Source organism: Notamacropus eugenii, chromosome 2 (genome assembly GCF_028372415.1).
Source record: "Notamacropus eugenii isolate mMacEug1 chromosome 2, mMacEug1.pri_v2, whole genome shotgun sequence".
In the NCBI taxonomy this organism is placed as follows: Eukaryota; Metazoa; Chordata; class Mammalia; order Diprotodontia; family Macropodidae; genus Notamacropus; species Notamacropus eugenii.
The window spans coordinates 486,564,081-486,852,438 of NC_092873.1; the positions used below are offsets into that span (position 1 = coordinate 486,564,081).

The following is a 288,358-nucleotide window of genomic DNA, read 5'->3' on the forward strand; positions in this document are numbered from 1 at the left end:
CAGAGACAGAGACAAAGACAGAGACTGAGAGAGACAGAGACAAAGAGACAGAGATCAGTTTGAAGGTCATTACAATATTCAAATAATCAGATTTTTTGTTTGTAACATGTGAAGTTTTCTCATTAGCACTTTTGTTTTATTTTATTATCATTCAATTTTCTTCATTCTCAGTGTCTTTCTGTGATGATTGCTACTTTCAGGACCAGGATGAAAATTTGCCTTGTTTGTGAAGTGTTTCTTGGCTATTTCCATCCTATTCTGGTCCTTGTCTTGTGGACATGGTTAGAACAACAGCTTTTGCTTCATGTTCACTTGGGAAATGTCTGGATAATGACCACCGTGAAATATAATGAGACTGAATCCCATGACCTTGCTGCAGTGAGGCGTAGGACAAACACATGTTGATTGATAAGTCCCTCCTTTGCTTTGCTTCAGCCTTGTCAATATTGTTTCTAGTATGAATGCACTGGATATTTTCCTAGTGCTTGACAATTTGTGCAACATGTCACACTTAGGGGAAGATCACAACTGTAGAGTGAGAAGGGGTTTCAGAGGCGATCTAGTCAAACCCCTTTGTTTTACATAGAAGGACAATGGGATCCAGGAAAGATAAGTAACTTAGAGGCTCATATATAGCTCTAGAACTGGAAAGCCCACCCCTCCCCAACTTAGTACAGTTCTCAGCACACAAGGTGAGCCCCACAGCAAATTATTTAATGAACGTTGTATAAATATCCAAAAATGATGGAGAATTGTATACGAAGGGAAACTGAGTAACTCTATAACAGAGTTCCATAGTCTCACAGAAACTAGTTTTCCCAGGTAGGAATTTTTATAAAAATTGGAATTGAGTTCAAAGAATTCATGTGGCTTAAGGTTTTCATATCCCATTAGTTTGTGAGTTCTTTGAAAGGAGGGGCTATTTTTAAAATTTCCTTTTTACTTCCAGTGCTTAGCAAAGTGTGTGTTACATAGTAGATGTTGAATAAGTGCCAGTTGACTGACTAGTAGTCATGATTTTTCCAACAATCCAATCCATCAAGAATGTACTGAGCATCTGCTGTTATCATTGCTCTATGTTAAGGGCTAAAAATATAAAGAAAACATGCTGTCCCTTCTATCATACCTCTCTCTTATCCTCTTCCCCTCTATTTTCTTGTAGGGCAAGATGGATTTCTATACCCCATTGCCTGTATGTGTTATTTCCCAGTTGCATGTGAAAACATTTTTTAACATGTGTTTCTAAAGCTTTGGTTCCATCTTATCTCCCTTCCTCCTTTCCCACTCACCTCCATTGAGAAGGTAAGCAATTAGATATAGGTTATATATGTGTAAAACACTTCCATAGCAGTCATGTTGTGAAAGACTAACTACTTTTCCTCCATTCCATCCTGTCTTTCATTTATTCTATTCTCTCTTTTGACCTAGTCCCTCCTCAAAAGTGTTTATTCTAATTACCCCCTCTTTCCATTTGCCCTTCCGTCTATCATCCACCTCACCACTTATCCCCTTCTTCTAGAATCCTTACCTTCTTTCAGAACCCAAATCAAAGGCTGCCTCCTCTAGGAGGTCTTTCTCAATTTCCCCTCTGGTAATTTCTCACCTCTCTGCCCATTACTAATATTAACTTCATGTGCATTTTATATTTACGTCTTTCTGTATGTGTTATTTCCCTGTTTCATTCTATAAATTGCAGACTTCTTGAGGGAAGGACTTTTTTTCATCTCAATTTTTGTATTCCTGGGACCTTGAACAGTGTCTGGCAAGTAGTCATCCTGTTTCTGCTTGCTAGGTACCCTTTGCACATGTAAATGCATATGCATGAATGTGTACAACAGGGCACACTTACTACTCCCCTACTAGACTATGAACCCCTTTTTGGGTGAGGGCTGTGTCATATTTGTATAAGTGACACTTGTCATATAGTTCATTCATTACTCTTTTACATATATATGTCTCTTTTATAGAGATAAATAGGCACATGCACGTACATAGCTAATTCTCATCATGATTGAAAGTAAAAGTACACAACAAGGTAAATGGAAAGAACATCTGGTTAGTTTTGGTTAACTATCTTTTTGCTCCCCACATTTTATTTTATTATTTTATAAAGCATTGTTTTTATACAATGGGAAGGTGAATGACGTAAATGTTGCTTAAAAAAAAGAAAAGAAAAGAAAGTGAGTTAAAAGGACTGGAAAGATATTTCCTGGAGTTTTCTTAAGTGGAGGATCTTAATGACAGACATGGTCACCATTGATCTAACACTAAGGGTAGGAAATAGAGACGAAGGATTCTAGAGGTCTGGAAGAGTGGCAACCCCTTAATCCCAGATAAAATCCATATATCGTGAGCAGCATTGCTACCTGATTGTGAGTAAGGCTGCTCATTTTCCACTAAGCTGGCACCTGAAAGGACAGAAATCTTTGATCTCCCAAGGTTTGCTAATCTTGATTCTGCAGATTCAGGACTGAAGTTAAGCACACTTAATGAAATCACATTTCTTTGATTTTCATACGTCTACCAATGGCACAACATCTGGATTTTATATTCAATATCAAGAAACATGTCTTTATCCACCAGTTCCTGATCTTACAGTTAGCAATAGCTGGAACATTGATATCTCCATGCAGCCTCCATTTCATATGGCTTCTTTCTCCTGAGATAAGTCCTTTGAATATAAAAGCATATCAAGATTTAATTTTCACACTTGGAAAGATGACTCCCATCTTCTTCTCTTCCCATTCATTCTTTGCCTTCTACCCTTTGTGTAGCCTGACTGCTACTTGACAAGAGGTCTTTTTCTCTATCAAAATGCCAGTAGGCAGTAGAAAACTGAATTAGAGCTTGTCAACGTGTAGCCTCAGGAAACGGTGGCATGTACTAGCTGACATTGGACCTTACTCTATGCATTTGATCTCATCTGAGGCACAACATCTAGCATTGTAGAAGACAGACAACTACCAACAGAAAGAAATTAACATTTTTGGCAGAAGATTGAAAAATGACAACCTCTGATCTTACTTGGAATTGTACTTATCTATTTCAAATACCCTTGCAAAGGGTTTCTTAAAGCTAAGGGATTCATGGGTAGGTTTCAGGTAGTCTATGAACATGGGGGGAAGGGGAAAGTTCTTATTTATACTAACTTTTAATTGAAATTTAGCCATTTCTTCAATTTAAATATATATATGTATGTATATATATATATATATATATATATATATATATATATATATATATATATATAATTTTGATATCAGGTCCATAGACTACACTGCCAAAAAGGGTGCAAGACATGAAAATGATTAAGGGTCCATGCTAAAGGTCATCCTTTCAGTCCACAAATGTCATTTGCTCATGCAAACATGAGAAACTTTATTTAAGCCCAAATAATTCTCTGTTGGTGGGGAAGGGAGAGAATCCTGTAGAACACCTGGACATAGATTCATAGGAGATAGAACATCAAACTTGAGATCAGGAAGATCTGAATTTGAAATCTGCCCTGGATATTTTCTAGTTGTGTGAACCTTGTCGACCTCTGTCAGCCTCAGTTTCCTCATCTGTTATAAGAAGATAATAATAATATTTACCTCTCATAGAGTTGTTTTGAGGATCAAATGATATAGTATGTAGAAAGTTCTTTGTAAAACTTCAAAACTCTATGTAATTGCCATTACCATAACACTGTTATTATACTGATTTTCTATCAATAATAATCATTTTGCAAACCTTCAAGTATTATATAAGTGCTATTATAATATAATGATTGTTATATCAACACCACCTTAATAATTAAAATTTTAGATAAAAGTACATTAATATATTAGTACATAATTGAATATAAATTAATAATTCATGCTATTTTAAGAATGATTATTAATCTAACTATGTAATAATTTCCTTTTATGCTTCTAAAATGGAGAATAAAATTCTAACATTACATTGACATTATTAATAATAATTTATTATGATTATTTCTTTTTAATCATCTACTTTTAGAAAGTGTCAGTGGTGGCTCCTCTTAATTATCTAGGTACTGGTGATCCAAGGCACATGTTCTTAACAGGAGTCTTCTCAGTCTACCAAACGCACTGAGTTCACACTGCCACATGTCTTCCTTCAGTGCTAATTTCACTGTAAGCTACTTGTAAATTGTCCAGGAATGTTTCACATAAAGGCTGCCACAGGGCTATATAATCAAATTGTATTATCTTAACTGACTGCTTACCATGGGACTACCTCTCAGTCAGTTAAGGAAATGTCTTGAAAATGTCAAGTACTAAAAGAAAACTTCTTGTCACAAACACATTCTATTAAAAAGTAACATGTGCCAGCTCCACTTAGACAGAGGGAGCAATGAGACTTCTTTTCATTTTTTTTTCTTCTCCAGATCATTTTAGACAAGTCTCTGAAACAACATGACTAGAGCTAAGTTTTCCTCTGACAGGCCCAATCAAAAATGGTTTGAAGTGAATAACAAATAGGGAGCAAATAATGAAAGCTAGTATCTTTATCTAAATGTTCATTGCACTGTTTTTTGGTTAAATGATGGGGTGACTGAAAAAGTGATAGGGAAACTGAACAGGAGATGGCTACTCTTCAAAATTTCTTAACTTAAACTCAGAATGGGTCATCCTTTTCAGTGCTTGCCCTTTGAGAAAGATAATGAATTAGACATGTGTTGTAGTTACCTGTTAGATATTTCTTAATATGTGCATAGAGCTCCCATCTGGTTTTTCAGTTGCTCTGTGTTATTATAGGTGAGATTCCAGAACTGACTGTTTTCATAAATAGGAAATCTCTTGAGCAAACTCAAATGGCTGTTTTCATAATCTTAGTCCTATGTTTTTCAGTTAGTTAGATTTTACTTGCAGGTGTTCATCAGATAGAATCATGGACTTTAGAGCTCAGAAGACTATGAGTATTACCCAATAAAACCCCCTCAATTTACAGACGACTAAAGAAAATGTATGTCTTATCCCAGGTCACTGCAAGTAAATAACTCAGTTAATATCTGAACCCAGATGTAAACCTGAAAGCACTATTTGAAAGCAAGTTATTATCACCCTTGGATTCTAAACCCAGTGCTATTTCTACTACCAAATATTACCTTTGATGTTCTTTTACTGAATACTATATCTCTCTATAATCTTATGAAAAAGGATTAAAAATTTAAAAAAAGATAAGTATAAGAAAGTGGTATTAGAATATACTCTGCCCTGATATTTAGTTTGTATACCACATTTTTGGGTGGAAATTGACAAATGTGACTGTCTAGCAGAGCACTTAACAAATATGAAGGACCTTTAAGTCATACTGTATTAGTGGGAGCACTTGAATGCTACCCTTGGTTCAAGGCACCTTGTGAATTTATGACAGCATTACTGCAAATTCATAGCTAGTGTGCCCCCATAAGTGTACTTTTTCACAAGTCAAAAGGATAAGAATTTTTTTTTCAATAAAAAAGATATTTAATTAATTAGGTCAGATTTGAACCAGCTCCAGACCTGGTGCTCTAATCACCTAGTTGCTGCCTATTTAATTAATATACCAAAATTAATAATGAATAATATCTCTCACATGTATAAGAGGGTCTACTCTCCCACAGATTATCATAGCACTGGTGATGGAACAACATTAGGGAATAAAAATGACAGAGCATGCATTTTAGAAATATATGTAGCCAGGTCATATACACACACACACACATATACACACACATTAAACATACTATAGACACTATGGATATTCCCATATCTTCTAGTTCTATACTTGGGCAAACAACTTTCTAATGAAAGAGGGCTTTAAGTTGCATTGTTCTTTTCTAGGTAGCCACTGTTGGTGATTTCTAATGCTCTTTGTTGTGGGTAATCCTACTGAGACGCTCCGATGATTTCTGCCCCCATCATTTGTTCTTCATTTAGATATAAAATCTTAGTTGGATTACAACTATTAGACTTTCAGTCCTGAAAAGTCTATAGGCTTAAGTATGCATTTCAGATTCAGACTCTAGCTAACCCCACTCATCCAGCTTTCTAAGAAAAGCCACTAGGCAATTTGAGTCTATTTTTTAGATGAACTCTTCCTTTTACTCTCTGCTTATTGGAATTGTGGTCATTTAATTTCTATAATTTTTTTTATCATATTCTTAGTCCTGGCAAATTATTTTCCAGAGTTCCATCTGGCAAATATGAAAAAGCCTATGTGGAGAGATTATTCCTCCACCTTCTATTCCCCATCTGCCTCATTCTTCAAGGTTTCCTTGCAAATCTTAGGGGTTGGATGAGGTGGGGAATATATATGTGTATATATATATATATATATATATATATATATATATATATATATATATATATATATATATATAATTTTAAATATATTATAGTGGCTGGCAACCATTGTCCCACTTCCCACTAGCAAGGATCATACATATAGAGTTGGAAGGGTTCTCAGAGGTCATCTAATTAAACCCTCTCATCTTATAGATGAGGAAACTGAAGCCCAGGGAGGCAAATCAATTGATCAAGGTCACGTGGGGAAAATATATCAATGGTAGCATTTGAACCCAGTTTTTTCTTTTGACTCTGCAGTTAACAGTTTTTCTGTTGTACCATGCTGCTTTGCAAAGAATGTAATGGATTTTTGTTGTCTATTCTAGATAGCATTAAAGGGTGGTATTTCTACCTGAGGACTGAGAGAAGGAATATTTATTTTGGAAAAGAGTAGCTTAGGGTGGGGTGAGGGAAAAATGCTAGTTTTAGATTTATGAAAGGCTGTCCTATGGAAGAGAGATTAGACTTTTCCTACTTGCTGTCTTTGGGAAAAAAAACTAGGAGAGTATGGAAATTGTGAAAATACTGACCCATAGTAGGTGATTAATGAATTATCAATGTATTGAATTGAATTGGACCATTTAAGTTATGTGTAAGAAAAAAAATAACAACTTCTTCACGATGGGACCTCTACGAAAAATGAAATTGGAAGCCTCAAAAAGGTAATGAATTCCCCCTCACTTGAGATGTTTCAGGAAAAGTTTTGTACTGATGTACTCCATATGCTATAGAGGACACTTAGGTTGAAGTATATATTAGACTAAGTAGATTTAGAAATTATGTGATTGAGCTAGTTTGATACAATGAACTACATGAAGTTGCCAGAGTGATTTGTTCATTCTTCCCACGTTATTAATTCTTTGACATGCAAAAATATATTATTTTCAAGGTTACTTTTCTTCTTTGTTACCAGGCATGGATTGATTCATGGGAAAGTAGACATGGGGATGGGAGGGAAACATTATGAAGCGAATGTGAAGTTTTAAAAAGGGCATTAATTTGGTTTAAAAAGCCACAAAATTTTGCATTGAAAAATTCAATGTACATAAACCTAACTCACCAAAACACAAGTATGATAATACAAAACAGAGCCATTTTATTGCAACTAAATAATTTGTAAACCAATCTCCTTAAATATTTGGCTCTTTTAATTTTACTCTTTATTTGGAAAATCTGAGATTATCACAGATGTTTATTTCCCTAATAATCTGGGTTTTCAGGCCAAGAGGTTTATTACCTGTTGACCAACTGGCTGATAATTCAGTCAAATTTAGCAAAAATATTTGCCACTTTCCTTCCAGTTATCTAGGAGAATATACAAAGGAGGCGAATGACTTCCAGGGCTTGCAAATTTTATATCAGATATCTATGTTATTTGAATTGCCCTTGTGCATGAAACATGATTGTGGAATCATATATATATATATATATATATATATATATATATATATATATATATATATATATATATATATATATATATATATAGAAATGAATGGGATTGTAGCAAGGGGTGGAGGAGGGGATAGAGTGTCATGCCTGAAGTCAGAAAGACTTATTTTCTTGAGTTCAAATGCAGCCTCAGACTCTTACTAGCTGTGTGACTCTGGGCAAGTCACTTAATCTTGTTTGCCTCAATTTCCTCATCTGTAAAATGGGCTACAGAAGGAAATGGCAAGCTACTCTAATACTTTTCTAATACATTTGCAAAGAAAATCCCAAATAAGGTCAAAGACTTTAACAATTTAGAAATGATTGAAAGATATCATGGAGTCCAATGTCATACAGCTAGGAAGTGTCTGAGGTAGAATGTAAACTCAGCTTTTCTTGAGTCCAAATTCAATACCCCATCTGTCATACGGTACTGCCTTGTTCAAGTTCAATATAACGCTTTTGAGATTACTCAGATTTCCTCAAAATTAAGTCTGTCCATTTAAAAAGCTTATAACATTCACAAAATCCCAGATCCACAGAATTTAGATTTAGAATTTAGCAGCCAAAAATCCAATCCATATACCAAAGCAATCCCCATATAATGCAATTCAAATGCAATCATGTAGATTCTACTTGAATTCCTCCAAAGAAGGAAAATGAACCATCTATGTTCAAAGAGCAACCAACATGATTATTTTGGACCATGAATCCATGTCAGATCTATCTGTGTACATCCCTCAGTTTTGAAAAAGACCATGACATCAGAGAAATGGTGACATGACTTACACTTGACTTTGTTTTGCATGAAGGAGGGCTGTGCAAGGTCACCAGCCTCCTGAGCCATTTGGATTCAGTTACCAGATATTCGTCAGGATGCTTGGAGAAAACCCAGGATGCAATGGGAGACCTTGGCTTATTCAGGTACTCACTTAGAGTGAGGTAAGACCATTCAGTAAATAGGCCTCTTCAAGAAATAATCAGAGAATGACCCTTTTGATGAGCAAAAGAAAAAAAAAAACAAGTAAATCAAACTAGGAGGGAAAGGGCAACAGTTACTATTGGTAATCACTGAACCCAAGAGGGTCTGAAAAAGAGCCATTAAGTGGAGTTTGGGCAAGGGTCTAATGGTGTGCAATCTATGGACTTCAGAATGCCATGTCAGATAGCCATAGCTTGAAGGAGTGGGGGGAATGTTTAGCCTGATCAAGAACAAATTTGGTATAAGACTTGACACAAGACAGCATTTTTCCAGTACTAGAAGGGCTTGCTCATAGAGACCATCCATACAAAGCAGCATAAGAAGTACTATTGAAAGTTATGATGAAAAAATAAAACAAACAAAAAATGACCTAAAAAAGAAAGCTGTAATAAGGCAAATTGAGTCTGGATTTCAGGAAAAGTTTTCTAAGAAATAGGCACAATATAAAGTGGAATGGGCTGCTTCAAGAGATCATAACCTTTTGCACTCCATTTCTCCGGCTTTTACTGTACAAGGTCAAAAAGAAGAAATCTAATCCTATCATAAAATGGCAGTCCTTAAAATTTTTGAAGATTTGATTTGTCTCCCTTGAACCTCCTCTTCTTTAGGCTAAATATTTCTAGTTATTTCATTGGATCCTCATGTGCTATAGACTCATCGCCCTTCTCCTAGAGAGGGTTAATCCTCTCCAGGCATTTTCCAGCTTATCATTACCCTTCTTAAACTCACAGTTTTAGAGCTGGAAGAGACCTTAGAGTCAGTCTAGTGCAATCCCCTCATTTTATAGATAAGGAAACCAAGGCTGAGAAAAGCTAAATTATTTGTCCAGAGTCACCCAGGTTGTGTCTAAGGCAGGCTTTTAATTCAAGTCTTCCTGATTCCAAATCTGGCTTCTATCACTGTGACAGCTAGAGGCTGCCTTCCCAAACAGTGGGATCTAGAACGAGCACATTATACCAAATGTGTTCTGACTAGGGACAAAGAACAGAAAGACAGATTTCATGAGATAAACTAATTCAGGGCACATACTATCACCTGCTACTTTCCAGCAATATGATGTTTTGTCTTATTTCATATGCATCAGGTTTCTTGGATCCATTGATCCTGTATCTCCTGGATATTTTCTTAGGGGAAAGGGGAAGGTTTGACAACAGAAAAACTATTGAATGTGTAAAATAACAGTCTTTCTCTTGCTGAACTAAGGCTCTGAGCTCTACTTGTCTCAGCTGGAAGTTTCTCTTTGTGACTCTTAGATATTGCAATTATAAAAGACGAATGCTTAGGATGATAAAATAAAAAATACACACACACTTGCACACATGCACACATTGAGGGCAATATGAATAAAAGCATCTTCTTCCCATTTCTTCTCATATATCTTGAGAAAAGATGAGAAAGAACAATGAAAAACACTACTTCATCTTCAACATTCTCACAAAGAGTAATAGAAGACAAATTTTTAATGACTTCTCTATACAGTGCTTTCCAGACTAACTAGATGATCCTCTTGAGCTAATCCTTTTTCAGGTGCTGCTGAAGGAGGCTCTCCCTCATTTTGTACTGTAAGTGATTCTAATCTATCCATGTGCCATAGGCTTCAGAGTTCTTTTCTCCATTCTTTATTTTCATTTCTTTTGTCTCCCCACTTTTTTTTATTAATTTACTTATTTTTAGTTTTCGACATTCACTTCCATAAGAGTTTGAGTTCTAAATTTTCACCCCCTCTTTCTCCTCCCCTGTCCCCAAGATGGTGTGCAATCTGATAAAGGCTCTACATATACATTTATATTAAACATGTTTTCACATTAGTCATGTTGTTAAGAAGAATTAGAACCAATGGGATGAACCGAGAGAGAATGAAACAGACAAAAAAAAAGAGAGAGAGCAAATACTATGCTTTGATCTTCATTCAGACTATATAGATGTCCATTATCACCACTGTTATTCAATATTGTACTAGAAATGTACTATAACAATTGGAGAAGAAAAATAAATTGGAGGACTAAAAGTAGGCAATTAGGAAACAAAGCTATCTCTCTTTGCAGATGGTATGGCAATATGTGTAGAGAACCCTAGAGAATCAACTAAAAATCTAGTTGAAATAGTTAACAACTTTAGCAAAGTTGCAGGATATAAGATAAATCCATATAAATTATCAGCATTTCTATATATTTCTATATACTACCATCAAAACTCAGTAAGAAGATATAGATAGAGAAATTCCATTTAAAATAGCTGCAGACAATGTTAGATACTTGGGAGTCTATCTGCCAAAACAAACCCAGGGACTACATGAACATAATTGCAGCACGCTTTTCCCACAAATAAAGACAGATCTAAACAACTGGAGAGACATTAATTTTTCATGGGTAAGCTGAGGCAACATAGTAAACATGACAAGGCTACCCAAGTTAATTTACTTAATGAGATACCAATAAAACCACCCAAGAAATAATTTTATAGAGCTAGGAAAAATATTAGCAAAACTCATTTGGAAGGAGAAAAGGTCAAGAATATCAAGGGAATCAATAAAAAAAATATGAAGGAAGGAGGCATAGTAATACCAGATTACAGACTACATTATAAAGTATCAATCATCAGAATTGGCTAAGGAATAGAGTGAGGAATCCATGCAATAGATTATGTACACCATACACAGTAGTAAATAAGCATAGTGATCTAGTGTTTTATAAACCGAAAGATCTAAGTTTTGAAGATAAAACTTCACCATTTGACAAACTGGAAAGAAATATGGACAAAAACTAGACATAGTCAACATTACACACTGTATAAAGTAAAACTGGATAAAAATATATAGGCATATTTGGTGATATTACAAATAAATTAGGGGAGCATGGAAAATTATCTGTTGGATCTATGGAATAAAGACTATGACCAAACAGGGGATAGAGATCATGGGAAGTTGAATGGATAATTTTGATTACATGAAACTAAAAAGTTTTTGTATATCACCGATGTAATGAAAAATTAGAAGGAAAACAGGAAACCGGAGGGAAATTTTAAAGCAAGTTTCTCAGAAATGAAGCTATCAATGATTACATGAAAAAAGTGCCCTAAATCACTACTAATGTAAGAAATGCAAATTAAAACAACCCTGAAATGCCACCTTATAGTTATCAAATTAACTAATACGATAGGAAAGGAAATGACAAATGTTGGAAGGGATATAGAAAAATTGGCACCCTAATACGCTGTGGGTGGAGTTGTGATTTAGTCCAACTATTTAGGAGAACAATTTGGAACTACTCCCAGAGGACTATAAAATACTCAGCAAAACCATGGTCTTTGTCCCAGAGGTCAAAGAAAAAGGAAAAAAAAGAAGTATTTGCAGAAAATATTTATAGCAGCTTTTTTGTATGTCATGGCAAAGAATGGGAGTTTGAAGGAATGCCCATCGATTGAAGAATGACTGAAGAAGTTGGGCTGTATGATTCTGATGGAATACTGTTGTGCTATTAAAAAAAAAGATGAGCAGGATGCTTTCTGAAAAACCTGGAAAGACTTACATGAACTGATGTGAAATGAAGCAAGCAGAACCAGGAGAATATTGTACATAGTAACAGAAATATTATAAGGATGATCAACTGTGAAAATCTTAGCTATTTTGATCAAGACAATGATCCAAGACAATTTCAAAGCACCTAGATGAAAGATGCCATTCACCTCTGGAGAGGAAACTGAAGAATTCTGAATACAATGTGAAGCATACTTTATTTTTATTTTCCTTTTGTGTTTTTGATTTGTTTTCTTTTGCAATATGAATAGTATGGAAATATGTTTTTCATGAATGCACGTGCATATTCAATATCAAATTGTTTGCCTTCTCTAAGAATGTTAAATTTTTTTTACATGAAATTGGAAAATATTTAATAAGATAAAATATATTAAACCTGGGAAAATAAGTCCTTAAACCTTGAAGGGCTCAAGGGTCAGAGCGGAGTGAAGCTCTTGGATAAGTCCAGCAGAGGTGGGAATATGGAATAGCCCATTAAAGTGAATCTCCTGCACCTAATGAGGGTAGGAAATGTGCAATAAATCAGAGTTGGTTGGGATGGGGAAAGGAAATGTCCATGACTCCTTTCAGTGCAAGTGACTCTGGTCTGTGTTTTAGTCCAAAGAGAAGGAAAGTTGACTCCCAACTTGGGAATCTGGTGGAAGTGTTTATCTGTCTCTAGGTAATGTGTGGTGGGGTGGTGGGGGAGAAGAACTTGTTTGTGTGTGTGTGTGTGTGTGTGTGTGTGTGTGTGTGTGTGTGTGTGTGCGCATGCGTGCAATTCAACAGTTGATAAACATTTATTGAGTGCCCACTATGTTCTAGGCACCAGGGAGATAGAGTTAAAATGAAATTATCTTTGTCATCAAGAAGATTACATTCTATTGGAGGACATAACAAACCCATATGCAAGTATGCAAAATGTATACAAAATAATTTCAAGGCATATTGATTACCAAGAGAGTGGGAAAGTTCCCACATAGAGGATAATACTTGAGCTGAGTCTTAAAAGCAATGAGGGATTTTAAGTCGTGCAACAGTTGTATTCCTGGAATGAAAGAGAGCCTTTGTCAAGACACAGAATCCCAAAATGAAGAGTCAGATGCAAGGAACACCACATGCAGTGTATGCAGAGGAGTGATACAGTATACCATTAGACTGAAAGGTGAGTTGAAGCCAGATTGTGAAGGTTTTTAGTGGCAAATATCAGAACTAGTATTTGTCCCTCAAAGGAGCCACTGAGGTCAGGGGAGAGAGGGAAGGGGCATGCTTTGTAAGAAGTTGCAGGTTATGAAGGTGCAGGTTATGAAGGACTCTGCATGCCAAACACAGGATTTTTGTATTTGATTCTGGAGATGATAAGGAGTCACTCAAGTTTATTGAGTGAGGTAGTGACATGGTCAGACATGAACTTTAGAAGGACCATTTTGACAACTGAGTGGAGAGTAGACTGCAGTGGAGAGAGACTTCTGGCAGACAGACTAACCAACAGGCTATTGCACCAATGAGGGTCTGTACCAGGGTGGTGGCAGTATCAGAGGAGAGAAGGGAGACATATTTGAGAGATTTTCTGAAGTTAATATCAACTGGCCTTGTTAACATATTGAATATGAAAGTCAGAAATCAAGGATAACACCTAGGTTGTGGGCCAGGGGGACTGGGAGAATTTTAATATCCTAAAAAAATAGAAAATTTAGGGACAGGGGAAGTGTATTTTGGCAAGGGGGATGACAAAAAAACCAACAAAATTGGTTTCTGTCCCAAGCTTGGGATATGTTGAATTTAAGATGTCTATAAGTCATCTAGTTCAAAATGACCAATAGACAATTGAACATGTTAAGACTGGAAGGAAGCAGAGAAGTTAGGACTGGATAAGTAGACTTGAGAATAATCAGTACAGAGATAATTACTGAATCCCTGGGAGTTGATGAGATTACCAAATGAATTAGTGTAGAGGAAGAAAGGAAGAGAGCCCAGAACAGAGCTCTGGGTGACATTACTGTTTACTGGAGGAGACCTGGATAATGATTCAGGAAAGAAAATTAAGAAGGAAAGTTCACACAGGTAGGAGGAGAACCAGGAGAGAGTAGTGTCGGGAGAACCTAGAAATGAGAGAACATCAAGGATAATGGGGTGATGATCAGTTTCAAAAGTTGCAGAGAGGTCAAGAAGAATGAGGATTGAGAAAAGATCATTAGATCTGGCACTTGAGAGATTTGTGAGCACATTTGGAGGGGGTAATTTCAGTTGAATGATGAAGTCAAAAGCTGAACTATATGGAGTTAAGGAGAGAGTGAGGAAAGGAAGTAGAGGCCATGACTGTAGACAATTTTCCCAAGGAATTTAGCCACAAAAGAGAGGAAAAGTACAGAATGATGGCAAGGATGGATGAATGAAGTGAAGGTTTTTTGAGGATGGGAGAGACATGGACATGTTTCTAGGCAGTAAGAGAAGCAGTCACTAGATAGGGAGAGATCGAAGATAAATGAAAAGCGGTTCTGTGGTTTGGGTTTTTATTTTGTTTTTTATATTTTGATAGCTGTATTTCAATATAAATAGCTCCTTTTGCAATTCTTTTTATTTCATTTTGTTCACTTAAAAGATCATTATGAAAAGGGGTCCACACACTTTACCAGACTGCCCCAGGGACTTATGACGCAGAAAAAGGTAAAGAACTCCTTCTACAGAACATAAGGTCAAAGAAACTGAAGAGGAGACTCACTTTCCCTCATACCAGTGCAGAAGGAATGTCATTCTCCCCTGGGCTTGGTCCAAGTCCTGTAGAGAACTTTTCTCTCATTAGATTAGTTATGCAAGCCAAGGACCTAGGGGTATAAAAATTAGGCTGACAGCGTTTCTTTAACTCAAATAAACCATCGTTTTCACTAGTAACTAAGTTTACAACGCTGAACTTTTTACTACAAAATGTTTTCAAGTAGGTGTTATCATACTGAGTGTTGACTATTTTTAGCTTTCCTGTAGATCTTTGTTCCCTAGTCTCACTGGAGTGTGTTTTGCAGGCACAGTGACTTGTAAGCAAGTCTGACTGAACTTCTGATCTCACTTCCTGTACTTCTACCACATAGGCCTAATGTAGCTTCAGTCCTCATCACTTCAATGTGAAATTGTCAGACAGGAAAGTAGACCAGAGATATCACAGGAGCCAAGGGTTCCAGTGATGACTTAAAGTCTTTTGATTCACTGTGGAGGTTAACTCTATCTTTCATGTGCAGACAGCTCACCCATGGATAGGTTAGTGAAGACAGAACATAGCCTCTCAGTGATTTTTGCCACAAGGTCTGTAAAAGTCTCAGAACAAAGGCAGTTGTAATAAGACACTTAACCAAAACGTTCCAAAGCGAAATGTATTAAAATTTAATTTTCTGACTTTCATTGTATTTGCCCTGTTAGCTTTCTGCATTATTTCATTTTCCCTCTGCTATAAAATTCATTAATTTTAATCCAGGATTAACACAATAAGAGGGAGAGAATTGGTTTTCTGTAGCATCTTTCCTACTCAAAGGGTCCCAAAGTGGTTTATAAATAATGAATGAGCCACTGTTAGAGTAGTGACTCATGGGCAAACAGACTAGCCATAGAACAAACTAGGCATGACACTCATAAAAAGACAAACAGTGAAATTAGGCCTCCTTGATGTCTGTCATTTTGCCTTAGTTTAGAAGAAACTTTCAAGTAAGTTTTTATGTAGGTGTGAGTAAGACAGGTGACTTTAGACAGACAAAAGGGAAAAGCTATTAGCAGATTCATTAATTGGCGTCCTATTTGTAGATTCATTGTCCAGAATAATCATTTATTAGCTCAAATAAAACCCTGTGCCTTTCCTCTCAGGAGAGTTGTCTTCCTGTGAAAATATTGAATGAGGGTGGGGCTCTAGTAGGCAGTTTATAATCCCCAAGGACTTGTGAAATTCAAACATGTTATCTTTTACTGACAAGCAATAATGGTCAGTCAAGGAAGGAGGTCTGACTTTTAAACAAACAAAAGTTTTAGTTGACAACAGAGGCTGAGAAATGATTTTTGTTAAAGAATCCATGAAGTCTTATTCTTTCCTCTTAAATATATGTATATATATTTAAGCTTTTCTATATTGTCTTTCATATTGTGTTTATTTGCATGCTTTTCTTAGCTCATCTACTCTATTGCAAGCTCATTGAAGGCAGGCCATGTTTTATTCATCCATCTTTGGGTTTCCTTCAGCATCTCAAACCAGTTATGTTAATATAGCTGATCATCAACAAATGTTTGTGGAATGAAATGATCACTGAACAAAATGTTTGTTGAACGTTTACAGGCATTAGTTTAAATGACACTTTAGCTATAAAATAAATACACACACATCTTTGGAAAGTGGAAACAGTTTAAGGATTTAGTTGAAAAAGAAGTCAGTTATTTTAGCCTTTAAGGGTTCATGCCAGAAATGCCTTCTCTCCCTCTTTACATCTATTTCTTGCGGACCAATTCATACTCCAGCACTTGGTCTGCTTGCCCAAGGTCACATACATAGTTATTTTAGTAAGTTATAGAGACAAGATTGGAACTTAATTCCTCTAACTACAAAACTGGTTCTCTTTCTGTTGCATTGTCCTATCTGGTGAGAACTCTCTCCTTCTTTCTCTCTTTTTGATGACTTTTAAAAATAAGATGAAGACCCTTGTAGGAAGGCAGAGGTATGCATGAGATGACTTTGGAAGGTCTTCCCTTGGATTTGATACCATGGCATTAGGGAAAGGAATATTAATACTCTATGTGTTTCAAAAAAGGGAAGAGAAGACAGAACCAACCAACCAAAGAAATAAATAAAAAGCTGAAGAGGTTTTTAACATTTCTCAAAATAAATATATGTATGTATATATATATATATATATACACATACATACATACATGAATACATATACAAATACATCTTAATTCCATCAAACTGAACCCATCACTTAAAGGGCTTTGTTAGATAAGAAACCTTTCTTACCACCATAAACCCCAGATCATATTTCATCAAGTCATTTTTGATAGATTATCCCCACAACTATCCTGTCTAGTTAATCTTCAATATCTCCCTATTTCTTGGTTCCTTGCCAGCTGCCTAAAATGCCTTACAAATAGTTCAGGGTCTCCCTTACCATCATCCTTTACAACAAACAAACAAAACAAACTTAATTGACTTTATTAGGCCCTGAAGATATTCTCCTATCATACTACTCCCTTTAACATCCAAAGCTATCCCCACTGGGTGACAACGTTTTTCTATTTTCATTCATTTCTTAACTACTTGCAATATGTCTTTTGATTTTAGCATTGCCCTGTGCCTGTTCTCTTAAAAGTTACCATTGATCTCTTAGTTGATGAGTCTAATGACTTCTCAGTATTCATGTTTCTTGACCTCTCTGCAGCGTTGGACCATGCTGACCACTATCTCCACTTAAATGATCCCTTCCCTCTGAGTTTTCATGACACTACTTTCTCTTGGTTCTTCCACCTATGTCAGTAATACTGCTCTGGTTCATTCCTATCCTGACTCCTAATTGTGGGTGTACTCCAAGGTTTTCTCATAGACCTTTTTTCCTTGTCTTCCTACACTCTCTCTGGGTGACCCAATCAATTCCCATGAGCCCAGTCTATATATGCAACCAATTCTATCTTCTGAATTAAATTCCCAGATCATTTGTACCTACTGGGCATATCAAAATGAATGTTCTGTAGACATCTCAAATTCTACATGTACAAAACAGAACTCTATCTCTTATTCCCAGACCTTACTCTCTTTTGAGCTTCCCTATTTTTGTTAATGTCATCACCATCTTCCAAGTTTTTCAGACTTTCAAAATCATGCTTAATTTCTTACTCTCCTTTTCTACATATATCCAGTGAATTGATGTCTTACTGATCTGCCTTCTCAATATCTCTTCTATTAATTCTGCCTCCTCACCTTTTTCCATATCAACAATTACCTTAGTTCAAGTCCTCTCAAGTGAACTATTCCAAGAACTTCCAGACTGATCTCCTTGATTTAGGTCTCTTCCATTTCCTTATCCATTCTCCATAGAGCTAGCAATGCCATTCATCTATTCGGCAAGCATCATACATCATACCTTTTAACTAATAAGAACTGCCCCAATGTGGTGCTGCACTTAGTACTATCTTAAGCAGACAAGTGATATTTCTAAAATACAGGTCTGATCCTGCCACTACCTTCCTTAAAAGGCACAAAAGGCTGGCTCCCTATTGCTTCTAGGGAAAATAAACAAGCAAACACAATCTCCCCTGTGTGACATTTAAAGTCCTTCAATCTAGTTCTGCAGTCATTTCTCCTCTCCAGGAACTCTACATTTTCTCCAGACCAGTTTACTCTCTATCATACATGTCATTCTATCCCATCTCTGCATATTTCCACAGATTTCTGTCTTGTTCTTAGAATGCATTCCATGTCCACTTCTGCCTTTTAGAATATCTAGCTTTCTTTAAGGCTCAGCTAAGCTCCCACCTCTTTCAAGAGGTCTTTCCTGTATTCTCAGTTACTAGTGCTCAGTCAGAGCACTAGTGTATGTGCATCTATGTATGTGTATACATACATGCATGTATTTCTGTGTGTATATGTATATTTATGTGTGTATGTGTATGTGTGTAGACACACATATGCACACACATATATTATTTTTTTCACAGAGGCTTATCTATTGGATGAGAACCCCACTCTTAACAGAAAGAAAGTCAGGCCATGACTGGTACAGCTTGTGCTTTGGCGAGATCTCAAGATCCACCCTAGTCCCTGGGGAGAACAGAGGGAAAAGCAAGGGGGCAGGGATCTTTCCCTCAGAAGAGCCTGCCAGAGTCCTTTTGTAGGGCTGGGGCATGCATGCCCCCCCCTACATTTATACATATATGAATATGTAAAATTGTATTATAATCACTTTCCTCTGTAACACATTGGATTTTATTTTATGTACTTAGACATATTATTCTAAAAAGGCTTTAACAGCTTTCAATCATTATACTCCTTCTCGTTGCCCTTACCTCCCCATGCTTATTATATCACAGGTGGTAAATTGACCAGGTGCAGAGAGAGCATTAGAAGGAGAGGGGAAGGATTTCTTTGAAACAAGTCTCTGGATAATTAGGTGTCTGGGCATAATTCTGTTTTGCCAGGTGACAGGCCTACATCATTATGCTTGTTCTCAAAGCTGCCTTTGGAAGTGACACCGGGCATTATATCCATTCACTCTACGTTAAAAATGCAGGCAGAGTATCACCTTGGCAAGGTCCCCTCTGCCCTTCTTTATTTGGTTTCCCAGGCAGCCAAGAGGGACTTACTCTTCAAGACTCTGAGAACCTCATTAGCTATAAGCTTTGCTCTCCATTCTGTGTGCAGAATGACAATCACCCTTGACATCCTGCCTCACAAGAAGAGGTCACATTAATGACTCCTGTGCCCTACACAAGGACTCTTGGCAGGCTCTTCTGAGGACAAGATCCCTGTCTCCTTGATTTTCCCTCTGTCTTCCCCAGGACCTGGGGTTTGTCTTGGGACCTAGCCAAAGTATAAGCCATACCAGTCATGGCCTGACTCCCCGTTCTCTTAAGAGTGGGGTTCTCATCCAGTAGACAAGCTTGCAGCTGCTTATACACACAGTGCTACCTGTAGGAACAAATTTGATTACCCTGTAGGGTGCTTTGAGTGAAATGACTTGAAAATGAGGCCCAGGTCCCTGCTGGTCATCAGGAAAAATAGTTGTAACCAGCTGTAACAGTTCAGTGGAAGAGACATTTTAAATAACTTTTAAGATCCGTTTTAAAAATAAGGCAGTCAGGACCCACCCATACAACATGTCAGAGATGACCTATGCTCCCATCTCATGGAGCTCTTTCTAGGGAAACTAGAAATATTCTTTTCCCTTTGTGTGTTTCAGTGTTGGGGTATGGCGTATGTGTAGATATTCTTCTCCAGTTGGAAGGCAGGTTTGGCCCTACATACGGGGGGAATGGTAATATTGTTTTAAGGTTATTGATTTTAAAGATTGCAAGGGAGACATTCTGGGTCATTATGTGCCCGAGACCTAAAAGTGAGAAACCTGTCATTGGGAAACCTGATTTGATAATATCTGAAAAAGGTTCTCGAGATTGATGAGGAAATGCGTAGCTAACTGGGAAAACAGCACGTAGGTACACCAGCCACCCCAGCCAGGGATGTAGTGTGAAATGGTACCATTAAAGTGCAGTAATGTATGTGCGCAGATCCAACATTATTAGCCTTAATGGTTCACAGATCCGTGCCCAGGTGTAAAATCAAAATTCCTTAACAAATCTATTGAGTAATTCCAGATGGGCGTGTTGTTTGTCTCTTACAATTCATAAAACTCTTCCAGCTTTTCCACAGACTTTGGATCTTGCACAGCCTGGATTTATAGGATTGTAGAGGTTTTCTCTCTTTTCTTCTTTTTGGAAAGGACTGGGTTCTTTTATCTATGTTTCCATAAATTTTAACAAGTGACAGGAGAGATGGTTTGTTGGGATTTTAATTAAATAAAACTTTGTGGGCACTCATTTTTTTCTGTAAAACTGGGGTGTGAATTAATTTGCATTCAGAAAAATATAGCTTCTGATTTCTTAGAATAAAGGAAGAATGGGCTTTTAAAATATTCAAAGTTGTTATGGATTTTAAAAAGCAATAAATTGGGGAAAATGAGCATGAAATCAATTTTCTTTCATATATAGTGTTTTAAAATTAAAGAACATCATTAAACTCCAAATTTGTGGGGAAAAAAATAAATGTGATTAAAACAGATTCTTTTGTCTATGCTTTGAATATTGTCCCAGGGAGATTTGGCTGATCTTTTGCAGATATAAAATACAGACAGCCAAAAACCTCCAGGGGGCTGGAAATATTCTTGTAAACTACAAAATAGATGTGAGGCTCATAGGAATGGGGCATTCTTGATATCTTAAAACTACAGCATGAAATACATATACATATGCACACACATATATATATATTTTCTTTGAACACGTGTGTGTGTGTGTGTTTCTATCATATTATTTTAGGTTTAAGGAGCTAGAACCTACATCTTCTTGGGACAATACGGATGTGAGATCTAACAAATCAACCCTCAGGCTTTTCATGAATCCCTGAAACACAGAAGATGTTTTACAAAGCCCTGAGAGCCTCTAAAATCTTTGAAATCTCTCCTCAAAGCTAGAATAAAGCAAGCAAAGTAATAACAAACCATATTAATGGCATGATTTTGGGAACTCTCCATGCATTTTGTTGGAACCTCACTTAAGTCCTTATCACATACTATTAACTTGTACTCTACACATTTATGTACTCATCTTACTAGGTGGTGAGCTCCTTGAGGAAACGGAGAGTATGTGATATCTATCTTGAAAGGGACCTCAGAAATTATTTAATGTAGTCCATATGTGAAGAAGGATCCTCTCTATGACAAACTCCATCCTTAACCAGTGACCATTAAGTCTTATTTGAAGACCTCAAGGAGTAGGAATCCATTCCATAGCAGGGAAAATCGCTAATGGTTGGGAAGTTCTTTTGGATATCAAAACCAAGTTTTCTTCATTGCTCCTAATTCTGCTCTCTGGGACCATGTAGAACAGACAATTCTTTCACAACGTAGCCTTTCCAATATTTAAAATCACCTAGCAAGTAAGCTCTTGAATCTTTCTTTCTCTAGGTTAAACATTCCCAGTTCCTTTAATGAATCCTTTTATGATAGCATCTGTACTCATGTGCTGGACTCCCATGTTTCCTTCTACAATGCTATACTCTTTCTATAGGGATATATTTTCTGTTATTTTTAGTGGTGGAAAGGATTTATGCAAATAGAAGAAAGATTACTGAGGTTTTTTTCTTTTTCATTATTTTAAGAAATGTTTATAGATATATTTTATATCATGCAGAATCCCTTACGTGAACCTTCCCCTCTCAGAGTTATCACATAGAACATTTTTTTCAAAAATAAAAAGTGAAAAAAGAAAAAGCAAAACTGATCAATATATAGAAATATGATATATGTAATGGTATATGACATGTCCTACTTCTCTGTACCTCCTGCTCCTGAAAAAAAAATGTATATATACATATGTGTATATATGTATGCATGAATGTGTTTTTTCATATGTCTTCATTAAGACTGTGTTTGTCTTGTAATTTCACAATATTAATCTTCAATTGTGTTATCTGGTTGTGCTTTCCATTTCCATTGATGTAATCATTGTGCATATTGTTTTTCCTGGCTCAATTTCACTTTGCAATATTTTATATGTCTTTCCATACTCCTCTGTATTTATCATTTGTCATTTATAATGGTAAAATCATTAAATTATCACAATTTGTTTAGACATTCACCCCGATGATGAGCATCTACTTTATTTTCAATTCTTTGTTGCCTAAAAAATGCTGCTAAGAAATTTGGGTATGTATGAAGCCTTTTATTTTCTCAGCATCCTATTTGGGCCATATGCCTAGCAGTTGGAATCTCTAGATCACTAGGTATGGCCATTTTAGCAACTTTATTTGCATAATTCCAAATTGCTTTCCAGAAAAGCTGTAGTAATTCACAGCTCAGGCAAAAAGTCATTAGCATTTCCCCATGAAACATTGACTCTTCTCATCTTTTGTCATGTTTGCCCATTTGTTGGGTCTTATGTGAAACCTTAAGACTGTTTTGATTTGCCTTTTTCTCATTAATTGTGATTTGGACCATTCTTTTAGTTATTCTTGTTTATTTACTCATTTCAGTCATTTCAACTCTGCATGACCCTATTTAGGGTTTTCTTGGCAAAGATACTGACTGGAATGGTTTGCTGTTTTCTTCTCCAGCTCATTTTGCAGGTGAGGAACAGATAGGGTTAAGTGAGCTGTCCAGGGTCATAGAGCTTAGTAAGCATCTATTGAACTCAGATTTGAACTCAGGAAGATGAGTCTTCCTGAATGCAGACCCAACACTCTATCTATTACACCACCTAGCTTTTTCTTCTGATGATTAATAATTTGTAATCATTGTTTTGATAATTATTGATATCCTTTGGCCACTTATCTATTATTAGAGATGATTTTTAGTGATATACTTCTGTCATTTGTCTATACGTCTTGGATACCAAGCACTTAGCTGGAATACTTGAGACAAAAGTATTTTCCCCCAGTCAATTATTTTCCTTTTTTTCTTAGATTCATTCACTTTATTTGTGCAAAAGTTTTTCAATTTTATCTAATAAAATCTATTTTATTGTTTTTAATCATTTTTCTCCCTTGTTTGAAGAAAAATTCATCTCCTTCTCATAACCCTAATTCCGAGGTTATTTCTAATTACTCACTCTAATCTACCATTGCTACACATTCAAATACCCTGTTCTCTAAGATGGCCAGATTATTTATTTTGGAAAACCCCCTTGTGACCTAGCACACAGTTATCTCTCACATAATAGATAATAAATGTTTGTTGAACTGAAGTGGATTGAATTGGACAAGGTATGAATAGTAGACACTGGGAAGGCAGAACATGCTCAGTTTTCTTCTTTTTCCTGACAAAGAAAAGGTTTATTCCAAGGAAATTCAAACTCAAAGGAGCCAATTGAATTGTATTAATGTAAAAAGGACCTTACAGAGTCTGCCTAATCAAAAAGTTTTCATAAAAAGTCTATAGAGCTAGGTTCTCTATTTACTTATTTTCAATTCCTTATTTCTATTTCTTTGGGAAGGGAGAAGGAGAATGAGGATTGGCCTGCCTTTGATGCTACTATTATAGGAATCTCTGGGTCAGGAAACTCGTTCTACAATGCAACGTAGTGTCTTAAACAGCTGTCTAGATTCCTCATTTTAAGTGTCATAGATAGAAGATGAAAATAAAAGCATGAAGCAGAACATGAATGTAAGATGGAAAAAAAATGTATAGTTTTACATGTAATAATCATAATTACATTCATATAGTCTTTTCAATTTTGTAAAGAGCATCATAAAATATTATGCCATTTTATTCTCACAATCCCCCTGGAAGATCAGTGCTATTATTATTCTAATTTTACAGATGAGGAAACCGAGGCAGGCAGAGTTAAGTGATTTGCCCAAGGTTGCATTACTAAAAAGTATCTGAAGCAAAGGTTGAAGTCAAGTCTCCCCTACTCTAGGTCCAGAGCCTTAACTACTACGCCACCTGCAGGCTTCTAGAAGAATAGCTATAAGGGGGCTAAAGCTCAAACAAAATTCTGCTGAGAACTGCATAATAGAAACAGTAATGATAAATGAACAAGTTGGGGATGGGGGCTAATAAGTTGTAAAATAAGACTTATCGAGTAACCAAAATGTAATAAGATACAGTCCTTATAATTCCTTACCCCCAAAAAAGACATTCATAGAATTAATCTACTTACGTATCCTCTAGCACATGTAGGTGTATGAGCTACAATTACTTTATTCCACCATCATCCTCACCCCACTCTGCTTCAAGGATTGTATGTAGTTGTTTGCATGTCGTTTTCCTCATTAAACTGGGATCTCCTTGAGAGCAGAACTGATTTTGTCCTTCTTCATTTTGTTGGTACTTAGCACAGTACCTGACCCATGATAAGTGGTTAATAAATTAATTGGACAGTGAGATATCTTTCTATTTAGCTGAAACAAATAAGAAAACAACGTACAAATAACCAAAACAAATATCATCTCCCTTTATCTTCTGTTTTCCTTTATAGTGAGAATGCTAAGATTTATTTCACTCTGTTTACCCTTCAGTTGTCCACTTTTTGGTCAATGGATAAAAACCAAGCAAACAAGCAAAAGTTAAAAAAAAAAAAAAACGACTCATATTTGAATTAACCACAGTTAAGCCAGGGTTTGTCCATCAATTCAAAACTACATGTGCCCTCTTTATAATTTTCTACTACTTTGTCCCCATTGTTGCTAAAGCAAAAGGATCCTTCACTAGATTGATGGGAATTTTACCTTTCTCTGTTTCATGAAAGAATTCTTCACCAATTAGAGAATGTATTTTATGGCTGGAGTATCATATTTGAATTTTTTCTTTATTTTTTGATGTTGAGTAGTTCTGAGTGATTTCAAATGTAGATCCTTAGTACAGGAACTCTCTCTCCCTGGATCAGCATAGTATTTTCTTTTTGACAAACAGTCTATTCATATCTTCCTTCAACTTTTCATCATAGCACTGAGGTAACTGAGTTTTTAAAGGCCATGCCACTGAAATTCAAACTTTGGCAAATCTTGGAGTGGGGAAGACCAGAATTCAAAATCCATCTTTAGAAACTTTCAAGTTTCATGGCCCTGGGCATGTTACTCAGCCCCAGCTTAAAGACAAACAGCTTTGAAAACTGCAAGAACTGGTCGATACAATGCCCATCCATAATTCCAACCCCTGAGAGAAAGGTGATAGATTTACAGTACAAAGTTCTATTTACATTCATATCTATCTATGTCTACCTCTCTCTCTCTCTCTCTCTCTCTCTCTCTCTCTCTCTCTCTCTCTCTCTCTCTCTCTCTCTCTCCGTCTGTCTTCCTCTCTGTCTCTTCCCCCCCACCCCATGCATATACCTATCCAAATCAATCTATGTACCTTTGGGCTGTTGGTCAGTTGTATCCACCTCTTCATGATCCATGAACAACATTGTCCATGGGGTTTTCTTGGCAAAGACACTGGCATGATTTGCCATTTCCTTCTTCAGGGAATTAAAAGGCAAACAGAGGTTAAGTGACTTGCCCAGGGTCACATAGTTAGTATCTGAGGCTGGAATTGAACTCAGGCCTTCCTGACTCCAGATCCAGTGCTGTGTCCACTGGACCACTTACCTACCTCCATGTTCCTCTGTGTCTATCTCTATCTCTGTAACACACACATAAATACACATACATTTGTATATAGAAAATTAGGGAATTTGTTTTGTTTAACTATGCGTATTTGTTACAATGAATTTGTTTTTCTTTTCCTACTCTCTTTTTTTTTTTAACAGGCTGAAAGGCAGGAGAAAAAATATATTTTTATTACTTAAACAGACACAGATAGTGCTACACATGTGGACCTTTTCCAGATGAGGTCATATTGTTAGCTTTGCTTTAACGTTTTACTTGTTGCAAGAAGTAATCTGGAAAGGCTTATAAAGGGAAAAACAACAAAAATGTAATTGTGATATTGTGATTGGGGGATGTTCTTTAAGACAAAATTAAAAGTGTGTAAAAACCCATTGTTCCTATTTACTGTTGAGACCAGATTTAATTGATTAGTTTTTAACACTCCACTTTAGGAACCCATATCCTGGATACCTTAAGAATCGATGGAAACTTTGATTGTATCCCACTAAGATGACTTCTAATGTCCTTTTCATCTCTTGATCTTTGATCTTATTTTCTCATGACTTTGGTTCATGCCTTATATTAAAGTTTTATGGTTCTGGACTTAAGGATGAATAAAATAAAACACAGAGCCTTCTTAACTAGGAGCTTTAAATGGTATAATTTGCTTCCCTGTGGGATTCACCCCACTTCAATTATCACATAAAGAAGAAGATAAAAGACTCACCTGTTTACTCATCTTCTAACACTTCAACAGGGTTATTTATACCCACTGTCTTAGGGCTACTTTGGTACTTAAACACGTACCTTCGAATGTCCCAGGTGAATAAGAACTGGTGTGAAGGGCGATTTGTTCATGCCTGTGTTTATAATGAAATCCACATCTATCCTCAAATAGTCACAGCTGTGATTTTTTTTGACAAGAAAGCAGACATGGTTGGTCTGAAAGACATATAGGCAAATGGTATTTCAAGGTACGTATGTATTTAAGACACATCTAAGTTACTGCATATCTAACGTCATAATCATCGATTACAATTACACATTGTCAAAGACTATTCCAGAGCAGCTCTTGTAATGAGAAAAGAAAAACAAATTCCTTCTATCAGACATGCAAAGTAAAGCAAATCAAATTCTCTCATTGGTTATATGCAAATGTATGTATATACTTATATGTACATGTATATATATATATATGTATGTATGTAAAATTCTGTACCCTAAATTCATCACCTTTCTCTCATGATTGCTTCTTTGGAATCATGGATGGTCATTGTTTGGATCACAGTTCTTACAGTTTTCAAAGTTGCTTATCTTTATAGTGTTGTTATTCTACTATTATGTTCATTTTACTATCAGTTTATGTTTTTACATGAGGCATTGAAATAACCTACTTCTTTATTTCTTATAGCACAATAACACCTTATCCATTCACGCTGTTGTTCAGTCATTTTAGTCATGTTCAACTCCTTGTGATGCCTTTTGGTGTTTTCTTGGCAAAGATACTGCAGTGGTTTTCCATTTCCTTCTCTAGCTCATTTTACAGATGAGGAAACTGAGGCAAACAGGATTAAGTGATTTACCCAGGGTCACACACCTAGTAAATGTCTGAAGCCAGATTTGAACTCAACAAGATGAATCCCCCTTATTTCAGACCTGGCACTCTTATCTACTGCACCACCTGGTATATTCATCCATTCTTCAAAACAGCTGTGATAAATATTCGTACATAAGGACTTTTTCTTATTTCTTTGATCTCTTTGGGGCATAGCTAAAGCTAACATTTTTCTCAGCTGAGAATCTTACCTCATATTTTACAGAAAAATTGCAGCCATTTGTGAACTCCCACTTCTTTATCTTCTGGGTCTCAGATGCCTTCTGTCACTATCTTCTCCTTCACCCTATCTCACATGATAAAGTGGCCTTACTCCTTACCAAGGCTAACTTCTCTACTTGTTAAAGTCATCCCATTTCATCTCTTCTCCTCCAATAGATTATGCCCTCTGTCATCCCCATTCTTCTACTTACTTTCATTCTCTCCTTGTCCATTCCCTTATGCCTGTAAACACCTTCATCCAGGAAAAAAAGAACAAAAAATACCCCCAAACCTTCCAGCCCTGCTAAAGACTATCCTATATCTCTTCTGCCCTTTGTAACCAAATCCTACAAAAAAGCCAGTCTACAATAGGTGCATTCGTTTTCTGTTTGTTTACTTTCTTCTTAACTACTTACTATCTAGCATCTGACTTTATCTTTCCACCATACTACTCTCTTGAAAGTTACTAATGACTTCTTATTTGACAAATCCAGTGCTCTTTTCTCAATTCTCATTCTCTTGACCTCTCTGCAGCCTCTGACAATGGTGATCACTCCCTCCTCCTTGATACTCACTTCTCTCTAGGTTTATAAAGCATCACTTTCTCCTGGTTTTCCTTCTGCCCATCTGATCACTGCTCTGTCTTCTTTGTTACAATCTCTTCCAGATCACACCTTCTAACCTTAGGTGTCCCCTCATGGTTCTCTCCTGACTCTTTTCTTTCTTCTCTCCTCTCTCTATACTACTTCACTTAGCAATCTCATCAGCTCCCATGGATTTGATTATCATCTCTTTGTTGATGATTCTGTCTTAAACTTTATATCGTCCTCCAATCTTCTATCTCTGCTCTTAAGATATCTCAAATTGAATGAGCAGTAGATACCTTAAATTCTATATGTCCAAAACATAACTCATTATCTTTTCCCCTAAACCCACCATTCACCTTTCCTATTACTGTGGAGGGTCCTTATAGTCCCTCAGTCTTTCAACCTAGGAGCCAGACTGCATTCCTCAATATCTCTTACCCTTTATATCCAAGCTGCTTCCAAGATCTGTTTATTTCATCTTTACAGCATTCCCTGCATTGATACTACCACTAGTCTAGTATAAGCCTTAATTATCCCACACCTGAATTACTGCCATAGTTTGCAGGTGAGTCTGCTTGCCCCCACTCCAATCCATCCTCTATTCAACAACTAAATTACTTTTCCTAGTTAATAAACTTCAGTGGTTTCTTATTGCTTCTAGGCTTTGCACTAGGCTTTGCACTTTGCACTTTTTGGCATTTAAAGCTCTTTCCTACCTTTTCTTTCTTTTTATACCTAACACATACTCTTTGATCCAGTAACACCAGCTTCCTGGCTACTCTATGAAACAAAACACTCTATCTCTTGCCTCCAGGTATTTTCTCCAGTTGTCCTTCCATGTCTAGAATGTTCTCCCTCTTCTGCTCTAAGTACTGACCTCCATGGATTCCTTTAAGTCCCAACTCAAATCCCATGTTCTATAATAAACCTTACCCAACTCCTCTTAATTCCAGTGCTTTCCCCTCTGTAAATTACCCCTATTTATCCTGTGTATAGCTTACTTTGGAGATAAATGCTTGCATGTTGTTTCCCTGATTAGACTGTAAGTTCCTTGAAGGTTTGGACTTTTTGTTGTTGTTTTTTGTTGGGTTGGTTTTTGGCTTTTTTTTTCATATCCCCAGAACTTAGGACAATACTTGGACCATAGTAGGTGATCGGATAATTGTTTATTGATAGAATGATATAGCTAGTTCAAGGATATACACTGTTTGGTAACTTTTTGTATGTAATTCAAAGTGGCTTTCCTAAATGGCTGTACTTATTCATAGGTAAATGAAGAGTGAATGAAAGCCCTGATTTTTCCCCATATTCCCTCCAAATTTGTCGGTTTCCACTGTTTTTGGTCATCTTTGTCAATCTGATGGGTGTGAAATGGAATCTCAGAATTGCTTTAATCTGCATTTCTCTAGTACTGATTTCAAGAATTTTCCTTACATAGATATTCTGTGTTTCTACCCTGAGAACTGTCTAGCAAAAGCCTTAGATATTTGTCAACTGGGGAATGACTTCTGTCCTTATACATTTAAATCAGTTCCTTATATATCTTGAAAATGAGATCTTTATTGAAGTTTGTAGCAATGATTTCCCACCCCCACCTCTCCAGCTAATTGTTTCCCTTTAGATTTATTGTACTTCTTTGTTACCCATCAGGAATATATAAAATTCCATTTAAATTATTGTATGTATGAGATATTTGGTAGTCTACTTACCAAGATACACTAAAGAACTATGTAACTACAACTGCAGAGTATAGTTTGCAGAAATTGTGATCTAAATAATTAGAAAAAAATAATTTCCCAGGGACAAGATAAGCTGATATGATAAAATAACAATACTAACTAAATTTATTTACACGTTGAATGTCATGAGAAGCAAAGCACCTGAAGATTATTTTATATAACTAGAAACAAATAATAAAATTAATATGGAGGTAAATAATTAAGAATCACAGGGGAAATTATTTTTAAAAAGTTGTAGTAATGAAAGGGGACCTAAGAATGCCAAATATCAAGCTATAATACAAAGCAATGATTCTCAAAACAATTTGGTACTAAATTAAAAACAAAACAAAACAGAAATTGATCGGTGAAATAGACTAGGTATGTGACATATAGAAGCAAATATATCTCATAACCCAGTATTCAATAAATACAAAGACCCCATCTACTGGGATAAGGACTCATTACATGACAAAAACAAAATAAAAATTAAAAAAAAAAAACTAGTAGGAAAATTGGACAGAAGTATGGAAGAAATTAGATTCAGACCAATAAATTACACCATATACAAAGACAAGCTCCAAACGGATATGTGACCTAGCTCTAAAAGATCATATCATAGGCTAATTAGAGAAATATGGGAGGAAATACCTATCAGTTATTTGGGTAGGAGAAAATTTAGTGACTAATCAAGGCATAGAGAGGATCAAAGAAAATAAAATGAATCATTTTATTTATAAACAATTGAAAAAGTCTATACACATACAAATATACCTAGATTTTTAAGGCTTCCAAAATTTTTTTGTACAGTATAACATTTATATTCCTTTATACAGTATAACCAATATCTTCCACATTGGTTTTGTTTGCTTGTTTCTTCTTGGTCTGTAACTGAGATTTCATTGCTGGAAGGTAAGAGAACCAGCAAATGTTAGAGAAAGGCTTAGGTCTCTGTCTCTCTTATTCTGACACTGAGTGCTATTTTTTATGCATTAAATTAATATTGTATAGAGGAGGTGACTGAAGCTGAGCAAGGCGAAATGACTTGTCCATTGTCATATAATGGTGAGTGACCACTGATAGTTCTCACACTTCAGCTGTCAGGGAAAACAAAAGAAAGAAACAAATGAGCTTAGCACTTAGCAAGAATTTATAAATACAATAGGAAGCCATCAGATGGCAAGTGATCTCCTTTCAGGTCCATTTCCAACTTGCTCCTACCCCTTACAATGACTTCCCCAGAACGAACTTTAGCTTGTTCTGGAAGTCTCTCAAAGTGTTTTGTCTATGATTATCTTTCATTATAAGGTTTGTGGTCCTTTCCCACAAGATACTTTCTCTTCAATGAATTTGTCCTAAAAAGTTGACTTGAGGGCATGATTTTTATTTCTGGCCATGGGAGTATTTTATTGTGTGTAGTCCAACTACTAGAAATATTACTTGTGCCTCTGTCCTTTGGAACACATTGCTAAGCAACTTGTTTGTGTGTTTGTGTTAAAAATATTATCTGAAATCTAATTTTCTATGAAACTGGTGACTGTTGTCTTTTTTTTGAGGGGGATATCATAACAAGAGAACGATGATTAAACCTGGAAAGATGAAAAATTATGGATATGTTTGTATTATAGGTGACTCATAAAGGTGGAGCACGTAGACTTATAAGATTATAGTTATCAGTGCTATTTTGGTCACCTTTTGGGAGGTACAAATATGATTTGAGTTTTTGTACCACACCTATGGTTGTTTTTTCTCATTCAGATACCTTCTATGCTATTCCTGTGACACACTCAAATTGTATAACTGCCAGTACAGTTTTCATCTCTATAACCTAGGTCCGGTCTGGTTTCTCCCATCTTTACTCACTTTATTATTGTTCTCTGTCTCCATAATCATATTTGGGCTAAAGTTCAAATGTGTCGGCTCTATCATCTTTGATAGAGAAAAGTTTGTATCAATGATGAATGTAACTATTTTCTATTTTTCTCTGCTTTGCTATGCTCTTCTCATTTTCATTCATAAATGCCCTTGAAATAATTTTGCCTATTTGGATATCCTGCCAAGTGTTCTACTCTCAACTCTTACTTTCTGCTTTATAAGATGATAATTCTTATGATCACTCATCATCCTTACTTGTAAAATTTTATGAATGAATTTGTAGTCTAAACTAATAATGCTTAAGCATCCTTGACAAGGGCATTCATAGGCAATAAACAGGTTGCTCCAAGCAAAATTCGACAATAGGCCAAATCCCTAATAATTTATAATTTACTAAAAGATATAGCGAATATAAGATATCACTTTGATTATTGTTTCCTAAATAATTTATAGAACAAAATGCCATCTTAAAGGCTCTTTTGCAACATAATGTTTCCCATTCATATTTAAAAATTATTAAAGATACTTGAAACTTATAAGAAAACAAAAAATAACCTTGCTCATTAGCCATCTTATCATAAAGATCAGGTGTGGCATTAAAAAATGGAGAAATAGATGCTTACCACAGGTGTTCATCATGGTTGTGGAGTAAATCCAGCACAGAATTCAAATAAAAGATAAATCCCTTAGGGATAGTGGTGTCCTGTAATTGCTCATATTTCTTGATGATGTGCCAATTATATCAAGTCCTATAACAATTGTAGGGACTCATGGAAGAGATATGTGATAAATCAGAGAAGTTTAGCCTGGCAATCCATATAGGAAAGACCAAATAGATGAAGAAAGTCTATTGAACAGATTATAGCATGCATTTGAAAGGACAATCAATAGAGCTTATCTCTAATCTCTCTCTCTCTCTCTCCTTATGTGTGCATGTGTGTGTGTGTCTGCAGAGATGGAAGAATTGGACCCAGAAGTGAATAGGAGAAGAGCAGGTTGAATTGTCTTTAGGAAATTGCAAAACTTCTTTTATGACCCCAACTTCTCATGAAAGTGAAGACCCATTTCTGCAAAACTAAAGTTCTACTGACATTGGTGTATATATATGAGCTATGGAATATAATGATCCCTGAATTACAGGGACATAATAGAAGACATAATATAAGAAAGAGGTGCACAGGGAAAAGTGAGAGCAGTTTGTAACCTATAATCACTGAGGAGCTCTGAAGAACAGGTGTACATCATATGATAAGAGGAAAAGATAGGGCTGGTCAGGTGGAAAGAGCAAAGGATGATAGACAATCAGCATGTGCTGCTGGTATTCTCTTAATGTTGGCAGAGGATGAACAAGGCCTCTAAGCACGTTTGGTTAACTCTTATAGCTAGCTTATGTTAGAAAATGGATGTCGTACAGGATCAGTATTTGCTAAGTATTTGCCATCTGGATCATTGAAAGGCACTTAACAATTGGAGGAATCACAGACATATTTGAATACTTGGGAATGGTCATATTTACTCCTTTGCTCTTAAGGCAACTGGTGTTTTAAAATGGCCATTATTGTAATGACAGTGAAAATGAGAGCAGTTAAATAAACTGTTCTTTGTTTGACAACATGTCTAACTCCATTCCTTTGCATCCTAATCTTTGCTCAACTGCTAGTTACCTGAGAGGTTTTCTTATTTCCATATAGATTAAAGTATATTTACTAAGCAAAATTGAAAGGTAAAAGGTAGAGTGTTCCTGTCTACTATAACTTGAATGAGTGATGGTCACTGGTCTTAGGATTTAAACTTTCTGATTCTACCCACCCAATACTTTATACCTTGTTTTTCATAGGCTTTCCCAAAGACTAAATTGATAAGAGTGTAATCAACTCATTTATTTATTCATCTTTCTACATATCAAAGGAAAAAGATGGAATCTGAACACTCTAAGCTTACCACATTCCTTCATCCACTTTGGCCACTCTTAAAAAGACTCTCTCAAACCTCAGGATACCTTCTAGAAAATTGGCCCATCATGCTTAGCCAGTTGTGTCATAGAGAATTGGCTGGCATCTTTCTCTACATTTAACCATTAAATATCTCATTCCCTATTGTTCTTCCCCGATGAAGTCCAGTTAAGTAAACAATCTTGTATTGAGCACCTACTATGCGTGAGGCACTGCGATAAATGTTGAGAATACAAAGAAAGGCAAAACTAGTCCCTGCTATCAGGAAGCCCACAGTCATGGTGGAGATAATAATCAGATACCTATGTGCAGAAAAGATTTTTATGGGGTATTTGGAGATAATCAACAGAGAGAATGCTTTAGAATTAAGGGGGATTGGGGTATACTTCCTTTAGAATCTGGAATTTTAGCTGGGATTTGAAGGAATTCAAGGAAACCATGATGTGGACACGAGGAGGGTGGAAATTACAGGCATGGAGGACAGTCATGGAAAATGCCCACAGCTGAATATGGAGTGTCTTATTTGAGGAACAGGAAGGAAACCATTGTCACTGAATTGGTGAGTAAATGGTGGTGGTGGGAAAGTTTAAAGTCTAAGGAAAGTAGAAATTCAGGAGAGAAGGTTATGACAGTCTGCAGATGTCAAACAGCAGATTTCATTTAAATTATTATTTTTTACATAGGGGAGAATCAAATATATATTTAATCCAATTTTGTTGTAAGTTCCTTGGCTTTTGCCTTTCCAGTTTGACAATGCAAGCCACTGATTTTAGACCTAGAACATTGCCATCTAAGTTATGACAGATCTCATCATATCTGTTATTGTAATTGCTTTTGATGGCTTCCACCAGCCTAGCCAAGGCTCCCTTTTCCCTTTTCTAACATAGGTTAACCTATATGAAGGCAATGCTTGTGCACACCTTTCTGTGAAGAAAGCAACCCAGTCTGGTTTTACCTTTGATGAAACAGTAAAGAGCCCCCATTTTTGGATAAAAGGCAAGTAGGAAGACCACTAGTACAATGGGGTCCATGTCATGTGCAAACACTAGCAACTGTGCATTCTTGTTTTCTACCAGGGTAGTAGCAGTATTAACACTGCTCTGAGGACAGGTGGTCTCTTAATGGGGACATCTCTTTTGCCTGCAGCTTTTCATTCAGCCCAAGCCAGTAGCCCTTGCTTCTTATTGTACTTTGTCTCAGGTCAGTACTTGTGAGCCAGTTTAAGCATTTGAGTAGCTGTCTGACTATCTGAAGCCTGGTTGAACTGGTTAATTGCTTATGGCACTTTCAAATGCTTAAAAAGGATAACTCTTTGATACTGCAGTCTTAGGTACCTAGACTAAGAAATCAAGTAAGATTTCTTTAGGATTTAATATCCTAACCAATGCCAAAGTTCTTGAGCCTCTTCTCAGATAACAGATTGACCACTTTCTTGGTCTTCTGCCTCTTTACTACAGCAGGGGCCAGAGTCACCTCCTTCTCCTTGGCCTTCTTCCGTTTTGGCTTCTTGACCAGCTCAAAGACCAAATAGCATATTTAATACCTGATCTTGGAAGTAAAGAGAGCCATTTGAGTTTAATGAATACATTGTAGGGAGTGACATGGTTAGACCTATATCTTAGAAAGATCAGTTTGACATCTTAATGGATGATTGACATGAGTTAGAAAAGATTTGGGCCAGGTAGGACAACCAGAAGGCTATTGCAATTCAAGCATGAAGTGAGGAAAGCCTGAACCAAGGTAGTTAGCTATGTCAGAAGAAAGAAGGAGTATATCTTAGTGATACTATGAACGTTGAATCTGTAGGACTTGATAAGTTGGATGTAGGGAGTGAAAGAGATTTTGGAGTCAGGGATGACACCTGGATTGCAAACCTTGGTGATAATGATGGGAAAGATAGTGGTACCTTCATTACATAAGTTAGAGAGAGAATAGGGTTTGAGGTGAAAAAGAATGAATTCTGTTTTGGACATGCTGAGCTTAAAATGTCTACAGGCCAAATGAGATAACCAATGGGTGGTTGGAGATAAGAGACTGGAGGTCAGCAAAAGGTTGGTTAGAGCTAGAAAATATATCTGAGAATCATCTTCTTGTCATATAGTAGGTGATTAATAAATGTTAGTTCACTAATTGCATGGATGTCATTGAGTATAAATACTGATTTTATTGGTTAGTTTTTCTCTTACTGTTTAATAGGACACCAACATACTTCCACAAAGTCAGATCTCCCAAAGAACTCTCCAAGCAAAATTTTGAGCATCTTCATAGGCAGAGAAAAAGAGACAGAAAGTGCCACCTCATATATTAACATTTCTACAGGGGCTTGTGACCCTCTCAAATCTCTGAGTTGCTCTTTTCCATTACTGGAGGGTTTTCTTTACCATCATTTCCATCTTTTCTTGGTGTTAAATAAAAAATAAAACAGGCATGGGGAAGACATCTGCATCTGAAGAAGGGTTGTTGCACAAGTATTGTAATTTAAGTAGAATTAAGTTGCTTGAGAACAGGGACCATCCTTTTGAAAAATCCCCATGAAACCTAGTAATATTCTTCATACTTAGCAGTGGATTAATAAATCTTTGGTGAAATGAATTCAACTGGATTGAGTGTAGAACTAGAAGTGTTCTTAAATTTTACAAAAGACATTTTGTACTTTCCTAACTTGAGCTGTTTTCAATCAGAAGTAAGTGAAAGTTAAAAAAAGAAAAAAAAACTGCTGTGTTGTCATTCTGTCCAAGACATTTTGGAGCCTATGGCGTAAAAGACTTTGTTGGTCCTGCTGAGGGTAAGGTGCATTAGCTGATGAGAATGAAATCTTATCTTAGGGATTTATTATATCTAGGTTGAACTGTTTTTAAGTCACAGTTATAGGATGTTAGGAAATAGAGATGAAAAAAGTTATTTCACAATAATCTTGTTATTTAATACCATCACTGCCAAGCCTAGAGGCCTGTATTGGGCTACCCGAGTCTTTCTTACCTGTCCAGGTCTTCGGCTGGCCACGCCGGATGCACATATGAGAGAAAGGACGTTCCAGAGTCAAACAGGGGTTGAGCTTTATTACAGGGTTTCGGTTACAAGTGCAAGGGGTCTTCTTTCTTAGGACGAAGAGGGGGAGATTTCCTAAGAAGGCTAAGCTTAAGGGAATGGAAGTAGAAGTACAAGCGGGGAGAGAGGGGGAGGGGAGAGAGGAAAGAAAAGAAGCGGAGCCCTACTTTTCTCTTTGGCTCCACACGTGCTAAGAGAGCTTTTAGGCTTCCTCAATCCTACTTAATCTTCAGCCACACAGTTTGCATCTCAATACCGTGCTGTTAGGTAACTAGGTGTGCTCCAATCCGGGACGACCTCGAGGGCAGGGAGACTCCACCCATCAGGTATCTCCGGGGGAGAGGCGGAAATACCCGAGCTAGCCGAGCTAGCTCGGTCTGACCTTCTCGAACCCCCGCTGTTCATGGAGGGCCTCGTAAGACTCTAAGATTTAGAAGTCCCACTTTTACCTGCCCGAGACTGTCCACACGGAATTGAGCTTCCAGTCCCAACATATCCCCTTCTTTGTTATGCGCGGAGCGCACCTGGCTCTAGAGCAAACAGTGGCTGGAGGCTGAGTGGATTAAGGAAGGCCTTTAGCATATGAGTACCTTACAACAAGACTTCATTCACACAGAAATCTGCAGCTAGCACAACTGACAAAGGGAGGCATCAAATAAAACAAAGATGAAACTAAATGGCTGAGTTACAACAGGGGAAGTGCAATCAACTAAAATCCCAAAGCATATTTTAAGAGAAGCAGCTGGTGTAGGCGCCTTACACGTCACCACTCCCTTAATCTTGCAAATGGATCTATACAGGTGGAAAATTGGTCACCTCCTCCCCACCCAAGTGTCCTGGGTTTGTGATATCAAAGTCCTCATTCAGCTGGCGAAAAAAGGATGCCTAGATGGGAAGCTGTCAGCAGCAGTGTCTGCGGTTGTGATGAGGGCTGCTTCCTCTCTGGGCAGCAAGGTTAAAGCTGTCAGCAGCAGGCTCAGGTGGTGTATGATCCTTCTCCGGGGTCTCCGGGCTCTCCGCCTCCTGCGTCTCCGCCGTCTCTGACCTCGGTTCCCACCTACGGATCCTTCTAATGGGAATCCACGCATCACCTTTTCCTGTGGAGACACAAACATACCCTGGACCCCATATTAGTATCTTATACGGACCTTTCCATTTCCCTGAGGCCATATCCTTTACCATGGCCCATGTGTCTTTATATCCAGCCTGGGTATTACTTTCCTTGCGGGGTTGTCTTGGAAAAGTCACAAAATGTCTCATAGCTGGAGTAGTATGTGAGTTTCTTGAGATATGCAAAAAATTGTGTGTATACACAGCTGTATCAAGCTCTGATTGTGTTAGGCGACCTTTTCCCCTTCTTTGTTTAGCGAGGATCGCCTTCAAGGTGAGATTGGCCCTTTCCACTATGGCCTGGCCTTGTGGATTGTAGGGGATTCCTGTAACATGTCGAATCCCTAGATCGCGGAGGAAGTGTGTAAGGGTTTGAGAAGTATAGGCAGGGCCGTTATCTGTCTTTATTTCTAAGGATAAGCCTGAAACAGAAAAACAGTGCCAAAGATGTTGAATTACTTTAGCACTTGATTCACCTGGCTGTAAAGTCACCATAAGGAATCCGGACCATGTGTCAACTGTCACATGTATGCACTGGCCCTTAAGATGGGTGACATCCATTTGCCAAATTTCATTGGGTGCCAAGCCACGAGGATTGACACCCTGGTCTAGAGATGGGTGGAATGGGATACATTAGAGACAGCTCTTAACAATTTTTCTGGCCTGTTCCTGAGTTATCCCATATAATTTGCAGAGGGCTTCTGTGGCTAGGTGGAACCTATCATGAGCCTTTTGGGCCCTTTCTTGTGGTTCCACAGTGTGCCCTACCAGGTATAGTGAATTGTCTGCTATTTGATTTCCTTCAAAAATTGGTCCTGTGCCATTTGTATGTGAGCGCACATGTAAAACATAAAAAGGGTGTGTTCTGTTATTAATGGTGGTCAATAGCCGCTCACACTGTGAAAAAATATTGGACCGATAATCTACAATAGAGTCCTCAATCCGTGAAATTAATAAAGATGCATACTGACTATCAGTGATAATATTAATGGGTATGTCACTATATATTTGGAGAGCTTGGATTATAGCTTCCAATTCGTTCTGTTGAGTAGAGGTGTAAGGTGTGTTAACTATATATATCTCTTGGGAGGCCGAATTATAAATAGATGCCTTGTGATGTTTCGTGGCATCTGTAAAAATGTTAGGCCCTTCTACTGGGTTTGGTGAGTACCTTTTCACTGGTGCTGGGGCCCACTGTAATAATTCTTTGAATAGGAAAGTCGAATTTGGTTTCATCTGGGCCCAGTGGAGTATAGTGGCCCAAGAAACATGATTCTGAGCTAACTCTTCTACATCCTTAGTGGTGAGTGTAGCATAAAGAATTGGCTGTTTTTGGTATATGTGGGTGGCTCTTCTTACTGCCTCTAGTGCTAACCGTCCTAGAAATTCCCACTTGTTTAGTAAACTGCTTCCTGTTTTACTTAAATATACCCACTCTAGGGGCTTCTCTTTTTGGTGTATGACGGCATAGGGAGGTGTGGTAGAGATAATAGATACCTCCAGATCTCCTCCTGGATCCCACCGAAATGTGGTGGACTCTAAAAATTGTTTTTTTATTGCCTCTATGGCCTTGGCTGCTTCAGGAGTCAATGTTCGTGGGGAATTTAAAGCAGAGTCTCCTGTCAATAGTGAATATAAAGGTTGCATGAGAGGTAAAGGTATAGGCACCTTTGATCTTATCCATTGGATAGCTCCTACTAGTTTCTGAGCATCATTGAGTGTTTGGATCTTTATATCCCATTTTGGGGGTTCCGGCCGAATGATGGTGCCCTGTATCTGATATCCCAAATATTTGTAATTGGGTCCTCTCTGTATCTTTTCAGGAGCAATAACTAATCCTAGTCCTAAAAGGTTCCTTTCTACTGCTTGGAAACACTTCTCCAGTTCCTTGAGCTGAGGTGCAGCTATAAGGATGTCATCCATATAATGGATGATTTTGCATTGGTATTGCTGTCTGGGGCTTTCTAAGGCTTGATTAACATACCACTGGCAGATGGTGGGGCTGCAACTCATACCTTGGGGCAATACCTTCCACTGATACCTCTTTGCAGGTCCTTCGTTATTGGGGTGAGGTATTGTAACAGCAAACCGAGGACAATCTACTTTGTTTAAAGGAATGGAAAAAAAAACAATCCTGAATATCAATGATTATAAGTGACCAACCCTCCGGGATGGCATTAGGAGAAGGGAGACCTGGTTGCAGGGCTCCCATAGGCATGAGAGACTGATTTACCTTCCTTAGATCTGTAAGGAACCTGAATTTCCCGGATTTTTTCTTTATAACAAACACAGGAGCATTCCAGGGTGACTTTGATGGTTCTATATTTCCTTTTTCTAATTGCTCCTTAACCAATAGTTGTAGTGCCTGGAGTTTTTCTGGGGTCAGGGACCATTGCTCCACCCAAATCGGGGTGTCTGACTTCCAATTCAAGGGTGGGGACTCCAGTACAACAGCAATGGCCCTTACTAAAAATTTGATAGCTTCATCCCGAGGCGGCTCATAATGTCCCTGCCCCAGATGTTAAAACTAAGTCCTGGAATCACCAACGGCCATACGGTCCCTTGGCGATCCTCTGCCTCCCACTTTACTGGGTGCATTGTCTCTAAGGTATTTTGGCACCCTCCTATTCCCCACACTGGTCTCTGGCTTTCTTTGAGCTTCCAGTGCCTTAAGGGAAGGGCAATAGCTATGGGAAGCTGATCCTGGCCCCTCCCTGTACTTATTTCTTTCTGCCCAGCGGTAAGGCAGGCTCTAGCTAAGCTCTTCCAGTCATTAGGAGTCAGAACGAACTGACCGCTGAGAGTTTCAAGCATGGCTATAACAAAGGGTGAATTAGGGCCATGCTTGGTACAAGCCTCTTTAAGAGTCGCCACTCTCTTCCACTCTATAGGTATGTGGCTCCTCCGAACCCCACCGGGGACACTGGGGTCCGCTATTTCTAACACAGGAAATGTCCCTACATCTTCTCCATTCTCTATAGCCTTTCTTATTCCTTTTTCCAAACTGGACTGTGGCCCTGAACTGTCTGACCAATGGAGCAGGTTATAAGGAGGCGCGGAGGGAAGGCACGGCGTATTCTCCCCTGCCTCGCCTTTCCCATCCTCTAGATGGAGCTCCGAACCTATTTTTTCTCTACACTCCTTAACTTTCTGCTCGCCAGGGTTCTGCTCGCCAAGGTCCTCCCCTCCCCTCTCTCCGCTTCCACTCTTATTCCAATCCCGCCCTGGCCTCTCCGGCCCTTCCTTACAAAATTCTCGGAGGTCGTTTAACTCTATTGTGACCCCCGCCTCCCTGCATTCCCTGTGAAGTTTCTCAGCCCAGACCTCCTGTTCCTCTGGCTTTATTACTGGCAATTGATTCCTCATCCCTGCCCTTTTCCCAGGGGTTTGGGAAGCTTCTCTCCCCTTTCTCTCCTTCCGAATCTAGGATTCGGGACTCGCTTCTTTCACAGCCCCTTCCGGGTGTACCCCAAAAGCACCCAGGATTATCTACGCTCCCAATCCCTGTTGGGGCGACAACTGCCAAGCCTAGAGGCCTGTATTGGGCTACCCGAGTCTTTCTTACCTGTCCAGGTCTTCGGCTGGCCACGCCGGATGCACATATGAGAGAAAGGACGTTCCAGAGTCAAACAGGGGTTGAGCTTTATTACAGGGTTTCGGTTACAAGTGCAAGGGGTCTTCTTTCTTAGGACGAAGAGGGGGAGATTTCCTAAGAAGGCTAAGCTTAAGGGAATGGAAGTAGAAGTACAAGCGGGGAGAGAGGGGGAGGGGAGAGAGGAAAGAAAAGAAGCGGAGCCCTACTTTTCTCTTTGGCTCCACACGTGCTAAGAGAGCTTTTAGGCTTCCTCAATCCTACTTAATCTTCAGCCACACAGTTTGCATCTCAATACCGTGCTGTTAGGTAACTAGGTGTGCTCCAATCCGGGACGACCTCGAGGGCAGGGAGACTCCACCCATCAGGTATCTCCGGGGGAGAGGCGGAAATACCCGAGCTAGCCGAGCTAGCTCGGTCTGACCTTCTCGAACCCCCGCTGTTCATGGAGGGCCTCGTAAGACTCTAAGATTTAGAAGTCCCACTTTTACCTGCCCGAGACTGTCCACACGGAATTGAGCTTCCAGTCCCAACACATCACCAGTACAGTTTCCTGGAATATACTGATTCACTTTTTGACATGGTCACTTTTTTCTGTTTTTTTTTTAGACTAAGTTCCCTTATCTTACCCTGGCTGGAAATTCAACAGCAAATCATTGGCCTGATCTCCCTGTTTATTTAAATGGAAGCTTTGCCCTCCTCCATTTCTGACATGCGTCAGTTTTCCCCTTCTTAAGCAACCTGGTGGCCCTCCATTTCCTCAGACTTACGATACTGATATTGGACTTTGTGTGAACATTTGACTGACCTTCACCTTACTGAAAATCAGAGATTCCCAGGTCTAGTACTTCACTGGCTTAAGGGTCCTGGTATATAGGTTTGTTTTGACATGTTCCCTTTTTAAAGGTGTGCCCTTCCTACTCCCTAAGGTTTAGGAACACTTCTTATATATTTCCTCCTATGTTATTCTTAATTTTTAACTTCTAATAAAGTTTGTTTTCTAAATTCAACACTTTTCCTCCTTAAGCAGTATTTATATATTCCAATAGGTTATAAATTCCTTGAAGGAGGAGGATATTGAATTTTCATCCCTGTATCCTCAGTTCCTGGAACATAGTAGGTACTTATAATATCTATTAATTAATTGCTTGTTATGTATGTAAAACTAGAGAATTCAGCTAATGACTAGTCATTTCAAATAAATCACATATTCACTTTGAAGAGTTTATTCATGATTTTCAAAAGGCAAAATAGTATGCAAATCAAATTTAAAGATGACAAAATGCTGAAAGAGCTAACTAATGTACTAAATTACAGGTTAAGGATCCCAAAGCATCTTGACAGAATAAAAAGGAAGGAAACAAACATTTATTAAGCACCTACTATGTGCCAGGCATCATGCCAAGTGCTTTACAAGTATTATCTCATTTGATCTTCATAACTCCTTGAGGGTATACTTGCTATTATGGTCCCCATTTTACAGTTAAGGAAACTGAGGCAAACAGAGGTTTAATTATTTGTTCAGTCAGGAAACGACTAAATGTGTTACTAGGACACTTACTAAGAGTTCAGATTTTAAATCAAGTATTCCTGACTCCAGGACCTCCTCTCTATTCACTTAGAGAACAGTGACTATTCTCTTAGCTAGATTTAATCTAACAAAATGAAATTCAGTAGGAATTAATGTAAAATCTTTTATGTGGTACAAAAAAATATTCTGTTCCTAAACATGGGAGAGGGGATAGCGATCATTCTGAGAAGAATCTGGAGATTTTAGTGGCCACTAAGCTCAACAAGATTTAGCAGTGAAAAAATCTAATATTATCTTTGGGTTACACTAAGAGAAGTATAGCTTCCAAGAATAGGAAAGTGATAGTCTCACTAGACTGCTTTTGTAAGACTTCATCTGGAGTCTTATGTTCATTTCTGGCTGCCACAATTTAAGAAGTTCATTAGAAGTCTGGAATTTTGTCCAAGTTTGCAGAAGTCTTTTTGCATCTAATCCTTCCCTGCTTTGCTTATCAACACTATTTCTTCTTTCTACCTTTGTCATGTTATAGTGGAAACAGCATTGGCCTTAGAGTAAAAAGCTATGATTTTGCATCTTGTTTTTAACCCTTTCTACCTTTGTAAACAGTGATTGAAGCTCTGTAATGCTATGATGTCTGCATTAAAAAGTGGAGATTAAAATGAATTGATTAATTAAAAAGTGGAGGTGAACATCAGCTGTGACAAAAAAGAGACCTCTTTGTAAACCCTAAAGCTCCCCGTAAATTTGTTCTTCTTTTACTAAAACTTTATTCCCCCAAAAGAACAGCTATCAGCATAAAATAGGGAATGATGGCCCAGTGTTGATCAGGGATCAAGACCTGCCTGTGACGTAGAGTAGTCAGGTGAATTTCTTAACATTTCAGTGTTCCACACAGCAATCTAAGACTTTATATTACAGAGGAAATACCAAGCTGTATTGATGGATGACCTTAATCACACCAGTGTTTTCATACGTTTAGGTCAACCCTCCTCTTCATCCCAAAAATACATCAGCTCTGATGAATTGCATTTATGCTTGGCAATGCACTTAAAACACAAATGATTTGAGCCAGTTCATATAATTAGAGTTGGAAAGGACCTAGTCCAGCTCCTCATTCTCCAAAAGAGGAAATTGATCAGAGAGATCATGTGACTGGCCTGAGGCCACACAGGGAGTAAATGACAGAGCTGAAAGGTGGACTGAAATCCTCTGGTTTCCAATTCATAGCTCTTTTCTACTATACCATGAGACATTCTAGGCAAAGTAAAACAGAAATTTCTATTGTAATAACCACCAAATTGGTTGGCAACATCTTTGCCATCTCAATCTCCATGTTGTTTTCAAAACAGTCTTAATATACAAAGTAATTTATAATTTCAGTACCATACTCAAAAACTTTCAATGACTCCCTATTTCCTTTTGGACAAAATATAGGTATTTGAGCCATTGGAGACTGATTCAAGTTCTCAAAGATATTTGAATTCTTTCCAGTCTTCTTTCTCATTTTCCCTCATCAACTTCTAATACAAGTTCCAGGCAAATGCTTGAGGTCTCTGACCATCACATTCCATGTCCTGTCTCCTGTGCTTTTCAACAAACTAGCCACCATTCCTAGATGGCTCAGACTGAGGTACCTTTTCTGACAATAAGAGCTAGCCTTTTACACAGAGATTTAAAGTTTACAAAGCATTTTATGTACATCAACTCATTTGATTTTCACAGTTACTTGTGCAGGATTCAATTCCATGCCCTCCTGACTCCAAGTCCAACACTTTGAGCACTGGATCATCCAAGTATTTCTGATTAAAAACCTTGCTTGAATCTATCAGCTATGTGTTCTTTGCAATTTCGGTTTCCTAGAGCATTGTCTGATCTCTCTGGCCTCTTTTGTTCCCTGCCTCATTATTTATGTTGGTGACTATTGTATTCCCCAAGGAGAAAGTAAGTTCTTTTAGAGCAGATTCTTGGTATTATGAATAGCGCCTTTTCCTTAGCAGGCAATTAACACATGTTTCTGCAGAGTCGAATTGAATTTTACCAATAATATATGAAGCTATTTGGCATAATTCTTAGCACAGTTGTTCAGTACTCTCCTTTTCTCTTCTTCCCTCAATTATTTGATTTTTGTCTTTTTTTCTGATTAATTGAAATGTCCATCTCACTTTTTCCCCCGTGTTCATATCACCTTTGAAACATTTTTCTGGCAGTTTCTTATCGCAGAATGAACTCCTCCCCCCTACAATCACTATGATTGGCAGAAAATTTCATATATGACTGAAAAATGCCTTTTCTCAGTACCCTAAATATTTTCCTGGTCTCCTGGGCTTAGAAACCAGATGACATTTTCCCCCAAGTAATATGGCCTTGTAAATTTCACCAGTTTTCCTTTCATCACAAATATCCAGTGATAATTAATAAATACAAATCTCAAAGATTCCTCCAGTCTGATCTGTTTCCTACTAAATTGCTGAGAGGTCATGGTACCCAATGATAGTAACTGAAAACCAACCTTTGTATTTATTGGCAGATATTGAACCTACTCAGTGGAACATTTCAAAGAGCTTTCTGAACATATTGAAGCTTTCTAACACCTCCAGGAAGAATATATTAAAATATTCTTTTTGTAGAAGGGCTAAGTGAAGCCTGGAAAGACTCAATTACATTTCCAAGGTCACTCAGGGAAGCTTTGACAGATTCTTGTTCTAAGGAATCTTCACTCCTTGTGTCTCATTCAGCTGTTTACTGCGACAGCTTTGAGTTTCAGAGGACTAACTGACAGGTATATAATTGTCTTGAGCTTGCCACCAAAATAATAGAATACTTTATATTTAGATGGATGAAATTATTATGACAAGTGGAATTTTTGCCAGTGGCAAAATTTAAAAAAATAATCAACAACAACCAATTCTGTTCTTTTTGCAGTTTTTCCTCCTCTTTTACCACCTGTTTCATTAACCATGACCTTATACACAGAGATTCTACTTTATTACTGGAAGATTTGGAAATTGTACACTTTATTTTCCTCTTTGTTATTAAAATCAAAGTTTGGAGCTTGGAAGATCACATCTAGTCTCCTTGAATAATAGATTATGGCATGGTAACAAGGTCCCTCCTTTCAGATATTCAGTCTCTGTTCTAAGATAGCTGCTTCTTGAACCTGCTTTCTTCCCAAAGTGGACCCATCTTGGTAGTCCTTTTATGAGTTACTCAATGTTGCTTTATGAGGTTCAGCTTTTAAAATTCTACTTCTCATTTTATTAATTTAAATATTTTATAAATATCCATCAATTTCCTTTGAGTTTATATTTTTATTAGCATGTAATTGTATAGAGATTATGACAGTTATTTTATTTACTTTTTTATTCTTAATTTGCCAGGCCTAGAGGCCTGAGGGCTACCCGAGTCTTCTTACCTTACCTCTCGCGGGTCTTCGGCTGGCCAAACCGGACAGTCGTATGAGAGAAGAGACCTCCCAGAGTCGAACAAGGGTTAAGCTTTTATTCAGGGTCCTGGTTACAAGTGCAGGGGGAACTCTTCCTTAGGAGGGAGCGAGGAATCTCCCAAGGAGGCAAAGATCTTATATTAAGAGATTGGAAGTAGAAGTGTAAGTGGGGAGAGAGAGAGAGGGGAGAGCGAAGAGAGGAAAAACGGAGCCTTCTGTCCTGTCTGCTCCGCGCCCCTCCCGCCTAAGAGCGCTTTCAGGCTTTCCTGATCCCAATTAAGCTCTCCTGCCGCTTAGTTTGCATCTGAATACCGTGCCTGTTAGATAACAATAGGTGTGCCCAGATCCGGGACAATCTCGAGGGCGGGGAGAGCTCTCTCCCATCACGTTTCTCACGGGAAGAGGCGGAAATACACGAGATTGCTCGGTCTCACTCCTCGATTCCCTGGTATTTATGGGGGGCCTAGTGAGAACTCTAAGATTTAGAAGTTCCCACATTTACCCGCCCGAGACTGTCCACATGGAATTGAGCTTCCATCCCCAGCATTAATTCTTACTTTTTGTATTGTATTTTGATAATTTGATCTCTTCCTCCCTTCTCCTCTTTCTCCTCCTTTTTCTTCTTCTTCTCTTTCACACAAAAAGACAGACACACACATCAAATTAGTGAAAAGTTTATCATTTCTGTTAGCACTTTCAAGAAACTGTCTTTACTTAAATTTCTATAGTCTGTTTTCATTTTAACATGTTGCTTAGTGATTTTCAGTCATGTCAAACTCTTTGTGGCTCCATGTGAGGTTTTCTTGACAAAGATGCTGAAATGTTTTGCCATTGCCTTTTCCAGCTCATTTTACAGATGAGGAAACTGAAACAAACAGGGTTAAGTGACTTGCCTAGGATCACACAGCTAGACAATATTTGGTGCCAGATTTGAACTCAGGTTTTCCTGTCTCCTGCTCTGGTATTCTATTTTCTGTGCCACCTAACTGCCCTTTTCATTTAATTATTTCTCCTCAAATACTTGATGTTTCTTTTTTTAATCTTTAGACTTTATGAATTTGTTTATTGTTCTGTTTTAAATATTATGTGCCCTATTTACTTATTCTTTTTCTGTTTAGCTAATGTATACTTTTAGGATTAGAAAAATGTTTTTTGAGGACTTAGCTACATTCCCAACATTTTGGTACGTTGTCTAATTTTTTACCATTCATTTTTACATAGCTGTTAATTATTTTGTTGATTTAATATTTCACTCACTAATTATTTGGGATTTCACTGAGTTCTTATTTAGATCTTTTTTGTTTTCTTGAGTTTCCTATATCAGCTACTTTTCAGGGAGGTCTAGCACCTCTGGCATGAGGACTTGCCAAGCCCTTTTCAGGGGTGTTTTCAGGGCACCTTTGGGGTCCAATTTTTCACCCAACTCTTCAAATATGAACAGCTCCTATTTTTAATCTTTTATTTTATTGTTATAATCTAGACTTAAGGATAAAGCTATTTTTTGATTGCTTTGTATGAGTCAAGAATTCATTTTTGCATGACTTGAAATTTAGAGATTCCATTGATAAAGAGCCCTTGGTTATAACTGATGGTATTTTTTAAAATTTTTTTAAATAGTGATATATTAAAGAATATTTGTGTCTTCAGTATGTTTCTGTGCACTCATGGTTTTCCCATTTGAGTTGTCATCACTCTCTACAGTAAAGCACTTCAAGTGGCAGGTATGGAATGGGGGATGCTAAGGATTATTTCTGATTTGTTCTGATGTGCCATACTTTCTTCTGCAATCAGAACTTTTTTTTTAAAGTGTTGCTGTCCATTGTATCAAGGTGGTATTAACAGTGATTTAAAATTGAGGAAACTGAGTTAAACACAGGTTTAGCAATTTTGCCAAAATGCACAGCTAGTATCAGCAGCCTGATTTGAACTCATATCTCCCTCCCTCCAGGACCATTTGCTTACCCACTCTGTTCCTTTGTTATCATTAATGTTAATATAATTTTAAAAAATAGACTTATAGGCAACATCACATATGGGAGAACCAGGTGGAATAATTATATTGCAAGATGGACTTTCCAAAGACTCAAGGTCTGGAAATCAGCTCAGTCACTAATGAGAGATGGAACCTTATCCTAAGTTGTTTATCCTCACTGGGTCTGTTTCCTTATCTTCAAAATGAAAGGATTAAACTAAATATTCTCCAAGGTCTCTTGTAGCTTTCAAATTATAAGACTCCATAAGATCTTTCTGAATGTATTGTTTACTGCTAAGCATGTGATCTGGCAGAAAAAAAAAAGTATAGGTTTAAAATAAGGTGTCTGGAACTCATATGTTAAAATCATTAGATTCTATCATTCAATGGCTCCTTTTGGGGGAATTTATAGAAGGCTATTGAGAAGAGTCACATCAGCCTGGTGCAATGACTCATGCTTGTAATCCCAACCACCAGGGAGGCTGAGGAAGGAGATCTTTGGAGCTCAGTTGTTCTGAAATTCAAGGATCTGTGCCAATCAGATACTTACCCTAAGTCCCACACCAATATATAGTGGATCCCTTGGAATTCATGGTCACCAGGTTATCTAAGAAGCAAAAAATTAACCCAAAATGGAAATGGAGAAGGTCAAAGTTCCCATGCCAATGGTAGTGGGATAAGACCTGTGAGTAGTGTCTTCATTTCCAGCCTGATCATGATATGGAGAATCAGATTTCAATTAGGAAATAATCAAATTAAATGAGGGGAAGATCTCTTGAAATTTTTATTAGTGGACAGAGTGACACACTGACGAACTTGTAGATCTATCAACTTATCAAAGAACTCTGATACTTGAGCCAATTCCTTTGACAACTCTTAGCTATACTGTCATTCAATTAATTTAATTTCAGCAAACATATATTAAGTGCCTATTATGTGCAGGGCACTTTGCCAGGCACTGAAGGAAAAAGGTTCAAAAGAATCCTAAATTCTTTCCTTTCAAAAAACTTCTGGTCTTTGAGTAGGATGCTGTTGTTTAGTGCCGTGTGATTCTTTGTGACCTCATTTTGTATGTTCTTGGCAAAGATGGTTTGGTTCATCTTTTGGTTTGTCATTTCCTTCTCTAGTTCATTTTACAGATGACAAACTGAGACAAACAGGGTTAAATGACTTGCCTAGGGTCACACAACTGTTAAGCGTCTGAGACCAGATTTGAACTAATGAAGATGAGTCTCCCTGACTCCAGGCCTGGTGCTCTATCTGCTCTGCCACTTAGCTGCCCCTTAGAAAAGAAAATGAGGAGTGAACCATTATAGAAATGAGAAAGGAGAGGAGTGGAGTTAAACCATCCAAATGCATAGAGATAAGACAAAAGAGCATCACATTAGGAAAGGGGTTCATGTTGATCAAAATCTCTGGGATGGCACTCAACCAGCGTGGTTTCTTTTACTTGATAATGCATATTTCTGAGGGATGGTTTGTTTTTAGAAGTGAGGGCTTAGTGGATCAATCAATCAGTAAGTGGGGGGGGGGTGGAGAGAGAGAGAGAGAGAGAGAGAGAGAGAGAGAGAGAGACAGACAGACAGACAGACAGACAGACAGACAGACAGACGGTGTTGGGATTGGAAGCTCAATTCCGTGTGGACGGTCTCGGGCGGGTAAAAGTGGGACTTCTAAATCTTAGAGTCTTACGAGGCCCTCCATGAACAGCGGGGATTCGAGAAGGTTAGACTGAGCTAGCTCGGCTAGCTCGGGTATTTCCGCCTCTCCCTGGGAGATACGTGATGGGTGGAGTCTCCCTGCCCTCGAGGTCGTCCCGGATCTGGGCACACTATTGTTTTCTAACAGCACGGTATTTAGATGCAAACTATGCTGCTGGAGAGTTAAGTAGGATTGAGGAAGCCAGAAAGCTCTCTTAGCACGTGTGGAGCCAAAGAGGACAGTAGGGCTCCGCTTCTTTTCTTTCCTCTCTCCCCTCCCCCTCTCTCCCCGCTTGTACTTCTACTTCCAATCCCTTAAGCTTAGCCTCCTTAGGAAATCTCCCCCTCTTCCTCCTAAGGAAGACCCTCCTGCACTTGCAACCCAGACCCTGAAATAAAGCTCAACCCCTGTTCGACTCTGGAACGTCCTTTCTCTCATACGTTTATCCGGTTTGGCCAACCGAAGACCTGGGACAGGTAAGAAAGACTCGGGTAGCCCAATACAGGCCTCTAGGCTTGGCAAGACAGACATACATACATAGTTTTTGCTCTCAAGGAGCTTACAATCTAAAGAGGAAAAAACCGTGCAAACAAATATACACAAAGCAAACTATATTCAGGATAAATATGAAATAAGTGCCAAAGGAAGCTACTAGAATTAAGAGATTAGGGAAGTCTTGCAGCAAAATAACAGATTTTAATTGGCACTTAATAGAAGCACAGTCATGATAAAATGAATGAAAGAGCATTTATCAATTGCTCAAAGAGTACTTTGTCAAGCCTTGTGCTAAGTAGTGGGAGTACAAGTAGAAAAGTGAGATATTCCCTCATACACTAATATGGGAAGGCAGTACATATTGGGGAGTTAGATTTGGAAACCTTTGGTAGGGGAGTTTTGGTTTGGAGATGGTCCAGAAGTGGTGTATAGCCTGCTTCTGGTCAACAGAAGAAGAAAAGTCACCTATCAAAGTTCATAGTCCCAAGGTTGGAATGAGAAGAGGAAGACGGTCAGAGTGGAAAACAGATGACCATCAATAAAATATTGTCTAAAAACATGAAACTGTACCAAAAGTAGTATGAGAAGATATAGATAAATAGAAAATTTGTAATACTATTTTGTTAAATACATTGTCCTTGACCTCAATTAATTTATGTTCTAATGAGGGAGACAAAATGTAAACAACCAGTTAGATGCAAGATATATACAAAATTGATGGAAAACATTTTCAAATAGGAAGTCATTAGCAGCTAGTGAGACCAAGAAAGAGCTCCTAGAATAGGTGGTATTTCAGCTGAGTCTTGATAAAACTAAAAGGTAAGGCATTCTAGGCATAGTACAAAAGGAATGAAGAACAGGGATGGAACGTTGAATTCAAAAACTTTAAACAGATCACCATTTCTGGTACATTGAGTATTTGGAAGGGAATCAAATGTAGGAAGACTGGAAAGGTAGAAAGAGATCTGATTTTGATGACTTTAAAATGGAAAAAGTAGTTTATATTTGATCCTGGAGGCAATATAGAACCAGTAGAGCTCTTTGAGCAGGGCTTACTTTTTAAGGAAATCACACTGGTGGCTGAAGGAGAAGGCACCTGTAAAATGGTGATAACCATATTTGTGCCCCTCAAGGAGTGGGAAGTGATTTTATGCATCCTAATGTATATATAAATGTATATTTATACAGATGTGCAAATGTATTAAAGTGAACTATAGAACAGAAGTTCAAATTTTTTGTTGTTGAAATATTTGTTGATGATTAATTCACAATTAAATGAAATAAAAGCAATGACATTGGACTATTTTTTTTGCCAGTTTCCCATTATAGACAAGTCAGCAGAAAGGCAGCATGGTGGACTGAAAATGGTGCTGGAATTGGAGCCAAGAGATGTGGATTTGAACCCCTTCATATCTCTTGACAGCTGCATGATTTGATTCAAGCAGATTCACTTTTTCAAGACCTAAGTTTGCTTCTCTGTAATTGTGCCCCTTACCTTCAAGGTGGAAATAATTTTGTATATCTAAAAATTCTAGATAAATGAGAGTCTATAACTTTGTTCTTCTTAGGGTAGTCTCCAACTTGCAATTTAATGCAGAATATACAAACTAGCCCATGATCACTCCTTCATTCGTGTCCTATCACATTTTTCAAATTATAGTTAAAGTGAGGGAACAGGAGCTTTGCCCTAGTACTCTGAAATTCAGAGGACACTTACAGAAATAGCAATTTTTTTGCAGCCTAAAAACAATTGAATTTAGCACTTAATTAACAACTGTAACACAACAATAATGATATTAAATAGCTAGCATCTACACGGTGTCTACTAATGTTCCAAGTACTGTACTGAGAACTTTATAAATATCATCTGATTTGATCCTCACAACAACCTTCAAAGGTAGGTGTTTTTATTATACCCATTTTATAGATGAGGAAACCAAGGCAACCAGTGGTTTACTTACTTCTCCAAAAACACACAACTAGAATATTTAAGCTATGCGTCTGATGGAGTAAATCGAGCCCAAGGTGAGCTCCACCCTTCTAATATCTTCAACTCCCAACTTATAACTTCAATTTCAATAACAGAGGGCAACATCTTTCATTCCACTTTCCCTGGGTGAACAAAATGCTAGTTATAGCTTTGCATATTTTGCATCTGTTTTTCTGGTCTGTAGCTATTAAAGTGAGTTACAGTGGAAAGTAACTTCCATTTCAATTCCGAAGACGTGGGACCAAATTCCAGCTCTGTGACCTATGTTATCCTGGGTAAGTTTTGTCATCTATAAAATATATTATTGACCTAGCAGATCTTTAAAGTCCCTTCTGACTCTAGTCTATGATGCTCTGATACTCTGACAGATTAAAAAAACAAATACATATGTGTTCTTCACTAGAAGTCTTCAAACAAAGGCTAGATGATCATTTGTTACATATAGTGTAGTGTGTGTGTGTGTGTGTGTGTGTGTGTGTGTGTGTGTGTGAGTTATTTTCAGTTGTGGACTGGACTATATGTCCAGTAGGGTCCTTTTCAACCCTGAGATTCTTTGCTCCTGGGGAAATGAGATTAGCAGATGCAACATTGTGTGATCTGTCTACATAACGACTAAATCAGTCAGACTTTTGGAGTTATCTGAGATTTGTGGACATTCTATACATTCCCTATGTTTCAGAATTTGGAGGTACACAGTGAAATGTAGAGTAATGAATAGTAAGGAAAGATGAGACATATCCTTTCAGCTGCCATAGATAGTGTTTCGGAAAGCAGAATACCGATTAGTAGAGGATGGAACTGAGCATTTTATAGGTAAGGGACAAAGAGGGAGAAAAATAAAATACAATAAAACCTGTTAGAGTGTTTCATCATCTCCCCCACATTCATTGAATGGTAGCCAATAAAAGCAAGCTATTAGTATCAGCGCCACTCATTACGCAGCTAGAAGATATCGATTACTTGGTTTTAGCAACAGCAACAACAAAATCACGTCATAAATCCTAGTTACATCTACTATTCTCTTTCTTTGTCCCGGTTCTGATTGGCTATTCACTCCATCTTGTGCACATTTCAAGTCAGAGTGTTGGTTTTCTCTGCAGAAAAATGAGCGTTACATATAATCAACAATATTGGATTTGTGTTCAGATTATTAATGGATTGGTAACAACTGTTACTGTGCCATGCTTCTCTCAACAGCTGTTTATATTTTATTTAAAATCTGTAAAAACATTTCCTCATAGTCCCTTGATCTGTACCACAACTTCCTTTTGTTCCAAGCCGTTAAAGTGATCTTTGAACGCACAAGGAACTATTCATCTATTCCTTCAAGACGAGATCACTTTCATCACACACACACACACATACACACACACACACACAAAATGAACATCATAAAAAATGAACTCTGGAATCAAAGAAAGAAAACAAAGGTGGGTGAACTCTGCACAGCCATGGGATAAAAGGAGAGACAGCTGCTGAACACTATCCAGCATTATTATACTAAATTGATCTTGATTTGGACTGAGGAAGAGGTTTAGTACAGTACTAATTTTTTCCGCAGCAATCTAGTATGTGTGTGTGTGTGTGTGTGTGTGTGTGTGTGTGTGCATGTGTGTGTGTGATTTTTACCTTTTCACCACTCAGAATTCTGCTCACTGTTTGTCACAGCCAGGAACAAGTCTGTTAAGCTCCCCTCTACTTGATAAGTAGGTGTTGTTACTTATGGGTATCCTGTTGTGCTTACCTCCTGTAGGCTTGAATTTTCTTATTGTTCAAGCCACAGTGATCTTAGAATAGCATTCTTTATGAAATACAATGTCTACTTGAAAGATTGTCAGTGTGGGCTCCAAAAATAGTGAAGATGGGCATTCAAATGACCGTCTTTTCTACATGTTCCATTGTGACAAAAGGAAAGCTGGGGAAGGGGACAAGGATTGGATAATAGTCTTTAAAATGCAGAATGAGAAGGTCAAATCTCCTATTATATTCACCCATATTATCCATTGGATCATGGAAAGTAGGGCATTCACTTTGGAAACAAAAATGAACCCAGCAAATGTTTATGTCTGCAACTTGTAAACTAAGGAAAAGGAGATGATACCAGGTTCCAGTTCTGTGTCAAGAAATGGATAGGTTTATTTTAGAATGGGTCATGGGGCAGAGTAGTTGGGGACGGATGAAAGTAGATGAGGTATTTAATGCTTGATCAGAAGAGGATAGGATCATAGAGCTCAGAATGTCTGCCTCTCCAAGATTAGCTTGGGTTGGATTCATCACTGTGGGTCAGTGGGAAGAGGACTGGGCTTAGAGTTACAAGATCTGAGTGTGAATCTTACTTCTACCACTTGCCACCCATGTGATACCTTTGAGCTTCAATTTTTTTCTTCTTAAAAATTAGGAGATTGGACATGTGAAGTCCCTTCTAACTCTAAATCTCTGATTCTATGACATTAGTTCTGGTGTCTCCAGAGATTTGTATAGAGGGAGAGGCAGCATGGCATAATGAATAGTAAACTCCCTGAATAACCCTGGAGACCTTGGTTTCATATTGGCTGTGAACCTGGACAAGTCCTTAATCTATTAGAGCATTAAGCAGCTCTCTGCAACTATATATTGAAGAGAAAATACGAACCTTCATTTTTGCAAGGAGTTTCTTCCTCAGCGAGCTTCTGTATCGTTGAAATTACAGGTCCAGTCCCCATCCCTATATTTTGCATATACTTATTGCCTCTCCCAGTAAGATGAAAAGCAGTTTGAGGGAAGAGACAGGTTTGCTTTGTGTTTGAATCCCCAGTTCTTAGCCCAGTCCCTGTCACATCATAGGTGGTCAATGAATGTTTGTTGATTGATTGATTGAGGTAGAGGTAGAAGGCACTGCTAGAGATCGTCTATCCCCAAACCTGAGATGTTAAGTGATTTTTACCAAAGTCATATAACTCGTAAGCTCCCGAAGTAGGATTTGAGCTGAATAGAAAGAACACTGGACTTGAAAGAGAGGGAATTGGGTTGGAATCCTGGTGCTGGTGTAGTCTTGGGCAAGTCAGTTAACTACTTTGAACCTCAGTCTGCTTACCTGTAAAATGCAAACCACCATTCATTGCATTATGATACTAAATTTGTTTATTCTCTTTAGGTCTTCACTTATCTTTGAAATGAAGGGATTGGACTAAATGGCCTTTGCATCCCATGTCCAGTCACTTGGTAGCTGGGTTCCCAGTTGTTGTGTTTGTCCTTAGTACTCAAATAGGACCAATGACATCCTGATGTTGGGATAAAGGTACAGCATGTTATACTGTGGCTGATCAGTCCAATGTGAGCTAGGAAAGGCTCTATACTTAGTCAGGCACAAATGGTTCATTTTAACATTTGGGATGAGATTTCTCTAGATTTGTGCCTCTCACATTTCCTTCTGTTACAGCAGTTCTGCTTCGCTCATAGATCACATCACCTTCTTTGATTCAGACATACCATGCTGGACTGTCCTGTGCTAGTGTCTCCCATGTCTCACAACTGATACTAAAGTCCTTCAGAGAGACCTTGAGAGTGTCCTTCTACCTCCATTCTGGGTGCTCAGTAACAGTGAAACAAAAGAGAATCATTCTCAGTTACCTTCAACAACAATTCTATTTCTTATGGGAAATCCCCAAATGAAAATATCTATTTCTTTCCTGAAATTAAGAGCCAAATTCCCTCTGCTGTGTCTCTTACAAATACCCTAAGAGATATTACAAAGGTGACTGAGGTTGGCATCCTTTTTGGAGATTTTAAACATTGAAATTTAGTGGTCATCTCCCAACTGAGCTGGCACTGGGTAAATGGGAAGTCCTGATAGCAAGGGGTAGAGAAAGGAAGTTTCCATCCCAGGCAGGCAATATATGACTATTAGCTAAGCCAACCTAGGGTAGATAAAAAAAAGTCCAAGGAAAATGTTTCAGAAAAGGAGTATGTTTAATTGCAGCCCCAGGAGAGGCAATTTATGTGCCAACAAGTTATGTGGGTTTTATGTGCCTATTAGTCTGCTATTCAATTAAAAAATGTGTACTTTCCATGGCAACCCCAACTCTCATGATGCACATGCTAATTCTGAGTCACAGAGAGCACCTTCTTAAAGCAAACATGCCAAAAGATCACACTGCAACACATTCCAATGTATTTTTTAAAAGATTCCTATTAGACAGAAGTGCTTGAAATGGTATACTATTTTGGAAATGATTTTGTTTACATGGGGGTAGTACTGATCCTGAGTTATACATGGGTTCCTAAGAGAAAAAAAATCTTGACTTCCATCTTCTGAACCACTAGCCTATCTTTTAATGTGAGTCTGATTCAGGAGTCATTTTCCAAAATTAATTGTTGCTTTTTAAAAATAGCATATGATTTTATAACAGGCCTAGGGCTGATGGTGACTTGTGGACAGAAGAATAAAAATTGCCATACTTTCCTCTTCCTTATTCCAGATCAGATTTCCTACCTCTTCTCATATGCATTTCTTGGTGAATTTCAGGGACCACAACATTATCATTGTGACTCCATGAATTATTTTAATTTTTAAAAAACTTTTCTTAAAGTATTCTCTCTCTCTCTCTCTCTCTCCTCCTCCTCCTCCTCCCTCCCTCCCTCTTTCTCCCTCTCTCTGTCTCCTCAAGCTTTTCCTTTGAATCAATATAATTCAAAAATATTAAAAAGATGATAAGAGAATGATTTCATTTGCCCCTTTTCATCTGTCATTACTCTGAAAAGCTAAAAACCTGGTAGCTATTTTGCTTATTAAAAACGGTTATTATTTTGAGAAATGGTCCAAACCTGCTTAAGGGCTTTCAGATGCCTATGGGTGGATTGAGTTGATTTTGTATTTCAAAGTATGCAATTTAGCTACAAATTTCTACTGAATTCAAATGTTTCCCTTTATCATAGTGACATAATGATTAGGCTGTCAGTCAAGTCAAGTCATTATGTATTTACTAAACCCTATGCTACAGACATAATGCTAAGCACCAGAGCTGCCATTATAAGCAAAAAAAAAAAAAAAAAAAAAAAGAGACTGGTCCTACCTTCAAGGAGATTGCCTTTCAATGGGGGAAGATACCATATAAGACAGAACTGAAAAGGAGTGGGGTGCACCCAGGCAGTAGAGTAGGGTGAGATGAAATCTGGTGAGTCAAAAGCGGAGCTGAGAGAAGAATGCAGGTTGATGGACCCAAGACCTTCTTCAAAATGGAATCTGGGAGGAATATATGAAAGAGTGAAGGGCAGATGGACAAGAAGCTAGGTGGTGCAATGGATAAAATGCAGGAAAACTCATCTTCATGAGTTCAAATCTGACCTCAGACATTTAATAGCTATACGACCCTGGGCAAGTCACTTAACCCTGTTTGCCTCAGTTCCTCATCTGTAAAGTGAGCTGGAGAAGGACATGGCAAACCATTCCAGTATTTTTGCCAAGAAAACCCCAAGCAGGGGTCATGAAGTGTTGGATACAACTGAAAAGGACTGAATAACAATAATGATTAAGACGAGCGGAGGAAGGAATTTCATGGATGAAACTGCAAATATTTGAAATAATAAAACCTTGGAATAAAAATGGATGACCTCTGAAGTATCTCCCAATATTGAGATTCTATGGTTTCATAATCACCCTAGAATTTTCTGTGTGTTGGCAGTAGCTGAAAGAACAGCTTAATGTTGTGGATTATACTGAGTCTAAAGAAATCAGGTTTTTATAGTTGCAATAGGATAGGTAAATACAATCATTTCTCTGTTGTCATTCGTGTATGTGTGAGTGCATATGCATGTGTAGATATATAAATACTTGTGTATATATAATGCCCCTCTAAATCTATCTACTCTGATTTTTATTGATATAAAACTCCAACTTCCTCTCCTCTCTAATCTATCCTCTATATAGCTGCAGAAATGATTTTCCTAATGCAAAGTCTGGACTATATCATCCCCCTGCTCTATAAGCATCAGTCACTCCCTATTACCTCCAGGATCAAATCAAACTTTTCTGTTTAGCATTTATAGTTCTTCACAACCTAGCCCCAAGCCACCTTACTTTCTTTATTTTAAATGATTCCCTTGCTTTCTGTATGGTCCATTCAAAACCAGCCTTCTTGAGGTTCTTCACATATGATTCCATCTCCTCTTAGAACACATTACCACCTTAGTGTAGTCTTGTAGAATTCTTAGTTTCCTCCAAAGGTCAGCTCAAATATCACCTTCTGTATGAATAATAAGTCAAACTGAGACCTGTTTTAAAGACTTTGGCTTAAAAAGGCCAAGGGCTCCTACTGCATCCAGGGCCATCTGTAGTCATTCTGATCTATATCTCGCCACTGGACCCAGATGGTTCTGGAAGAGAAAGTGAATCTGGTGATTTTGCACAGCCCTTCCTCACTTAAATCCAATTCATTTGAATGTCATGGCATCACCTCCCTGATGTCATGGTCCTCTTAGAGAACGAAAGACAAGCAATAGTGGCGATCATTTATATACTATCTAATAATATAATAATATCTATTTAATATCTATTAATCTATAAATATCTATACAAGCATGACATCTTCTCTGATCAAACGTGAGCTCTTTGAAGGGTGTTATTGTCTCAAACACACACATACACATGCATACACACTTTGTACCAGCAGTACCTGGCACATAGTAATCTCTTAATAAATGCTTTTTGAGTGATTTAGTTCACAGGGCAGCAGGAATATTGTATAAAAAGTCAGAAAGATATTAGTTGTGTATGTTGCAGGAGTGCAGTGGGTCCCCAGATTAGCTATTTTCCTAAACAGGGCAAAGAATTCTGGTTACCTTCACTGCTGAGTAGTCAATTTCTTTTTCTTTTCTGCTGGTCCAATGCAGGGTCTGTGTAAGGGGCGCTGACCGCCACACCATCTGGGACTCCATGCTGACGGACATCAGGTAAACTGAGTAAGTTGCTATTGTGACGGCATAACTTACCGAGAGGAGCAAGTCTTATGCCTGACCAGCAGGCTGCTTGTCCTCCTGTGGAGCTCACGAGTAAAAGAATGAGGTGGGAGAGCGGGTCATGAAGCAACTCTGATTTATTCAAGCAAGCACTCTGATTATATAGTCTTTGCCAGCTAGCCCAGTGAACCATGGTAACACACACAAACCCAAAGCTATAGTAATGAACACAAGCTAGAACTATAGTGACAAAAACAAACCAGGGGTGGGGCCGTCCCTTCCAGCACCATCTTGTTCACCCTTCCCTGCACTGGACTCAGTTTACCTGATGTCCGTCAGTGTGGCATCCCAGATGGTGTGGCGGTCAGAACCCCTTACAGGTCTGTCTTAATATCTAGGTGGCACAATAAATAGCTCACTGGGCCTAGGTTCAGAAAGAACTCCAGCTTCAGATACTTGCTAACAGTATAACTCTGGTAAGTTCCTTAATCTTTATTTTTCTTAGTTTCCTTAATTATAAAATGGGGATGGGAAGAACAACTGTATCCCAGGGTTGTTATCAGGATTAAATGAGATAGCATTTGAAAAGCACTTTGTATATTGTCTGGCATACAGTAATTGATAAATAAATGCTGGTTTCCTTTGTTTGTTTGCTTTGTAGCCCCTGTCCTTAGGTCAATGACTAGCACACAGTAAAATCTTAATGAATGTTTCTTTCCTCCTTCCTTCCTTCCTTCCTTCCTTCCTTCCTTCCTTCCTTCCTTCCTTCCTTCCTTCCTTCCTTCCTTCCTTCCTTCCTTCCTTCTTTCCTTCCTTCCTTTGTCAGGGAAAATAAATGAAAAATTAGAGTTTTAGGCTCAAGTTAAACAGACAGGCAGATTTAGGCTCAATATAAGAAGAAACTTCATAACCATTCGATGTATTAGCAAGCAGGCTGGATTACTGTATTTTCCTTCATGTGGGGTCTTTAAGCAAAGTGTGTATGTGTCTAGCTGTTAAGTTTGCCATAGAAAGAATTTCTGCTAATACATATGTAAAAAGAGATGAATTTTGAAGTTTATTCCAACTGCAGAATGTTGTGATTCTATTTACAACCTTAAAAGTTAGCCTGGTTGTGGAGGGAAGGAGGGAAAAAAAATGGGATGATCCAATTGCTGTCCTGGTATCCAAACAACCTGAGGTCTCTGAGGAAGATGCATTGGTGAGAGGCCTTACAGAGCATTTACTGAAAGCCAACATAAGCATCACGTAGAGCCTCGCAGGGGATTGGGTCCAATGATCCCTTTTACCACAGAGGCTAAGACTGTGGATTTTTAAGACCCCAAATCAAAAAAAAGCAAAAATAGATTGGACAGATACAAATGACCTGCACAGCCCTCCTTCAATCAAAATAAAGTCAAGCACAAGTCATGTCATCATTTCTCTGGTGGCATGGTCTTCTTTGCCAATGAAGGATGAATACAACGATACACGCACATACATACATACATACATACATACATACATACATACATACATATATATATTTCTACTTACATATGTACTTTATATTTCTACCCATAGGTTCTAAGTAAGCTTGTTGAAGGCAGAGATTGTTTTTTGTAATTTTTATCTGACATGTCTAGTACTGGGCTTTAAGCACAGTAAGTGGTTAATAAATGTTTGTTGATTAATTAGAAGTTCTCATATCTAACATGATTATGGATCATCTGAATTATTGAAGTATGATCTTGCTTAAGTCATTTCACCTTGAAATTAGGATTTTTTTCCTCATCTATAAAATGAAGAACTTGGAACAGATCAGCAGGCCTTAAACTCTTTGTTCTCAGGATCCATTTATACCCTCAAAAATTATTTCTGACCCTCCCCCAAGCCAGAGCTCTTCTTTGTGTGGGTTATGTCTAGTGCTCTTAACTATATTAGCAATGAGAATGTTTTAGTGTTATTATAAAAATCTCTGACCTTAAATGAGATATTTATAAAAACCACTTAGCATAGTGTCTGACACAAAGGGGTCAAAATACACATGCTTATTCACTTCCCTCTTCCAGTTTGCAGAGCCCCTGGAAGGGTCTTGGGGATCCCCTGAGGTGGCCACAATTTACCTCGAGGAGCACTGCTCTAGATTACTTTAGATCATTATGTCCTAATACTATATGTTACAATACTTAATAGTAAGAAACATTGGATCACAATTTCTCAACAAAAAAAATCTTTTTTTTTATTGTGAAGTTAAGAACCATTGACAAATATGAATATCTAAATATACCTACAACCACAAGAGAGATTTTAAGAGGAAAGAAGGAAGAAATAAAGAAAAAGAAGGAAAGAAATTTATTAGTCTTTCCCTTTCTTATGCGCCCTCCAGTGTCAGTGCTAATACTAAGAAAAAATGAGCTAAGTAAAAGAAAGGAACCCTAATGTTGCTTAGAATTTTAATGCACTCTGTTGAAAGTATTAAATGTTGCAATAATTTTTTGCCATTTAAAGATAAAGTATTCAATCATGAAAACACCCTAATGAATGGAGTCCTAGATTAGATTCACTAAAGAACTGGATTTGAGTCCTACCTCTGACTCTTACTAGTTGTATGACCTTGGGCAAGTCACTTCACCTCTCTGAGACCCATTTTCCTCATCTGTAAAATGTGAATAATAGTAGTTATAGTATCTCCTTCAAAGGACTTTTGGGAGGCTTAACTAGATAAAGCACTTGAAGCATTTTGCACGCCTAAGAGCTTGTTCTAATGTTAGTTTTTTATAATTATTACTTCCTGTAAATATCACTATTTTTGGTATTAAAATAGATAAATATAGTTTTTTAATTTTAGCCTCTAATTTTCCTTTATCCTCAAAAAGTCTTTATTTCCTGGGTCTAAGACTGGTACTTTGGGGTTCATAGATATATTCCTAGCATCAAAGTGTTCCATGGGCTCATTTATTTGGGAAATTCTGATTTCACACTTTCTTTCCTAAGGAATAATGAGAAGAAAGGCCCAGTGGAGCGAACATGAATCATTAGCCTATGTAAAATCAAGAGCTATTTAAGAACAAGGTAGAACATTACTGACTTGCTACATGTGACCCACCTTTTATATTTAAAATGCCATTTTATTGTAGGTTTCTGGTATGAAATGAGTGAACCACAAATAATTCCAAGTGCGCATAAAATATAGATGTAGAAGCAGAGAGATTTAACTACATCGTGAAACTCATTTTCAAAGTTAGGTAAACTCCAACATCAAGGTTTCCATGGAGTTTATTATTTTATGTAATGAAAATATTACCTACAATTGACAGATTTTTTTTATGGTGTAATGATGGGTAAGGTGGAATTTTAACAGACCCTTTAAAAAAGTATTTCCTTTGGCTAGTTTAGTTGAATTATAAATGGGTCTCTTAAAAAGATAGGCAGCTGGCATCCTGCTTTAGGCTGTTTTAATCTGCTACTCATTGACATTCAAACAATTCATGATAGATTTACCATCCTAAAGTACCCTCTTTTGAAAAGATTCAGGGCATCTTATGGGCATTTAATTGTTTTTCACCATGTCAGACATAGTAATTATCCTTTCCCCTTCCCCCATAGTTTAATGTAGAAGTTCCCAATCTTTTCAAGTATGAGAACCCCTTTTTAAGATCAGATAGTTTCTTGGACCCCCAAATGAGAGTAGTTGTGCTGTTGATGTCTGTTGAGAGAGAAAATACAGGACTGGATATGGGACTGTTATAACACCCCTGAGGCATCCCAGGGCTCTTTGGCCAACAAGTTGGTGAATGACTGGTCTAAACTAAATCTTGCATTTCCTTTAATACTTATGCCAAAGACCCATCATCTTATTGAAGACCATTCTGATCTACCTCAAATCAAAACTATTGCTCTCGCATTTTTTCCAAAGGAGGAGTGCAGTGGTAGAGTGGATAGAGCACCAGCCATGGATTCAGGAAGACCTAATTTCAAATTATGCCTCAGATGTTTGACATTTACTAGCTGTGTTATCCTGGGCAAATCATTTAACCCTGATTATCTCATGGTAGATAGATAGATAGATAGATAGATAGATAGATAGATAGATAGATAGATAGATAGGTGGATGGATGAATAGTTGTTGTCCTTGGTTCTCAAAGAGGACCAAAATAACATCACCATGATAAAGTGAAATTTCAGTGTGTTTCACTGTGGTTGATCAGACCAATATGAGCTTGGAATGCTCTACCACAGGTTGGGCACAGAGAGTCCATGTGAATATTTGAGGTGGACACTCCAAATTTGCACATCCTTTGTTTACTTTGTGCTGTCTCAATTCTGCTTTGTTCATGGAGCACAGCACCCTTTCTGATGTGGACACGCAAGCTAAGCAGTCCTGTGTCAGTGTCTCCCATATTGCACAGTCAAATCCAAAGTTCTTAAAAGTGTCCCTGCATCACTTCTTCTGACCACTATGTCATCGCCTGCCTCATGTGAGTTCTCCATAAAATAGTCTTTTTGGCAAGCATACATTTTGCATTCGAACAACATGGCCAGTCCATTGGAGCTGCGCTCTCTGAAGCATAGTTTGAATGCTTGGTAGTTCAGCTCGAGCAAGGACCTCAGTGTCTGGTACCTTACCCTGCCAGGTGACCCATGAATGAATGGATGAATAAATAAATAAATGATTAAATGAATAAACAAACAAACGAACGAATGAATGAATGAATCAATGAATTGGGCCTCTATTGTCTATCCCTTGCTAGGATCAGATTATCTTTTTAGATAATACCAATATGGCTAATAATGATATTAACTCACATTTTATTGTACTTTAAAAATTTTATAAAATATTTTCTTCATAGTAGTGCTATGAGGCAGATAGTAGATTACTTGACTCATTTTGGAGATCACATAATATTTCCTTTCAGAATTGATAGGGACCCCAGTGAACATATAATCCAAACTATATCTGAGCAAGAATTCCTTTACAATCCAATATTTTGGACAAATCTCCATCCAGACTTTGCTTGAGTATGTACCCAAAGGAGGAAACTCACTGTCTTTTGGGGTTTTCCATTTCACTTTGAGATGGTTCTAAATATTTCCCATTCTTTCCTCTAGAACCAAACGGAGGCAGAGAGATGACATTGTGCAGTATAAACCATGATGGATTTGGAATCTGGGGACCTTTACTCCAATCATGGCTCTGCCTGATCAGGAAAAAATCACTTAACCTCTCCAGTCTGTTTCCTTTTTTGTAAAATAAGAGGGTTGAACTAGATGACTTCTAAGACCATTTTTAAAATCTCTAAATCTGAGATCCTATGATTTCATATATAGAATCCACCTGTCAGGTCTTCAGATACTTAAAGTCAACTATCAATCTTCTCTGTCTCCAAATTCAGCTCTTCTTTTAACAAAACACTTCCAATGCTTCACTTGATACAGTTGTATCATTTATGTGTGGCTTACACTTTCAATCAAATATTAAGTAATTAGAGGGTAAAGATAGTGTGGGTAAAAGAATTGTTGAGGACTTCCTGTACTTCCTCATGTGGTTGAAAGTGGATCTTCTCCCAAAATACTTTCTGCAATTGAAAAGTTCGGTTTTTGTAAGAACCTCCTTCTGGGCACCAGGCTCTTTCTTGATGATTTTCATTGTTGCAAAGGCTTGTTGAATGGTACCAAAATCCCTGTGATATCACCAAATCCTTGTATAATCGCAACTATCTCCCACCTATAAAGCTTTGTTTTGGAAAAATGTAGGTTGTTGTATCTGATAAAAGTAGGAAAGATATAAGTAGTAGATTTTTGATTTTATTAATATAGAGAATTTCCAGTTGTGGAAACTCCCTCTATCAATGCAGATTACTACCTCCTCTCCAACTTTTATGCAGTTAACTAAAGCACTGAATAGTTAAATGACTTGGTATGTGTCAAAAGTGAGTCTTGAATCCATGTATCCCTGGCTCATGTACCAGCTCTCTATCCACTATGTTCTCTATGTCTCTTACTATGTGTATTAAGAATAATAATACAGGTAGTATTGATAGGAGAGTAAAACCCTTTATCATTCCAATGGTCCCCGGGAGTGGTATAGCCCACTTTGGGAATCTGCAGACAACTTTTAGAGGTTTCTGAGGAAAGCTACTTCACTCATTAATCAAAGGAATTGATAAGTTGTCCTCCCTTTTTATATAGCTTACTTATCTTTTTATTTTTTGTAATCATGTAAAACAAAACCATATTAATGATTTTGGGTAAGAAGATTAGAACAAAAAAACTACAGAAAGAAAGTAAAAATAATACACTTTAATCTGTATTCAATTATTATCAATTCTTTCTCTGGAAGTGGATGGCAAATTTCATCATGGGTCTTTTGGGATTGTCTTGATCATTGTATCCAATAACTAAAAATAACTAAGGAATTCACAGTTCTTCATAGTACAATATTTCTATTATTGTGAACAATATTCTCCTGGTTCTGCTCATTTCACTTTTCATCAGTTCATACGTTTCCAGGTTTTTTCTGAAATCACCCTGCTCATCATTTCTTGTAGCACAATAATATTCTATCATATTCACAAACAACAACTTGTTTAGCCATTCCCCAATGGATGGACATCCCTTCAGTTTCCAATTTTCAGCCACCACAGAAAGAGCTGCTATAAATATTTTTATACAATTAGCCCCCCCACCACCATATTTACCTCTATTTTCATAGACCTAGCAGACATCTCACTCATCTTTAAACTTACAAAACCACATTTTTTAACCTGGCTTTAATTAGCCACCCATAGATACCTAATGAATAAAGCTATTTTTCTCATTAACTCATACATTATCAAACTTTTAGACTTCTGACTGATTGAAAACAGTTTTCTTCCAGGAGAGGTATGAAATAAATGTCTATAAATATGGAAAACTCCCTTTTATACACCGTATTGTGCTGTCAACCAAAGGAAAGCTGTAATGTGTTACATGAAAATACTTTCTCTTACCCTACTCCAGAGTAAAAAAAACAGTTTTATGTTCCCTACACCTTGTTTTTTTTTTTTTATTTCATGTGATGTTTTTTGTTCGGTTTTTTTGGATGCACATGATTTTGTGATTAAGCTTTGGTTTTCTCTGCCTATTATATTATCTCCTATCTCATCTAATCTTGGGAAGAGGTAGTTCTAAGAATTCATTTGATGCAAAACCTTTAAAATCTTCATTAAATTAAATCTATATAAAATTAGGTATTACCACTTTAATAATCCATACCTGGTTAAGATGACCCAATTCCTGATGCTGTAATGAACCCCACTCATTAGGCAAAGGATGTGATCAGAACAATTCAATTAATCACCAGATCAGGTCCAATTTCAATAAGGTGAGATTTCTGTTCCATTAAATGAGAAAGAAAAGACTTGAGAGTAAAAAAAAACATAAGAAATAAAAAAAGCTGACTGTCAGCAGGCCACATGGAGGTGAGTGCATATATCAAAGACCTATGCCATCTGTTAAAGAAACTTAACAGGAATTAAGTGGCACACATTTCGCATTTCTAAAAATACCTTTCTTCACAGTGTGCAGAAGTACATTTTGAGAACTGAATTTCTGAGGAAGAATATTGAAATTTGTCTTCAATTACTAACTTCTGGACGCCTGGAGAAAATAGAGTTTCAGAGACAATCTATTCTCCCCCTTGAGTTTATTTTATATGTAATCAAAATAAGAAGGGACTGGTAGGTGACAGTACTCACCCTTACACTGCCACTCACAAATAGAGTGACCTTGGGCAAGTCACTTGCCTTATTTGTGTATAAAATGAGAGAGTTAGATGCCATCCTCTCTAATGTTCCACTTAGTACTGATATTCATGGTTTTATGATCTCGTTCTTCATATGTAATATTCTATCATCTGTCTCCAAGTCTTCCCACAAATAATTCCTCCATTTCAAGAAAAAAAAAATCTTCTCATCTCTGCCTCATAAAATTGATAGCATCCTTTCAAGTACAACTTACATGCCATCTTTTACCTGAGGACTTTTCTAATTTCCCAAAGAAAGTTGGACTGAAATTCAGGCAAAGACATGTCTAAGCCTACATACCCTCTCATTCAGTATTTCAACCTCCTCATGGTACAGGTGAGGAAACTGAGGGCTAATGACTGTGATTTGTCCAAGGTCAGAGATTGCTCCCTTCCAAAACCACTTTTGCACTCATTTCATATATACTAGAGATATACTTATAGATTCATCCTCAAGGGCAGAAATTATTTCACTTTTGTTCTTAAATCTTTAACACTAAGCACTGTTCTTGTTGTGTAATAAGTACTGATTATATCCTAGAAGACTGACCGATTAATTGATTGAGCTATTCAAGCCCCAATTCAAGTCAATAATAATAGTGATATACTCCATTGGACTCAAATGCTCTGAACTGGAATCTTGATCCCTCTGAATGGTAAGATATTTTATCTGTTGATTATCTCTAGTTGATTCTTTATAGGCTTATTTGTACATGTTTTCTCCCCATTAGGCTGTGCAGTTCTATAGAGTAGGAACTGTCTTTTGCCTTTCTTTGTATCCCTAGCATTTACCTCAGTGCCTGGCATATAGTAGGTGTTTAAATGCCTATTGACTGAGTAATAGGCTCTACAATAGATTAGAGCACTAAAGAGTAAAATTAGAAGACGATTTAAAATGATCATCCTTGTCTTATTTAATCAGTTTCTCTGAGCCATGAGAAAGAAAATAGTATTCTGAGTGAGAGCTGTCAATAGAAGCCAGGAAGACCTTGGTTCAACTTTTGTTTCTGATATATATTGACTTTGGGATCCTAGTCAAGTAACTTCATGGTGCAGTGTCTTGGGTGGTGACTTTATTTATTGACTTGTTTGGTTTTTAACAGTCTTTACTTGCAGCAGAAGTGCCAATGTGTTGTCCTGAGTTAGTTTCTTTACTATACCAGTTTCTATTCCTATCCTATGAGTCAAAATTACTTCATAGAGAAAATGAAAAGCATTTTCATAGCTTTGTTTCAAAAGTAACTGTTCTCATGTAAATTATTATTTTTTCCTTGCAAAATCTATAAGCTTTCTGAGGGCAGAGACTTGATTTTGTTTAATTTTTGTATCCTAGTACTTAACACAAGGCTCCATCTATAGTGTATAGTTTTTCATAAGCATGTATTAAAAGGCTTTGTATTCAATATTTTCAAAAGCTTCCTCTACAGCTCAAGACAAGAGCAGGGGAAGGAGGAGCCAGTAAGTGCTTCATTTTCCAAAAACTGTCCCTTGACACTAACAGACATCTTCTTGGATGTGAAGATATATACGGATCACTACAGCCATTTCTATGCTGATACGCCACATACATATTTATGTCCAAACATATGCCTGCACAGAGACAATTCATTAAGTTCCGTGGTTGTTGAAACAGGTGCAACAAACGCACCTGTGAAATTGGTTCACATGCACAAATCGGATAATATCATAAACAAATTGGGCAGTTAGATGGTAACTGCATGTTTTTTTCCCTTCTTCTACAGTTCCCCCATAATTCCCCATGTGATGCCAGAGACATGGCTTTCTCTCTCCACAGCTAGGACAATTTATATTTCTTTCCTTTTCACCTTCAGTTTGGGGATATTGAGTTCAAGGCTGGCAGTTGTTTCTATTTGGAATGCCTTAAGAATTTGGACTGGCTAAAGAATATTCAGTTTTTTGGCATATTCTCCCACTGTTGTCTTGTCCATTTTAAATTCCTGGGGTGGTGGAAGCTTATATTCCCCAATTCTATTAGGATAATCAAGCAAAGCGCCCAAATGGATGGAAGGAGTGACAGGAGAATATTTAAACCCATCTCAAGACTGAAATTTTACACTTTTCATTTTATCTAGAATAATTTGTATTTTTTTCTTCATTCTGTGAGTTGCTATACATAAATAAATTTCATTGCCAGGTGGTCAGATTATTCTTGATGGGTCTTTCTGTGAATAGCTGGGCTGGTCCTTAGAAATGAAATTTGATGTCTTACCAAGGCCATACTAAAAGCTTTTTATTTTTTCAAAATAGTAGAACTCTCTGGAGCTTAGGCTCCTTGAACATAGTTTTTTACAGGCAATCTGGCATAACCTCCATGCTATGAAGAAGCAGCAAGTAGGAATATTTAAAAGAGAAAATAATCGGTAGAAACATTTATCCTGGCAGCATGACACAGTGACTCTAGCCTTGGAATCAGGAAGATCTTAATCTGGCCTCTGACCTGCATTGATTATGTGACCCTGGACAAATTATTGGCTAAGGTAATTTTCTACTAATGTAAGTTTCAGAGCAGTTGCTGATTTTCACTGATGGAGGGAGTTTCCTTATTGAGATGTTCTTATTCTAAAGAAATCACAAGAATAGTCCAAAAAATGAACTCCTCATACCCAAAGATAAAAGAAACAGCTATTAATTCAAAGTATTTATAATCATCCAAATACTTTAAGGTTTTCAGAATGCTTTATTTATTAAATCTCTAGAATTTTTATTTGTACAAAATTCCATGTCCATCAACTCAATGATCTTGCAAGAAAAGCTGCACTTCTTTATGCAATGTCCTCATATATTTAAATGAGAGGACTGAGTCAGAGATCTGGGAGGTTTGAATCAGAGGTCTCTCTCATCTCTTTCATTTTACTTTAATCTTTCAATGATCAATGTGTCAGTAGATTTGTGATCACATTAAGGAGAAATTTCCTTTCTAATGCAACAGATTTTGCCTTCCTATCATATGTGATCCTTGACCTTGTTCTCCATGAATGCCACACAGAGGAACTCCTCAATACCATGGGAGCCTCTCTCTGCCAAGTTCAACTGCCTGGAAAGGTGTTTGCTAAGTTGTATCTCAGCAGAACTGAAAATTACTTTGAAAAAATCAGGAAGTTGAAGGAGAAGGGAATAAGCATTTATATAATGTCTACTGAATCCCAGGCATGGTGTTGAGTGCTTTTTATGAATGTTGTCTCATTTGATTCACACAACAATCCTGCAAGATAGATACTACTATTACCCCTGTTTTAGTTGAGGAAATGAAGGCAGCTAATGGTTTAGTGACTTGCCCGTGATCACATAACGAACATATATCTGAGACCAGATCTGAACTTGCTTCATCCATTATATTACCAGCTACCTCTCAAGTTGAAGGTTGAAGTCTTGACTTACTTGGTTATACATATATATTACTTCCTTCAACTCTTTAATGCCATTTTGGAAAGAACAAACAATCTTGAAGGGATAAAAATAATGAAAACATCCTAGAAAATCACTTTTGGTGTAAAGATGTAAACTAATACTCCTCATTCTAAATATGTTAATAACAGCCCTACTAAACATATCTTATACCTTTTGTCTGTATATGGTGTGCTTTGATGTCAACTTTATTGATTCTCAACTATGTTTTTTGTTTGCCTACGTCCACAAGAGTGCCAAGGTTCTCCATCAGCATCTGGCATGAAGGGAAGGCAAACAAGGATCTGACTCTTTCCTTTATATACATCTCTTCCTGAGTCTGGCCATATGGCACAAGTACCCTTAGTAGATTATGATGAAATAGGGGGCAGTAAATGTAATGAAATGCAGTCAAATAAAACTTGGGGTATTAATAACAGACACAAGCCCTTTTATGTGTTTTTACAGGTGGAAGACTTTTCCTAGAATTTCTTTGACTTTAGTTAATGTATTTTATGAATTCTTAATGCACAATTCTCAATACATATAACACAGTGAATAAAGCCTATTTTAAAAGTTAGCTTAGTCACTTCCTTCCCGGAGAGAGCAGGTCCTGAGAGTGCCATGTAACTGATAATGGGGTCAGCCTAAGAGAGACATTGTAGAGTCATATCTTGTGGGTATTAGCCTTAAGAATGTATCTGGTTTTGTCCAATACTTTTATTTCAAAGGTATTTAAAGGACTTCATGAAATGACCTCATTAACCTTTCAACATTTCTCCAAGGTAGGTAGCAGGAAAGTTATAATTCGTATTTTCACCCACTTTTTGGGACTAACCAGTGAGACCACTTTTTTGGGGGATTCTCATTCTCAGTCTTGGTTGCCAAAACTGCATAGTATTCAGCTGAACATATTGATGGTTATCTGTAAAGTACAGAATAATATGAAAAATAATTCAACATCTATTAATATTTGAATTGATTTCTAATAATAACAGCATAATTTACATAATGATTTAAGTTTGCAAAGCACTTAATTATGTCATGTGACCATCACAACCACCCTTTGAATTTGTTACTGTAATTATCTGCATCCTACATATACAGAAAATGAATCTGGGGGAAATTAAATAACTTGCCTAGTAAAGTGAGTCAGATTTGAACTCAGTCTTCTCAACTCCAAATTCTTTTCTTCACCAATATATCATCCTTTCACTTAAACTTGCTCTAAGATATGAAGATATGGAAGGCATATCCAAAGTCATTCTCTTGCCTTTAAGTAGAATCACACTAAAACTATATCTTGTTAGAAATCACTGGAGGAGGAAGTTAGATGGTACTTCTATGAATTTTCTACTTGACAATTTTATGAGATAGTTATACTCAGGCTTCTGCTATCATGTTCTCATTTTCAGTCAGTGAACAAGTATTTATTAAGCATCTACTATGTGCTGGGCACTGTGCTAAGTTTTAGGTATACAAATAAAGGCAAAAATGATATAAACCATTCCATAACCTCAAGGATCAACTAATGGGGAGACGTCATGTAGGCAACTAGACAGACAGACAGACAGATAGATAGATAGATAGATAGATAGATAGATAGATAGAAAGAAAGATAGATAGATCTATATCTTTATAGACACAGATGTATAGGTGGGGTATGTGGGGTAGTAAGGGAGAACTAGCACCTCTGGTATGAGGGCTTGTGGAGTCCTTTTCAGGGCTATTCATTCACCTTTGGTATTCACCTATCACCCAGCTCTCACCTATGACTCCCAAAACCTGTAGAATGTCCAATGGTCACACCCTGGTAAAACCATCTTGTAGACAGGCTACCGGGTTGAGGGTAACCAATAAGTCTCAAATTTATCAGTGAGTTACAAGTATTTCTACTCTAAGCATATAAAGATTTCTCCCAGTGGAATGAGTGATTGAGAACAATTTGTTCCAATGATACTTAGAGCTTAGTCAGACTTTGAAGATATCAAGTTCATCCACAGCATCCCGGGCTATTGCCAGTCATTCTCACTTTTGTCCTACTTTTGGATTTCAATTACTCTGAAAGGGTGAGGCTGATGACTTTGTGCAACTCTGTCTCACATAAATCCAATTCATGCACAAGTCAAGACATCTCCCACCATCCACAATTTTACCCCAACATCATGAGGTCATTGATCCTCTTCAAAAATGAGGGATGAACAATAATAGGTGGAAAGATAGAAGGATAGATAGATTAAAAAGAAAGATAGGTAAAAAGAAAGAAAGATAGATAGATAGATACATACATACATAGAAAGATATTCACAGAAGTAAGATACTAGTAGTAGGAGATATCAAGGAAAACCTCTTAGAGAAGGTAAAATTTGATATGTGACTTGAAAGAAGCCAAGGAAGCTAGGAATCAGAGGTGATGAGGAGGAGCATTCCCAGCATGGGAGACAGTGAAAAGAATGAAGTCAGGAAATGAGTTTTGTTTGCACAGAGCAATAAGAAGGTTGCTAGATCATCCTGTATTGGGAGGGCATTAAATTGTAAGAATGCTAGAAACAGAAGATTTGCCTATTTGATCCTGAAATGGCATGCATTTTAAGAAGATTATTTTGGCAGCTGAAGGGTAGATAGATTATGGTAAAGAGAGACTTGAGATAGAGAGACCAAACACAATGTTGCTGAAGTAGAAGTTATAAAAACCTACATCAGGGTGTTGGCTGTGTAAGTGAAGAGACAGGGACTTATATGATACTCTAAAAGTACAAACAGCAAAATTTGGAAACAAACTGGATATATGGGGTAGCAAGAATGAGGACTCAAGGATGACAATGAGGTTGCAAGCTTGATAAAAATCAGATTATGCTAATGCATAAGAACAAGATAAAGTGCTTTGAGATCAGATGAGAGAGAGAGAGGAAGAAGGAGAGGGATTGCGAGAGAGGGAAGGAAGGAAAGAGAGAGAGTATATGTCTGAGAGAGAGAGAGAGAGGGAGAGAGAGAGAGAGAGAGAGAGAGAGAGAGAGAGAGAGAGAGAGAGAGAGAGAGAGAGAGAGAGAGAGAGAGAGAGAGAGAGAGAGAGAGAGAGAGAGAGAGAGAGAGAGAGAGAGAATATATCCACCTTGGGAAAAGAAAATGGGGTCAAATTCTTAAAGAAAGAATTATTAAAAGTGAGCCTTCAAGATAATTGAGTGAAGTGAACACTACTGGTGTCTGGTGACTTAAGTTTAAAACTTCCATTTTTTGACTTTGAGAAAGTCACTTTAACCTACCTTATGCCTATCTCTGCCATAAAATGAGGATATTACCTGCTTTCCTACTATCTTGAAAGGTCATAGAGAATAAAAAGAAGACAGTGCTAGAAAGCAAAGGTACTATAAAAATGCAAAGTATTAAGTATCCTTCCCATTTATGAATAAGAAGCATATAATCAACTTTTAATTAGTGACTGTGGATTATTTAAGACTGGTTATTGGTTGAAAAGAAAGGAGGGGGAAAGGGATAGAGAGAGTACATGCTTAGCCAACATGTGCTATGTAAATTATAGGGTATTTTAATTATTTATAAATCTTTCACACCATTAATTTAAGGATTAAAAATTATTATACTAAAGGTTAGGTCTTTATTAGTAGTCTCTTTAAAAACAACAACAGCAAACAAAATCTGAAATAGATTTTTGCCTCTAGGAGAGGCTCTGAACCAGTGAGTTCACTGGTGTGTGGAACACCTTAGTAAGGAAACTCACTCTCCCAATGCCTGTGGGGTGTAACTTATGGTCTAAGAGAGTTCCTAAGACAATGAGAGTGTCCTCAACTAACCCATGGTCAAACAGCTATTTTGAGTGAGAGGCAGGACTTGAAACCAGGTCTTCCTGATTTAGACACTAGCTTTCTAGCCATTAACACCACGCTGCTCTTAAGATGCCAGGAATGATGAATGAATAATGGCCTAGAGTGATTCATTAGCTATTGGAGACTAGTCTTCCTCATTTGCATTTCAGGTACTTTGTGAGTCTTTTTGTAAAGTTCTGAGAACCTGTTTGTATGATTTCCTGTTCCTACGTGTTATTCACTCCCTCTTTCCGGTCTAAGCTGACTGTGAGTAGAGGTACAATATCTTTACCTTCTTTTGGGTAGTAACTGACTATGAATGTTTTAAAGAATGATAATTATAGTTAGATGATGATGACGAAGATGATGATAATCGTGGTGGTAGGCATGGTGGTGACGACACTGCCTAGAGATCTGAACCAGATTAAGATGTAATGAGGAAATGTTTAACAAAATAAGTAAATACAGCATAGATAATGCCAATGTGTGGTTTTCTAAGTCAACATGCATCCTGAAGGTATCTGTTTCCATTTGAGTTTGACATCTTTGATGACTATAATAACAAAGCGTTTCTGAAGAGACTGCAAAGCTCCTTGTATCATTTTACCAAAGGGGCCACCTTATATGGTTTCTGTCTACTTATATCATAGCTTCTATTTGGATGATATTAAATTTCCTCTCCCAAAAAACAAACAAAGCAAAACAAAATCTTTTTCAATCCACTCTAATAAACATTCATTAATTGCCAATATATAAACCGACATACAATACACATAGATATACATACATATAAATACATACACATATATATGTATACATACACATATGATTTAAGCAGGAGTGAGAGAGTTCTAATGAAATGGATCAGCAATATTTTTGGCAAGAAATAGCACATGATCTGAGCCTTGAAAGGAGCTGGGGATTCTAAAGGAAGAAGAGTCTTACTTAGAGAAGGAATACCACAAGCCTAAATGGAAACCAGTCAGTGACACCTGAGATTCAAGAAGAAAATGAAAATGATCTAGTATTAAGTTATAAAAAACAAAACAAAACAAGCAAAAAAAAATCCTCACCCTCACCTGATACCATAGTAAATAGAAAAGTGAATATAGTTAGAAAGGTTCATTGAAATCATGCTCTTGTATCAAAATTAGACATTAGTTTAAAGCCAAGAAAATCCAGTGACTCCTTTTTCTTCAACCTGCTTCAAGATTATTCAATTTTTTTGCTTTTCTTCATGCCTCTTTTAAGTATTGGCATATATTCTTAAAAAATGATAGCGACAAATATTCTAGGACATATGACCCCAAGATGGAAAAGCATTCGGTGCCAAAGGAAATGTGTGCCCAAATGGATGATAATGAGCAGAGTAATTAAAATTGTTTGATACTTCTTGTATCTTGTTCATTTCTCGATATATCTCTTCCCTCCAAATGATCCCTCACTTACAGCAAAGATTAAAAAAGAAAGAGGGAAAAAAAACCCTTATGCAGAGCTAGCAACAATATCAACCCTGTCTGAAAGTGAAATTATTTTTCCATACCATGCCTTACCTCTGCAAAGAAGAGAAGGGAGTTCACTTTCTCAACTCTTCTCTGAGAATGTTTGGTGATAATAAGTATGCAGTGTTTGTTTGTTTGATTTTGGGGGGCATTGTTCTTTCCATTTACATGTACTGGCTATTGTCCTTCCTTCTCCAAGAGGACCAAAATGACATCACCATGATAAAGGCAAATTTCAATGTGTCCAACTGTGGCTGATCAGACCACTAAGAGCTTGGAATGTTCTACCACAGGTGGGGCACATGTAGTCCGTGTGAATATTTACGCATCCTACGTTTCCTTTGTACTGTTTCAATTCTTCTTTTCTCATAGAGCACAGTACCGTTTCTGATGTGGACATGCCATGCTGAACAGTCCTGTGCCACTGTCTCCCATGTCACACAATCAATTCCAAAGTTCTTGAGAGAGACCTTGAGAGTGTCCTTGTATTGCCTCTTCTGACCACCGGGGGATCTCCTGCCGCATGCGAGTTCTCCATAAAATAGTCTTTTTGGCAAATGCACATTTTTCATTTGAACAATGTGGACAGTCCGTCGGAACAGCCCTTTCTGAGGCAAAATTTGAATGCATGGCAGTTTAGTTCAAGTAAAAACTTCCGTGTCTGGTACCTTATCCTGCCAGATGATCTTCAGAATCCTCCTAAGACAGTTCAGATGGAAACGATTCATTCCTGCTATAGCGCTGGTAGACTGTCCATATTTCACAGGCATGCAACCATGAGGTCAAGCACAGCAGCTCTGTAGAGCTGTTTGGTAGTCATTCTAATACCTCTTCTCCCCCATACTTTCCTCTGGAGCCTCCCAAACACTAAACTAGCTCTGGGAATGTGTACATCAACCTTATCATCAATGTGTACATCCCTGGAGAGTACGCTACCAAAGTAAGTGAGCTTATCCACAGCATTCAAAACTTCTCCATTTGATGTAACCAGTTGTTCTACCTATACATGGTGTAGTGTTGTCTACTCTCAGAAGTTGTGTTCGTCCTTTGTTGAATGGTGTAGTGGTGGCTAGGGGAGCACTTGTGTCTTTTTGGTGTTAATTGTTAGGCCAAAGTTAGCAGAAGCAGCAGAGAACTGGTCCATACTTTGTTGCATCTCAGCTTCAGAGGCTGCATTGAGTATACAATCATCTGCAAAGAGAAAATCATTCACCAACCCTCCCTCCACTTTGGTTTTGGCTTAAAGCCTTTTCAAATAACTCCTCCAGAGTCATCAGAGTTCAGTAGCAGGACAGAATCAAGATGACTGGCAATGGCTCAGGATACAGCGGGTGACCTTGGTGTCTTTGATGCCTAACCAAGCTCTAAGCACTCCGAATTGCCTTCTTCAGGTGCCTTCAAGGTAGTTGGAACAAATTGTTTTTATCTGCCTACTCCACCAGGGGAAGTCTTCACATGCTTAGGGTAGACATACCTAACACACCAATGGGTTTAAAACCCCTTGGTTACCCTCAACCTTGTTTAACCCATTGCTGAAATGGTTTACCAGGGTGTGGCTGCTATGCATGCTACAGCTTCTTGGAGTCACAGGTAAGCCTCGAGTGGAACAGGTGGACACTGAAGGTGGAAAGCCTCCCTGAAAAGGGCTTGGCAGCCATCACACCGGAGGTACTAGTCTTCCCTGAGCGCACACCTTATACCCCATTTACATGTACTAATTTCATTTCAAATTAGGTTAAAGTCTCTTAAGACATTGTCTTTGTCTTAGAGACAATACAGATCAAAAGACAAGAAGACTGAAAGACGAATTGTGCTGCTTTTTCTCTTTGCACAATGGATAAATAATTAGAAGGTGGCTAGATAATCAGCAATTTAATAAAATGAAGGCTGTCAAAATGGGCAGAGACCACCTTTACTCTGGTTCCCACCCAACACCAATGAAGTAATGTTGGCAAACATTCAGTTTACTGTGCTGAGGGAAATAAGTGGTGGAGAATAGTAGAAAAACACATTTGCCAACATAAAGGTTAGAATTTTCATTTGTTTGTTCTAGTATTTTCACATTTTCTAGACTTAGCCCGGAAATTTCTCCTATGAATCAAGAAAAATTCATCCTATCATGATTGAGCATGCTCAAATGAGGGCATAAAGTATTGACTTTGAACCTTGAAGGGCTGTAAGCACTTAGAATGTTGTCTGCCTCTATTTCAGTGAGTTATTTTGCAGGGCCAGCATATTGGTATCATGCTGAGCAACTAAAATTTTTTTGTATAAGGACTAGCACTGTGTTAACAACTCTGGAGACGTTCAATGTCAGCTTGGAAATTTGAATTTAGTTAATTGTTAGACCCAGAGTAATAAAGTACATGGATACCATACATCTAGTTATAGTTATAGATATATACATACATATATACTAATATACATATTCATATGTAACAACATAATGGTGTTTTTCTATTTCTGTTACATTTAGAAAAAAAACATCCAGTATTCTAATGATTACTGAATTCATTACACCTTCTCTGATATCACTCCAGTGAAGTTCTAAATCTAAAGACCAGTCTTCGATGTCCAAAACATTTATTGATTTTTTTGGCAGTGAATATATGAGCTTTTGTTCGAAGCAGCCAGTGTTCTCTGAGTGCTATTCCCGACTCTTTCCAAGAGAGAGCAGTAGAGAATTGTATTTATTTCTTTAGGATATGAAATTTTACTCAAAAGCCCAGGTTTTTCTTTTTCAACTTTGTACCCTTTCAACCTATTGACCTTGAAAAATGCTCTGACTAGACGTGACACATAGAAATGTTTAAAGTCCAAAGGGTAATTATCTATATTCATAGTCAAAACTGAGCTTTGGTTGTGCAATAGAAACCATATGTCCACTCCAAACACTTTCGATAGGTGAAATAACACCCCGATTAACCTTGAGTTAGTTTACTGGTTAAACTAATAGCAGCATCTCCTTCCAATTCAGTAGTTCATTTATCATTGCTGATCAAGGCCTGGGATGTGAACTCTCAATATTGGAAAGTTTAGGTTGGAAAAACAAAGCACAAAGAGAAAGCCCTACAGATGTTTAAATCATATCTGGTGTGACCCTCTCTTTGTCTTCTGGACTCAGGTGTTGAATACTGGCTTTGAGAGGCAGGAGCCAAAGGCAAAATTCATTTTTCTCCCACCTTTAAGAAAAGAAAATAATTTTCTCTTCCAAATAACCAGGGTGATGACTTGTTGATTTGTCCCTGTAACCCCCCAAAAGAATGTAATTGAAAGCAATTATTAAACATTTTCCTTTATTAAAAGGGCAGTTGCCCTGACATACTACAGAAAAGGAGAAAGTTGAGTGCTGTTCAACAAAAAAATAAAGGAGGAAGATCTCACTTTGCCAATCCCAATGAGGGATTTTCTCAGCCTGAAGTATGTGAAGTGGAACTTAATGTAACTTTCCCAATAAGCAAGCTCAGATATATGTCTCCTTATCATCTTTGCAGTGAGATGGGAGCCGATTATTCCGAAACTTTGAAACCACTGCAGCAGAAAATTGCAAACAGAAAACAAAATTGTATATTATGGGAGTAATGACAAGCCAAAGGAAAGAGACACTGCAGGGGAAGGGGGATGGGGAGAAACTACAACCCCCCCCCCCAAAATCGACAAACAGGCAAATGACTTTGCATGGTGTGATAAGCACATTGAACTGGTTGCAAGCTATTTCTCTGTGGATTCCTATCGAGTCCTTGCTCCTCCTCAGGACCCCTCCAGCAAGGACATGATCTCGGTGCTTCATCAAAGGTAGAAGAAGGGGGCTTTCAGCAGGGGAACAGGACTTCATGTTATGTTTCCTGCCTGAGCTATGACAGCCTCAAAGATGCTGAATGCAAGCTGCTGCAACACAGAGGGAGTGGAGAAGTCCCAACTTAGAAGTTCTGCTGTCATCTCATTAGGGTTCCCTGCCCCTTTCTTTGGAATGATCACTTTTTTGTGTGTTTGACTAGATATAGGAACTACACAAATTCATCTTTGCATGTCTATAAGTGCTGGGGAGGTAGGTTCACTTTGGGCTTATATGGACTCCAGTTTCCTAGAAACACAATTTTTGCCCATGCATTATATTTAATCTATCACTTCCCTTCCTTTGCAAAGGTTGTCCCCCATGTCTGTAATGTTCTTCATCCTTATCTCTGCTTTTGAAACTCCTGGCTCCCTTCAAGGCTCTAGCTGAAATGCCAACCCCATTACCTGATTCTCACAGTTTTTAGTAAGTCCCATAGCACTCTGCATTTATCTTCTACATACTCACATGTATTTACCTTTCAATATGTATCTCCCCAGTGGATATAAAACTCTTTGAGGGTAGGAACTGTCTCACTTTTGTCTGTCTCTTAAGTGTTTAGCAGATAACAGGAAAGAGATTGGGACTGGAACTTTCATTTTCTTCATACATGGTTCTTTCAGGTGAGGAAACTACCTCTAATAGTTCAGATGTTGGTGCCTTCTCTGCCACATATAGTTAGAGACTTGTTTCTTGCATCCAGAGCTTGTGACTTTCCAGGGTCAAATAGGTGTGTGTGAGAAGTATGTCTTACTGGATTCAAGACTACTTCCGTTATTATGTTATGCTGCTTTTCCTAGAACATACTGAGTGGTACATACTGAATGCTTTTAGTTGATTGATTGGGTGTCCTCTTTATTTTCTTGTCCTCTTTTGTTAAAAAAGAGGAGAAAGAAGTCAGGATTATAAGAAATTGCTTCCTTCTGAGAGACATGGTTATTTCTCTCTTGTATTAATAACTAATTATTGAATAAGGACCAATGTTTTCCCTTTTTCTACTTCCTCATCCAGAAATCAACCAGAGTGGGACATCTTAGGCAAACATTTTCCCGGGCTGAGATCTAACCACACAGTAAAAGAAATTCTAAGTTTGGGCTCATAGGAGGTTTCCTGCTCATTGTGCTTACTCAGACAGGTCTGGGGAAATGTGCATTTTCCCTTTTATCAGACGGGCAATATGGAAATTGATGTCTCTTTGACCAAGACTTGGGTGGCTCTGACGGTGCTTATTGGAATATAACCTACTTCTCTTTATAATATTCATTCTCTCATTAATTGTTGATCAATCAGAATTGTCATCCTCAAGATCACCCACTCTTCTAGGAACATATAAATTGTGAACCCACTGCCATGAGAGATCTTTGGCATTCAAGAGTGCCTCTGACCTCTTTTATTGGTAAAGATTTTAATCTTATTGTTGTTATTTCCTCAAACTTTCAAAATGAGACACTTGCTCAATCTGAACTCATTCCTTGAAACCCTGGTATTAGATAATCTTGTTGTTTTACATCCATCGCTGAAAGATGTATTCTAAACAGGTCAGCAGAGTTGTTCACCCTAAGCAAACCTGGTTCCCTACCAATTTATTCATTGTGTGCAAGTCTTCCTATAATTCCCTTTATATACCTTCGCCATTATTTATGCATCATTTACCATAAAGATGGGTCTGGCTGATAAATCTGCTCTCCTGAATTCTGTAAAGGCATCAGAAAGGTCTTTCATATTTAATGTCTCAATGACTCAGTAGCCTTCATTCTGTCATATTGTAGATTATTTTGGAGGAGGCTGATGAGCCCCAGTGTTATTTATCAACAAGGTGGCTGTAGATCTACATATAAATGAAAGTTCAGGGGAAGGAGCCTTGGTGGCTCTTTCCCATCTGAGTTAATTATTGAAAACTAACACCCAGTTAGTATAACTTCTAAAGTAACTTAAATTCCCACAAAGTTCTAAACAGCAAGAATGAATAAACTGGGACATGGAGATGACAAACATGCTTGAATTGCATTCTCAGTCCAAAGCTACCAAATGTAGGTGGGGAGTCAATGGATATTGGGCATTTTATTAAAAGGGCAACTCTGCAAGTTGGAAGTGAAAGAGGGTTATTGCATAATGAAGAAGGGTTCTGCTCAGCAGCTCTTACGGCACCCATGAATGAGTAGCAGCCAACTTGATGGGAAGAATGTTCGGAGGAAAAGAAAGGATACTGTAGGGGTTATATAGAAAAAACAATCTGGAACTATTAAGTGTTAAGGGATAGGGATTGGACTCATGAGTTTGGTGATATTGGGATTTCCTGAGTGAGAAAACTACCACTATATCTATCTATCTATCTATCTATCTATCTATCTATCTATCTATCTATCTATCTATCTATCTAATCTATATATACACACATACACACACACACACACATATATATATATATATATATATATGTGTGTGTGTGTGTGTGTGTGTGTGTGTGTGTATAAAGTTGTCTAGTGCAATGAGAGGTTAAGCAACTCTCCTAGTCTCATGCAGCCAATATGGGTGAGAAAATATATGTGTGTTGAATGTGTGTGTGTGTAGAAAGCAGGAATTGGAAACCAAGTGTTTCTGCCTTTGAGGCCAATTATCTATCTACTACCACTATCTCTTATCTTTTGTTCAATTAAAAATAATTGAAATGATTATTAATCACTGAGAGGTGAAGAACTTCCCATTTTGAAAGCTGACTACTCAAGCTAAAGTTTGTAAGCCCTAAGAAAGAGCTAAAGTTAGCTTGTCAAGGAAACAGCGTGTGAGAAGATACTATGTCTTAAAAAAAAACCAGGCAAATGACTAAATAAATAAATAAATAAAAGACAAAAACCACGAAGGTGTACAGTCCTCTAGATCAGGCATGCTTAACTTAAGATCTGTGAATTTTTGTTTCCAAATTGATTTGATAAATATATTTTAGTATAACAAGGTTTCTTGTAATTTCATGAATTTTATTTTTGTGTGCTTAAGAGGCTTCACCAGAATGCCAAAAGGGTCTGTGACTTAAAAAAAAAAAAAAAGGTTAAGAATTTCTGCTCTGGAGATTTTAGTCATATGATTGTTACCTGAATGATCTTGGGTAAGGATTTAATTTCTCTGAGATTTAGTTACTTTATCTGGAAAATGAAGGGTTTAGGATTCTAATCTCTGAAATTCCTTCTAGTCCTATGTCAAAAAGCTTATGATTCACCATAAAAACAGTGATCAGAGATGGAGCATGGCCATAGATGTGTGATCCCAAAAGATGCTGGAAGAAGGTTTTGTGGTCAGTGAATGACTACCCATACTGAAGAAAGTCAAAATGATATAGACTGTCAAATTGAAGACATGATACAATATGAAAAAATTTTCAATGACAATAATAGACTGAGGATTCAATGGATTGGAGTAAAAGGATATGAGTTCAAATCCTTGATTTTCTTTTTACAAACTGAAGGACCTGAAGCAAGTCATTTGACCATCCTGGGTCACAGATTTCTCATCTGTAAAATGAGGGACACAGACTAGATCTTCACTAAGGTTCTTTTTTATTTTCATATCCTAGGAATATCTCCAAAGCACTCAGTCTCATACTAGCTACTGAAGGATGGAGCCCGGCACTCAGGGAGCATATAAACTAATTAGGGAGATAAGAATAATTCACTGGGAGAGAAGCCATTTAATCCATCTATGCCTCAGTTTACTCAACTATAAAATTTTGAGGTATGACAATGATTTCCTGATGTCCCTTATAACTCAAAATCCATAATCCTAGTCAAAATCTTCATTAGCTTCCCATTGTCTGTTGAGTTGAATTTATAGGGCAGTAGCTCAAGAGAGTAGGAGAATCAAGGGAAAGTTATCATAATTATTATTAATGAAATATTCATTAAATGCCTACTATGTATTATTATTGAAACAAGTATTTCTTAAGTGTAATTATTACTCTTATTATTATAGAATGGGGACATTTGAAGAATATATTAGTGGGTAGAGGAGAGCAGGATCCAGTAGAAAGAGAAAGATAAACATTATATGTGAGAACTGCTAGGGCAATGTACTAGAGGAAAGGGAGAAAAAAAAATGGAGAAGAGGATCTTTAGGGTTATAGAAAGGTTACAGAGAGACCAATGACCTTCACTGTCCTTGTAAAATAGGAAGTGAGGTCATTTGTTGGAAAACAAAACACAGTGGGGTGGAGGTGTTACCTTTGAAGGAGAGGAGAAAGAGACTTAGAATATCCATGGGAAGTGTGGAAAGTTAATCATTCATGACCAAAAGGGAAATTGCTGATGAGGACCCAATTAGAGAAAGATGCAGCCTGTTTTTAATGGATCTTGTTTCATGTTTTTGGACATGGTTTCATGTCCTTTAAACACTGGATAAATATCTCAGTGGTGTGCTAGTAAATACTTAACAACTATCTCACTGGAAAAATATGTACATGATACCCTTTTACATTTAATTTACATCATTAGTATTAGTCTCCATCACTTTCTTAAATCTAGACAATCAACAAAAAATAAACCAAACTCTAATTTGAAGCATTTACCCATTTCTGGGATACAAATGCTCACAGCAACAACAAATAGCACTTGGGCCCTCAAAAGTCAAAGCTCTTGTATCATTCTTCCTGACAGGTAGCACCTCATAGTGGACAGCACCCTGGCTGACCTTTGTTTAGTTACTGCCTCTCACACACTCAACTTGTGTGACTATGGACAAGTCATGTAACCTAAAGACAGTGGAGGGATTTCCCAGTGGATAAAAGAAAAGATTCTTAATGATGATAATTATGAGCAGCTCCATCTCTTGGCTCTGAACACATTCTCTGGTTATCCTCCATACCTAGAATGTTCTCTGTATTCATCTCCATTTACTGAGTTCCCTGAATTCCTTTTAAGTGCTAACTAAATTCTCATCTTCCACAGAAAGTCTTTCTCTACCCCTCTTACTACTAGTGCCTCTCCTCTGCTAGTCATTTCTTTTTTATCCTACATATAGCTTGCTTTGTACATGTGTGTGTTCACCCTTCATTGTCAAAGAAGATCATACCCTCAGAGAAATAATGACATGACTTGCACTTGACTTTGTTTTGAGTGAGGGAAGGCTGTGCAGGTCACCAGCCTCACTTCTCCTCCAGAGCCATCCTGACCAGATATTCATCAGGATGACTGGAGATGACTCAGGATGAGGCAGTTGGGGTTGTGACTTGCCCATGATCACACAGCTAGTGAGTGTCAAGTATCTGAGGTGAGATTTGAACTCAGGCCCTCCTGACTCCTACACTGGGGCTGTCCACTGCACCACCTAGCTGCCCCTTGCTTTGTATATATTTGTATCTCCCATTAGGCTGTGAGCTCCTTGAGAGCAGGGACTATTTTTTGTCTATTTTTGTAGACCCAGTGCTTAGTACAGTTTCTGGCACACATTCGGTGTTTAATAAATGTTGATTGATCTCTGAAATGAATGAAATTTCAGTTGTTTTTATTTTTTCCCAAAGGGAGGAAAGATCTTTATTGAATCTTTCATATAGTTCTCTCTTCTGATGAAGTTCTGGACTTTAAAAGTACAGATGATGTGGATTAGAAGTATGTAGGATCACAGAGTTTTAATTCTGGAAAGAACATAAGTGACTTTGTCATATTTGTCATACTTGCCAATATTCTCCAATACAACATACAACACAAGTGGTCATGTAGCAAATTTTATTTTTCTTAGTATTTTTTCATTCTTATTTTACATTAATTTCCAAATATAACTCTTATGCTAGTGGAATTTTTTTAAAGAGAAAAAAAATCTTCCTCAAAATTAACTAATATATTAACTGAGTCTGATGGTATAAAATATAGTATGCAATATTCCTGAAGTATAGTTTTCCACTTTTGCAATGAAAGATCACAGGATCATAGAGTTAGAACTATAAGGGACCCCTGAGGCAGCTAATCCAGCCCCCTCATTCAACATATGATAAAACTGAGAAGTTCAGTGATTTGTCCAGGATCTCAGTTACTGGGAGGCCTCTATTTTACAACAGACTGTGTCCAAGGGAAAACTGGCCTATTGAGGGAGTGCCTGCTTCACCTTGGTACCATCTATAGATGATTAGAAAGGGATCTCTACTCTAATTAGCAGCCATAAAGGAATTCCATTTAGAGAGTGGCAGACATTTGAGATGACCTGTTAGAAAAGTATTAACACAAGTTACTGAACTGTGCATACCCTTTGACCCAGCAATCCTGCTAACAGACCTATATCCCAGAGACCAAAGCAAGGGAAAAAAAGAATCCATATGGGCAAAAATATTTGTAGCAGCTCTTTTTGTGGTGGCAAAGAATAAACTAAGGGATGTCTATGAACTGAACAGCGGCTGAACAAATTATGGCATGTGGATGCATACTATTTTGTCGTAGAAGAAGTGATGAAAGTTATATTTTCAGAGAATTCTGGAAAGACTTCTCTGAACTGATGAAGAGTAAAATGGTCAGAACCAGGAGAACAAGTTATAATATGACAGCAACATTGTAATTATAAACAACTTTGAAAGACAAGAACACAAATCAACACAATGTAGCTATTCATTCAATTCAGTCCTGTCTGACTCTTTGTGACTACATTTGGAGTTTTCTTTGCAAAGATCCTGTAATTGTTTGCCATTTCCTTCTCCAACTCATTTTATAGAAGAGTAAACTGAGGCAAGGAAGATTAAGTGACTTGTCCAGGGTCATGCAACTAGTATCTGAGGCCATATCTGAACTCAGGTCTTCCTGACTCCAGGCACAGTGCTCTGTCTACTGTACCCAATCAAAATAAAGGCCAACCACAATTTCCAGAGAAAAAGTGATTAATCATGGGACCAATCTTGTGACCAAGCTGATGGACTTAGGGTGAGGAAGGAGATATGCGGGGTTTTTTTCAATGTGGCCAGCATAAAGATTTGTTTTGTTTTACTATGATTGTTTGTTACAAGGTGGTGGTTTTTATTTATCCATTTGTTTGTATTTCCAATGGCTGCTGGTTGAGAGAGAAAATAGATTTCTGTTCATTGAAAAAATGTTTAAAAAGAAGAGAAAGCTCCATGAGACAATGTGTAAATCATAGTAATAAACACCCCAATGTGTTTGTTTAAGGAAAATTTGGATCAAGAAAGAGAAAAAAAAAGTATCCACATTCATTGCCTGACAACTCTCAAATAGATTGCTACTGGTCAAAAGGATCATTTCAATGGCCAGGACAAGATGTTATCTGATGTTTCCATAGAGGCAAAAGCCACCAAGTCTTCTGGGAAGATGGAAAGATGTGGGAAGGAAAAACTCAGATTGTTTCAAGACTCATTTTCAAGAGGAAATATTGGATGCCAGAGAAAGTGAGTGTGCCAGGCTAATGCGATCCTTCCCTATTGTTCTCTATAGCTGGCGAGAACAAGCTGGTGGATTTTTGAGAAAGCTTGGCTTGATCCAAATTTCATTGTGGAATAAAAAATAGCATTTTTTCAGTACTGGGGAAATATTAAGGCATAACTTCTAAACCTCTGCACTTGATTCTTCAATCTTATATAAAAAATTGTCTCTACCATCAATAAATGTGGATTTTAGTAGATGTAGAGACTTTCACTTCCGGAATGTAGTGACATGACCCCAATTCAATCTCAAGTATCTTATTTTGACTAGATTATACGTAAGGCAGTCAGCAAGCATTTATTTAGTGAACTTTTTGATGAGGCACTGTTCTAAGCTCTGTGTATAAAAAAAATATTGTCTCTGACTTCAAGAAGCTCATTTTCTAATGGGCAGAGACAATGTGAAAGCAAACATGTACATGTAAGATATATGTGCATGTATATATTATAGATTATTTCCCATTAATCACTTATGAAATATATCAAATATTCAGGTGCTATATATACATATACCATGTATACATACATACATGCCATATAGACATACTGTACACACACACACACACACACACACACACACAGATATGGTAAGTGGGAGATAAACTCAGAAAGAAATTAGTCAGGGGTGGGCATAGGTACAAAACTGGGAAAAGTTTCCTGCAAAAGATGGGATTTGAGCTCTATCCTTAAAGGAATTCAAGGAATTCAAAAGGCGGAAGAAATGAAGGAGAGAAAGCATTCTAAATATAGGAAAAAGCCAGTAAAGAGGTACAGAGTTGGGGGTGTCATGTACAAAGAACAAGGCCAATATTGCTAGATCTCAGAGGAGAGTAAGCTGAGAGAGGACTGAAAAGGAAGTGATCAAGTGATGAATGACAAACGAAATAGAGGATTTGGGATTTGATTGTGAAGGTAAAAAGAAGCCACTGGAGTTTGTTGAGTAGTGAGAGGTTGGGTGGTGACCTGCATTTTAAGATCACTTTGGTAACTGAGGGGGGTATGGATAAAAGTTGGAAGAGATCTAGCAGAGAGCTCAACCAGAAGGTTATTATAATAGTCTAGGTATGAAGTAGTGAGGAACTACTCCAAGGAGGTTGCACTATAGTAGAGAGATATCATTAAATTATTCTATTAAAAACAGCCTAGTATTTATCACTTCCATATTTCTTGTTTATTTGAGACAAAATCTTTCAGACCCTTACTAAAATGAAATCAAATAATGCAAGAAGTTGGGGATGCATTTCAGTTCAATGAATATCTAATTTTATTTTCTCCTAGAACCATATCTCTTAACTCTCAATCCAGGCTTTACCACTAACTAGATGCATGACCCTGGACAAATCACTTAACCCCTTTGAGCTTTGCTTTCCTCATCTATGAAATGAGAAGGCTTAGCTGAGTCATTTCTAATATCTCTTCTGGTGCAGTGATCCTGTGACAAATCCTGTGGTATGACACTGTGAAATGTTTCTTCCCCCCATTTCACCTGTAAATTAAAATCACTTCACTTTCTAAAACTCTATTTTTCTTTTGCACGTGAAAAGATTTAGTTTTGAGTCACCTAATGGGGGAAGGAGAAGAGAGAGAGAGAGAGAGAGAGAGAGAGAGAGAGAGAGAGAGAGAGAGAGAGAGAGAGAGAGAGAGAGAGAGCACTCCTAGGCTATTCTTTTACCTAACTTCAATCACTTAAAATCTATTTATTCAGGGCCAGATGCACCAATCATCATATTAAGTGTTAGAGATACAAATACAAATGTCATACATAGAAGGAAAGGCATGGAAGGAAAACAAAGAGGCCCCTGGTTCTCATTTCTCTTTAGCTGAGTGGCTGATTTTCATTCATGAAGTAAAAGGAGGCCATGTAGCGTAATGAAAAATGTTCTTGACTCAGGAAATCTGGGTTGGAATCCCAGTTGTGCTACTAACAAGCTATAGTGCCCTTGGCAAGTCACTTAATGTTCCTGAGCCTTAGGTCCCTTATCAGCGAAATAACAAGTTTGGATTAGGGAAGTTCTCTCAGCTATCATCTCTCTGGGCCTTGGTTTTCTTATTGGTTAAATGAAGTCCTTGGATTGGATTATTTCTAATATCTCTCTCAATTCTAAATTATATTGATGTTGAAATCTGTGTAAGTAGCCTGATTCCACCAAGAATAGTGAGATAGTCTTATGGAAATAGAGCAGCATTTTAAATCACGGGAATTGATTCGAACCCCAGATATATGTTGATTCCTATCTGTATGACCTTGGTCAGTTCACTTGAACTCCATCTGTTTCCTCATCTGTAAAAATGACTAAATTGCTCCTGAAATCTTTCCCAGGAATAACCTTATGAATCTACGTGTGACCAAAGAGCCAATATTTTAACCTGCCTGAGCCTCAGTTTCTTCATCTGTGATAAGGAGTTGGATTAGATGACCTTTGAGAACCCTTCCAGCTCAGGAATCTAAAATCTCAAAATAAATTATAAGTGAGAGGTACCAGGTGATGGTGGAAAGAACAGTCATTTTTAGAGTTAGGAGAAAACTGGGTTTTAAACCCATCTCTGACATTTACTTGCTGAATGAACCAAAATGAGTCTCTTACCCAAAGCACAGTGAATAGATTGAGGGGTTTGGATTGTTGTGCTTCTCCACACAAGCCACTAAACCTTCTTCACTCTTAACTTCTTTCTCTACCAAAATATAATAATAATACTTTCCTCTTAGCATAATTGTGGGAAAAATATGTAAAAATATTTTATAAACTTAAATAAAATATCAGTTATTATTATTACATCCATGGTCCTAGGATAAGATGATTTCCAAGGCTTTCTTTAACTCTGAAATTCAATGTATCTGTGCTCATCAGGGGACTTGCCTGAATTACCTTACAGGCAGGTGGGCTAATGCATCTTTCCTAGTACAAATCTTCAGCTCAGTATTCAAGATTTTAGGTAAGAAGGGGGAGGACAGCTCATTTGCAGGTCTAAGGACGGGGCAGGGACATTGGGGACATATTGCTAAATTTTGCTTTTGAAAAAACATAACCTCTGCTTTGATTTCTCTATGTGTAAAGTGGGGTGCTAGAAAGGTTACATAATTAATATTTCTAAGTACTTTGAAAATGAAAAAGTGCCATGCAAGTGCTAATTATGTTGTCTGATTATTATTAATAGTAATCTGGGTAATAAGCTTTAGAAAATGACCATGATGTCATTTTCACAGCTTAGGGAAGTTTTTCTAAAAAAAGAAAATGAAAAGCCATCCATTTTAGAAAATTGCCAATTTGCCTATTTATGATCCCATGTGCTCCATCTTTAGAAATATACACAACTGAAAAAAAACAGAAAAAAGATTATGCAAAATTAAAACAAAAAAAAATTTGGTCAGGAACTCTAAAGATAGAGTACTAGCGCTGAGGTGGGGGATGGATGAGGGACAGGGGAAGGTTAGATCAGGAATTCAGATTCCAAAGAGACTATTTTCAGGCAGGAATCTGAGATTTAAGACAGGCAAGCCCCTATTAAGAACTATAGCCATTTGGCTGCATTTATACAATGTCAAAATAGCATCTTCAAATTTTAAAGAATTGCAGAACTTACTTTAAACCTCCAACTCACATTCATCTCTGTCATCTCTAACCTCCTACGGCATTTGTCTGTATCATACATTTTGACATTTGGTCACTGTAACTCCCTTGCATTGTTTGCTAATCATTATACAGGTATATATTTTGTCCGTCCAGAGATGCTGTAGACTACATTGCGTATCCTACTCACAAGACATTTGAACTGTACAACAGTGAAATTGGCTGCCTAGGGAAATAGTGGGAGGTAGTAAGTTTTCTTTTATTGGGCATCACTATGAAAATTCTGGATGACCACTTTTATGAAATGATACAGGATATATTCCTGTTTAAGTATGGCAGGAAAGAAACCAATATTTATTTAGTAGCTTCTATATGACAGGCTTTCAACAATCTTGAGAGCTAGGATCTATTATTATCTGGATTTTACAGTTAAGGAAACTGAAACAGACTACTTAAGTGACTTGCCCAGGATAACACAACTAATAAGTGTCTGAGTCTGGATTTGAACTTAGTTCTTTCTGATTTCAGGCCCAATACTCTATTTAACGAGTCACCTACTTTATTAACTCTAACTGGTGTGGAATATATGACTTCTGAGGTCCCTACTAACTTATTATAGCCAGAAGTTCTTGGCATAGTTACAAGTCATTCCAGTACTAGAATATGAACTCTTTCCAAAAGGGGATAGAGTAAAAAATGTTGAGCATGACATATTCATTTTCCCCTGGCTTACAGGCAAATGGAGGTGGGAGAGACTAAAATAATTTCCAAAGCTAGGTGGTATGATAATTAGCCTACTGAACCAAGAATCAGGAAACCTGAGTTCAAATCTGGCCTCAGACAAATAACTCTATGACTCTGGAGAAGTCAGTTAACTTCCGTAAATCTCAGTTTTATCATCTGTTTCATGAGAATAATAATAGCCCTTATCTCATAGGTTTGTTGTCAGGATCAAATATAGGGCTGCAAGGATTAAGGATAACACTTGCAATGACCACCAGAAATCTTAAAGCGTTATATAAATGCTGTTTATTATAATTAGGATTTTGCTTTTCTCCCTGGGACCTAGACTTATATTCATGAAAAGATGAGGGGGAATAAAATTAATCATTAATAGCAGATCTTAGTGTTCCATTTACATCTACCTACAGATTGTTAAAACAAGACAAGTTGTGGCCCTCATAGTAATCAATAATTGGCAATAATAAATTTTAAAGATGCCTGAGTAAGATCATAGAATCATAGATTTGGCTTTTGAAAGAACCTTGGAAAGTGTCTAGCCAAATGACCTCCTTTCATGGAGGACGAACTGAGACAAAAGAGTGACTTGCCTAAAGTCAGATCTGACTCGTATTTATAAAGCCTGGACTATGTGCCAGACATTGTACTAAGCCTGAAAGACAAAAAACAAAGCAAAACATTGACCTTGACCTTGAGGAAGTCACAACTGACAAGCCGAGGTGAGATTCACACCCAGATCTCTTGACCTTAAAGCCAGTAGGTTTCCCATCAATAACAGACTTAGATCTGGTAGAGACCATACAGATCATCCAATCCAACTCACTCATTTTACAAATGGAGGCTTAGAGAACCCAAAGTCATGCAAATAATGCCAGCACCAGAATCCAAAACTAGATCCTTGGACTCCAAGGTTGTGTTCTTGCCCTCACACCAAACACTGCCTGTCATTTCATTCTAGAGTATTCTAGATTGCTGTGGAAGGTAACCATTCAAGTGGTGCTAGTCATCTATCGATTAGACTACATGATCTTTGAGGTTCCTTCCAATTCACAGTATCTAACTCTGGGCATCAATTATAAGTCATCCTAGGAACAGCATATAAACTCTACCAAAAAGTGGTAGAGTCAGAAATATTCCCCTAACATTCACATATGCACGTGCATATATACACATATGTACATGCATACACCTACACAAAACACATGTGCATACTTACACAATATGCATATATGTACGCATGTGTACATATTTATGCAGTACAACTCTATATACATATGCTCATATGTAAAGACAGATATGTATTGTGAAATCTGTATATAGTTATATGTAGCTATATGTACACATATACATACACATTATATATACTTTGTATGCATATGAATACAGACATGCATATACTTGTGGTGCACCTTCCATGGGCAAGACTGCAAATCATCTGCCTTCTTTCTACTGGAAAAAAAAATGTCATAATTGTTATTAGTCCTTCCATGCTCTGAAAACTTTTACCGAATTCAGAACAAAAGGGAAAAAATGCCTGCAGATAGTTTTTATCTACTTAAGACTTCTAGAGTGATATAGTCATTTCACAAGCCACTGCTTAGCAGGAAATTATCTTGAGATGGATATGACTGGACAGCTAAAGCTTAAGTGGGTGAACTCAGTCTGAGAGGACACGATATCAAGGAAACCAAGTCCCAAGCCAAATGCCTTTCTATACAGCCTGTTTGACTTGCAGTGATAAAAATTCTTTGTTCCAGATGTATAATATATACATGTCAAATAGCCAGATTGTGAAGGTATGTTGAGGGCCACAAGGTGGAGTGAGAAGGAAAAGATAACAAGGATTCCATTCTAATGAGGCTTGCTCCTCATTCCTGTAGTTGTCAGTTATGGAGCAAATATTTTGTATCAAGTAGGTAGCTATTGATTGAGGGATGGCCGCACACATTTTGGTGCAAAAATATAATGGAATATTAGTACACCAGATAAAATATATAGAAGTGAGAAAAGCCTGAGAAGACATATACTGCTGAATTAAGCAGAACCAGGAAAAGAAGATAGGACCATCCCAAAGCAATAGATAGATAGATAGACAGATAGATAGATAGATAGATGCCATTGTACTAAGAATTAAAGATAGAAATACATGCATGCAAGAGCAGTCCTTTCCCTAAAGGATTATTTTGCTTATTTGTATTCTACTGGGGAAAGGGACTTTGTGTGTATGTGTGTGTGTGTGTGTGTGTGTGTGTGTGTGTGTGTATGTGTGTCGATGATGATGTTGATGACAATTTCTTTTGTAAGGCCCATGGACCTCTTCTCATAATAATGTTTATAAATACATAAAATAAAATTCATGTGATTACAAAAGGAAACCAATAATATTGAGAGAGTCATTGAAATTAAAGGAACAAAATGTTCAAAGACTACCGATTAAGGACCCCTGTCCTAAGGAAAGATGATACATAAGTGTAGCTAGAAAAGAGTAGTGAGGTGTGACGGATCAAAGTTTCTACCACCATCCTCGTCTCTCCAAAAAGATAAGGTAAAATTTAGCTATCATAGTCAAGGCCCTAGGGACCGAGTTCTGGCTACTGATGGGTAGTGGCAGACCTCACTATCAGAGTAGAGGGTGCATGGTGTGGAGCAGGACAGACACGATAACAACATAAATAGAAAGAAAAAAAGAAATTGGATAATCATGCTTTCCCCTGAGGATGAGTTAAGAAATTACACATTCCATCCTTCCCTTCTTTAAACAGATGAAGAACTACGACTGTGGGATGTAGCACATATCACCAAATACTTGATGTCTTGGTCAATTTTTCTGAAGTTTTTTTTCCTTTTTAATCTCTTTCAATATAATTGGTTGTGTAAGAGGGGGAGAGACCTATTTAGAAAAAAATGTGATTAAAAAAGGAATATCAATAAAATCATATTTAATCATTTTAATGTGGCACATTTCCTCCTTCCTAGGGTCATGGGAACTTATTGAACACAGAGTCTTTCATTTTTGCCCTTGTAGCACCAGTTCTTTGCATAGTGCCTGGGATAGAGAAAGCATTCCATAAATGTTTGTTGAAATGAATTGAGTTGAAGTTTGTATGCTTATCACAAAGCCATCAGTGCTACCAAAATTATTAAAACACTTCAAGAATGCTTTAATTCATCAGTGTGGGTTTCCACACTCCATTTACCACTGCAGATAATGTAAACATCTTGAAAGTAGCAATTATTTCCTTCTCTAAATTTTTTTTTTGTAGCCTAACATAGGGCCTAGCTTACACTTAGTGATTAATAATTACTTATTTCCCTGAAATTATTTTGGGTATTGTGCACACAAATATATGTACAAACAATCTACGTGTTATACCTAATATATATGCAAGTTCATGTATATATGTATGTATATGTAGTATTACACTCATGTTATATATAAAATTAGTAACACGCTTTTATCTTAAGAGCATGTATGTGTCTTCTATGTTGATCATCTTTGTTCCTTTTTGTTTACGAGTCTTGTTATTAGATAACCAAATATGCGGTGTCAGAATCAAAATCATACCTCCTTTAATGTATTCATTAAGACCCATACACATGCACACACACATTGTATTTAATAGAAACTAAATAAAGCTGCCATGCTATTTATGAGATCTATATTCTTTATTTTCTCTTTTATGAGAAGGTCTTACTCAATTCCTAAGCTATCATCAAGAATGAACCAAAATTATATGTGAAGGTAACAGAACTTAACAGCCCAAGAAATTTGGGTTGGAAACAATAGTTATTAAAACATTTCTCTTTTCTATTTTCATGTTCCTTCCAGGTGCTGATCAAATCTTCCTTAGAAACAAGAGTCAGTTGCCTTAATATTTATCTAAGCCCTTTTACTGGAAAAGTGGAGGAAGACAAAATCAAGTAAAGTGGACATGGGGAGTTAGAGATTATTCTGATGGTCATGGAGAGGTGGAGGAATCATTAAAGGTTAAAGAGAATCGAGGGAGGCATGAGGGAAGCATTGTTAGATGTTATAGCGAGGGCTACAGGAGAGAGATATCTGGAGGTGATAGTGAGGACGTAGGAGACTAGGGGAAACAGTATTGAGATCGTACAAAATAAGTAATTCTAAATGAGAATTCTGAGTATATCGGAAATGTCTGTTTACGGGTGTTCTGCGAGTTACAATATCCATGTTTAACAGAAAAAAGTCACCTGGCTTGACTGTGCCTGCACCATATTAGATTTTATACACAGCAATTAAATTCCCCTCTGAGCCATCTGGTTTATTGGTTGTTTTGATTTAGATTTTTCGGCTTGTCCTCCCAATTTCCCCATACTGGGCCCAGATTTTTTAGTTAGTTTTTCATATAATCCCAGCATGTAACCTTTTCAGAATACTTGACAGTAGGTTTTTGTACTATATTTCATACTTTTAAAATATTCCACTTGGTTTTTGGACCTCACAAGTCAATGTTTATCCTATCACTCTGTTCCTTCCGCTACTCTTCAAGATGCATTTTTAGGAAGGCTACCTGGGAGGTACCTTTACTTTCCATCTGAAGATATGAAGTTACTGTTACCAGACTCAGATGTCTTTTTTTTTTCTCTGTAATTATAGTCTGGCAAGAATCCTTTATCTATATATTAATACTATGGAGTTCTTCAAATCAGATCTTGTTCAAATTGTAAATAGCCATGACAATTTTATTTAGGTGACTTTTGCAGGGAATGAAGCAGGTAAGGGCAGTAACACACCATCTTGAAATTCTGCTTTACATAAGTTGTTTCAAGTCACAAATCTGTAGGCAAGACTCTCAAAGAAAAGAAAAAAAGTTCTTCTGCCTTTAGACAATTATCATGGAAAAAGTTATTGAAGAGGAGTTATGAGAACATTGAAGACTAGTCCCAGTTCCATCATTATCAACCTGGATGAGCATGACCAAGTCATTTCTCCTCCTTTCCCTCCTCTATAAAAGGCAAACATTGGATTAGATGTGTTTGGAATGGGCTATCTCAGGGGGCATTTCCCATCACTGGATGTCTTCAAACAAGGCCACTTCTCAGAGTAATTGTGGAGAGGATTCTGCTTTGGGCAGGGAATGGACTGCCTATCTTTCTGATCATAAGCTTTATCATCACATTACAGAATTTAGTGCTATAAGGGCCTTGGAGAACCATACTGCTTATTTTACAGATGGGAAAACTGACGCACAGAATTTTTATATGATTTGGCTAGAAAACCTACAAAAGAGTAGACTCAGGATTTAAACTCAAGGTCTTTTATTCTGAATATAGTGATCATTTCACATAGTACACCATGTACAGGTCTTTTTCAGTCATTAAGTTCTGTGACATGTCAACTTAGAGGCCTCCTGAATTCTAAATTATATTTCATAAAAATTTTCCTTTCCCATTTAGGCTACATTTGCCAATGTCAAAATAGCTGGTAAAATCTTTTGCCAAAACAAAATCAGTCTGGCTATCAAAAATTAACAGACTTTTTCCATCTTCTATTTTATCTTGAAGAATAAGTCATATAATCATAATTCCAACAAGAAGAGATGGATCCGAGTCCTTTGTCCTTTATAATCTCATATGAGAAGTGAATTGAAAAATGAAAATAAGGTGTTGATGGTTCTGAATTAACTTTGTTACCTCACACATCCCCTACAGTCGAAGGACTAATAAGAGAATAGAGGTCTGATATATAGGCGAGGAAGACCTGAATTTCAGCTCTTCTGACATATACACGCAAATTACCTAATTTGTCTCTGATACATAAGGAAGGCTCAGGCTCCAGCCAACTTTCAAACACTACAAGTCATATATGTTGCTAGTTTATATCAGTAGAAGGAATTTTCACACTGGAAACTCCCTGTATGAAAGAAAATACAGGTCTGGATAGAGTTAATAATAATAATAATAATAATAATAAATTTATAAAAGAAATGTTTGATAGAAAATGGATTATATGGCCTATAGACCTTTATCATCTCTAAATTTTCCATAACTTGTATTGACTTTTATATAGAATCATATATTTTTAACTTTTTCTTTGTTAAATTCCATATTCCTCTGCCAAAACACTTTCATTTTTGTTCCATTCAACAACCATTTATCAAACATGTAACATGTTCATGAGACATGTTAGATGTTAGGAATATAAATATAGAGATAAAAGTGAATGAATAGGAAAAAAAAACAGGTCCTGCCATCAAGAAGCTTACATTCCCTAGGAGATATAGCACTTAAATAGACAAGTGAATAAAGGGTGATTTGGGAAAGTATAGAAGAGCGATGCAGATCAGGAAAGGCTTGTCAGAGGATCCATTGAAGGAAGCTAAGTTTGAAGTTAGGAAAAAATATATTCCAGATCCCTCAGACTAGCTCTGCAAAGACAAGGATGTGGAAGATGGAATGCTAAGTTTAGAGGGTTGGAAGTAGGTTCATTTGACTGCAGTGTAGAATGGCTAATAGAAGATTTATAGGAAATATGCCTGGCAGCACCATCAGGAATCAGGTTGTGGAAGATGAGAGTGTTCACAACTCTGCCAATAAAGCACCAGTTTTAGTAGGTCTTAACAAGCTCAAAATTTTCAGATTCACACACAGAATATTATCCAAAAATCAACCTACTAAAATGTTCAGTACCCAAAGGTAAGTGAATAGGTAATAATTAATTTGGAAACAACACCTCAAGAAGACTGATTTATTAAAGTGTGAAAGGAGTGGAATCTACTTTGGAGGAATGAATACTTGACACATGAAATGACAGCTACTTTGATATATTTCCATAGGGGTTACTACATGCTTCCAGCCCCTTTCTGATAAAGATGATGGACTCCTGCAAAAATGACTAAGTGATTTATGTCTTCATAATGGTCAAATCTTGCCTGGCTCACCTCATGTTTTTCTTTTTTGACAAGTGGTCACTAGACTAGCAGATGAGGAAAAGATAAAAACAAGCCTTCACAACAGTCCCATGTGGCTAGAACCAGATTAAAATGTAATTAGGAGATAGTAAACAACACAAATATAATAAAACAGAACATAGATAACATTAATATGTGCTTTGCTAAATCAATATGGAGCCACAGTGATTCTTACATTCAGTTTAGTGATTCCATTTCTATTTGAGTCTGACACCACTGGATTAAGGGAATATGGTAGGAAGAGTTTGCTCGTTTTTAACAAAGCCTTCGACAAAGTGTACCAGTTTTACGAGATAGTTTTTTTCTCATCCTTCCTTTCCCTTCCCCCTTCTCACAGGGCATCCCTCTTTCTTATTTCTCCATGTATTTTACATTATACTAGCATAATGTAATCCCATGCCCTATACTGATGTAAATTCCTTATAACTGACCTGGTAATGATAAAGTTCTTAGAAGTTACTTGTATCATCTTGAAATATAGAAAGGTAAACAGATTAATTTTATTGAGTCCCTTGTGATTTGTCTTTCATTTTTCTCTTATGTTTTTCTTGGGTCTTTTATTTGAAAGTCAAAGTTTCTATTCAGCTCTGGTCTTTTTATCAGAAATGCTTGAAAATCCTCTATTTACTTAAATACCATTTTTCCCTCTGTAAGAATTATACTAAGTTTTCTTATGCAGGTTACTCTTAGTTGTAATTCTAGCTCTCATGCCTTCTAGAATATCATATTCCAGGCCCTCTGCTCTTTTAATGTGGTAGCTGCTAAATCTTGTGTGATCCTGACTGTGGGTCACATGTATTTGAATGGCTTCTTTCTGGCTGCTTGAAGTATTTTTTTCTTTAATCTGGGAGTTCAGGAATAATATTCCTGGGAGTTTTAATTTTGGGACCTCATTCAGTTTATCCTCTAGTTCTAGAATATTTGAGAAGTTTTCTTTATAATTTCTTGAACTATGATGTCTAGATTTTTTCTCTGATCATGACGTTCAAGTTGTCCAACATTTCTTAAATTATCTTTCTTGTATCTATTTTCTAGGGCATTTTTAAAGAGATATTTCATATTTTCTTCTATTTTTCATTCTTTTGACTCTGTTTTATTGTTTCTTATTGTCTTATGAAGTCATTGGATACAATTCTAATTTTTGAAAAATTGTTTTCTTCAGTGAGCTGTTTGACCAAATCTTTTTTTTAAGGTGTTATTTTTTGTTGTTGTTGTTTATCTCTCATCTTTTAAAATTTTTCTTCCTTCACACGTATTCCTCTACTTAGTTTTTCTTCTACTATTCTTGTTAGAATTTTTAAAAAAATAGCTTTCCTAGTTTTGTTAGGTTTGTATCCAATTCACATTTTTTTTTCCTTCGAAGCTTTACTTGTAGCTGTTTTCACTTTGTTGTCTTCCTCTGAATTTGTGTCTTAATCTTCCTTGTCAGCACAATCACTTTTCATGGTTGCTTCTTTTTTGTTGTTTACTCATTAAAATTTTGTTGCACAGCTGTTTTCAGATCTAGTTCAGGACTGGAAAGTTTTTGGTACTTCCAATGTAGTATGATCTGGGGAGAGGTGTGGTCACTGCTCTCCTGCTCTGAACTTTGGTCCTTACTCAGGAAGGGCCTCTCATCTTTGGAATTGCAATTGATACTCTCCAGGTCTCCTGCTCCCTTTGGAGCAGAAATAAAACTGTTCCTATGTCTCTGATCTCTTAGAACTGGATGTGATACTGTACCTCAGGGTGAGTAACACTGTTCCTCAGAGTCCTTGAACCCTTATAACTCAAAGCAATACTGATCTACAGGGCTCCTGCTCACTCTTAATTGAAAGTTCTCACTGCCTTTGAACTATGAACCAGAAGTGGGTATAGGCAAAAATTTTTCAAAGAGTTAAACAGCTTCTGGTCTTAAGTCCAGTGCTAAGACAATGATTCTATGTATTCTCTTTCTGTAAGTTGCCAGGTCAAGCCATCTCTGCCTTGACAGTTTTAGAAGCTGCTACTGCTTCTGTTGTCACCATCTAGTCCTATCACTGGTATTTCATCCACATGGGCTCAGGGCCAGCCTCTAGCCTTTTGTCAAAATCTTTCTTTCTGACTACCTAAAGTGTCTTGATATGGAAGAATGTCTTTGACCTTTTGTTGACTGTGCCATTCCAGAATTCAATCTGAGTCATTATTTTAAAGTTGTTTGGAGGGGAATTTTGAAATGGCTTGCCTGAGTGTTTTCTCTATGCTGCCATCTTGACTCCACCCCCAGAAGTCTGTGTATATTACTTTTAATTATTTACAGCTGTCTCCCCCATTAGCATGTAAGTTACCAAGGATAATAACAGGTCTAGGATCTCCCATTGCATCCTGAGCCATCTCCAGTTGTCCTGATGAATATCTGGCTACTGGATCTAGATGGTTGTATAGGCAAAAGTGAGGCTGATCACCTTGCACAGCCCTCCCTCATTCAAATCCAAGTCAATTTTAAGTGATGCCATCATTTCCCTGATGTCACAGTGCTCTTCGAAAACGAAGGACAAACACAACCCCCATGGGAAAGGACTGTTCTTTTGCCTTTTTGTAGCTGGTGCTTAGTTCAACACCTAGATTATACTAAGCATTTAAAAACATTTGTTGATTGATTTTGGAAAGGATATTGATATCTAGAAAAACATCCGGAAAAGTGAAACCAGGTTTGAGAAGGGCCTCAAGTTTATGCTACATGAGAACCCTTGAAGTAATTAGGGATGATTGGCCCACAGGAAGACCAGATGTATTGGGAACTTGATAGCTATCTCCAAGTATCTGAAGACCTAATCCATTAAAAAAAAGGATCAGATTTGCTCTGTTTGCCTGAGATGACATAAGTAGGGTCAATGGGTAGGAATTTCAAAAAGAAAAAAAATGTTTATGATGTAAGGGAAAATTTTTGGCTGGAGTATGAAACAACTTCCTAAAATTAAGAACTACTGAAAAGTGAAATGGATTGCCTCAGGATATGGTGGGTTCCCTTTACATGGAGGCATTTAAGCAGAGTGTTGGATGACCATTTGTCCAATATGCTTGCAAAGTGACTTTTCTTAGGCAAATTATCACTAAATGGCCTTGGAAATTCTGTGACAGTGAGTTATTGAAATGCTGAAAATAATGTGGGTCCAGGTTCTTTGTTCCCACAAAGATAGGGGAAAATGTGTAAAAAGTATTTATTAGATACAACACCATGGCCGTTGTCCTTACAGAGAGAACACAAGGCGTTCAAGGATAGCACCACTTTGTACAAGGAAAGGATCAGTACTGGCATCCAATTTGTAAGAAAGAGACGTGATCACTTTAATATGGATGAGGCTGGAGATAGCAAAGGGATGGGTTGGAGAGTGCTGAGGAGGACCCAGACAAAGTTATGCAAGCCAAAACAAAAACAAAAGCAGGTTAGTTGGGAATTAATTAGAAGTATCAGTCAGGAAATGTAAGATAAACCAGGATGTCCAAACAGCATCAAGGATGCCAAGTGTGTTCAGGATGGAAACTTGTGAGGTCAGAAAAGAATATCTATAGAAGGAGTATTTGCAGTGGCAAATTGTTCTGAACAGATCTTCACTGCATATCAGTCCTTCTCCATTGCTTGGGAGCCACTCAAATTCAAAGGGACTTTTCATAAGGAAAATTATGTGTCTCCTGGCAAAAAAAAAAAAACAAAAAACTTTCTAACTTTCTTTTAGGTATTATCTCCCTCCATGAGAAAGTAAATTCCTTGAGGACAGAAGATGATTTCATTTTATTTTTTAATTTTGCATCTCTTGTAATTAGTATAACACCTAGCATACAGTATCCATCTAATAAATGAATAAATGCTTTATCATTCATTTATTCTTTTTTTTTTAAGACCTGGAAATTTCACAGTGAGACAGAAAAGAGGTTGGATTAATTTTTAGGAACCTTGAATACAAATCCTAACTCACCTAGCCTTTTATTATTTAAAAGAAAGCTTTTGGGGGCTTGTGTTTCCTTATCTGTTAAATGAGCTGGTTGGAGAGTCTGGGTGGTATAGTGGAGATGCCAATGGCCATAGAATCTGGTAGTGGATTTCAAACCTACTTCGGACATTTACTATCTGTGTACCCTTGGATAAGGCAATTATATTCTCCATGCTTCAATTTCACCATTTGTAGAATGAGGTGATCAGATTCTATGAAAGCTATTTCCCACCAGCTCTACATCTGTGGTTTTATAACTAGATTGCAGAAATTCTTTGTGACACTCAATCCTACAGATCATTTATTCTTAGTAAACATTATTCCAATTCTTCAATTTGCAGATGAGGAAAGTGATGAACAAGAAGGTCAAATGACTTGTTTAAGGTCACCCATCAATTTAATATCAGAACCAGGAATAGAGCCAAGGTCTCAAAACGCCCTACCCAGTGATCTTTCCATTACCCAGTAATGACTCTCCCCAAAACGGAGAATTAGAGGATGTCAGATGTGAAAGGAGACTTCCAATGCCACCTAGTCCAGAAAATGTATAAATCAGAATCTTCTTTTTAAGATACAAGAATTCATTCAGACTTTTCCTAAAGAATTCCAAAGATTCAGAACTGACTACCTTTAGAAGAAGCTACCCACTAACTAGCCTAATTATAGGTATAACCTCTACTATTTTTATGCATCATTATAACAAAATGACACCCCTTTTGTATGATTTTCATGTGCTCAACATTTTTCTCTGTGTCAGTCTCTTTTTATTTTGCAACACTTTTTTATAAGACTTTATTATCATCTTGTAAATTTCTAAAGTCTATGTTTATGTGGCAACCATTTGCACTCCTAATATTATTTTATTCATAATTCCTGTGTCCACCATTGATTTTAAAAGCAGGTAGAGTGGACATAAAAAAGACAAATCACACAAAAAACACTCACACATTTATCCTAAAATTCTCTTGTGTAACTGCTCTCCCTCCAATTTCCATTCTACAAATTAATGATGAATCCTTTCTATGTATTTGTGTCCATAAAAGAGACAAACATATTCCTTGTCCCCCCCTTATGCTTTTCAATTCACATTTATGCATTAACTTCTCCCATTAAAATGTAAATTCCTTTAAGGTAGGTACTGTCTTATTTGGACAGAGTTTTGGACAGTGTCTGGGATGTTGTAGATGCTTAATACATTTTCTTCCTTCCTTCCTTCATATAGGGAATTAACACCAGCACAGTTTGGCTTTGCTCCCTAGTTTCTAGTCTTAGAGATTTTCCCGAGGCACTGAAAAGTTAAATGACTTGGCCAGTGTCATAGGTTCAAGTACTCTCAGAGGTAAGATTTGAAACTAGATCTATCCATAGGCTCCCAAAGTGGGTAATACTGCCCCCTAGGGTGTTGGAATGGTTCGGGGGTGGTGGTGGTAGTAACCTCAGGTGCAATAGGGGGGCATTGAATAAAAAAAGGGGTCAGTGGAAACCTAAGGAAAGAAGAGAAGAGAAGAAAATTTAGAAAAAACCATTCGCACATGTTTCATCTATTGTGTACTAGAGTTAAAGTTGTAGTGATTATATTATTTTTTGAAATAAACATAGAAAATTCTTGTTATAGTCAATCAATGGTCAAGTTCACTCACGGATCTTAACAAGCAAGTGTTGGCAAGCTAGCTTGTGGTACATTGTCAGAAAGTCCAGCATGCATCAGCAGTAATATGTGCCATGTAATGTCTTCTTTACAATATGATACTGTATGGTTACATGTTGCAATACTGCAATAAGATTTCAATACAAGATTTCAATGAAGGAAAAAACCTACAAATTTACAATAAATTGTTAAATTTAAGATGTGTCATTTAAATTTTTTTGAAATGACACAACTTAAAAAAAAAAAAACATTAAAGGTTTAGATTTCCAGGGGGGCACTGAGTAATTTTTTTTTTGAAAAGGGGGCAGTGCATCAAATAAGTTTGGAAACCTCCATTCAATGCTCTGTGTCCAACTATCTATCCACTTTACCTTGTGAACATTAAATATTAGTTATTATCATTGAATGGGAAATGATATCTTTTTCCTTTACCATGGAACCATAATATAAGACATAATTTTTAGTGGAATTAGACTACTCCATATTTCATTTCATCTTTGAACCCAACACAGTACCCATAGGCTAAAGAAGGTCTGCCAAACAGTAACGACCACAGGGTACAAAAGTTTCTTCTGGTAGACTTGGAACATCATTGCAATGCAAGGACTTAAAAAAATTCCCATTGATCTTTAAGGCAAAATGCTTTCCACATCCAGAGAAAAAACTATGGAATTCGATTGCAGAATGTAACAGATCTTTTTTTGTGTGTGTGTATTACAGTTTGGTTTGTTATATGATTTCTGCCATTCATTTTAATTCTTCTGCACAGCATGACTATAGTGAAAATGTATTTAATAGGAATGTATGTGTAGAACCTATATAAAATTGTATGCAGTCTTGGGAAGAGTACCTGGGGGGAGGGAGGGGAAAAAATCTAAGTTATGTGGTAATGATTGTAGAACATTGAAAATAAATAAAATTAATAAAAAAAGTAATTTGAAATAAAAAAAGAAGTTCTGTCAAGTGCTAAGATCCTACCCTCCTCATTGCAATAGCAGGGGTTAGTAGGGGTGAGTTGGTGTTGTTCATGCAGACAGGCCTGGAGTGGCTTAACTTCTGAAGACCATGATAAGGCTGGAACATCTGAGCCAGATAACCTTGCTTTTCCCAAGGCCTAGACCTTTTAGCCAGTTGATGAGGACTAGTCTTTGAAATATGATTTCCTTAACTTAAGTCTTTTACAAACTTCTTGCTGACATCTTTCTGCATTTTCCCTCCTAACAAACATTCATAAACTGAATGTTGTCACATTTCCATTTTCCCACATTTCCATTCCCCCCTTGCACAGTGCCTTAGGGTTTGATTGTTCTTGGCCCTGGGCAGACTTCTTGGGAGCTCATGCTAGTCAATGCCCAGGCTAAAACGTCTTCAAAACATAAATCTCCCTGGGAGTTGTGTTTCTTAAAATTACTCAGTAACTAGTTCATCTCCTCTTCATCCTAACTTTCTAAGTCAATCTGATGTAAATGTTTAACCATTAAAATATTAGAAGAGCTTCATATAGCTCTCAAAATTTGTTTTCCTTCTTGATTATATGCCTTTCAATATCTCTAAGTCTCTGCCTCATAATTTATTCTGTGCTCTTCATCAATGAGGCCCTTACTGTATTTCTTTAGCTATGGCAAAGGGCATGTTCTTATCCTCTTCCTTTTTTTTCATAAAGTTAAATTCATTAAATCTATTTTGGTGTTATTGGTACTTCAGGGCAGAGGAAGAATTAATTTGAAACTATGTTAAACTAAGGAGTTGAGCCTCCTTCAACAATGGACTCTTTCTTGATCATCCCTCAGCAACCAGCCCTCTTCGTCTCACTAAATCACCTTGTACTCATTTTGTATTTTTTGGTATGAACCTCTGCATATACATATCATCTCCTCCAAAAGAGTGCAAGCTCTCTGAGAAGATGGATTGTCTTCTTTTTTTGTAGTCCTGGTACTTAGCACAATACTTGGTACATGCTAGGCACTTAATCAATGTTTCCTATAATCATCTTTGCATCACCTTCAGAAGAAGAGTGATAAATACTGGTTGAGAAATATACACCAAAATTAAAGCATCAAAATACATTTTTTAGCAAGTTTAAGGAAAGTTGCAACATTCCTTATGATGCACAAAGGACAAAAAAAGAAAATGTTCATCTGAGAACATGACAGAATTCAAATCCCAGGTAAAAGAAGAATTATATTCTAAATAATCGAAATAGAGCAATTCAGTGTCATCTAGAAATAACCAGATAGTTCAGTCAAAATAGCCAAAGACTTGGAACTAGGGAGAACTGAATTCATATCAGAGATCAAACAGTTACTTGTTGTGGGGACCCTGTTTGTCTGTTTCATTTCCTATAAAATGGGGGTAATAATAGTTCCTGTCTCCCTGGGTTCTTATGAGGATCATAAGAGACAATATTTGTAAAAGATACAGTGAGGTATTTGGTACATTGTAGGTACTACATAAATGCAAGTTGTTGTTATTGTTGTTAAAACTTTAGGGGGCAGCTATGGTGTAAAGGTTGGAGATCTGACCTCAAAGTCAGGAAAACATGGAGACAAGTCCTGTTTTTGGACAATGCAAGCTGTCTAAAAAGGGAAAGAATGAATGAAAAGGCCAATAAATGAGGTCTATTTTTTTGTGAGTCATATGTTCTGGGAGGAGGGAGGAGAGAAGAGTCCAAGACCTTCCTTTTTACCATAAGATCTCTTATGGATGCTGTGATGGAAGGAGTTACCTAGTAAACTTCAATGAGTGGATAGGGAAAAGAGGAAAGGTCTAAAGCTGGCAGACTTTTTTGAATGGCTCCTCAGTCAATCAAAGAGCCTCTCATTCACCATATGTTTAGCAGGCCAGACTCAATTATAGACTTTTCCTCTATAGTCTCTCAAATCCTTCCTGAGAATTATCCCAGAAGCAAGCTCCTTAGCATTCTCCATAGGAAGAAGATACACCTGCTGGAGTCTGCTCATGAGCCAGGTCCCCATCATATGCAACATGAAGGGGTAGGACTAAATATTCTCTGAAGTTTCTTTGACTTTAAAACTATGATCCTATAAGATCCTCAGGGTATTCAAGTTACAACCCTTCCAAACCCACACCAAACAAAAAGAATTCTGATTGTCTAAGTGCCATAGTTCTGAATTTAACACCAACAAAAATCATAGCCAGAAGCAGATATCAAAGAAAGGAGATGAAAGCACCTTCCAGTCTAGTTCTTTGTCTTTGAATATATTGCTGGGGCTACCATCATTATCATCATTACCCTTCCCATGTCCGCCTCACTGAAACCCTTTCAAAGAAAGCCTTTTGATTCTCATCCGAGGGATGAGGGGACCCTGGCAGAGGTCAGGAAGCGATGGTGGAAAGCATAATAAAGAGTTCTGAATATTTAACCCTCCTCCTTAGGGAAGCAAACAAACGAGTCCTAAGTGCTCACAGCATGGCTGTGGCAGGAAGAGACAGATGGATGACTTGTGGCCTTGCCACTCAGGGTGTATGGGAAGTGTGAGGTCTGGTTGGTGGCTTTCATCCTCATTTATTGAGTCTGCCTGGCTCTTCAGCCCTGGCTCCTTGCCCTTCAGGCTGTATGGCTCTCCTGCTTAGAAAAAGAACTCTCCTGCCCTTGCTTTCCTCATTGTAACATGGACCATCTGCTGCTGCTGTTTCGTAGCAGGCCACTGCTCTACCGCACAGGTTCACGCTCTGCATCATGATGTTGTTATAGCATTTCTCAGCTCCATCTTGCTTGGGTTACTTCTACAGCAGCTGTTTTTACACTCCTCTGTCATCTGTCTTCTCCACATGTCCAATTCCATAGTCCTGAGATGTATTGTGAACAGTTTCTGAGGTGGTGGACTGGCTGGGTTCCAGCACTTTGCTGTTGATGACTCGATCTTGCCATATGACTTTAATTAGTGCTCACGCTTGACGCTGATGAAATTGTTCAAGGAACTGAATGTGTTGCAGGGCCACTGCTCTGTGAGCTGAATGTGGAGCTGAAGACATGAGTACGAATTCAGCTCTATGGGCATTTGTTAAGTGTGTGAAAAGTTATGATGTTAAGGTAAAATACATGAGTGTATTCCGTTGGCAATCATTTGAAACATATAACTTCTTGTTTCCTAAGGGATGGGGCTTCTATTTTGTTAATTAAGGCATATCTTATCAGTTTATGGTAGACCTATCTCTTGCCACCAAGCCATTGTTTCCCCTCCTTCACCTCTGCCTCTTGAAATCCCTAATTATGAACTCCTAGAAGGCAGGGACTGTCTTTTGACTCTTTTTACATCTCTAGCTCTTAGTACGGGATCTGGCACATGATAAATGTTTATCAACTGATAGGCTGTTTCGGCCAAAATGGAGCTCCAAAGTCACCTTTTATACAAAGCCCCCTTTTCTCTGATCCTCTCAGCTGTTAGCACCTCTCCATGAAAATTACTTTGAAGATATTATGTATATGCTTGTGTGTGTGTGTTTATCCATGGTTTATACTTCTATTTTTAGAACCTAGTATAGTACCTGGATAATACTTAGTGAATATTTTTTTCTGCTTGATTGATTAAAAGTAGAAACTGATGTATAGGTCAAGCTCTACATCACTAATCTATAACTTGGAATCTATGAAAAGGTGAGTATTCCCAATCTTACTCCAACCAACTTAATCATAGACTGGATAGAATCAACCAATTAATCAATCAACCAAAATAGTAAACTAGGTGTGAGCAAGTTCTTAATCAATACTGTGGGAATGGAGTGCTTTGATCATTGATGAAGACAAATTATACCAAAATAAAAAATGCTTTGTAATTGACTGAAAGAGTGAGGCACAACACTGGGCTTTTGTAACAGCAAGACAATTTGCAGTCATACATAAGAGTAGCAGATCACTGAAGGGGGGGGTTTAAGCCAGTGATGAAGAAATAGATGGGGCAGGATAGAAGGTGGGGAGGTGAAAGGTATTACCTTTCTTGGAGGACAGATACTTTTTCCTCCTTACCCATTGATTAGATGACTATAAACTTCAAAACCTGGAAATATTTGGCATTCCCATCACATTGGTAGGATTGTTTTTAGAGCAGCAGAAGCTAATGATAGCAGTCTGTATCACGAGCTGAAAGACTCTCAGAGAACAAATCAAACGCACCAAAGAAGGCAGCTTCAGGACTCTGCAAGTTTTCTGAGCCTTCTAAGCCCATTAGAGAACTATACCTAAAGGGGTCTTCATGCCAACTACAAGAAAAGAGAAAAGACTTCCAATGACTGGGTGGAGTGAGTTTTTGACCACATGTACTCTCTAAGTTTGGACCCACTCTCCTCAGAGAAATTGCATGTACAAGGTGAAGCTCTGTACAAGTCTTTGGTTTGGGGAGAGGCTTTTGTAACAATTTTCCTTGCCATAGCTGCTTAGTAAATACCCTTTCCTTAAAACTTAATCGATTCAACTGGCTGATACTTTTATTGGGAAGTACATCAATGGAAGTTCATGAATGATAGTACCAGAAAATCCCAGTTCCTTAGGGTTATCCTTAGAATTTTGAAGGGAATGGTGGTTAGCCACACATCTAGAGATGACTTCTTGTGCCAGGGAGAGTTTAAGCAATGAGTCCTACATGCCATGTTCAGAATGATAAGGGACCTGAGTAACTTCAGGTCCAACCTATAATTGAGGAATAATTTTCTCTACAATCTCCCTGACAAAATGCCATCCAACTTTTACTTAGAGAATTTCAACACAAAGGGTACCACTATCTCCAGAGGCAATCAGTTCTGCTCTCCTAATATTATACTTCCTTGAAAGTTTTTCTTTAAACTTAATTGAAATCTATCTCTCTTCAACTTTAAATACTTTGGTCCTAGTTCTGGTTTCTAGGGCCAAGAAGAACAAGTCTGATCCCATTTTCACATGCCATCCCTTCAGGTACTCAAAGACAACTTTCTCTCCCACTCTCCCTCTTCCTCTCCATCTAGCCATTTCCTTTCAGTTCTTTCTTTCAGGCTAAATATCCCCAGTTCTTTCAATGGATCATTGTAAGACCCTTTACCATTCACAGGCATTCACCATCTGCATCATACTTTTTCTAGACATTATGCAACTGATTAATGTCTTTCCTAAAATATGGAGGCCTTAAATGAATGTAAGACTTGAGATGTGGCCTTTAAGATAGTATAAAAGGTTTGCTGGGAATGTGTAGGATTTCCTTTATACAGAGAGGAAGGAAAAAAGGCAATAGCATTTAATAAACACCTATGTTCCAGGCACTATGTTAAGTGATGGGGATACAAATGTAAGGAAAAAAGAAAAAAGTCTCTTCCCCTAAGTAACTTACATTCTAATGAGGAAATACATAAACAAATTAGAGCTGAAAAATGGAAAAGGGAGTACCCCCTCAGAGGTCCTTGTTTTGAAAGCCCAAAAGTCAGAAAAAGAATGGGGAAAGGAATGAAGATTGGCACCCCCAAGTCCCTGGATCATCTCATTAATTAGAGAAAGGAACCAAAATGGCAGAAGGTCCAAGGTGAGAAGGTGGAAAGGCAAATGGATTTTCCAGGGTGAGGAGATCCTAGGCACTGAGGGAAGTTCCAGGGTGAGACAGTAAATCAGATATGTCGGCAAAGTCAAAAAAGAAACATTCAGAATGTCACCAAGATCTTCCAATCTATACTGCATAAAATGATTTCTAAAGTTTTTTGCATGTACCCTTAACTAAGAAGGAACCTCTTAATCATGATTAAAATAGTTTCTTTAACTATTATAGATGATTACCCAAACTTACTTAACTATGACTAAAGCAAATTCTCGATCATGCACTTATTGGTGTAGGGCAATGGATCTGATCCAACAGTCCTGAGTGATAATTATTATGTATGATCCTGACATAGGAAATTAAAAATCTTATGCCATTTTTGGAGCAATGAGATATAACTAAAAAATCCAGGCCTGAGGGTGCACCAACTGCTTTAGTGACCAGGTCATAGAAGATTGGAACATTACTTACTTTTCTTGTTCCATCCCCAGAAAAACATTTTGTAGTTTAGATTCACTCTTCCATTTCAGGGTGTTTGGCCAGATGTTGTTATGAGTCCAGAGAACCCAGGCCAACATCCTCCTTGGATGGAGAGCAAAGAGTTCCTGCTACAGCTGTATTTATTTGCTCCTTTCTTGAAGACCTGAGAGGTGATGGAGACCACTTGGCATTCCAGCTAGACTTAATTATTAATCATTCCCTGTACTTGATTCTCTCTCCCCCAACTCTGTGCATCTACAGATATTTTCCAAGTCTGGAAGTCTCTCCTTCTTTAGCTTTGCATCTCAGATTCCTTTTTCTTCCTTCAAGACTTAATTCCAGGGTCAACTCCTCTAGAAATTGATTTCTTGTTTGAGTTATTGAGCCTTTCTGATCTTAAGCTGGGAGGAATCTCTGAGACCATGTAGTCAAACTTGCTAATTTTATGAATATGGAAACTGAGGCCACGGAAGTTTAAATGACCTGACCAGGGTTACACAGGTAATTAAAATCAGAGGTGGGTTTTAAACCCCAATCCCATTAATGTGTTCTCTCCATTATACTATGCCAGATAATAACAAATGCTCCCTCCCTCTTTCATTTTCTTTGAACTGTATGTGTGCATCATGTTCCTGTAATATGATGGAAGCTCTTCAAGTACAGAAAGCCTTTATTTTTTTTCCTTTACATCTCCAGTGCCAAGCATGGTGCCTGGCAAAAGCAAGCCCTCAATAAATAGATGCTAAATAGAATGAAACTTTAAAGTGTTTTGGCATTTTCTAGGAAGTATAGTACAGGAAGCTGTATTACAGAATTTTCCCATACTACTTCAGCAATTAGAAAGTCCCTAGCATACCCCAAATATTGGCAACACTTTATTACTTACTGAATCAGACACTGCTTCAGGCAGCAGCACCAACTACCTCCAAATTTGAAAATGAATTCACTACAAACTCTTTTCTCAAACCACTTAACCAGGCAGAGGGGATGCTGTATAAACTGTATCAGTGAGGCAACAAAGTGGTGTAGTGGATAGAGTGGTGAGCCTAGAATCAAAGATAGAGGTCAAATACAACCTCAGACACTTCCTAGCTGTGGGACTCTGGGCAAGGCAACCTATTGTAGCCTTAGCTTCCTTAATTGTAAAATGGACAATAATAATAATAGCTACTTCCTAAAGTTATCTTGAAGATCAAATAAGATATTTGCAAAGCACTAGCAAAGTGCTTGGCACAGGATGGACACTTCATCAGTGCTTGTTTTCTTCCCAGTTATAATAGGGGAACTCAAGTGTAAAAGCAAGGACTCTGACATGCACATGGTGGGTGGGGTGTAGTGGCTATCACAAGTTCTTAGATCTGCATTTCTAAAAGGAAAGCAACTTTTGAGGGGTCAACAATCACTTTAATCAAGCACATATATCATTCACTTAGTTTAGGGGAAAAAGTCAGCACTCTGAACTTCAGAGAAAATACAGAGAAACCAAAATCAATAGACAGGGCTTCTAGCTGTCTGACCATAAGCAATACATACATCACAGATCAACAGAAAGATAATTGATTGAACATACATAGTTACCAGAGAGAGAAGCACCAATGTCTGAGTTTTCAGAGTCAGGGGGCTCCTTAGCAGCTGCCCAGAGTTTCATCTGGCACACAAATCTTCTTCCAAAAATAAGCCCCAAAGTAAAACTTCACCTCAGAGTATATATACATTTTTCAGAGTCAGAGAGCATCACAACCTTTGAGAACCAGTGCCTCATTAGAAAATTGACAAAAAGTGTGGGCCTCCCCTAGTTAAGCTTTCCTTAATGAGCAGGGCCATTAATGGGTGGTGAAGATCTTTAAACTCTCATAGTTACCATTACATCAAGGTATATACACAGTCATGTACTTTCGGCCAAATATGTACATTTGACAAGAATGATATGGAGAGGGATAGGGACTGGACCTTGAAAATGAAATAATTCCCTCCACCCATCAATCAGGCTGGCACATTCTCTGCAACTTATAGCAATATAATTGTCTGGGGAACTAAGTGACTAGGACAGAACTGGAGGTGAGACTTGAACTCTGCTGTTCCGTGTTTCATGGTTAGTTTTCCATTTACTATGCTACTTTGCCATTCTGGTGAAGAAGAATTACTTATTTTTCATTGTTTAGTTATTTTTGAGTCATTTCCTACTTTTCATGATCCCATTTGGGGTTTTCTTGGCAAAGATACTGGAGTGGTTTGCCAATCCTTCTCTAGTTCATTTTACAGATGAGGGAGTTGAGTCAAACAGGTTAAATGACTTGCCCCACAGCTATTAAGCATCTGAGGTCTGATTTGAACTCACAGAGATGATTCTTCCTGATTGCAAGCCCAACACTCTATCCACTATGCTACCTAGCTGCCCCAAACTATTTCTATTTGTTAGTTCTGCTTATAACAGGGACAGCAAATATGTTTGTGTGTCCTCTAGAGAAGGCCATTGCTTAATCATTTCTGTATTCTAAAATATCTTTGGAATGGGCATCCCAGCATTGTCCTGCATATCTTTAGGATGATTTGCGAGCTACTGTTCAAGATTTCATTACTTGAACAATAAACTAAAGTTTGTGGCTAGTGAATATGTGCTTTTTTGCAAATGCAGGTAGTATTTCTTCAAGATTTGACAGCACCTTTCTAGTAACCAGAACTTTTATAGCAGAAGGAATATCAAATAACTCTATATTAAGGATATACCAGAAGAACCAGGGGATGGTTAGCCTGGAGAAGCGGAATCTTAGCAGAGACATGGTAGTTGTCAATAGGAGAATAACTATCATGTGGGAAATGGAGTATATTTCTTATCTTTGGCCTCAGAGGGTAAAAATAATATAAAAAATGATTGGAGGCTGCAAAGAAGAAAAGAACTTTGATAGAAAGAAAAAAACCCCCAATTCTAACAATTAGCTCTCCAAAAGTCAGAGACTATCTTGGGAGAATGTATTTTTCCTCAGTGTAGATCTTTAAGGAAGGATTTTTTGAGTTCTTGTTGAGTAGGACATAAAGATAATTATTATTACAAGTAATTGCTATTTTTATATATTATATTGTTATATACGGTTTTATATTTTTTTCAATAACAAACATTTATTATCTCTCTCTTTCCTCCCACATAAAATAGGAAAAGCAAAATCTTTCCAAAAATATGCATACTCATGTAAAACATATTTTTACTTTAATAACATCCAAAAATAAATCTTTCTACCTCTTGAGTCCATCACTTTGGCTAGGAGATAGCAACGTTGAAAGATTACAGGGAGCTATTTCACAAGAACAGATTAGTCTAGATGATCATTGATGCAATGTGGAAAAATTTAGTGAGTCGGTGATCTGATACCATAAATATTTTTTCTAAATCTACAGTCAATGGAAATGAAATTCTTATTATTTCATGGTTGTTTGTTCTACGACAACCTTCAAATAATGAATTGTTTTAGTTTGAGATCAAATTTGGTATACTACTGATGGACATTAAGATAAACTTTGACTTCAGTTTCTGGGCCAGTTCACATTGTAGAAAAATGGTGACCAATAAAAGCTTCAAATAGTCATACATTGTGAGTTTGTACTGTATGCTTATGCAAATCTTGCATTCTTCCATTGAATGATAGTCTTGCCAGATAGACTAAAAGCCTTGGTTAGGAATGCTTACTCAAACATAGCACAAGTCACAAATTTGGGTTTTCAAGTTGTCAGAGGCTTTTCCTCTTTCTTTTTCATTTGTCATTTCCTTTTTCTTTTTTTAATTGGTAACACCATTCCTCTCCTCAATTAACAAGCACAATCAAAAGTTGGCTGGACTTGGTTGCATGTCCTGCAGGGCATGGAAGGCTCTGATAGAAACCCGCACAGTTGTAGGGCATATTCGATCCAAAGCAAGTGCTGCCCATACTCCATGTGGCGTATAGCAAATCTGTACTAGCAAATGGGTTGGCACCAACCTGCATGAACGCTATTCAGGTATACGCTGAAAAAAGCAATCCGTGGCTAAGCGCAGATAAGTGTTATTACTCATATGCTGTCCCGGTAAAATTATATAGTGTAGACATGCTGTGAGAGTCTTCACTCTCATCCAAGAGTTTCTCAGAGTAAACTCTTTTGCTGGCTTTTTTTCCTCTGCTATAGCCCTTCTCTTCTTTATAGGAGTATTTTGAGTGTTACACTTAATGAAAATGATTCATAGGAAGGAACATTATGGTTTTCAGTATAAATTGAAAATCCCCTGTAGTGAGATCTCAGAAGCCTATTATTGTACCTCTCAATGTAAAAACTTATACCATTAGTTCTGGATGGTGCTATTAGAGGCTTCTAACTGATCACTCCTTTCTCTTTCTTTCTCTCTTTCTTTTCAAGTTGTTTTGTTCTGTTTTGTTGTATTTTTTCTTTGTTAAGAATTGCACTCTAATGTCATCAATAAAGGGAGAATGAATGAGTCTCAGGTTGGATCTTTCTAGCCTACCCATGGGCTTCCCAATCAAGAGACATTCATTGTTGAGTGTGAAGGCTTTGCTTTACAGGAGCACTCCAAATCAATGACATTTAAGTGACTCTGATCATTTTGGAGCCTGTTTATCCCAACTATACAAAGTCGATGCACAGCCTGACAAATGTGCCAGGGCTAAAATTGAAAACAAGTTGCTTCCGATTTTCAAATAGCTTTTGTGTGAATGCTGCTTATATGTTAACCAGGGCGCTAACACAGCAGCCGTGTAGGTCTGGAAACACCTTTGTCCCTCCTAATATCAAATTTCTTGCTAGGGCACTAAAATCATTGATGCTTAAATTCAGTCTCGAACAGAAATAGGGCAGGGCACAGTGGCTTTTTTTTTTTTTTAAACTAACCCGGTCAGGCTTTATGGTAGTTTTTGAGGCTTTACCCAAACTATGCAAGGAATTCATATTCTCTGAATACAGATGATGGCAACTTGACTCTGAAATGAGAACTTGAGCCTGATTAGTTGTTTATCAAAAGGCTAAGAATGTTTAACAAATACTGAGATAAATGATTGTACTTTACCAATCGTTATATATTTAGAGATAAAAAGATATATAATTTTTCTGACTCATTATGCAACCTAGTCAAATGAATATGGGAAGAAGCTATGATGTCATATTTCAGGAACACCTTTCACTAATTAGGACATCTCTGCATGGAAGCTCCTTTCCCCCAAATAGACTGACATACTGATTTATCTCCCCTCCCCTCATTTTTCAGCTCTCTCATTACAAAGCAAGCTTCTTAAGGACAGGCGTTGTCTTTATTCATATGATTGGATCTCTGGCACTTACCAACAGCACTCTACATGCAGTAAATCCTTAATACTTATTGCTGGTTGACTGCTAACTGGTAGCTCCAGGAATACAGATTATAAACCCTCTAGCCTTTGTTTTAATCAATAACTCTTAGGTCGTTACCTAATTGTGATGCACACAGTTTAGGAACTTGCTCTTTAATCAGAGGACCTGGGCTTAAATCCTACTTCTGATGCTTCCTTCCTGTGCAGCCTTAGGCAGATTAGAGCATCATGGAATGATCAATCCAGTGCTAGAAAGGAACTCAGAGGCCATCTAGTTCAATTGTTCAGTTGTGTCTGATTCTTTGTGACTCCATGGACCATAATAGCATGCCAGGTCTTTGTATCCTCTGTTATCTCTTGAAGTCTGTCCAAGTTCATGGTCATTGTTTCCATGAAACTATCTATCCATCTTATTCTCCGTTGTCCTCTTTTTCTTTTGTTTTTAGTCTTTCCCATCATCAGGGTCTGTCCTGTCTTATTCTGTGGCCAAATTAGTTCAGTCCTATCATTTTACAGTTGAGGGAAAAAGAGTCTAGGGAATTTAAGTGCCTTCCCCAAAGAGTCACAACCAAGAAGCCAAGAGGTAGCAGATGAAACTCTGACCTTCTGACTCCAGAGCTAGGGTTCTTTTCACTGCATCATAATTTCTCCTGAGCCTCAGTTTCCTTATTTATAATATGATAAATTGTATTAGATGGCCTCTGGGTCTCTTAGCTCTAACTGTAAGATCCCATGATCCTAAACAACTTGACCTAGGTCAAAAAGATGTTAGCTATAAGAGACTAGATTGGAACACAATTTTTTTTTAATTCCAAGGATAGTACCCTCTATAATTTGTCAGTCTACAAACTTGAATCCTGAAGCAAAGGAGAAAAATAAAAGTCTAGACCAATTTACTCTCAGTAAACTGTCAGAAACTATGATATTAAAGAAAAAAACTGTAACCCTATTGGTCAACGTGATTTTTGTATCCTCATATATAATATCTTGCCACAGACAGGGTATACCTATAAGAAGTTCTACAGATGGCTGCTTAATGTGTAAATTAATCTGACTCAGTGAGGATCATGCTAGGCCCTGGCAGTTATAATTATATATCAGGATAAAACCTTGCTCGACAAATTTGTTCAACCACAGAAATGCGGTACCTACACAAGTTTATTTAAATACTTTAATTATTTACTGTCAGAATATGTGATACATGTGTGTTTCAGCTCACAACCACTGATCACAATGATATGTCATGGTGTCATTGGAATAAAACAAACAAGGTAATTAAAAAATATAGGGGGAAGAAAGCAGCAAGCAATAAAACGTATTTATAATTACATTCCCACATGTGTTGGGTTTTCAAAGCAAATGAGTCCAATAATAGACTTCAATAGGGGCCCAGGAATTTTGGAGGATCCAATTAAATAAGTTGCTTCTTTTGCTACTTTTCTTTTGTGAAATGTTCTTTTTTATTTTCCCTTTCTTTTATTTTTTAAACTAAGATCCTCAAATTGGGTCTATAGTAAGCTAAACTTAAAAAGGTTTACTTCAACTTCAAGGTAACGGATGAAAGTTTATTTAAAACAAGCATATTTACAGTTAATGAGATTCGTATGAATGTTCAACTTTTATTTGAAGAGTTTAAGAGAGCAGCAACCTTGAAAAGCACATCTGTTCCTGCTCCTGGTGCTCACAAACAATCCCCTTCTCCCTATTAACATGCGGAAGAGAATTCTCTGTGAAAAATATTCGGCTATTGACAAAGAATTTTCTTTTTTTTCTCCTTCCAAGATAGGCTTTAATCCTGTCCATACTCAATTAAACTAAATCCTAATTAAAATGAGCTAATCTGAAACACTCACTCCCTCACACACAAAAAGGAAAGAAAAGGTACAGTGAGATGAGATCTGCAGCTATTATATTTCAAAGGAACTCATTCCTCCCAATGGCAGTATTTAATGATAAAATTAACTGCATGCCTTGCCCATGGTGGAAGGAGCAGGGTCTTCTTATTCCTTTACTGCCACTATGTTAGCTGTGAGGCCATTCAATATTGCATGCCTTTCATTCCACAAATTTGACCAATATGTATTTATACACAAGAAAGTTATGGTACACTTAAAGAATATTGTCTTCTATGCCAAGTGAAGTGAAGGACCAAGATATTTCTGCAGAAAATTATGCTCACCAAAACCAATTTGCCTAAGTTATTTGGATATTTCAAGGAAAAATGTTCAATTTTGCCCTTCTACCTTGCTTATCTATAGAGGCAGAGTAAAATTCATGTATAAGAAGGAATAGGTATGAGTTGGGAGTTTTAAGGATTTGTGGGGTGGTTTCCATGAATTGCATCTCCCATAAGTCTTAGGGGGCAAAACATATTTGAATCCTTAAGTGATTTCCTAGGGTCCAACGTAGAATGATTAAAAGACCATTCTGGGAATGGACTTCGGAGGTAAAGATCAGACAGATCAAGATGGAATGCAGAGAAGATGCCACTACTTTTTCTCCTAATCTTTTCCCCAAAGTCAGAAATGTGTTATGAGTAGTTCCTCCTATATTGGATCAAGGCCTTCTATGTCCTAGGGAGCTAAGTAGAATTCCAACTCCCAGTCAGAGCTTACTTTACTCAGTGACTGAACCATTCCTCCCCTCAGCCAACGGGATTTTGAAGGTTTGCATTAAGTGCAGAAACTTTCTTATTTCTTTCATCCTGCAGTATGAGCCAGATAGCAAGGTCTCCAACCTAATGGGGGTGTGAAGAACTGAGATGGTTTTGAGTTCTGAAGTCTATATGTCTGCTACTTATACTGTTCTGCTCTTTTTATATATCTATCTGAAAGATAGAAATGCTAGAAAAATGAATGTTTTGGTAGAGGCTTTATTGATATGGCAAAATGAGAAGGATTTAAAGAGGTCTGGGTAAGTAGGTGGGTACACAAGCTTGAGTTTAGATGAGTCATATGCCTACATAAGAGAAGAATCTGAACTGGCATTGGGGATTGATAGCACTGTGATCTTGGAGCCTAACTATTTGACAAGACCACACTGTTATTCCACAGAACAAGGTCTACTACATCCAAGGCCAACTTGAGTTGTCCTGATCTATATCTTGCCACTGGATCTACATGGCCCTGGAGGAGAGAGTGAAGCTGGTGACTTTGCATAGCCCTGCCTCACTTAAATCCAATTCACTAGCATGTCATGGCATCATTTTCCTGCTGTCATGGTCCTCTTTGAGAATGAAGGACACACAACAAAAAAGAGAGGATAGATATAGATACCTATAGCTATAGACACATAGCTATAGATAGATACATATCTATGTGGAGATAGAGATAGATGCATATTTATATCTATACAGTATATAGATATAATTTATATATGCAGATAGAACAGAGATATGTGGATATACATATGTATATTACATTTTATATATGTATATATAACATTTATGTAGATAAATAACATGTGTATATATAAAATATTATCCCATTATTATGCCTCTGTCAGGAATATATTGCTATCACGTCCTTCAAAGGTCATCATTTCACAAACCCCAATTTCACAGATAATAAAGATAAAACTCAATTGGTGGATAAGATTTTTTTTTCTTTTAATTTATTTTTAGTTTTTAACATTCACTTCCACAAGATTTTGAGTTCTAAATTTTCTCCCCATCTCTTCCCTCCCCCCAGTCCAAGACAGCATGCATTCTGATTACCCCTTCCCCCATTCTACCCTCCTTTCCATCTTCCCTCCTTCTCTTATCCCTTTTTCCTTCTGTTTGCCTTTAGGTCAAGATAGCTTCCCATACCCCATTTCCTGTATATCTTCTTTCTCAGTTGCATGTAAAAACAATTTTTAACATTCATTTTTAAAACTCTGAGTTCCAAATTCTCCCTCTTCCTTGCTCCCCACCCAGAAGGCAAACAATTCAATATAGGTTAAACATGTGTAGTCATGCAAAACACTTCCATAACAGTCATGTTGCGAAAAACTGACTATATTTCCCACCATTTTATCCTGCTCCCCATTTATTATAGGTCAATAAGATCTATTAAGCACTTACTGTGTGTGAAGTACTCTGAAAGGACAACAATAATGTAGTCTCTCTTCTCAAGGAGATAACCTATCTGAGGGAAGAACATATTCACATAGAAGTAAATACAAGACATATACAAAGTAAATGGCTGGGAGCTTGTTGTGGAGGCACTGTAGCAGGGAATCCAGATAGGACTTATGTGAGTGGTGAATTGTGAAGAGAGCCAGGGATCCTGAGAGGCACAGGATGTAAGGAAATAAGCATTTTTTAAGCACCTGTGATGTTCCAGGTGGTGTTCTAAGTGCTTGACAAATACCTCATTTTTATATTCACAAGAACCCTTGGAAGTGGGTGGTATTATTTGTATTTTGTAGGTGAGCATACTGGGGGCATGCAAAGGTCAAATGACTTGCCCAGAGTCATACAACTAGCAAGTGATTGAAGATGAATTTGAATTCAGTTATTACGAACTTCAGGTTCAGAACTCATTCTGCTGAGTCACCTGACTGAAGAAGGTGAGCCATGAAAAGACATAGAGGAAGGAATTGGTATGAGTTGTGGAAGAAAGTGCATGAAGTTCAATTTGGCTGGGCCTTAGTATGTGTAAGGTATCATAAGCCTCTGACAGTAAAAATCAAATTGTGATAGACTTTAAATGACCGACCAAAGAGTTTTCATTTAATCCTAGAGCCAAAAGGGCACTAGTCGTAGTTTTGGAGCATTTGAGGGATGTGAGCAGATCCACACATGAGGAAAATCACTTTGCCAGTTGTGAGGAGGAATAATTGCATGCAGGAGAGACTTGAAGCAGGAAAAGCAATTAGTGGATTATTATAAAAGTCCAGATGAGAGCTGATGCAACTCATGTCTGAGGTTATGCCTGTATTAGTGAAGGAAAGGAGATAGAAAAAAGCGATGCAAGGCAGGGAAGAACAGAACAGATTTGATAAGTGATTCAATAAGGTAGGGAAGGAAAGTTAGGACTTAAGGACCATTTCACAGTTGCAAACTTGGGTGCCTGGAAGGATTAGGGATCAGGAAATTAGCAAGAAGGGTGAGTCTATGAGGATGCATGTGTTCCTCTTTGGACATCTTGAGTTTGGAATGCCTATAGACAGATCCCTCACAAATCATGCTAACCTCTCTAAACTCATGTCCTCATTTGTAAAATGGATATTGGAGGCAGCTACAGCATAATAGACAACTGCCAGTGGAGTCAGGAAGACCTGGGTTCAAGGCTCACCCCTCCGCTACATATTGTCTTTGTAACCCTGAATAAGTCTTTAAAGTATGTAAGACGAATAATATTTACTGAGGCAGATGGATGGTGCACTAGTTAAAGCACAGAGTCAGGAGACCTTATTTCAAATTTGTCCTCAGACACTTAGTAGCTGTGTGACCTCAAGCAAGTCACTTAACCTTGTTTGCCTTAGTTTCCTCTTCTGTAAAATGAGCTGGGGAAGGAAATCACAAACCACTCCGTTACTTTCGTCAAGAAAATCCCCACGAGGTCCCAGAGAATTGAAGGTGACTGAAATGACTTAAAAACAACAATAACAAATAATATTGAATTTCACTGATAGGAGTTACCTATGCCAAAGGTATCAGACATATATACATATATATATATATATATATATATATATATATATATATATATATATATATATATGCGCCTCGTAACACTCCTGAGTACAGAGGGAATGAAATTAAAATATAAGTGCCAAATATTTTTTGGAAATTAAAATATGCATAGATAACATTACAATTTAGAAGTAAGTCCACATGCAGTTTATGCACAGATGAATGGTCCCCTGTTCTGAGTTTGACAGCACTCACCTACACTGATGAAATCAGGACAATAGAAATCCTATCGAAACTGTACCTTTCTCGCAGAATTGTAAGCATCATATGATAAAATATACGCAAAGCACTCTGATGACATTAAAGTGCAAAATAAACATGTATTACTGTAATTTATTGTGTGCAAGCTTTTATAAACTGACCAGTATGTGCTTGATGCCAGGGAGGCAAAAAATAACAAAGAGACAGACTTCTGTGTGGTTAGGGGCCTTTCCTCCCCAATAGTCTTGCCAGGGATGAGAAGAGGTGTAGACAACTTCCCAGCCTAGAAATCCATAGATCTGAACAGGTAAAAGTACATAACTCTCAAGGTCCAAACACCTGCTCAGCAATTTAGGTGGAATATAAGAAATATTATACAAGAAATGAGCCTGCATTCAATCAGCAAGAACAAGGACTTGGGACAGTCTCCAAAGGGTTCCCGCTGAGTCTCATTTGAGTTCCCCACAACAGCCAGATTCTTCAATGTGTTTACTTAGAGAGGTCAATAACTGGTTATCCCACAAACCTCTCTAGGCTAGATAATAACAAAATATTAGTTGTTATTCATCTACAGTTGTCAGCAGCACACTGGGAGGTATCCAGTGTTTTCATTCTTTCTCCGATTATAAATGAGAGGGATAAAAGTGGATCATGGCCTAACTGTGGACAGACCTTTCCACAGCTTGGGAAGTAAACCCAAAGAAGAAAACAAAGGAGGGAGCATTTAATTAAGTTACAACCCCTTGCAGGGGTGGTATTGACTCTGGGAGAAAACAGATATACCCAACCCAGATATACAGAGACAAACCTAGGCTGTTGATTAAACAGGAAGCTTTTATTTGTAGATTTTTGCAGGTTTTCTTAAGTTCTGATTCCTATATAACAATTATTTTTATTTTTAAGAAGGGAGTATATAATAATAGATGTTGTGAATCTGGCTTTGAAATCCAGGGATAGGTCAGACCCAGGTGACACAAATGTCCTTGTCCTTGTCCCCTTCTAATTGCCTTCTTGAAGAAACAGAAGATAGTTTACTTTCCTGGATGTGAATGTAAAACCTCAGATGTCAAAGAGGGAAACAGCTGTTTTTCCCAAGTCAGTTTTGAAAGTCTGTGAACTTCTCTGTCATGTAAACAGGAAAGGGGACTAAATTAACGTTCTGGAGACATAACTGTGGGAACTGATGTTCGAAATCTACACACGACTCCTTCCCTATTCTCCCTGTTCTTGGGACCTAATTACATGAATTTGATTTCCATAACTTGTGTGCTTTTGCTGTTTATGAGAGCCTCTGTGTTCATGGGGCTGAGGGTATCAAAACTGTAATCTAGAGAAAAGTTCACCATTACCCAGGCATAATTTAGGGATGGTTGGGAGTGGGATGAAAAAAGTCATTGTTTTTATGCTAAAAGTGACATGATGTAGGCTGGAATTTGGTATTCTCATTTGTCTTTGGAGGTGCTTGAGTGACTTCAGAGTAAATCCATTCATTAATGGTCCACAGTCAACTTGGAAGGAGGCCCCCACTGAAATGCCCCAGGGATCTGTTTGACTCTGTGCTGTTATGCATTATCAATAAGTTGGATGAAGACAGAGATAGAATCTCTTTTAAATTTGTAGACAACAGAAACTGGAAGTCTAAGAATCTCCTCCAACCCCCAAAGATATTGATAAGCTGGAAGAGGGATAGGGAACCTATGGCCTCAAATCTGTTCTGTGAACTTTGGATTCAGTCAAAGGGCTGCACTTGAGGACATAGAGGGCCATATGTAGCCTCAAGGCCATAGGTTCCCCAACCTTTAGCCTAATATTGGGCTGTTTATCATAACATCAAACCTAGTAGGGATAAATCTAAAACTCTGACATGGATTAAAGCAAACCCTTCACGTGTAGAAGGCAAAAGAGACATTAGTTTGAAAAAAGTGAGTTTTTGTGGACTACAAATATAATATTTGTTAATAGAGTGATATGATAGACAAAGACAAAGCTGATATGAATTGTCTAACAAGAGGACAGTTTCTAGGAATAAGGAAGGGACGATCTCATGTGATTTTCGCTGGCTCCACTCTCTGAGGGCCTGATGTGCTATATTTTAACTCTCCCACTCCAACAGCATTCTCTAGTACCCTGGAGCTACTGGGGGGTTAGAGTATTCCTTTTCTCTCATACTTTCTCCCTTTTAGGGTCTGATGATTAGCACCCCAGTTCCATCATCACAAAGGATTATTTATTTCAAAGGAATAGTAAAAGTAAACACACATTTTCCCCAATAACTGCGGCAAAAATGTCCCTATACCACCATCCTCTGGAGAGAAGGGTGATTAGGCTGACATTTGAATTCATTTCTTACATAGCATTAGTCACACTGGGGTAGAAGGCTTGAATGTTGGCTGTAACACTCATATTTTATTCTGGGGCTCCCAGATCCCTGAGTCTCCTGAGTCAGTGACTCAATTCTCTTAACATAGGAAAAAAAAGAACAAAACATGACCCTAAACTTTAAGCCCATTTCTTGGGGCTCCCTGGCCTAAAGAAAAGAGAAGAGGGGAGGGAGCCCTCAGGCCTTACCCACCTTACTGTTGTGAGTGAAGGAGTCTTCCACCAAATGATGGGAATGAAAGAAAAAGAGGTAGACTGTATTTAGACAGTTTGTTTTAAAGATTCCAACTACTAGCCCAAAGAAAAAGATTTTTGGTGGATCATTACAGAATATCTTCACTTCAGTTCTCATGTCTCCCAGGTTCCCCAATATCTCTCACGTGAATGGGGCCATCTTACATAATTTAGCATGGGCCACACTTGTACCACACCACTTTTGGTTCATTATATTCATATCTGAGTGCCACAGTTTAGAAAACTGATTGATGAAATTGAGAATACCCAGAGGAAGGCAACCAGGATAGTGAAGGGTCTTTAAGTTTATGTCATGGGGAGGATTCTTCTCCCCAATTAGACTGTGAGCACCTGGTCATCAGGGATAATCTTTTGCCTTTCTTTGTATCCTTCATGTTGCACACAGTGCCTGGCACAAGGAGGTGCTTAATACATTCTATTTTAAGAACGTTTAATTTAAAAAAGAATAGACTGAGGTAGCTGGGTCATGATAGCTGTCTTTAAATATTTGAAAGGCCATCATATGGAAATGGGATTAGATATAGGCAAAGCACATTGACAGCATTAAAGTACCATATAATTGTTGCTTAATCCTAGAGGTCAGAACAAGGAAAAACGGATGAAAGTGATAAAGAAATTTAGGTTTAATGTCAAGGAAAAAGACCCTAACAATTACAGTCACCTAAAAGGGTGTCTTGAGGGAGTAGATTTGCCTTCATTGATGGTTTTCAGCAGGGGTTGGATGGACATTTGTGAGAATTTGGCAGGGGTGGAGGTCATGGGGGGGGAATTGATTGGAGATTTTACTTTCAAATCCAAAATTCTGTAATTTTGTTATTCTGGATGGGTCCATGGCAAAGTAAGATGTTGTGAAAAATATCTCTCCTAATGCCCTGCCACAGTGGTTGAAGTTAATCCTTTGAGCTAAGCTATAATTATTCCATAAATCCTTAAAAAACAAAGAGGTTACCTTTGAGCAGTAATTCATAGATAATCAGAGTTCATGTGTTAATCAAAAGTGTAAGCCCTCATTACCAGAGGGAAGTGCCTTGTAGGAACCTGGTATGTGACAGAAAGATTTTGTTAAGAAGAAAACAACTGGCAAAAGCTCCCAGTGTAGAGGTAGCACCTGAGGAGGGTAATCCTGGTTAGACATATCAAATAGAATCAGAGCATGGAGGGAGCTTAGGGTCATGTAGTTGAAACTTCTTATTTTCTAGGTGAGAGTCAAAGGGTCAAAGATTTGAAATGACTTACTCAAGGCAATGCATGTAGCAAGTGGCCAACATAGGACTTGAACCCCAAAATCCAGCACTAGTTTCCTTCTGAATTGTCCTGTTCAGCCAAGACACAGGATGAGGGCACAGATGCTGCCAGGAATTTATGAGTAGCAACAAAATTATTTTTTGTTCACTTAATTTTTACTAAGCACTATATGGAACTGGTGTACTCTCCTTTCGGGATGGGTGGATGATTGACATTAGACCTGATCTGGAGGTGTCTAGCATTCATCCTTGTAGAAATTCACTCTGAGAAATCCAAGAGAAGTAGAGAATAGTCATTGTCTGGGTTAAATGACTGTATTCTGGAAGTCTAGTGGAAAAAGCCTGTGGCTTTCAAATAGGGAAGAAGCAGTCTTAGTGATTGGAAAATTATTAATCATTAAAATAAATTAAGAAACTCACTAAAGCATATACAACCTTGAAAAAATGATAATCTCTTTCTAGAATATAAACTTGTAAATTTTATATTTTTTTATATTTTTTTTTGCTTTTAACATGTCTAATGATAAGAAATGTGAATGAATTGATATAGTCATATGTCAATTATTCAGAGTTTTTAAAAAAATCACAACAGGCAGCTGCCCTAAACCTTCTTTGTGAATACAAATTCTAAAGCAAAATGTAATTAATTTTAACTTCTCAGTTTTTCTTGTTTCTTGCAGGAAACCTATAATTCTAAACAATGTCCTTGTCAGATCTTCAGACTAGTAAGTTTCAGTGAGCATCTATGTATCCATTTGGGATCCAAGTGAATTTTTCCAGTCTTTCCTAATAATTGATGGGCATTTGGAAATAGTGTTTGAGAGCATCATTGAGAATAAGAGGTTAGCCTGAGAATGAGAGGAATGATTAACATTTTATCCATCATTCTGAGGCTGATTTTAATCTTGGTCTCAAATGGAAATGCTAACAATATCTTACATTTATAGAATGCTTTTTTCTCAGGAAATTGCTTTCATGTGTATTACCTCATTAGATCCTCATGACTGCGTGAATTAGACAGGACAGATATTATTCCCTCTACTTGTCATATCAAAGAACTAGAGGAGAGGTTAAGAAACATCCTAGAAAGTCAGTGGTTGAGATGGGATTAGAATTCAGGGCTCCTGGTGCCTGGTTCAGTGCCATGTCCAATAAAACTTGGTGCATTTAGGAAATAGAGAAACAACTGTCCCTTCCTTCCTTCCTTCCTTCCTTCCTTCCTTCCTTCCTTCCTTCCTTCCTTCCTTCCTTCCTTCCTTCCTTCCTTCCTTCCTTCCTTCCTTCTGACATTTCATGTGGAACTAAATGGGACCTTTGGATTATCATTATTATTATTCATAGTATATTTAAGGTTTGCAGAATGCCTCACTTGTGTTATCTCTTTTGATCCTTATAACAAACTACAAGTTAAATGGCTATTATCTCCATTTTACATATGAAGAAATTGAGACCAAAAGAGGTTAAATGACTTACCCAGGGTGACATAGCTAAATAAGTGTCAAAGGTGGTATTTAAACTCAGATATTGCTGACTCTAAGTCAAGTGCTCTATGTACTGTACTCTCTAACTCTCTTTGGAGTAATATAATCAGACTTCCTTATTTAACAAATGAAGAACCTGTGGCCCAGACCCATGTGACTTACTTGAGGTCATGCAGTCAATAAAGGACATGTTCTAATTTTTAACTCAATTTCCATAACTACAAATTTATCACTGCATCACACTGCCTTTGCTTACTTGGTTCCTTCATACCTTCCTTCATTCCTTCCTTTGTTGCATTCCCCCTTCACTTCCTTCTTCCTTTCTTTCCTTCCTTCCTTCTTTCTTTCCTTTTTTTCTTCCTTTCTTCTACCCACTTTGTCCATCTTGCCGTCTTCCTGTCATTTTTCCCACTTAGTACAGCATCTTCCAATCTGGACTTCCAGAAGAACCTTTCCTCAGTCCCTGGCTAATCTATTCAGTTTTGGAATTTTAATATGGGACTGAGCTCTTTTGACTGGTGAGTGAATGCAAACTTGACTGATCAATTACATCCAGGGTCTCTCAGATCAGAGCAAACCTCATATCTTATCTAACTGCCTACCCAGACCATTGTTCCATTTTCCGGACACATGGAACTTTACACTTTTGCCCCACTCCCTTCTACTTTCCATCTTCTGGGCACAATAGCCAAATCAATGATACTATTGATTTTGGAAAAGAGGGGGAAAAGAAAAAGAACAAGTATTTATTGAGTAGCTACTATGAAACAAGAAATAGGTTTTTCACTTTACAAATATTATCATATTTGAGAGATAACATTGGGGAGAGTAATTGATTGCCTTATTGATCAACTCACCATCCTTTTGACTCCCCAGACCAAATCTCCCATTCCTTTCCTTGCTCTTCTATACAGGTTTTGTTCTTCTATTAGATTACATTTTCTTTGAGGGCAAGAATTTCTGTATTTGAATCCAAAATGCTTAGCACATTGTCTAAAACATAGTAAACCCTTAATTAACATATTTTGTTCTTTTTCATTAATTCAATTATTGCCTTTCTTCCAAATTAATTTAGTACCTATTATTTCGAGCCCTAGATTGAACATTTCTTAATAATGGCTATATTCTTTAAAACACAGAATAGTACTATCATATTGGAAGGAGTCCTGGACCTGGTGTATAGAGAAACCTAACTTTAAAAACTTTTTGGTCTAACATGCTGACCTTAGTTAAGTCACTTAATTATTTGTTGTTCAGTCGTTGTAGTCATGTCTGACTTTTTGTGACCCCATTTGGAGTTTTCTTGGCAAATTCGTTGGAGTGGTTTGCCATTTCCTTCTCCAGCTCATTTTACAGATGAGGAAACAGAGGCAAATGGAGCAAAGCTCCCAGGGCACATAGCTAGTAGGTATCTGAGGCTAGCTTTGACTTCAGGCTACCCACTATGCCACCTAGCTGTTCCACTTAGTTCCATATTTTCAGAGGAACAATTCTATTTATAAAACAGCATTCTGTTGTTGTAAGGAAAGTAATTTGTAAATTCTAAATAAAAACTATTTCAATAGACTCTGCTATTTCACTGATTTGGGAGTTCTTTTCAAACTTATAGATTATAATCCATCCATGGTTTTTCATCCTATGTGAATCTCATTCATGACCTCCCAAAAGTTCACCCCACTGGTTCTACCCAACATGCTGGAAGCCTTCCTTTCTGGCTCCCACCACAGCTAGCAGCAATGGAGCACTCTAGCTATTTACCTGTCATCCTTCATTCTTGCCACATAACCAGCCCATCTTTTCTCACTGCCGCACAATTCCTGTATGATGTGCTTCATTCTCATTCTTCTTTAGTGTTGATCAAGAAGTACAGACATGTGAGATGTTTAACTTTTAGTTCCCCAGATATGGCTAGAGGATCCAATTAATTCAACCAAGATTTAATAAACACATACTAAAAGCAAGGTGATGGAGACACAGAGACAAAAATGGAATGATCTCCGTTCTCAAGAAACTGACATTCTCTTGGGCGATACAAGATGCCCACAGAAAAGAAATATAGACTGTATACAGAGTAAATAGAGAGTGTTTTTGAGATGGGGGATCATGAAAGTCTTCCTATAGGGAGAACATTTAATTAAAACATGAAGAGATATAAGAATTCTACTAGGAAGAAGTTTTATATGTACAAGAGCATTATATGCATGGGAGAATGCCTGTACAAAAGTGCAGAAGCAAGGGATGGGATATGTACAGAGAACATAATTGAGTTGTGTTTGGTTGGAACATAGGATTGTGTAAGCTAGTGGTAAAAGACAGGGAGGTATCTGTATGAAAAGGAAGACTGGGGTTAATCATTTCACTCTTATAAACTCAGTTTCCACAATTATAAAATGGAGGGGAAAACATTGATACATTCTATTTTGCTGGGTTGGGATTTCTAGGTAGCACAGTGGATACAGTGCTGGTCTTAAAGTTTCTGTGAGTTTAAATCTGACCTCAGACACTAGCTATGTGACTCAGAGCAAGTCACTTAACCCTGTTGGCCTCAGTTTCCTCATCTGTAAAATGAGCAGGAAAAGGAAATGGCAAAATAACCCCAAATGTGGTCATGAAGAGTTGGACACAACTGAAAAATGGCTCCACAACAGCAAACCTTTGCAGAGTTATCAGAAAGGCATCTAGTAAACCTTAATGATACACTAAGATATACTATTATTATTAGGGTATTATACCTAGTGTTATGGAAGAATCAAAGATCAATAAGACATAGTCTTTACTCTGAAGGAATTTATTCTCTAGTAGGTTGATAGGACATGTGCACTGATGCCATATAATAGCATGGAGAATAAAATGTATTCTAGGAACTATGTCAAAAAGTTTCACATCCTGATGAGTGAAGTTTTCTTTCATTACTTAAAACCTAACCAGAGGACTTTTGTTGTGAGATCTACTTTGACATAAGAAAAACTGAGAAGTAATTGAACAAACCAATGTCATTTTGAGTAAAGAGCTGGCTACTCTTATCTGCATTGTCCAGTACGTCCATCTGAGAAACTTTAACATTTTCTAGCTTAAGAGAACTGCTTATTAGCACCATGGCATAACAATGTCTCAACACTCCTTTGAGGATGATGATGACTTTAAAGAGCTTGTTACTCCTTGTCCTGATATTGAAGCCAGCTCTCCACTCACTATACAACTCTGTCTCCCTTGTGATTTCTTATGGTACAATTATTTAATTTCATTCATATACTACATTTTTTCATTCATTCTCCAGTTAGTGGGTTCTCACTTTTATAGTTCTTTTCAGATCTAAAGAGCACTGCTGTGAATATTTTGGCATGAATTGATTTTTATAAATTCTCTTTTTCTGTTTTGTACTTTCCTGGGGTCGTAGTTCTTGAAGTAGTATGATGACTTAGTTTTTGTTGTTGTTCTTGTTGTTGCTGTTGCATGATTTTGGTGAAATACGGAATGGTTGGAGCACTTCACAACTCTGCAAACAATGTTTCAATGAGTCTGTCCTCTTTCAGCCTCTCCAGCAATGATTACTTTTATTCTTTATCATCTTTGACAACTGGCATAGCATGAGGCAAAACCTGGTTTGCTTAGATTTGCATTTCTTTAACCATTGATGTCTCATGTCCGATTAAAAGTTTATGATTTTTCTTTCCGAGAAGTGTTCACATTCTTTGATCTCTAGTCTACTGGGCTATGACTCTTGCTCCATATTTATATCAATTCCCTATATATGCTGCATGTTGGGCTCTAGAAATATTTGATATAAATATTGTTTCTTCTTTATTTTTCCATCCAAATTCTGTTTTCATTGATTTTGTTTACATAGATATTTCATTTTATTTAACTTAGTAACATTTCCAATTTTACCTTTTGATCTCCTCAATACCTTTTGATCTCCTCAATCCCTTGTGATGTTAAGAATTTCTCCCTCCAGCCATAGTTGTGAAAAAGCACGTGATTTCATTCTCTCCTTAATTTCCTTTTTCCAAGTATAGAAATGTTTGGTTGTCTTAAGAGCCAGGAAGACCTGGCTACAAGTCCTGGCTCTCACACATGTGTAACCATAGAGAAACACTTTAAGCTCTCAATGCCTCAGGCAGTTCTGTAAAACTAGAAGTTAAAGAGAAGTTGATGCATTCCATTGACTGATGATATTTCCACCACACAAGGAATGGATGTCAATGAAATCAAAGTTACTTGCTTTTTTGGAAAACAAAAAATGTCATTAGAAAACAATAACAGCTTCATTTTTTTATATTGCTGTAAGATTTAGAAAGCATCTGGTTCATCAATTCAGTGGCTATTTCTAGAAATCACAAGAAAATTCCCTAGATTTTTACCCTTTGCAATTTTTTGAGACAGATAATATTATGGGGAGATTACTGGATGGAGTCAGGAAGACATGAATTCAATTTCTTCCTCAAACAGTTACTCAAAAGTCACTTAACTGATCTTTAGTTCCCTCATTTTCATAATCAAGATAATAATGATATTTACCTCATAGGGCTGTATATTTTGCTTTGCAAAACTTTAAACTTTATATAAGTGCTAGTTATTATTCTAATAAATTTTAAGGGATTGGACTAAACTATCTTGGTCCCCAATGAACTATGTTGAACTTATCCTTGCATTCATTCATTCATTCATTCAACAAGCATATATTAAACATAGTTACATCTCTATTGTTTTTACTATAGTATGTTGTGTGAGGTGCTAGGGCATAAAATGGAAATAAGCTTGGCATCAGGGTCAGTAAACTCTGGGCTTAAGACCTACATATATATACATATTTGTGTCAAATGATCATCATCTCTGGGGCAGGGTAGAGGAGGGAAGAAAAATATTTACATGATAACTTTGTTATATATTTAAAAGGAATAGTAAGTGATACATAATAAATTTGTAGTTTCATGTGTAATTATCTTTTTATTATCCTATATTATGAAAATGCTTTTTTATTCCATAAATTAAAAAATAAAATAAATATTTTTTCAAAAGAGACCTTCTTCTGACATAACCTGATTGTATGATTCTCCATAAGGTTCTTTACCCTTTAGTGCCTTAGATCAGTGGTATAGAAATGTTGACCCCTAAATTGTACAGCAGGATCCTTGTAGATGCTCATTAACTTAGAAAGCCACATATTATTTTTATCATATTTCTACTTATTTTGTTAAATATTTCCCAAATACATTTTAATCTGGCTTTGTAGGCTGCCTGTGACTCAGGCAAGTGTTTCACTCTTCTGCCTTAGACTACTCCCTAAGACAGGGGTGAGGAATCTTCATTTCCCACAAGGACTTCCTTGAACTTCTTGCCTAAATTTGGATGAAAAAATAAGCAAAAATGTGTTCCAAACTTTGTTAGACAAAGGCAAACTCCTCCCACCCCCCAAAAAGTCCATACCCTCAAGGAAGTTATATTTAATGGAATATAAATGTATAGGAAAGACTGCTAAATCTAAGGGTGAACTATCATTTTTAATTATTTCAATTAGTCTCCAACAAAGCTAGGTGGTGCTACAGTAAATAGAGAATTGGGCGTGGATTTAAGAAGACTCATCTTTCTTAATTCTATTCTATCATTAGACACTTACTAGCTGTGTGACCTGGGCAAGTCACTTAGCCCTGTTTGCCTCAGTTTTCTCATGTATAAAATGAACTGGAGAAGGAAATGGCAAACCACTCCAGTATCTCTGCCGAGACAATCCCAAATGGGGTCAGATACAAGTAAAACAACTGAACAACACCAAAAAAAATCACCCAGAAATTCTTGTTTTCCCTTTAAATTTCCCTTGTATTTGACTATCTGTTGGTCTTCCTCTTCTGTGAGGTACTTAAAACTGTATGCAAAGGACTCCCCAAAGGCTTTGTGCTGGAGAACTCTGTCTAGTATACAAGTAGAGTTAATTAGGTGAGGCAAACAGAATGCATAGATTAGCATAAAGTACAGTTAACCATGTCTGTCATATGTTCTACTGTATTTTCTTACTGAAGATGGAGAAATGATTACAGAGTAACTTCCTGTTCTACTTTGGCTATAACTTACATAAGAGCTGGTACACTTGAATGATGCTAATAGCCTGAGACAGACTTTCAGAATTAATGAAAGCTGTAGTTCAGAATTACACACCTAATTCCTTAGTACAATAGAAATCAGTAGGATAATATTAGAGGGTAGTCACATACTTCACCTGGGTTTGGTCCCATTTCTCAAGGTTACCCCAAGCACTAAAATGCTACTTAGATATTATTTCCTAGTTAGACACACTATTTCAGTGAAATTGATTTTTCATGGATTATCTTCTATTGTGAGTCAATCACAGTTGTGTGTTGCTATGCAATTACTAAGGTGGTTTGATTGAAAAAGATGTCTAATATTACAGTTTGGAATGGGCAATTTGTAGTAGATTTCAAAAATACACACAACTATATATATATATGTATTTTGCATGTGGGGTATTTTCTGTAATTTATTCAAAAATTTGCATTGAATACCTGATTAACACAGACATAGTCCAGGGACTTCATGTTCCAGCTTCTGTGGGTGCGTTTGGTGTCCTTGTCTATTGTATTCTCTCTGAATTCACCTTCCAATTATACTATCCCTCCTGGCAATAATAAAGTCCAACATTTATATATAAGGTTGGCAAAACACTATATATTAAACTAATTTGAATGGGAGGCATCATGGTGCAGTTGAATGGAGTATTGAACCTTGAGTGTAAGGACCTCAATTTCAGTGTGTGCTCTCCTATTTGTTACCTGAATGACAGGAGACAAGTCACATTTATTTCTCTGGGAATCAGCTTCCTCATCTATAAAATGAGGGAGTTAGAATATATGACCTCTAAAATTTCTTTCCAGCTTTGAACCTCAAAATAGCTTTGCCAGGTAAATACTACTATTGTCCTCATTTTATAGATGAGGAAACTGAGGCTTGGAAGAATTGATTGACTTGTGCAGGGTCACTCTGGATTCTGAATCAGGTATGCTGCTCTATTGTTTTTTTTCAATAAAATTCCAAACGTAAGAATAATATCAGCATGAAGGCAGTGGCATAAGTGGCAGTAGAGGTTGAAAAGGAAACTTTAAATTAGGGATTTTTAATTTTTTGTACCATGGATCTCTTCGGAAGAATGAGAAAAACCTTTGGATTCACTTCCTGAATAAGACTATCAAATGTTCAAAACTAAAGTAGGATGATAATACAAAGAAAACAATTATCAGTATCAACTGAAGGAGTTTATCAATCTATCTATCATCTTCATATTTCTTTCCTCTCTCTCTCTTACACACACACACACACACACACACACACACACACACACACACACACACACACACTTATTTAGGCCAAGAATCTCTGCTTTCAAAGTATAATTTTATTTCTGGGTCTTTTTTTAAAAGTGCTTTTACCTCAGATCAGCAGCATAGAAACTCCTAGAGGCCAAGGACCAGTTTTGTTTTGGATCCACATTTCCTAGCAAACAATCAGTGCTCAATAGATGCTTGCTGAATTGAATTGAAATGATCCTGTATAATACATACTTGAAGATGCACCCATCTTTCCAGGAATGTTCCTTCTCACTAATGTTTAAATGAGTAGTTTTTCAATATTTTTCAACTATTAATATTTTTCTGTTTGAATTTGGCATTCTACTCCCTTAATACCCTGCTTTTGGCAAGCTTTCTTCCTGGTCTGAAGTGTTCTCTTTCCTTACTTCTGAATGGAATGGAAGGAATTGTAATGTGTATTGAGTCAGGATGTAGGAAATCACTTAAAATACTTGAACTAGGAACAAACAAATAATTTTATTATCATAATAAAAGTCAGTGTGTTATTGTGGCTTATGATGGATTCATTGTTAGTAAAAACTTGGTTAAATAAGTGACCTTTAGTTTGCTGTGATTCCATTCTAAATCATTTAACCTCTCTGAATCCTACTTTCTTTAATCTCTAAAATACAAATGATACAATTTATAGTAACTACCTCATCATGTTGTTGTTAAGCTTGAATGACTTCATGTAGATAATGAGTTTTGCAAAACCTAAAGTGCTAGAAATGCCAGTCATTGTTACAGGCTTAACTAAATTTATCACCAGATTGACTCCAGGATAACGACTTTTTTCATTCACATCAAATCATTTTGAATGAGGAATTATAGAGAAATGGAATCATGGATATTGATAGAGAAATATATGAGTGAAAATGATGATGGCCTGGTCATGTGTTAATAATGAGGAACTCCCATTGGATAGCCCCTTTGCTGATTTGTATCTTCTCCATATTGAGACAGCAAGGAATGTCCCCAAAATATTGAGTCTAACCCTTCTGGCAAACTGATGGAGGGAACATAAGATCATTCATATAGAATAAGAAGGGATGTTGGAAGTCATCAAATTTAATCTCCTCCTTTTTCAGATGAGGAAGCTGAAGACCTCAGCAATTAAATGACATGCCCAGTCATGTAGCTAAAATGGGATTTGAAGCCAAGACTTCCTGATTCTTATTGCATTGTCCTTGATTCGGCGAAATGTGGAGTTGGATGACTAGCCACACATGCGTTGTGATCTGCCTTGTTGGCTATAGAATGAACATTGATGAGATCATTGAATCATTAGAGTACTTTAGTACTGAGTATCAACTGAGCATACCTTATACCAAGATGTGGAAGGTGGTGGTGAAGAGGAGTGAGTACCCAAACTAGTGAAATCATATACCCTTGATAATTCAAAGTGTCATTGAGTCATTGCTAACACTGGGAAAAGGTTTTCAAAGAAAATAGTGTCTTTGGTGTAATGATCTTTGGTCAGATTTGGTGTATAGTCAGCTGAATCTGATAGGATTATCAGCAAAATTTGATCACGTATATCATCTACACAGTGCTAGGCACTAGGTAATGTACAAAGAAATAAGAGATAAGGTCCTTGCTCTTAAGGAGTTTTCAAGCTAGATAAGGGAGTTAAAGAAATACAACACACAGAGGAAAGATTTCATAGGACCATAACTTTAGACCTGGAAGGGACATCATAGACTACCTAGTTCAAACCCCTTTATTTTTATAAATAAATAAATTGAACCTCAGGGACTCTAAATGGCTTATCAAGAGTCATGCACGCAGTTAGCACCAGAATCATGTCTTCTCACTCCTGAATCAGTCATCTTTCTAATATATAACATTTCTAATTCAATAGTAATAGCAAATTACAAATATTTGCTGAACCATATAGAAATATGTAAAGAGGCTAATATACAATATAAATATAGAAATTAGCAAAAGAACTTAGTGACTTATGACTTAACTCAACTCATTTGATTATTTTTTCTTCTAATAGTATTGTCTTTTTACCCAATTACATGTAAAGAAAATTTTTAACATTCTTTCTTTTAAATATTATTGCATTTTTCCCCAGTTACAAGTCAAAAAAATTTCATATTCATTTTTACAGTTTTAAGTTCCAAATTTTTCTTTGTCCCTCACTCCACTCCCCTTTTCTGTAAATGGCAGGGAGTTTGATATAGTTTATACATGTGTTATCATGTAAAATATTGCCAAATTAGTTGCAATTGTGAAAAAAAAACACATCAAAAAGAAAAAGGAAAAAAAAAGGAAAAAGGAAAAAAATATGAGAAAGAATAAAGTAAGTGAAAAACTATGTTTCAATCTACATTCAGAGTCCATCAGCAATTTATCAAGATAGCAATAACATTTTCCTTTATGTATACTTTGCACTTGTCATGGAGGATTGTGTTGCTGAGAATTAGAAATACCCTTGAGGTTTTCCACATTGTCTTCCATTTTTTCATTCTTTTAAATTTGTTTGATAGCTTCCACTTGCCCAGTTCTAACTTTTAACATGTTATTCTCAATTAGATTTATACTTTCCTTTCTATTTGGTCAATTGTATTTTTTTAAGGAGCTGTCTTCTTCAGTGGATTTTTGTATCTACTTTTACATTTAGCCAATTCTACTTTTTAAGCAGTTTTCCAAACTGTTAGCTCATTTTTCATAATTCTCTTGCATCACTCTCATTTCTCTTCCCACTTTTTCATCAATCTCTCATATAAGATTTTTAAACTCCTTTTTGAGCTCTTCTATAAGTACTTTCTGGGTTTGAGATCATTTTCCATTTTACTTTGGGGTTTTGTTGGGACATTTTTGTCCTCTTCTGAATTGGTGTCTTGGTCTTCCTTGTCACCATCATAACTTTGTATGGTCAGATACTTTTTGTGTTGCTTTATGCTCATCTTTTTTTGTGGGGGAGGTCTTTTTTTTTAATTGAATGCTTACTATGTACCAAGTCCTGTGCTAAGTCCTTTACAAATTGAATCTTATATGAGCCTCACAAAAATCCTGGGAGTTAGGTGCCATCATTATCCCCTTTTAACAATTGACAAAACTAAGGCAGAGGTTGAATGACTTAGCCAAGGCCACACAGCTATTGAGTGGATTTAAATTCAGGTCTTTTTGATTCGAGGCCCAATGCTCTTATCTACTGTGCTGAGTAACTGTCTCTAGGAGGACATAAGTTAGAGACGTTATCAAGATAGAAATGACAAGATATACAAGAGAGATGAAGTAAGAGAGAAAACGAAGTCAAGGAGAATACCTAGAATGCCAGTCTGAGTGACAGGGATAATAGCACCCTTGGCAGTAATGGAGAATTTTGGAAGAAGAAAGGATTTTGGGGAAAAGACAATATCTTCTGTTTTGGACATGTCAGTAGTCAGCTAATGATATGAGACTGGAGGTCAGAAGAGAAGCTAGGATTGGATAAGTGGATCTAAGAATTATTTGCAATTACATAATGGGCATCTACTTGTTTCATGTCTTTGTAGTTTAGAACTTGAAGAGCTTGCCTTTCCAGTGAGGAGGATCTGTGTGTGTGTGTGTGTGTGTGTGGGTGTGGGTGTGCTCATAATATTATATGCATTATCAGACATAGTCATTTTGTCTTTTTTTTTTTTTATAAGGGAGGGTTCCATGGCCATTGTGGTACTTTGGGAAATAATTATTCAAAAGCAAAACATATCAATAAATGCCTTTTTAATACATCTACATACATACATGCATATTTAGGTGGAGAAACTATAGTCTGATACACCAATAAAACACAAATAAGACAACCATATATGCAGTATTCATGATAAATAGTTTTGGAGAGTTATTAAACAAAACCCTATCTATGTCTTAGCAGGGGAAGGCCATTAGCAGACTGAAGAAGACTTTACAGAAGAGATGGAATTATAAGTAGAGAGAACAGCATATATAAGCAATTGAAACAGGAGACTACAGGTTTCATTCAGGGATCCAATCTGACTGAAGCAGAATTCATTATAAGAAATATGAAATGGAGAAGGAAAAGTAGAATAGTGTTAGATTGTGGAGAACATTGAATACATGGTAAAAGAGTTAAAACTTTCCTCAGTGGGCAAAAGGAGAGCCACTCAAGACTTTTGAACAAAGGAGTGTCTGATTGACATAATGGTCAAAGGATATGAATGGGTAGTTTTCAGAGGAAGAAATTAAAGTTATCTACAGTCATATGAAAAAATACTCTAAATCACTATTGATTAGAGAAATGCAAATCAAAACAATTCTGAGGTACCACATCACACCTATCAGACAAAACAGAAAGATGATAAATGTTGGAGAAGATATGGGAGAGTTGGAACACTACTTCATTGTTGGTGGAGCTGTGAGGTCATCCAACCATTCTAGACAGCAATTTGAAACTATGCCCAAAAGACTACAAAAATGGCCATACCCTTTGAGCCAGCAATACCACTTCTGGGACTTTATCCCAAAGAGATCATTAAAAAGGGAAAAGCTCTCACATGTACAAAAATGTTTATAGCAGCTTTCTTTGTAGCAGACAAGAACTGGAAATCGAGGGAATGCCCATCAATTGGGGAATGGCTGAACAAGTTGTGGTATATGAATGCAATAAAATACTATTGTGCTATAAGAAATGATGAACAGGAGGACTTCAGAGAAGCCTGGAAAGACTTTTATGAACTGATGCTGAGTGAAATGAGCAGAACCAGGAGAACATTATATACAGTAACAGTCACAGTGTGCAAGGATCTAAAATATTCTGAAGGACTCATGATGCAAAATGCTATCCACATCCAGAGAAAGAACTATGGAATTGGAATGCAGAATGAAGCAGACTATTTTCTCTTATGTTATGTTATGCTTTGTTTGGGGTTTTCTTATGGTTTTTCCCATTCGTTTTAAATCTTCTATGCAACATGACTAATGTGGAAATGTGTTTAATGAGAATGTATTTGTAGAAGTTATATAAGATTGCATGCTGTCTCCAGGAGGGAAGGGGAGAAAATTTAAGACTCATATAAGTGATTGTTGAAAACCAAAAACAAATAAATTAATTAAAAAAATAAAAATGAACAAAGGAGTGACATTAGCTAAATGTATGCACAAGGAATCATGATCATCTGGCAGTGAAATGAAGGATAGAATTTTCAGGAAGAGAAAGAGAAGGCCTATTAGAAGGTCACTGAAATTGTCGATATGGGTTGGACTAATGCAGTGTCAGTAGAAATGAGTGGTGGAAGTTCAGATGGAAAAGATTAGGAGGTAGAAGGGATAAGACAGTAACTTGTTGGAGAGGAGATGTGAAGAAGATTAAGAAAAATCAAAGATACTCTGAAGGTGATGATCTCCAAAGTGAAGGTGAGGGATGGGCCTTAGATTATAGACTGAAAGCTGGAAAAGACTTTGGAATTGCTTTAGTCCAATCCTCTTGTTTTACAAAGGGAGTTACTGAGGCACAGAGTGGTGAAGCTTTTTGCCCAAGGTCACATTGGGAGTGACAGAGGAGGATTCAAATCTAGGTCCTTTGAATTACAACTTGACCTTCTTTTGGTGGTATTGTGTGCCTCTTAAATAAGTAAAAATTTAGAGGATAATAAACTCCATTTCAGCAGACTAGTAATCTTAGGAGATTTTGAAGGCTTCTATCATCAAAATAGCTTGGTTCCATTTATAGACAAACGTTAGATGCCACTAGACCTGGTGTTCTGGCTCTGAATGAGGGTGATTTCACAGATATCACAGAATTTTAAAACAGGGAAGGATCTCACAAATCATCAGTTTGCAAGGAAGGAAACAGATATCTGTTCAGTGTAAGACTGTACCAAGGCCAGGGGTATAGCTGAGTGAGGTCTAGAAGGAAAGTAATCTGGGTGGAAAGAGTCAATAAGCCTTTATTAAGTACTTACTATGTGACAAGCATGGCACTTAAGCAAACAAAGGCAAAAACAGTCCCTTCCCTCCAGGAGCATATGATTTAATGGGAAGACAACATCAAAACTCTTAAACCATATACAGAAAAGAGATTATCTGAGAGAGGAAGGGATTAGCAGCTGGGGTAGGAAGGGGTAGGACTGTGTAAGACCTTCTACAGAAAGGCAGGACTTGAGCTGAAGAAAGCTAGGGAAGATAAGAGGTAGAGATGAGGGGGGAAATTGTTTCAGGGAAGGGAAAAGCAACCAGTGCAATGGCACTGAGACAAGGAGGTGGCATCCTATTTGAGGAGCCACAAGCAGGCCAAGGTCATTAGACTGTACACTGTGGAGGGAAATAAAATATTAGAAGACTGAAGAGGCAGAAAGGGCCCAAGGCCTTTTTCTTTGCCCAGCAGAGGAATTTATATTTGATCTGGGTGGGAGGTAATAGGAATCCACTAAATCTCATTGACATGGTTAGACCTATACTTTAGAAAAACTATTTTGACAACTGACTCTGAATTGAAGTGTGGAGCAACTGGAGGTGAAGAGATCTCTTAGAAGGTTATTGCAGTAGCCTGGATGAGGGGTAATGAGGGCTTGAACTAAGGTGGTGACCATGGGATTGAAGGGAAGGACATACACAGAGAGTGGATGTGATGTTGTGAAAGTACAAATGGAAGTTTGATAGTGGAGTAAACTTGTGGGGTTAGGGTGAGGAGTGGGAGATAGCATTGAGTTTGTAAACTGGGGTGACTGGAGAGGATGTTCTGCATAGTAATAGGAAAGAATATGTCAGTTTAAGACTAGATTTTATTTTGTTTTAAATTTTATTTTCTTTATATTTTTATGTGTATATGCACATGCCTGTATTCACACATGTATGTTGACATGTTGTTTACCCATTAGAAAGTAAACTTTTTTAGGGGATAAATTTTTTCATTCTTTGCATTTTTATTCCTTAGATACTTGATAAATGCTTACTGATTAATTGATTTTTGATTTCAGGTTAAACTGGAGAATTTGTTACTTATTTACTGTATCTTTCAGAGGAGAGAGAGGGAGACAGAGAGAGAGAGAAACATACAGAGAGAGAGAAAGAGAGTATATGTGTGCATTTATATGTACACATATGCACACATAAATACATGTATGTGTGCACACATTTATCCATTTATTTACATATATACCCAAGTACATATTATTTTTTCTTTTTGTTAGTAATATATTTTTGTTTAGCAAATACAAACTTACTTAGTGGAGTTTTAATTTCCTGGGTCTTAGCAATCAAGAAAAAGCTCACTAATAGGGGGTTGCTCTATTTGATGGTTTTTTGTACAGTGACAAGCACCCAGTGGTTCATCTTTCATTGATGAAGAAGACCAAGCCATCAGAGAAATAGTGACATGACTTGCACTTGACTTTGTTTTGAGTGAGGGAGGGCTGTGCAGGTCACCAGTCTCACTTCTCCTCCAGAGCCATCTGGATCTAGTGACCAGATATTCATCAGGATGACTGGAGATGACCTAGGATGAGGCAATTGGGGTTAAGTGATTTGCCCAAGGTCACACACTAGTGAGTGTCAAGTGTCTGAAGGGAGATTTGAACTCAGGTCCTCCTGACTCCTGCACTGGTGCTCTATCCACTGCACCACCCAGCTGTCCCCTAGCTGCACACAGTAGCCACTTACTAATTACTTGAGCATTGACTGATGGCAGTAATAATTCCGTTGCTAAGAATGGCTTAAAACACACTTTCCTCCCAACACCTTTGTGGGAAGGAATGGTTCCACAATGGTGACAACACTGGTTTTGAAGTTAGAGTAGCTGATTAGATAGATCACCTCCCTTCCAGGGTTGTTGTGAAGACTGAATGAGATAATATTTGTCAAGTGACATAGGAACATAGTAGGTGCTTCATATATGCTTGTTCCTTTCCCCTTCTCTTTCTTTCCTTATTCAACTTTGGCCCCTTTACCTCCTTATGCCGCAGTTTCTTCATCTGTAAAATGATGGAAGGGAGATGGAGAGAAACAATTTATAAGGTCAAATCTAGGTTTAAATTCTTTGACATATATAGGACAATTATCATTCTCATTTTACAAATGAGAGCAAAATGAGTCTTTAAAAAGTTAGCTGCCTTTAGGATAGTTACTTAGCTTATATCAAATGACCAGAGTCAAATATCCTGATTCCAACCCAGGAATCTTACTATTGTACTTCACTGCCTGAAAATGATACACGGATTTCTGTGAGAGGTACGCTTATGGTTGACAGCAATACAAGTAGTATTTATTAAGCATCTCCTGCATGGTAGGCTCTTAGTGACCCCATGGACCAAAATATGCCAGGCCCATTTATCCCCCACTGGGGATTTCTTTTTCATTATCATCATCTTTATCATAACAACAGAAATAAACATTTATTGAAGGCCAGGATGTACAGGGAATTTTGCCAAGTATTGGCTATGGATAGGTATGAACCATATTCCCTGCCCTAGAGGAATTTGTGATTCAGATCTGTGTGCAGTGACTAGAGTGTAAAAGGATGAAATGAGGATGATGTCTGCTCCATTTACCTCTCAGGGAGGATAACAGAAGATGAATCATATTAGAGTGCCCTGACTTAGAAAAGCATTGACTCAATGAAATTCTGCATGGACCAGATAATCTCCCCAGGTCTGCCAGTGATGTCATTTTGTTTGCAAACCCTATGCTTTGTCTGTCCTTCATTTTTTGTTTATTTATTTATTTTTTGCTATTACATTTATAATGTGAAATCCTGAAAATTCTAGGTCTACATGGTAAAAATAGAGTTGTGCTCTCTCTCTCTCTCTCTCTCTCTCTCTCTCTCTCTTCTCGCTCTCGCTCTCGCTCTCGCTCTCTCTCTTTCTCTCTCTCTGCAAGTATTTCATTGGCCCTAGAAATTAAAGTAAAATCAAACAGCTATATGTAACGTATCAAGTTCTTATCCATAAAACTAGAGGAAGTAGAGTCAGAATAATTCAATTTCATAGACCATTTTCTCTGATCCAAGCACATATATTATTCTTTGTGGTTTTATCTCCCACGCCTGGCACAGTACTTGGCACAACGGGGGCATATGATATGTACTGGTTGGTTGGTTGTTTGATTTCTAACTAGTAAGCCCTTCTACAATGATTGCTGGCATCACGGGCCTGTGGAGTGGGCAGCATGAGTCTAGGCAGCTTCTTGAGGCAATATAGTCTTCTTCTGAACTGCTTTAATTAATCTGCAGGTGTTTCCTTGCTTCAAGTCTAAATGTGCTTCTTTAGAACATGAACATACTACTTGCTGTGTCCATTACTGACTGTGATTTTTTGAAATATGCTGAAAAAACAGCAACCCATAAGCAAAAAGAAAACCCAGTTCCCTGTACCTCCTGCACTTTTATCAAGCTATGCTGCCCATATCTTACATTTATATAAATGATTTTTTTTTAACCTAAGTACAAGATTTCATGTTTGCAATGCTTTGGCCTACTTCTTCCTGTTAACAGGTCCCATGTCATTGTTCCAAGCCTCTATGGATCTTAAGGTTTAAAAAAATTTCTTGAATAAGTTTCTTATTGACAGACCATGTTCCTCTCCTATAATTTCAGGTGCTTCCTTTCAACATACTGCAAAGGGCTATTTGGGTCTGAGGCACCATATTTAAACTAACCCCAAGGTCCTTTAGGTTGGTGGTATCAAACTCAAAAAGAAATGAGGGCCAGTAAACTGCACATAAGTATCCCTGGATGCTGCATATTTCCTTAGAATAATCTCCCATACATACATATATATGTATATATATATATATATATATATATATATATCTTGTATATGTATATATGTATATGTATATGTACGCATATGTATGTATGTATATGTCATCATTATTTGCCCTTCTTTCTCAAAGAAGGCCATGACATCAGGAAGGAGAAGTCATGACTTGCAAGTGAATTGGTTTTAAGTGAGGGAGAGCTAAGGAAAATCACCAACTGTGTGTGTATGTTTGTATGTGTATATATACATACATACATGCACTTACATGTATATATGTATATATTTGTTAATACACCAACACATTAAAATTAGACAGGAGCTATATTTTTTTCTGGTTCAAGTCATAATGAGTAGTATTGTGGACTACATGTTTGACACCTTTGTTTAGGTAATGTTACATAAATGAAATGATTAGGTGAAAAAAGGAGAAAAAATCAGCAGATTTTAAAAATGTATCACCTTCCAATTCAAATCCTTTGTTATAAAATTCACACTCAATTATATGGAATAAACTTAGTCTTTGAGCAATACCACATATTTCTATTCAATTTCATCCTATTAAATTTGGATCATTGTCCTAGCCAGTGAAGACTTTCTTGGATACTAACGCTTGTCTGTCATCCAATGTCAGATACTCCTGTAAATTTAATGAGTCTCCCATTTTTATGCCTTTATCCAAATCAACATAAAAATACTGGCCAGCCCCTGGCTAAGAAGAAATCCTTAGACTAGTCCCACCGAAGACCCTTCTCCTAGTAGAAAATGATTCATTGTTAACTATCCTTTGGGTCTTGGTACTTAGGTACTTGACAAGTTTTAACTTTGCACACTAATTTGACCATTTATTCTTCCAATGTATCTTCAAAGATAGTGACTTTCTCAGATTGCTAAAATTCCAGTAAACTGTGACCACAACATTCTACTCTTCTACCAGTTTCAAAATTCTATAAAAAGAAGGAAGTTTTTTGATTAATAAAATTAGCTGAGCAATACTTATTCTTGATCAAAATGTATTAAAGTTTCATGATTCCTGCTTCCTTTAGAGGGTTGATTCAATTTAATGAGCATTCTTTCATCACCTACCTTGTGTAAGGCAGTGTGCTAGGTCCTGAATGACCAAGAGAAGAGGGTTGGAATATATTTTGCCTTCCAGAAATTTATATTCTCCCATTCAACTTTTTAAGAGAGTAAAGTAAAAAAAAAAACCATTTAAATAAAAGAATGACCACTAACAAATAGGAAAATCAGGAAAGGCTTCCCATAGGAGATGGTCTCTGAATTGATTCTCAGAGGCAGGCCTAAGGAGAGGAGGCCAATCCAGGTGAATATTGCCTACGTAGAGGTGCAAAGGAAGGAGATAGACTGCTAGTTGCAGGGAACAGAGGTTCTCCTGTTTGACTGAAAAAGAGAGGATATAAAAGTAGTAACATGAAATAAATCTGTAAAGGTAGGTTGGAATCAGATTGTAAAGGACTTTAATGACAAATTAAAGAGTGTATTTTTTTTTAAAGACAATAGAAGGCCCCTGGGATCTTCTTGAGTAAGGGTAGGCCATGATCATGCTGTACTAATTGGAGAGCAGAATTAAATGCATTTAATAATATGCTCTAGAACTCTGGCAAAAACAAAAGTAAAAATCCTAGAACATTGATTAAATACTCTACTCTCATTAATTTCTTGAAATTCAAGATGGCACTTGCTCTTCTCAGAAAGAGTAATCAAGTAAGGATACAAGAAAATTTTGAACATTAATTGTGAGCTCCCATCCGAGTTGCAGAATTTCAAATGCTTAAAGTATGTACTCCTTTCTTCCTGGTCTTTCCTTCTCTCCTCTCAGAATAGCCACATCCAAATACTCTCCCTGACATTCCTCTCTGTTTTGAAAGGTTGCCTTCTGCTTGCAGTGTTTGGGCTCAGAATTGGTCATTAGGGACTGACTTTCTAGGAGGTGAAAACTAAAAAAGATTCAAAAAGTAACCTCTGGGAAAGAAAGAGTGAGACAATGAACAAATCAATAAGCACTTAGGATGTCTCTGCTATGTGCCAGACAGTATGGTAGGCAATGAAAATGTAGAGACAGAAATGAAAGAAAACCTGCCCTCAAGGAGCTTATGTTATAATCATGGAAATGAAGTGTGTGTGTATATGTGTGTGTGCATGTGTGTATGTGTAAGAGGACCAGTGACATCACAGGATGATGTCTTGACTTGAGAATGAATTGAATTTAACTGAGGTAGGGTTGTCCAGCATTCTCAGTCTCACTTTCTCTTCCAGTTATTGAACTCCAGTGGCAAGATAAAAGTCAAGAGGACTGGTGATGGCCCAGGATACAGTGGGTGTCCTTGGTGTCTTTGATGTCTAACCAAGCTCTAAGCACTCCACAGAATCTACTTTTGCTGCCTTCATGTTCTTTATAATAAATTGTCCTCATTTTTGTGAAATTTTCACATGCTTGGAGTAGACATCCCCCTAATTCACTGATGGATTTGAGATCCGTTATTTACTCTCAATCTGGTTTAGCCTGATTACAAAAATGGTTTTACCAGGGTGTGGCCATTGAACATGCTACAAGTCCTTGGAGTCACAGGTTTGTAAGAGTTATGGGACAGATGGATATCAAAGGTAAATGAACAACCCTGAAAAGGGCTCAGCAAGCCCTCTCACCAGAGGTGTTAGCACTCCATGAACACCGTATATACCCCATAAAAGTGTATACGGTATATAAACATATATGCATACAATATCACAATAATAATATTGTACAGATTCATTAACATAATTGTATAGTATCACATATTATACATACATATAACAATTAATAACAATAATTATATTATTAATTCTAATATAATTTTAAAAAATAACAACATAGAATGACAAGAGTAGTTTGGGGTGGGAGAACATAAGCAAAACTGTGGATCAGGCAAGGCTTCATGTAGAAGATGGAACTTGAGCTGAATATTAAAGGGACCTAAAGATCCAGTTATGGGATACAGTTAGAGGAAAGGCATGGAGACTAGATGTGAGCGATGATCTCTGAGGATCTCTCAGGAGTGAAGCCTCCTCAAGGAGTTAATTATTTCTTGTGCTGTTGAAACATTTGCAGCAGGTTGACATTGTAGAAGAAATGTTTCAACATATCCTGTACTTTCCCAGACTGCCTTCTGTACTTTCCCAGCCTTCTCCCTGGCTTGTTTTTAGGCACATAGCAAGGAGGAATAACACCTCCTCCCCCCTTTTTTTAGGGCTAATGTGTGAAACTGTTTTTGTTCTCTGTTGCTGGGGTAGATTGCCACGGAATAGATTGTACCCTCAGGACTTGCACCAATGTGCCCTGAAGAGAGGGCTAGGGAGGGGGAATTTCAGTTAGGGGCTATATAATCTGCTGAGTTAAAAACAGCTCTGCTTCAGTTGGCACCACCTTTTGGGTGCTCTAGGGGAGCCCTTTCTTGAGAAAGTCAATAAACGACCTATTCTTTCTGCTAATATCTCTGAGTCTTTCTTTCACTGGTAAAGGTCTCTGTACTCGACATACTAGAGATGGACCATCTTGTGTGGGACTATTCTTAGAAATTAAACCCCTTGTAAATAAGTTAATATCACATCATCTTTTTTTTCCCCGAACACATCACACTGTTTTCTCATACATTGAGCTTGTAGCTCACTAAAACCCCCAGATCTTTTTTCAGAACAGCCTTTGTCTACCCATACCTCCAGTACTTAGGTGTGTGAAATTCTCTGTACTCTAATATAGAACTTTTCACTTATCTCTATTGAATTTATTTTTATGAGATTGATCTTCTGCCTGTCAGGATCTTTGTGCTCCCTGACTCTGCCATGCATTGTGTTATCTATCCTTCCAGCTTCCTATCATCTTCATATTTGATGAGCATTTGATTGATACCTATATTCAAGTTACTGTTGAAAAGTATTCGACAACGCAGAACCAATCATAGATCTCTCTGGCAATGCACTGGACGCCTCCAGCCAGATCATCCAAAATGAAGTTCTTTTATACACTAAATTTCAATATGTTTTAAAATCACATTCTGTGTTTCAGGATAGAATTGTATCTAATATGACAAGAGCCTAATATTAATTCCTCAGTTACGCTACACCATTTTAAATCAAAAAGTTCTGTTTACTCTCATTTCATTCTGATTAATCAGTAAGTCAGTGAGCACTTACTACATGCCTACTATGTGTCTGGTACTGTGGAACATACTAGGGATAAAGGAAAAAATGTAAATAAATAATTTGAATACACTCTTTCCATCTGCAATTTTGGATGAAAGTAATTTAAACATGAGTCCCATTTTTGCCACTAATTAATTGTGTAATCTTGGTCAAATTATTTCACCTCTCTAGGGTTCTTCTTAATTTTTCTTTATGTCAAGTGAAAGGGTTGAATGAGTAATCTCCAAGATTCCTTCTAGCTTTGAAATTCTGTGATCCTTTGTTCTCCCAAGTCCCTTTAAATAGGTTTGCTCAATGATTTTATTATAACCTGTTAACTAAGGGATTGCTTCCACATGTTAGAAACTGTGGTTTATGGAAAAGGGTGGTCTTGCTAGAGGCTGAAGTAGTTCTGGGAACACAGAGTCTGCCTAATAAATACTTTTGACAGGTTAGAATGAGAGTTCGTCAAAGAATGCAGTGATTTCAACCATAGGGATAGACATGAAAAGAAGACTGTGAAAAAAGAACCAGGGAAAAAACTCCACATTCAAAAGAATTTCAACTTAACTTAAACTATAAGAAGTCAAGAAGATCATCCAATCTAGCAATTCAATCCAGTGAGTATTTATTATTATTTGCAGAGTATGGTGCTAGGTCCTGGCAAAGTAAGACTACTTAATCAAGGGCATCTGTTTGCCTGAGTTCAAAACCTACCTCTAGCAGGTATTAGCTGTGGGATCCTGTGGAGGAATTACTTAACTCTCAATTTTCCTCATCTGTTAAATGGGAATTAATAACAGCCCCTACGTCACAGTTGTCTAATTCTCTTTGAGAACTTTTAAGAACCTCATTGATGCTAGCTAGCATTGATTAAGCTCCTATTATGTACCAGCTACTGTATTAGTCTTGGAAATATGGGAAAAGAATGTTCTCAAAGAACTTACAGTCTGCTTGGGCAAGATTCGAGGTGAAGAAGTATGATAGGTGGGGCAGAGGGGAGAGATGGTTCAGTTTACCACATAGGTGTGATTGTTTCCCAAGGGTATTGGATCTTTGTTTTTATATCCTTAAGGCCTGGCATAAGGTCCTTCACAGTTAACAGACTTTGACCTAGAAAGGACTAAAGATATCAACTCACCTAACACCCTCATTTTTGCTGAGAAAGCTGAGAGAAAAATAAAGATCATGGGCTCATAGATTGAGAGGTGGAAGAGACTTCGAAGGTCATCTATTTCAACTCCTTCATTTTATGGAGGAGAAAATTGAGCCTTAGGGAGTATTTAACTGTGCTTTTCTCATTGTCACAAAGGATATAAATGATGGAAATGAGATTTCCTCAGACAATCATAGATTCAAATCTGGAATCAAATGAAGAGAATGTTGAGACCAGTCTTTTCATATTAGCATAGAGAAAACTGAGGCCCAGGGTGGTTAAGGGACTGGCTCAGGGTCATACAACTAGAATCTAATGGAGGACTTTCTGTCTCTAAAGTCAGGACTTTATTTGCTAGAGTAAACTGCCTCTCGAATCCCAAGTTGGGTACTCATTATTTTAATTGATTCTAAGATTCTGTGAATAAATGAACCTCTAGAAATTTTTCAGTCCTTTTATCTGGCTTGATGTAGAATTTCACCAAACAAAGCAAATAAAATACTTTTTAAAAAAAGGTCCCACTTTTAACTACTATTAATTACATACATAACTGGCTTCATGTTTCAAGTTGAATAAAATATAATGACATTTCATTTGTCTATCCTCATTTAATTTAATTTATTTTTAGTGTATAAAAGAAATTCATCAAGAAATGATGTTCCATATAAAAACTTCAAAAACATGCAACTAAGTAATACCACTCTTCATCCCTCTTACTAACTCCCCACACCCCAACTCCCCCCAAAATAATCTATTTAGGATAGACAGAGTCTTGTGATCAGAGGCAGCTCCATTTTCTCCAAAACATATGAAAAAATTTGCTGTGTCAGCGACTGGGTGTTAATGTCAAATGACAAGGACCTCTCTAAATGGTTTTCCACTTAGTCATGTCTACTTTTAGTGTCCGTCACAAATGACATGCTGATTCAGAGGAAATTCAATGTAAAAGAAATGAGAGAAAGAAACAAGAGAAAGAAAGTCAGCCCAAGATAAGAAGGCTAAGAGCCCTGATTCCCTCACCCCAGTTGGATTGGACTTGGGTATCTCTTTTTCTCGTCCTCCTCAAATTACTTCCCTAAGCACAAGTAAGGGAAAAATGATAATATTCATTCCGTCACCTGTCTGGAAACTTGTCCCCAATTTAGGGCAGTATCCACCTTCATCTGATATGTGACCTTCTGGTGAGATGTGTCAGACAAAATGCTCCTTCGTTGAGGTTAATGAAAAGTTGTATGTTTGTAGAAGTGGGAACCTTAGAAGTCATCAGAGTGGCTCACTATGGAAATACCACTTTGTTGATATTACTGAATGGCTACTTGAAACAAATGCATTTTGAACCTGGCACTGTTTACCTGACAATAGGTTTAAAAATGTCTTAAGTCATCCCAAAGTACGCTCCACCATCCTCAAATAAATAAGCGGTAGCAATTTGTGGAAGGGTGCCATTAGCTAAATCAAATTCCCCAGGGGAAACCTACCAGGCAGTTTCTTATCGATGGCAGGATTCTTTAACTCTAGAGCCTAATGGATGACAAAATAAAGATAAAGAAGCCATGACCTGGGTCTCTTCACCAAATTTTCATTAAAACCAAAGTTCTTGGAATTTCATCCTGGCAGCTCTCACCTTTGGGGCTAGGAGGCATGATTCTTTATTTGGAAGAGTTCAGGGAAGATCATGGAACATCAGACATGCTGTCATTGGCACCTTCACAGTTCAGCTGTATTTCTATACTTCTACTCTTCCTATCTTTACAAAAATTAAGTCTCAAAGTATGCTATGAGGGACAGATAACATTTCTCTTAGAGATGCATGCACACACAAAAAGAAAAAGAAAAAAAAAACAAACTAAAACAAAACAAAAGCAAGTGGTATCTTGTCCTCTATCTAACATCTTCCACTTATCAAGAACATCTGGTATTGTGTTTCAATCTAGCTTTAAATTGAGATCTGAGAAGAAAAACAACAGGCACACTTACCAGATGCCAGTGTCTGGGATATCCACTGGATCTCTCCACTGGAAGGTAATCTTGACAAGTTAAGAGGAGCAATTGGTTAGACCCTGAAAATTTCAATTAAGAGTCTTGGATGAGAGGCATCAGAACCTAGTGTAAAGCTGATCTTAGAACCAGGAAGTTCATATTCCACCCTCTGATACACTGGCTGGGTGACCCTGCTTGAAACGGACACTTGCTTTCTTTTGGAAGCAATCAGAATTAAGTGACTTGCTCAGGATCACACTGCTGATAAATGTCTGAGACTGGATTAGAACTCAGATTCTCCTGACTCCAGAGCTGTGCTCTATCCACTGAACCACCTAGGTTGCCCTTGAAACAATTCTTTAAGATTGTAAATTGCAGAGAAGGTACCAGAATAAATTAGAAGGGGGGAGGAAGAGTTACCTTATCTGTGAATTCTCTATGCCACTGATATCCCAGGTGAAAGTTGTATTTTTTATTCAATGTGACTCCTTTATTCTTAGGAAAAGAGAAGAAAAGACAGTACAGTATAACATTGCTACTTACTACTTGAGATCCCTAGGGAAAGGCAATTAAATTGTCTAAGCTTCAAGTCCTTATCCATAAAATGTGAAAGGGTTTTAGAAGATGGACCTTGAGGTACTTTTCATCTCTAGATCAGAGGTTCTTGACCTGGGATCTGTGAATATGTGTGTGTATGAGAAAATGTGTCTGTGTTTTTAATACTTTGATAACTATATTTCAATGTAACTGGCTTCCTTTGTAATCCTGTGTCTTTTATAAATTTAAAAAAAATATTAATTTAAGGAGGAGTCCACAGGCTTCACAGCATTGATTTCACAAAGGTCTATGGCACACAAAAAGGTTAAGAACAATTTGCCCTAGGTCTATGGTTCTTTGAGGCTCTGATCCTTGTTGGCTTTATATCCTGATGAGTAAAATGAGGTGACTGAGACTCGAGAGCCTCTAAATTCTATTTCATATCTAAATTTATAATCCTATAATCCTAAACGGACTGTGAGGTCTTTTCTTGCTCTCCATCTACCATGCTAGGCTCCTGTGATTCACACAAAAAAAGAGTAAACCAGCATAGTAAAAAGAACCCAGGATAAAGAGACAAGATATGTGGGTTCAAGTCTCATGGCTTTGCCACCAATTAGAAGCCAGGTCTTGGGTGAATCACTTTTTCCCATAGGAGCCTCAGTTTCTTTGATTATAAAATGTGTGATTTGAACTAGCTTCCTTTCTGGGCAGATAGGCGGTACAGTGGGTAGAGTGCTGGACCTGGAATCAGAAAGAGTTATCTTCTCGAGTTCAAGTCTGGCCTCAGACACTTGCTAGCTGTGTGACCCTGAGCGAATCACTTCATTCAGTTTTCTCATCTATCAAATGAGCTGGGGAAAGACATGGCAAACCACCAATGTATCTTTGCCAAGAAAACCCCAAATGGGTTCACAAAGAGTCAGACGTAAATAAAAAAAACAACTGAACAACGACATGACTAAAATTTTGTTACTCAGCACCTGCCTTTTTGGTCAACACTACTGGAGTCAAATGAAAAAATAAGTAGGTGGGAGGAGGAAGCTATTTAACATAGGAATAATTCTATGACAGAAACAATCTGCTGGATTTGCTTTTATGGAGTAGGCCCCAGAGCAGTTTTGGAAAACCTTTTACAGATTTGTGTTGGCCATAACTGTGAGATAAACATCAAGGAAATCCTTGACTGCTTTACAGAATTATGATACCCTCCCATCCTACCCACTTGCTTTTCTAAAAGGAGAGATGTTTGTGCTGAGTTGTTTATCAGTAACTACAAATTCCATTGGAGGTGGGGGGCAGGGGGAAAGAGGGAAGAGGAAAGCTAATATCTATTGAAAATCAGTCCAGTCGACTTTTCCGAGAACACAGAAGAAACAGTCTCATTGCAAGCCTAAGTTCAAAGTGCCCACAAATAGTGGCTAGAAGCCAGAGGCAAGAGCTCGAAGCTGACTCCCCGGAATATTTTCAAAGAATTCACATTTCATTTTCTTGAAGGTCAAAAGCAGTTCTGAGGGGGAAAAATACAGTTCCATTCCTTTTAAATGCCACTTTCAATTGGAGTCTTCTTTCATCCAAGGAGCCCCAGAAGATTCCAAGGAAAGAGGAAGGGGGCATCATGATCAATTACCTTCGTTTGAGTGAGGTACTGGGCTTGAGTGAGAAGCATGATAAGTCTTGTGAGTAGATGACCTAATAGGATGATAAATAGGAACCACATTTTTTGGAGTGAAGGAATTGAAAATAGCTTTTAAAGATGAGGTCACAAAACTCTATGATTAATATTTTTTGAAAATGTCTTAGACCTACATTGAGAGTTATATGACTCCTAAAACTGTGTAACTGGCCCAGATACATAATATATATGTATAATATATATATATATATATATATATATATATATATATATATATATATATATATATAAATATATATATATATAATACCAATAGAACATATTTTGTTCTCTATATACGGTGTTGAGGTTTTGCTGAACATACTAAATGAAGTGGAGGCTGAGGTCAATAATCTAGATGATTCAGGTTCTCAAAGTTACATTTACCCTTGAAAATTGCTAGAAATCCACAATTAAAGAAGGAAGGGGAAAGACAACTAATAAAAACTAGTGTTTTCCAGTTGAGCACCATGATTTAAGTCTCAGAATCCTTGAAGCAGGTAGAGGGGTCAAAGGAGTCCAGGGGGAGAAATATGGGGTAATTTTGGTGTGATAGGAGCACATTAGCTCAAAGGCAGCTCAGTATGTCTCAGAGTGAAGAAAATCACCCACAGAGATGACAAGAGGAGATTTGATTCAAATAGGAAAGACTTCTTCTCAAAGATGCTACAAGCAATTAAAAAAGTAGCAGGACTTTAGAAAAAAAGGGGGGAATTCTGCATCTCCCGAAATCATTGTTTATTAAGAATCAGTTATCTCAATTCAAAGCCTTTCCCATTCACCAGGGGTTCTAACCTTGGAATCTATAAAATTTTATTTCTGTGATTATTATTTTGACCATTGTATTTCAAAATAATTGTCTTCTTTCTAATCTTAAGTATTTTAATTTATTCATTTAAAAGCATTGTTCTGAGAAGGGGTCAATAGGTTTCAGTAGACTGCCACAGGGCTCCTTGATGCAAAAAAAATAAAATAAAAATTAAGAACCTCTGCATTAGTCAGATATCCCCCTGTGTTCCTGACCACTTTCTTCTCTGCCATTATATTAACTCTTTAAGGATAAAGAACACAGGTAGATGGAAAGATTACCTTTTCTTACTCAGTGGAAACTGAGAGAATAAAATATAGAATAGAGAAAAAGTCCTCCAGAGTGGAAATAGAGAGAAATGACTGCGTGTCATAAATGCTTGGTAGCCAGGTTCACAGTGAGAGTACTACACTAGACAAGGCAAATCTAGAGAAACAGATTTTCAAATATTCATCTGCTTGAATGGATCTGCAAGTATATAAATGTGTGAATCTCCTTCTATGATGCATATTATAATCCATTTATGCCTGTCCATCCAATGAGAATCATTCCTGTCTTTTCCTAAGCTAATGGGACACAGTTTATTCAACATAATAGGGAACTTCCTCAATTTCATCTGATGTTGCAAGAATACCAATGGAAATCATAGGAAATATCCATCAGTTACCACTGACTCTAGTCATGTGATCTGCCATCTTCTCTTTCAATAATATATTAATTTCATTTTATCTCATGGAGTAGAATTTGAATTTACTGAATTTTTCATGGTTTTTGAAGAAGGGATTGATATTTTTCAGGATCTAAGTATGAAATAAATAATAGAAAATTAGAAAAAAATCAGTCTCAATCAAAATATATCTATTGTGAAAGTGCAAATGGGTATATGATCTATGTATAAAGACTGATACTATAAATAAATTAGTGGAGCAAGGAATAGCATTTTTATTAGATTTATGGAGACTGGAAAATTTTTGACTAAAAAAGAGATAGAAAACATTGTGAAGTACAAAATGGATAATTTTGATTATGTTAAATTGAAAAATTTTGCACAACCAAACCCAATGCAACCAAGATTAGGAGGGAAGCAGAAAACCAGGAAAGAATTTTTGCAGCTAGTGTCTGTGATAAAGGCATCATTTCTAAAATATATAGAGAACTGAGTCAAATGTACAAGAATACAAGTCATTCTCCAATTGATAAATGCTCAAAGGATATGAACAGGTAGTTTCCAGAGGAAGAAACTAAAGCTATCTATAGCCATATGAAAAAATGCTCTAAACCACTATTGATTAGAGAGATGCAAATCAAAACAATTCTGAGGTACCACATGACACCTATCAGATTGGCTCACATGACAGAACAGGAAGATGATAAATGTTGGAGAAGGTGTGGGAGAGTTGGAGCACTAATTCATTGTTGGTGGAGCTGTGAGCTGATTCAGCCATTCTGGAGAGCAATTTGAAACTATACCCAAAGGGCTACAAAAACGTGCATATGCTTTGACCCAGCAATATAGCTTGTAGGACTGTATCACCAAGAGATTATAAAAATGGGAAAGAGTCCCAAATATACAAAAAATATTTATAACAGCACTCTTTGTGGTGGCCAAAAACTGGAAATCAAGGTGATGCCCATCAGTTGGGGAATGGCTGAACAAGTTGTGGTATATGAATGTAATGGAATACTACTGTGCTATGAGAAATGATGAACAGGAAGTCTTCAGAGAAGTTTGAAAAGTGTTATTGAACTGATGCTAAGTGAAAGGAGCAGAACCAGGAGAACTTTGTACACAGCAACAACCACAGTGAGGGAGTAATTTTTCTGGTAGACTTAGTACTTCATTGCAATGCAAGCACTTAAAAAATTCTCAGTGGTCTCTTGAGGCAAAATGCCTTCCACATTCAGAGAAAGAACCATGGAATTGGATTTCAGAATGAAGCAGACCATTTTCTTTTGTATTATGCTTTGTTTTGTTTTATGATTTCTCCCACTCATTTTAATTCTTCTTTGCAACAAGACTAAGGTGAAAATGTATTTAACAGGAATGTATGTGTAGAACCTATATAAATTTGTATGCCGTCTCAGGGAGGGAGTGGGGGGGGAAGAGGAGGAGGGAAGGGAAAAAATCTAAGATATATGGAAGTGATGGTAGAAGAATGAAAACAAATAAAATATTTAAAATACATACATACATACACACACACACACACACACGCGCACACACATATGTATATATTTTGCAGGCAGCTAGGTGGTGCAACAGTTATTGAGCCATGCCTGCAATTAGGAAGATTCATCTTTCTGAGTTAAAATCTGGAATCTGATACTTACTAGCTGTGTGACCCTGGGCAAGTCCCTTAACCCTGTTTGCCTCAGTTTCCTTATCTGTAAAATGAGCTGGTGAAGGAAATGGCAAACCACTCCAGTATTTTTGCCAAAAAATAACCAAAAGAACAAAACAAAAAACAAACAAAAAAAATCAAACTCTAAATACGGTCACAAAGAGTTGGACGTGACTGAAAACAACCGAACAGGAACAGCAAATCATTTTTTAACTCTCCTTCCAATAAATGTGATGGGAGTGGGGCAGGTAATTTTTGTTTAACCTAAGACAAACTCCATATTTAAAGATTAGAACTAGAGGAAAGGATTTGTCCTACTTTTTGAAGCTCTCTTCTGTGTCAAAAAAAAAAGAGGACTGAAATCCAGGTAAATAGTGGCTTTAAATCTAAATAGTGACCACTCAACCTTGGCTTTCTGGTTAGCTAAAACAGACTGAATATTTGAGCTGTTTAGAAATACAGAAGTGTGAGGTCAGTACATCTTTATTTTTCATCTAGGCAGCTGGGCAGAAAATTAGCCAAGTGAACTCCATCTGTCTCTATCTTTCCTCATTAAGCTTTCGAGGAAACATAACTCTATTTTTCAGAGTATGTGTATTTTCATTTCCTTCCTTTATTTAAGAAAATGTTATAGTAGAAGGATAAGGTGAGGACATGGATAAACAAACAAACTATAGACCATTAGGCCTAGGCTCATGCATTTTTTCCCTATAAAATAGAAAATATTTTGTTATAGTGCACTTCACATGAATATATGAAAACTATGGGAAATTCAGTTTTAAAAAAATCACTTTAAAAATCTACTTCAAGATCTCAATTGTTATGAAAGGAATCTCCTGAGATGCTCTCATTATTTGAATTCACACTACATATTTCCATTGAGTTAGAATCAGTTACCATGTTGCATATAATTATAACTTTGAATGGGCAGCTAGGTGGCACAGTGGCTAGAGTCAGGAAGACCTGAGTTCAAATGCAGCCACAGACACTTTCTAGCTATGTGACCATGGACAAGTCACTTAACCTCATTTGCCTCAGTTTCCTCATCTGTAAAATGAGCTGAAAAAAAATGGTAAACTACTTCGTAATCTTTGCTAAGAAAACTCCAAATGGGATCACAAAGAGTTGGACACAGCCAAAACAACAGAACAACAACATAACTTTGAACATTCAGTGCAAATTCAAATAATGAGACTACTTTATGAGATTTTTTACTTATATGAATTGAGACCTATCTGTATAATTAGGATGTGGGAATTGGGACTTGACCTGTGGTTTCATTGGTATGGGGGTCTTCCAGGTATGGAAACACTCTCTACCAATGCATGTTAGCACCTTCTCTGCAACTCAAGTCTTAGAGCAAGAGTTCTCAAACATTTTTATATGTGTGTCATGAACCCCTATAGAAGTCCGGGAAACTGTAGACTTCTTAGCAGAGTAATATTTTTAAATCCATAAACTAAGATGCCTAGGATAAGAGCGAAAATTAAATACATTAAAATACAGTTATCAAAATATAGAAAATGATTATAAAATCATGGACTTCAGGTTAAGACCCCCTATATTCAAGAACTTCCCAAAGCATTAACATAGTATTTGTCAGAGTTAGCACTCAAACCCTGGTATTCTAGTTTCAAGATCTATCCTCTCCCCACTATATGAAGTTCCTTATCATATAGACCTTGGCAAACAATAATTTGCAGAACACAAGATCATGCACTTTCAAGCTCTTCACTGACATTAATCCAATACAGAAATTAATGAAGTAAATCCCTAAGACTTTAAAAGGAATCAGAGAACCAAGGAAAAACATCTCCAGAGACCTCCATACATACTGAGAAAAATCATAGAAAGGCTTAGAAATGAATTTCATAATACTGGCTATTATTATAATGCTAAATCCTAAATTGAAAGGCATAGGGGAAGGAAGATGGGTCTCAGAATAAGGGCCTGGGGTCAAATTCTGCCAGCTTTTTGATCTTGGGCAAGTCACTTAAATTCTCAGTGCCCCAGACAGCTCTCAAAGAATTTTAGCACAGTCTCTGGGCATATATCAGACAATTAATAAATTCTTATCAATTTACTATTTGATGCCAAAAATCGGAATTGTTTCTGATTGCATCACTGGAGGAAATGTCCATATCAGGAATCCTCACACTAAAGATGTCAAAGATCCAGATAGCATCTCTCTCCCCTAAAGACACTTTACGGACTGCCTTCAATTGTAGTTTGGGGTGAAGTATTGGCTTCTGCTACATGATGGATAACTTTCCTTGACCTCAAGAAATCTGGATATTCTCTAGCTATAATATAATTATCCATAAAAATTTGAGGGGGGTGTGTGTGTTGTTGCCTACACTTCAGTTTTCTTATCACCTTAAATAGGAAAATCTTTCTTACCCAGAGGTAGGAAAATACTACTAGTAATATGACGCCTCCCCTTCAGAATGAGAAATTGGGGCTGTTTGACTAGAAAAGAGAAGACTTGAGTGTGATTTGCTACCTGACTTAAAATACTTGAAACACTCTCAGATTGAGAGAAGATTAAGATTTGGTTGTTTGTCACCAGAAGACAAACTCAGAAAAAATGCATTTAAGCTTTATTTAAGTAAGAAATTCCTGATGATTTGTTGTTATTGAAACATTTTTCAGTTGTGTTTGATTCTTCATGACCCCATCTGGAGTTTTCTTGCCAAAAATACTGGAGTCATTTGCCATTGCCCTCTTCAGCTCATTTTACGGATAAGGGAACAGAGGTGAACAGGGTTAAGTGACTTGTTTAGGGTCATATAACTAGTAAGTGTCTGAGGCTGGATTTGAACTCAGGAAGATTAGGCTTTCTGACTCCAGGCCTGACATTCTATTGTGCTACCTACTAGCTTTCTCAATGATTATGGCTATCCCAAGTAGAATGGGTTGCTTCAGGAATTAGTGAGATCCTACTCTCTGGAAAGTTTTAAGCAGAACTGGATGACTACTTTCAGGTGTTTTGGAGCAAATATTATTTTTCCCAAGTTTTGCTTACATTAGATGTCTACAAAGGCCCTTCCCAACTCAGATATTCTATAATTCCTTCCTACTCCAAAATTTAAGTATTTTATTCTACTACTCCAGTCATCTTCATTGTTTGATCCGTTACATTTTAACATGGTGGATCTGGAGTCTGAGGCTTCGGGTTTAAATCAGAGCTTTACCATTCTCTACTCGAGAGAAGGTTACTGGAGAGAAGGTTTAGGAAGGTTATTTGTCTTGACTAGGTCTCTCTTTCCTCATCTCTAAACTCTTTTCCTCCCTAACTTCACCCTAAATCCCAGGCCTGTTGAATGAATGACCACTTTTCTATCCCTATACCTGCTTTCCTTCTCTCTAATATCTTTTCCTAGGGTCCCTTATAAATTATACATCCAGTGTGGGTAAAATCTCTTTTTATGTTTAACCTTAAAAACAAATACAAAAGACAAAATTGCTCTCCATTATCTACCTTTAACAAAAGCCGTGACTCTTCTTAGATGACACTGAATTTCATAGAGTCCCTGAGCTTCTCTCATCCTTCTTCCTATAACAATAGGAAAGGAAGAGGGATCCTGCTGTTTCCTTGTTGCACAATATCAATTTTAAACATTTGATTAACTAACTACCTTCCCTCTACTTCTCTTTATTGGAAGTCTATCCCATTAAAGAGATCGATAATGCCAAATGCTGCAGAAATGTTGTTAGATGAGCACTGAGAGGAGGTCATTCAATTGACAAATTCAAAGATCATTGCTAAGTTTGGAGAGGGTAGTTTCAGTTGAAAAATGGGATTAGAAGACAGATGGCAAAGACTTTCGAAGACGTTTGTTGTTCAGTCGTTTCAGTGGTGTTCAACTATTCATGGTCTCCTTTAGCTTTTCTTGCAAAGATACTGGAGTGGTTTGCATTTGTTTCTCCAACTTATTTTACAGATGAGGAAACTGAGGCAAACAAGGGTAAGCAATTTGCCTGGGGTCACATAGCTTGTAAGTGTTTTTGAACTCCTGGAACATGAGGCTTCCTGAGTCCAGACCTCTATCCACTGTAGCACCTAACTATTCTGAGAGAAGAGAAGGAAAACCTAATATAAAAGGTTTTCTCAAGGAAATTGGCAAAAAAAGGAAGGAGATATCCTATGTAGAAAGTATGGAAAATCAGAAATCTTGCCTCTGAACACTTACGAGCTATATGAACACCTGCAAGTCACTTAAAAGCTAAGCCTCAGACTTCTAATCCATAAAATGGAGATAGCTTCAGTACCTTTAGCACCTCACAAAGTTGTAGTTGTGAAGATCAAATGAGATATCAACCATTCAGTCAGGCAGCATTTACCAAGAGCCAACTCAATGCTAAATGTGGGGAATTTAAATTAAAAAAAACCCCAAAACGCTAAAGACAGTCCTTTCAGGGAACTTATAGGAAGAGCTTTTCTCTGCCTTAAAGGCCTATAGATATCTATTATCATTATTATATTATTATTTATTTATATTATTATTATTGCCCCCATAAAATTGAGTTTTCCAGGCCTGAAAGGCATATACGTACCTATTACAATTATATTATATTGTTTATTAATTGCATTATATTTTTATTACTATTATTCCTATAAAACTGAAAAGTTCCCATTGGTATGTAGGTATATAATTTTTTTTTATTTACATTAATTCTTGGGATGGAAGCAATTTAGAAGCTATTTACAGGCCAGTTTTATTTCCAAATAGTTTTGTTTTGAATTTTAGGCTCTATCAAAGACTTTCAGTATTTAACTAGAATGGCCTAGTGGAGAGCAAAGTAGCTTTAAAACTAGACAGAACTAGCTTCTCATATCAATTCTGACCCGTACTGGATATATGACCTTGGGCAAGTTACTTAACCTCCTAGAATTTCATAAACTCTCTACAGTTATGTAGTGAAGCAGAAGTGTTAGTACCTTAACAAAATGGTAGGAATGGTAGGAATAATTTTGTTGCTTTAGCATACCTGACTCCATTTTGGTTTAAGCCTCCATTTTGTGATTGAACTCAAGGTTGTTGTTGTTTTCAAGAAGTTGCTTTTCAATAATAAACGAAGTACTTGTATAGTGTGATGTAGTAACAGCATGTGTGTGTTCTTAAACAACTGATAAACATATGGAAACTCTGATAAGACAGATCACCAATGGAAAAAAAAATGTTATTATAAACTGCTTAATCACTAATTTATGAAATCAATTGCAATATCAAATTATGTGGTAAATAACTTAGAAACAAATACATAAAAAACCCACTACAGGCCCCAGCCATCAGTCAACGTGTTCCTAGGGACAGACGAGGACTGACTTCTGGGTTCCTTACACTTAAAACTCAATCAGAGGAGAGTTGATTGATTGATGGATTTTTGTCCTTCATTGTTGAAGAGGACCATGACATCAGGGAGGTGATGTTATGACATGCTAGTGAACGGGATTTAAGGGAGGGAGGACTGTGCAAAAGTCACCACCCTCACTTTCTCCTCTGGAGTCATCTGGGTCCAGTGGCACCACATAGATCAGGGTCAGTAGAGATGGTCCCAGTACAGTGGGAGACCTTGATTGATGGAGATTAGTTAATCTACACCTAGGAGGGAGACACACAGTTTCTAGGTGGGCAAAGTAAACTTCAAGATTCTGTCTGAGCAAAGTTTATATTGGAACCTCTAAGGTACAGGGTGGTAGTTTATTCTTAGAGGAGTGCCTTATTTAAATTTGATTGCATGCATTGAAAAGGGTAAATCTATTTAGCCCTAGTTAGCATAGGTAAAGATAAATAGGTTGAACACATTTAATGTGAGTTGCAGGTTCTAAAATGTACAGAAAAGGTTTCAAACTGAATAAGTCCCATGGATCTTCCCTAAAAAAGTGAAATCTCAAATCCTATCCCTATCTTTACATGTGCTCATGTAAGGATTCCTATTTTTAAAACTACCCTAAGATAGTCATTATTCTGTGAAATTGTAATTGCCCCTGATGAGGTGAAAATAGTAATGGTTAACTTTCCGTGAATTTCAAAATCACTGCAGCCACATTTTTCAAATCTGTAGGTCTCATAACTCCCTTCTGCTCTATGGGTGGCACAGGAGCCAGTTTCCTCATCTGTTAAGTGGAGATAATAATAGTCCATAAACATTTATTAAATGCCTACTGTGTACCAAGTACTGTGTTAAATACTGGGGATACCAGGAAGACATAAAGTAGAACTTGCCCTCAAGGAGCTCTTAATGTAACAGACAAAGACAATATACAAAAAAAAATGCAAAAGGAGGGGGTGGGAATAATCAATGAGACTGAATGAACAGGTCCTGAAACCTGGGTGGGAAATGATCTGATCAGGTGAAAGTTTCAGAGCTGATCTCATCTTGAAGAATGATCAATTTCCGTTGATTATGAAATCCAGGAGTACCAGTCTCCCAGGGTTATTGTGAATTTCAAATGACATTCGTAAAGAATTTTGTAAAATATTCCTACTCCTATTATTATTATCAGGTTCTCTGTTTTGTTTACTGTTTCATTCAGAGATAATCAGTATTCCTGGGAAATACATTTGTAAGTAGTTGCTTTTCAAATTGTAGTTAGTTTTGATTGGCCTTGCAAAGTTCTTATGATGTATGCAGAGTTCATCCAGATGAAGACTTTCCCAACAAAGTGTTCTTGCTGTTTTAAAAATCTTGTATTTTTTTATCCTGGGGGGAAAAATGGAATTTTTCACTGTTGGAAATGTGTTATTCATAAATATATACATACATAAAGTGACGGGGCCGAATTAAGGCTATTTATGTAATTCTAAATAATTGCTTGAATCAGTGAATTAAGCTGAGGGAGGTGAGAATCCAATGCAATAAAGGAATTAAAAAATTAGTTCAATTATTTCAATCTGAAGATATCTCAGGCTAATTTAGAGGCATGTAAGTGTCTCACGAGACAGAACGTTGGTCTTGCTGACAGGAGCACTTGAATTAAAATTCTGCACCCAATATTTATTAGTTATGTGACCCTAGAGCTCTCACTTAATCTTTTTTAGGTTAAATTCCTTCACCTGTAAAATATAAATAATAGTTATAGCACGTATCGTGCAAAGAATCAAATGAAACAACGTTTGTAAACTGCTTTGCAAACGTTAAAACACTATGTAAATGCTAGTGATTAAAGGTATTATGTTTGCCAATACTCATAGGGGCATAAACATAGCCCTTGATAATGCTTATACCTTAGGGATAGGGTTTGGACTTGGGATTTCCTTTGTGTAGACAAAAATCTCTGCCAACTTGAGTCATCATTTGTTTTGCAACTTTTAGTCTTAAACAGTAGCTAGAATTCTGATAGGTTAAGAGACTTGGTATGGTCCGGTATGTTTCAGGGGGCAGCAGGCCTGGAACCCAGGTCTCCAACCACCAGTTCATTTCTCTACAGACTATTCCACGTATCACTCTAATGTTTACATGCTAAAATATCTTTTTTTAAATAGCCTGATGAACAGTCATTTAGCAATAAACTCAGCTTATAAACCCGGCTAATTTTTAGAAGCTGGTGTATATAAAGATGTTTTAGGGTATCCATGGATTTCCATTTTGAAAAGGTGGCTGGGGCAGTTCTGTTTGACATGAGTTCCTTCACGTTGCATTTTGAAGACAAGGGTTGAAGCTGGGGAAGGAAAATGGAATTTTCCTTATTTTATTAGCAAATATTTTATAGATACATGATTCATAAATCCATGGCCTTTTTTAAAAGTACGATTTAAGCACAAAGACATCCAAGAAGGAATTAAGGGGTATTAACCAGTGGAAACAGAATTAAAGCATGCATTACCTTAAGTGAAGACCATTCATTTTCTTAAGTGTCAAAAACCAAACAATGGATTTCAGTATATTTTTCCATTAAAATGCCCTATTAAGTTTTCTAATTACAGCCACCAAAGGTTTTACATTACTTTAGTTTGGAGGGTAGAACAAGCAACAGGAATAATTCTACCTTCCAAATCTACTGGATATGGTAATTTTGATCCTAGAGGATCAAGGGAATTTTATAAATTAGTGTGGGAGTACAACATTTTCTGACAAGTCAAATAGACTTGTAAAGGATGCTGAAGAGGACTTACTGCCAGGAAGGAGAAATAGATATTAATGATTACCCAATAAAATAACCCAATGATTACCTCCCTGACATGCTTCCTCTTCTCTCCACCTCCCATAAAAGAAAGTGCCATCTCACTTGTCACAGATGATTTCAGAGAGTTTCTTGTTTGCTCACCATCCCAACTGATTCTCATTCAGTTAAAACTTCTTGGTTTGATTAGAATCTTTCAAAGGTAGCATGCCCTAGCTTCTCACATCAAGGTACTCGGTTTTTGACATCTTTAAGCTCCCATCAATTTCTAAGGCTTATGATTTGAACTTTTAGAATTCAAGAGAGCCAAGTCAATAAACATTTATTAAGTAATTTACTTTGTATGACTAGAATAAAGGACTCTGGGAAAGATACATGTATTAGTAATACATAGTTCCTGCCTTCCAGGAGTTTATAATCTAGTCAAGAGGAGGATGACAGGTAAAATGGCATTGAGGGAAGGTAAACAAAGGGTAAGATAAATATCTGAATAAAGCTAAATTGTTAAATACTGAAGTTTAGCTGAAAAAGCATTCTGGTGATTAATTAGAAGCATTATTGTAATCTGCAACTTGCGCTGGAGCTGGGAGAATGTGGTTGCATGAATAAAGATGATATATATAGTAATAATTATAGTAATAATGATAATAATGGCAGAAATTGTGCAAGCTTTCATTGAAAATTGCAATAATTTAGCACCTTCCAGATACTGAGGAGGAGAAAATCAAGAAATCAAAATTATACATTAGAAGCTTGCTGGACTTTATGAACTGACAGATGACAAATCCTCATTTTTCAAATACAAGTTTAAAAGATGATCTTGAAAATTCAACCATTAAAATGACTGGAATTAGAGCATTGTTGTGCACAAATAATCTCTCATAATGATGTGAACACAACCTTGATACACACATGCACATACACACACAAATTAAGAATGGAATGGTTTTTCTTTTCAAAATTAGCATTCAGTGTGGGTGGAGGAAAGGAGGTATCTTTGATAAAATAGAATATTTTCAACCATTTCTGATGAAGAGGGTAGACCTGAGTAGGAACTTTAAATTTATAAAACACAAAAGTCAAGCAAAAATAATTTATTTCAGTCAATAGAAGGGGCTGTATGATGATGCATTATTAACATTTTGGGTGAGGGAAAAGTAGGTGTCCCTTCATAATGTCTTCACATGTATTGAGGGAGTTTCTAAGATTTTAAGATGGGAAAGAAAATAGAGGACAAAAGGAATAAACTAGCATAGGAAGGAAGAAAGAGGTAGTACATGCTAGTTCTCATAAGTGGAAGACTGAACAAAGTGCAGGGCAGACCTTGGCTGAACTCTAATCTTATCTGAATTAAACAAAGAAAGATTACACACAGACACACCCCCACATGCAGAGTTTGGAAGAGAAATATACGAAAGCTCTACAGTGAAACAGAATGGGGATGAAGGTGTCAGTTAAAGAAGGAAGATGATACCAGAAAGAGAATGGTTACAATCAAACCAAACTACCTTATCCTCAAGGGAGTCCTTAAAAGGGGGAAAAGAGCATTAAAGGAAGAAAAGAAAAAGACTAGAATCTAAAGAAGTGCCTTTCATTTGACTGAGAGGTAAACAAATTATAGTTTATTAAAATAATGAAATACTATTATGCCATAAGAAATGGTAAAAGAAATAGTTTTAGTGAATCTTGGGTAGTATGAATTGGTACAGCATCAGCGTAACAAATTTTTTTGACAAGAATACTGGAACAAAAAATAATTCTAAAAAGTTTAGAATTTTTATCCAAGCAACAACCATATCTCTGACAGATCTATGAGGAAGCTTGTTATCCAACTCTTGATAAAGAGATAATGGAATCAAGGTGCAAAAAGAGATATTCTTTTTTTAGGATATGGTCAGTATATGAATTTTATATTTTAATTCATTGATTTTTGCTTGACTCTGTTTATTTCTAAGTGGTTTTTTAATCCTCTTTTTAAATGGGAAAGTGGTAGTGAGAGGTGGGTTTAACAATAGTTGTGTTGAAAAAACCCAAGACAGAAGACTTTCGAAACGTGTAACTGTGGACAAGAATAGAAGGAAATTCAGAAGGCAGCACAAGCATCCAGTTCAATTATGACTCTTTTTTTTAAAGGGATAAAATGGCAAGTCTCAGTTAGATATACAATTTTTTGCATCTGTGTTCTATGACAGGTATGGAAATGCTCATTTTTTTGTTGTTCTTAACTCCAAAATGGAAAAAACAACAACACAAAAACCTTGACAAGTAACATGAAGGGATCAGACTAAATGTTCACTAAAGTACTTTCTAGTTCAGGCATTTTATGGTTCTTTGATTCTATGAATATCTATTTGTAGCCTTTTAAAATTTCTGGTAGAGTATGATTCATTTGCAATAAATATCTTACATCTGCAATGCCACCAAATATTAACTTTCAAAAATAACGTTTTAAAAAATCACAGATGTTCCCACTCAGTCCTTATAGATGTGTGAGAATGTTATGACTAATAAAGTTATTTTTTAATAAGTAGATTTTATTTGAGCAGACTTCCAGTATTTAATTACTCTGGGCACATACCACTAATTTTTCCTAAGGTTTGTTATGGCAATACATTATTTTTAAAGGTGGAGATGAATTTTTCTCATTATTAGCTCTACAAACAAGATACACAATTGCTTCGGGTGAATGAATGCATCTCAGAGTTGGAATAGATATAAAACTACTCTTTGAAGCATGAAGTGATAAACACAATAAATGTGAGTCCTTAATGCTAAAAGATCAATTGAGTCTGTCATTAAAACTTAATTGTTGGCAAAAGAGAGCTTGGGAATGGAATATAATTATGGAATGCTGTTGCATATTCAAAAGAACGTAATAAGATGAGGTGAGAATCAAAGAAGCACCACTGAATTCAAGAAATGATAGGATAGTAAGCTCCCCAAAAGACTCAAACAACATTCGTGACACACTTTCAATTTAGTCTGCATTATTAATATTTTTCTGTAATTTTCTCAAGTCTAGAAAAATCAACAAATCAATAAATTAAGGCTTGATTTGTAGCATTTGCCCTTTTCAAAGGTGCTTACTCTGAAAATTTAACAATTGACTTTCAGGTACAAGCTGGTTCTAGCATATCTCTGGAATGCAACTGTTCACAAATCTGAAAGAATTGTTGAGGGAAGGTATGAGGTGCAGAGTGAATGACAAAAAAAAAAAATGTAATTATTAGCATTTGTTTAATCTTATCCTGATGAGCAGGACCTTTGAATCATCTAGCTATAGCTCTGTCAGAAGTGAACTCCATTATACTTTTACCATGATGTTACTTTTCTCTCTTTCCTCTGGTTTTCACACAAATATTTTGTACCACTCATCTTTCTTCAGATATACAAACATACATACATACACACATGCATCTCTCTACATATATACGTAGATATATCTGCATAAGAGTGTATATTAACTTCCTTGTCCCTTTTGAAGAAGGTATATACATTAATTAGTATATTCTAGTCACATATTCCATTCCACCAAATCTCAGTGACACCTTTGAGCTCAGATTTACCTGTTTACAGTAAAATCTTTAGTCGCTTTTGTTTTTTGAATATTAATCCTGCTCAGATAATTTATCCCTTATAGTATTAGCAAGCAAAGAAGAAAGTGAATAAATGTGATTGATAAACTATGTTACTCCAAGTAGCATTGATCAACAATTATTTTTTGTGCAAGGCAGTAAGTTGTATCTAGCTGCAGTAGGATAGAAAAGTAAGATGACAGACGGCAGACAGATAGTTGGAACCACTGAGTTCTTCTGAAGGAAAAGTAGAGAGTAGAAAAGATGTTGTCTAAAACTTTACAAAATCAAATATTCTGATTTTGGAAAAATGGAGGATGGTAGACTTCACATTGTATAAGAACTAAACCTCTATCCCCAACTAATTTTAGATTTTTAAAATAAGCAATTATTTAAATAAAAAGGATTGCTGCAAACCAGCATAGGTTTAAGATCAAACCATGACAAACTGAGATCATCTTTACCTTTGACAAAATTGCTATGCTAGCAGGTCACTGAAATGTCAGACATAGTATGTCTGTATTTCCACAGGACTTTGCACAGAATTTCTTCCCATACACTTGGGTAAAACATCGAAAAATTGGGTAGGATTCTAGAAGCATTTGTCTATTGGACTGAATGAAAATTTCAGAGTTCTGATCAATGCCTCAATGCCAACTTAGAGAGAGATTTCTAATGGATCCTTTTCTTGGCCCTGTTTCATTCCAAAACTTTTATCGAAGACTTAAAGGAAACTATGGAAGGCGTACTTATTTAATGCACTGATCAGTCAATCAACAAGCATATAGTCAGCACTTCCTCAGTCCTAAGTAATGGGGATACAAAGAAGAAAAAGCAATCACGGATTTGAAGACGCTTACTATCTAATGGAAAAGACAATTCTTATGGATCAGATGTTGTTGACATGAAACTGAAGAAGACAGAGGATAGAAGACAAAACATTGCTGAGGGCAGTGTAAATAAACATAAGGAATTACTTAGGTGTGAGTGGTAACTCTCAAACTTAATATTTGTGTATGTTTGGAAAAGATACTAATTATCTCAATCTTATTTTCCTCACATTTAAAGGAAGAATGATATAATTATACCAGCAAGGCCAATGTTGCTGGACAGTTCTGAGCAAAACTCACTGCAAATTTTAATGTGCTATAGAAATGTAAGTTATTATTATATTCAATCCCAGAAGTTTCATCTAAAAAGATCTCAAAGCACTGTAATGATTGGGAAAATCTAATAAAGATTTCCTCCATCTTCCTAATCTTCAGTCCCATTTCTTATGTATTCCATACCCCATATCAGAATAATAATACAGATTTCATCAATAAAGATTATTATAAACTACCTAGAACTTTCTGAAATGGAATACATATGTTTACATACATGTATATGTTTACACATAATATATATGTACATGTTTATATATGTATATGTTTACACATAATATGTATGTATGTATATATAATATGGGTGTTCAGGTATTTCTGTAAAAAAAATAATGTAGAAAGATTTCCTTGTATTTAATTTGCCTAATGAATACAAAGAAAATCTATGAGATTTCCATATTGAACAGAGGACAGGATTCAGAGAAAATTTGAGTAAAAAGGTAGTCATTTTCAGATAGTCTTCCATATGGAAGGTTTTTTTTTCTAAGAGAATGATGTAGAGTGTAATTCTATATATTTAATCTATTGACTTCTATTCTTTCATTGTAGAGGCATCAAGATATCAATCAGTGAGATAATATAAATAAAGCTCTTTGCAAACCTTCAGATGATATGTGTGTGTATGGATATAACTGTTAGCTATTATTATTGTGCTAGTGGAAATGGCAGTGGATGTCCTCAAAGGTAACCTTGTCCTGAATCATTCTTTGCTGTTGGTGCATGGGGAAGCCCCTTAACTTCTATTATCTTCAGTTTTCTCATTCACCTATTTCATAAGGCTCTTAAAAGAAAAGAAACTGGCAAACTTTAAAACCCTTTACATGTAAATTACTTTTATTAATAAAACTTTGTTCAACCTTCTATTACAGATTCAGAACATACATTATGGTAAAAAAAAATCTAACTATGAAAACCAAAACAGAACGAGACCTAAACAAACACCTCCTAGTTGAGGTGCATAAAATTGGATCTCTTATTCCTTCTTCTTATTTTGACTTTTAAGCTTATATTTACTTGGAACACTTGCTTGACCTTTTTCTCTAACCTTCACTCACCTTTTTCTGCAAGTTGATACCATATAGCAATATGACTAACAGCACACAAGAGGTCTTCTGTAGGATGCTAATAACTGGTATGCTATGTGGGGAAGTATAGCACCAGTGCGATATTCATAGCACCTGTGGCAGCCATGAATATACCAACACAATTCTAAATTGCAAAATACGACAAACTCCACAAGGAAGACCGAATCAAGACATTTGTTCAGACACCAGAAAGCCAAATCCATCATAGTAACAAAGAAATCTATGCACAATAACAGTTTAGAGGACAACACCATCCTGAAGCCTTCCCCCTGCTGGGCTTCCCACAAACCAGCTCCCTTAAACAAATCACAAACAAGTTCTTTCACTCATGCTAACCAGTTGCCTGCATCCTTCCTAGCTCTGACTGCTCTCATGACCAAATTTCCTCTCAGCTTTGCTCTAGCTCTGCCTCTTCCTGTACCACCCTTCCAGTTCTACCCCTTCCTGTTCCATGTGACTTAGACTCATGTGACTCAAGCTTCCATGTGACATAAGCAGGTGAATGGGAAAGATCTTCCCATTTAAATTACCATTACAGAAAGGGCAGACTTATTTAAAGAGAGGGGTGCATTTACATACTTCTTACCCATAGAAAACATTGTCCCCGCACATTTACTTATGATCCTATAGAGCCGTGGCGTTCTGCTGCTTCAGCTGAACTCTGTGAAGGTCCTTTTCCAGCACTCTTTATTCTCAGTAGGATTGTCCTCTATGTCACTTCTTTACAACCATTCTCATTGTTCTATATACCACCACTGCCCATACCTCCCTGGCTTCAAATGAATTGGTCCAGGGCATATTCTCTTGAGATATGACTCTGGCTTATGGGAATGCATGCACTGGTTGTGATCATTACAACTGGAGTCAGAATAAGCTTCCATGAACTCAAAGAAGCATTTTAATATTTGATCATTACTCTGGACCTGGCATTATTATTACTGAAAAGAGCAAAACGTTTGTAGGGTCATATTATTGTAGATCTAAGTCTGGAAGGAACCTAAGAGCAAATTAGGTCAACCAATCCATTTTACAGATGAGGAAAAGTGAGAGTCAGGCTATTTTATCACCTATGAAGTCTTTGGGGAATCTTGACTGGCATGGAGGAGAGATAGTATGGTAAAATGTATAAAACTTGGAGACAGGAAGATTCATATTTGCATATCACCTTAAACATTTCTTAGCTATATAAGAGCTATAAGCTATAGCTCTAAGCTATAGCTATATAAGCTAGGTAAATCACTTAATTTATCTGGACCCCAGTTTCCTTTTCTGAAAATTGAGTTGTTTAGGCTTTGTAATGTCTAAGAGCCTCTCTTGCTTTGAATTTACAAACCAAACAATTACTCCATGAAATCTGAAATCTTCCCTCTTCTGTCCTCTTCTTTGTCCAATTACTTTAGAAATAAAGAGGACTGTCACTCTTATGTGGAAGGGTGTTTTAGACCCCATCCTTTTCTTTGCTCTCTTCTCTTCCTCCTTTCTTTCAAGGGTTGCTAGGCAACCTTCATCCAAGTAATTGACCTAAGTTTTATTCTGAGGGAAGTAAGTGTTGAAAAACACCAGTTGGAGCAGTGAAGAAGGCCCCAAGATGGAATTCACCAATCCTGCAGTGTCTGTGTCCTCTTTGAAGACCACTCTGTCTGCCCCAGACAGAATCCCATAGACGCAAATGTAAAGGAATGTAGAATTACATTTATTTCCTTGATTTATAAATCCCATAATGGCGAAATTCTACATACAGGGTCACTAGATAAGATGAGATGCCTATGCAAAAACCCAACATGGACACATAAAACAAACTGGCTTTATTTATTTAAAGAATTAACCTCTCTACCTTGCACAGCTGGAAGTTTTATCAGGCCCACTTAACAGAGGTATTTTATCCCTAATTGTCACATTGCTACACCCAGATGAGACGCACCAGCAGATTCCCTCTGTAGCCTCCAGTTGTTTTCAACACAAAAATTGGACCCTCGGCTACTTTTCATTCCATTTAACAAGAATTTGTTAATTTTTCCAATTTGCACCATTTAAAGAACAGCAGCTCTATTTGTGTAAATCACAAGATTTAATTAGAGAAGAGGAATCCAGAGGATGAAAATAAAAGTCTGTGCATAATAAAATATTAATTGCCTTTAAAAAATACAGCCACGATCCAGCGTTCTATTACACTCCCGCTGAAAATGCTGCAAAAGGCAGATTGTGGTGCCATGGATCGTCGGTAACCATGGGAGCCTTGGAAAACTTCAAGAGAGAGTGGATGACTTTAGAGCAAGGACTTATCTTGTTGCATCACTAATGAGGCTGCCTGAAATCTTGTTTCTGTCAGGAGATGGGACGATTGCCATATACTCCCTGGATAGCTGCCCCCTCTTCCTCCTCCTCATCCTTCTTGTTGTACAGTAATGAAATTCTGGGATACCATGAGGAATTCAGGATTTTTAAGTTTTTAGCATCTAAAAAAGCATATTGCAAGGAAGAGCTGTATATTGGAAAGAACCCTGGAACTAGGGCTCTTATCTTTTCTTAACTAACCTTTTGACCTCAACCAGCTACTTAAGCTCCCCAGACCCTAATTTAGTATAGTAGAAAGAAAATTGGTTCTGAAATCTGAGGACCTGGGTTGAAATTCCACTGGGTGATCTTGGGCAAGTCACTTAACTAACTCTGCCTGGGCTTTGATTTCTTCATCTGTAAAGTGATGGGGTTAGGATAGATGACCTCAGAGGGTGAGTAAAGCCCCTACATCTATGATTTTATGAATACATTACATTATATCAACCAACAAGTACTTATTAAGTACTATTGTGTGCTAGGGCCAATGCCAGGTACTGGAGATTCAATAACAGTGCATGAGCTGGTCATGGAATTTTCAAATTAATGCAAAAGATGAATACCTGTATAAGTGTATAAAGTCAACAACAAGGATTTATTAAGCTCTTACTGTATATGCCAAATACCACACTAAATTCTGGGAAAACAAATACCAGCCAAAATACAAACCCTCAAAGAACTTACATTCAATTTGGGGGAAAAAAGTAGATAAAAAGTTACTGGAAAGAGAGAAACATTGTAAAGAAAGTACAAAAGGAGAGTCAAGAGAGTAACTTGGAAAATAAGGAAGGTATGGTTAGCCTGAACGTTCTCTGAAAAATGGAAATTCTGGGAGGGTCTATTCAATTAGAGGGAGAAACCTGTGGGAATATAGGGTACTTCCAATGTCCAGGACTATAGTGAACTTACACCAGAATAAAGAGGTTTCTAGGCTATGGTAGAGACAGTGTAGAAGATTCAGGAGTGCAGCTCAGAGAAGAATAAAGAATACATTAAAGGATCCATTTAAGTATATAACTACAGAGTAGTTAAATATAAGGTAATTTGAAGGGGGTGTGTAATGAGCAGTTGGGAAGACCTTGAAAAGGCATAACATGGTAACTACACTACATCTTCAAGGAATGGAGGGCTTCTGTGGGACAGATGTGAGGAAGAAATACATTTCAGGCATGAGGCATGGCCCCTGGAAAGGCATATAGAAAGAAGATAGAGTGACTTAGAGGAACAAACAGAGGACCAGTCTGACTGGATTGTGAAGTGCACTAGGATACATTATGTACAATGATTCTAAAAGTTGTCTCTAGTTGGAAAATTCTGCATCCTTTGTTGGAATCCAATTTACAATCAAATCTTACTGGTTTAGGGTCATAGATGCAAAGGCAGAAGTAGCCTTAAAGGTCAACAACTTGAATTTAAAGATGAGGATATTGAGACCCAAAGAGGCAAATCCCCTTCGTCCAATATCATACAACTGGTATATGGAAGATATGGGACAAAAGGGAGGGAAGAGCAGTGCAAACCTGGAAAGTATGTTTTAAAAATTGAATCCATGTAATTAAAGGCCAAACCTGATCCAAAGAGATGAGAAGGTACATCTTCCTCCTAAGTACTGAGGTGAGAAACCCTGACTGTGAAATACTGCATGTACTGTCAGACTCAACTGATGTATTGATTAGTTTTATTGAGGTCCTTTAAAAACAATTCTCCTTTTTCCTGTATTCTAAGGTTTGGCTTGCTGAATAGGGATTAGAAAAGGATTAAGGAATGAAGGTCATATCAGTTAATCAGTCAATCAACAAGCATTAATCATTCTTGCTACATGCTAGGCACTGTACTAGATCTTGGGTATACCAACATAAAGAATTAAAAAAAATCCCTATTTTTAAGGACTATATTCTGTTCAGGAGACATATATATATACATATCTGAATATATTAATATATATTCATAATAGATAAAAAGACTAAATAAAAATCAATACTAGGTAGTTGAACACAAAATAATTTGAAGAATAGCAGGTACTAGCAGTCATGGATGAGGATATACTTAATGTAGAAAGCGATATTTGACAAAGCAAATGTAGCCAAAATTTGAAAGTAAGGAAGAAACTTGGGGGGCGGGGCGGGATTATAGCAAGTTTCTCTGAAAAAGGTCTCATTTTTCAATATAAAAGGAATTGAGCCAAATTTATAATAATAAAAGCCAGTCCTTAATGGATAAATTATCAAAGGATATCAACAGTCAACTTTCAGAAGAAGAAATGAAAGCTATTGGTAGTTATATGAAGAAAACATTCTCTAAATCACTATTGATTAGAGAAATACGTCTTAAAACAATTCTGACATACTCATCAATTTGGCTAACATGACAGAAAGCAAGAATGATAAATGCTAGAGGAGATATAGAAAGCTGGGACACTAATACACTGATGGTGGAATTGTGAATTAATCTAACCAATTTGGAGAATAATTTGGGACTGTACCCAACAGGCTGTAAAACTGTGCATATCCTTTAATCTAACAATACCACCACTAAGTCTGTATTCCAAAAAGATCAAAGAAAAGGGAACGATCATGTTTGTACACAAACATTTATAGCAACTCTTTTGGTGGTAGCAAAGAATTGGAAATTGAGGGGATGCCCATCGATAGGGGAATGGCTGAACAAGTTGTAGTTTATGAGAAAGATGGAATACTAACATGCTATAAGAAATGACAAACAAGATGGTTTCAGACAGATCTGGGAAGACTTACATGACATGATGCACAGTAAGTGAGCACAACCAAGAGAACATTGTACAAAGTAACAATAATATTGTAATGATGACCAACTGTGAAAGACTTAGCTGCTCTGATAAATACAATGATCCAAGACAATTGTAAAGGACTCATGATGAAAAATGCTACCTACCTTCAGAGAAAGAAATGATGAACTCTGAGTGGTGACTGAAAAATACTTTTTCCACTTTATTTTTCTTGTTTTTTGTGTGTATTTTCTTTTATAAAATGGTTAATATGAAAACATGCTTTGCACGACTTCGCATGTATAAATTGATACCCCACTGCTTGCCTTTTCAAGGTATGGGGGGCGGGTAAAAGAGAAAGAATATAGAACTATTTTTGAAATGTAACTGGGAAATCTTTATCAAAAGAAATAAAAATATATTCAAAACAAATATAAAAGAAACTGATATTTAAGCTATGTCTCAAAAAGACGCTCCATTTTTAAAAGCCTCAATTTTATTCAATAGCAAACTTTATATTTCTTCCTGAAATGCAATTTATTGTTTTCAAAGTGGAAAGGGAAATCATGATTAAAGAACTAATGATAAAAATAAAAGTCTTTCACTTTCCAGCTTTCAAAGGACTTTTCATAGACTTCCAAAGGAAAACTGACTCTCATTCTTCCTTGTGATATAGAAATGAGAGACCTTTGGCTCTTGAGGCGACAAGTGCTCAGACTCTAAAAAGTCCTGCTATTCTGGAAAGTTTTAGAACTTTGTCTGGTAACAGACTTGTAATAGTGATTTAAATGGGAAGATTTTTTTCATTTATTAATAGGCCAATGTGATTTATTTGGGTCACATAGAAGCCTGAGTCACCTAAGTCTGTGGTGGAACAGGAAGAGGCAGAGCTAGAGCAGAGCTGAGAGGAAATTTGGTCATGATAGCAATCAGAACTGAGGGAGAGAGAGAAAAGAAGGCATCTGGCTAGCATGGGTGAGAGAGCTTCTTTGCGATTTATTTAAGGGGGCTAGTTTGTGGGAAGCCTAACACAGGGAAGACTTGGGGCTGGTGTTGCCCCCTGCTTTGTTATTGTGTGTAGGTTTCTTTGTTACTATGATGGATTTGGCTTTCTGGTGTCTGAATAAATGTTTTGGTTCTGTCTTCCATGTAGAAAGTCTGCTGTATTTTGCAATTCAGAATTGTGCCAGCATATCCTTGGCTGCTGCAGGCACTGTGGATATCACACTGGTGCTACAAGACTGGATGTTCATTGTCTGAGAAAGAGAGAGAAGTTTGTCACTAGGTTGGGAAAAAGATGATAGTTTTTTTTAGTTGAAATATTGAAAATCATGAATCGAATTGTGGAGGGAATGAGAACTTCATTAGCAAAGAGACTAAACACACTCATGAAGTTACAGATCCTTGAACTATGGTAGGAGAAAGCTAATACACATTATATGAGTTTGTATATATGCATATTATATAATATACATACCTATATAAGTAATACATACATATATAAGTAATAGATTTTGTGCACATGTACATGTACATACATGTGAGCTATTATTGTCGATTGCTAATAGTGATATGTATATGCTATATATAAGTATATATACAATTATATACACACTCATATATATGAGCCATCAAAACCAACTGCTAACTGCTTTATGTATTATATATGTATATTTACATATATGTGTATGTGACATATACATATATGTAAGTCATTATAACCAACTTCTAATAGTTGAATGTATACGTTAGTTTACACACACACATGTGCCTACTTTCTTTGTAGTTAAATATACCTGCAAATGTCTCTCTTAATTCTTCATCCTGGCCATGCAAGGTAGGTAGAGAAGGGGTTAGGAAGGCTGTGAAAATCACAATTGGCCTCTAGAGATAACAAATATATCCTTATTTGTGCTAATAGAATTGTAAAATCACAGACAAATGTTAGCGCCATTGTACTCAGTGTTGGTCAGAATAGGCCTGGAATATTACATTCAGTTAATAGTAATAAATGACATTTCTATAGGACTTCTAAGTGTGCACAATGGTTTACCAGAGAGAAAAATCCCTAAAACATAAAAAATACACAAAATAAAACAAAAAGGTCAGAAAGGGACACAAACAAATATGGGCATGATATTACAACCTTGTAAAAATTAATATGCATATTACAAACAAACTGTACATAAGAGAAGTTAGCAGTACCATAATACAATCCTTTTTCATTTTTATATGATAGAATAGTTTATTTTTCATTATTTTATAATGAATTGGAAAATTTTTAAAAAGGAAATAGGGCTTGGACTAAAACAAACACAAAGACAAACATGTTTTATTATTTTATCTCACAATAACCTTGTGAGATAGGTTCTAAGGACATTATTATCCCCATTTTTCAGTCAACAAAACTGAGAGTCAGAGAGGTCAAATAATTCATTCATAATTAAACAGGTATCAGAGTCAGAACTTGAATCTTTCTGACACCAGGTTAAGGACTCTATCCATTAGACTACCTAAAATATCACATTTTAAGCAGCACATTGACAAACTACTGAAAACCATGTTTTATGGAGATAGGTATAGAGGGAACTAGACAGTTTTAAGCTGGAGAAGAGAAGACTCTCACTGATGCCCCCTTCTGTCCTCTGATACAGTTGGCACGCTGGTAAAGCAGATCTTCACTTCACATCTGAACTATTTCTATCCCCTGTTGGCTACTCTACCCTACACAAGTTTCTCCCTACTCCAGTTCATCTTCCATTAAGCTACCAAAGTCATTTTCCTAAAATGAAAATCTAACAATGTCACCCCTATATTCATAAGGCCAGTGACTCTCTGTGACCTTTAGGATCAATACAAAATCCTTTGTTTGGCATTCAAAGCCCTTAATAAACTAGACCTCTTTCAGCTTTCCAGTCTCCTTACACTATACCTACCTATATATCCTGACCTAATGAGACTGTCCTCTCTCTCATCTCCGGATATTTTCTTTGACTGTCCCCCATGCCTGCAATGCTCTCAAGACCTCACCATCTGGGGCTTCACTGGTCCTTCAAATCCTAACTAAAATCCTACCTTTTACAGGAAGACTTTCCTGGTCCCCCTTAATTTAATGCCTTCTTCCTGTTAATTATTTCCTATTCATCCTGTTGTCGTGATCTACATCTTGTCACTGGACCCAAATGACTCACAGGAGAAAGTGAGGCTGGTGACCTTGTACAGCCCTCCCTCACTTAAATCCAATTCACTTGCAAGTCATGGTATCATCTTCCTGATGTCATGGTTCTCTCCGAGAACAAAGGACAGGCAACAAATGATTCATTCTGTATCTAAGTAGTTTGTTTGTCTGGTTCCCCCCCCCCCCCCCCATTAGACTGAGCTGCTTGAGAGCAAACATTGTCATGCTTTTCTTGTATTCCAAGAATTTAGCATAGTAACTTGGCACATAGTAGGTACTTAATAAAAACTTTTTCACAAATTGACTTAGAAGCATCATGATTACCACCTTCAAATATATTTTCTTTTTGTAATCTTTGAAATCATGTAGAAGAGTTTAAAATTATTCTGTGTGACTTGAGATGGTAGAGTTCCCATTCACTGGAGCTTTTGCCCCAGTTAGAATTTTCTAAATGAGATCCGTCTCTACTGCCACATCATGCTATATGAACTGTGAAGTCTATTTCAGCTCTGGTGTTTTGTTGTTCATTTATGTGACCTCAGAACTCTTCCATCTATAATTCTAAAATTTTGTGAGATTTATTTTGCAAGAAATTTTAATTCTGTAACTAGTTAGAAAACTTTTATTGAATTAGTCTACTTAAAGCAGCACAGATAGCAAAGCTATTTTTTTTTTTCATTTTCTAATGAAACAGACATTGAGGGGATTGATTCGTTTTCATCTCTGCTTTACTCCCTTTTACTTCTATCCCTTCCCCCTCATTCTCCTCTTTTTCTCTTCCTCTGTCTCTGTCTCTCTTTTCCTATTTCCACTTCCTCTGCACACAATGGGACTGAATACGTTGGCAAGAGAACTGTTCAACAGACCAGATGTGAAAGATTTTCAACTTTAATATATGTTATTTAATAATTTAATATATATTATAAATATATCAATTTATATATACACATAAACATAAATATATACGGCATAGCTCTCCAGCTGTTTCCTAGAACCTATTGAGTTATTTTCATCACTGTCCTGGGGGTTTTCTTGGCAGAGATATTGGAGTGATTTGCCATCTCCTTCTCAAGCTCATTTTATGGATGAGGAAACTGAGGCAAACAGGGTGAAGTGACTTGCCCAAGGTCCCACAGCTAGTAAATGTCTGAGGCAGGATTTGAATTCAGGAAGATTAATCTTCTTGACTCCAGGCCTAGCATTCTATCCATTTTGTCACCTTGCTGTCCTTCCTAGAACCTACATATTTGTAAAACTTGTGGGGACAAATATTCTGTTATTCTGTGATAGTGTGGTGTCACATAGATCCAATGCTAAACCTGAAGTCAGGATGACCTTGGGCCAAATCTGGCATCTTAAATTTATTAGCAGTGTGACCATGGAGAAGTCACAACCTCTCTGATCTTCCATTTCCTCGTTTGAAAAATGTGGATAACAATAATTATAGTAGTAGTAGCAGCGTAGGACCTAAATAGAAAAGGGATTTCCTATAGATGATAGGGTCCTACACATCCTTATTTTTTTTTTGGACAATCTACTGCACCTCTTTAATCCAGCCTGGGAATATTGCAGTTCTCTCAAAATAAGGGGCATGATAACATGTTCAGAGAAGAATTTCTTCCTGGTGTCTTAGTTTCCTCCCATATATTATAAGGGGATGAGACTAGATGACCTACAAATGCCCTTCTAGCCATAGGTCCATGAACACAAATTGAGGTGGTATTGATGGGGTCTCTATCAGGTACTGGCTGGATTGGATGGTCTTTGGATTTCCTTCTAGCTATTTCATTTTCTCATTGTGAAATCAATGAGGAAATTGTAGGTAGTGGAATTTCCAGGGGATAGACCATCATGTAGCCAACTGAAAGTTTATTACAATCAGAATCCTAGAAGACTGTTGTTCGTTTGGGGATATCTATGAGTCGGGTTCCAGAGTTGCTGGTTGAAGCTATGAATGGGGTCATTAGGAAGGGTCATTTAGTAGAGTGAGCCCAGGGCCCCTCCAAGTAATACTCCCTAAACAACAAAAGTACAACTTAGAGTTGGCCCCAATTCCCCAATTTAATTTTTTTAAGGGGACTGCAACATCTCTCACAAATAGCTCAGTTTAAGACTATCTCTTCCTTTAAAATTCTCCTATTTCTTCTGAGTCCCCTAGTGCCCCAATAGTTCAGAAGCAATATAATCTTCCATTTCTTTCAAATTCATTTACCATCCCTGAGGCATCAGACTCCATAGGGCACGGGTAGCGTGGAACTTTGTTCTCGATGTTATCCACTTGGTTAAAGTTCATGGAGGGAAGAAATTGCCCATAGAGAAGCCGCTGTTTCTGTACATGTCGTTGAACATAAAATAACTTGGGCCTCCAGGGTTAATGGTAACATTAGAATCACTTGAGGCTCAGGTAAGAAAATTGTAATTAAAAAGGAAATAGAGTTGGAGATACAGCTGAACTTTATTATATAAAAAGCACGGTGTAGCATTTCCTTCTTAACCTTGAAGCCAAGTCTTGGGAACGTGTTGAAGTTTTCCAGTTCTGTAAAGTGACTTGATGAGATATTCTCTGGAGGGGAGTGGGGCAGGAGGTACAGGAAATGTAATAGATGATTGCAAGAGCTTTGCTCTGAATTTCATGGAATAATTAGGCCTTGCTTGTCACCTAGTTCAGGTCCCTCTAACTTGGGCTTTATAGCCAGATTTTCTCTCCTGCCCCACTGTTCAGTCTCTCTTCTAATATTTCCTTTTCAGTTCCTCTGAAGCCATGCATTTAACCTGCCCTTCTTGCCTCTCTTACTTTGTACTGTCTCCTGCATGCCCTTTCATCTAGGACTTGATCAATTAGGAAGTCAGTCTCTAGTATTTCATCCCATTTACCTTTGCTTAGCAAGTTGGGATTCTTTCTCATTCCTCCAGTGAATGATCACAATAAATGCAGCCGAGTTGAGCAGAGGTTGGTTTTTGTGAGTCTATATTGTGAGCCTGCTACTTGAGCAGAGCATCCCTTGCAAACAAATCACCCCATACCTACTCTGACTCCTATGACAATTAAAAAATCTCATTAAACCTGTTTTCCTCATCTTCAAAGCCCTAAAGATTTTCAGGACAAAATTACCCTCAGAGATACCCCAACATAGCCTCCTTCTTCTCCCTTAAAAATACTAACCATACTCAGCAATTTTTTTTTTTTTTACCCTGGAATTAATTTGAAAAAAAAATCCAGATGGGAGACAATTTATAAATGAAAACCCCTAAAGACTGCTCTCTTTTCTCTGCTTCACCCATGTCTCCCTATAATAATTTATAATAAGAGAACCAAAAAACTTGCTCCCTCCTTTGCCTAAGCATTGGAATCCTAAGGTTGTCAGTTACCAGTTCTGCCTTTACCCGCATTCTGATGGCTTCAGTAGAGTAGGAACCAAAAGAAATTGATTTTACTCTGTTGTCACATTCTCATACATCTCTCCAGTGATGTGGCTATGCTAGGTACTAAGTGATATAGAGATTTGAATAAAAACAGCAGAGCTTTGACTATCCGCCATTCAACTGGGGAAAGCAGGAGATTTCTGATGGATCTGCTTCCCAATCCTTTTGATCAGTGTACTTTAACTCACAGCTGCCATAGGTATGGATTTCTCTTTGTGTTTCTGGTCTTTCTTCTTACCCACTCCTCAACTCACTGGGGCAGAACAGTCTGCCATTTTTATCTCTGTGAGCAATGTTGAGGGATTAAACAACACAACAAAAGAGTGACAAAAACTGGGAGGAACACGTTTCCTTTGATGGCAACTTTTCCTTTCACTTCAGTGTTTGGAAGAAGGAGAATCAAAAATTCCATTATCCCGCCCTAGCCTCTACTACCACTGTGTCAGCTGCCCCATTCTTCATTTGCTTAGTAACTGATACATAGTGAAATCCCTGACAGAAAAGTTTTCATATAGGGAAATTTGCCAGAGCAGTGAAAAGATTTTCTAGCCCTCTATAAAAGTCCATAGCATTCAGTGAAAATAAAAACTAATCAACCTGTGAAAATTGAAAAGCCCCATCAAGCCCACCATTTGATTTGGTTTCAAGTATCTTATTTGATCCCTCAGCAATAAAATGAGCAGATCTCTCTAGAAGCATCATCCACTAGTCTGCCTATTTTTCTTTCTTGTCTAGTCTGCATAGGTAGGGCCAGTCTTCTCTGTGCCTATGCGTGTTGGTCCTCACCTGTTTCCTCACTTTCACCATGATGTTTTTACTTGTCATGGTTTCCTCTTCCTGGACGCCATGACTTTTTCTTTGTACCCTGAGGTTTCTTGAGAAATAAGAAAAGGATTTCATCAACTAATTTAGGGGAAAAAATAGAGTTTTAGCATTTCATTAAGATTTTGTGACCAAAACGCCATTGATCCAAGTAAAGCAAAAAGATTGTTACTTGGGTAGGAATCATTTAGCCCATTTGGCAATTAACATCTCTCACCTCTCTGAAGTTGTTTTTTCCCAAATATATCATGGGGGTAATACCTATAATGGGTATCTAGGAGACATAGCATATAGACCACTGACCATGGAGTCAGGAGGACCTGAGTTGAAATCCAAACTGAGATATTCACTAGCTGTGTGACACTGCGAAAGTCACTTAACCCTCTGAACAATCCTTTAAGGGCAAACATCTTAGCCCTTATAGGGTTGTTCGGAGGTTCAAATGAGATTACATAGGTAAAGAATATTGCAAAGTGCTATTCAAATGTCATCTGCAGTGATGATGATGATGATGATGATGATGATGACAATGATGATGATGATGATGATGACGATAAGTATAGATCATAGGACATAGGGTTAGTAATCGAAAGAAGCCTCGAGTTCATTTATAGGTAAAGACACTGGCTCACAGTCATACAAGTAATTATACAAAAGGTAGAGGGAGGATATATACCCAGGTCCTCTGATTCCAATTTAAGTGCTCTTTCCATTGCCCTAAACTAAAACTTCAACAGATGTCTGACACCATCAATGAGGGTATAGTGTGCATTTATGAAGACCAAATCTGGGATCAAGAAACTAGAAGTAAACTTGATGAAACTGACACCCAAGGAGGTCAAATAGTTTGCCAAAGGTTAAACAAGTAATTATTGTAGGAGGTGGTGTTTGAATTCAGGCTTTCTGTTTTCAGAGCCAATGTCAACAAATGGCAAAGTTAATACTTTAGGGAAGGTCCTAGAACAACAAAATATAGTGCTAGGCTGCCAACACATCTGTGCCTTCTTCACTTATGTGATTTTTGCCTTTTTAAGCCCTAGATCCTCAACCTGAGGTAAACCTTTCAGTTACTTGCTATCACAAATCTATGGTCTATATTATTATGTACATTATAGGTAAATAATGTCTATGAAACAGGAACTTATATCTTAGCAATTGACTCTGTGTACATGAAGACTGATAGTATGTTAGAGGTTGGAAGAGATTTTATTTTTACACATTACATTAGTTCAGAAAGTCTATCATCCAGCCATGTTCTTCCATTGTTCTGTAATAGCTAGTTTTGCAACTGAAATTTATAGTTTAGCCATCTTGGTTTCCATTTCACCAGCCATGTTTCTCTTCTACCAACAAAGCAATGTGGACAATTTATGTTAAGTTCAATCTTTGGTGGACCCTTTGTTAGTGTCTTGAGGTGGTTCCCTGAGGAAATGACCCAGAATGTGCTCTAAGTCAAGCTCAGCGCAACCAGTTGCTCATAGAAACATTACTCATGATCATAAGCATACCCAGATGCGACCTTATCCCAAACTCCACCATTCAACCTGCCCTCTTTAAATTATATAACATGTTTTCCCTCTGGCTATTGCTTATTAGCATATGCACCTGCAACACATGACTGGGTTTACTTGACTAGGTACAGATGTAACTTGTGGCCTGAGATTTAAGATTTTGGATATAAGGATCAGTTCAATAGTGGAGTACTTCTCAAAAATCTTTTGGTTAATCCCAAGGTCTTCTCTGGGAACATCAGAATATGCTTCATATTAATGAGTATGCTGGTAAATGTTTAGCCACTGGATCTCTGGGGCGAAAAAAAAGAATGTACTCCATGTACTTGTTAAGTTAATTTGTATTATTAACATTTTCTTCATCACTTTATTAAGTCTAAAACTAAACAAAATGGTAACTCAAATCCCAATTTGTAGCATTTGCTACTGTCTAGGATACAAATATTCACATGGAAAATTTAACCAACAGCCCTCTTGATTTGGCTTGAGTTGGTTCTAGAAAACTCTTGTTTGGATCTATGTCTCTATGGAAAAAGTCTCTATTTTCAGCCCCCAAGAAAGCATTGAAATGTCTCAAATATGGGACGAGTTATATTTTGTCCCATAGAATACATGAAACAAAAAATATTTCAGAAGTTCATAAATTTTCTTTCCTCTCTTCTGAACTTAAGACTTATAGTATCCTACCAATTTACAATACCACTCACTGGCTGAGATTCATCTAACAGGGGAAAGTACTAGGGGTCAGTAGGGTACAAACCATTCACGCTTTTCTCTGGTTCTCTTGCCCCAGGGAATTAGAGTTCAAGGCAATGGCAGTACTATCCTGATAGGCATTCTTAGACTGAAAGGTGATTTTTCCCCCCACTTAGTGTGACCAGAGAGTGAGCCTCTTCCCCCTGGAATTGAATCTGAACAATTCATTAGTTCAGCAGTGGAAAAGACCAGATTTGAATCTCTAACCCATAACTTTATTTCTTAATACTTCTCCCAAAACTCACTCCTCAATCATTCAAACATCATTTATTAAGTATTTGTTTGTTTATTTATTATTAAGTGTCAGACACTATGCTATGCACCAGAGAGAAAAAGAAAAAGCAAAAATACCTCTGGTCCTCAAGGAATGGGCATTTCACACCAATGAAATAACAATGAGAACACCCAATGTTCCTAACTAGTACCTTTTCAGAAAACGTTTTCAAAAATGTTTGTTCTCAAGGACAGGAACATCGAGGGGCAAGTTCCCACTAAGAAACAGAGGAGAAGGAGTGCTGGGCAAACAATGTATTCAGAAAGGTGTCTAAGGATGATTTATCACGGAACATTTAAATGATGGGTGGGTGTGTAAATTGTGTGACCAGGGGAAGGCTAGTCAATATCATGAAGTTTAAGAATGAGGTCTTCATCTGAATTTTGAAGTAATCTACCTATATGAATTGGGAATATTGGGGACATTATAATTAGGACTTTGATCATGTCTCCTTTATGGGTCGTAAAGAATATCTGAACTATCTGAATCATTTTTATGATTTCTTAAGCTTTTTTAGTATATATGATAGGCCAAAAAGCAAAATCGATTTTTAAACAGACACAATACTATTGTTATTGTTGCTAAGAGCTCTTAAGTACCTTTGGTTTGGTAATAGCACATTGAAGGTATGCTACCATTTGGTTTGTAGTATTAGAAAATAACTGATTGAGTCATCAACGTAAACTTGATTCTTTCCAAGTAAACAGAAACAGGGGGCAATTAGCAATCTGGATAGATTATTACAAAAGAAGGAATATGTCTACCCTTCAGAATAAAAACTATGAAGAGGAAAAAGGTCTCTGGGAATATGGAGCAGCACTTAAACTTTGTATTTACTTCTTCAACAATGAGGTGCAAAACCCAGTATTTTCTTGGACTTTCCTCTGGAAGACCCTGGCTTGCTCTAGTGGGAGCAGAACAGCAGGATTTTCTCAATGGTGTGGTTACAACAGAAGAATGGACAAGTAGATTTGGATTGGCACATTACTGCTCCTATGTCTGTATCAGCATTGCTCAGGGTCACAGAACTACACACATGGCAAAATGAACTACAGAGTGGAAGAAGGCACTTCATTCTCTCACCTAATTACTCTCCTTCCAAGGATGCCCTCATTAGAATGCATTACTGGACACACTCCTTTTACATTATGAAGTCATATAAGATTGCAAGCAATAGTTCCAGGAATAAAGTCTAACAGCATTTTCAGAATTAAAAACAGAAGAATGTAGAACTTAACACTGTCTTCAGCTGACACCAGCATAGAACGACTTGGAATGTGGTCACTGGGATCCCAGGTTCCTTTAATTCTTTCCAAGACTGGAATCATTAAGGAAGATCACTTTATGTCATCTTTCCAAAGGCAGCCTGCCTACCCCCCCAAAAAAAGCAAGGGTGCCTTCTAGCACCATGCTAGTGAACTGGTTCAATTATGAATGAGATAGGAGAGCACAAATGAATCGCCAGCAGCTTATCCTATGCTGCCTTTCTTTGGCAGTCTCCCATCTGTACACTGTGCTCTGTGCTCTTCTGTTTCTAAACTCTAATGAGATCACAGCCTAAGGTGGAAAAGCGGCATTTTAGTTTGATCCAGTTGTTAGCTAGAGAGAAAGGGAAGGCGTGGAATGATTTACTCAACTCTAGAAGCATTTCAGTGGGAGAAAATTTGTTGCAGCCAGTGGAAATTGACTCCTCTGACCTTCACCTTTCCCTGTCCATGAAACAAAGCTTTGTTTTTTTGTATAGCATTGGTGAAAAAGTGGAAGAAGATTAATTAAAGATGGTATGTGTGTGTGTGTGTGTGTGTGTGTGTGTGTGTGTGTATGTGAGAGAGAAAGAGAGAGAGCTCAGTGTTTGATAACAGACGAAATTCCATTTTGCAAAATGCCAAAATTTATGATTTTGACCCCTAATCACATTCGAAAAATTTCTCCCTGGTCTGCTTATATGTCCTGGAATATTTGGACTAGAATATTAGGACTATCTGTTAATACAGGGAATAAGAAGTAATTTCCATATTGCTTATCTCTGCTTTAAATACAACATATTGCATGGGAGATGTTATTTTCACATCATCCCCCCTCCTTCCCCCCCCCAGTCCCAACTATTTCTCATCCCACAGCAAACATCCACTTAAATGGGGTAAGCCATCTGTAGTTTATAAAACACCTTTAAGCTATTGTTTTAAAATTTCATACCTTTTAATGTTTTCCTATTTATTTCCTGCTGATATCAACATATACCCTGCCAAAAGCAATCTTTGGTGGATACTAACAAATTCATATTGAACATTTGATCCAGAAATTTTGCAGATAATAAGCAGAGTGAACATCTGTGAGAAGTAGATAATTTTTAATATTTATGGATAGCTCATTTCCATGTTGTAATCCTTAAGATGGGATCGTTTTTTGCAAGATTCAGTACAATGTGAGTCATTTTTGTGTATTCCATCATGATCTAGTAATGAAGTGAACAAAAGTTTGAAGACTGAGGACTAAACTGTTTATTAATTAGAGTCTTTTATTGGGGAGAAGAATTTTCCCGAGTCTCAGTGTTGTGCTAAGTGTCTATTGAAAAGAGTTGATTTCATACATTTAAGAATTGTCATGTGCCAAAAGCATTACAGAAATGTTTTCTATGTTAGAGAATTAAAAAAAAAAACCTCCCAAGAATTCACTTCCTATTGTAGTACAATTAATACTTTTGATTATGAATAAGTATACCTGTGCTTGGATAATTCTTTGGAAAACAGAAAAAATGAGAAAATGTAATATAAGAGCACATGTCCTTAGAGTATTCCCTTTCCAAAGAGCATTATTGCCTCAAAACCATTAGATGTGGGTTCAAATTTCATCCCAATGTTTTCTATGGGACAAAGATTTTTCCTAATGATAGGAAAAAATAATGCATTAATATATTTCCTAAGACTTGACCTAGCAAGTTCCCTTATTGAAGGAAACTGTAGAAGGGCTGACGTAGGGAAAGACAGATCTAAGGGTTGAGAGAGGGGCCATTGTTGACAAATGGAACACAGGAATGTGCCATTCAATTCAAGCTGATTAATAATTGAAACATAATTGTCTGATTATTACATGCAGACACTGTGATCATTGCTTGGGATACTCGATACTCCTTACTTTACAGAAGAAAAGCAAGAAAAAATGGATAGAGTATGAACTTCAGAACCAGGAAGACTTGATTTCAGATTTTTATGGTAAGTCACTAAACCTCTCCAAGCCTCAGTTTTTTCATCTGTAATATGAGGATAATCATACAATAATGCAACAGCAATGGCCCTTACTAAAAATTTGATAGCTTCATCCCCAGGCGGCTCATGATGTCCCTGCCCCAGATGTTAAAACTAAGTCCTGGAATCACCAACGGCCATACGGTCCCTTGGCGATCCTCTGCCTCCCACTTTACTGGGTGCATTGTCTCTAAGGTATTTTGGCACCCTCCTATTCCCCACACTGGTCTCTGGCTTTCTTTGAGCTTCCAGTGCCGGGGTACTGAGCGACCGCTAAGGCAGGTCCTATCCGCTCCAGTATCAAGGAGGCCAGTCATGGGAATTCCATTGAGCCAGATTGTACACTCAGGTCTATTCTGTCCTATTTCCTTTAGTAACTGGATTTGAACTGAGTGCTTTAAGGGAAGGGCAACAGCTATGGGAAGCTGATTGTCTATATGAGCTGGCTCGGCTACCACATTGGAGCATGGAAGTGCTGTGGTGCCGGTGGGATAAACTCCTGTATATATAACTACGGGTGCATGAGAGGGGTTCTGTAATATCAGGGATTCCTCCTATATGGGGTCTCTCAGGGGAATCATAGTAAACTGATGAGCTGCAAGCTGGCACTTCTCTAAGCTGTAAAGGTGTTGCATTCCTTCCTCTGGCCCCATAATCTCCTGTATTCTCCTTCCAAGGGGCCGTCCCGATTCTCTGCCAAAGGGTACACTTTCTGGGCCCTCGAGGGGCCCCTCACCCCATTTCCCGACTTCCTACATTATCTAGCTAAGTGACCTGGCTTTCCACATGAAAAACAAGGGTCCTGGCCCCTCCCTGTGCTTATTTCTTTCCTACACTCTTTCTTAAGGTGTCCCGGTTTTCCGCAGTTAAAACATTTTTTCTCCAAAGAGATATTACTTAAGGCTGTGGCCAGGTAGTTCCCTTGCACCTGTGCCAAGTAGACCTGACTTCCTACCCTGTCACATCTTTGTATCATTTCTTCAACAGATGCATTTTTTGGCAGTCCCAGCATTGCCTTTTTGCAGTCATGATTACAATTCTGCCGCAGCAATGTCCTCAACACTATCTCTGTCCCTTGATTCTCCTCTCCCATGTCTCGGCCTACTGCCTCCTGCAGCCTGGCCACAAAATTAGTAAATGGCTCAGTGTTTCCCTGCGTAATCCTAGTCATGGGAAACTCTCTCTCTTTCTTAGAGGCTATAACCTTCCAGGCGGCAATAGCCATTCCGGCAGTCAAGACATAATCGGCGGCCGAGTACTGTAATTGATTTCCTGTAGCCTCAAACTGCCCTGTTCCTGTAAATCGCTGATAAGCCTGGAGGGCCTGAGCCCCTAGCCCACTGGTAGTGCTCTTTACCCTCTGAGAAAATTCTGATACCCAAATCACATTCTGCCCAGGGGTAAGGCAGGCTCTAGCTAAGCTCTTCCAGTCATTAGGAGTCAGAACGAACTGACCACTGAGAGTCTCAAGCATGGCTATGACAAAGGGTGAATTGGGACCGTGCTTGGTACAAGCCTCTTTGAAAGTTGCTACTCTCTTCCACTCTATAGGTATGTGGCTCCTCTGAACCCCACCGGGGACACTGGGGTCTGCTATTTCTAGCACAGGAAATGTCCCTACATCTTCTCCATTCTCTATAGCCTTTCGTATTCCCTTTTCCAAACTAGACTGTGGCCCTGGACTGTCTGACCAATGGAGCATGCTATAAGGAGGCGCAGAGGGAAGACACGGCGTATGCTCCCCTGCTTCGCCTTTCCCATCAGCTAGATAGTGCTCCGAATCTATTTTTTCTCTACACTCCTTAACTTTCTGCTTACCAGGGTTCTCCCCTCCCCTCTCTCTGCTTCCACTCTCATTCCAATCCTGCCCTGGCCTCTCCGGCCCTTCCAAAAGGCTCTTAATTACACCGTATATCAGGAAATCTAAATCCTCCAGCTCCCCGGGGCATAGTTGCTCATAAGCGGTCATTTGTTCTCCGACCGCTCCCCATCTTTCTCTTGATATTCCTGTCTGCTCGAGCCAAGGAGAAACTTTCCAAATCCTTTTACAAAATTCTCGGAGGTCGTTTAACTCTATAGTGACCCCCGCCTCCCTGCATTCCCTGTAAAGTATCTCAGCCCAGACCTCCTTTTCCTCTGGCTTTATTACTGGCAATTGATTCCCCATCCCTGCCCTTTTCCCATGGGTGTGGGAAGCTACTCTCACTCTTTCTCTCCTTCCGAATCTAGGATTCGGGACTCGCGTCTTTCACAGCCCCTTCCGGGTGTTCCCAAAGCACCCAGGATATCTGCGCTCCCAGTCCTCTGTTCTGGGCGCCAACTGCCAGGCCTAGAGGCCTGAGGGCTACCCGAGTCTTCCCTTACCTCTATCCCGAGGTCTTCGGTTGGCCAAACCGGATGCTCGTATAAGAGAAAGGACGTTCCAGAGTCGAACAAGGGTTGAGCTTTATTTCAGGGTCTAGTTACAAGTGCAGGGGAATTCTTCCTTAGGAGGGAGCGAAGAATCTCCCAAGGAGGCAAAGATCTTACAATAAGAGATTGGAAGTAGAAGTATAAGTGGGGAGAGAGGGGGAGGGGAGAGAGGAGAGAGGAAAAGCGGAGCCTTGTTGTCCTCACCGCTCCGCGCCCCTCCCGCCAAGAGAGCTTTCAGGCTTTTCTGATCCTATTTAAACTCTTCAGCAGCATAGTTTGCATCTGAATACCGTGCTGTTAGATAACAATAGTGTGCCCAGATCCGGGACAATCTCGAGGGCAGGGAGAGCTCTCTCCCATCACGTTTCTCACGGGAAGAGGCAGAAATACACGAGATAGCTCGGTTCACCTCGATTCCCAGTCGTTTCCTGGGGGATCTCGTGAGAACTCTAAGATTTAGAAGTTCCCACCTTTACCCGCCCGAGACTGTCCACCTGGAATTGAGCTTCCATCCCCAGCACAATAATACCTATTGCACTAAATCATTGGCAAACACCAATGAGATAATGCCAGGAAAGCATTTGGCAATACTTTTAAATCCCTACATACATGTGTGTCATCATCATGGTCATTATCACTCAAATAGATTTGCAATCTCAACAATGTGGACATTCCCTCCATTAAGTTAGGTTGCTACCCATGTCAGCCTGCTGCTCCATGCCATCTTAGAACTTTGCCATAAGGAGTCTACTTAACAGGCTGAGTACTCCCTCACTTTCTGGAGCATATGAACTGTCTATGAGTTATCTCTTACTCTTGCCACAAGACTCTGCCCCACAACACACACACACACACACACACACACACACACACACATATAAAGCACACACACACATCTTTTTTGCTTTCATATATTTCTTTGATGACACCCCTTATATCACATGTCCCTTAAAATTAAAACTTTGTACTATGGGGGGCGGAGCCAAGATGGCGGAGTAGAAAGACGCACATACGCATAGCTCTGAACCCACAACCCATAGAATGGCTACAGGGAAGTAACTCACGGCGAATTCCGCACCCAGAGGCCACGGAACATTGGAGCGAGGGAGATTTCTGTTCCAGAGAGACCTGCAAACCTCTCGCGGGGGGGTCCTTCGCGCTGCGGACTGGGCGCCGGGACTGGGAGCTGAGTGCAGCCCTGCCGCGGCCGCGGCACGGAGAGGAAAAGATCCGAGCAGGCTTCACAGACAGGATCTCCAGTGGCCACGCGGGTCCCTCCACCCACAGAGGGATCTGCAAACCTCTCGCAAAAGGTCCGTCGCGCTGCAGACACAAAGCCCAGCCCAGACCTGCTGCGGCCACGGCTGCGGCACCGAGAGAAACAGATCCGAGCAGGCTTCAGGGACGGGATCTCCAGCGGCCGCACAAGTCCCTCCACCCACAGGTGACAGGGGTGGGTGAGAGAGTCTCTTTGGCGGGTCGAGAGGGGAGTGGGGTGCCCCCATAATTCAGGCCCCCCCCGGGAGGTAGAAGCTGAGAGGCGGCTGCAGACAGGGGCTCCCCAAGCGGGCGGGAGCCTGAATCCATTGTGGAAGGTCTGTGCATAAACCCCCTGAGGGAACTGAGCCTGAGAGGTGGCCCTGCCCTGACCTCAGCACCAGAACATAATCTCATACTGAATAGCAGCCCTGCCCCCACCAAAAGCCCTGAGGCTGGAAGCAGCATTTGAATCTCAGACCACAAACACGGGCTGGGAGGATCAGGAGGTGAGGTGGGTGTGAGGAAAATATTCAGAGGTCAAGTCACTGGCTGGGAAAATGCCCAGAAAAGGGAAAAGAAATAAGACTATAGAAGGTTACTTTCTTGGCGAACAGGCATTTCCTCCCTTCCTTTCTGATGAGGAAGAACAATGCTTACCATCAGGCAAAGACACAGAAATCAAGGCTTCTGTGTCCCAGCCCACCCAATGGGCTCAGGCCATGGAAGAGCTCAAAAAGAATTTTGAAAATCAAGTTAGAGAGGTGGAGGAAAAGCTGGGAAGAGAAATGAGAGACATGAAGTCAAAGCATGAACAGCAGCTCAGCTCCCTGCTAAGGGAGACCCAAAAAAATGTTGAAGAAATTAACACCTTGAAAAGTAGCCTAACTCAACTGGCAAAAGAGGTTCAAAAAGCCAATGAGGAGAAGAATGCTTTCAAAAGCAGAATTAGCCAAATGGAAAAGGAGATTCAAAAGCTCACTGAAGAAAATAGTTCTTTCAAAATTAGAATGGCACAGATGGAGGCTAATGACTTTATGCAAAACCAAGAAATCACAGAACAAAGAGAGAAGAATGGAAAAATGGAAGACAATGTGAAATATCTCATTGGAAAAACAACAGACCTGGAAAATAGATCCAGGAGAGACAATTTAAAAATTATGGGACTACCTGAAAGCCATGATCAAAAGAAGAGCCTAGACATCATCTTTCATGAAATTATCAAGGAAAACTGCCCTGAGATTCTAGAACCAGAGGGCAAAATAAATATTCAAGGAATCCACAGAACACCGCCTGAAAGAGATCCAAAAAGAGAAACTCCTAGGAACATTGTGGCCAAATTCCAGAGTTCCCAGGTCAAGGAGAAAATACTGCAGGCAGCTAGAAAGAAACAATTCAAGTATTGTGGAAATACAATCAGGATAACACAAGATCTAGCAGCCTCTACATTAAGGGATCGAAGGGCATGGAACAGTATATTCCAGAAGTCAAAGGAACTAGGACTAAAACCAAGAATCACCTACCCAGCAAAACTGACTATAATACTTCAGGGGAAAAAATGGTCTTTCAATGAAATAGAGGATTTTCAAGTATTCTTGATGAAAAGACCAGAGCTGAAAAGAAAATTTGACTTTCAAACACAAGAATGAAGAGAACCATGAAAAGGTGAACAGCAAAGTGAAGTCATAAGGGACTTACTAAAGCTGAGCTGTTTACATTCCTACATGGAAAGACAATATTTGTAACTCTTGAAACATTTCAGTATCTGGGTACTGGGTGGGATTACACATGCACACACGCTCACATACATAGAGACAGAGTGCACAGAGTGAATTGAATAGGATGGGATCATATCTTTAAAACAAAATGAAATCAAGCAGTGAGAGAGAAATATATTGGGAAGAGAAAGGGAGAAATTGAATGGGGCAAATTATCTCTCATAAAAGAGGCAATCAAAAGACTCATTAGTGGAGGGATAAAGAGGGGAGGTGAGAGAAAAACATGAAGTCTACTCTCATCACATTCCACTAAAGAAAAGAATAAAGTGCACACTCATTTTGGTAGGAAAACCTATCTCACAATACAGGAAAGTGGGGGATAAGGGGACAAGCAGGGTGGGGGGGATGATAGAAGGGAGGGCATGAGGAGGAGAGTGCAATTCGAGGTCGACACTCATGGAGAGGGATAGGATCAAAAGAGAATAGAAGTAATGGGGGACAGGATAGGATGGAGGGAAATATAGTTAGTCCTATACAACACAACTATTATGGAAGTCATTTGCAAAACTACACAGATATGGCCTATATTGAATTGCTTGCCTTCCAAAGGGAAGGGGTGGGGAGGGAGGGAGGAAGAGAAGTTGGAACTCAAAGTGTTAGGATCAACTGTCGAGTAATGTTCTTGCCACTAGGAAATAAGAAAAACAGGTAAAGGGGTATAGAAAGCTATCTGCCCCTACAGGACAAAAGAGAAGATGGAAACAAGGGCAGAGAGGGATGATAGAAGAGAGAGCAGATTGGTCATAGGGGCAATTAGAATGCTTGGTGTTTGGGGGGGGAGGGGATAAAAGGGGAGAAAATTTGTAACCCAAAATTTTGTGAAAATGAATGTTAAAAGTTAAATAAATAAATTTAATAATAATAAAAAAACAAAAACAAAGCAAAACAAAAAAAAAAAACAAAAAAAAACTTTGTACTATGTTGCCTCCTACTCAAAATTACCTAAGTCTTTACAATATTGATTGGGGAAATCACTAATTTTGATTCTTTGGAGTTTGTGGTGTTCCATGACTGAGATGACAGAAGAACATTTGATGCAAAGGGGAGGAAGGAAGGAAGGAAGGAAGGAAGGAAGGAAGGAAGGAAGGAAGGAAGGAAGGAAGGAATTATTCAATTCTTACTATGCACCTGGTACTGTGCTAAGCACTATACAAATATCTCATTTGATTCTAGAAAGTATTTACTATTATTATCTTCATTTTACCGTTGAGGAAACTGAGGCACACAAAGGATAAGTAACTTATATAATGTCATCATAGCGAGTAAATGCCTGAGGCTAGAATAAAACAACATCTGCCTTCAAGTACCTTATATTCTACTTGGGGACGCAACAAATATAAACAAATGCAATATAATATGCAAGAGAAAAAAAGAAATAGGAATAGGGAGGCACAGAGAGAAGAAAGAGAGACAGAAAGAGAGAGACACAGAGAGACAGACAGACACCCGGTAGATGAGTGACCCTTGAATTGAGTTTTGAAGAACATCAAGGATTCCTCAAGATGGAGTTGAGGAGGGAATGCATTCCAGGCTCTGGAAATGACCAAAGGGACTTATTACTATATTGGCATGTACTGTTGCTATTGCTCAGTGAAAGTCTGTAGACTACACTGAGGAATATAATTAGACTCACAGAACAGGAAAAGAACTTCTAGTCCTACTCTCATTTTTAGAAGAAACTGAAGGCCAGAGAGCCCATGATCTGCTAAAGCTCACACAGGCTGAACCAGTTGTGTGACAGGTATGAGACCAGAAAAAAGGTTTCATGGTCTTAAATCTGGTGTTCTGAAAAAGAATCCTGAGACACAGGATTCTTCCCACAAGGCTCAATTCTGGAGGCAACTCTTTAGCAAAGTCTACTATGATGGACCCTACTTCAAAATTTCTGCCTCCTCAAATTTCCCTAAAACATTTTGATTTAATCTCTATTAATCTCATCTGTCTCTCTATAGTATGTACCTGTAGCCTGCAAACTGAATGACATAAAGGTCTAGGTAATTTTTCATCTTTGCATTCCCAACACTTAGAACAGGATCTCGCACCAAGTAGGTATTTAATGAAAGTTCATCATATTTAATTGATAAAATGAATTGAAAGGTAAGTCTTAAAGCTGGCCAAAAGATTTATTGATGCTTTGCTACTCCTCTGACATTTATATTTGCAGACTTTGAAGGAGGGGCATGATTTCTACCAATAGCCATTTAAGTAGAGAGCAAGGTAGAGAAAAGCTGAGTGGACTTTGATTTATCCCTGTTAGCTAAAATGTTAAAATTAGACTTATGAGCTAGGAAAATTCATTCCACAGAGAAAGTAGTCTTCTCATCTAGAATAATAAATATTTCCTTTTCAAAGGTAGGTATGACTCAAGGGTTCATTAATGTATACTAACTAATGTACACTAACTAATGTAACTAACTAATGTATTCTTGAATTAGCTGTCTTTTTATCTGTCTAATCCTCACAAATTGAATTAGAAATATGACAATTTCCCTTTTAACAAGACCAGTGATCAATCTTTAGCTAACTTAGACAATTCAGATGACAATATCTACCTTTTTGTACCTAGCTGGGCTACCCATGTTATTTAAAATAATTGAGAAGCATGTCTGATGCTTTCATTTTGTTCTCAGGATCCAAGCCTGTCTAAGATTCTTGTAGATTTTGGGGTTATCAGTATTGCCTAGATATTGTGAGTTTTCAGAGGCCTTATCAATATTACGAGGTATTGTGGATTTCCAGAGAAAAGTCTCAGTCTATAATTCCTATTCTTGTTCCCCTTTCCTTTGCTATTTAGTCATTTAAAAAAATTTCCACCTACCATTTATAAGCGTGTGTATGTATGTTAAGCATATAGTCTTCATATCTGAGAGGGTAAGTGTAATACATCCTATAGTCACACTGAGAAATAACTCAAGAACTTTTCATGCTCAAATGATATTACATAACAGTAACAGAGTAGAGGATAAAATATGGAGAATTACTGAATCACATAGAAGAAAGAAATGTAGAAGATGTTATACAGTACTGCCTGATTAATTCAGTCACATACCTGTTTGTATTCCAAACTGGTTTTATGAAAAAATTCTTAATCAGGGGGACAGAGTCAAGATAGTGGAGTAAAACCAGGGACTTCCCTGAGCTCTCACCCAAAGTTTTCCAAATGCCTGTAAAAAATGACTCTAAAATTCTAGAGTTACAGAATCCCCAAAAGGACAGAATGAAACAAATCCCCAGCCCAAGACAATCTTGAAAGTCAATAGAAAGGGACTTTTGCCCTGGGCAGGGAGCTGAGCACAGTCTGGCATGGGTCACACTGGCATAGACAGGCTGCAGAAGGCCTCAAGGGACTGAATCATTGGCAACTGTGGCCGTTTCCAGACTTCTTAACCCACAAAGGCCAAAATGGTCAGTGAGAAAACTCTGTGAGACCTGGGTGAAAGATAAACACACAGCCTAGCTGGGTCTGGCTCCCAGCCCCAGGGGGGTGGTGGGGGTGGAGTGTGGGTGGCAGTAGCAGCTGCAACAGCAGCAGCAGCAGCAGCAGAGGCTGCTTCCAGAGCTCTGGGCCCACAGACAGTGGGGAATCCAGCATCTGATACAAAATTCTTAAAGCCTGGGAGAGTATACCCACACCAACACTTACTGGAAGCAGAATCCTACCTTGACAAAGAGTTAGAAAGTCAGGTGTTTATCTGGAAGATGAGTAAACATCATATAAGAACTCAGACTATAGAAACTTACTTAGGTGACAAGGAAGATTGGGGCATACAAAAAGAGGAGAATAGCAGAGTCAAAGTTCCAAATAAAAGCCTCAAAGAGAAATATAAGTTGGTCATAGGCCATGGAGGAGCTAAAAAGAATTTTGAAAATCAAATAAGAGAAAGAGAGGAAAAATTGGAAAAAGAAATAACAGTGATGCAAGAAAATCATGAAAATCGAGTCAACAACTTGCTAAAGGAGACCTAAAAAATACTGAAGAAAATAACACCTTAAAAAATAGACTAGGCACCATAGACAATGAAGCAATATCATTACTAAACATGTATGCTCCAAGTGGTATAGCATCCAGATTCTTAGAGGAGAGGTTGGGGGAGTTGAAGGAAGAAATTGATAGCAAAACTATACTAGTGGGGGACCTCAACCTCCCCCTCTCTGAACTAGATAAATCCAACCTTAAAATAAACAAGAAAGAGGTTAAGGAGGTAAATAAAACTCTGGATAAGGTAGATATGATAGATCTTTGGAGAAAATTAAATGGGAATAGAAAGGAATATACCTTTTTCTCAGCGGTACATGGAACATTTACAAAAATTGACCATGTACTAGGACATAAAAATCTCACAATCCAGTGCAGAAAGGTAGAGATAATCAATGCATCCTTTTCAGATCATAATGCATTAAAAATTACATGTAATAAAAGGCCATGGAAAGAGAAACCAAAAATCAATTGGAAACTAAATAATCTAATTCTAAAGAAGGATTGGGTTAAAGAAGAAATCATAGAAACAATTAACAACTTCATTCAAGAGAATGACAATAGTGAGACAACGTACCAAAACTTATGGGACACTGCAAAAGCAGTTATTAGGGGAAGTTTTATATCTCTGAATGCTTACATAAATAAAATAGAGAAAGAGGAGATCAATGACTTAGGCTTGCAGTTGAAAAAGCTAGAAAAAGAACAAATTGAAAATCCCCAAGTAAATACCAAATTAGAAATACTGAAAACCAAAGGAGAGATTAATAAAATTGAAATAAAGAAAACTATTGAATTAATAAATAAAACCAATAGTTGGTTTTATGAAAAAACTAATAAAATTGATAAACCTTTGGTTAATCTGATCAAAAAAAAGAAAGAAGAAAACCAAATTACTAACATTAAAAATGAAAGGGGTGAACTCACCTCCAATGAGGAGGAAATTAAAACAATAATTAGAAACTACTTTGCCCAACTTTATGCCCACAAATTCGATAATCTAAACGAGATGGATGAATATTTTAAAAAATACAAATTGCCCAGATTAACAGAAGAGGAAGTTGAATACTTAAACAACCCCATCTCAGAAAAAGAAATTGAACAAGTCATCAATGAACTCCCTAGGAAAAAATCTCCAGGGCCAGATGGATTCACAAGTGAATTCTATCAAACATTTAAAGAACAGTTAATTCCAATACTACATACACTATTCTTGAAAATTGGGGAAGAAGGAGTCCTCCCAAATTCTTTCTATGATACAAATATGGTTTTGATACCCAAACCAGGAAGAGACAAAACAGAGAAAGAAAATTATAGACCAATTTCCCTAATGAATATAGACGCAAAAATTTTAAATAAGATTTTAGCAAAACGAATACAGCATCTAATCACGAGATTAATACATTATGATCAGGTAGGATTCATACCAGGACTACAGGGCTGGTTCAATATTAGGAAAACTATTAGCATTATCGACCACATCAACAACAAAGCTAACAAAAACCACATGATTATCTCAATAGATGCAGAAAAAGCTTTTGACAAAATACAACATCCATTCCTACTAAAAACATTGGAGAACGTAGGAATAAAGGGAACTTTCCATAAAATAATAAGCAGTATCTATCTAAAACCTTCAGCAAGCATTATATGCAATGGGGATAAGCTAGATGCATTCCCAATAAGATCAGGGGTGAAACAAGGTTGTCCATTATCACCACTATTATTCAATATGGTACTAGAAATGTTAGCTGTAGCAATTAGACAAGATAAAGATATTCAAGGAATTAGAATAGCCAAAGAAGAAACTAAGTTATCACTCTTTGCAGATGATATGATGATTTACCTAGAGAATCCCAGAGATTCAAGTAAAAAATTACTTGAATTAATAAACAACTTTGGCAAAGTTGCAGGGTACAAAATAAACCCACACAAATCCTCTGCATTCCTATATATTAGCAACAAAGTTCAACAGCAAGAGATAGAAAGAGAAATCCCATTTAAAGTTAGGGTAGACAGTATAAAATACTTAGGAGTCTACCTGCCAAAACAAACCCAGGGACTATATGAACACAATTACAAGACACTTTTTGCACAAATAAAGTCAGATTTAAGTAAGTGGAAAAACATTAGTTGCTCATGGGTAGGCCGTGCTAATATAATAAAAATGACAATTCTACCCAAATTAATATACTTATTTAGTGCCATACCAATTAAACTATCAGACAATTACTTTCTAGAGCTGGATAAAATAATATCAAAATTCATTTGGAAAAACAAAAGGTCCAGAATATCAAAGGGACTAATGAAAAGAAATGCTTGGGAAGGTGGCCTAGCGCTACCAGACCTTAAACTGTACTATAAAGCAGCAATTATCAAAACCACTTGGTATTGGCTAAGAAACAGAGAGGTAGACAAGTGGAATAGACTTGGCACTCAAGATGCAGTAGGCAAGGAATATAGCAACCTTCTGTTTGATAAACCCAAGGACCCCAGCTTCTGGGATAAGAACTCATTGTTTGACAAAAATTGCTGGGAAAACTGGATAACAGTGTGGCGGAAATTAGGCATAGACCCATACCTGACACCGTACACAAGAATAAAGTCCAAATGGGTACATGATTTAAGTATAAAGATTGATACCATGAATAAACTGGAGAAGCAAGGAATAGTGTATTTATCAGATCTATGGAGAAGGGAAGAATTCTTTACTAAAGAAGAGATAGAATGCATTATGAAATGCAAAATGGATAACTTTGAGTACATTAAACTGAGAAGTTTTTGCACAACCAAACCCAATGCAACCAAAATCCGGAGGGATGTAGTAAATTGGGAAAAAATTTTTACAGCTAAGCTCGGGGATAAAGGCCTCATTTCTAGAATATATAGAGAACTGACCCAAATGTATAATCATACAAGTCATTCCCCAATTGATAAATGGTCAAAGGATATGAACAGGCAATTTTCAGAGGAAGAAATTAAAGCTATCTATAATCATATGAAAAAATGCTCTAAATCACTATTGGTTAGAGAGATGCAAATCAAAACAACTCTGAGGTACCACATCACACCTATAAGATTGGCAAACATGACAGAACAAGAAAATGATAAATGCTGGAGAGGATGTGGGAGAGTTGGAACACTAATTCATTGTTGGTGGAGCTGTGAGCGCATCCAACCATTCTGGAGAGCAATTTGGAACTATGCCCAAAGGGCTACAAAAATGTGCATACCCTTTGACCCAGCAATATCGCTACTAGGACTATATCCCCAAGAGATCATAAAAATGGGAAAGGGTCCCACATGTACAAAAATTTTTATAGCAGCACTCTATGTAGTTGCCAAAAACTGGAAGTCAAGGGGATGTCCATCAATTGGGGAATGGCTGAATAAATTATGATATATGAATGTAATGGAGTACTATTGTGCCATAAGAAATGATGAACAAGAAGACTTCAGAGAGGCCTGGAAGGACTTATATGACCTGATGCTGAGTGAAAGGAGCAGAACCAGGAGAACTTTATGCACAGCAACAACCACAGTGTGTGAGAGTTTTTTCTGGTAGACTTAGATTTTTGTAATAACACAAGAACTTCTGAAAAAAAAAAAAAAATCCCAATGGTGGACCTCAAGGCAAAAAGCCTTCCACACTCAGAGAGAGAAATATGGAAGTCACTCACATAATGTAGCAGATCATGTTTGTGTATGTGTATCTGTTTGTGTATCATGTTCTGATTTGTTATACGGATTCTTTCATTTATCTTAGTCTGACTACACAGCATGACGATAGTGAAAATATACTCAATAGGAAAGTTTATGTAGAATCTATACAGAATTGTATGCAGTCGTGGGGATGGAGGGAGGTAGTGGGGGGTGGGTGGGGAGGGATAAAATCGCAATTGTATGGCAGTGATTGTTAAACATTAAAAAAAATAAAAAAATTAATAGGAAAAAAAAAATAGACTAACCCAAATGGCAAAAAGAAGTTCCAACAGCCAATGGGGAGATGAATGCCTTTAAAAAGTAGAATTGATCAGATGGAAAAGGAGGTCCAAAATCTCACTGAAGAAAATAATTCCTTCAAAATTAGAATGCAGCAAGTGGAAGCTAACGACTTTATGAGAAACCAAGAAATTATAAAAAAAAAATTATAAAATTACAAGACAATGTAAAATATCTCACTGGAAAAACCACTGACCTGGAATATAGATCCAAGAGAGATAATTTAAATTATTGGAATACCTGAAAGTCATAATCAAAATGAGAGCCTAGACATCATCTTACAAAAAATTATCACCCTGATATTATAGAACCAGAGGATAAAACAGAAATTGAAAGAATCCACTGATCACCTCTGAAAAGAGATCCTAAACAGAAAACTCCTAGGAATATTGTAGCCAAATTCCAGAGTTCCCAGGTCAAGGAGAAAATATTGCAAGCAGTCAGAAAGAAACAATTCAAGTATTGTAGAAATACTATCAGGATAACATAAGATCTAGCAGCTTCTACATTAAGGTATCAAGGGACTTGAAATACGATATTCCAGAGGTCAGAGAAACTAGGATTAAAACCAAGAATCGCCTACCCAGAAAAACTGAGTATAACCCTTCAGGGGAAATATGGACACTCAATAAAACTGAGGACTTTCAAGCGTTCTTGATGAAAACACTGAAGTTGAATATAAATTTTGACTTTCAAATACAGGAATCAAGAGAAACATGAAAAGGTAAATAGGAAAGAGAAATCATAAAAGAATTATTAAGGTTGAACTGTTTACATTCCTACATGGAAAGAAGATGTTTGTAACTCATGAGACAGAATAGATGGCACAGGGTCAGTTGAATATGAAGGGACTATAATTAAAAAATAAAATTAAGGGGTGAGAGAGGAATATATTGGAAAAAGGAGAAAGGAAGAGATAGAATGGGGAAAATTATCTCACATAAAAGAGTCAAAAAAGAGGTTTCACAACGGAAGGGAAATGAGGGCAGATGAGAAGGAATGAGCGAACCTTACTCTCATCGGATTTGGCTTAAGGAGGGAATAACATACACACTCAATTGAGTATCTTACCCTAAAGTAAGGGGGAAGTGGAAAAAGGGGGGAACAAGAGAAGGGAGTGTAGATTGGGGGAGAAGGGAGTCAGAAGCAAACACTTCAGAAAAGGGACAGCCTTAAAGGAGAAAACAGAATAATTGAGAGGGGAAACAGGATAGGATGGAGGGAAATATAGTTAGTCTTTCACGACATGACTATTATGGAAGTGTTTTGCATAACTACATATGTGTAACCTATATTGAATTGTTTGCCTTCTCAATGAGGCTGGGTGGAGAGAGAAGGGTGAGAATTTGGAACTCAAACTTTTAAAAATAATGTTTAAAAAATTGTTTTTACAAGCAACTGGCAAATAAAATATACAAGCAACAGGGTATAGAAATCTGTCTTGTCCTTCAAGAAAGTAAAGGGGAAGGTGATAAGAATAGGAGCAATAAAAGTGAGGGCAGACTGGGGGAATGGGCATCTGCCATCTGGGGTGGGGGAGGGGAAAGATGGTGAGAAAATTTGGAACTCAGAATCCTGTGGAAATGAATGTTGAAAACTAAAATAAATATATTTTTTTAAAAAGTTCTTATTAATCTTCTGGAGTCTGGAATAGTTTGCTAGATTAAATGACTGGAATAGCTATAGGTTTTTCTGTGATATGTACCCTTGGCATCCCAATCATATTTGCTCATGACCTGAAACAAGAACTTGTAAGCCTTTTGAGAGTAGGCATTATTTTATCCTTTATATTAACATCCCAAGTGCGTAACATGTTGCCCCTACAGTGGGTCACTTACTGGTCACGTAGTGGTCACTTAATAAATGTTTATTGATGAAATGATTGGTTAATTTGTAGGTACTGACCCAGAGTAAAATAAAAAATAAAAATAGCAACAATAGTAACAATAATTATAAAGTTACCATATTAATTTTGAAATATTTTATAACTAATATTATAAGTAATGATATTTATCATTTGTAATGACATCCAAGCATGATGATTTGACTCTCTGGTGTAACCATCATGAATGAACATATTTTCCTATACAGAACTACATAGTTAAAGGCTTTATGAGTTGGATGGAACCTCAGTAACCAATCATCTAATCCAACTCACATGATTTGACAGAGAAATGTTAAAAACACTTCAGGACCTGTACACAGCAGTATATGCATCACCTGTGGCCATAAGAAGAATCACAGGAGGATGGGTAGTACTGTCAATTAAAATCTCCAAGGATAGGCCACAGATACTAAACATGTGATTTTGGAAAGTTATCAGAAATCTGAAGGAAAATATTGCAACATTACATCATAGTTATCCTATATATGCAGTGAAAATGTGAATGCAATATTGCCAAGTTGTAAGTAACCAAAAAGAAACACGTAGAAAAAAATTTATGAAACAAAAGCATGCCACAAATTCCAGACCCCATAAATCAGTGATGGAATCAAGAAGATAAGGCATTAGAAGGAATCAAGCAGTACAAACACAAATGATCATCAGTCAAAGACTTTCCTAGAGATAGAAGCTTGAGAAAAAATGTCTTTGGAAGAGAGAGAGAACCTCCAAAGAAGGAGGACACAGAATATTTCTGGTCATTGATAATCCCAAGATATCCAACACAAGGAAAAGAAGATTGAACCAAATAAGAAACAGAAAGATGGTACAACAATATCATAAATGAAAGAAGAGATACAAGACAGGTGGCTGGAACTAACTTCTTTGTAAAACTGGAACAAGACTGGGCCCAATAAGGTCTGTAATTACGGGTCCAAATGCTTTACATTGCAGCATGAGCACTTTGCCAGCTTCATCTCAGACATCAGCCCAATCCTATCCCACTTAACTGAAGGCATCACCCTTTAAAACTAAAAAACAACAATGAGAACACCAGTGATCTCTCCAAAGAGCAGTGGTATGTATTTAGCTGTCACAAGTTTTGATACTTTAAACAGAACACTTAACTAGAAAAGAATATGATTGCAGAGCCAAAAAGAAGTGACAAAAAGCTTAGGAAATATCAATAGTATTCTGTTATTATCAGTAAGTATAAATGAATATTCAGCACGTATTTCTAAAATTCCAGAGCAATTATACTCCTTTTATTGATTATCACAATTTTTGAGCCCTTTCCATTATGGCTTGGTCATGAACTTCAAATATAGACAATAGATGCTAACCCAGATCAGACCCTTCTTCCCTGGATGATTTTTTTTAAACCCTTCCTCCAGTGGTATTGTCATTCTGAGTTTCACCACAGATATCTCCTTTTCCAATTACTGAGTCTCTATCTAGAATCTCTTTGAGATTTGAGGAAGTATGCACAGTAGCCACGTTCACTTCTAACCTGACTCAGTCCCTCAGATTTTTCTACCTTGCCTTCATTTCTGCTTCCCCTTTACACATTGTCTTCTCCTTTAGAACATAAGTTCCTTGAGTGTAAATTCTATCTTGCTTCTTGCTTGTATTTTTATTGCTTCTGCTTGCCACAGTGCCTGAAACATAGTAAGCATTTAATAAATATTTTATCTAATATCTACCTATTTAGGTCCAGGTATATTAAAAAGACAAGAGTAATTGATCTTCATATGGAAAACTCTTATTTATGACCAATATAATCACATCATGAAAAATTGATATAAAATATTATTTTTAAAGGGAAATTGCTTAATTAAATTATAGTTCTGCTTAGTCTTAAATACATTACCATCCTCTTGAGTCATAAAATTTCTGTCAATAATGGTCATGGTTATCTTCTCTGCATTTTATATTCTTAGAGAGTTTCCCAGAGTTTTAGTGTCAAATTCAAATAGAAAGAGATTCCTACAAGCTTCATATTGACTTAGAAAACCACAAATTAATATTATATGTGATATTTCATATTTTTATTGATTTTCCTAAATATTTAACAGCTATATTTTGGTTATATGTTCAGTGGCAGCTAGGGAGTTTTGTAGTCATACAAGGCCAGAGTTTCCTGAATTTGACACCTCTGACCTAGAGTAATGAGAAGTTGAGTAAGTTACCCAGTGTCACACAGCTAATAAGAAATACGAAACCATGTCTTTTTGTCTTAGGAGTTGACTATGTCACATGTTATGGTCATTCTAGAACTTTAAGGAAAAATATTAGGATAGTGACTTGTACTTGGGACAATTTTAATTGAACCCCATTGAAAAAGTTGAGAGCATTGGGTTTTATCATCATCATCAGAGTCACTGTCCTCTTCATCCTCTTCCTCCTCCTCACCACCATCATCATGTTACACTGAAGAAAGATGGAAACTGAGATAATGAAGTTGAACCTATGGATTAAACCCAATCAGTCAGTGTATGTACTTATAAATAGTTGTGATACTTATAACTCACATGGTCTTCTCCAGGAAGACACATCCAATATAAAGCCACCAAGGAAAAGGTTGTGATTGAGACTTACTGGCAACTTAAAAATTAAATCTAAATGGAAAAAAATAATTTTAAAGCAATGAACACTTATGCAATACTAGTCTTAATACATACTTTCAGAACTATGAAATTTGGCATAACAGATTTGGAAAGTATCTTAACAAAAATTCATAAATATTAATGAAACACAAAGCCTATCGCCCTAAGAAAACCTAAGAAAAGTTTACACTTCTTAGTCAAAAGTAAGGAAAAGAATTGATAGAGATTCTTCAGAGCACATCAAAAACATGTTAAAAATTCATGAAATGCTTTTGAAATAATTAGAAATCGCTTTACTGAGCAATGGTGAAGTCTTAGGTTAAAAAGAAAATACATGCCCGTTAACTGAAAAATAAAATAAAAATGTTTGAAAGGTGGGTAGACTTCTTTGTCTTCATTGATCATAACTAAAAATGTTGCACTTTTTGCACGTAGCCTATAAAATATCTAATATGCAAGAACTGGTATTAAAAAGCCCTCAGTGGGCAAAATCTGAATGAACTTAACTAGCAATATGTTGACAAAGAACTGGCAAAGAAACAAAAAAGCCATGCTGACTTCTTTATCGAAATGCAGGGGTTTATGATTTCAATTCAGGGTACGGTTATCATCAAGAGAAAATATAGATAAGCCATCTTTAAGGACCTCAGACTTATTGCCAATATAGACAATTCAAGGAAATAATAAAATTTGGGAAATACCACTGCAGGTTGTGAAAATTTATCACCTACTATATAACAAGCAAAAAATGCCTTGGGCACTGGAATCCTAAATCAGAAGCAGAATATAGTGGAGATATCATTGTCCTTCTATTCGAAAGATCTGCCCTGAAAACCTCTTTCTGATGTTTATTACCTGAGAAACCTTGGCAAGTCTCTCAAGCTCTCTGGGCTTCTTTTCTTCATCTCTAGAATGAGGGAGTTCGGTTAGCTCTAAATCTGTGATGCTATGGTCCTTTCTTTCAGAACCTAATAGATAATAAAGTTTCCCTGTGTAAGCTTGGATAGGGAATGGATCCGTGATTTCATCAGAATAAGAGGAAATTTCCTTTATCACTGTAATTTGGTATGTGCTTTATAATTTACAGTCTTAGAGACTTGTCCAGAGTATTGAGAGATCAAGTGATTTTTTATGGTCACACAACTACTATGCACAAGGGAAAGGATTCTAGACCCTATTTTCCTGACTTCAAGATGACTCTGTATGTACCTTTACACTTTACCTCTCATAAATCTAAGCAAATATACTTATAATATTTCTTTGATGGTTCAAAAAGTAGCTGAATTGGAACTAAGTCATTCTTACAACCAGAAATGCTGCTCACAATTGCCAGACATTTAAGCAAATTTTAATTCGATGTCACTAAATGAATTATTGATAGTGTCCAGGTCACATAGAATGAGACATCTTCAATATACGATGGCCTTGTGGTAGGAAGAAAGAATTCAGGCATTTATTATCTCATCTGATCCTCACAGTGACCTTGAGAGATAGATCCTATTAATAGCAACATCATTTTATAGTTTAAAGGTTGACAGAGCTGCCCAGTGTCAAACAGTCTTTAATTGTCTGAGGTGCATCTGAACTCAGATCTATCCTGACTTCAGGCTCAGCACTCTATCTAGCGAATCACCACTCTGCCTCTAGGAAACAAGAAATAAAAGCTATGTTGTATTGAGGCATACATCAGAACCATTGTCCTGTCTAGTACCGAACTGTTCTAAAGATGCTTTCAGTGAGGCTATAGAAGATGTGCTTACATCCCAATGTGTTTATTCAATTATTTAAAAAGCAGTCATCTGTTTCACCTCTGCAATGATTTTCAAAGGATTAAGTATAAAAGAATAAATGCAGGAGAAGGACTTATCCCATCTTTTTTCTATTGAAAAAATATGAGAAGATAACAACTCTGACTTACACAGCTCTTTAAATGTGCAAAAAGGCATTACATCCATTATCTTATGTGAGGCTTATAATAGCCTTGTGAAGCAGGACTATTTATATGAGGATGCTTCCATTTTATAGATGAAGACCACATGAAGGCCAAACTGAAGGTCAGAGAGATATGCCTACCCAAGCCAATTCAGCTAGTAAGTATCTGATGTGGAATAGTGGAGAGTCAGTCAACCCAGGTGGTAGTCAACAAGCACTACGTGCCCGGCACTGGCTTGGAATCAGGAAGACAAGTAAAAATCCAAAGCTGGAGTTTTAACATGAATTTATGAAATCTCCAGACTAAGATCTCAGCAGATTCTGTGGTCCTCATGGTACAGAAACAGGGTCACAAGGAGATGGCTATGGTTGTGAGTCATATTGTGCTTGAAACATAATAGTAAAAGGAAAAAGCTTTACAAACTTAATAGCACCTTATGTCTTAATGAAGACAGAAGCTCTTGTTATCTTTTGTGCAATGTTGAGGTCCTGCCAGGCAAAGTGAGACTGATGGGGGATCTAAAGGTATAGAGTGGATAATTCCATCCAAAAGTACTCCCTATGTGTCCCATGATGTTTAAAAAAAAGGTTTTAATGAATTGTGAAGAAAAAATGCTTCATTTTACTATTGCTGACTTAGCTAAGAAGTGTCATGCATATCTTTCTAAAACAAGTTCATGTGGGTAGATTACATATCTAGCTAAAATTCTCAAGATAAAGTGTTAATGGGATTTGGCTAAGGACTTGAATTTAATGATACTTTGAAATAAAATGTCAAGAGAATATCCATTTAGTAGAATTGAACCTTTTCAGGCATTGGTACCTCTAGGATCATATAACGCATGGAAACACAGTGATTATCCAAGATGGCTGCACAATAGGTCAAGAGTGTTCCTAATCTTTTGAGGTTTTAATTTTTTTACTCTGCAGTCATTGAAACTATACTTCTTAATTAACAGGTCTTTCGAAAATGAGTTATATGCTTCCTTGACTCCTTACACAGAATTTGTTGAAAACAGTTTAAATTTTCATTATGTCTCAAAACCATCTTAATGGACATCATTGATTGTATTATGCAGATGCAGATGTAGCTGTCCATAAGTTGGGCCTGATGACTGGGTCACTTTGCATGCCTTTACTACACATCACTGGGTCACTTTGCATGCCTTCACTACACATCACTGGCCCTCTGGCTATTTCTCTCACATGATATTCCATTTTTCAACTCTATATCTTTGCAATGGCTACCTAGCAAGACTAGAGTACCTTCCCTCTCACTTCCACCTCCTGGATTTCCTGGCTTCCTTCAAGACTCAACTCATCCACTGAAGGAAATTTGTTTTCATTAACAATACATATTTGTCATAAGGATTTTTTTCCCTAATGGAATGGGAGTGAGGAGAGTGAGAAAATACCTTTCTCTTAATTCTTTTAAAAGAGAGGATGTATGATAAGAGATGCTGTATATGTGGAATGTTGCATATATTTTAGATGAGCTCCCTATAGTATGACTTTTATTTAATCATTTAACTTGGTAATAAGAGACCTCTCAGGGAGTGAGAGTAATCTGTAAATGTGTGTAAGGTAGAAACAAAACACGCCTAAATATTAAAAAAGAGACAACTCAAATCCCATCTTTTGCAGGAGGCTGTTCTTTAAATATTAAAACTAAAAATCAAATCCCATCTTTTCCTCTACCACCCCCAACAATACTCACCCCAGCCCCCCACATTAGTGTATGCATTTATTTTTTTTTATGTTGTCCCCACACTGAACTCTGAGATCCTGGAGAGCAGAGACTTCTTTCCCATTTTCTTTGTACCTTGAGTGTTTAGCACAGTGCTTGGCACATAGAAGATACTTAAAAAATGCTGATGATGATGATGACAATGATGATGATGATGACAAAGGGTGGGCCTCAGATTATAACGAGTTACCACACAACACATATACACATATTCACACCATAGCTACCCTCTGTCTGCGACTTCTAGAAGTCCACCACTGAATAACCCATGATCGTTTCTCTGTCCTCCCTACTCACTCCGCTCCTGGTGCCAGAGAACTGCTTTATCTCCTCTGTGGTCACTGTTCCCTTCTTTTTTTTTTGTTCTCAAAGCATTTGGTGCTCCCATACATGCCATTTGCCACTAATTTCCATCACCAATAATTGCCAACTTTGTTGTATCCAATCTCTAGCACTTTTGTTCATTTCTTTGTTTTTCTGCTTCCTCCTTGCTTTTACCATTCACTCATACCATTTACCATTGAAGTGTTTGCTAGGTGCCAGGCCTTGTGCTAAGCACTTGGGGTGCAAAACAGAGATGAAAGACAGTCTCAGACCTCAAAGAGCTTATAATCTAATGGGTGAGACAGCATGAAAACAAATATGTACAAAACAAACAATATAGTGAATAAATAGGAAATAATTAACAGAGGGAAGGCTCTAGAATTTATAGGTAGGTGTTGGGGAAGGTTTCCAGTAAAAGATGGGATTTTATTTGTGACTAAAACACTGGAGAGGTTAGTAGCTAGAGTAGAAGATTTATCCCATAGGGCTCAATTTGCTTGTAATAGAGGCTGGTGGATTGCTTTATTCACAAACCAAGCACAAGATTTTTCCTCCTTATGTCAAAATTTGTAAATTATTGTTTCTTATGTGTAAAAATAATAATATCTAGCATTTATATGGCACTTTAAGGGACTCAAAATACTGCACACAGCCTATCTCATTTGATCCTGATAACAACCCTGTGAGGTAGGTTCTGTTATTATCCATGTTTTACAGAGAAGGCAACATGCTGAGGGAAGGTAAGAAACTTGCCCAAGATCATCCAGCTAGTACAAGTGTCTGAGCTAGATTGACATCTTTTTTTCCTGATTCTGAGTCTAGTGGTCTGTCCATCTCATTTCCTACTATCAGATAGGGTTCTTGAAATCTGCTCCACTAAGCAGATTTTATGGTTCCTTCTGAGTGCTTGGAGACTGTTTATTCCCCAGCAAATGCTTTTTGTGGACCCAAATGTAAATGTATCCATGCTTAAGAGGGTAGGTAGGATGGTGATAATGATAATAATCACAGCTAGCCTCTACATGGGGCTCTAAAGATTGCAAATCCCTTCATGCATATTATCTCATTTGATCACTGTGTTACCATCTCCATTTTATTGATGAGTGAAATGGGGCTAGGGGACATCATACAATTTGTGTACAGTCAAAGAGCTAGTAGAATATCTGAGTCAGAATTTGAACTCAGGAATTTCTGGCTCCAAATCTATCACTTTATCCACCATGCACATAAATAGGTAAGTACACTAGAGATAAAAGGGAGTGCACTGGGAGTTGGTGGCATCAGAAAAGGTCTCATGCAGAAGTTGGTGACTAAGCAGAGCTTTGAAGGAAATTAGACATTTTAAGTGGTGGAAGTGAAGAGTGAGTTCTAGGCATGGAAGTTTGCGCACTGTAAAGGTGTAGAAATAGAAGTTAGATGTCTGTGTGTGAAGACTACAGAGAAATTCATTTTCTTTGTACCACAGTGTGCATAGGCAGAATAATATGAAAAAGAGTGAAAAGTTGGTTGGGGCCAGTTTGTGAAGGGCTTTCATGAGCAAACAGAATAGTTTATACTAGATCCTGGAGTTTATAGAGAGCCACTGAAGTTTATTGAGTAAGGGAGAAACATGGTCAGATAAGTACTTTACAGAATCACTTTGGCATGGTGATGGATCTATTTTAGGGTATGATTTCAGGCAGGAATAGCATTTCAGAGGACTTCGCAATAGCTCAGGTCAAAGGTGAGGATTATAGTGGACTCATTCAGTAGAGTTGCTTGGCTTTTTGCATTTCATTTCAGGAGCATCTAAGTTGGAAGGAAGCAAGCATTTACAAAGGATCTACACTGTGCAAGGTGCTAAACAAATATCTCATTTGATCACCACAACAACCCAGAGAAATAGGTGCTGTTATTATCGTTGTTTTTATATGAAGAGACAAATGGGACCCAGTCCCATAGTTAGTAAATGCATGAGGCTGGATTTGAACTCAGCTTTTCCTCACTCTAAGCCAGGCTGTAAGATATATAGGCCTGCTCTAAACTCAGGGCTCTATGCATTGTGCCACTTTACTGCCTAAAGTTAGATTATGGCAAGGGATGGGTTTAATAAGACATGGATGGAGGAATTCAAAGAGGGCAGGATAAGATGGAACTGAACTGGCTCACTAAAGGGTTGATCCTGGAAAAGGAAGAAAGTGAGACCAGAGGATGGATGGTGGCCTAGGAATGTACTGGGGAGGTAAAGGGTGGGGAGGGGAGGTGGAGAGAATAGGTCAAAAATAAAGAAGGGCTTTGGGAAGAGTAACAGAGAAAAATGGAATCAACTGTTAAGGCAAAACCTTATCACAACATTACATGACCATATTGTGTATATGAGGAAGGAAACAGCTGAGAGAATGGCCATCCCATGAGTGCAAATATATATCTTTAGGTAATGTTTCATTTTCCACCTTTAGTTAAGTCTCATTTTCAATTTTCACAGCATGTTTCAATACTTTCATACTTCAACAACTCTTTTGTCAATTTCTGTATTATCTTGGTCTCAGAAAAGATGTTGTTTTAAGTCTTTAGGAAACATCAGGAAAAAAATTAGAAAGGATTATTATAGACATTCAGACATATAGATATTCAGAATATCTATTTAATCAATGATAAGGAAATGTGCAATTTATACAAAAGGAAAGCTGTGAGATAACAGTGCTAGTTTAAAGGTAAATCTTTCATTGTATCTCTAGCGAGCCCCAAGTCAAATGAAACACAAACATGTATACCAGAAGAGCTGTCCATAAAATGCCATCTGTGATGGTGAAGGTGTTTGGAAAGTTTGGAGGTGAAAGGATGGGAAAGTCCTGGAGAGGAGAAAAAAGGGGAGAATCATGTTTAAGGGAACCACATGTGGCAGACATCAGCATAAGCCAAGGCTGTTAAAAAAGTAATGCTTAACCGCAAGTCATACAGTAAAGACAGCAATAACATTAACAATTACCAGAACAGAATGAGCATAAAAGAATCTTTCCATAGACATGGCATAAAAAAAAAAATGGTGCTCAACCAAACCTGCTTCTTGATAGTGTCTGGAATAGCAGACATGGTTAGTGTTGCTAAAATGATAACAAGGACCATTTCCCCAGGAATAGGAAGGGTGGTTTTTGTTTTCTCAGGTTATTACAAAATGCACATTAGTTACTAAAGACAGTGCCTTAGGTAAACACCAGTGTTATCTTTTGTGTGCAAACATATATTTAGGCATTTTAAAAATACATTTATAACTCAGTTAAATACGAGTCTTACTGTGCATGACAATCAATGTAGCTAGAAGTAGACAATAGGTATTCTATGAGGATGCTGTATAGACTGAATGAACAGTTCCAAAGTGCTTTATTTTGTTGTAAGCATTATAGAGGAGCATTAAGAGGCAGCATGACATGGTGGTAAGAGTGTGGTAAGAGCCTTCTTGGACTTGGAAACAGGAAGATTTGAGGTCAAAATCTGCTTCAGACACTAGCTAGGTGACCCTTGGACAAGTCATTTAACCTCTCTCAGCCTTAATTTTCTCACCTGTAAAACTGGAAAGATAATAGAATCTAACTTCCAGGACTGTTGTGAAGGTTAAATTAGATATTTGTAAAGCTCTTTGCAAATTTTAAGGTGCTATGTAAATGCCAGTTATTAGCTATAGGGAGGTAGTCCTGGAGCCTGAGCAAATCATTTAACCTTTGACTGCCTCAGAAAACTCTCATCTTCTTCATAGAGTGGAGCAAAATGGAAGATAATGGGAGACGGCCAAGAAGGAGGTGTTTTTAAGTATACTATAAGGTAAAAGAAGAAACTTAGGGCAGATGACCTCTATATCTTCATTAAAGTAGGAAGCAAGCAAATTCGGAGAAAGGGAAGAAGGAACATAGATGGTTTGAGGGTAAAAATTTTGAAATATGTTGTGGTCAGTTAGAGTGAATGGCTAGCATAGTCCAAGACTGAGGTTTGGTAAGCAGGAGGAAGCCCATTGTAGTTAAAAGAACATTGTTTCTGGAGTCAGAGCACCAGGTGCAAATCTTACCTTTGATTCTTAATATCTGTGAGTTACTAGGACACCATCAGGTAACCTCTCTAGCCTCAGAAAAGTAAGGGGGCTGGACTAGAAGGTCTCTGAGATCACTTCAAGCTTTAAAATATGTATGATGTACTATGATATGATATTATTATAGAATAGGAGGCCATTGGTGTTGGTGTGGAAGGACTTCTCACAAGGAGTTAATGCATTAGACCAGATGGCTGCCAAAACCTTTCCAACTCTCACATTCTGTGATTTCAAGACTTTGTGAAATACTTTTGGCCTAAAATTACTTGCATTCTTGGTGAACTTTAGTGCACTCCCTTACCTTAGCAGTGACCTGAATTTGATTTCTGGCTCCATTATCCTCATTTTCTAAGTCTGTAATAGGATAGACTTTATGATACTATTTTAGGAGTAGGCATTATCCTTATGAGCAAGTGATGCTTTTTATTATATAGGGAGAAGCTTATCTGGCTAATTGACATTCAACATTAAAAAGATGCAGAGCTCTACTATCCTCACCTTGGACCAAAGGAATGATGACTTAAAAAAAAAGCACCCTAGGGAAGAAAATGAAAGTTGGCAATGAAAATGAGACTGCCAGCTACAGGAGCATGATGTAGGACTCAGGGGAAGCATTAGGAAAGAGGGTCAAGAGCTTGGGTGGCTTCTCTTGGTTGAAGGCCTGCCAAGGATTTTGGCATGGGATGGGGGCACAGGGGAAATGGAGCATGGTGATTATATCATAAAAGGGGACTTCTGAAACCTTGATGAAATGCCTGGCATCTACCCACCCCTTTGAATATGCTTGTAATAAAGGTCTCTGATCCCGTGGACAAATAGAAATAGACATGCAAAGGGAAGAAATAGCAAACCTCTCATTTTAGAAGTCACAGAGCCTGAGACACTGAGGACAACACTGCTTGAAGCCCATTAACACATCATAATAACAACCACCTGATGTAATGAAAACAAATGAATTCCAAAGAAACAGAGAATGCAAGATTGGGCTATTATCATAGAAGCTAATGAGGAACAGACTTTACCTGGTTTCTTTGGTTCCAAGCAAATTTCTTGGTCCACTGAGGGTCTTTTGCACCAGGAAATATTTCATTCTGCTTTGGAATTTCATCTTGGAACACGTTGCAGTATGGATTTCTCAAGCCTTTCTGTAGTTCAGCCAAGACTGCAATTCCTGCCTGCTGCTGGCTTCTTTATTTATTTAAACACAGAAAAAAGAAAGAAAAGTTTGTCATTTCAGTAAACAAAATGGTTTGTTGCTAGAATTTCAATTCATCTGAAAAGAAAGTCAAACAGAAATTTCATTTTCCCCCTTTCACACATTTTATTTATAATTAAGTGAAGTTTATTTAGGAAAAATACTTTTAAACTTGGGCCCTAAAAATCAGTCTCACAAGGAGAGTTGAGGGGTAGATGGCTAGATTTCAGGTTTTAGGGGCAAAAAATTTGGAGGTCTCAGCACTAATCTCTGATGAGGTAACCCTGGGATATGGAAGGCTCAAATGGTAATATGACCGTAAGCTGCTTAAATAGGGCAATAATGTTCTGAATGAGGAAGATGGTGCTTCATCTATAATCTGCCATAGTCAGACTTCATTCAGAGGATTGTATTCAGTTATGGAACCATTTATTAGAGAGAAGATTGCTAAAGTATAAAGTGTTCAGAGCAGAGTGACCATCATGGTGAGAGGACTGGAGAGCTCATCTTTTAAGGGCAGGTTAAATGAATGGGGGAAAAGAAAACCTAGGAGGTGAGGGCGGTAGAAATCATCATGTATTTGAATATCTATTTGGTAGACCAAAATTAATTTGTTTTGATTGGTGCTAGAAGTTATTAAGAAAAGTTTTTTTTAATTTAGCCATTAATGCTCCCCAGAAGTGTAATGGATGGTCTCAGACAGTAGAGAAATTCTCATCAATGGAAATCTTTAAGCAGAGGTTTCAGGCCTACTTGCTAGGGATATAAGCTCATCAGAGGCAGGGACAGATTATGATATTTTTTTCCTTTGAGTCCTGTTTGCTGAAGTGAATTTTGGTTTTTTTCTGAACTGACATCAGTATTTCTGAAATTTATTATATCTGTACCATTATATCTGTAGTAGCCCTCTATAAAAATACAGTATATTTTCTGGAGTTGAAACGTATTTAGTTATAATGGAAATGATATTGTGAGGTTAATTTTCAGTAACAGATATGGTTAGATATTTTAGAATGACAGGCACATTTTTATGGAGGGGGAGTGGTGGAGCTGGGGAGATCAAGGAAACCTGGTAGAGTTTTATGGAAGAAGAGGACTAAAGGTCTAAAAAATGGGGTGTTTACTGGGTCAGGAACTGATATTGGAAACTTTGGGCAGAGAGGGAGGCATCATGGGAACAGGAGTCTGGAAGAGGTTGAAAGAAATCAAAATCATAAAAGGAGGAGTGAGAAAATGCTTGCCAAATCTATCTGTTCCTCAGTTTTGTTCAAGTTCAGCAGAGTATGAGGAAGAGCATGGTGCGCAACATGGTGCATGGTAAAGAGTGTTGGACTTAGATTCAGGAGTTAAATCTGCCACTGACACTTGCTAGCTGTGTGGGCACGGATGAATCACCTAATCTCCCTTTGCCTCAGTTTCCTCATCTTTAAAATGAGTATTAAAAAGCAACTACCTCAAAGGTTGTTGTAAGGATTAAATGGGAAAATACATGTAAAATGCTTTGCACATTCAGAAGTACTATATAAATGTCTGTCATCATCATTAGGAGGTGAGGAGGAAGATTATTAAAAATAGCAACTTATCCAGGTTTTATTGTGCCCTGGGTTGGTGTTTGAGAATTGTCATTTTTTTCCATAAATATAGTCGTCATGACTCTTGACCTGATTCTTCACAGTTATAACTCCTTTCACCGTGTTATGTTGATTGTGCTCTATCACTCAACATGGTGGACTCCATATTGATGACTGGGTGTTAGAGTTTTGGCCCCCTCCAAAATTAACATCATCAGGGAAGCTGCGCTAACTCCTTCTGCTGAACAAAATGTCTTCAACAGGCATTTAATTTATTCATTGCAACAGTTGCGCTATGCTGAATAAATACTAACTGCTTATTAGAAACCTATTTATTAAAGATGAGCAGCTATGTAACAGATACATATCAAATTTATGGTTACTAAATCTCACTTAATATGCTTTGAATATTCATTTGGTCTTTAACTTATACTGTACTAAGACTGCTGTTTTTATTCCAACCTGTCAGATAAATGCTCCTGATATTAAATAAACAAAGACATTTCCCCCAAATTTTATTTACCAAAGACTAAAAAAAAAGCGTTACCTACTTTATCTTACTCCTGCCAGTTAAAATTTCAATAAATGTGGGTTAATATTCAATCGGTTTGTAATCAGCTGAGATTCACTACCTTATTAAAACTAAATTAAAAGAGTAAAAAGTAACACTTATAATGGGTTACCCCAAATTCTTCCTCACATCTTAACATCTTTTCTCAGGAGAGTAACTTCTTACTCACTTTGAAAGAGGGTTATCTAATTTCCTGGAGAGCCAAGGTATTTAAAGAACTGGGATAGATGGCTGGGGCCTCCATTGGCAGATAAACTGGGTTTCAGGCCCCCCCCCCAAAGAATGAGGGAGACAGCTTGTTCTTTCTCATCACTGGAAGTCTAAATTCAAGATTCTTTCCATTTGTGAAGCTAGCACCTAACACTTCATTTCTCTAGTATATTGATAAATAATGGAATTGGGCCACTTCTAGGATGTGACTTTTGTAATCTTTTTCACTTTGTACTATTGATTACATGAAGATGATAGTCTCTCTATAGTAAAGCTAGCTATACTCAATTTTCAACTCTCATTTGGTTTCTTCTTTCTGAAAAAGAGGAAAAGGTGTTACCTGAGAATTCGGATTTCTTCTTAAAATGTCAATGTTTTTAGGCAGTAGAAACTTGAATCATTTTCCTTTCTATTTATTGCATATAGTGATTGAAAAAATCTATAGATTTGTTTTTCATTTAATCCAACTTGTCTAGTTCTGTTTCAGAAGAAAGATCCATAGGCAGGAATCCAATTTGTAGAAATGGGAAAAGATTTGGAAGCCAGTTGTTGGAAAACCTATGTAGGGAGCCTGCTAGAAGATTTGTGGTTTAAAATACAATTTGGGATTTAGGGCCAAATTAGATACTTTGAACAGGGATATATGGATGTTTAGCATAGTTATGGGTTTACTGTAGTCACTGTCATGACTGCATCTACTATATAGTGACTACATGAAGTGACTACTTCAAATAACATCGGTGATGTAAACAAAATCTGTAGATATCTTTTTGGGTTTTTTTACATAATACACATTATTTCTCCCCTAACTCCCCTATCTATTCGTCCCCTAACCCTTCTTAAAAAGGCACCTCTTATATAATAAAGTAAGAAGAAAGGATGAACAGAGCGTAAGGGGGTCAGACCCCTTACTGGTCAGAAGTAAATTACAAAGGGAGCCCTCTGCTGGTATTGGGTGAAGGGCTCTTGTATTACCTATAGTTGGATCTATGTTATAGTTCTGAGTGACAGTGTGAGGGTGAGGGAGAACGTTAGTACATAAGAGCTTGCACCTTTGGCCGAGAGGAGATTCTGGTCATAGCTATAGGGCAGAGAAGAGTACTTATGATCACTCACAAATCAGAGCACAGGCCAAAAGAGCAATAAACACATCTCTTCTTAGATGTTTTTTTACAACAAGTATCTCTGATAAAGTCCTCATTTTTCAAATATACACAGAACTGAGTCAAATTAATACAAAAAAACCCCCAAAAACCAACAGAAATCATTCCCCAACTGATAAATGCCCACAGGATATGAGTAGACAGTTTTCAGAAAAAGTAATCAAAGCTATCTATAGTCATATGAAAAATTGTTATAAATCACTATTCATTAGAGGAATGAAAATTAAAACAACTCTGAGGTAACACTCCTAACCTATCAGATTGGCTAATATGACAGAAAAGGAAAAATGACAAATGTTGGAGGTGATGTGAGGAAATTGAGACACTGTTGGTGGAGTTGTGAAGTGATCCAACCATTCTAGAAAGCAATTTGGAACTATGTCAAAAGGGCTAAAAGCCATGCATACCCTTTGACCCAGCAATACCACTACTATGTTTATATCCCAAAAATTAAAATGAAGAGTACCTATATGTACAAAAATATTTATAGTAGTTTCTTTAGTGGGGCAAAGAATTGGAAAATGAGGGTATGCCCATCAATTGGGCAATGGCTGAACAAGTTGTGGTATACTATAGAATTGTGATGGAATGCTATTACGGTATTATAAGAAATGATGAGCAGGATGCTCTCAGACAAAATCTGGAAAGAGTTACTTGAACTGATGCAAAGTGAAGTGAACAGAAGTAGGAGGATAACGTACATAGTAACTGCAATATAGTTATTCTCAGCAATACAACGGTCGAGGACAATTTTGCAGGAGTTAGGATGAAAAAGGCTATCCATGTCCATTAAAAAGAACTGATAGAGATCGAAGCATACTTTTTAAACTTCCTTCCTTCCTTCCTTCCTTCCTTCCTTCCTTCCTTCCTTCCTTCCTTCCTTCCTTCCTTCCTTCCTTCTTTCCTTCCTTCCTTCCTTCCTTCCTTCCTTCCTTCCTTCCTTCCTTCCTTCCTTCCTTCCTTCCTTCCTTCCTTCCTTTCTTTCTTTTTTTTCTTTCTTTCTCTCTCTCTTTTTTATTTTCTTCTTTTTAGTCTGTATTTTCTTTTGCAACATGGGTAATATGGACATATGTTTAGTAGGACTGCACATGTATGAACTACATCAAATTGCCTTCTCATTGAGAGGCAGAGGAGGGAGGAAGATAGAGAATCTGGAACTTAAAATTTTTAGAAAAGAATGTCAAAGTTATTTTCATATGTAATTGGGGAAAATATTTTTTTCAAAAGGGTGAAAGAAAAAAGTTAACAAAACTTCTGGTTGTTGTTCAGTTGTTTTCAATAGTATGTGACCCTTTGTGACACCATTTTGGGTTTCTTGGCAAAGGGACTGTGTTGGCTTGCCATTTTCTTCTCAAGCTCATTTTACATATGAGAAAACTGAGGCAAACAGGGTTGAGTGACTTGCCCAGGGTTACACAGCAAGTATTTATCTGAGTCTGGATTTGAACTCATGTCTTCTTGAGTCCAGGCTTGGCACTGTACCCATTGAACAGGCAGCTACCAATTCAACAGAATTAAGCATATTAAATAGTCTAATGCATGCAGTATTCCACACTGAAAAAATTTAGAGACTTTCTTGAGGTGTAGACCACAGTGTGGAGTAGTACCAAATTGTTACGTACTTTAATATTACTTTGCAAACGTTTCAATTCCAAAATTTTACATTTTAGGTAGCGAAAGTTTTTGTGTGGAGTCATTGCACGTAGAAGTCTGGACAAACTCATTAGGAGGTTGTTTTCCCTTGCTGATTTACTTGCTTATCTTTCCCAGACTACAGCCAAATGATGCAGTGAGTTCTCACTGTGAGTGCTGGCCTTTTTTCAGGCAAACCATACTTAAAAAGATCATTAGGCAAGAGATTACCCATGATCAAATTAGATAGGACCTTCTCTAGAAGCTTAAAAATCTATTCTTGGAGTTAATTATAATCAATCAAATTTAAAGATTATATACAACTATTTAGTCATGCGCCCTTCTATTTAAATTAGTATTGATTTAGAAATGATTCTATTTAGTTGCTTTAGATACATCTAGAGTTTTTTTTTTTAATAAATTCATTCAACAAATGGAAAGTCATCACTTTTCTGGGCCTAAATTTCCTTTACTGTCAAAGAAGAATTTTGGACTAGGTTACCTCCAAGAACCCTTTCTACTCAAAATCTATGATCCCAAAATGATTTGTTTTCTTACAGGTTGTTTTTTTTTTCCTTTCAGGGGATTAAGGATCAGAAACTCATTTTGTGATTATGCATGTATATTATATGCATATAGTACAGCATAAAATCACAAGACATAATGTAACCTAACACAGTATAGTGTTAATATTATCTAACATAATATAATGTAATGAAATCTATAAACATTTAGGTATTTCAATGGGTGTTTTTCCTTACTAATGTGGAAATTCCTTCTGATGGTGCAGATCACAACTTATTCATGCCTTCCTATCTTGTACCTCTCATTCATTTGTTCCCACGAGTCATCCCATGGGAGATCCACCCAAATTATTGAAGATATTTTATTAGATCACTTGACACTGTGTAAATACCCATGAGACACATATGCTTGTCCAACTGTCAATGCATGAATGACCTTCATTCTTTTCTGTTCATACATTTCTTTGAAAATATATTTTACTCTACTTCTCTTGTGCTAGTCTCCCCTGGCAATATGCTTCAGTCGACTTTCCATTGCTCTTTTGGTGACCTGAAATTTAAATGTTTTAGACACTGTACTAAGTAATTCAATACTTCAGAGACATATAGCATCTTTGGAACAATATTGATGTTAAAAAGATGAACCTTTTTGGCAAAGAAAAGATTGGACTTATTAAGAATTACATAATTCTTGAACTGCAATCGGGCCCATTCTTTTTTTGTTGTTGTTCAACCCTAGATAGAACAATTCTTAAGCAATGGGCTCAACATTGTCTTGAGTGCTGGGCAAACCATTGCAAGTAACCAAGACAGTCTTCAAGGAGCTTATATTCCAGTATGGGAAGACTACACATACACCAGAGTTCAAAAGCATGGGGGTTGTGGGTGGGGAAAGAGGAAGGATTCTGGAGAAAATTATAGTGTCAGCGTAGGGAATCATGGATAGAATGTTTCTTAAAATGGTGTTCCTGGGGAGGAAGTCATAAGTTGGTAGTGGGAGGTCCCAAATCAGTTTCCTCAGAATGGTAACATATGACAGGTAAGGAAAAAGAAAATGGTTCTTGGGAGAGAGCCCAGAGGTGAGTGACTTAGTTAAATGTCTATCTGCTATCTTTGTACAAATCATATGTTTTGATGGACAAGATCTATGAACTATCCATCCAAATGAATACCATAGTCTGAACAGTAGGACTTTTTCATCTCCTCATGTTTTTCCTTTTGGAAAATCAGGCCAAAATCTGTTGAGTGATTAGGGATCTTATTTAGGAGGTTGTACAATATTTCTGGGCTTGATGCAATGAGAACAGAGTCATTGGTAAAGAAGAAAAAATACAGGATATCTCCATCTAAAAGCAATCCCTCTTGGATTCTGTACTGGACCCCTTCTATTACCATGGCAGATACTTTGGTGAGCATATTTCTTCCTATTTTATATGAAGGATATGTGTATGGCAAGTAAATTAGGTTATTTTGCTGTTTTTGTTTTACTACAAGGGTCTCTGATTGAATAATGCGATTAAGGAGGATCTTTCCCACCCATTGATGGGCCTGCCCATTGTGGGAAGCTTGATTAGGGGAGTTATTTTGTAGGAGGGTCCCAAGTACTTTTTGATTTCTCTATTGAAGCACTGGGTCAAAGGGTTGTGATGCCCTTTGGCTCTAAAAAGGTATAAATACTCTGAGTTGAGGTTTTACTTTGGGGCTTATTGACTGGAAGTGTTTCCTTGGCCAGAGAGACTCTGGGAAGCCGCTAAGGAGTCCCCTACCCGACTAAAATCCAGAAGTTAATGCTTCTCTCTCTGGTAACTCTCTACTCACATAATGGTCAGACATTTTGGAAGCATGTCTGTCAAGTTTTGATTTCTGTGTGTTCTCTGAAATTTTGATTTTGATTTTCTTTGATACCTGTGCTTGATTGAAGTGATTGTTAACCTCTTGAAAGTTGACTTTCCTTTTATGAATGCTGATCTAAGAACCTGGGTAGCAAGTCCCCCTATGTATGTTGGGGTGCTAACTGTTACAACATGCCTATTTTCTGTGGATAGCACTCCATATTTATATAAATAGGAATTGATTTAGTGATATGAAGAAATTTGGGATTGACTACCACCAACTCTGACACTCCCAGACGAGATGGACAAGTACTAGAGATGAATTTCTCCACCAGTGTAAATTACAGGATGCAAAATTTTACTTGATTCATTGACAAATAGCTAAGGAGTTTGGTTAAAGACAACTATTCTACCTCTTTGTTCTTCGTTTCAGGGAAAACTATCTTCTCTGCAACATGATTGGGAAGAGAAGAAGAACTAGCATTTATATGGAACTTTACATTTTTCAAAATAGTTTAAATATGTCTCATTTTAGCCTTACAATGACTCTGTTAGCTCTAGTTCTCCATTTTATAGTTGGGAAACTGAGACAGAGAGGTTAAGCATCTTGCCCAGCCTCAAACAGCTGGTAATTATCTGAAGTGATAGTTGAATTTAGATCTTTCTGGTTCAAAAGAAAATGCCCTGTCAACTACACCACCTAACTGCCTGATAACATGCTAGCCAATTGCTTTGGAGAATCTCTCAGAGTTCTTAGAACTACTAAGATCAAATGATATAGCACATAAATGCTAAAAAACATTAAAGCACAATGTTATTATATTGTCATCTATGTGTGTGACTAGAAAAAATGTTTTTGGAGGCAGTTTTACTGGAAAGATCTTTTAAAATAATGTATTACTTCATTCTGGAGATATCTTTTGATCATTCAGAGAAATAAATTCAGCTCTAATTTATTTTAATTGAATATTTAATGCTTTGGTACCTGACCTTCTCCTCCTAGGACCTATAAAGATAAGAGTAAAATAAGCCATTCTGTTACTGGAAAACCCAAACAAGGTAAAATTCCCGAAAGACACCGAAATCTACTTTCAGGGAGTAGGTGAAGGTATAGCGGAGGAAGAAAAAATGGCCAACTATCTAATAAAAGAGTTTGCATTAAGGGGTGGAGCATTGAGAGCAAAGGGTCCGTTAGGAATTAGACAATGCCCTGCTGGTTCTCTAGCAAATATTAATGTTGAATGACTTAGATGGACAAAATGAAGCAAGAGAAGTTTCTTCAAACATACATCATCAATCTGAGAATTTTACAATAAATGGCTTAGTTGAATTTATAATTCATGCAGGTATTTTTCTTTTTCTTTTTTTTTTGTTTTCCCCCTCAATCCTGAACCAGATGGCCCCTCCTTAATTAAAATGAATATGTAGCACCAAAGGACTTTTTGCTGGCCCCTGTGGTGCCTCAGCACAGTCAGAGATCCTCACTTGGGGGAGAACTCATTGTCTTCCTGCTGTAACAGGACTGGTGGAACAACCTTCAGAGAAACTCTGCTTTCACTTTTTTTTTCTTAGTCTAATTATCTTTCAAAAATAATCAGAATTGTAATTTAAACATTACAGCACATAATTAACCACTCTGGTTGACAGTGAATGAGAAGCTTTGGCTCTAGGCTAGCATCAAAATTAATATATGCATCAGGGAATACATCTTGTTATGTAGAAGTGTCTTCAGCAGGTGCCCTGAGCAGGGCCGAGCTAAGCAGCTTGGCCCCCTTGTGAAAGTGCTGGAGGCCTCTGGGAAGAGGTTGAATAAGTATACACATAGCTCCTTCTTGCTTTATGATGAAGACTTGTTTTCCCTGCTTTGTTTTAGCTGGGAATTAACTGCTGCTCCCGTAGGAGCATTCCTTTCTTTCATCCTAGTAGAACTCTGGTTCTTTTGAAGGGACAGCCATCTTGAGTGAACTGTTTTGTTTTGAAAGTCCGTAGCCAGTGACCAAAGCCTAAATTTGTTCTCACTTCCATGAATTTGTCCAGAGAGATGTACCCAAGTGTAGACTCCTTTCCCCCAGGTGTTGAGAAGGAGGCAATGTCTTGAATGCTGTAATCAAGTCCTACTCTGATGCCTTAGGCTCAAATGTCTATGACTGGTGAGTCTTACCGTGGTGAGATATTTTTCGTCTTGTGACTCTATCAAGATAGGAAAGGACTAGGGGACAAATGAACAAGGAAGGTCAGTCTTCTCTTTGGTAATAATTGGCATAATAATGATAATAGTAGCTAGTATTTACGTAGCACTTTAAAGTTTGCAAAGCGCTCTACAAATATGATTTCATTTACATCTTGCAACAACCCTGGGAGGTAGGTGCTGTTATTATCCCATTTAACAGATGGGGAAAGGGAGGCACAGAGTTGCTTTAGCAACTTGCTCAGAGTCATACAGCTATCAAGAGTCTGAGGCCAGGTTTGAACTCAGGTCTTCCTAATACTCGGTCCAGCACATCTATGTTCTACCATCTAGCTGCCTCTAGGTGTGCGTTTTTTTTTCAACCCAGCTATTACAGAAGCCAGTGGGCAGACAAGCTGAGCACTGACTGGACATTTCTCCATCATAAAGGTCAGCATTTTACTGGAAAAAGTAAACAGAAGAGAAAGAAAAGTGAAGTTCTTCCCTCTCCAGTTGTTCATATAAATTCTACTAAGATTATGCAAACATACCTTTTAAGCGTTAAAGCCTCTTATTACTTTCAGCCCACTCTACATATCTGGAATGCCCTCCTTTACCTTTGCCTTAGAATCCTCTTGCTTTGAGATGCAGCCTAAGCTCTCCCTTTCTGCAAGCTACCCTTCCTAACCCGCCCCCCACCATTTAGTTCCCCTTCTCAAACTTTCCTGTATTCTATTTTGTATACATTTGAATTGACCTCATCTTCATGTGGTCCGTATTTATACATGTGCTTATTATCATCTCCATTAGAAGGTAGACTCCTTGAGAGTAGGGACAGTTTCATTCTTTTTCCTCATAAGTGCAGGACTAGAAGGGGTCTTAATGTAATCCACTTCAACCGAGTCATTGTATAGACAGGGAAACAGAGGTCCAAAGGGGTAAATTTACTAATCTATTTTGAAACAGCTAGGACCCAAACTCAGCATTCTTTCCAGTGCACTGAGTTTGTCCTGCCACAAACTTCTCTGTGAAAATGGAGGGATAAAAAAGAAATTAACACTAATAAAAAGATAAAGATATAAAGTTAGTGATGATTTGAAGACCTAGTAAAGTCTTCTGTTTGGCCTCATTGCTAACTCTGTGAACTTTATAATAACCCTTTGGCCACATTTGTAGCTATGCTGCTGATGCAGCACTCTCTAACGCTTTCTAAATTCTATGTTTTATAAATAAAAAAGTTATTTTACTTTATTTTGTTTTGCTATTCCCTTGCGTTCTATGGTTCTTCCTAAAAAGAAACATAATGTAACGGATGCATAGAGTGGATTTTTTAATTGGGTCCATTGCTTCTGCCATGAAAGGAGGGCTGAAGGCTGGCATTTTTCATTTGAGGCCAGCGCACCTTTATTGAAAGTGAAAGAGAGATAATGGCCCCAGCAGCTGTTTTCTAATCAGGGCTCTCACTTAATGCCCTTAGAAAGTAAATTAGAGAACATGGCTACAGTTGGTGTTTCTTGATCAGACCCATTTTTCTTGCCTTGAGGATGTAGATGCTGGCCAGCATTGCTCAATTACAATCCACCTTTGTCTGTAGAGAAAGAATTCTTTTATGTGACTTTCCTTTAAACCACATAGGAATGTGGATGGCAGGATACAATTCTCCCCCTGTCTGATAATTAGCTGAGCTGATAATGGAAAAGGCCATTTGTTACATGTGCCTTTGATTGTAAGTGGCATTAAATAGCTCCTTTCTTCTAATATTTTCTCAAAATTAGGATTTATTTGCTTAACACTCAGAGGAAATTCATTCATTCCTGCATTCTAAAGGAGACAATTATAATAGATGACCATTTTTTCCTAGTATTTAGCAGCCAATTTTACAGACAATTAAATTACACTAACAAGAAGATTAATCAACTTTTAATGTGAAACTGTATAGTTGTTTTGATTGCATATGTATTTTTGCTGTGGCAGAATATGCCAACTCAATGTTTATGTACAGTAAAATACCTATACCCACTTGTACCCATGGCTATTAAACAATTAACCCACTTTTCATGGGTAATCAACCCGCAATAATTTGGTTTGGGTGTTCATTACCCAGATTAATTCAAATTAAAAAAAGAGACACAGTGAGGCAGAAATTGGATAAGTGGATACTATCTAATCCCAACTGTCTTCATTTTCCAAAGGGATGACTGAATTGGGTTTTGACAAAATACCTCTCCTTACCCCATCCCTCCCAATTAAAGTTTTTTTTCAGTACAGACCTTAAAATGTCCACTTTCTATGATTGATTGGATGTGGTTCAATGATTTATTATTTAGAGTTAGCGAGGATTGAAAGAGACAAGAAAAGAATAAAGAATAAGCACTATTTTATATTAATAAAGAATATTTCAATAATTTAATGGACATGATCTGGGGCAAATTATCCAGTGCCTCAGTTTCTTCATCTATAAAATGAGGAGGTTGTTTTAGATAAGCTCCAAGGTTCTTTCCAACTCCAGACGAATGATCCTATAATCTTATGCTCATATGTTTTGAGTTATTCCCTCCAATGATGCTGAGGATAAAAAAATTATTCATGCCCAACCGTCATGTGTAATTCTTATGTATGTCCTTCCACAAATCTTTCACAGGGGATCCATCCAACAAGTTGGGGCCTTCCATTATTTCTCTTGACATTGCGTGGATACAAATAGAGCATACTGGCTATAAAGTAGAAATTGTTTGCACATTAATGTGACTAAAACCATTGTGCCCTTAATCTCTTCCCCATCCTCCATGGCAGTCATGCATCTCTCTGAAGATATCCTTTAGGTTGCTTCACTTGTGCAAATCTTCCTTTGTATTCGTAACGACCTGCTCCAAACTGCCAACCCTCCTCTCCCCTCTCCAGCTCCATATACCATGCACATCTTCTTTGTCTGTCAGGTGTCAATCCCTTAAAAAACAATTGGAATGAAATTGATTAACCTTTTTCTAATACATACATACATAAATACATAAACATATATATACACATATGCACACATATATACACGTGTTTGTACATATCTATGTGTATTTATATCCTCTCCATGCCTAGCTATGCTGGTCCCTGCAAAGCAAGGACTTCTTTTCCTCACACTCTATATATTTCAGTCAAACTGTTAGCCTTCCATGATATTTCATCTCCCACATCTTTTACTTTACCCTGCCTGTCCCTCATAGCTTGAGTACTATCCTTTTTTACTGTTCACTTCTTACATTCTTCAGATTCCTTCACAGTATAGCTCAGTACTAGGGTTCACCTACTCAAAAAGACCATTTTGAATTCTCCTACTTGTTAATATTCTCCTTAATCTTCCCCAAATGTTTTTATTTACTTTTAGAACATTTGTATGCATTTACTGAGTGCCAAAGACTGTACTGAGCAAAAGAATATAAATACGAATAAATAATATAGTCCCCAATGATTTTACATTCTAACAAAAAAGACAATGGATAAAGGAAAACTGATGGGAACATTGTCAGAAAGTCAAAGTTCTGGTGGAGGGAAAGTGGGGTTGATGCCTAGAGTGGAGGCAATGTGATGTGCAGATAGCTGGGAAGCCTTTCTCTGGTAAAGATAAGGTGAAAGCACACTTATAAAAGCCCAATATTTCAGGGGCCACAAGGTGATGTAGTTAACTCATTGTGAGAAGCAGAGACAGGAAGACCTGAGTTCAAAATCTACCTCAGTCACTTAGTAGCAGTATAATTCTAGGTAAGTCATTTAGGTTCTTTTAGCTTCATTTCTTTTCATCTCTACAATGAAGGTAATAACAGTACCGTATCTTACAGTGTAGTTGCAAAGAGCAAATGAGCAAACGCCTTACTAGATACAAAGCTCTTCCCAAACCTTCAAGTGCTAAGTGCAAACTCTTCTTACCATAATTAATACATCAATAATTTATTTAATTATTTAATCAGTAGCAATAACAAAAACCCATCAACCACAGCAAGTACTTGTCTAAATGAACTGAGTGCTCAGAGCTTTCTAAACATAGTGAAAATTGTCAGAGCTCTATTTGTATCCATACAATGTCAGGAGAAATAATGGAAGGCCCCAACTTGTTGGATGCATCCCCTGTGAAAGATTTCTGCTCTCTTTCTAATCTCTTCTGGTGTCAAACTCAAGAACCCAGGCGCACATCTAGGCAGTGATGAAGTGTTTGAAAAGTAATGTGGAAGAGGCCTCTGTCTGAGTGTTTATGCAGAACATTTGTACAGGAAAGACGGATACAGGGGTCATCCTCCTCCTCATTGGAGTTAAGGCCCACATAGATGAAATCTAAGATCTATTTTAGACTTTTGACAATAAGTCAAAGCACTTGCAACACACTCAAATGTGTATTATACATCTGTGTACATTTTATAAGGTTGCTAAAGGCACAGATGATATCCTTTTTTACAAAACTTTCATATCCACATTTCCTACCACCATGCCTTGCATGTAATAGGTACTTAATGAATATCTGTTGAATAAATAAATTAATTAAGCAATTAATTCCAGGTGGTAGAATGATTATGAAATACTGATGAAGATTCAGGTATAACTAGTTTATTCAAATCTAAAAAAATGGCGATGTGAACTTTGGTGTATTTAATGCTACATTCTAACCCAAGCATAAGAAGTAAACATAAAATTATACTTTTAGAGTTGGAAGGGACCAAAGACAGCACTATATCCAACCACCTCATTTTCTGAATGAGTAAACTTAGACTTGGATGAAAAGACTTGCCCAAAGGCACATGTAGTAAATCCTCTGACTCCAATATCAATTTTCATTTCGTTATGTTACAACTGCTCTTTTCCTACCAGCTTCTTGCTATACATGTTTGCTTCTTACGAACAAGTACTCTCCTTTTGTATTTTTCATAGACACTATACACACACACACCAACACACGCACACACACACACACACACACACACACACACACACACACTTCTGCACGGTGGACTGTTTAATTCCATTTTAGATATTTTAGTTTTTTCTTTCTACAATTAACATTTGAAAATAGTTCTATGTATACCTGAATTTGGTATTTTTAAAATCTGGAATTATATCCAAAAGGTATGTTAAGGATATCAATTCATTGAATACTGGTATAAAAGAAGTAAGAAATTACATGTGAATATAAATTTTAAACACTGCTGTTTATGCTAAGATGAAAATAGATTTTTAATTTTATGGGTACACAAATCCTTGCTCATTTTTCATTGTTTAAATCTTTCATTACTTCCCACAATATTTTATTTTAAATGACTGATAAACATGAACAAATGCTGAAATTGGGGTATACGAAAATTGATTCCATCCCTTAAAATCTACATCAAATATCCTGCTCTTTATTTTCCTTGGCAAATTTGGTCAGGCTCAAGGCTTACAGAGCAAACGTCATTGTGAAACCATGTGTTATAATTGTGAAAATTGAAGCAAAAATTCTAATGAAAAAAACCTCACTTTTGTATAATATATAAAACATGATATTCAGCCACAAAATTGTTCTTTAAGTGTTTAAAAACAGACATAAACACCCAATTTTGGTCTCATTTGAAAGCACGCAAAATCTGTGAAAATACACACAGGGAATTGGATAACCAGTCAGTGTTGATTTGCTCACAGTAGACTCTTCGTGTATCTTGTTAAGAGCTCTGAAAGCCTAATGCTAAGATGAGAAGAAAGAACTGCCTGGCAGCACTTTTGAACAACTGGGCAGATCTTCATGTGGGTCCTTCAACTTTGCCTCCAACAATAAAACTCAAACCCTAGTTGTTTCATGGAAGAGCCCTGGCTTCAAAAGTACACCTGCTTTACAGACATGAGGACGGTTAAGCCTAAAAAATATATAAACATGAAACAGGTTCTGAAGATTTTATGTTGTCTTTTGGAAACCATGGAGGGAGTGCTGAAATGTTTTCCAAGTTTCAAAGCCTGTGTACAATTATAATGTATTACCTTGAGCCAAGCCATCCTCCAACTAGTATCTGTTAGAATATTTTAAAATGCACCTGAAAGATTTATAAAAAGAATTACTTTTTAAAGCACTAGTTATTTTTTCAATGTATTTTTCCATTCAAAGTGTGATCACTTTGATTATATTATTAACCCTGGAAAATCAATGTGACTACAGAAATTGGTATTTTTTTTTAGTTTGTCCAATTCTTTATGAATTCTTAATGAGAAACAGTTGATGAGACAACTCAATTAAGGTGACTTGAATTTATTTGTAAACAATAATGTCATTGACTAAAACTATGTAAAATACTTTTTCATATTATTTAAAGTACCATATTTCCTGGCCATAGTGAAAACTAGAAAATCGAGAGTTCTCTAATGGTACCTTTTTGCTATGTGCTATGCATATCTTTTCATAATATGAAAATGACTTTTTTCTTTGCGTATTAAGTGTGCATATAAACAACCACAAACACTATTAGATGTTAAGGACGAGGGGAATGGATGAGGAAAAGTCAGTTATTTATTGAGGGCCTATTAGGTGCCAGACACTGTGCTAAGCACTAGGGGTACAAAGAAAGGTGAAAGACAGTCCCTGCTCTCAAGAAACTCACAATCTAATAGGGAAGAAAATGTGAAAGCCACTATTTATAAATAAGATATCTGTAGGATAAACTGAAGGTTATCAGAGATGAAAGGAATTAATATTACAGGAGATCAGGAAAAGGTTCTTGCAGATTGTGGGATTTAAGTGGAGACTCAAATGAAGCCAAGAGATAGAGAAGAGGAAGGAAAAGATGCCAGGCATGAAAGAATAGAGAGTGAAAATGCCCATAGTCAAGAGATTGGGTGTTGCCACATATAAGAAAAAGCATGGAGTCCAGTGTCACAGGGTCACAGACTACATGGAGGGAAGGGAGGAAATGTAAGATTAGAAAATGTAGGGAGTTAGAAGGAAGGTTCTGTAGGGCTTTGAATGATAGAAAGAGAATTTTATATTTGATCTTAGAAGTGAAGAGGAGTCATTGGATTTTTATTGAATTGGGGTGTGTGCATATGAGAGAGAGAGAGAGAGAGAGAGAGAGAGAGAGAGAGAGAGAGAGAGAGAGAGAGAGAGAGACAGAGACAGACAGAGAGACAGACAGAGAGACAGAGACAGACAGAGAGAGACAGAGAGAGAGACAGAGACAGAGACAGAGACAGACAGAGAGAGGGACAGAGAGAGAGAGAGACAGAGAGAGAGAGAAAGATTTTCAGCTCTTGATTTTAGGAAGACTGATTGGACAGTTGAGTCAATGGACTGTAATGGGCAAAGAGTCAGGGAGAGCAACCAGCAGACTATTGCATAATCAAGGCTTGAGGTGATGACAGCCTACACCAGGGTGGTTGCAGTGTCAGAGGAGAGAAGGGAGTACATACTAGAGATAGTTATGGGGTAAGATTGACAGGAGTTTCAGATGTCTGTGGGTATTCAGTTTGAGATGTCTAATAGGCATTTAGAGATTTGAGTCTGGAGATTAGGAGAGAGTCTAGGCTTAGATAAGTAGAGCTGAGAATTATTCAAATAGAGATGATAATTCAATCCAAGAGAGTTAATGAGATCACTGAGTGAAATAATGTAAAGGGAGAAGAGAAGAGGACCTCAAAATAAATTACTGAGAGTTAGAAGGGAAATATATATATTAAATGTGGAAGGTGACAGGTGAATAATCCATGCCTGGACAAATGAATATTCTTTATTGAAACTACAGTGCTCAAAAGATATTTTGGAATATATATCTGTACTCAGTCAATGTTAATGCTAACTAATATCCTTTATGCAGGATAACAGAATTTTAGAGATATTAAGGCACTTATACAAAATTTCATCTAAACTCTTTATTTTATAGAGACCTAATACAGCTTGCCTAAGATCAATAAGTGGCAAAACTGAAACTTGCATGCTGGCCTTATGTATGGCTAAATCCTATTCCAATGCCATAAGATGAACTGTGGGTAATGTTGCATTATGGAAAGATATGTCCACACAATTGAAGCACCAGCATATTTTCCAAGCTAGAAAGTCATAGACTGGAGGTCTGTAATGGCCTCTTTGCCTTTTTTCATAATAACAGCCTAAGTAGGTGAGAAGATACCAGAAATTTGACTGACAGTTGATTATTTTTCTTTAGATTATAACAACCCATGAGAAAAAAAAATGCATTAGACCAGCAATTAAGATATTATTGAAAACTTTGAAGGGAGATATTTCAATGAAATGATCAATTTGGAAACCAGGATTAAGAGTTAAGAAGAGAATGAGAAGGAGGATATGAAAGTGCTAACTGAAAAAGACATTCTCAAGAAGTTTAGCCTAGAAAGGAAAGGGAGATTTGGGATAACAAGACTGGATAAATTGATCAAGTAAGGGTTTTTTGATAATAGGAAAGACATGGGCCTCTTTGTGGATGGTAGAGAAACAGTCAGTAGACATAGAGAGATTGAAGATAAGTGAGAGAGGGGGCAACATGCCAGAAAAGATAAGATGGAATGAGGTCACTTGCACATGCTCACAGAGATTTACCTTAGTAAACTCTTCATGTCTGAAAGGATGAAGGAGGAGATAGTGTCAGAAGTCATCTGGGTAATGTGGGATGAGGAGGAGGGGAGGAGAGGGAGCTCTTGTTGAATGGTGTCCATTTTTTCCAGTAAAATATAAACCTCATTTCTCAGTTGTAAAAGTGATAGAGAGGAGTATGGGAGACTTGAGGATCTAGAAATCATAACTAGAATATATAGAGAGCTTTAAGGTTTGCAAAGTACTTTATAAACTTTGCCTCATTTTAACCTCACAACAATCTTTTGATACTTGTGCTACTATCCTCATTTTTGGGAAAAAGAAACTGAATTAGAGGTTAGGTGACTTGCTCAGAGTCACACAGTGGTTAAGTTTCTGAGGCCAGATTTGAAATTAGGTCTTCCTGATTCCAGGTCTAATATTCTATGCACTTCACCACCTAAGTGCCACAAAGAGGGATAAAAAAGGTTTGGAAAATTCATTGTGATGAATGAGATAGTGAACTGACTAGGGAAGTATACACGTATGGCTTTGCCATAACCAAGTCCCACTTGAAATGATATGACATAAATTTGTAATGGAGCTGGTCAGCATGGCTTTGTAATTTTCTCAAGCTTTGTTCAGTAGTATGGAAACAGAACTGAAAGCAGCAGATGTGGGAAAAGCCCAAGGCTGGGGTTTGTCAGAGCAAGGTCTGTAATAGGGAAATTTACAAAGATATCTGGATGGGGAACTTAGGAGAGTATAGCCAGTGCAGGGATGAAGGCCTAGAAAAGAACAAGGGGGTTCATGGTTTGGAGGTCATGGGGAAGATAGAGAATAAGGTTAAGGGATAAAAGGCAAGGTAAGGCAAAGGTGGAAGACCAACAGAATGTGACCAGATACAGAAATGTCAGAGCTGATGATAATAACAATGCAAGAGAAGTACTTGTGAATGATGGTATCCTTAAGAGAGTGACCAGATCATAGGAAAATGATTTAAGTTGAAGAAGGAGGAACTGGAAAGAGTCACCAAGGAAGTGGTGTCATCAGGAGGCAGCCAAGTTTTAGTAAATGCAAGAAGAGAGAAAGAATAAGAAAGTAAAAGAAAAAAGGCTTAAGACAAAGTAAATTTGTTACTTATGCAGGAGGGATTTCAGAGAGTGGAGCAGAAGTCATGGGTAGCTTTAGATTAGATGTGGGTCGAGCGGAGAGGAGTCAGAATAGGGGACTGGTAGTGTAAAGGAATTTGGGTTTGTTCAATGACAAGCAAGGGTTCAGAAACATTGGTCTAGGAAGGATATGACTAGCTGACGATGTTAATTATTGGGGAATGAATTAAAAAGGGTTAACATTATCCCCAGGGAGCTGGTCAGAGGTGGGATAGACTTGGAATATAGAGTGAATGGGCAGCTAGGTGCTATAGTGGATGGATTGCTGGGCCTGGAATCAGGTAGACTCATCTTCCTGAGTTCAAATCCAGCCTCAGACATTTATTAGTTGTGTGACCTTGGGCAAGTCACTTAACCCATTTATCTCAGGCCCTTATCTGTAAGATAAGCTGGAGAAGGAAATGGCAAACCACTCCAGTATCTTTGCCAAGAAAATCCGCAAATGTTATCAGTAAAAGTTAAACACTGAGACTTCTGGTGACAAGATGATGGATTGAGGAAACCCTCTGAAGCCCTCCCAAATTCCCCTCCAAAAATTCTGAAAACTTACTTAGGAGAAGAGAAGCAGCTTGCCAGCACAGGAGGAAAGGTCTGTCTCACTGGCATGAAAGAGGAGCAAGGTTGGGAAGTAGCCATTTTTACAGCAAGGGGGACCTGAATCATCTGAGCCTGAGGTAAGCTACCACAGAGACCCTGTCCTGCAAACCAGCAGCCCTACTCTGCAAGGCAAAAATTTTTGTAGCATAGCAAGGCCCTGTCCTAGGGAACCTACCCCCAGGACATGCCACTGGTCAGGACTTGACCCTTTTGCTGACCAGTAGTCATGCTCCACCCCAGGGCAGGCCAACAGCAAAACCCTGCCCCTGGGGCCCTCCCCCAGAGAGGCCCTGTTTCTGTAGCAACCCAACAGCAGAAAGAGTGTTTCCAAAGAAACCTAGCAGGACCTGGGGCAGAACTGTGGAGAGCAGCCTTACTCCTAACCCCCAAGGTCAGCAGGTAGTCCCACCCCAAGCACAAACCAACAACAGCTAAAAAAGAGCTTGACTACAGAAAGTTACTAGGGTGACTGGGAGGATCAAGGAATAAACTTAGAAGACAATAGGGTCAAAATGTGTACATGTGAAACCTGAAAGAAAAATATAATTTGGTCTCAGGCCCAAAAAGAACTCCTGGAAAAGCTTAAAAAGGATTTTAAAAAGGAAGTTTAAGAAGTGGAGGAAAAAATGGGAAAAGAAATGGGAGCATTGCAAAAGGATTGTGAGAAGAATCAATAGCACGGAAAAAGAGATAAAAAATATTCACTGAAGAAAATAACTCCTTAAAAATTAGAATTAAGAATGTGGAAGCTAATCTTTCCAAGAGGCATCAAGATATGATCAAACAAAATTCAAAAGTAAAAAAAAAAAATAGGAGAAATTGTGAAGTTTCTCATTGAAAAAAAACAAGTGATCTAGAAAACAGATCTAAGGGAGATAGTTTAAGAATTATTGGAATACCTGAAAGTCATAATACAAAAAGGGAGGGGGGAGTCTAGAAAACATCTTTCAAGAAATTATGAAAGGAAATTGCCCTGATATACTAAAACTAGAGTGCAAAATAAAAATTGAAAGAATTTACCTATCACTACCTGAAAGAGCCCAAAATGAAAACTCCCATGAACATCAGAGCCAAAATCCAGAGCTCACAGATCAAGGAGAAAGTACTGCAAGCAGCCAAAAAGAAACAATTCAATATCTTAGAGCTACACTCTGGATTACACAGGATATTACAACTTCCATATTAAAAAACTTCAGTAATTGAAATACGATATCATGAAAGGCAAAAGAGTTAGGATTATGATCAAGAATCACCTACCCAGAAAAATGGAATATAATCTTTCAAAGGACAAAAAAAAAAAAAAGGATATTTAATGAAATTGAGGACTTTCAAGTATTCCTAATGAAAAGACCAGAGCTGAATAAAAAAAAAATGACTTCCAAATATAAGACTCAAGGGAAACATAAAAGGATAAAAAAGAAACAAAAAATAAACCATAAGCAATTTAATAAGGTTAAAATTTATATTTCTATTTGGTAAGCTAACTCTTAAGAAATTTATTACTCTAAGGTCAATTAGAAGGAGTATACATAGATAGTGGATGTAAAGTGACTGATGGGATGATACCTTAGAAAACAAAATAAGGGTTGAGAAAGAAGATTGCACTGGAAGGAGGGGAGATAGAAAGAGGTAAATTATCCTATATAAAAGAGGCATGAAAGAGCTATTAAAATAGACAGGAAGGTAGGGGTGTTGTGGGCAAAATTTAAACCTAGAATTGACTCAAAGAGGTAATAACATACATTCTCAGTTGCATACAGAAATCTATCTTACCTTATAAGGAAGTAAAAAGAGAGGAGGGTAATAGAAGGGGAGAGGACTAAAGAAGGGGGGAGGTATATTGGGAAGGTGTTAATTAGAAGTAACACACTTATTAGGAGGGAAAGGATGGGGGTAAAAGAGAGAGAGTGATAAGGGGAAAATAGCATGGAAGGAAATACAGTCAGTTATAACTATAAATATGAATGGGATGTATAAAATGTTACACATAAAATGGAAGCAGATAACATAATGGAGTAAAAAACAGAATTTTACAATATGTTGTTCACAACAAAAACATTTGAAGCAGAGACATACACACAGAGTAAAAGTAAGGGCCTGGAGCAGAATCTGTTATGCTTCAGCTAAAGCAAAGAAAGCAGAGGTGGCAATCATGATCTCAGACAAAGCAAAAGCAAAAGTAAATCTAATTAGAAGAGATAAGGAAGGAAACTATATCTTTATGAAAATTAAGACAGACAATGAAATAATATCAATATTAAACATATATGCATCAAATGATATACCATACAAATTTTTCAAGAAGTTGAATGAGGTACAGAAGAACTTGGAAATAAATCTATACTAGTGGGAGACTTCAACTTTCCCATCCCAGACATAGATAAATCTAACCAAAAAATAAACTAGAAAGAAATTAAGAAGGGAAATAATGTTTTTGAAAAGTTAAGATGTAATAAATTTCTGGAGAAAATTGAATGAGAATGGAAAGGAATATACCTTTTTCTCAGCAGTGCATGGCTCCTACACAAAAATTAACCATGTATTAGGACATAAAAATCTCATAACCAATGCAGAAAATCAGAAATAATGAATGCATCCTTTTCAGGTCAAAATGAGATAAAAATTACATTCAATAATGGGCAATGGAAAGTTAGATTAAAATCAAGTGGAAACTAAATTATCTAATCCTAAAAAATAAGTGGGTCAAAGAACAAATCATGGAAATAATAGATAGTTAATTAAAGAAAATGGCAATAATGAGGCAACATACCAAAATTCAAGAGATGCAGCCAAAGCTTTACTTAGGGGAAAATTTATACCCCTAATTGCTTACATCAACAAAATAGAGAAACAACAGAGCAATGAATCAGGCATGTAACTAAAAAAAAAACAAGTAGAAAAAGAACAAATTTAAACCTATAATTCAATTCCAAATTGGAAATCCTGAAAATCAAAGGAGAGATTAGTAAAACTGAAAGCAAGAATACCACTTAACTAGAACCTGGTTTTATAGGGAAAAACAATAAAATAAATAATCCGTTGGTTAATTTGATTTTAAAACAAAGGAAAGAAAACCAAATTACTAGTACCAAAAATTAAATGGGTGAATTTACCACCAAATGAAGAGGAAATTAAGACAATTGTTAGAAGCTATTTTGCCCAATTATGTGCCAATAAATTTGACAGTTTAAATGTTACAGATGCATAGCTACAAAATATAAATTACTCAAATTAACAGGAGAAATAAAATACTTAAATAACTAAGTCTCAGCAAAAGAAATTTGAAGAAGCCATTAATGAACTTTTTAAGAAAAAATCCCCAGGGTCAGATGGATTCATAAGTGAATTCTAACAAACATTTAAAGAACAATTAATTCCAGTACTATGTAAACTATTTGGAAAAATAGCTGAAGAAGGAGTCTTACCAAATTCCTTTTTATGACACAATTATGTTGCTGACACATGAAGTAGGAAGGGTCAAAACAGAGAAAGAACAATTTCCCTAATGAATATTGATGTAGAATTTTTAAATAAAATACTAGCAAAGAGATTAGAGCAATATATTACAAGGATCATATACTATGACCAGGTTATTAGGAAAACTATCAGCATAATTGACCATATTGATAACAAAACTAGCAAAAATCATATGATTATCTCAACAGTCTCAGAAAAAGCCTTTGACAAAATACAACACCAGTTCCTATTAAAAACACTAGAGAGCTTAGTAATACATGGAGCTTACTTTAAAATGACAAGTAATATTTATCTAAAACCGTCAGCAAGTATTTGTAATAGGTATAAGTTAGAATACAATGATGGATGAAGCAAGTATGCCCATTATTGCCTTTATTAGTAAATATTGCCCTAGAAATGTTAGCTATAGCAATAAGGGAAGAAAAGGAAATGGAAAGAATTAGAATAGACAATGAGGAAACAAAACTATCAATATTTACAGATGATGTGATGGTATACTTAGAGAATCTTAGAGAATCAGCTAAAAAATCTATTTGAAATAATTAGCAATTTAGCAAAGTTTCAGGATATAAGACAAAGATGCACAAATCATCAGCATTTCTTTATATAACCAATAAAGGCCAGGAGAAGGAGATAGAAAGAGAAATTCCATTTAAAGTATCTATATCTGTGAACAATATAAAATATTTGGGAGTCTACCTGCCAAGACAAACCCACAAACCATATGGACACATCAATAAAGTCAGATCTAAACAATTGGAAAAATATTAATTGCTCATGGGTAGACTGAGTCAATACAATAAAAATGACAATTCTATCTAAATTGATCTATCTATTCAGTGCCATACCAACAAAACCATTAAAATATTTATTGAACTAGAAAAATAACAACAAAATTTAGCTTGAAGAACAAAATGTCAAGGATATCAAGGGAATCAGTAAAAAAAAAGATGAAGGGAAGTTGTCTAGCTGTACCAGATCTCAAACTGTATCATAAAGTGGTAATTATCAAAATAGTCTGGTACTGGCTAAGAAATAGCATGGTAGATCAATGGAATAGGTTAGGTACGTTGTAACAAATGACCACAATGATCTTGTATACGATAAATTCAAAGATCCAAGCTTTTGGAACAAAAATTCATTATTTCACAAAAACTGCAAAACAGTATGGCAGAAATCAGGTATAGACCAAAATCTTGCACAGTTTACCAAAATAAGGTCAAAATGGGCATAAGATTTAGTCATAAAGGGTAATATTATAAGCAAATTAGGAGAGCATGGAATAAATTATCTGTCAGATCTATGGATGAGGGAAAAATTTATGATCAAAGAAGATATAAAGAACATTACAAAATATGACATAATTTTTATCATGTAAAATTAAAAAGTTTTTGCACAAACAGAAACAATGCAATCAAAAATATAAAGAAAGCAGAAAACTGAGAAAAAATGCAGCAAGTATCTTTGATAAAGGCTTCATTTCTCAAATGCATAGAGAAGAGATTCTAATTTGTAAAAGTATATTATTCCACAACTGATAAATTATCAAAGGATATATACAGGCAGTTTTCTGATGAAGAAATCAAGGACATTTATAGTCATAGGAAAAATGCTCTAAATCAATATTGATTAGAGAAATGCAAATTAAAACAACTCTTCAGTACTACCTCATACTTATCAGATTGGCTAAATATGACAAAAAATGTTGGATATTAGAGGGGATGTGGGAAAATTGGGACACTAATGTGCTGTTGATGGAGTTATGAACTGATCCAATCATTCCGGAGAGTAATTTGGAAATATGCTCAAAGGATAATCAAACTGTGTATACCCATCAATAACATTACTAGGTCTATACCCAAAAATATTTGTTGATACAAAAAAGAGGGGAGGGAGGAGGAAGAGCCTATATATTTGAAAAAAAATATTATGGCAGCTCTTTTTGTGGTGAATAAGAATTGGAAATCAAAGGGAAGCCCATTAACTGGGAACAGCTAAACAAACTGTGGTATATGATTATAACGGAATATCATTGTGCTATAAGAAGTGACAAGCAAGATGATTTCAGAAAAACCTAGACAGACTTATATGAGCTGATGCAAGGTGAAGTGAACAGAACCATGAGAATATTGTATGCAGTAACAGCTGTGAATGACTTAGCTATTCTCAGCACTATGATCCAAGAAAATCCCAAAAGACTAATGATGAAACCTACAATTTGGCTCTAGAGATACAGCTGATATTCTTTGAATATAGACTAAAGCTTGCTATTTTTCACTTTCTCTCTTTCATTCTCTTTCTTTTATTCTAATTTTCTTGTACAAAATGGCTAATATGGAAATATTTTACATGACTATACTATATCTGATTGCTTACCATTTCAGGGAAGGATAGAATTTGGAACTCAAAACTGAAACAAACAAATGTTAAAGTAAAAAAGAGTTGGACATGACTGAAAGCCACTGAACAACAATATATACATGTCAAGACTAGACCTTCTTATAATATAGAGATTCCATGAAGGGACTCACTAACTACTGAGTGAGCTTAAAGTGAAGACAGCTTAAGGAAGGGTGATGGAATGACTGGCGTAGGCTAAGACTGTTTCTTCCTTCTAGAGCAAGTGAGGAAAGTGTCAACCTCTATGGATCAAGTCAATTGAATCTAATCCAATAATCATTTAATAATTTTCCTTGTGGATTATCTGGGTATTATTTTCCCCATCCTTATCTACCACTAATCTGGTTTACCCTCTTCCACTTTACACCATCATCAATTGGTTAAGTGTTCAGGGAAATGTAACCTAACATTGATATTTTCTCAGATAAGTCTAATTAGGGAAAAATCTGCAAAAAAAAAAAAAAAATGAAAAGAAATAGTACATTCCACAGTCAAATAGAAATCATGTTTGAATTATTCAATGTTTTGGATTAGCTGCATCACTGCTCTTCTCCATCAGAGTACTTAATTGAGAGCTGACTTTTTAGAGAATATTTAATCCCTGTCCTCAAGGAAATAATCACTTGAGTGAGACAATATACATGTCTACATGACTTTGGCAAACTGAACATTTCAGGGTTTCAGGATAGAGAAGAAGGATCGGTGGGGATTGTGTATACAGAAGTAAAGTAAATTGTCTGGAGCAAACATTGCTATAGGGATGCAAGATATAGTCAGAAGAGCCTTAATCTTAAAATCTGAAGATTTCAGATCAAATGCATTCATGCCTGACTTTGTAGGTGCTTGACTCTTCATCAAACTCTTCACTTCTCTGTCTCCATTTTTTCAGCTATAAAATGGGGATAATACTTAAAATTATTCTTTGTAATGTTGTTGCAAGGAAATCTGAATGAACTAACAAAATACTAGGGTTAAAAGAGACAAAAGATAATTGCAAGTCAATTAATTCAAAGACTGAATCTACCACAGACCCTGGGCTTGAATCCTCTTTCTGCAAGTGATGCCTCTGTGATGTCTCTGGCAGATCCTTTCAGTTCTCTCTTTCTCATTTTCCTCATCTGTTAACTTATGGTGTTGTTCGAGAAAAGAGATTTCTGACCTGGGGTTTGTGAATATTTTTTAATATGTTGTTGACTGTATTTCAATGTATTGCTAAGAACCCTTCCACTAGAAGAACCCAAAAGTCATTTTCACCTCTAGACTCTATAATCTTTTGATCTTCTAAACAATTACATAGTGCAATTTGTCCCAAAAGTCTTAATTCAGTTTTAAGCTTTAGTAATTTCAAAAGTACAAATGTACAAAATAGTATTCAAAAGTTTATTTAAGTTTATTTTATATTTATTTGGTTTTGTCAATTTTGAGTAATAAATGTTAATTTTAACAAGATGGAACACCTTATCATTCTGAATTGCATGGGCAGCAGTTTTTCAAGACATTTTCTCAGACTAATGGATAGTTAGAGGATATCCTTTCGCTTGGCCACCTAGGTCACCTGCTCTATGTCCAGTAAACTTGTCCCTGTAAGGTCACATTAAAACTGCTGTGTATATATCAAACTTCATTTAAGGTGATCTTTTTTTTAATTTATGGGATAAAACAAGCATTTCTATAATATAATATAGTATAAAGTTATTATGTAAATTTCTTTTTTTCTTCTTGTCCCCATCCTAGGATGATTTGTAAAGCTAGTATTGCTAATGTAATTCTTTGAGAAGTAGCTGATGAAAGCTTTTATAAAGTTCAAAAATCAACTAAGATGCTATATTAGCACCAGACAGTTGTTATGATAAATTTTAATAAGAAAACTATCAACACTCTAATTGTTTAAATAATTAACTTCTCAAATGTTGGAGGGTTTTTTTTGTAAGTTTGTAACATTTATACTTCTGAAGATACTAAAGCTCAAACCTGGTCTAAGACTTTTGTGACATGACATCTATCAACCTAGTTAATCAACTCCCTACTGAACCCCTCTGTCTAACAAACTGCATGATAGAATTTTAACTAGCCCTCGCATGATATGTTGCTAATGCTTGACTTCCCAGGGGTGTCTAAACCCGGTCATAATAACTGTTGCCATCCTACTCACACAAAAATTCATTATGTTCAAAGTGCCAATGACTTCAATGTTTTCAATGTGATGGTACTACCCAGAAAGAAGATTTATTTTTGCTTTGTTATACAGGTCATAGAATGTCATTGTCTCTAAAGAATTGAATAGGAGAAAATGACTGTTGGCTGGCAGAATCAACTTAAAAATGGAGGTCCTTGAGGACAAGGACTGTTTAACTTTTATCTTTGTATCCCCAGGGCTTAGCTTAGTTCCTGCCACATAGTATATTCTTTATAGAGACTGGTTGATTGAGTGAATAAAAGAAAAAAAAAATAAAGATTTAAAATGAGTATCTTTTAGAAAGCATAAGGCTTAAAATCCCTATTTGACCTTGGGGGACTGACTTAATTTCACTGAACCTCAGTTTTCTCATCAGTAATATAAGATGATTGGATTGTATTAGTTGACCTCCAGGGCTCCCATGGGAACCATCTGTGATTCTATGATCTTATAAAGCACAAGTTAGCACTTACGATAGCAAAGTTCACTTATCAGCTATATTTTTGAGTATAAACACACCAGTGTCTAGGATATTCTATATTTTATTTTTGTTGAAAAATGTATAATTCTATTGCAATTGTCATTCCATGAAATTTTGTATATATTAATTCAGTGGTTGAAGATAGGAGTACACCTGATTTAACGCAATGTTTTTTTCTTCTTTTGCATAAAATTCCCCTTTATTTCAATCTGAAACAACAGGAACTGAATATTTGTGGACAATAGGTTTCAATAAATTTTTAGTGATCCTCAGATCCCTAAAGAATACTCCAATATCTCAATGGATTGGTGACCTTTTTAAAATGTGGGTGTTCCCTCCATCAATACAGACGCAGATCACAACTGGTAGGTGGCTGCCCATTCAGTGAGACCCATGTCCATGACCTCCTTTTACTATACTCCCAATAAATTCAACTAGTATTTAATAAGAAAATACTCCTAGAAAATCCAGTCTAAAGTATTGATGAATATAAGAATTTGGAGTTGTATCAGCTAACAAAGAAATTCTATCTAAACATTTGGAAATATCATACTTCAAGAAATAACTGAAACCATGCTCAAATTATGCTTGTATCTTTTTAAATACTAGTGTTTCAAGAGTAGTTAATACATTAAGCTAATTGGATAATTTGATTTTCTCCCTTCCCCTCTCTCCTCCCTACCTTCCCAAATCTATAACTAGAGAGACAGTTTAGTACAATGCATAGAATGCTGGCTTTGGAGTCAGAAGAACTGGGTTAAAATCCCACCTCTTCCTCTTCTACTCATCTGAGCCTGGGCAAATCACATTTTGGGCATCACTTTCCTTATCTGTAAAATAAGGAGATTTGACTAGAATACCTCAAAGGTCCTTTCAAGTTCTAAACTTCTAATTCTATGATCTTTAATAGAAAGGGAGAAAGGGATGGAAAAGTAAGCTTTGCTCTTGGTTTGCTCTCAAAGCTATAACTGATTGCTTATCTAATCCCAGTATGGATGTAACAGGAACTATTGCTGCTTGAGTATAGGATTTCAACAGAAAGACATGCTGCATTAAAGATGATCACTTGACATTTCTTCCTATCCTTTTTACTACAAGATAGCTAGCTCCATGCTATATTGGATCACTTGTTCAGAATGGTTGATTCCAGCCAACCAAGTCTGTTTCCCATTGAGTTTTCAATTCTATTGTACTTAATAATGTGCCACTGACATTGAGATGTTTTCTTTTGTCTCTTTAATGCTATGCTAGAGAGAAATGAATGTAAGAACCTCTTCCCCATACTCTGTGAACAAAGAATGGAAATATTTTTACATAAAAAGTAGTCTAGTTGGTGTCTTATCTGCTACTTGTGCGGTTAAAGCCCTAAGAAGGAGAAAACTGGGAATTTTGAGTTCTGATATACAATATGATTCATTTCAACAAAATGAATATATGTTGCATGTCCATAAGGCATATAATGGGACCTTATAAAACCTGGGATGATATAACAATATGAGATGTAGCTCCCCTATAAGGACCTTGTAATTGAATTAAAATGCCATGGTAGAGGATGTTTCTATCTGAAGCCACTAATTGATTTGACCAACTTGGTTAAATAAATTGCCAATCTGGTCTGAATGAAGCCAGTCTTGTTCTTTCCCTAAGTGGATTCAGAAGCAAGGTGAGAAGATAACATGTTGCAGCTATCCCTTTTGTTTCAACACTTTTAGAATTTTTCACAAGATTTTGCCATGCAAAATTTCTCTCTGATCAAATTCATAGCTTAGTTGAGCAAACAAAAGACATTCGATGACATGTTCAAATACTTTCTTATATTCATCTTTTCTTTCACCTCTGAGAATCATGTCCCAATTAAAAGAAGGCATTCTTGATTTCTTCCACCTTCCAACCACTCCCTTCAGAATCCATGTTGTATGTATAAACTCTCTGCTCCTTTTTCACTTTCCACTTTCTAAATGCCTTACCTTGAATGACTGTGATTAAAGCAAATAGGTTATGTGATTTCTACATGAATTTGATCATTTCTGATTATTTTCCCAGTGCCTCTGTGGCCTGTTTTTTTTTGGTAGAAAGTAGCCCTTCTTTGACGGTGGATCTCTAGGGAAAGAATCTGACTGACTTTCTTCAAAGTATTTCACAGATGCTTTTGGATGACTGAGAATGTGAATAAAAGTAGTAGTGGGTCTGCACATTAACATGGGCTTTGCAGATGCTCCAAGGATCTATGATTTGCTTCAAATGAGGCATATCTATAATTTGGCTACAATTTCATGGACCAGTCGAAGACAATTGCCAAAAACATGCAGAGAGTAAGTGACTTGGCCAAGATGACAGGAGGACTGTTAGGGGAGGATTGGAACTTCTTAACTCCAAACCTAGGACTTCTACTCACTTTATCAAACTGCCTAAGATAAAAAGTAGAAAAGGAAAGGAAGGGAAAAGGAAAGGAAGAAAAGTTTGGGAAGGAAGAGGGGAAAAAGAGTCACTTCCCTGAGAGTGTTTTCAAGCTATAATAAACATCGCAGATAAAACTAGGGGTACACTGGCGGATATTTAACGAGCTCAATGGAAAAAAAAAAGTACTTTAAAAAAATTACTTTTAAGCTTAATTATTAACATTTTCTACACCATTTTTTGAAATCTTGACAACAAAATAATAAATCAAGCTCTGATTTGTAGTGTGTGCTAATTTCTGAGGTATAAATGCTTACCCTGAAAATCCAAAAATCAACTTTTCTGAGGAAGTTCATGCTGACTCCAGAACTCCTCTTACATAAGAAGTTTTATATACTGGTCCCTTCTTACGTATTACTGTCCTTCAGGTACTCTAAGGTCCATCTACAGAGTCTTGCTTTTTCACACACACAAAACCTTTCATTTCCTGTCTTCTCCCTCTTTCTCCTGTGTCCATGCTTTTTTAACGTCTGCCTGATGTGCCTGGGATGTTTGCCCTCTTCACTTCCATGCTGGGTAATCCTTGGTTTCTTTCAGTTCAAATATCTTCTTCACAATAATTCCTTTCCCTATTTCCCCAACTTGCTGCAGGTGCTGGTAGCAGTTGCTGCCACCACCACCACCACCAGCACCATCACTAACATTACTACTACTACCACTGCTACGACTACCAAGACTACTATTGCTGCTACTGCTACTGCTATTACTACCACCACCACTACTACCACCACTACCATCACTACTGTTATTACTACTACCACTACTACTACTACCAAGACTACTATTGCTGCTACTACTACTACTATTACTACCACCACCACCACCACCACTACTACTATTATTATTAACAGAATAACAACAAACATTTACATAACACTCTAAGGTTATAAAGTACTTTACTTAGCTCATTTTTTCCACAAAACCCTGGGATTTAACTACCATTATTATTCCCATTTTCATGGTTGAGAAAACAGAGACAGACAGATGTTAAGTGGCTTGCCCAGGCTCACATAACTAAGAAGTGTCTGAGGCAGAATTTGAACTCAGGTCTTCCTGACTTCAGATCCAATTCTCTATTCATTATGCCACCTACCTGTCCTTGCTCCTTCTCAAATATTGCTTTATTTGCTTTTGCTTATTATATTTATATTTGTCCAGCTTTGAACCATTGGACCTTCTGGGTCCAAGGTGGTCTGGCCCACTGGGTCTAATCCATTTTTATAGAGAGATCCCTTTACTTTTAACCCATTGTGAAAAGTAAGTAGCCACAGTGTGTCAGTCCTCCTGGGGGTATATGATCTCCAGTGAGAGAGGTTGAGTTCTCTGTTTTCAGTCCCTGGCTGAGAAATTTGCACATTGGGGAAAATTGGTTATGACTTGAGATGTGATTCATATTTAGAGTCTCCTCAAAGATAGAGAGAGGAGGTACTCTTTGTACAATAGGAATCATGTATGACAAATGTTTTTATTTTCTACATATTAGAGACATGTTAGAAGACATAGAATACTCATAGTTATTATTATCAAAAATAATTAAAATCAAATCTAGTAAGTTTACCTATAACTACTCTTACTATCACTAAGGTAATTCATCTGAATATGAGGCATTTTATTGACCTACCACTGAAATAGCATTTTATATTTCACCTTGGCTTCTTGTTGTCCAAACAGTTCCTAATCACTATCCTCTGCCAGTGGTCATTAATTATCTTGATTAAGAAATTCTTCTTGCCACCAGTAAGATCCATCTGAAATTTTTTTTTAAATCACAAGGCAACCTTCAAGCTTAGAATTATTCATCTCAAGAGCAGTAACAGTGAACTACTTAGGAAAAGAAATAGCACCTAAAGACAGGCTTATGTTCATCTACTTGAGTCACCAGTGACAGCAGGAGCATTGATATAGGGGAGCCTTTGCTGGAAAGAACACTGGAGGAGATAAGAGGAGGAGGAGGAGGAGGAAGAGAGCTGCTATTCACCCACAGGTTGTGTTTGTACTTCATTCTCAAACAGAACCATGACATCAAGATGATGACATTACTTGCAGTTGACTTTGATTTGAGAGAGGGAGGATTGTGCAAGGTTGCCAACTTCACTTTCTTTTCCTGAGGCACCTGGGTACAGTGGCCTGATATTCATCAGGATGACTGTAGATGGCCCAGGATGCAATGCAAGACAATGGCCCTTTCAGTCAAAGGTCCTATAGCATTCTCACTTTAAATGAGATACACCAATAAATAGGCTAAGCTGCCTTTTTCTTCTGTGTTTACCGGCAACATTTCTTGCTCAAAGATCAAGCCTTAAACCCAATTCACTTTGGAGCTCATAGACTGGACAACAAGTCCCCACCCACCTAGCACAGAGTGAATTTAAATACTAAATAGTAATTATTTCTTTTTTACCCAAGAACCCTGAGGGTCTTTTCCTCCCAGTTTTTGTTTGTTTGTTTGTTTGTTTTGTTTGTTTGTTTGTTTTTTACTGAAGGGGACATCCCTTGAGCAACTACTTAAAGAAGCCTATTCATTAAATGAGTATATCGCACTCAAAGTGAAAATGCCCTAAAACCTTAGCCTGAAAGGGCCAGGGTCTCACAGTGAATCCTTGGCCACCACCAGCTATCCTGATGAATAATCAGGCCATTGGACCCAGATGGCTCAGGGGAAGAAAGTGAGGTTGGTGACCTTGCACAGACCTCCCTCACTCAAATCAAAGTCAACTGCAAGTCATGTCATCATCTTGATGTTGTGGTCCTCTGAGAAGGAAGGACAAACACAACAACAACAATCAAGGAGATAAGGGACAGAATGATGCCCCCCATCCATCCACCCACTTATGAGAATCTCAGTGGTAAATAGCACCACTTGCCACATCAGAGAGAAAGGAAGAGAAAGACAGATTTGTCTTTTCTTTTAACTGTCACAGATTACCACTTCTGAAGAGTAGGAAGAAGGCCAAGGGAGTATTCAGAGTACACAAAACTTAAAGTTCTTTTAGGGCTGTTGCACTACTTGGCTAGAAGCAAGCAATTAACTCCAAAGTATCAAAATTGCTGACTAACACATTTTGTTATCCAAAAACAGAATAAGAAACTTTCTTTAATCTCAATTAAGCTTGTAAATGTTAATACCATCTCCCACATTAGTCAGTTAGTCAACAAGCAATTACTAAGTGCCTAAGATGTGCCAAGTACTAGTTAAACATATGGGATACCAAGAAAGAATCAAGTCAGGGCTCAGATCTTTATCTACCAGTACTTTTTGTACCTAATACATTTTCTGTAAAAAGCATACGCTGCAGGGTATGGGTCCAAAAGCATGACAAAAGCTGGGCAACAATTCTTCATCCTATTGGTCATTCTTATGTGAATGGAAAGGCCAGATTATTTTGAGTCATTGTAGATCTAGCAGATTCCACAAAGACTTGGGACTTGAGTCAACCAGCCTAATTTGTTGTCAACAACAAATAGAGGAAGACTAATACTCTAACCAGAACATCGCTCCTTCACCTATACTTTGTACTGATCTACTCCATGACTTCCTCTGAATCTTACTTGTTTTGTGTGTACAATGTGTCTGCTCACTCAAAAGATCGTAGTATATATGAAATCTGACAATGTATGTGAAAATACTTTATCAAATGTCAAGTAATCACAAAGGAGCACATGATCATTCTTGATCTGTCTTTTCTCTTAAATCTCAGGGTATTTGGGTACATTATATGTCATCTTATATTTTTATTGCCATGTTTTCTATATCTCTGTTCTATCCCCCTCTCCAATGAGAGTATAAGGTCCTGGGGTAGGGAGTGGTCCAAGAATGTTGTCTCCTTTTGTGACAATCATGTTGTCTAACACTTAGTGATAATAGTTATAAGAATAATAGCTACCATTTGTATAACACATTAAGGTTTGCAAATTATTTGACGTATATTATCTAATTTGATAGAGGACCATGTGGTTTGGCTGGTTTAAATTTAGAATCTATAAAGATTATGATAACACTGAAATAAACATTGTCAGGTGGTGAATGGATTGCTTTTGTGAAATCATTGGAATATCTCCATGATTAGTCACAAGATGTCTCATATGATAAACATCTGACTCCATCTACCTTAAGACTATTATTTCATGCATGGTAAACTAAGTGAGGGTACTTCCTGCAGATACAGTCTCAACAGAAACAATTTACCCTGAATTTTAAGGAAAGATGGACTTAAGGACAACCCCATGCCACTTAAAAAAGTAAGGAGACAAGGGAATGGAGGCCAAGCCAGTCTGACGTGTGAATGTCACAATCTGATGAAAACCTTAAAGTCATACATTATTTCTGTTAATAGTGGAAATACAGAAATATGCAGACCACATGTACCCAGGAAGAAAATGTAACTGTGCAATATCAAAGATGATTGCAATAGAATTAGGGAAGAAATAGGGCCAAGCAGGCAGGTTGCCCTGGTTCCCATAAATAATCACCATTACCTCATCAGGTATTCTCAATTGATTTTTTTCCTCTTCTGACCTTCTAAGACCCAATACATAATTGTCAAAATTAAGAATATGGACGATACCACTGTCCTAGGCAGCGTGACACAAGGAGCCGTTGAATTCTAGTCATTGTATGAAAAATATTTTGAAAAAAAACACATAATTTTTTGAAAGTTATGGCTTTGGAGTACTTAGTGATGAAAAACTAACTATCCCTGGCATATGTTTTAGTGATTTTGGGGTTCCTAAAGAGAGTGCTTCAGAAAAAGGCAGTGGGCATTCAGGGTCTAGTAAGTCAAGATTCAATATGCACAAATTCAATGGCAGCTTTAATTAATATCAATTTCGGTCTATTTGGGATACTAGCAAATTCTGAAAACAATAGGGTGGATTTTCATAATTGCATGTTTTGACTAATCATGAAGCTTACACTGTCGCCTACTGACTTGCAATCAGATGACATGGGTGAAAATCATTCCTCAGGTGATTATGGCCAAGTCAAAGAACCTCTGTGTGCCTCATTTTTTCCTCTGCAAAATGGGAAATTGGACTTGATGGCTTCCAATTCCCCTTTAAACTCTACACCTGTGATTTTAAGATAGTAAAGATACATGACATGATAGCAATTCGCTCAGATCCCACCATAAACTGAGGAATGATTTTTGTCTTCCCATGAGATTTGAGCAGTTTTGGTGCCTTTTCAAAATTTCATCTGTGTGGAAGTGTATTTTCCATGGCTTTTGAGAAGTATGCTTTATTAGCACCATGAACTGTTCTAACTCTCTCTCTCTCTCTCTCTCTCTCTCTCTCTCTCTTTCTCTCTCTCTCTCTCTCTCTCTCTCCAACTCTGCTAGCTTTTTCAGATCTTTTGATTTTGTTGAATGTAGGATTGATCCTTCATTTAATGCATGGCATTAATGATGAGAATTTTCCAGTCTATGTAGGAGAAGCTAGAGGTTCATGCTATGACTGTATATGATACCCGAAACAGAAAGGTTGACACAATTTCTTATGAACCAACTCTTAAAAAAGAGAAATGTCAGTGTGTCATGCAATTTCTCACATGGCTTGTGGCAAAGACTCACTAGAATCAGCGGTAAAATTTTCGGTAGAAAAACTATAATCTCGCCAATGTTGTAGGAGGTGCACGTCAGGCAAGGGTCAGATACAGTTCTACCTGTTAAGGCCATGAAATGAAATACACATTGTCACTTTGCTGAAGTGTGTGTAATTTACTCTTCTTGTTCCATTCTTTCCTGTGGCATTATCAGAACTTAAACTTACACCATTTTCCCACTGAGTTGCTTTCAAGGCTTAAGAATATGCTTTCAAGCTGGAATGGCTTTGGTATCTATGGTTGTGCTTTCTATCACGGGGGAAAAAAGTGTCATTTTCCACCCTTCCCCCTGTGTGGTTGTCAAAACTCCTGCTACAGAAATAGTTTAAATCAGAAAATGTAGATATACTAGCAAGTGAGAAATATTTTCCTTCTGGGGAAGAAGGTAATGATATTCTGAGCGTGTCAGTTCACATCAAAAGTACTAAGAAAGACATTTCATTGATTTCATCCTTGCATAGCTGGGAAAGCAAAGTTAATCACTCTTCAATTCAATAAACATCTATTGACCACCACCCACCCTCTGTAAGACCCAATCAGAGACACCATAAAGAAAGGCACTGGAGATTCAAAAGACATCTCACAAAAGGAAAAACAACAACCATATCAACAATAAAAATTATCCATGCTCTCAAGTAACTTGAATTCTACTAGGGGTAGAGGCAGGGAGATAAATAGGCAAAATCAAAATTGAGAATGCTAACAGGTAAGGGATAGATGAGATAGTGAAAAAGATTGCAATAGGATCTAGACTTGTGATCTTATTAGTAGAAGGCATTTCCAGATGAGGAAATTACCTCTACCACTATAGATAGCAACCTTCTATGCTACTTCTCTATTTAGAGAGTTGCCTGGAACATTGAAAGCTCACATATCTTACCAGGATCACATAGTGGTATGTGTCAGAAGCAGGACTCAATTCCTGGTCTTTTTGGTTCTAAGTTCAGTTCTCTATCCACTATGTGCTTCTATTTCTCAAGATAATAGATGCAATAAATATGAAAGCACTTTGGAAAGTACAAAGGTCTATTAAAATGTAGTGGAATAACAATTATTGTGATCTCCGGGTTTGCATAGATCAGGTTCAATCTTAGATTCATCCCACAAATTCCTCTCTTTGGATTGTGTTTCCACCCAAGATTTCTTTCCCCTGTGAACATCAAAATATAGCCACTCTTTAAATCTAGAATTAATGATTTTTTCCATTGCTCTTTCTTACATAGCTTTATATTTACTTGTTACTTAAGTTCAGTTCCTTCTTGGTCCAGGAATTCAAGTCAGTCTCAAAGGTCTCTTCTGTTCATGAAGATTGACCCAAGAACTCTTCTTGGTGGATCCTTCTCTAGGACCTTCTTGTTAGACTAATTTTGCCCTCACCAAATTGATTGCATTTTCATAACAAAACTTAAATCTCCATAAATTTAAGTTTCAAAGTATTGTTTACATAAATCATGAAATAAATGTAAAGATACTTTGTTACCTAAAAATACACTTGCATCAATTTACAAATGAACACCTTTTAATTTTCTCTATTTCACTTAGACTCATCTGACCATTGTCCAATGTCATGGCCATTTTCTATAATAATTATTTACATTTGTAGAGAACTTTAATGTCTTTTTTTAAAATTCTCCCTAATAGCCCTGGGAGACTCAGAAGAAAAAAAATAAATTCACACTGATTTAACCACAGCCACACTGCTATGTAGCATGTAAGCCAAGTTTTCTGACTCCAGGTCTAAGGCTTTGCTCAAAGCTCAATACCTCTTGATTTACTCATAATTATAACTTCCCAGAGGAATTGGAAGGGATCTCTGTGGCCATTTAGTTTAGCTAATATGTGAAATAGAATGCCATATTAAATATATAGAGCAAGTATTCTCTCATATTTGCTACCACAAAAAAAACTGGTATTTTGTTGAATATTTTGTTGAACAAGAGACTTCCTTTATGTTGTTCACTTCCTTGGTGTGTATATGTCAAGAATCAGGATCGCTGAGTCAGAAGAATGGATATTTTGGATACTTTTGTTGAATAATTCAAAACTGATTTCCAGAATAGCAGATCTGCAGCTCCAGAGAGTTCCAGTCTTCCCATAGTACCTTGAAAACTGAACTAATCTTTTCTTTTTAACCTCCTCTTTTCTCAATTTATTCAAGTGTAGTTTATTTCTCTACTATTATCAGTGCTACTGTTAGCATTTCTAAACTGTGCAGATATTGGATAGAAGGGGTCAAAACATCCTTATTTTAAACTTATATGTCTTTGAGAAAATTCTAGGGTTCCTCTGCTGAAAACAATGCTAGTTTTTTGAAGGTTTATAGAACTATAGCAGAGATCGAGGAAGAAATGGAGTTGAGATAAAGTTAGATTTAAATAGGCCATATTAAAATTCTATTAAACAAATACTGTTAAAACATGTTGATTATCCTAAAATTACTAGAAAAAAACTCCAGAGAATGTATAACATTTTGGTAAAAATAATAAAAAGTGCAGGGATAAAAGGATCATGTTTTCTAAAATGACTAAAAATGAAGAGAAAGAGACAAGTGAGAAACAGAGACTTTACTGAGAAATATAATGTGATATTATCACCCCTATTTGAACAGACTTTAAAAGTGGCATTTTTATGGCTTCATTTTCTTACTTTTTTTTAATGAAAGAATACTATATGGTTTCAAAAATCTTTCTCTGAATATATTGACATCATTAGATTTTTTTCAATATTTGGTTTTAATATTGTTTCATGTTAATTGCTTTCCTCAATGTGAAGCATTTTAATATCTCATGTAAATTCCAACTTGGATTTGGATAATAACTTTGGTTATTATCTATATAAATCTGTATCTATGTATTTATTGATGCTCTACTGAAATTGTTTAAATTACACAGAAATCTTCAATTCTGATATTTGTCTATAGTTCTTTTTTTTGCTACTTTCTCTCTCCCTGGTTTAACTATAAAGACTACAGTTATGTCATAAAAGCGAAATTGGAGAATGAAAAAGGAATATCTCAATTGTTGAGAATTTTTTTTGTAACATAGGAATTAATTGCTTTAAGGTTGGTTAACTTTACCTATTAAATTTGTCCAGTTTTTTTTTGTTGTAACTAATTAAAGCTTGTTTTATTTTATTTTTCAAGATTTGTGTTATTAAAGTAGCTATTTTATAATCTGTTAATGTGTTTTGTAAGCATCATCTGTTTAATTTAGGTTGTTATTATTACTGGGCCTTCAACTAAACTGGGCCTTCTGTCATCCGATAATTGTTTTGTATTTCTTCTCTGATGTAATTTCATCTTGTTATTTGAGAAATTTGATTTTACTGTGTCTTTTTATCAGGTTACATAAAATATGTCTATTTTTCTGGTTTTACAAAAAAAAAAAACCTTTTAATGTGATCATTTCCACAGTAAATTTTCTCCCATGTTATCTCCCTTTCCTTTAATTTTCAAAATTTCTCCCTTTTGCTTCATTGGGAGTTATCTGTTGACTTTCCAGGTTTTTGAAAGGTGCATGTTCATTTAAATCTTTTCTTTCTGTCATTCATCTATTTTTGCTATGTATCTATCTATATACTGTCTATTTACTTCTCCCTTTCCCCATAAGGATTACTTTGACTTTGCTCTGGAAATTTTGATGTTATCATATCACTGTCATTTATTTTCACATGATTATTCATTTTCCTATGTTTTTTTTTCCCCTTGTCCCTTTCATTATACTGGAAATCATTAGTAAATATCTTTTCTCTGAGCCAAAATATCTGAGTAGCAAGAAATGGTACAACAAAGCTCCCTCTTTCTCCCTCTTCAGCCTTGACCCCAACAAATAAATAAATCTAGATGAAAGCACCAGACTAAAAACCAGGAAAGAAAACTTTTGATGAGTCATTTTTCCATCCCAGGTCAGCAAAGGAAGAGAAGTCTATGGTCCCTGGTGTGAGATCAATCAGGTTCTGTCCAGGATTGGCTGCTTGGAGCACCCTAGTGCAGATACAGTCTGTCCACCAGGACAAGAGGAGGTTCCAAATCCATGCTGGGGCACCCCAACAGAAGCAGATGTCATCTGGAGGTTGTATCATCTACTACGCAGTTGCAGTTCACAGATCCAGTGTGAACTGAGGAGGGAATCTGCACCCAGAAGTAGCACTCAGGGATTGCCTAAGACTGTGGAGCTAGAGAAGAGCATGTCCAGAAACCAACAGTAGCTGCATGTCTCTAAACTCAGGAGCAGGGAATGATCTCAGCTCCAACTTCTAGCATCGTCTGAAAACTTCAGAGGAATTATCAAGGCAGGTATCCATACCAAAAGGGAGCTTGCTGTTGTCAATCTGAACCAGCATGGCTTCTCAGCTGGCTGACAGTGACTGAGTCCAGCAGTAGTCTACTGTTGTTCAAATCCAAACCAAGAAGGTCAGTCACTTGCAGAACCCACACTAGGGAGACAACAATTAAACTTTACCCTCAATCAGACATCTTTGTGAGCATTGGAAACTAATAGGTCTCGAGACCAAGGTGTCAATGAGATCCAGGAGCAACATCATACCCAATACCCCACAAACCAGCAACAGGACCAGTCCAGACCTTCTCTTTAGAAATTTTCGGAACCTGAGCTTAATATCAAATCTAAAGTTTGAAAGTAGACTAGAAGAATAAACAAAAATAATCCCACCATTAAAAAGCTATAATGGTGACAGGGATGTTCAAAATACAAACACAAAAGAAAATAACTCCAAAAAAATCTACAAATAAGTCCTCAGAAAAACAAATCTTGGGCATAAATTCACCTATGATTTTTGGAATAGATGAAAGAAGAGAAAAAAGGAGTTAAAGCATTTTTTTTTTAATAAGTGAAAGGAGATCACTGGAGGAAAATATGGAAAAGGACTAAAAGCTACAGAAGAAAACATTAGAAAGGGAATTAGCAGCTTGTCAAAAGAGCTATGAAATCTTTCTCCCTACTAAACTTCCTAAAAGAAACTGAACAGAAACCAGTGACTCCACAAAATTGCAAGAAATAGTAAAACAAAGTTGAAAGATTGAAAAACTAGAAGAAAATATAAGATCTTATAGCAAAAACAAATGACTTGGAAAAGAGATGGAGGAGAAAAAAATTTAAGAATCACTGGATTACCTGAGTATGATGATAAAAAAGAATGTAGACATTATATTTCAATGACTATTTTAATAAAACAGTTCAGATCTCCCAGAAATATTTTAGCTTTCAGGTCAAAGAAAAAAATACTGTAAGCAGCCCAAAATAAGGAATTCAAGGATCACATATGATTTAGCAGCAAGTATTATAAAATAGGGAAGAGATTGTAAAACAATATTCCATAAGACTAAAAATATAGACATATAGCCAAGGACCATGTGCCCAGTAAAACTCACTATAATGTTGCAAGGGGAAATGGGCCTTTAGTAAAATAGAGGATTTTAAATATTCTTTATGAAAAGACCAAATTTCTTAGAATTAGAAATTTTGAAGTTGAAATACCTTAGTTAAGAGAACAAAAAATGTAAACCTGAATAAGTAATGATAAGGATCTTAACAGGGATAAATTCCTCACAATCAAATATGGAGAGATAATACATGTATGTCCACTGAACCCCATTATCCTCAGAGGACTTAGATAAGGCATAGGAATAGTTCTGTTATATCTTGATGATCTTAAGAGAAAAATGGAAAGAAGGGGAAAAAGAATACACTGGGGAAAAAGAGAAAGGAAAATTAGGGGAAATTATCTCATAAATCAGGGTGCCCAAATGGGCATCCTTACAAAGAGTAAGGGATGGAAGGGTGCAGCTGACACATTTGAACTTCATGCTAATATGAACTGACAAAAAGAGGGAAGAATGCACACTAAATTTTATACAGAAATACATTTAACTCAACAGGAAAATAAAAAGGATATAGGAGGGGGGAAATTAGAGGGAAGAATTAGTCCTATGCAAAACAAATTTTAACCAAGGATATGCCAAAATATGTGTAACTCTTTCTTGAGGTGACCTCCAGACTGGGAAATAATTGAATAAATTATGATATTTTAATATGTAAATACTATTATGTATAAGACATGATGACTGGGGATGATTTCAGAGAAACTTGAGAAGACTTATATGAAATAATATACAGTAAAGTAAACAGAACAGTTTATGTAATGATAACAACATGGCAAAAACAAACAATTTTGAAAGATTTAGGTAAACTGATCAGCAAAATGACCAACCATGACTCCTAAAGACTAATGATAAAACATGCTACCCACCTCCTGATGGAAGAGTGAACTCAGTAAGTCTAACAATGAGTGTATACATACATGCATATATACATTCACATGTACATGTATGTGATGAATAATGTATGTGTATATACACATATATACATATATGCACACACATATGTATACATATATGTGCGTATATATATGACATGGCCAATATGGAAATTTATTTTGTGTGACTCTATCTTATAACAGGGATTTGCTTTTTCTTTTGTTTTCTACTAGGAAGGGGTAGGTTGTGGTGGGAGAGAGGAAAGGTGGTTATTTGCTGATGGAAAAACCAAAATTTTTAAAAATGAATACTTTGTTTTTTTCTCCCTGTGTTCTGTTATGTGGTCATATGATGCTGAAGAAAATCTACATTTTTTAACATTCTTATTCAGAAGATATTATAAGTCCTTCAAGTCTAATTTCTCCAACATTTTGTTCAATGTTATTTTTTTTTCTTTTTTTTCCCTTCTTTCTATTAGTTTTATTCATCTCTGAGAAGGGAATGTTAATACTTCCTACAATTTATATGTTGCTTTTTGTACGTCTTTTTGTGACTATTTACTTTTTTATGAATTTTGCTGCTATCCGGTTCTAATACATTTAGTGCTGGTATCATTTCATCACTTGTGTATTCATTTTGTTTATTGATTTTAACACTCTTTGCTTTTAAGTCAATATTCTCTTCCTGCTATTAATTTTTATTTCCACATTTTGATGTCATGTCTTTTCAATTTTTTTACTCATTCATTTATTTTTCTATTTGCTTTTATCTCTTTTGATACTTCTCTCCCCTCCAACTCATCTGCTCATGAAATTAAAAATCCTTCTACCACTAACTTTTTAGATATTTTATTGTAACACTTTCCTAAAACCATTTATTTTTTTCCTTTCCCTTTATTATTGTCATTTTCTAGTCTATTTGAACTACAGTTTTCAAAGAATAAGCAATCCTCTTACTCTCTCTGAAGGTTGTAGTAAGAGACAAAGAATTTAATCAGCAAATGTCCCCTAGGGAAAGGGACCCTGAAAACTTTCTGTTTTTGGATCACGTTTGCTCTGAGTCCACCTTTTCATGACCAGGTCTGTTACATTCCCTTTTCTCTTCCATAGTCCCCTACCATCTCCCCCAAGGTTCTCTTATACCCTGAAGAGGTTATGGAAGATTGCATTTCTGCCATAAGCTCAGTTACCTACCAATTATTTTCCCCATTTTAGGTGTCCTGTGATTAGTACCTCAATTTCATTTACCCACTTAACATCTGATTAGCTTTTATTAAGGGAGATTCACTCCAAAGTTATAGAAAGAAGAAAAATACAACCAATTCCCCAGTGCCTTGGGGATATGATACTCCCTCATATATTTAATATTGATATTATTTCATTGTTTGTATCATTAGACATAGCATTAGTTCTACCATATTAAAGTGGAAAGCATAACTAGGGTAGTATTCTTGGGTCCATGCTTGACAGGATTTTGTGAGTGGTCCAGGTTAAACCCCTTCCTTGCATTCATGGACTCCTGAATCCCCATGGTTTAAGCTCCAGCGTTTGCAGGGACTTTATTCCTTGCACCCAGGATGGAAAAAGATGAAAGAAAAAAAGCCAAAGCCCCTCAAACTATTTCTTGGGTCCAGTGGCCTAAGGGAGATAGAAAGAAGATAGACTTCAGCCTTCTCTCCCCTTTACTATGAAGCATGAGTAACTGAATCCTTCATTCTCAAAAAGGAATATAGACAATGTTGTAACTGTGCTCAGTCAGGCGGTTTTAAAGAAGCAGACAATTCCTGCTGCACAGTCAAATGAAAAAAGACTATTCTCACCACATGATAGGGCAACATATAATGTCCATTTGTGCACCCAATCCCTACTCTCCCAGAATCAAGTGCCTTTGTTTCTTCCATTGAGAGGTGCCATTTTAGGTGTGACAGGTATACATCAAAACCCCATTACATAATTGCCAAAAGTATCATTAGCAGAGCACCTTTCCTACACCCAAATTTTCCTGACCATCCCTCATTATTTGAGTTTTTTCTAGTGTGGAAGTGTCTGGGCACAGCTGGGATACTAGGAACTTATAATGTTCAGAGAAGGCACACACATGACCTCAGAGGTAGATTGCCAACCAGAGGTTTTCACAGCAAAAAGCAAGATGGGAAAATGACCTACAGAAGCTAAACTAAAGGAAACCAATCATCAGGATATATTAGCAAGCGAAATCCAGCAGAGGAAGGCAGAAGCCAGAGAAACAATATGTAGAAAAATGAAAACAGCAGGAGCCTTTTAGGAGACAATACAGGCATTATAGATATGAAGCAAAAATAATAAGGTAGGGAAACGGAAACTTGTGGGAGTCAAGAATGTTGGAAAGAACAGTCATATAGCAAAGTGAAACAAGTTCAGGCAAACAATTTGTAAAACAAAGGTGAACTTTGAGATATTGTGAGTATCACATTCATAGCTTGAAGAATCTTAGCGGATATGTAATGAAGTCCCCTTATTTTATAAATGAGGTCCAGAGAGGCAAAGTAACTTCCCCATGGTTATACGGGCAATACAAATAAAATGAGCTGAATTTGAACACAGCTTCTCTCACTTCAAAGTTCACATCTGCTTTCTTATTTTTTTTAATTTTATTTTTAATTTATGATAAAACAAGCATTTCTATAACATAGTTAATAAAAAAGATGATCGTCCATGAAACTGCAAATCTACTACACGACTTGCTATTCCTTTTAAACATACAACAAAATTATTATATAATTATTTTTCCTCTTTCCCTGCCCCAAGATGACTACCACTGTACCCAAATAAGTGTATGTGTGTATGTGTATACACCCATATGTATGTATATATGTATGTGTATATGAATATATATATGTACATGTATATGTATATACATGCATATGTGTGTTTGTAAAATTATTCTGTGCATAATTCTATTTATCAGTTCTTTCTCTGGATTCAGATAGCATAAGTTAATAACTTTTTGGGCATAATTCCAGCTTGCTCTCCAAAATGTTTGGATCATTTCACAATTCACAACCCCTTTCTACTGTCACATGCTACCTTCTCTCTCTCTCTCTCTCTCTCTCCATATATTTGTGTGTATATAGAAATGTGTATATAGGCACATATACATGCATTAGACATCTACACACATACACATATGTACATGCATGTATATGCATATATGTATTGAATGAACACAAGTAAGAGATTTCAACTGGACTACCCACAAAGTCCTGTGAAGCATGAACTCAGGGATACTACCCCAGTTTGGCTTTCAAGTTGAACATGGTGGAACTAATGCTGTGTAAGAACTGATCTAAGCTGTTTTTGTGTAAATATCTCCAGGGATTAGTATAGTTGGCACCTCCCAGGTGCTTGCTGCTTACATTGAGAATCCAAAATAGAAACCTATAACAAGATTTCTGAAATCCTTATTAGTGGAGAAAGATTCTAACGTGGAATGATATGTCCAATCTAAAAAAATGAATCATCAAACATTAAGGATGATCAGGTTATAGATAAAAAGTTAAACTGAGATAACATAAGCAACAGCATTGAACCATGTAAGATAATGACCAAGGGAAGATAGATTTCATTTTTATTTCATTCAAGATACACAACTTTTTACAGTTCATGGCAATTCTATAAAGAAAATTCAGCTTCATGATATAGTCATTGTGTCCAGAACACTAGAGAAGGTGGCCTAGATTTTAAACTGCATTATAAAGCAGCAATCATCAAGACCACTTGGTACTGGCTAAGAAATAGAGTAGTGGATCAGTACACAAGACACAGTGATCAATGACTATAGTAATCGACTCTTTGATAAACCCAAAGACTCCAGCTTCTGGGATAAGCTATTTGACAAAACCTGCTGGGAAAAGTAGAAAATGGAATGGCAGAAACAAGGCACAGATCAATATCTTACACCATATACCAAAATAAGGTTAAAATGAGTTCACAATTTAGATATAAAGGCTGATACTATAAGCAATCTGGAAGAGCAAGGAATAGTTTACCTGTCAGATTTATGGAGAATGGAAGAATTTATGATCAAACGAGAGATAGAGAATATTATGAAATGCAAAATGGATAATTGTGATTATATTAAATTGAAAAGTTTTTGCATGAAGTCAATGCAACCAAGATTAGGAGGGAAACAGAAAACTAGGAAAGAATTTTTAGAATCAGTGTTTCTGATAAAAGCCTCATTTCTATAATATATGGAGAACTGATTCAAATTTATAAGAATACAAGTCATCCCACAATTGATAAATGGTCAAAAGATACGAACAGGCAGTTTTCAGAGGAAGAAATTAAAGCTTTCTATAGTCATATGAAAAAATGCTCTAAATCACCAATGATTAGAGAAATGTAAATCAAAACCACTCTTAGGTACCACATTACACCTGTCAGATTGGCTAACATGACAAAATAGGAAAATTATAAATGGTGGAGAAGATGTGGGGAAATTGTTGGTGGAACTGTGAACTCATTCAACCATTTTGGAGAGAATTTGTAACTATGTCCAAAGGGCTACAAAAATGTGAGTACCTTTTGACCTAGCAATACTACTTCTAGGGCTGTATCCCAAAGAAGCTATACAAATGGGAAAAGGACCCATATGTACAAAAATATTGATAGCAGCTCTTTTTGTGGTGGCAAAGAATTGGAAATTGAGGGAAGTCCATCACCTGGGGAATGACTGAACAAGCTGTGGTATATGGATGTAATGAAATGTTATTGTACTATAAGAAATGATGAGTAGGAGGACTTCAGAAAAACCTGGAGAAATTTATATGAACTTATTCTGAGTGAAGGGACAGAACATTGTACACAGTTACAGTCACGTTGTGTGATGACCAACTTTGATAGACTTGACTCTTCTCAGCAATGCACGATTTGAAGACAACTCCAAAAGACTCATGATGGAAAATACTATCCAAATCTAGAGAAAGAATTAAGGAGTCTGAATGCAGATTGAAACATATTATTTGCTCTCTCTCTTTTCTGTTTTGTTTCTTTTTCCTCATAGTTCATTCCCTTGGTTCTAACTCTTCTTTATAACATGACGAATGTGAAAATATGTTTAATGTGAATGTATATGTAGAGCCTATATTGGATTGCATGTCATCTGGGGGGAGGGATGGAAGGGAAGTGAGGGGGAGAAAACTTGGAACTCAAAAGCTTGTGGAATTGAATGTTGTAAGTTAAAAATAAATAAATATTTTTAAAATTATATAGTCATTGCTCAGAATAACCCACCATATCCCTTCTTGCTTTTGTGCTTGTTGCATGTTACATTCAGTCATGTCTGACTCTTTGCGGACCCATTTGGGGTTTTGTTGGTAAAGATGCTCTAGTGGTTTACCATTTCCTTGTCCAATTCATTTTACAGATGAGGAAACTGACACAAAGAGGGTTAAGTGATTTGCTCAGGGTCACACAGCTAATAAGTATCTGTGGCCATATCTGAACCCAGGAAATGAGTTTTCTTAACTTTAGGTTCAATCCTTTATCCACAGTGCCACCTAGTTGCCCTTTCTTGCTTTTGCCCAGCAACAAATCAAGCCCCAACCTTTGGAATGACAACATTTTGAAGGAATCTGATCTTAAGAAATAACCAAATAGTATGCTAGAGGTAATTGGTGGCACAGTGAATAGACTGCTGGGTTTGAGTCAAGAAGACTTGAGTTCAAATTAGGTCTAAGATACTTACTAGATGTGTGATCCTGGGCAAGTCACTTAATTTTTGTTTACTTCAGTTTCCTCATCTGTAAATAAAAATAGCATCTACCTCTCAGGTAGGAAACAGGTAAACAGGGGTAAGTGACTTGCTCAGAGTCACACAGTTAGTAAGCATCTTAGGTTGAATTAGAATTCAGTAAAATGAGTCTTCTGACTGCAGACCCATCACTCTAATTTATTGTACCACTTAGCTACCCTCTGATACATAGTAGGGGCTATATAAATGCTTATTACTTTCCCTTTCCTATTTCTACTTTATTTTTAATCATATAGCAGGAGACCAGTGAGAGAAAAAAAATCTCCTTTTGCAATGTATCCAGAACAGAAAAGTGAGTTGTAGATTTACCCCACTAACATAGAACTGGCACATTGAAGAAAGCAGCCTTTAATCATGTATGACTTCTATAATCAATGCATAAATTAACCACTCAATTTTTACCCATTAATAGTTTTCAATATTATGCTAGGCACAGTACCTGAATGAATGAATGAATGAATGAATGAATGAATGAAAAAAAGATATTGATCCATGTACTGGTACAAATACAAGCAGACAAGACATTCCCTAACACTGAGCTTACATTCTAAAAGTAAGGATAATACACCGCATTAGAAATGTGGGAAAGAGGAAAAAAGGATCATAAGAGGAAATGGAGGTGAACTGATATGGTTTTCTGGGTTCTGGGATCTGGACAAAGGAAGCCATTTGTTATGGGTTCCAAAGATGAAACATAACGATCCTTATTCTCCAGGAGAGAGTACATTGGATGAAAGAAGAGGTTAAGGAAGATAAGATGCATGCAAACAATACATTTTTTAAAAATTGCCCTTATTTATGTGCAATCAGTTCAGATTTCCAATCATCTGACCAATTAGATTGCCTTTGCAGACTATACAAGATTTGTTAGGAATACAACTGGGTCAGGGGAGTATATAATGCAGAGGCAGACACTTCCTTCCCTGGCTGACATTTTTTTTACATATAACATAGGATTTGACTGGCCAAGGAAGCTTCCTTCTTTAATGCTAGAGAGACTAGATTATATTCTCCTCCCCTTCGCCCCTGCCCTTCCTCAATAAACAAGACAAATGTAAAATACCTTATTGGAAAAATAATTGATCTGGAAAATAGATCCAAGAGAGATAATCTCAAAATAATTGGGCTACTTGAAAGCCATAATCAAAAGAAGCACCATCTTTCAAGAAATTATTAAGGAAAAATGGGAACAGTGGGCAAAAGAGACATTGGAAGAATTCACTGATCACCTCAGGAAAGAGATCCCAAAATAAAAACCCCAAGGAACATTATAGTCAAATTACAGAACTAATAGGTTAAGGAAAAAGTATACTGAAAGTGGTGAGAAAGAAGCAATTCATATATATTGGGGAACCATGATCAGTATTACATAAGACTTAGCAGTTGCATCTTTAAGGGATCAGAGATCATGGAACATGGCATTCCAGAAGGCAAAGGAGAGAGGATTGCAACCGAGAATCCCTTTCCCACTGAAATTAAGCATAATACCCTAATGGGAAAAAAGTGGTTGTTCAATGAAACAGAAGAATTTCAAGCTTTCATAATGAGAAGACCAGAATGGAACAACAAAAAAATTGATTTCCAATATCAAGACCCAAGAGAAGCCTAAAAAAGGAAAAAAGGAAAAGAAAAATAAGAGATTCAGTGGAGGTGAACTGCTTACATCATTACATGGGAAAATGATACTTGTAATTCTTAAAATTGTACCACTAGTAGCATAGCTAGAAGGAATATAGACAGATAGAGGGTATGGGTATACATCTCACCAGTATTTGCTCAGAGGGAATAATACACACAATTAATTAAAGATAGAAATCTATCTTACTGGACAGGAAAATAAGAAGGGAGGAGATTAAGTAAAGGTGGTGTGGGGAGAGGACCTGTCAGAAAGAGCAGATTGGGGGAGGTGGTAGACAGAAGCAAAACACTGTTGAGAAGGAAGAGGGTGAAAGGAGAGAGAGAACAAAGAGGAAAAAAGATGGGATGGAGGGAAATACATGGTTAGTAATCATAACTGTGAATGTGAATAGGATGGAACCGCTCATAAAAAAGAAATGGATAACAGAGTAGAGCAAAAATCAGAGTCCTACAATATATTGTTTATGAGAAACACACTTGAAGCAGAGATGCACACAAGACCTAATTAAAAGAAATAAGGAAGGAAACTACATTTTACTAAAAGGTGTGATCGACAATGGAGTCATATCAATACTAAACATATATGTACCAAGTGGTAAAACATCCAAATTCCTAAAGGAGAATTTAAGTGAGTTATAGGTTCATGACCAAACAAGAGATAGAGAGCATTACAAAATATAAAATACATAACTTTGATTACATTAAATTAAAAAGCTTTTGCACAAACAAAACCAAGGCAATCAAGATAAGAAGGAAAACAGAAAACTGGGAAATAATCTTTATAGCAAATATCTCTAATAATGACCTCATTTCTCAAATATATAGAAAACTTAGTCAAATTTATAAGAATACAAGTCATTCCCCAATTGATAAATCATTAAAGGAAATGAATGAGCAGTTTTCAGATGAAGAAATCAAAGGCATTTATAGACATATGAAGAAGTAGTTTAAACAACTTTTGATTAGAGATAATAAAAACAACTTTGAGATACCACCTCACACCTATCAGATTGACTAATATGACAAAAAAAAGGAAAATGATAAATCTTGCAGAGGATGTGGGAAAATTGGGAGACTAATGCATTGTCAGTAGAGTTGTGAACTGATCTGACCATTCTGTAGAGCAATTTGGAAACATGCTTAAAGGGTTATAAAACGGTGCATTCCTTTTGAGTCACTACTAGGTCTGTATCCTAAATAAATCATAAAAATGGAAAAAGACCTACATATGCAAAAAAAAATATTTTTATAACATCTCTTTTCAGGGGGCAAAATATTGGAAATTGAAGGGATACCCATTAATTGAGGAATGGCTGAACAAGCTGTGGTTTATGAATGTAATGGAATACTATTGTTCAATAAGAAATGATGAACAAGCAGATTTCAGAAAAACCTGGAAAGACTTTTATGAAGTGATGCAGAGTGAAATGAGAACCAAGAAAGCATTATCAGCAACATCGTGTGATAATCAGCTATAAATAACTCAGGTCTTCTCAGCAACACAGTGATCTAATACTCACCAAGGACTCAGGAAGGAAAATGCTACCCACATTCAGATAAAGAACTAATGGACTCTGAATGCAGATCAAAGCATATTTTTTTACTTTATTCTTTTTCATGATTTTGTTTTTCTTTTAGTCTGTTTCTTCTTCACAATTGTGATTAATATGGAAATGTGTTTTACATGATAGCACTTGCAAAACACATAAAATTATCTACCATTTTAGGAAAAAGGGAGGAGAGGGAGTTGGAAAAAAATGGAGCTAAAACTTTGTAAAAACAAATACAAAAAAAATTGTCTTGACGTGTAATTGGGGGAAAATAAAATACTATTTTTTTAAAATTAAAAAGAAATCTTAAAAGTAAACAATAATATTTTCCACTCATTATCCAGCCATCCTTTTTAGTTGCCTAGTTTCTAGGCATTTATTTTCCTTTTAAGTTGGATTTCTCTGGTTTTATTAAAATCTCCAAGGACTTTTGAGAGCAACAAACAAACAAATACATCACATGAACTTAGCTTTATCTTTCCACTGCCTGAAATTCATTTGTTAAATTCACCTATTATCTATACTGGTGCTCACAGCATGGCGTGTTAGAAAGAGCTGTCTTTGAAGTTGGAGATTCTGGGTTGGGTTTCTGTCTCTTCCATTTACTTGTCTTGAAACAAACTACTTCACTAGTGTGGGCTTACGTTTTCTAATCCATAAAGTTAAAGACTCAGAGCAGATGATATCTAAAGTGACTTTTGTCTCTAATTGGGGATACACTAACTGGCTTAGGAAAGCAGACCGTTAAATTTTCAGTGCAATCATCACACACCTCAGAAATCAGCAAATGTGGGAGGGGAGGGTGAAGCCGAGATGGCGGAGTAGAAAGACGCATATACTCTAGTGCTTCCCCCACAGCCCACAAAATACCTATAAAAAATGACTCTTAACAAATGCTAGAGCACGGGGGCTCACAGAGCAGAGAGGAGTTACCTGCAATGCCCCTGGCCTGCCTTGAGTGCCTGAAGGAAAAGGAGGCAGTGTGCTCACTCAGCCACCCTCCATCCTGCTGTCTGACACAGTCATTCCCTTTTTCTCCACTGTGTCCGCTGCTCCTGTAGGGCCTCTCACTGGTCCTTCTGCCCCCTGCAGCCATCTCTTTCTAGTCCTCAGTTTTGTTCCAGACCTTTTTATAGATTTCACTTGCCAAACAAACAAACAAAATATTGTTGTTATCAAGTTTTTATAAATCCAGATGGTTTCTCTTAAAAACAAAACAAAACAAAACAAATTTTAGAGCAGCAGAAGCCACAGAACAACAGAGCAAAAGAGGTTTCCAACCAAAGGTAACCCTGAAGGCTGACAGGAAAGGTCTATCTCATGGGACACTGAGTGGAGTGGAGCCCAGCCCTGGCTGTGAGGCACTGGGAGTAACAGGACCTGAACAGAACTCCAGGGCAGAATTCCCAGCAGGGAGGGTCTCAGTTCCCTCAACCCACAAGCAAGAAAGAAAGCTCCAAAGGTCAGTGGGGGAGGGCTTTCCCAAATGGGCAAGAGGAAACGGGGTTCCTCCAGCAATAGCCCCAGGTGACTGCAGAGGCCACGACAGCAGACTGTAGGCACCTACCATGGACAGGAAGCAACCTGGGTCCTTTGTCCATGCAGCTCAGCTTAAAAACTCTGGCAATACGGAGCAGCTGATCTAAACCTCAGCCCTGAAAACTCTTCTGATATTCTAGAACCAAAGGGCAAAATAAACATTGAAAGAATCTACTGATCACCTCCTGAAAGTGACCCAAAAAGAGAACCTCCTAGCAATATTGTGGCCAAATTTCAGAGTTTCCAGGTCAAGGAGAAAATACCTCAAGAAGCTAGAAAGAAACAATTCTAGTATTGTGGAAATGCAATCAGGATAACACAGGATCTGGCAGTTTCAAAATTAAGGGATCAAAGGGCTTGGAATAGGATATTCCAGAAGTCAGAGAAACTGGGATTAAAACCAAGAATCACCTACTCAGCAAAACTGAGTATAATACTTCAAGGGAATAAATGGCCATTCAGTGATATATATAGGACTTTCAAGCATTCATGTTGAAAAGACCAGAACTGAAGAGAAAATTTGACTTTCAAATACAAGAATCAAGATAAGCTTGAAAAGGTAAACAGGAAATAGAAATCATAAAAGACTTTCTAAAGCTGAACTGTTCACATTCCTACATAAAAAGAAAATATTTGTAACTCTTGAGACTTTGCTCAGTATTTGGGTAGGTGGAGGAATTGTACATACACACACACACACACATACATACATATGGACAGAGAGTACAGGCTGTGTTGAATCAGAAGAGATGATATCCACAAAAAAATAAAATGAAATAAAATAAAATAAAATAAAAACTAATGGGTGACAGAGGAAAATACTGGGAGGAGAGAGGGACAAGTGGAATGGGGCAGGCTATAACTCACAAAAGAGATAAGAAAAATCTTGCTCAATGGAGGAGAAAAGGGAGAAGGGGAGAGGGGAAAAGTGAAGCTACTCTCTCCACATATGGCTTAAGGAAGGAATAACATGCTCACTAAATTTGGTATGAAAATCTATCTTATACCAGAGGAAAGCAAGGGAGTAGGTGACAAGTAGGGTGAGGGGAATGATAGAAGAGAGAGCAAATGGGAGAAGGGAGTAACTAGAAATAAACACTTTGGGAAAGGTGCAAGGTCAAATGAGGGAATAAAAAAATAAGGGGGAATAGAGTAGGATAGGGGGCAATATAGCTAGCATAACACAACATGATTATTATGGAAGTCTTTTGCAAAACAGTACATATTTAGTCTGTATTGAATTACTTGCCTTCTCAGTGGGGATGGGTAGGGAGGGATGGAGGGAGAGAAGTTGGAATTCAAAGTATTAGAAATGAATGTTGAGAATTATTATTGCATACAACTGAGGAATAAGAGTCCCAGGTAATGGGGTATAAAAATTTATCTTGCCCTACAAGAAAAGAGAGAAGATGAGGATAAGGGAAGGTTGGGGTATGATAGAAGGGAGGGTACATTGAGGGAAGAGGTATTCAGAATGCAAGGTATAATGGGGTGGGGGAAGAGAAGAGATGGTAAGAAAAATTGGAACTCAAAATTTTGTGGAAATGAATGTCAAAATCTAAAAATAAATTTAAAAAAAAGAAATCAGCAAATACTACAAATCTGGTCTTGCTTTATTGTTTTGTTGATTATCTAGACCTAAGAAAGCACAGTGAGGCTGTTAATAATGCCTATTAACCTTAGAAGTGTGTCATGCATACAATTTTTTCAGATAGCCAATTGCTAAATATTTACCAGCACAGCTTTGCTCTATGATGTAAAGTCTCAATGGGGATACTGTTGAGAGAGTGGGCCTCAATGGGCCCAGGGTGTGGGAATGAGGCAGCATGTGGTACTGCAATTAACAGTGCAGTTTAGTTTTTATCAGTTTCTTACAAACGGTCATATAACAAAGTACTATTCCTTCAGCAAGTGGAAAATATTTCACCATTTAACACAGAAGTCTTTGAAAGTTATTATACCTTTTTCTTACACATTTAGTGAGTCAAAATGTTCACAGATATACACATATATGTTACGCATATTTGTAATTATTATTACATATGTCATTAATTTGTAATCTAATGCTCTACCTGAGATACTTCACTAGAAGTCAAAAATTCATATATACTATTTTGAATTAAAACAACATTATAGATAAATGTACTAGATTTTAAAAAAGCAACTCAAATTTGTTGTTAAAAATAGTATGTGATTTGCAATAGTAGGTAATTTCTTTTTTGCATTTGGAAACTGAGTCAAAATTGAAATGTTACTTGTTCAAGGTCATTTCATGGGGTACAAGGAGAGACAGAACTAGATCCTATCCATTACAACAGATCAACTCCTGCTCTTGAAGTTGGTATGTCACACTGAAGACAACGTCATACAAGTGCTTAATAAAGACTTTAAGCCATTACAGCAAGGTGAGTGGCTTCAGACAAAATCCGAATTGATTGAAACCTTCCTCTGAAATGTGAATCAAAGCAAACCCCATCATTCCTTTCTGCACCTCTCCTCGTAGAGTGAAGGATCCAAAGATAGCACTCAAATGGATGTTTCTCTGATACCTGTGGCTTATCAGTAAGAATAGAAGTAATGGAAATCTCGTGAGAAAGCCTGCTCTTAAAAGATTTCCAATACATTTTTTGAACTCAAAAGGCTTGAATTAGCTTGAGATTAGCATCCAAGTCCTTTGGAGTACACCTATCAGGGTCTATGAGGTCTGGGAGGACATCAGAAACTCTGGAATGTTAGACTCATTTTCAGTGACAAAATCGGAGGAAAAATAACTAGACTAACTTTTTTATGAGCTACTGGAATATTCCCCTTCTTTCTCCCATTTGTTTTCTCCTATCAGTACTCTCTCATGATATAATGGGAAGTGCCCTACACATAAACTCAGAAGAAGTGAGGTTAAGTCTTGACTCTGCTCCCTATTTTATATGTTACTATGGATACGCCATTTTGTATATTTGGACCTCAATTCCCCTATCTTTTAAATGGGAAGGATGGATTACAATAGTCCCTCAAGGTCCTTCTATTTCTAAACACATGATACTATATTATTTTTAAAATAATCTCTCATTTTTGTTTAGTCCCAGATTCTCAATACTCTGATAAAACAAAGGAAAATCATCAGTTTATTTCAAGTCCCCAAAAGAGAGACTTCATGCCAAATGATGCCTAGTAGCAAAGCAGATCTTCTATTTCCCCATTCCCTCAAATGAATTGCAAGAGAGAAAATCACCCCACACAGAACTTTAGAGGAGTTGATCTTGCCAACACTTTTGTTTCTCTTCATCCTCAGGTTTAACTCTTGACTGAATATTAGCTTGGAATATCATTCCCATTCTGACTAATACATCTGTTATCAGTGTAAGATGTCCAGAGGTGTAGTAAAATCAAAAATCAAGAGAAATAGAGAGAGGTGAACTCCATTACTCACCTGCAAGGTTTTGCAGCAAGAGAATCTAGAATAAGATTTATATGCCAGATCCATTTCAGAGTGTAACCCTATGGGGGTATTTGTAAGTTATGGAAGTGATTGAACCTGTTGGGGTTATGGAAGCATATTCCAGCCTTCTTTAAGGTATCCCATAAGTCTATGGTCAGAAATAAGTTTAAAAAATTCCTTTTCAATCATTTTTAGCAAACCCTTCTTCTCCATGTCCTTTCCCTAGCCTTGCTTTCAAAGATGGTTCTCTTGGTGAATTTCTCCAGATAGTCAGATTTATCTTGATCCTTGATATGGAGATTCCTTCTCTCCAGTTGTTTACCCTACATTGTGGTCTACTTCTACATACTGCAATAAATAAAATAATAGAGAAAAAAAGATATTCAAACAACTCATTTGATAAATGTGATGAACTCAATTAGAAGGTGATAAGGATGGGTAAAACATAGACACAAGATCATAAGGAAGGGCTGCCCAGTCTGACCCTTTCCTCCAAAGGAACTCCTACTACAGCACAGCTAACAAGCTTTCTATTTGCATTTTACCTCTTTGCCTCTTTGCAATTGTCATTATTGATTCTAGTTCTGCCCTCTTATATTCATCCCTTGTTCTCAGAGAGGACCAATGATATCATAAGGGTGATATCTCGACTTGAGCATGAATTAGATGCGAGTGGGACAGAGCTGCACAAGGCCGTCAGCCTCACTTTATTCTCCAGAGCCAGAGTCAGAGTCTCTAGAGGCAAACAGAATTAATGCAATCCATCTTCCCAATGACAGTCTTGAAAGCATCAATCAAGTTCTTCTCATAGGCTCAGTCTCTCACCTTTATCCCTTCCCCTTCTCTTTGTTGAGCTAACATTCTTAATTCTTTGAAACTATCCTCATATAAGTTTTTCTCAGGTTAATCCTGGTTAATCTTCTCTGGACTCTCTCATATATCAATACCCTTTCAAAAACATGTTGCCCAAAATGAAATGTAATAATAATGCAGATATGGCGCACAAAAGGATTAAGTACATTAAGACTATCGCCTACTTATTTCTATGTGCTAACCCTCTTATAGTGCAAACTAAGATCAAATTTGTCTGTCATATAACAGTATTAATTCATATTGACACATGATGCTAAAATACCTAGATGTTTTCAAATTGTTCTGTAAGCATTTTTCATGTAACTTTTCATCATGAAACTGATTTAAAAACCAAAATGTAATAATTAATTGAAATCCATCTTTGTTTTCTTTCATCTAATAAGATTGAGCCCTATTTTCTTGCCTAAGATTTTTTTGGATACTGGATCTGTAGTATACCATGTTTGCTACCCTTATGAGGTTTTTGTCCAATGAAAATTATGATAACTTTGTTACCTATTCACTGTTGCTGATTATAAACACCAACTAGCACAGGGATAAATGCAAATATGTGGAGTATATTATTGTATCAACCATGAAATACTACATCCATGACCATAGGAAAAAAGCCATTAAGGCTACCACCACTGAAAAGTAAACAAAAGTGGAAGTCTCTCAGTGTGATCAGAGATGGATCAGATACATGAAATCTCCTCTCTCTCTTCTCTCTCTCTCTCTTTCTCTCTCTTCTCTCTCTCTCTCTTTCTAAACCATCCCCAAGAAGAAATGAGCCTCCTAAAATGAAAATAGAACAAACAGAAATTACTCAGATAGCAAGAAATATTAGAACAAATGATCAAAATGATTTAAAAATGTAACAAAATGTAAGATATCTGATAACAAACACCTGACAGGTCAAGCAGAGATCATTTAAGTTTCATTAGACTATTTGAACGCCATGATTAAAATAAAAGCTTGGGAACCATATTTCAAGAAAATAACTGGGGGGGGGGGGAAGTACAGATCTATTAAAATCAGAAGACAAAGTGGAAGAGAGGAAAAATCAAGCATTTGCTAAGTGCCTACTATGTGCTAGACATTGTAGTATGTCCAGGGATGGAGAACCTGATGCCTCTAGGGCACATGTGGTATTCTAGGTCCACAAATATGGACTTTTAACTGAATCCAAGTTTTACAGAGCAAATCCTTTTATTAAAGGGATTTGTTCTGTGAAGTTTGGATTCAGTCAAAGAGTTGCACTTGAGGATCTAAAGAGTTATGTTTCCTTGAGGCCACAGGTTCCCCACTCCTGTAACTAGACTCTGCAGAAATATTATCACATTTGATTTAAACAATCTATTGATTACCACATAAAAGCAAACTCAAAAGGAAAAGTCACAGGTATATCTTAGCCAAAATACAGAGTACTCACATTAAAGAAATAATATCATAAATATCCAAGCACGGAGGCACAATCGTCAGGATTATGAAAAAATCTCATAGATTATACATAAATAAGAGGAGATATGGGAATAAAAATATTCCCAATGGCAAAAGAGATAGGTTTATAGCCAAGAAAAAATTATTTTGCAACATTGAGAATAATCCTATAATGAAAAAAATGAATCTTTAATAGAATAAAGAAATTAAAAAAAACATTTTTAAAGAAAGACCAGAGCTAAGTATGAAGTTTGCTAATGTCTAAATAGGGGAAGGAAAAAAAATCAAACCAAACAAGCCTCTCTTCAGGAGCCTCAATAACTTCAAAGTACATTGAGAAAGTTAAATAAACCAGTAAAGAAACAAACAACAGAGCTTCTGAAGGTGGATTGATTCTGTTATGATGGTTTGAAGAACTGAAAATGGAGAGGAAGAAGGGAGTATTTCTCATAACTGAGGTGAGTGAGAAGAAACATATACAAACAATGAGGCAGATGTGGAGGGAGCAGGCATCAGATTAAACTCACTCTTATCTGAAATAGACACAATTTGAACGTACACACGGTCTAGTGTAGAAATACCATCAAATACTATAGGAAAACAGGCAGAGATGGGGTGGAACAAAGGCATGTCTTAGATTGCCTCTTAGTGTGGGATTTGTAATAATATCACATCTTCTGAGTTTAAGTGTAGGTGTGTGCCTCATCACAATTGGTGATGGCTGAATAAATGGCTATGTAATGAAATATAAACCAATAACAATGATGACTATCATTCATGTAACACTTTTCATGGTTGGCAAAGCACTTGTACATTTCTATCCTCGTTGGACCTCACAAAACCCCTGCAAGGTAACTGCCATTGTTATCTCAATCTACTGAGGAGGAAACTGAAAATATTGAAGCCATTCAGAGAGATCCCTCTTCTCCTGTATTCCTTATCTCACTTCATTCAGATACCTTCTACCACTATCTTCCCCTTCATCCTTATTTCACAAGAAAAGTTGGCCCTTCTTGACAAGGCAAATCACTCTACTTGCATGTGATCCAATTTCAACCCATCCTCTTCAGAAAATTGCCCTTCCATCTTCCTTACTTTCTCACTGTCTACTGGCTGATGCCCTACTGACTGTAAGCATTCCAGTGTTTCCTCCATCCTCAAAATACCCTCAATTGATCTCTCCATCCCTACTCCCTATTACCTTATATTTCTCCTCCCTTTTGTGACTTCTTGATAAGGTCATGTACAATAGATGCCTCTGCTTTTATTCCTCTCATTCTCTTCTTAAATCTTTGCATTATGGTATTGTGCTCTCATTATTGAATCAAAACTTATTTCTCCAAAGTTATTAATGATCTCTCCATTGCCAAATTCATCGACCCTTTTTCAATTCTCATTCTTTTTTATTTCTTTTGATTCCCTTTGTTAGTCAATCACTCTCTCATCTAGGATACTCTCCTCTCTAAGTTTTTGTTGCACTGCTGTCTCTTGGTTTTCCTCCTATCTGTCTTACTTTTCAGATTTCTTTGCTGGATTTTCATCCCAGGCACACACTAAAAGTGGGGAAACACCCAAGGCTCTTTCCTGAACTCAGTTTCCTTCTCCCTCTATATTATTTCACTCGATGATTTTGTCATCTCCCATGGCTTCTTTTATAATTCTTATGCAATCTACATTTCTATCCCTAACTTCTCTTTCAAAGTCTAGTTTAATGTGTTCAACTTCCAATTAGATTTCTTGAACTGGATGTCCAATAGACATCTTAAACTTAGTATGTTTAATATGTAGAAAATTGAATTTTTGCCTCAAACTCCCTTCTCTCTCCGATTTGTTTATTGCTGTTGAAGATGCTACTATCCTCCCAGCCATTCAGTCTTCACAGTCAGTCTTCCCATTTCACTCTCACTTATCCCTAATATCGAATCAGTTGTTAAGTCCTGTCTTTTTTACCTTTGTAGTATCTCCTGTATACACCCCCTTCTGTCCTCTGACCCTGTCCCCATGGTCCAAGCCCTAATCCCTCACACCTTGTCTAATACCTTCTTGGTAGGTTTTCCTCAAGTCTCTCCCCACTCCAATACATCCTCGATTTAGCAACAAATTGCTCTTCCTAAAGCTTAAGTATGACTATGACTGCCCATTCCACCCTCTTCTACTCAATAAACTCTGGTGCCTCCCTACTGTCTCCAGGATCAAATATAAAATCTTCTATTTGGCTTTTAAAACCCTTCGTAATCTGATCACTTTCCACCTTCTTGTTTTCTTACACCTCACTCCCCTCCAAATACTTTGGGATATGTCATGGGCCTTCTTATGTCCCTGCACACTATTCCCTATCTTCCCACTCTGAGGACTTTTATTCTCTATCCCCTATGTCTAGCATACTCTCCTTTCACATCTCCATCTCCTAGCTACACTGACTTCCTTCAAGTCTCAGCTGAGCTCCCATATTCTTTAAGGAACCTCTCCCAGTCTTCCTTAGTCTGTGTTTTCTCCACAAGATTACACCCAATTTATCACGTATGAATCTTATTTGTACACAGTTGTTTACATGTTGCCTTCCTATTAGGCTGTGGACTTTTTGAGAACAGGAGTGGCTTTTTGCCTTTAGTTGCATCCCTAGGTCTTGGTTCCATTCCTGGTATATTGTTGGTACTCAATAAATACTAGTCACCTGATTCAGGCTGAGAGAAGTGTGTCTTGCCCAGGGTTATACATCTACCAAGACTCTGAGTTAGAAGTAGAACTCAATTCTTCTGTACTGTGGTAGTACATAGAATACTGAGCCTAGAGTCAGGCAGATCAGAGTTCAAATCCTGATTTATATTTTATCATATTTCATAGCTTCTTCACAGTGGCTTAAATATTAAAGAAATCCTTAAAAATAGAAGAAAAATAAATCATGCCTTCATAAAAGAGATTAATTCTTAAGAAAAAAAGGATAGAGGTAATTACAAAATACAAAGCATTTGGTTACATGAAACTGGAAAATTTTTACATGAACTAAGTCAATTTATCTGTGATTAGAAGGTAATAAATCTCCTTGGGGGAAAAATTGTCATATCAAATATCTCTGAAAAAAATTGATATCTAAGATAATATATGAACAACTAACTGAAATACAGAAGACCAAAGCTATTTCCCAATAGATTAAAGATCAAGTAATATGAATGAATGATGCATTTATTAAGTGCTTAACAGTGTGCAAAGCAGAATGTTAAAACTTGGGGATAAAAAATAAAGAGCAAGAGAGTCCCATCTTTCAAGGAGCTTACATTTTAATGGGGGAGACATAACTAAGAGGTTCCAGCTATAAGTCAGATTCAAAGATCCCAAGGTTCTTAGGGCACAGCAGCAAAGTGGATGTTAATGTTTATTCTTTAATCTTATTTCCATGGACAAAATCAGATCACTTTCTGATATTGAACCATTTGATAGTGTCAGAGACTTTTATGATAAGAATTCTCTTTTCTAGGTCTTCAACAGATGTGGCTACAGCACCTGCAGGAATAATTCCCTTGCTGCATCTCTACAGAAGACAATGGTTTGGACACCAGGTTGGAAGCATTGCTCTTCTCAAGGTTTCAAAGTCCTGAACTGCTTCCATTAGAGACTGAAAGGATAAAGTAGTCAAGTTGGTGATGGTGATGGTGGTGGCTTGATCTGCCTGGAACATACCGCCTCCCGCCTCTCCTAAGTGTTCCTCGCTACTTCAGTCATGTTGGCTTGCATAGCTTATATAAATGGCAGTTGTTTGGCAGGATGACTTGTCCCTTATTCATAGGTGCTGCTTCCTCAGATGATGGCAGTAAGGACTGGATTTGAAACAAGACCCATCATCTGGGGTAGAGGATGGGATGCTCTCCCTAGTAGGACCCTTGTGCCTACTTGCTGGTGTTAATGGAAATTGGTAGGGTTATGTTTCAGATAGCTATGAGAGAGGTGGACCCATTCTCTGAAATTTCTCCCTCCAATGAAGGAAACAGAATGAAGGGACAGAACTGGAAGCATAACAGTTTACAAAGAATTGTAATATATTAACATATGAAAGTGTTCTAAATCACTAAAAACAATAGGAAAAAAATAAGTCAAAACAACCTAAAGATTTCAACTCTCACCAGCAAAATATTGTTTACTCATTTTCAGTCATATCCAATGCTTTATGACTCGATTTCGGATTTTCTTGGGAAAGATATTGTTATGTCTGCCACTTCCTTCTTCAGCTTATTTTACAGGTGAGGGAACTAAGACAAATAGGGTTAACTGACTTGCTAAGGGTCACATAGCTAGTAAGTTTCTGAGGCTAGATCTGAACTCTGGAAGATGAGTCTTCCTCATTTAAGCCCAGCACACTATCCACTGTTCCACCCAGCAAAATGGCAAGGATACAAAAGGCAAGTAAGAGTATTTAATATTAGATTGGGCTATAAAGACTAGTAGCCTAACATATTGTTGGAAGAACTGTAAATTGCTCCAGTTGTTTTGGAAAGCAATTTGAATTTACTCAAATAAAATGAATGAAATATTCTTTCTTTTAGCCCAGAGATTTCATTGGTAGGCATATATCTGTAGGAAGACATTGACAAAAAAGGTTCCATATATGCCAAAATATTTTTAGTAGAACTTTTCATGATAAACAAAGTAGATACTTATTGATTTGGGTAATAGTGAAATGAATTGTGGTACATGAATCTAATCAAATACTGCTTTTCCATAAGATATGACAAGTATGAAGAATACACGGATGCCTGGGAAGATTAGCATGAACTAGTACAATGAAAAGTAAGCTGAATTAAAATAAAACACAGCACGACTATGATGATGCAAGAGGAAGGAACAATGCAAAAATAAAAACTTAAGGTAACGACATTATAGTGACCAAATTTGGTCCCAAATAAGAAATAATAGAGAAGAGAGTTCTTCTCCACCTGCTCCTTTGCAGAGATTCCACTTATAGATGTAGAATATCACATGTAGTTCTTAATTTTAAAAAAAGTATGTTGATTGATTTTTATGGAACATTTTTTTTCTTCTGTTCTAAATTGTTATAAGAAATGGTTTTCTGAGAGTTGGCAGGCAAGCCATAGAGTGGTATATTTAAATTCTGTAAAAACAAAAAAAAATAATCTATTAAATATCAGTGGAAACTTGTTAAATACAATAGCACTGATCAGTGAATAATGGTTCCCTAAAGGTCTCTATGACTTCAAGACCAAGAGGACATACCAGCCCAAGAACGTAGCCTTCCCTCCTAGCTCAGCCTTTAGATCATCCTGTATTTCTTCCTAGTTCCCCACAGGCTGCTTTAGTCATTACTCATTTTCACAACTCTGTGAAATTTCCATCCAGTGACATACTTGCTTTGCAGTTAGTAAGCAACATTGCTTGGGTTTTAAGCCCAGATCAAATGCCTCCTTGTCCAGGCATATACTCCTTACACTATGCAAACATTAAGATATTTAGAATTTAAATTTAAAAAGAGAAAATATACATTTGGAGTCAAGGGAATTGATTCTGAGTTGTTTAAATCATCTCACTTTTTTGGGACTCAGTTGTTTGGTTTTTTTTTTTTTTTCCTTTGTAAAGTGAGAGAGTTGGACTCAATGACCTCTGAGATTCCCTTCAGCTTTAAATCTATTATTCCTTGCTTTGGAAATTTTGCTGGCTCTGAATTTAAGAGACTTCTTAAAATCATGCTTATAACCTGTGTGACCTTGGGTAAGTCATTGAACCACTTGGACCTTAGTTCCTTCATCTGTAAAATGAGGAGGAGAGACTAGATGACTTCTGGCTTCCTGCCCAGGTCTAGAGAGTGATAATAGCCAAACGTTTTATAATATTTAAGGTTTTAAAAGGATTTTGTAATTGCATTTGATTCTCAGAATAACCATTCAAGGTAGGTACTGTTATTAACCTCATTTTACAAATGAAGAAACTGAGGCTTGGTTATGTTACATATTACAAGGTCACACAGCCAGGAAGTATCTCAGATGGTAATCAAATATAGATCTCCCAGGTTCCAAATCTAACACTCTGTCCTCTAGGTCAATGTTTCTTCTTAAATCCTAGTTCAAACTGCATAAAGTCCTTTTAAATTTAAATAGTTTAGACTTTTGGTTGGTTGGTTGGTAAAAACAGTTCCTTATTCTTATATATATTTAAGGGGACAGCTAGGTGGTACAGTGGATAGAGTACCAGTGCAGGAGTCAGGAGGACCTGAGGTCAAATCTCACCTCAGACACTTGACACTCACTAGTGTGTGACCTTGGACAAATCACTTAACCCCAACTGCCTCATCCTGGGTCAGCTCCAGTCATCCTGATGAATATCTGGTCACTGGATTCAGATGGCTCTGGAGGAGAAGTGAGGCTGATGACCTGCACAGCCCTCCCTCACTCAAAACAAAGTCAAGTGCCAGTCATGTCATCATTTCTCTGATGACATGGTCTTCTTTGGCAAGGACAAACACACATGTTTTTAAGTATAAATCTTCTCTCTTCAGAAAATGATTCTTTGAACACAGGAATTCTGTGGTATACATATTAAAACAGAGGTCAGGATATCTAGGCCATTTAACATATGCACTAAATAAATGAACAAATAAGTAACCTATTGTTCCAGTGCCTATGCATTGTGAAATGGGAATAGAAAAAGGAGAGCATCTCGGTCTCCTGAAAGACCATGTCAGGGGCTGAGATAGCAAAGGGAGAGGAGAATGGAGCACTCCAGCCTGGATTCCTTTATTCTTCAGGCAATGGCAGGTTTTTGGCCAGTGATGTCTAGAACAAGGTCCTGCCAAGGAACATCATGGAAGTGACCGCTCAGTGCAGAGGACAAAGCTGTGAATAAAAACAGTCAGAGGAAAAGAAACAGAATGAGCCAAAGGCAGACAGAACTGTACTTTGGAAGGGAAAGCACACATACACACACATACGCACAAAAGGAATTTTGTTAGAATACAAAATTAGCCATTATTGCTTTTTGTTCCTATAATTTATTAGTTTGAAGAAGAGCTAACTAAAATATCTGCTCCCTGGTGCTATAGAGGTGAAGTCATAGAAAAAGGGCTTTTTAGTTATTCATTTTGGAAAAAAAAAAAAACCTCTCAGGGGAGGATTTCAGTGGGACTTCCTATATGAATAGTATTTCACAAACAACCAAGAATGAAACCAGTCAAATAATCAATAAAGGAAGGAAAAGAAGAAAAGAAGGGAAGGGAGAGAGGGAGGAAGAAACAAAAGAATGAAGGAAGGAAAGAAGGGAATAAAGGAAATGAGTGGTAAAGGAAAGAATGGAAAGGAAAGGAGAAACCACTTGAATTTCATAACCAAATGGCATACTTTACAATTTAATTTTTAACAAAAGCTTTTAAAGTGCTTTCCTCTTTATTTTCACAGAAATACAAAAACTACCAGGATAAAGCTCCATTTTATAGATTTTGCAGAAGCCTTTGCCAAATTATTTCCATAGTTTTAGCTATTGGAGTGCTAATGATAAGTTAAAATAGTCACATATATAAACACATACATTCATAAATGTATACATGCATACACACATATGTATATATATATATATTATCCATATCTCTCCCCATACATATACTAGACCTTGATGCTACAGAAGGATATTATATCTTCGACTGTTCATAATCTCTCTCTCTCTCTCTCTCTCTCTCTCTCTCTCTCTCTCTCTCTCTCTTTTTCACTAATGATAAAGCTTGACATCCAAATATTTGTAGTCATCAGACTAAAAACACTTTGGCAGAGTCAGTGAGAGCCCTGGCTTGATGTCAGGTTCTGGCTTTTCCCCTTGAGTTATCCACGGGTCAATGTTATGTTCATTTCCGATACTACTTTTGGTCTTTGTCTTCATAATGAGTGCTGACAGAGTGAGAGGACCCGGTGGTTCCCCTGAAGGTATGAGTGAGTACGCAGTGAAGTTGGTGAGCTCATGACTTCTGGCTGACTTTCACAAGCCTTCTTTATAACACTGCCTACATATTTCCAGCGCATTTTCAGACCTGCTTTGCATTTAGCCTGCCTAGATACTAATGCCTGTCTTTAGGAAAAGAAAAAAAAAGGAAAAGAAGAAGTAAATAGATTATGTTAGTTTCGGGTCCCGGAGGACAAGAATAAAGCTAAGAAGTTATGTAGTCCCCTGTTCCATCTCCTGGGAGACCGAGCGGAGGAGCAGGAAATTTATGTACAAACTGAAAGACCCATGGAAAAGCCTCTTCTATTTTGTATATCACTTTTACTGACTTAGCTGCAGACATATTTCCTTTTAACTGAATAAAAAGAATCTCTAAGATAGGAATTATTTCACTTTTGTCTTTGATTCACCAGTGATTGGCACATAGTAGGCAATTAATAATGTTTTTTGAATTTTGTTGAAAGAATGAAATTCTTTAAACTGTCGAATGGTGCCCTAAATTCGGATAGAAAAACCAAGAAAGTTTCCTTTTCACATTTTCCTCACCCTCAATCCCACCCAGTGAGAGTGGATGTCTTTGCTCTCTTTCTTTGGACCTAACGTCTTTCAACCTTCCACTACTGAGGATAAACTTCTGGGGAGGTGAGGCTCTTAGTGAAACTCCAGTTTCTCTTGAATTCTCATCATGGTGTCAGAGTTTTTGTTGAAAAGTACTTAAGCCTTCACAAAATGCTCCTAAAACATATTCGTGATGAATTTATGGTGGAAAAGACCAGCTATTATTAAAGTAGAAAAAAAATGAGTTCTTTAACTGAAGGCTAGATGATTATTTGTAATTTGGAGCTTGGAAAAAAAATCTTGCTCAAATATTGCTTGTATATAACTTCTAAGGATCTGTCCTATCACAGGATTCTACATGGTATGCTCTGAAGTGTACTAGGGAGCATTTTCTGCCCTAAGCTATCTAACCTTTCATACTGTTTGCCATTCCACCATTAGCATCTGATAACCCATGGATTCCAGAGATTAAAAAATGCAGCCACACAGGGAGTTCTTCATAGATGGATATGTGTGGCTAGGTCCCAAACTTTCAACTCTCCATGAGGCCCCTCAGTTTAATGAATTCAATTAATTCTTTTTGTCCACTCAGACCCAAACCCAACAATCTTAAACATCAACCTTTTCTGTCACTAATATTGTTCTCTAATGAGATCTCTGGGATCTTTGTTCTTGTTTCTACCCTCTGAGTTGTATGCCCTGTCCTGGTCAGTGACTTGATGGGTATACAGTTGTTGACCTATGGCTATATCAGGATTTCTCTCATATCCCATTTCTCATTTTTCAAGTAATAAAGATGCATGAAGACTAAAATCTCTCAATGGTGGCTCTTATCAAGGTGAAGGCCAATTTAATCCATTTTAGTGTGGGAATATAGTTCCTTATAGATAGTCAATAAATATTTATTAAGCATCTATTATGAGCCAGGCACTATGCAAAGCCCTGCAATACAATTATGAAAAATATAGTTCCTTTTCTCAAGGAGCTTATAATGTAAACAGTGAAGACAGCACACAAAAGGAAGCTGAAAAGAGGGGGATCCACAGGCAGGGAAGGTGCCCTTGATGGCTATGAAATCTAGAAGGTTGCAGCTAGGTGAGACTGAAGAGACAGATGGTCTGGTCCCCATTCCACCCTTTAAAGAGTGGTTCTAGGAAGAGCATTCTACTCTCCCCATCAGAGAAAGGGTCCTCATGGATCAGAGAGTACTGAGGAGGTATGAGTTCCAAGGCTGAAATGATCTGACAGGATGAGGAGATTCCTGGGTCATAATGAAGTCCAGAGGAGTGTTGTCAGACGGGAAAGCAAGAACAGAAAATCAGTCAATCAACAAACATCTATTAAACACTTAAGATGTGTCCCACTTTGTAACAAGTACCGGGGCTACAAAGAGAGGCAAAGACAGGTAAGTCCTTTACACATGATAGGTAAACCTGATTAGCATATTGAGCATTCTCCACCATCAGCTATCAGAACTGCAGACACAAAATGCTTCCCTGCAGGAAGAACTATGACTAAGATTGCTACAATTTGAGGCCAGATGGCCACCATACTTGGAGAGAAGGCCTGGCAGTGAGCCCAGTGAGATCTTCAATAGTGGAGGAGCCAACAGCTCGATGTCAGTGCTCTCTTACCCCAAGGAACCGTCTGGACAGAGGAGGAATATTCTTGGGTACATTCCCAAAAATGAAGCAATTCTTTGACCTTGAGAATTTTGAGTACCCTTTTATGACGCTCCGAGTGATGGGACTGATTTCTTTTGTGACATATAAGCAGCCCCTGTAGCAACCTTTGAGGACTTACAGCTGGGGTTGCTAGAGGACCTAGCATTCATGAAGATGAAGAGACATGAGTTGAAACAGGAAGTTCTACATTTCCTGCAACTGAGTGAGCAGAATGATGGGCAGCCAAAAAAGCCTATGAGTTTTTATGTAGCATTAAGAGACTTCTAAGAATAAGGAGGCAGCCATCTTACTCTTGTCTACACTGATCAGATCACATCTAGAGTATAAGTTTCAATTCTAGGCACCATAGTTTAAGCCATTAATAAACAGAAGAGGTTAGAAGAGGGCTACTGGGATAGTGAAAAGTCTAGTTTTGCAGTCAAGAAAGATTTATTCAGTGTTTACTATATTCCAGGGACCAGGCTAAGTGGGAGACATAAGAAAGACAGAACAAGAAGCCCACATTCTAATGGAGGAGATGACATGCAAATAACTGCACATATAAAATGGCTTAAGTGGAGGGTGATTTTACAAGGAAATCACTTGCAGTAGGGTGAACTGGAAAAGGCCAACTAGGGAAGACAAGATTTGAGCTGAGTCTGCAAGAGGCCATGCAGTGTGAATTCCAGCTGAAGGAACTGGTGATGACTAGAAGGGAAGAGAAGACTCAATGGGGCACGATGGTTGTCATTAAGTTATTGGAAGACTGTCATGTGGAAGAGGGACTCAGCTTAGTCTGCTCCTCCCTTTCCCCTCCTAGAGGGCAGGACTAGAAGCAATGGACTAAAATTGAAAAAAAATAAATAAGTTTAGGATTGAGGGTGGTGGAAGTGGTATAGTACATCCTTTCTAACAATTAGAAGTATCCAAAAGCTTGTAGTTATGTTGTGCCCCTCAGTGCCAGTTTTCAACAATGTTGAGTATATGATATTGGAGATTCTCTTGGAGGACTTTTGCAATTCTAAAATTCAATTGCTCTGTGATATAACAAGCTGTGGAAGGATTCAGCAGACCTGGGAAAGATGGAAGAAATGATTTTTTGAGGAGGTTATCTGTAACCGCCCAAAAGAGTCAACAGTTTCTATGTTCATAGGATATGAACTCGTGCCTCATTTGTCCACTCTGACCACACAAAGTATTCTATCCTTTGAAGGATGTAAAGATTTCCCACTGGATACCTGACCCTAAGATGATGATGATGATGACAACGATGATGATGACGGTGGTGGTAACAATGATGACAGCTAAAATTATATAGCACTTCCTATTTTCCAGGCATGTGGTAAGCATTTTACTATTATTATTTCATTTGGACCTCACAACAACCCTGGCAGGTAGGTGTTGTTATTATTTCCATTGTACAAATGAGGAAATGGATGCAAACAGAAGTTAAGTGATAGCTAGTAAGTTTTTCAGGCCATTTTTGTATTCGGGTCTTCCTGACTGAGTCAGAAAGATTCATCTTGACTTCCAAACCCTTCAAAAGTCTTTTTCATGAAAATAGATCTATTCTAGCTTAACCCCTGAGGTTCTTTCTTCTCCAGCTATATATTCTCCCTGTATATTCTTTGGTCCTATATATTTACCTTACATGGAAAGAATGTCTGTCTGAGGAAAAACACAACAGAAGTTTATTTGATTTTAGGAAAGGGCCCGTTAGCCACGAACATTTGAGGCTTTGTGCCATAACTTGGAAAGGGGAACCCAGCACCCCTCAGTCATCCAGTCTGATCTCACATTCCAAAAGTTCTCCAATGGGGTAAGAGAGAGGAATTCCTCCAGCAACAGTTAAGGTGGTTGTTTTCTTCAGCCCACTTAATTTCTCTAGAGTAAGCAATCCAGACCACCACAATCACTGAGCAGACACTCTGTCATGGAATCATGGAAGCCAGAAAATTCCCTAGTTACCCATGGAAGTGATATTAACCTAAAGGATTTTCCAGC

At 37.1% G+C, this 288,358-nt stretch overlaps 1 pseudogene; it reads right to left on the bottom strand.

The window, feature by feature from the left end:
- Positions 1-34,734: 34,734 nt before the first annotated feature.
- LOC140523209 (large ribosomal subunit protein eL8 pseudogene) lies at positions 34,735-182,216 on the bottom strand (annotated as a pseudogene).
- Positions 182,217-288,358: the final 106,142 nt, after the last annotated feature.